The 229,331-nt window shown below is 69.5% G+C and overlaps 7 protein-coding genes across 15 annotated transcripts; 2 read left to right on the plus strand and 5 right to left on the minus strand.

Annotated features, from left to right (window-relative positions):
* Positions 1-4,799: 4,799 nt before the first annotated feature.
* LOC114512373 (troponin I, slow skeletal muscle-like) lies at positions 4,800-23,076 on the minus strand. 3 transcript variants are annotated; one of them, XM_036016018.1, is made up of 9 exons: positions 23,054-23,076; positions 20,395-20,424; positions 19,757-19,760; positions 19,035-19,076; positions 18,510-18,641; positions 17,738-17,827; positions 16,695-16,871; positions 16,296-16,405; positions 4,800-5,053 (listed from the first exon to the last, which is right to left on the minus strand). In XM_036016018.1, exons 2-8 carry the CDS (start codon positions 20,403-20,405, stop codon positions 16,298-16,300), a joined length of 564 nt encoding a protein of 187 aa, XP_035871911.1. In that variant the 5' UTR covers positions 20,406-20,424; positions 23,054-23,076; the 3' UTR covers positions 4,800-5,053; positions 16,296-16,297. The 3 variants fall into 3 exon arrangements, with proteins under 3 accessions (XP_035871911.1, XP_035871912.1, XP_035871910.1); XM_036016019.1 differs by lacking the exon at positions 4,800-5,053 and adding an exon at positions 10,987-11,000; XM_036016017.1 differs by lacking the exon at positions 4,800-5,053 and adding an exon at positions 15,423-15,682.
* On the minus strand, positions 4,800-27,435 carry LOC114512387 (troponin I, slow skeletal muscle). Of its 5 annotated transcripts, none has more exons than XM_036016020.1 (9): positions 11,209-11,298; positions 8,841-8,870; positions 8,203-8,206; positions 7,505-7,546; positions 7,018-7,149; positions 6,360-6,449; positions 5,911-6,087; positions 5,438-5,547; positions 4,800-5,053 (listed from the first exon to the last, which is right to left on the minus strand). In XM_036016020.1, the coding sequence occupies exons 2-8, from the start codon at positions 8,849-8,851 to the stop codon at positions 5,440-5,442; spliced, it is 564 nt and encodes a 187-aa protein (XP_035871913.1). In that variant the 5' UTR covers positions 8,852-8,870; positions 11,209-11,298; the 3' UTR covers positions 4,800-5,053; positions 5,438-5,439. The 5 variants fall into 5 exon arrangements, with proteins under 5 accessions (XP_035871913.1, XP_035871915.1, XP_035871914.1 ...); XM_036016022.1 differs by lacking the exons at positions 4,800-5,053; positions 11,209-11,298 and adding exons at positions 25,448-25,451; positions 27,430-27,435 and having other exon boundaries at positions 5,404-5,547; XM_036016021.1 differs by lacking the exons at positions 4,800-5,053; positions 11,209-11,298 and adding an exon at positions 23,054-23,080 and having other exon boundaries at positions 5,404-5,547.
* A 10,903-nt stretch (positions 27,436-38,338) lies between these two features.
* PHLDA3 (pleckstrin homology like domain family A member 3) lies at positions 38,339-40,829 on the minus strand. Its single transcript, XM_028531297.2, has 2 exons — positions 40,074-40,829; positions 38,339-38,928 (listed from the first exon to the last, which is right to left on the minus strand). Exon 1 carries the CDS (start codon positions 40,796-40,798, stop codon positions 40,139-40,141), a length of 660 nt encoding a protein of 219 aa, XP_028387098.2. The 5' UTR covers positions 40,799-40,829; the 3' UTR covers positions 38,339-38,928; positions 40,074-40,138.
* Positions 40,830-48,469: 7,640 nt separating this feature from the next.
* CSRP1 (cysteine and glycine rich protein 1) lies at positions 48,470-57,416 on the minus strand. The gene is given in 7 exon segments (XM_028531231.2): positions 48,470-49,585; positions 49,986-50,079; positions 51,824-51,876; positions 51,879-51,952; positions 52,737-52,905; positions 57,297-57,357; positions 57,359-57,416. Coding segments are annotated over 7 exon segments (579 nt in total). The 5' UTR covers positions 57,410-57,416; the 3' UTR covers positions 48,470-49,508.
* A 3,274-nt stretch (positions 57,417-60,690) lies between these two features.
* LOC118498282 (collagen alpha-1(I) chain-like) lies at positions 60,691-81,889 on the minus strand. Its single transcript, XM_036016078.1, has 17 exons — positions 81,620-81,889; positions 81,108-81,187; positions 80,793-80,960; positions 80,386-80,590; positions 78,175-78,220; positions 77,886-78,068; positions 76,418-76,651; positions 76,026-76,120; positions 73,447-73,532; positions 72,267-73,030; positions 71,163-71,262; positions 69,672-70,163; positions 67,026-67,163; positions 66,659-66,806; positions 62,445-62,570; positions 61,975-62,112; positions 60,691-60,936 (listed from the first exon to the last, which is right to left on the minus strand). The coding sequence occupies exons 1-17, from the start codon at positions 81,887-81,889 to the stop codon at positions 60,691-60,693; spliced, it is 3,519 nt and encodes a 1,172-aa protein (XP_035871971.1).
* Positions 72,805-202,934, plus strand: NAV1 (neuron navigator 1). Its single transcript, XM_028531110.2, is given in 35 exon segments — positions 72,805-72,917; positions 103,295-104,024; positions 107,986-108,095; positions 117,865-118,650; positions 147,118-147,220; positions 149,937-150,284; positions 179,761-179,899; positions 180,095-180,200; positions 180,203-180,391; positions 181,190-181,883; positions 182,283-182,449; positions 182,452-182,725; positions 183,296-183,337; positions 183,865-184,013; positions 185,624-185,794; positions 186,582-186,634; positions 187,251-187,274; positions 187,390-187,467; positions 190,000-190,083; positions 190,280-190,391; positions 191,875-191,996; positions 192,620-192,628; positions 194,577-194,776; positions 195,046-195,238; positions 195,340-195,508; positions 195,763-195,857; positions 195,954-196,049; positions 196,208-196,367; positions 197,072-197,307; positions 197,910-198,064; positions 198,168-198,239; positions 198,611-198,807; positions 199,266-199,384; positions 200,820-201,017; positions 202,044-202,934. Coding segments are annotated over 34 exon segments (6,444 nt in total). The 5' UTR covers positions 72,805-72,917; positions 103,295-103,326; the 3' UTR covers positions 202,140-202,934.
* Positions 202,935-209,535: 6,601 nt separating this feature from the next.
* On the plus strand, positions 209,536-227,432 carry IPO9 (importin 9). 3 transcript variants are annotated; one of them, XM_036016008.1, is made up of 24 exons: positions 209,536-209,724; positions 213,711-213,772; positions 213,985-214,071; positions 214,696-214,897; positions 216,274-216,362; positions 216,783-216,869; positions 217,213-217,332; positions 217,425-217,525; positions 217,661-217,719; positions 217,885-218,036; positions 218,536-218,634; positions 219,090-219,196; positions 219,455-219,594; positions 221,016-221,175; positions 222,401-222,627; positions 223,711-223,859; positions 224,115-224,243; positions 224,604-224,879; positions 225,032-225,180; positions 225,566-225,699; positions 226,017-226,139; positions 226,301-226,405; positions 226,575-226,651; positions 226,886-227,432. In XM_036016008.1, the coding sequence occupies exons 1-24, from the start codon at positions 209,562-209,564 to the stop codon at positions 226,994-226,996; spliced, it is 3,108 nt and encodes a 1,035-aa protein (XP_035871901.1). In that variant the 5' UTR covers positions 209,536-209,561; the 3' UTR covers positions 226,997-227,432. The 3 variants fall into 3 exon arrangements, with proteins under 3 accessions (XP_035871901.1, XP_035871902.1, XP_028386914.1); XM_036016009.1 differs by having other exon boundaries at positions 225,071-225,198; XM_028531113.2 differs by having other exon boundaries at positions 225,032-225,198; positions 226,886-227,431.
* The last annotated feature ends 1,899 nt before the right edge of the window (positions 227,433-229,331 follow it).

Here is a 229,331-nt window from a genome sequence, read left to right on the forward strand (position 1 = left end):
GAAGACGTGGACACGGGTAACTGCTTCTGGGGCAACTGGAGGCCACGTGGACACCACCAGCCCCGGCCCACCTGGGTGGGTGGGGGCAGGAGCGTCCCACGCAGGGCGAGCCTGGGGAGCGCATCTTCCCTGACCGGTCAGAGCTGCAAGGCAGCAGGAGCCTCGGCACCCTGGGCGCCCAAGTGCAGGGACCCAGACCTGGGGGCCTCTGCTGGGCCCCCCTCCAGCCTGGCCTGCCTGTGGCACTGACCCAGGGGGGACGGTCCCAGGTCTCCCAGTGAAGGTCAAACGACTACGGAGCAGAAGCCTAGAACACACACAGCACCCACCCGCGGTGGCATCTCCTTCCCCCAATGCCCCCTCCTCCAGGGAGCCCTCCCTCCTGGCACAGGAAGTGAGGACAGGGGTCCGGGGCTCAGTGCTGGCCTGGCCTTGAGCTCCGGTCTGACCATTCGTGCACCAGGCGGCATCCCCTGCTTCCTCACTGGGGTCATGGGGGTCAGACCTTGCCCTGCCTGCTTCCTGGCGGGGGTTGGGGGGCTCAAGTGAGTGACGGCTGAGCAATGGGTGTCACCGGGGGAGCAGCAGAACAGGGCCAAGGCCCCGGGGAGCCCTGTGCAGAGTCCGAGGCAGGGCCATGAGCCTGTTTCCAGGGGAGGGCAAGAGGGGGTGGCAGCAACCTGCGTGCCTGGGTCCTGGGCCCCGAAGGGAACCCCCGGGCCCCCGGGCCCCCGGGCCCCTGGGCAACAGGTGTCCCCTGGTGTGAGCGTTGGTGCCCACCCCCACTTGGGAAGGAAAACTCTCCAGGCACTTGGAGTGTGGCCCTTGCGAGGACACCTCCTGAGGCCAGGGGACCGTCACGGACCTCCAGGCCCGAGTCCGCCGTTCTCTCTGCAGACACAAAAGCCCACCCACAGGCGTGGGCAGTAGGCCTGCCGGCGACGAGCACCAGTCGTGGGCGTGTTCTCCAGCCACCCGTGCCCGGCGCTGGCCCTGCAGCAGGTCCTCGGCCGGCGGCCACCAAGGGCCCCTGGCTCGAGCTCCATTTGTAGCGGCAGACGTCCGGAAACCACCCCCCGTCTCTCGACGGGAAAGCGGGGATCAACGGTGGCAGTTCGGCCCTCTCGCCGCCGAGAACCTGAGCCACAGGAAAATGTGCCCGCAGGGAGGCTGCGGCCTCAGCCGCAGGGAACCCTCCCGGGGCAAAGAGGACAGCCAGCGAGTCCGTCGGGGGACGAGAGGACGGGGGCGGCCGCGTGGTGTGCGGGAGTTCACACGCACACGCCGACGTCACACAGGGGAGATGCCGAGGGGCACACACGTGTGTGGACCACGCTCTGCTTCCTGGGAGGGGAGGGTCATGAGGGCACTGTGCCCGGGGCTCCCAGGCAGGGGCCACAGCCTGTCCCCAGGCGCGAGAGGCTCCTTCTGTCCCGCCCTCCACTGTGCGTGCGTCCGTCACACGGTCGTCAGGGTGCGCTGCTCACTTCCTCCGGGGCGAGTCCCGGGGCAAGGCCGCTGCCCCCAGGACTCCCGGCCAGTGGGGGGAAGGGGCCCCATCTCTGCTGCCAGGACCGGCGTCAGGCTCTGGAATCCCCCACCCCCACCTTCAAAGGGCAGCTTCTCCTTCCCCAAAGAGGCCAGCGTGGGGATCCCCGGGAATCCCTGTTCCCCACCAGCGGGGTTGGAAGTCACACCTGAGAGCCCCCAGGCCTCACACGCGCGCGCACACACACACAACCCCACCCACCGGGGCTCTGCGGCCACGGCACCTGCCCTGGCACCCAGGTGCGGCCACACTCCCCCCGAGGGACGGGAGCCCAGGGCCAGGCCGCCAGCCCGAGCGAGAAGCGGGTGTTGGCACTGGAAGGGGCACGTGCCGGGAGGGCCACAGGTCGGCCGCCGGCCCAGGTGCTGGGCCTCCGCCTCCTCCGGCTGGGACTCCGAGCTCTGCCCACACGCGGCGTCCTCAGTGCACCGGGGGTCCGGGACCCGCGTCTCAGTCCCGGGTTAGGTCCGTGACCGCGGGTGAGACGCTGTCCCTCTCTGGGCCTCCAGGCCCGACTGCCCCTCTGCAGCCGGGGCTACAGAGCTCCTGCCGCTCGGCCTCGGGGCCCAGGGGCCAGCCCAGGAGGGTGTCGGGGGAGGCAGAGAGGGCCCTGAGCCCAGTGCAGGGCCCGCGGGCGGCAGGCTCCGGGGCCTTTTGAGGAGCATGCCCTGCTGTGCCGGGAGGGGGCTGCGGCCTGGGTTGGCCCCGGCAGCCTGGCCTGGGCACCCGCCCGGAACCAAACTGCCCTCCTGGCGGCCCCGCCCGGAGTCTGCGGGGAGTCTGGCTCACTTCGCAGGGGGCCGCTGGGGCTAATGTTTAACTGGCATCCTCCTCGGCCGGGCCCTTCAGCCCGGGCATCTCCGAGCGCCGTGCCTGCCGCTAGGCGGGCCGCAGACAGGCAGGGGGCTTGCCGGGCGGGGTCTGCCACTGGCCTCCCGAGGCTCAGACGGCCAGGGGTTGGCGGGGGGCAGGTGACACCCAGCCCTGGACACTCCCACCCAGGAGCCCCAGGCCCCTCTCGGGCTGCAGAGGGGCCCTCACCACTGTGGTGTGGGGGCTCGCCACGGGCACCCCCAAGGAGCTCCCACCCCTCCACCCTGCCTCACATCCGATGCCGTTCGCACACGTCCCCTTGGGCGGAGATACCGGGCCTCACCGGGGGCGGGTGGAGGGCCCTGACCCCCAGCCGAGTCCCCGTGGGGAAGGGCTGGCTAGGCTCTGAGGACGCAGACCTGCCCCCAGAACAGGGTGGTCGATCCCCACGGCCGGCTGACCTGCGCTCCAGCTCCCAGGCTGCGGCCACCAAACCCTGTCACTGAGGGTGGCCGATGAAAGCTCGCCACACCTGCACTCCCCCCCGTCAGTCTGAGACCGCCGCACCCCCCTCCGGTTTTGGGGGGCGCCCGAGACTCGGACAAAGCACGCAGCATCCCTCTATTGGATCGAAGCGGTGACTGAATGATGGACTCGGACACCCAGGTGCCCGGGTGAGTCCTGGCCCTCGGTTTACCGGCGGAGTGGCCGTGGGGGCCATGCACTGCTCTGTGCCTCGGGGACCCCGTCTGGGCACTGGGGGTCAGCCCGACTCCTTTTGCAGAGGGGGGCTGAGAGTGCCCAGTGAGTCCAGTGCCAGTGAGGCCAGCACCCAGGGAAACAGGCTGATGCCGCTCAGTGGGGACCCGGCTCTGCCCCCGCATCCGTCCCGGGGCTGCTGGCCCTTCCTGGGGGCTGCACTGGGTTTGGGGCCCCTGCACTCCCACGCTGGCCCCCTCCGTGGCTGCAGCTCAAGTCCCAGCCCCGCCCTGACTTGCTCCCTACCCAAGAGGCCTGTGGGCCTTCCCCAAGGAGCCCTCGCCTTGGGTGTGTGCAGCCGGCCCCGCCTCCTCCGCCCACGGGCTCTCTCTCCACAGCCAGGTGTTTGTTCTGAGTCAGGCCTGGGGCTGGTCTCGGGTCTGGGAGAGCAGGGTGGGGACCCCAAGCTGCCGGGCCCGGCTCACTGGTGAACGAGCAGAACCGAGATTTGGCCTCGGGACCTGGGCCGACTCCCCCGAGGGGCTGACCAGAGGCGAAGCAGGCAGCCTAGGCCCGGACCCCGGCCGGCTGCGAGGAGCCGTGGCAGGCAGGGAAGGGTGTTCCGTGGCTGCTTGGAACCCCTTCCTCTGAGGCAGGGCGGCCCCGAAGGCCCTCCAGCTGAGTGTGTGTGTGTGTGTGAGTATGTGTGAGTGTGTGTGCATGCCCCAGATCACGGTCACTGGGTGTGGTAGGAATGGCGTCTCTGCACACCTGTCTGCCTGTGTGCCACTCAGCTGTTCGCGGCGGGGACCGGGGCCCATCGCTGCCCCCTGACACGCCCCACTGCCGCTCCCTCGCTGGCTGGTGCTGAGCGGTCCTGGGTGCCAGAGCCTGCCCCGGCGAGTAGCTGGCACTGCACTTTGCACCCGGCGTTTATGGGAGACAATATGCTGGGGGCAGAGGGCACAGGGTAGAGGGCACAGGGCAGAGGGCAGGATGGGGGTGCACAGGTGGTGGCAGGGGCTCCTCCTGCCCTGGGGGCAGGAGGCCAAAGGGCCCAAGTCAGGGGCCAGATATCTGCTCTGAGGGCTGAGCTCAGCGTCTCCAGGACACTCACTGCGGGGGCGGGGGAGGGGGATGCCCCGGTGCCATATCCCCAACCCCCAGGCTGGTGCCCTCCCTGGGCTTTGGACCCAGATGTTCAGAAGATGGGGAAGGACCTGGCCCAGAGGGCAGCCTACCATGGCCCACCCCAGGGGCGGGCTGGGGGCCTGTCCAGGAGCCTGCAGGAAACAGCTGGGACCAGGGTGGGTGCAGGTGAGGAAGCCCCAGGATGGATGGGAAGGCGCCACCTGGCGGCCACCTGGGCCCCTGCTGTGCGCCTGCAGGACCAGGTGGGGGCTGAGAGCCCCGTGATGGCTCCGCCCAGGACAGCCTGGCATGTCCAGCAGCAGTGGGGACAGGGTCCTCGCTGCAGAGGAAGGGGCGGAGGACTCAGGCCCCATGGGCTCCGGGGGGCCCAGGCCCCACTGGGTGGCTGGAGTCAGAGGGTGGTGGACAGTGGGCCCGGGGCTGATTCCCAGGTCAGGGTGGGTGAGCTGTGTGAGGCCCCCAGGATGGGGCCGAGGGTCCCAGGCGACCTTGGCCACCCTGCTGACCCCTTAGCCTTCCTGCTGACCAGGCTGCTCGCTGGTGGGGGCAGGGCACCAAGCCCTCTCATCACAGACTCCCCCAGACACTGGTGACACTGGGCTTTAATGGAGAGGCCACCGAGCCTGTGGCCACTCTGCAGGTCAGAGCAGCAAGGACGGAGGGGCGCCCGGCTGGGGCGAGGTCTTCAGACACCGCGGTTCTCCCCTGTGTCCTCTGATCCAGCTCCAGGGACAGAAACCTCAGTCAGGCTGGCGGGGGAGGGGCGGTGGGGGCTGGTGCAGGTGGAGACACATGCAGAGGGAGGACCACCCAGGGCTCCGGAGCCAGTGCAGCCCAGGCCTGTGGGGGTGAGAGGCGGCCATCAGTCCCGGGGACCCTCGTGCATCTGCTGGGTCCCTGACACCCCCATGCCCGTGACCCCGGGGTTTCCCACTCCAGTGCACCCTGGGCTGACCCACCGCCCACAGCGGCTCCCCCCGAGCCTCCACTCACGGGCCCATCCCAGCCCCTGTCACTGCAGCTCCACTCGGGGTTCCCCACTCCCAGGCCCTGCCACCTCCCCTGCTGGGTGTTCCCACCCCTGCTGTCCTGAACCTTCACCTCTGACCCCGCCCACACTTCCCGCAGCCCCGCCCCTCCACCCAGCCTGGCTGCTGGAGGGTCTCCTGGGGCCTCAAGTGCTGCTGCTCTGGCTGCAAGAGGTAGGAACCTGTCCCCAGGCACCTCTAAGGTGAGATCGGAGTCTTAGCGGCGTCGAACATCTTCTTGCGGCCCTCCATCCCGGACATGGCCTCCACGTTCTTCCGCCAGTCTCCCACCTCCACGGGCCGCTCCTGCGGGCAGACCCCCGGCTCAGAGACCGCCACGCCCCCGCGCTGACCCTCCACAGCGGACCATGGTTTCTGGCCTGTGCCCGCCCTCCTGGGACCCACAGCCCAGCCTCACCTCCAGGCCCCGCCCACACCCCTCCAGGCCCCGCCCACACCCCCTCCTGCTCCCGCTCAGCAGCCCCAGGCCTCACCTCCAGGCCCCTCCCACACCCCCTCCCGCTCCCGCTCAGCAGCCCCAGGCCGCCTCCTCCAAGAAGCCTGGCCTGCTGGTTCAACTCCTTTTCCTGGACCAGCGCCCCGCCCCCCGGGGCCCTATGGGGGCGGGGGCAGGTGGAGCCCGGTGGGCCCAAGGCGCCGAGGCCTCACCTTCTCGGAGTCCTCCTTCTTCACGGACTTCAGGTTGGCCCGCAGGTCCATGGACACCTTGTGCTTGGAGCCCAGCAGCGCGCGCAGCATGGCGTCGGCGGAGACACGGACCCTGCGCAGGGGCGGGCGCTTGAACTTCCCACGGAGGTCCTGCACCGTCAGCTTCAGGTCCTTAATCTGCGGTGGAAGGGCCGGAGCTCACGGGAGAGTAAGAGGGGCCAGTCCGGTCAGACAGAGGAGTGCGTGCGTGGCCTCGGGAAGACCTCTGTGCCCTCCACCTGTGTTCAGCCCCTGCCTGCCAGCTCCAGCCCTGTGGGGCCCGTGTGAGGGGCTGGGGGGCCATCGAGTCCTGCCGAGTACCCACCCCAGACGCCCCAGAAGGAGCGGGACCGGCACACAGCTGCACCCCGAGTCCCCACTGAGTCCCCACCCAGTCCCCACCGGCTCACCTCCCTGGTGTTGTGCGCACACTTGGCCTCGATGTCGTATCTCTCCTCGTCCACCGTCTCCGACTTGGCGTGCAGCTCCCGGCACAGGTCCTGGGGCGAGTGGGGGCGTGGGAGCCTGAGGACCTCCTGTCCTGCCTCCCCCTCCACCCCGGTGCCCAGGGCACCCCAGCCCCTCTGCCAGGCCCGCAGTCCCGATAGGAGCCCCTTCCCTCTGAGGTTTGAGAGCTGTGCATGAAATGAAAGGGGCTAACGGTGCCACCACTGGGGGTGACGATGGGTCCCGTGCCCCTCCGTGTCCTTCTCTGCAGCTGCGGGTCTGTCAACAGTGGCCGCTGTGTGGCCACCACGAAGCCCCCTCCAGAAGGGAGGACAGTATCTCCTGGAGAAGTGGGGTGGCCAAGGTCCTGCCACCTCCCCCTGTGACATCACCCACCTCGTCCACCTCTGCCCGCCCCATCCGCACGGGGCACTGACCCCCCAGCTGGGCCGCCTCTGTCCCAGCACCTGAAGGTACAATGGGCTCCACCCCAGCGCCCTCAGGGAGTGTGAACAAGGAAAAGCTGCCCCCAGATTGCAGAGCTGGGAGCCCAGTGAGGTGCCAAGCCCGCCACCTGGTGCCAGGCAGCTACCCAGCTCCGCCCCCAGCTGCCAGGCTCACCTGCAGGGCGCTGAGGGACAGGCCACGGGTCTGCAGTGTAGGGACCCGCTCAGCCAGGTAGCGAGACTTCTCTGCCTCTCGCTCCTCCTGCTCCTGGTCCCAGCACTCCTTGGCCTTGGCCAGCATCAGGCTCTGGGCAGGACAGGGCTGGTCAGCCAGGCCTGAGGGGAAGGCGGGCCCCCAGCTGGGCCTGCTGGGGCCTCAGCAGGCTGTGCAGGCTCCCGGTTCCCACACCCTGGGAGCCTGGGACCAGGACTAGCGCTGATCGTGGCAGGATGTGAGAACAGACACCATGTGACCACACATGATCAGGGTCCCCAGAGGCCCTATTTTCCTCCCAGCCTGCTCCTACCCACTTCTGTCTGCCCACAAGTCTCCAAAGAGAGACCCTCGGCCCCTCCCTGGCCTCCCACCCTGCCGCTGCTCACTGCCACCTCCGAGGGCCCCCAGTCCCAGGGACCACCTCTGAGCCTGGCTGTAAGCTCACCTTCAGCTGGAGTTTGCGGGACGCAGAGATCTTGGATTTTCTCTGCAGGAGAGAAGGGGAGGACAGGTGAGGCAGGGGCTGCAGAACCAACACCCTGGCCAGGCCAGGGTGACTGTCTTCCCTTCAAAGCGCCCCAGGGTGACTGGGCCAGAGCTCCCACATTCAGAGAGGGTGGTGGCGGCAGGTGGCTCCCTGGACCCAGAGGTGAGCCCTCACTCTCACCTGGCTCTGCTGGGGCGGGACCCCTGCCAGACACTGGGGTCCTGTGGCCTCTGGGGTCCACCCTGCTAATCTGTGGATCAGGGTGCTGAGCGCCCCAACTAAGGCCCGATCATCACAGGCGAACAGCCACAGAGAGGCTCTCTGGATGCTCACGCCCAACACCTGGGCTGGACAGGCCCTCAGAGTGGGTCACCCAGGGCCCTGCTGGGCGAGGGTGCAGGGCAAGGACAGGGTGCTGAGTCACAGCCAGGGTCACCTTCCTGTGATCCCGAGCCCTGGGCACCCCTCCCTGGACCCTGAGGAGCCCGAGGTCCAGAAGTTTCACCTACAGCGTCTATTCTGGGAATCTGCTAAGCCCCTGGGCCCCGCCCCCTGCCGCAGGTTGGGATCCAATCTCTGGCTCCTGTGCCCCAGGGTCCGCCCCGCCTCCACTGTCCCTAGATTTAACCCGGACAGAGACACCCGCACTGGCTCACCTCGCTTCAGGCATCCATCGCGGGAGGACCAGGGAGAGAGCAGGAGGCAGACAGGGCACGTTACTCCCGCAGCCGCGTCCCACAGGTGGGCAGCTCGTGCGGGCAGGTGAGGTGACACCAGGGCCCAGGAAGACCCCGGCCTCAGGGAGGGGACCAGTTCAGGGTCCCCACAGAAGAGAATAAAACCCACGGTCCTCTGCCCTTGCTGGGCGGGGCTTCCCATGCCAGTGGGGGCGTGGGGTAGAAGGTCAGGGGAGCCTGGACTGGGGGCCTGGCAGCTAGAAGCTGCATCCTTGGGTGGCAGGTACGGCCCTAAGGGTCATCCATCTACTGGGCCGGTGACAGTCACGGCCTGGTGCATGTGACCCATTGACCGGAGCAGACAGACAGACAGACAGACAGACGCTGGAACAGGCCAGCAAGGTCCTCCCAGGCAGCCCGAGGGCTTGAGTTCTGCTCACAGGGCTTGGGGAGTTGGGGGACATGGGGAATCCCGGCACTGGGGATGGTTTCTGTTTTAAGATCCCGCCTTCTGGGGAGCAGATCCGGGGGTGAGCTGAGGGGGCCTGAGTCTGGGGCTGATTGCTGCTGGGAGGGGCGAGCCAGCAGAGCCCCGTGCGTGGGGTGGGCGTACTCACACTTCCGGCATGGTGGCGGCGGGGCAGCACCTGAGGGCATGGAGGACTCATTAGTGGGGGGCCGCACAGCCCAGCGCCCCAGCGCCTCAGGGAGACAGAGCCAGACCCCGGGAGGAAACGCCCAGGCAGAGTGGGTCCCACTGGGCGCTGTGGGGTGGGGCCTGTGCCTCTCTCCAGGTGCCGTTCCCGCTCCTCACCGCGTAATGGGCACCCGGGCACAGTGAGGCTGCCCCCGGGGAGGGGCCGAGGGAGGCCCTGGTGGGGGCTGAGCCGGTGGGAGGCAGGTAGACAGACCTGTGTCTACCCTGGTCCTCGTCCTGACCGCCCCCAGGAGGCCAGTGGGCCTCTCTGCAAAACCAGGGGCTGGGGAAGTCTATTTCCACTCCCCACTTAGCTCTTGAACCCTTGTTTGACCCAAATGTTCCTTGTAAACTAAGCAAAATGCATCCTTGAGAGTGGACGGCTCTGGTCACGGGGGTCACCATGGGAGCCCAGGGTCCTCCAGGGGAGCCCTGGGGGGGCCCACAGTTCCAAGCCCCTGACCAGGGGATCCTGGGTCCCCTTTAACCTGACGGGTGGGGGTCCGGGCCAAGTAGGGGCCCTTGAGGGTGCCGAGGGGCCTTCCAGTTCAGGCCTGACCCCTGGAGGGGTGAGGTTGTGCAAAAGGTCAGGGGGGAGAGAGGCCAGCTGGGGACAGTGGCGTGCAGGCAGGCCAGCAGCCCTGACTGGGGCAGGGAGGGAGGGGGGGACCAGCGTTTCCAGGGGAGGAGCTCAGGCCCAGGAGTATGGATTTGGTCCAAAGGGCTGGTTTGGAAGGGGGGTGGGGGTGTCAGCATCCAGAGGACACCTGGGGAGTGGCCCCTCTGCCTGGAGCCTCTCCTTCCCCTTGTGCCCATGAAGGGTCTCCCCACCCCGTGAGGGGGGCTGGACCACCACTCCTGAGTCCCCTCCAGCTGGCCCCAGCTCTGCCCCTGCTTAGCATGGGGGTGTGGGGGTGGGAGAGCACCCTGGGGGCCAGGGGTGACCCGGAGTCTCAGCTGTCACCCTGGGCACAGGGGGAGAGGTGGGCACCGCCCACCATGCATTCCCGAGATGTTTGGCTCAAGTTAGGTTTCACCACCAGCTGCTGGTCTGGGGCTCTATGGGGCTCCAGAGACGCTGAGAAAGCCCCACAGGAATCTTCAGCTGGGGCAGGGCCACCTGAGGCCCGCCTGCCCCTCTGGCCCGCCCCCCCAGAATGCTGGTCCCAGTGCCAGGCCTCAGCAGTGTGTCTCCTGTCTCCTTCCCGGATGCGCCTCCCCCCTCCGTGGGCACCTGGTGGGGCTCACGCCTGTGCAGAGGCCCCTGTCACCAGTGTGGAGCCCACCTGCCCAGCCCCTGCCAGGCCAGGGTCCCCAGCCTGGGCGGTGACACCCAGCAGACAGGACCCCCCGACAGGCCCCGGGGAAGACAGGCAGGGGCCCAATAAGGAGCCGGCATGCAGACGGCAGCCCATGGGGGCTGGGAGGCCACATTCCTGGTCCCCACAGTGGCCGGCAGGAGATAATCGGGGACACCCACAGGCAGGGGGTAGGGGACCCGGTGGGGGACTGGGAGCAGGGCACACGGCTCCCTGAGGCTCGGGGGCTGGGACCGAGACTGGGGGACTGAGTGTGTCAGTGTGAGTGTGCTGGCTGTGTGTGCCGGGGAAGGGCTGGTCTGCTTGCACAGCTGGAATCAGGGACTCAGGTTTCCAGTGAGTCTCCTGCTCTTCTTCTCCCTCCTGGTCCCCACCCCGTCCTTGGACCCGGTTCAAGGGCATCTTGTGCGTGGTGACTGGCCATGACCAGTGTGGCCCCTCAAGCCTGGCCCCAGGACTTCGAGGGGCTGTTTCCCCCACCCCCTGGGGCAGGCGCTGCTCTCAGCCCCCAGTGCAGGCAGGGGCCCTGCCCCTCCCCCCCACCAGCCGTGCAGTCCTCACAGAGGTGGTCAGTGTGCAGACCCTCAGGTGCTGCCCCGACCTGGAGCCGCCTGCCCCTCCTGCTCAGGGCTGGGCAGCCCGCCCTCACCTGCTCTCGTCCTGCCCTGAGGACAGACGGGCGGGGCAGCTCAGCCACCCCCCAGAGACAGAGACAAAGGGGTGAGGGTGTCCTTGGGCCCCCCAGCTCCAGTCTCCTGGGCCTCTGGGTCCCTCTCCCCGGCCCCCTTGTCTCTCTGCCTCGGGCACCACTCACTGTCAGTGCCCACCAGGTGCCCGCTGAATTTCTTCATGGAGCCTGTGCCCCCCACCCCATCTCCAGGGCTGTCCCTCCCCAAGGCACCCTCTCCCCAACTCTCCTGACGCCGGGCCCAGGTGTGGGGTCTGAGCTCCCCGGCTGCAGGCACTCACCTGGGGCGGCGTGAGTGTGGGAGCTGGACTGGCTCGTCCCCCAGTCGAAGTGGAACTGTGGGGCAGCTTGGAGGGGCGGCTTTGAGGGCTGCGACCCGCAGCCACTGGCTGGTAAAAATAGAACGGACCTGCTGGCCCTCCCGCCGCCCCCTCCCACCCTCACCTCCCAAGCCAACTCCACACAGGCTCCCACACAGCTGGCCCACGGGCCGCAGACATGGGGGGAGGGGCTCAGAGGACGCCCAGATCCTGTGTACACAGAGGTCACCTCTGAGTGACCCCCAGGGAGCCAGGAGCCAATGAGGGCAGAGAATGGCCAGGCTGACCCAAGGGGGCTGGAGCAGGGATGGGACCAGGCAGGGGCCACTATGAGTCCTGGGGCTGCAGGGCCGGGGACAGGGGCTGGGGGGACTGTCTCCATGGCCGGATGCCTGTGGCATGGAACAGGGAACACCAGGACCCGAGCCCACATGTTCTGGGGACTCCTGTGGTCTCCACTGGAGACTCCAGCAGGCGTCCAGGGCTGAGCTGGCCCGGCCACCGCCGCCCACGGAAGTCTGAGGGTCAACAGATGCCCTGCATCCTGGCCCCATGGGTCCTTAGGAATCCAGGTTTCCCGGGGACCAAGGGACAGCCCACACCCCAGGCCCAGACCTCAGTGAGACTGTGTCCCCTCTCCCACAGTCCTTGTCACCAGCCACTTGTCGACAGGTCTGCACCTGTTTGCGGGGTATTTTTAGGATGGTCGAAGAACACATAATACCCACCCAATAGTCAGAGAAAGACAATGCCCGCTATGTTAATCCTGTGGCTATTATTGTCGGGCATCTCCTGGTGCCGAACCCAGGCTGGGCCAGGACAAATGGAACACTGGACCCTATTGGACACCCAGGAGAGGCCTGGCCAGTAGCCGGATGTTAAAGAGCTTCACCAGGCCCTTCCTGGTGGGGGAGAACTGGTGGATGGTGTCTGAGGAGAGGTCCCCAGGGAGCCCATGGAGGGGTAAGGCCCTGCCCTCCTCTCCAGTGAGGACAGGAAGTGGTGAAGGCAGGTTGTGTTTTCCCTCCAGCATCCCCACCACGATCCTTCCAGCATCCCACCTACATCCCCTCCAGTACCCCTCCAGCTTCTCCTCCAGCATCCCCTCCAGCATCCTCCTAGCATCTCCCCAGCATCCCCTCCAGCATCCCCACCAGCATCCTCCAGCATCCCCTCCAGCATCCCCTCCAGCATCCCCCTCCAGCTTCCCCTCCAGCATCCCCCCAGCATCCCCTCCAGCATCCCTCCAGCATCCCCTCCAGCATCCCCTCCAGCATCCCTCCAGCATCCCCACCAGCATCTCCTCCAGCATCCCTCCAGGATACCCTCCAGCACCCCTCCAGCATCCCCACCACGCTCCATCTTCCTGCAGCCCCGGCTCTCACCACCAGGGGGTGCTGCTCTCGTGTGTCCACACCCACCTTCAAGTCATTAAGCTGCCCACCTCTCCTAACTCAGCCTCCTCTGCTTTGGCCCCCAGGGGACTCCAAAGCCCCCTCTGTCCAGACGGTGGTCCTGATGTCTGACCCAAGGCCCCTGTGCTGCGGCGGATGCTGTGTCCCTGGGCTGCCCTCCAGGGGACAGAGAGAGGGGCCTGGGCTCTCACCCGGAAGGAGATGGTCCTGGGGCTGGAGCGCTGCAGGGAGCTGCTGTAGGTGGCCGTGGGGGAGGGGGACGTGCCCTCCTCTTCCTCCTTCCTAGGAATTTTCTCTGGGCTGGGGCTGCTCCCTGGATTGGGGCTGTTCCTGAGGCTGGGGCTGCTCCCTGGGCTGGGGCTGCTCCTCAGGCTGAGGCTTCTCCCTGGGCTGGGGCTACTCCCTGGGCTGGGGCTGCTCCTGAGGCTGGGGCTGCTCCCTGGGCTGGGGCTGCTCCCTAGACTGGGGCTGCTCCCTGGGCTGGGGCTGCTCCATGGGCTGGGGCTGCTCCCTGGGCTGGGGCTGCTCCCTAGACTGGGGCTGCTCCCTGGGCTGGGGCTGCTCCATGGGCTGGGGCTGCTCCCTGGACCACAAGCTCGGGCTTCTTCCAGACCTTGCCCCTTGTCAGGACCAGCTTTGTCACTGAGACCGCTGGCTTCTCAAAGGATAACATTTTCTCAGACACCGTGTCCTTCCTGAACTTGACGTCTTCCCTGGGACCTGAGCCAGCCTGCTCCCGCAGCTCCTGTGAGCCCCGGAAGGCAGGTTCTGAGGGGGGCCTCCATGGTGCGTGGTCCGTCAGAGCCTGGCAGCCTCCGAGAGGACTCCCTCCCGACCACCCCCAGGCGGGCCCCAGCCCAGAGGGGTCTCCCAGATGTCCTAAGTGTCCCCAGCTTCGCCTCACCAAGACTCACAGCTCACCCAAGGGGACGTGGTCACCCCACAACCTCCTGCTCAGAAAGGCGACCAACCCCGCTGAGACACCTGACCGGCCCCTTCACGTGCACCCTGGGTGTCACAGTCCTCTGGCAAGGGGACACACAGGGAACTGGGGGCAAAGCAGGGACGGAGGTCAGTCTCCAGGAGGGACCTCAGTGGGTGCAGCTATGGAAACCCCCACAGTACAAAAAAAAACCCTCAGGACACAGAAAGGGGTTTATTTCACACTGAGGGGTACGTTGGTACCTGCAGGATGTGTGTGTGTGTGTGTGTGTGTGCTTGCACACCTGTGCAAGTCATGGGGGCTCTCAGGTGTGACTTCCAACCCCGCCAGTGGGGGGACAGGGATTCTTGGGGATCCCCACGCTGGCCTCTTTGGGGAAGGAGAAGCTGCCCTTTGAAGGTGGGGGTGGGGGATTCCAGAGCCTGACGCCGGTCCTGGCAGCAGAGATGGGCCCCTTCCCACCGCTGGCCGGAGTCCTGGGGGCAGCGGCCTTGCCCCGGGACTTGCCCCGGAGGAAGTGAGCAGCGCACCCTGACGACCGTGTGACGGACGCACGCACAGTGGGGGGCGGGACAGAAGGAGCCTCTCTCGCCTGGGGACAGGCTGTGGCCCCCTCATGACCCTCCCCTCCCAGGAAGCAGAGCGTGGTCCACACACGCGTGTGCCCCTCGGCATCTCCTCTGTGTGACGTCGGCGTGTGCGTGTGAACTCCCGCACACCACGTGGCCGCTCCCGTCTTCTTGTCACCTCGACCAACATGCTCACTTTCCGCTTTGCCCTGTGTGTGTGTGAATGTGTGTGTGTCCTGCAGATCACGGTCACTGGGTGTGGTAGGAATGGCGTCTCTGCACACCTGTCTGCCTGTGTGCCACTCAGCTGTTTGCGGCGGGGACCCGGGCCCATCGCTGCCCCCTGACGCGCCCCACTGCCGCTCCCTCGCTGGCTGGCGCTGAGCGGTCCTGGGTGCCAGAGCCTGCCCCGGCGAGTAGCTGGCACTGCACTTTGCACCCGGCGTTTATGGCGGACAATATGCTGGGGGCAGAGGGCACAGGGTAGAGGGCACAGGGCAGAGGGCAGGATGGGGGTGCACAGGTGGTGGCAGGGGCTCCTCCCGCCCTGGGGGCAGAAGGCCGAGGGGCCTGGGTCAGGGGCCAGACGCCTGCTCTGAGGGCTGAGCTCAGCGTCTCCAGGACACGCACTGTGGGGGCGGGGGAGGGGGCTGCCCCGGTGCCATATCCCCACCCCACAGGCTGGTGCCCTCACCGGGCTTTGGGCCCAGATGTTCAGAAGATGGGGAAGGACCTGGCCCAGAGGACAGCCTACCAGGGCCCACCCCAGGGGTGGTGTGGGGGCCTGTCCAGGAGCCTGCAGGAAACAGCTGGGACCAGGGTGGGTGCAGGTGAGGAAGCCCCAGGATGGATGGGAAGGCGCCACCTGGCGGCCACCTGGGCCCCTGTCCTGCACCTACAGGACCAGGTGGGGGCTGAGAGCCCCGTGATGGCTCCGCCCAGGACAGCCTGGCATGTCCAGCAGCAGTGGGGACAGGGTCCTCGCTGCAGAGGAAGGGGCAGAGGACTCAGGCCCCATGGGCTCCGGGGGCCCAGGCCCCACTGGGTGGCTGGAGTCAGAGGGTGGTGGACGGTGGGCCCGGGGCTGATTCCCAGGTCAGGGCGGGTGAGCTGTGTGAGGCCCCCAGGATGGGGCCGAGGGTCCCAGGCGACCTTGGCCACCCTGCTGACCCCTTAGCCCTCATTCTGACCAGGCGGCTCGCTGGTGGGGGTGGGGCACCAAGCCCTCTCATCACAGACTCCCCCAGACACTGGTGACACTGGGCTTTAATGGAGAGGCCACCGAGCCTGTGGCCACTCTGCAGGTCAGAGCAGCAAGGACAGAGGGGCGCCGGGCTGGGGCGAGGTCTTCAGACACCGCGGTTCTCCTCTGTGTCCTCTGGTCCAGCTCCAGGGACAGAAACCTCAGTCAGGCTGGTGGGGGAGGGGCGGGGGGGGGGCTGGTGCAGGTGGAGAGACACAGGCAGAGGGAGGACCACCCAGGGGTCCAGAGCCAGTGCAGCCTGGGCCTGTGGGGGCGAGAGGCGGCCATCAGTCCCGGGGACCCTCGTGCATCCGCTGGGTCCCTGACTCACCCCCATGCCCGTGACCCCGGGGTTTCCCACTCCAGTGCACCCTGGGCTGACCCACCGCCCACAGCGGCTCCCCCCGAGCCTCCACTCACGGGCCCATCCCAGCCCCTGTCACGGCAGCTCCACTCGGAGCTCCCCACTCCCAGGCCCTGCCACCTCCCCTGCTGGGTGTTCCCACCCCTGCTGTCCTGAACCTTCACCTCTGACCCCGCCCACACTTCCCGCAGCCCCGCCCCTCCACCCAGCCTGGCTCCCGGAGGGTCTGCTGGGGCCTCCTGTGCTGCTGTGCCGTTTCCCCAGAGGGCGGGCGTCTGTGCTCTCCGCACGGAGCCCCACCCCGTGTGGGCAGGGCCTGGGGGGCGGAAGCCCTTGCAGACTCCCCGGAGCCTGAGGGCCCTGGCTCAGACAGAACCCCTGGAGGGCCAGCGAGACCCCAGGTTCCCTTCAGTGGCTCCAGGTGGGTCCGGTCCTTATGCTCCTTGCCCTGGCCTGGGTCCCTGTCACCCTCTGACCCCGGTGGCCCCGACAGGGGGGAACGGTCCGCAGCCACCTCTACTGGGGGGCCGGAGCCTTGGCGGCGTCAAACATCTTCTTCCGGCCCTCCATCCCGGACATGGCCTCCACGTTCTTCCGCCAGTCTCCCACCTCCACGGGCCGCTCCTGCGGGCAGACCCCAGGCTCAGAGACACGCCACGCCCCCGCGCTGACCCTCCACAGGGGACCATGGTTTCTGGCCTGTGCCCGCCCTCCTGGGACCCACAGCCCAGCCTCCCCTCCAGGCCCCGCCCACACCCCCTCCCGCTCCCGCTCTGCAGCCCCAGGCCGCCTCCTCCAAGAAGCCTCCCCCTGCTGGTTCAGCTCCTTTTCCTGCACCAGCGCCCCGCGCTCCGGGGCCCTGTGGGGGCGGGGGCAGGTGGAGCGAGGTGGGTCCAAGGCCCTGAGGCCTCACCTTCTCCGAGTCCTCCTTCTTCACGGACTTCAGGTTGGCCCGCAGGTCCATGGACACGTTGTGCTTGGAGCCCAGCAGGGCGCGCAGCATGGCGTCGGCGGAGACGCGGACCCTGCGCAGGGCTGGGCGCTTGAACTTCCCGCATTGGTCCAGCACGGTCAGCTTCAGGTTCTTAATCTGCGGGGGGAGGGGCCGGAGCTCGCTGGAGCAGGGCACCACTGGGCCAGAGATGCGCCCCAGATATTCCAGACCCCCCGGACATGCCGACGCACCCCCTCCCTCTGCGAACAGCCGCGCGTGTGTGGCCTGATGGACGATGAGTAAGGGACAGACAGAGCCGCCCGCCTCTCCCCCTCGAGGGCCGAGAGCAGGGGGGTGTCCTGCTCCGAGTGTGCTGCAGCCTCCTCCAGCCCGTGCGCCTAACTGGTCCTCCCGGCCCGGCCTTGGTCCTGGGGGGCAGATACACCGCAGATCCTGACCCGGGGGTGGGGGGTTTCCAGGGCTTCACGGCTGGGGAGCTGGTGGACCCACAGAGGACACTGCCAGGAAGGGGCCGGTGGTGGCTCTGGGACCTCCCTCCCCTCTGCGTGGCCCGTGCACAGAGAAGCAGGGGCCGTGCCGTCCGTGCCCTGAGCATCTGGGGACAGTCAAGGGAACTGGAGCCGTGGAGTGTGTGACCGGGGCGCCTCTGGCCCTCGGTGCCCCCCTGGGGGTGCCCGGAACAGCACCAGACTGGCCCGCAGGTGTGAGGGAGGGGCAAAGGCACAGGAAGGCCGATCCCACAGGTAGGAGGTTATTCCCCGGAGCGTGCGTCTGCGAGGTGAGTGAGAGCGGCCGCCCCCGTTGCATGCAGGAGTGCGTGGGCTCGGGAGGACCTCTGTGCCCTCCCCCTCGGCCAGCTCCAGCCCTGTGGGGCCCGTGTGAGGGGCTGGGGGGCCCCCGCATCCTGCTGAGCAGCCACCCCAGACCCCGCAGAAGGAGCGGGACCGGCACACAGCTGCACGTCTGCACCCCGAGTCCCCACCGAGTCCCCACCGGCTCACCTCCCTGGTGTTGTGCGCGCACTTGGCCTCGATGTCGTATCTCTCCTCGTCCACCGTCTCCGCCTTGGCGTGCAGCTCCCGGCACAGGTCCTGGGGCGAGCAGGGTGAGTGGGGTGCAGAGAGTGGGGACCAGGAGTGTCCTGCCTCCGCCCTCCGGTGCCCAGGGCACCCCAGCCCCTCTGCCAGGCCCGCAGTCCAGACAGGAGCCCCTTCCCTCTGAGGTTTGCGATGCCCACAGCTCAGCGAGGAAGCCTGTGTCTCCTTTCTGAGAGCCTGTGTTTCCTCGGAAACATTTTCTTCTGGTGAAAATGACATAAGCTGACCGGGGAAGGTTTGAGAGCTGTGTATGAAATGAAAGGGGCTAACGGTGCCACCACTGGGGGTGACGATGGGTCCCGTGCCCCTCCATGCCCTTCTCTGCAGCTGCTGGTCTGTCAACAGTGGCCGCTGTGTGGCCACCACGAAAGCCCCCTCCAGAAGGGAGGACAGTATCTCCTGGAGAAGTGGGGTGGCCAAGGTCCTGCCACCTCCCCCTGCAGCACCACCCACCTCATCCACCTCTGCCCACCCCATCCACACGGGGCACTGACCCCCCAGCTGGGCCGCCTCTGTCCCAGCGCCTGTAGGTACAATGGGCTCCACCCCAGCACCCTCAGGGAGTGTGAGCGAGGAAAAGCTGCCCCAATTGCAGAGCTGGGAGCCCTGTGAGGTGCCAAGCCCGCCACCTGGTGCCAGGCAGCTACCCAGCTCCGCCCCCAGCTGCCAGGCTCACCTGCAGGGCGCTGAGGGACAGGCCCCTGGTCTCCAACTTGGGGACGCGCTCAGCCAGGTAGCGAGACTTCTCTGCCTCTCGCTCCTCCTGCTCCTGGTCCCAGCACTCCTTGGCCTTGGCCAGCATCAGGCTCTGGGCAGGACGGGGCTGGTCAGCCAGGCCTGGGCCCTGGCTCCACGCCAGTCCCATGCCTGAGGGGAAGGCGGGCCCCCAGGGGGCTGGCTGGGGCCTCAGCAGGCTGTGCAGACTCCCGGTTCCCACACCCTGGGACCCTGGGACCAGGACTGGTGCTGAGCGTGGCAGGGTGTGGGAACAGACACCATGTGACCACGCACGATCGGGATCCCGGGGGCCTGATTTTCCTCCCAGCCTGCTCCTACCCACTTCTGTCTGCCCACAATGCTCCAAAGAGAGCCCCTTGGCCCCTCCCTGGCCCCTCCCTGGCCTCCCACCCCTGACTGCTCACTGCCACCTCTGAGGGCCCCCAGTCCCAGGGACCACCTCTGAGCCTGGCTGCAAGCTCACCTTCAGCAGGAGTTTGCGGGATGCAGAGATCTTGGATTTTCTCTGCAGGTGAGAAGGGGAGGACAGGTGAGGCAGGGGCTGCAGAACCAACACCCTGGCCAGGCCAGGGTGACTGTCTTCCCCAGACGCCTGGCCTGAGGGTCCCTTCAAAGCGCCCCAGGGTGACTGGGCCAGAGCTCCCACATTCAGAGAGGGTGGTGGCGGCAGGTGGCTCTCTGGACCCAGAGGTGAGCCCCCACTCTCACCTGGCTCTGCTGGGGCAGGACCCCTGCCAGACACTGGGGTCCTGTGGCCTCTGGGGGACCACCCTGCTCATCTGTGGATCAGGGTGCTGAGCGCCCCAACTAAGGCCCAATCACCACAGGCGAACAGCCACAGAGAGGCGCTCTGGATGCTCACGCCCAACACCTGGGCTGGACAGGCCCTCAGAGTGGGTCACCCAGGGCCCTGCTGGGTGAGGGTGCAGGGCAAGGACAGGGTGCTGAGTCACAGCCAGGGTCACCTTCCTGTGATCCCGAGCCCTGGGCACCCCTCCCTGGACCCTGAGGAGCCCGAGGTCCAGAAGTTTCACCTACAGCGTCTATTCTGGGAATCTGCTAAGCCCCTGGGCCCCGCCCCCTGCCGCAGGTCGGGATCCAATCTCTGGCTCCTGTGCCCCAGGGTCCGCCCCGCCTCCACTGTCCCTAGATTTAACCCGGACAGAGACACCCGCACTGGCTCACCTCGCTTCAGGCATCCATCGCGGGAGGACCAGGGAGAGAGCAGGAGGCAGACAGGGCACGTTACTCCCGCAGCCGCGTCCCACAGGTGGGCAGCTCGTGCGGGCAGGTGAGGTGACGTCAGGGCCCAGGAAGACCCCGGCCTCAGGGAGGGGGCCAGGTCAGGGTCCCCACAGAAGAGAATAAAACCCACGGTCCTCTGCCCTTGCTGGGCGGGGCTTCCCATGCCAGTGGGGGCGTGGGGTAGAAGGTCAGGGGAGCCTGGACTGGGGGCCTGGCAGCTAGAAGCTGCATCCTTGGGTGGCAGGTACGGCCCTAAGGGTCATCCATCTACTGGGCCGGTGACAGTCACGGCCTGGTGCACGTGACCCATTGACCGGAGCAGACAGACAGACAGACAGACAGACGCTGGAACAGGCCAGCAAGGTCCTCCCAGGCAGCCCGAGGGCTTGAGTTCTGCTCACAGGGCTTGGGGAGTTGGGGGACATGGGGAATCCCGGCACTGGGGATGGTTTCTGTTTTAAGATCCCGCCTTCTGGGGAGCAGATCCGGGGGTGAGCTGAGGGGGCCTGAGTCTGGGGCTGATTGCTGCTGGGAGGGGCGAGCCAGCAGAGCCCCGTGCGTGGGGTGGGCGTACTCACACTTCCGGCATGGTGGCGGCGAGGCAGCACCTGAGGGCATGGAGGACTCATTAGTGGGGGGCCGCACAGCCCAGCGCCCCAGCGCCTCAGGGAGACAGAGCCAGACCCCGGGAGGAAACGCCCAGGCAGAGTGGGTCCCACTGGGCGCTGTGGGGTGGGGCCTGTGCCTCTCTCCAGGTGCCGTTCCCGCTCCTCACCGTGTAATGGGCACCCGGGCACAGTGAGGCTGCCCCCGGGGAGGGGCCGAGGGAGGCCCTGGTGGGGGCTGAGCCGGTGGGAGGCAGGTAGACAGACCTGTGTCTACCCTGGTCCTCGTCCTGACCGCCCCCAGGAGGCCAGTGGGCCTCTCTGCAAAACCAGGGGCTGGGGAAGTCCATTTCCACTCCCCACTTAGCTCTTGAACCCTTGTTTGACCCAAATGTTCCTTGTAAACTAAGCAAAATGCATCCTTGAGAGTGGACGGCTCTGGTCACGGGGGTCACCATGGGAGCCCAGGGTCCTCCAGGGGAGCCCTGGGGGGGCCCACAGTTCCAAGCCCCTGACCAGGGGATCCTGGGTCCCCTTTAACCTGACGGGTGGGGGTCCGGGCCAAGTAGGGGCCCTTGAGGGTGCCGAGGGGCCTTCCAGTTCAGGCCTGACCCCTGGAGGGGTGAGGTTGTGCAAAAGGTCAGGGGAGAGAGGCCAGCTGGGGACAGTGGCGTGCAGGCAGGCCAGCGGCCCTGACTGGGGCAGGGAGGGAGGGGGGGACCAGCATTTCCAGGGGAGGAGCTCAGGCCCAGGAGTTTGGATTTGGTCCAAAGGGCTGGTTTGGAAGGGGGGTGGGGGTGTCAGCATCCAGAGGACACCTGGGGAGTGGCCCCTCTGCCTGGAGCCTCTCCTTCCCCTTGTGCCCATGAAGGGTCTCCCCACCCCGTGAGGGGGGCTGGACCACCACTCCTGAGTCCCCTCCAGCTGGGACCCTCTGGCCTCAGGTCTGCCCATGCTTAGCATGGGGGTGTGGGGGTGGGAGAGCAGCCTGGGGGCCGGGGGTGACCCGGAGTCTCAGCTGTCACCCTGGGCACAGGGGGAGAGGTGGACACCGCCCACCATGCATTCCCGAGATGTTTGGCTCAAGTTAGATTTCACCACCAGCTGCTGGTCTGGGGCTCTGTGGCTCCAGAGACGCTGAGAAAGCCCCACAGGAACCTCCGGCTGGGGCAGAGCCACCCCAGGCCTGCCCCCCCTCCAGCCCGCCCCCCCAGAATGCGGGTCCCAGTGCCGGGCCTCAGCAGTGCATCTCCTGTCTCCTTCCCGGATGCGCCTCCCCCCTCCGTGGTGAGCACCTGGTGGGGCTCACGCCTGCACAGAGGCCCCTGTCACCAGATTAGGGCCCACCTGCCCAGCCCCCGCCAGTCCAGGCCTCCTGCCAGACTCCAGGGCCTGCCCCAGTGACAAGTGCCAGGCCAGGGTCCCCAGCCCAGGCGGTGACACCCAGCAGACAGGACCCCCTGACAGGTCCCGGGGAAGACAGGCAGGGGCCCGATAAGGAGCCGGCGTGCAGACAGCAGCCAATGGGAGGTCGGAGGCCACATTCCTGGTCCCCACAGTGGCCGGCAGGAGATAATCAGGGACACCCACAGGCAGGGGGTGGGGGACCCGGTGGGGGACTGGGACCAGGCACACGGCTCCCTGAGGCCCGGGGCTGGGACTGAGACTGGGGGACTGAGTGTGTCAGTGTGAGTGTGCTGGCTGTGTGTGCCGGGGAGGGGCTGGTCTGCTTGCACAGCTGGAATCAGGGACTCAGGTTTCCAGTGAGTCTCCTGCTCTTCTCCCTCCTGGCCCCCACCCCGTCCTTGGACCCGGTTCAAGGGCGTCTCGTGCGTGCGTGGTGACTGGCCATGACCAGTGTGGCCCCTCAGGCCTGGCCCCAGGACTTCGAGGGGCTGTTTCCCCCACCCCGTGGTGCAGGAGCTGCTCTCAGCCCCCAGTGCAGGCAGGGGGCCCTGCCCTCCCCCCCTAGCCCTGCCCTCCCCCCCCCCCCCCGCCGTGCAGTCCTCACAGAGGTGGTCAGTGTGCAGACCCTCAGGTGCTGCCTGACCTGGAGCCGCCTGCCCCTCCTGCTCAGGGCTGGGCAATCCGCCCTCACCTGCTCTCGTCCTGTCCTGAGGACAGACGGGCGGGGCAGCTCAGCCACCCCCCAGAGACAGAGACAAAGGGGTGAGGGTGTCCTCAGGCCCCCCCCCCCCCCCGGCTCCAGTCTCCCAGGCCTCTGGGCCCCTCTCCCCGGCCCCCTTGTCTCTCTGCCTCAGGCACCGCTCACTGTCACTGCCCACCAGGCGCCCCCTGGAGCCCGTGCCCCGGACCAGGCCCCACGGCCGCCCCTCCTGGGGGCTCCTTCTCCCTCCTGGGACCTGCGGGCTGGCCTCGGGTGAAGACCAGCCCGCTCAGCCGTGCCCTGGGCTCCTGGAGCTGCCGGTGGGAAGTTCTGCTCTGGCTTTGTCGGTCCTCCTGGCAGATGGGTCCCTCCTCTGGATGAGACACCGTGGGGGAGGGTTGGGGGGCTGCACCCTCCGAGAGCCCCCTGGGCCATCAAGCCGGTCCTTCTCCACCTCTAGCCCTCCGTTCTCCCGACGCCCCCCGAGTGCGGGGTCCGGCTCCGGGACTGCAGGCACTCACTCACCTGGGGCGGCGTGAGTGCAGGAGCTGGGCCGGCTCGTCCCCCAGTCGAAGTGGAACTGTGGGGCAGCTTGGAGGGGCGGCTTTGAGGGCTGCGGCCCGCAGCCACTGGCCGGTAAAAATAGAACGGACCTGCTGGCCCTCCCGCCGCCCCCTCCCCCGGCCCCCACACACACTCACACACTCACACACACGCAGCTGGCCCGGGGCTGCAGACTCTGTGGGGGTGAGAGTGGCCGGGCCAACCTGAGGGGCCGGAGCTGCGGTGGGCCCGGAAGGGGGGTGGGGGCAGGGCGCACACGGACCCTAGGCTGCCCTGCTGGGGGCGGGGGGGGGGGGGTGAGGGCCTGTTCCATGATCCCACGACCCCTCTGTCATGGACAAGGCAAAGGGCCTCGGTGGGGCGTGTCCCCTCTCCCGCTGCCCTCCGTCCAGCCACACGTGCACAGGTCCGCACCTGTTTGCAGGGTATTTTTAGGGTGGTTGATGACACACGACACCCCGTGGCCAGGAGAGACAATGCCCGATGCGCTGACCCTGTGGCTGTTATTGTCCGGCCTCTCCTGACCCGGCCCCACCTGGAGGCCCTGGAGCAGCCTGGCGGGCCGCCGGATGTTAGGGCGCTACCCAGGGGCCTCACGGGCTGGGGCGGGGGTGGGTAGCGCTGGTGGGTGGAGTCCGAGGAGAGGCACCCACCCTGCCCAGGGGGCGCTCAGGCCCTGCCTTTCGGACCGGTCGCTCTGAGACCCAGCCACGGCCACCTGAGGCCCTGCCAGGTCCGCCGGGGAGCCTCCGCTGGACGGCCGCCCGGGCGAGGGGACAGGGTCCAGCTGTCCCGGGGGCTGGGTCCCACCTGTCCTGGGGGTGGGGGCGGGGCAGCATGGGACTCCCAGGCCAGCACGAGCCAGAGGGCAGCCAGGGTCAGAGAAGGAATGGGGGGGGGGGGCTGGGGCCGAGACCACAGGCGTCCGTGCTGGCGTGGCTGACCATGTCTATGAGTTCGACAAGAACTTTCTTGTAACGCATCAGTACGCACACGAACAAGGAGTTCTCTGCGTGGGCCCGCCTGCTCTGGGGAAGGACAGAGAGCGCGGACTGACAGACACGTGAGCAACCGGTGGTCAGAACCGCCCGAAACCGGGATGAACAGAGCCCCTCCGCACGGGGAGTCGCGGGCTCTGAGGGTCTCGGTGCCGTTCCTGCCCAGGCGCTGCTGGGGCAGAGTGGGGGCAGGGTCCCTGTCCCCAGTCCAGAGCCCCCTCCCAGGACGCGCGAGGTCGTGGCCGGGGGAGGAACTGTCTGGCCAGGGGAGCTCAGCCTGGGGAGGGTGTGGAGTCGGGGCCCCATCCCCCTGCGGCCCGGCACTGGGCGGGAAGCGAGGAGCCCAAATTAGCCGGTGACCGGACGCGGCAACATCGGTCTCCCAGGCTCGGAGACAGCGGCCTCGGCCCCTCCGCCCCCTCCCCCGGCACCGCCAGCCGCAGCCCCTCCCCCACCGCTCCAGAGCCAGGCTTCCCGCGGCTGAGCTCCGAGTGGAGACCCAACACCCTCGCCCCTCCGTGCTCTGCCACAGAGGGGCTCACCACGCGGGCCTGTGGCGTGGGAGACACAGCCCAGGGCGACGCGTTCCCAGCTGAGCCCTCCGGAGCCTCCCCCTCCACCTGTGACCCGGGCAGCGGGCAGCTGGGCGCTGAGGCGAGGCCGCCTGGAGGGAGCCCCCGCCCCCCACCCGCGGGGTCTGCCTGCGGGGAACCGCGGACAAGTGTTGGCTCTCCGTGCCCCCCGGAGGCAGGCGCTGTTCTTCGCCGCATGCTGGGAAAGAGGAGACGGGGCTGAGCCCCCCCCGCGGGGCCCACAGGTGAGGGGGGGCCCAGACCCTGGCTCCGCCAGCCGCCAGCACGGTGTCGGCCCGCGCGGCGGCCTCCCCTGGGACCCCGGAACGGACGTCGAACCCGCGGGAACGTCAAAACTGTGCGTGATGCTCCGAGTGAGCGACTCTCCGAGAAGCTCACTGCGCGCGGCCCGGCTGTGCACGCGGATGGTTTCGGTGCGGCTGTCAGGCCGAGAACCCGCGAGCGGAGGCCTGGGCGGGGCCGGGGGGGGGGGCGCTGAGTGGCAGCTCACTGGGCCAGGGGGAGCCGGAGAAGAGGGCGGGCGGGCCTGGCCAAAGCCGCCTCCCCGGCCTCCCCCGCCGCGGCCTCCCACACCCACCGCCGCGGCCCGAACCCGTAGCCTCCCTTTTGCCGGGAGCCGCCTGCGCTCCAGCTCCGCCCCGCCCACCTTCTCCCCGCACGTCCAGCCCCTGGGCCGCCACCCCCACCCACGGCCCCCGCTGCGCCGCCCGCGGAGCCCTCACATCTGAGAGCCTGCGGCCAGGTCCCTGCAGGTCCCTGCACACCAGGCTGCCTCTCCAGAAATCCCGTAATAAGCAGGTGGGGTTCGGGGCTGATCCTGTGGAGCCGGGGTGGGGGTGGGGGGGGCACGGAGGGGGAGAAGGACCTAGGAAACCAGGGGGCACCCCACCCTGAGAACAAGCAGCACAGGAGCCGTCCGCGAGGCCCGGACGGGAGCCCAGCTCCCTGCCCCCCGCTGCCGCGGTCCCCTCCCCGGTCCTGCCCCAGGCCTCCCCTGCTAGCGCCCGGCCCCCCGAACCTCCACCCTGCACCGGCCCAGCGGCGCCTCCCAACGCAGACACTGGGGGGGCTCTGCCCTGCTCCTCGGAGCCCGCGGGTCCCCACCGCGGGAGCGGCCCCCTCCCTTCTGCCCGCCCCCCACGCTTCCTTCCAGGCGTGCTGGGAACCGCCCCTCCCCCGTCTCCACCCCAGACTCCACCCGTCGCTCCTGCCACCGGCCGCTCCTCCAGGGCCACTCTCGGGATCCAGGGACGTTGTCCCCTCTCTCGGGGGCGCATTTCCCCTTCCCCCCGAGAAGCTGTTCCGGGGAGGTGAGGGGCTCCTGCTGTTCGCCCCCCTACCCCACCCCGGGACTCCCCGTGGCTCCGGGCAGGGCAGGTCCCTGCAAGCCCTGCGGTTTTCAGCCTGCCGGGTGCCCAAGGGCTGAGTAACACAGACTCGGGGCCCACCCAGAGGACCTGGCTCCGCAGGTCTCGGGTGGGGCCCGGAAATTTGCATTTCCAACAAGTTCTCAGGTGATGCTGCTCTCCTGGGCGCCCCACTCTGAGAACCAGGGCAGGGAAACCAGTTAGGGAAAGACGCACCGTGGCCCGCGGGCGCACCCTTTGGGTGAACTCGACCTCACCCTGCACCGCCCCTCAGCAGGGCCCTGGAGCTGGGCACCAGCAACCCAGCCCTGCCCCCTCACTGCGCCCCCTCCGAGCTCCGGCCTCGGACAACCCCACAGCCATGCGTGCAGTTGCTCCAGCCAGCTCTGGCGGGCCCGCCCTCACCTCCACCTCCGCTGTGGCCTGGTCACGGGGCCCCTCGCTGTCCGGTCCCCTCGCCCCGCTGGTACACTGCTCCCCTTCCCACGCTGCCTGCCGACGGGGAGGGGCCGGCATTGTTTTCTTCGTCAGAGGGACAAACGTCAGTCACCCCGGCCCGAGCGCGGAGGGTGAGGCGGTGGGCCCAGGACCCCGGCCATCCAGGGGCCCCACGTGTGTATGGGACCCAGGCTGCCCCCCAGCATCCTCGTGAGCACAGCCACCCCTCCCATCAGGTGGCTCAGGTGCCTGTGGGCCCCACCCATGGGTCCCACCCTGGCCCCCGAGGCTGCTCCTCCTGCTGCTTGCACCCCCCAGAAGGCACGGCCCTGGCCTCAAGCCAACCCAGAGCTCTGAGCCCCCTCCCTCACTCCCACGACCCGCTCAGCGCCCAGTTTTGCCCTGCGGCCCACAGGGGGTCCCCGACATGCGCGTCTGCCATCTCTGCTCGGGGTGCTGCGTTCTTTGCGGGTCCCCCAGGACCCCACCGCTGCCTGGAATGAGGATGGGGTCTGGTCACTGTCCCATTCTCCCCGTGAGTGGCCATGGGACGGGATAGGGGTTGTTCTCCAGCCGCCACACTCGCCCTGGACGTCCTCCCGGCGCCCCTGAGTTTGGGGGGCACGGGAGGCTCCTCAGAGGGCCCTTCCATGCCCCCAGACGAGCTGCCCCCTACCCTCCCCCAGGTCTCCGTGGAGCACCGACTCCTCCAGGAAGCCTGCCCTGACTACCACTGCCTGCCCTCTGCGTCCCTTCCCTGCACTTAACCTCTGTGCTGACATCATCGATGTTCCTGTCAGAGGACTCTCGAGTGGTGACACCGTGTCTTTTTCGTGTTTCTGTCCTCGGCGCCCGCCAAGGTGCCTGACGCTTAGTAGGTGCTCTATGAGTGCTCGTTGCGTGAAGGAGTGCCCGAGAGACTGGGAGCACAGCCTGCTAACAGCGCTGTGGGGAGCTGCATCTCCGGGCTCAGGAGGGATCCTCGCTGTCCCCTGGGCCCCGAAACGAGGTTGGGGAGCGCGAGGCTAAGGGCACAGGGACAGGGCTGTGGGGGAGCCATCTTGCTCGGGTCCTGGGAGCCAAGAGCACCCAGGCAGCAGCCACCCCCAGGGAGAGCAGGCACAGCCAGGAGCTGACCTTCACGTTGGTCACGGGCCGCTGTCCCCTCCAACAATGTGCTCAGACGCACATGGAGACAACAGGTGGGCCGCTGGGCCATTGTCGGTGTTAAACTTAGCCCCTCGGGTCACCCTGAGCCGTGACCACCGCCTGTGCCCACGTCCAAGCTGAGCTGGGAACGCCAGGGCATGCGGGTGCCAACGCACATGGAGGGCCCTGCTGGGTGCCTGGTGATCACCCCCTCCCTGCGTGACCCCCCCCCCGAGTTCTCTGCAAACCCCAGCCCCCAGCGCACACCACACTGTCCTGCCCCCGCTCCCTGGCCGTCCGCGGGAGCCCTGGGGAGGAATGGGCCGGGGAGGGGCCTTCTCCGTCAGAGGTTCCAGTGAATTTCCGTCAAGACGGCTGCCGAGACGAGACGCCCCCCCCCCCCCCCAAACGCCGTTCCTCCTCCCAGAGCAGGGCTTCCGGGCAGGGGTCCCCACCCTCTCCACAAGGGGGGGGGCAGGGTGGAGGGGGCTGCCTCCGCCTCTCTGCGCAGGAGACGGGAACCATCTCCCTGTGTGTGACCCCTCCCCAGCACACACGGGTCAGAGCCCACACCCACCTCTCCTCGCCACCCCCCAGCCACACGAGCCTCCTGCGGGAGAAGAAGTCAGAACCCAGAGGCCTGCCCTCAGCCACCCACTGCCCTCCCTCCAGCGAGCGGGGACACAGGGCAGCACCCAGCCGGCACCGCCGGGCCAGAGGCGGGGCGCCAGAGGGGCCTCGGAGGGGTGGAGGTGGGGAGATCCGTCCTCCAGCCAGAGCGGGCCGCGGTGGCGTGGGGCGGTCAGCGGGCCATCCCACCACGCGTGCACACACACACGCACCCACGGGGGACAGCCGGCCATGCCGAAGGCACCCCGACCAAGCAGAAACAAGGCACCTGCCGTGTCGCAGTGGGTGCGGTCGGCGTGCCCTGAGCCGGTGAGGCCACACACGACGTGACGGAGCCCCGAGCTCCCGGCTGGGGAGTTCACCGCGTGTCGTTTTATGGGAAAGAGTGGCTGGAGAGCGACAGGCGGTGGACTGGACCGTCGGCAGATGTTCCCCAGACACGACCGAAGTGGGCCTCCGCTTCAGGGACAACTGCTGAGCACGGTTGTGGCCAGTCGTAAAATTCCCGCTTCGAAGGGAAAAGTGAGACCGTGGAAGATGCGTATCTGCCGCTGGGAGGGCGCCAGCTTCCCAAACGTGCAGCCTTTTCCGGTCAGAGGGGGGTTGGGGGTGAAAGGGCGTGGGGTCACAATGTGGCCTGGGGAACGTGGGAGCATCTAGAAGGCCCGTGTACCTGGGGACACGCCCCGTGTGGGGAAATCGTGTGGGATGGCAGTCCGGTCACAGTGCCAGGGGACCGCTGGGGTTTCACAGACAGACACGAACACCTCCTGTGCCCTGGCCGGGGGGCTCCGGGGGTTGGGCGTCATCCCACAAGGTGACAGGTCGCCAGTTCGATTTCGGGTCAGGGCCCACGCCTGGGCTGCGGGCCAGGTCCCCGTCTGAGGCGACCGATCCACATCTCTCTCCCACGTCAGTGTTTCTCTCCCTCCCTCCCCCGTCTCTAAACATAAATAAATGACATCTTTAATAAAAAAAAAGAAAAGAAAACTTTCTTGAGAGGGTTTCGGATTCCGTGCTGCAGCTAACCCTTTAAGAAACTCCCACGGATGAGTGTGGAAACAGTGACCCATGGAGAAGGCCCACGAGTCTCCTCACAGTCCACTGAACCGCCCCCTGGTTGCCAGCTGGCACGGGGGTGAGGCTGGGTGCTTTTAACCGGCTTCACTCACCCCCGCCTCTCAGAACAGACGACTCCAGAGGAGCCACGGGAAGCCCGCTGCCTTCTGGTAGGCCGGACGGGGGACAGATAAATAAAAATGTGAAACAGTGCCACTCTCTCCTTAGCATCTTTATTTTGTAATTGTATTGTTAAAATTTTTGTTGATAATAATTACTTCCTTTATATGTATTCATGTTTACAGTATTTATAATGTCACATTTATAAAAATAGTTTATTTATGTTCACATGTGAGATAGCCTTATGATTGTAATTATTAAAGGAGTTAATATTTTTTTAAAAATTAGGCTTACCACCCAATATGCTAACTATTGACAGCTATGACCAACAAAGGTCTCTTTTGAGTAGATTATTATTGTTGTTATCCTGACTGACTTAGTTTTATCTCTAGAAGGAAGTAGCAAACAAAAGTGGTCAAGCAAAAGGGAGTCCAATCTTTAATTCTGTCCCCGGCCACAGTGACGGGAATCAGTCGGGGATCCTCCGAGTTACTGAGTGCGGGCCTGGCCGCTGGAGTGAGCCCGAGGCACGGTGTGGTCCCCTGGCCTCATAAAACGTCCCTCCAACGGCAAGGTAGGGAGGTAGGGACGTTTTCCTAAGGAACCGCCCGGATCAGTCTGGGCCTTTCGGCCCCGCCCCGAATGTGTGTCTTCGAGCCAGAAACCCGGGGTCTGCGGGCCTGTTCCCGGAGCCGGAGGTGGAGTTCTGCTCCTCGCCACCAGAGGGAGCATGTGCGCGCGTGCGCTGTGTGCGTCACGGTGTGTGCTCTCACGTGTGACCCAGAGAGTGTGAACGTGACTTCCCTGGGCCCTATCCACGCTGGACCTGAGATCGGGCGTGTGCGAGCATCGGAAGTGGCTGCCGGTGAGAGGGTGTCCCTTCTCTCCACCGCACCCCTGCCCGCGTGCACCCAGGGGTTTCTGCCCCAGGCCCCGATCCGCCACTGGCTGAGCCTCCCCCGCTCGCCGCCCTGATCAACACCAGGCGACCTGAGCCAGTTCCAGAGCCCCAGCTTGGAGAGCAGCACACACAGCTTATCTGATGCAACTGTGTCGACATGCAGTTCCCGTAACCTCCCTGTAGCACCGTGGACGTGTTTATCTTTCTTAAAGCGCCGCTCCTCCTTCCCCTGCGCGCCCCAGTGGCTCCTCTGCGGGAGGCGGGCGTAGGACTTCCTGTGAAAACCTGGAAGACCCAGGGCGATCACACGCACTCGGGAAGTCATAAGCTTTCACGCGCGCCCGTTCCAGGGGCTCAGAGACGCTCGGAAGTGCATTCAGGGACACGCGGGGGAGGGGGGCCTGGACCAGCTGTGTGCACAGCCGGGACTCGCCGGTCCTTCCTGCAGGCAGGGGGCGCTGCAGCCCTGCCGCTCTGGGCCAGTGGGTGGCGCTGACGAGCAGGGCCCGCAGGGGAGGGCGGTGGGTGCTGGGAGTCAGTGGACCTTCTCTCCGCTCCCCAGAGACGAAAGGCGGAAGGTGTGAACTAACCAGGAGCGCTCCTGCTGTTTCCGCCAGGTAAGGACGCCGAGGTCCCCAGAGTGTCCGTGCAGACCGGCCACCAAGCCAGGTCGTGTCCCGGCCGGAGACAACACGATGCTCATTCTCAGCAACCCTCCACCCCGGTGTGCAGTCACACCCGGGGACTGAGGGGTCTCAGCCTGGGGGGACCGGTTCCTCCACTCTCCCCCACCGTGACACATGTGAATTCTTCACGATTCGGACCAAAGCCGACAGAAGGCAGCCTTCCTCTCCCGCTGGGCTGTCCGCGTGAGTGTGCCCCTCACACGCGTGTGACTCACACAGTAACATGTGCGTTCGGGTACCCAGGAGGTGCAATGAATTGGCCCAGAAGGGACTCGCGGTGGCTGTCATCGAAGGGGGTGAGCCCTGAGCTGGGTGTTTAGGAGGGATCCGAGTTTTCCAGGCACCCAGGGAGAAAGGGCATCGCAGGCCCAGAGGACGGGCTAAGCAGGGACACAGTGGCAGGGAGACGCGAGGGTGTGGGGGCCTCAGGCAGTTTGCTCTCCCTAGTGTGGGGGGCTATGCTGGGGACAGCGGCTTGTCACAGCACCGGATAGCAGACGAGAACTGCTGGCTTGGAAGGCAACTGATACAAGCAGGTTAAAAAGCAACCTGGGGCGCAAACAGTGCAAAGAAAGAACAGAACAAAACATTTTTTAAAAAAACTATGATTGCAGCCCTGGCTGGTGTAGTTCAGTGGATTGAGTGCGGGCCTTGAACCAAAGTGTCCCAGGTTCGATTCCCAGTCAGGGCACATGCCTGGGTTGCAGGCCATGGCCCCCAGCAACCGCACATTGATGTTTCTCTCTCTCTCCCTCTCTCTCTCTCTCTCTCTCTCCCTTCCCTCTCTAAAAATAAGTAAATAAATTAATTTTTAAAAACCTATGATTAATAAGGAGAGAGAGAAGTGATTTCGCCTGGGAAACAGGAAGAGAGAACTAACTGTGTAAAAAGGAAGAGGAACACTCAGGAAATAAAAGTAAGTCTTGGAAACTGGGACTGTGATAGCCACAGTGAATCGTTCAGTAAAAGGGCCGTGGGACAGAGCTGAAGGAATCTTCCAGAACGCCCCCGCCCCCTGCACAAATAAAAATAAAAATAAAACATTCAAACTAGATCAGGAAAGATAAGAGTCATTCAAGGATCTTCCCAGGGGGTGCAGTACTGTACTAGCTGGAGCTTCAGAGAGTTTAAGAAGTCATCAAATCGTCAATAAATAAACCCGCACCCGCCGAAACCAGGGGGACAGGGCTCAGCCAGCGCCGAGACCTGAGGCTCGGGGCGGACGGAGGAGGGCCACACCCCGGCCGCGCTGCACGGGCACCCAGGAAGTAGCAGACAGCAACGAGGTATCAACGCCCCCTCGTGCACCGCAACCGGCCGGCTACTCGCGTGCGTGATGATTTCGAGAACAAGAGACACTGTGGCGAGTGAGGACAGCATTCCGGAAAACGGCGCTTTCTGTGAAATCTTTCTGTAAGCCTAAGACCGCTGTAAAAAAGAATCTTTTAATGAAAAAAAAAAAGAAAAAACGCCTTCAAAACTCTAAGCGAGAATTATTTCCAGCCTGACCTGACCGCCTCCCAGGACCGCTCTCCCACCCCACCCGGGGGCCCTGGGACCAGGAGGGGGTCTGGGCGTCACGCTGGAAGAGAACGTTAGGGGGTGCTGGTCCCCCGCTCAGCTGGGCACCGCGGCGCGCGGTGCGGACCGGCCGCCAGGGGGCGCGCGCAGCCCCGCCGCGCACCGGGAGCCCCGCGGTCCAGGGAGAGGCGGGTGAACAATGGGGTGATTGATGCAAACGCACATGAAAGACAAATTGTTCGCAGGAAGCGCTCGGAGCTGCTGCCAAACGCCCAGGGTGTGTGGAATTTCAAGGAGAAGCCGAGGAGAGCCGGGCTGTGGGCCCCGACCCGCGCCTCCGCCCCTGGAGCGCTGCAGGCTTGGCCTGGGCCCCCAGAGGCCCGCCCCGGGGGGGTGTGGGTGGGGGCGTCGGTGGAAGTGGACGGAACACGCGGGCGATGGGCGGGGGCGGCTGTAGAACGGAGCGGACCCCGCTGCTCAGAGTGCGCTCGGCTCTGAATAAACTCCTCGCACCCCTGCCAACCCCATTCCCAGAGCGCCACGCACCCCGCTCCCTCCTCCTCCCTGGGTGGCCTCGGGTGAGGCGGCGCCTCTTTGAACCTCCGTTTTCCCATCTATAAAATGGAAGCGCCACCCTTCCGCGTCTGCCTCCCACGGGCGTGCGGGTCAAAGGGGAAGAGACCTGCGACCTCAGCACCTCTATCCCCTTCCGCTCCCATCGGACACCCCCCCCCCCGGCACCGCCCACCCTGCTCCTCGTCTCCCCCCCACCACCACCACCACGCTCCCTGAGACCTCCAGGCCCCATCCAGGGCCCCCTCCCGCCCCGGGGTCTGAACTTCCGACCACCCCCAGGCCAGGGAGGGTGGGGCAGGATCTGAGGCCGGGGCACAAGGGCGCCTTGTCCCGCCGGGCAGGCTGGCACCGCCCGTCCTGTCCCCAGGAGGCGTCTCTCGGGCACTATTGTCTTCTGCTGCAGCTTGGGGGAGGGGCCCCCAGGGTCTGCCAGGGCCGGGCCAGCGGGCGGTGGGGGGGGGCTCATGGAGTGGCGCCCCCTGAGGAGTCCTCATCTCCCTCCCGCTGCAGCCGCCGGACACCTGCCAGCACGATGCCCAGGCCCCGTCCCCTCTGAAAACCTCCGTTCCCACCCCACTCCCACCCTCACAACCTCCGTCCCATCCCGTGCCTCTGCCGTCTGTCCTTGGTGAGTGACGATCGACAGTGCATGCGGTGGCCCGAGCAGGAGCAGAGTGCCCGGCTGCCCCCTCAGTCACCCCGGGCAGGGGCGAAGGACCCTCCTGCCCGCCCCGCAGGGAGCCTGCTGTGGCTGATGGGCCCATGGCCGGCCTCCCCTCCCCCCAGCTCCTTCTCACGCCCCTCAGCCCGTCGCAACTTCCCCGAGTGCGTCCAGTGAGGACCGCGACGGGGGGAGAGAGGACCACTCTGGACAGCTGGCACGTCAGCGCCCCTCGGGTCACTTGTAGGGAGTTTACGATCCGCCGAAGGCAAGCAAACTCCCAGCCCCTCCACCCACGGAGTCCAGCGAGGAGGGCACCCAGCGCACCCGGCTCGTTTCGGCGGTCGGCCCCGGGTGGGGGTGGGTCCGAGGTGCACCCCAGAGCCTGGTGCAGTTCAGTTCGGACCAGAGACCCCGGGGACTCTGGGATGGTAGTGGGGACCGAAGAGGAGGCAGGCACATGCACCCCTGACGGTCTCCTTCCTGCCCCCGTCCTTGCCGGTCAGGGCAGGGGCTCACCCGGCCGGCCAGACCCGGCCCGGGTTCCCGCGGACCCTCCACACGCGGTCCTGGGGCCCCAGCCAGCAGCACGCTCGCGAGCTGGAGCTCAGGCCCAGGGAGCGGTCAGCAGGCCTGGAAAGGGTTAAGTCCACAGCACGTGTGCCTGGGACCCAGCTGTTCCCGTGGGCGTGTGGATTTACGGCCTCCGGGGCCGGGGGCTGCCAAGCCTGTGCTGGGGGCAGACTGAGCTCGGAGAGAACAGGCAGGGTCCTCGCCCTGCGGCCAGATGCCCCCGTCACGCAGCCAGGGCCTCCCACGCAGGCGCCGCCGGGGAGGGCCGGGCCGGAGGGGCCAGGGGGCCAGGAGCGGGCAGGGCTCCCCTGCAGACACCAGGATGGTCGGGGGCGGAGCCGCCCCGTCTGTCCTGGGCCCCTGCCCACTGGGGACAGCTAACACAGCAGGGAGGTTGGTCTGGGAGCTCGGACTTTAATTCCAGGTGAGGGTATGATGCTGGGCTGCTCTGTGCCTCGGTTTCTCCCCTTCTGGGTACACCCTGCAGGGAGGGTCGATCGTGGACCCCCACAGCGCCCCCATTCTGGTCCCTGGAGCCTGTGCCTGTTGTCATCCTCGGTGGCCAGGACTTGGCAGGTGTGGTTGTGTCCGGGATCTCGGGGCCGGAGACCCCCCTGGGGATTTCAGGAGGGTGGGCTGTCAGCGTGACCACAAGGGACTCAGAAGACGAGGCACATGGAGGTCACAGACCGAAGAGGAGGCGGCAGTGTGGCCACCGAGGCAGCGGCAGGGGCGATGTGGCCCCAGGCCCAGGGGCCCGTGAGGTCACCAGAAGCCGGAAGAGGCAGGGCCTGAGGGTGACCTGGAACCTGTAGAGGGACCTGCCCTGCCTGCACCGTGACCTCAGCCCGGCGTCAGCCCAATCAGCCCCGATTTGGGGTGTCTGGCTTCCACCACGGGGAGATAACACTCTTCTGTAGTTTTAAACCACCAACTTTGTGGCAATTTGCTACAGGGCCCCCAGGACACCGGGGGTCGCTCTCTCCCTGCTGCCCATGGGCTGCAGAGCGCGCAGCTGGGTCTGGTTCGGCCTCCAGTTCCCACCGGTAGCACTTGTGCGTGGCCCAGGACCGCCCCCGCCCGAGACGCCGCAGGCTGTGCTGAGGCAGGAGGCAGGGCGTCCCGGCTGCAGACGCCCAACTGCTCCTCCTGACTCGGTAGCGGGCACCCGTGACTCCGGGCCACCAAGGCCCTGGACGGAGCCCGGCGTGTGTCCTCTGTGTCCGCCCGCCCCAGGGGCTCCGTCTCCTGGGAGACCTAACCCCCTCCTCAAAGGGCACATTGCCAGAACTGGGGAGGGGAGGGGAGGGGACAGAGATCCCAGATCCTCCGTGGCTCAGCGAGCCCTGACTGGGGTCCCCCATGGGCCAGACCCCGGCCGGCCCTGGAGGTAACGGTGGAGAGAAGGGAAGAGGGTCCCTGCGGGGAGGGGAAGCGAGGAACCACAGTTCCCGGAGGGGGCAGGTGGGCTCCGCCCACCCTCCCGTCTCCGAGCACCGGGGATGGGGGTCTCCCCGGCCGCGGCCCCACACTGGGACACAGCCCTGGTGGGCCGCCCGTTCCAGCCGAACTGCAGGGGGCGTTCTGCACGGGGACGGGGCAGAGCCGGGTGGCCGGACTCGCACGCCGTCACAGGAGCCGACGGTTACGTCCGCCGTCCAGGCCCTCACCTCCTGCGCCGAGCACGCCACCTCTCGCAGCCACTCCTGGGAGCCGGCCGCCGCCGTCCCGCACACGTGGGGCGGCGGGTGCCTCGCGGGGCGCACAGCTCATCGGAGGCACAGCGGGGCTCCCCGCTCTGGCCTGCGACTGGAGCCCCACGTGCGACACACAGGCACGGCCCCCCTTTGCAGCCCCACCACGGTCAGGCCCTCGCTGCCCCCCACGGTTCCCCTGCCTCCAGGTCTCCTGACTCTGCAGCCAATGCCCACTGCCAAGGGGCCCCTCGGGGGCCCTCCCACTTTGAGAATTCCCTTAGGGAAGCAACCGGATCGCCCTGGCTGGCGTGGCCCAGTGGACTGAGCGCCCACCTGCAGATGGAAAGGTCACCGGTTCGATTCCCAGTCAGGGCATCTGCCTGGGTTCCCCAGTAGGGGGTGCTTGAGAGGCAACTACACATGGATGTTTCTCTCCCTCTCTTTCTCCTTCCCTTCTTCTCTCTCTAGAAGTAAAGAGATACAACCTAAAAAAAAAAAAAAGTAGCAACCAGAGACAGTAACGGAGATTTCAGGAGGCAAATGTATGTACAACAGCGAAAAATGGCGAGGACACTGCGCCCAGCCACACAGGCCGGCTGGTCAATACACAACAGTGACTGCAGCGGAAGAGCAGCTCACCTGGGGGCGTGGCTTCCTAACATGACGTGCTGACAGGTAAGGGGTTGGGGCGGAACGGAATACACGTGGACAACCCCATGCATGCACAGAAATTACACGTCACATCACACATGTGTGCATAGAGATCACGTGGAGGGTCCCCCCCTAACACGCCCCTGGCAGGACCACTGCCCTTGTTGCCTACGCACCCCCTCTTCGGGGGAAGGCCGGTTTCAGGGTTCCACACCCCCGCGCCCCGCAGGCCTGCCCTCCTCTCTCCTGCTGCTGTTGGAGCCACGGACTCCTGGGGAAGGCCCCGCTCCCCACCACACTCGCCCTGGCCAGCTGAGGTTGCCCCTCCACCCGCCGGCCTCCCCACCCCCAGCCCCCTCAGACTCCCCGGGGGGCCGGCTGGGACTCGCCCGGCTCTTTGTCCGCGGATGACTCAGGCAGCCCCCGCGGCGGGCAGGGGAGAGGCAGCAGGGCTGCCTGGGCCGGGGCAGAGACAGTGGCCACGGCCCCGCCCTGGCCACCCGGCGTCTGCAGGCCCGACTGAGCAAAGTTTTCCACCCCGCGCACGGCCGCCGGCACTGCCGGGCCTGTCTGCGCCCTTGCCGAGGCCTTGACCTCGCCCTGCGGGCCAGCCCAGCGTTCCCGAGGCCGGCGCTCCTCCTCCAGAGTTCGGAGTTGCCAGAACGGGGGCGGGGGGCACCCCGGAACCCAGGAAGCAGGCGGTGCCCGTCCCTGGCACAGCAGCACACGCTCCCCACAGGGAGCACACGCGTGGCCTGGGAGCCCTGTCTCCGTGCCCACAGTTCTCGGGGACCCGAGAGCAGCACACCTCCCCCTCTGCGCCCCCCCCCCCAGGGCTGGGACCCCCTGGGCACGGGGAGAGACTGAAGCTGGTTCAGAAGGAGCCCCTGCACGCTCGGGGCTGACAGGGCTGGGTGTCCTCTTCAGGAGGCAGAGAGCCCCAGAACCCCGGGCTGCCCCCACTCTGCTGAGCGTGCCCCTGACACCCGGGGGGCCGAACCCTCCGCCGCCCTGCACCGCCCTGCGCCGCCCAGCTTTCAGAAGGCTCCCTCAGAGAGCGGCTGAGGCCGGCACGGGCAGGACACTGGCTGGGCCCGGCGCTCCCTGGCTGCCCGTGGCTCTGTAGGGCAGGGCTCTGCCTGGGGCCTGCCCACGGGGCAGTGCGTGTGCTGGCCGAGCACCTGGACCCCACACCTGCCCACCGACCCTCCCCTCTTCCAGAGGGTCCGGGGTCTACTTGGGGCCGGAATCCCCAATGGGGGGTGTGTGTGGATGGAATGCAAGAGCAAAGACTCTCTTTGGGGGCCACCCAGAGGAGCAGCCGCCGTGTGAGGGTTTCAGGCCCGAGTCTGCACACCGGGGGGAGCGCTCTGCCCAGAGGCGGGGCCGCTGCCCGGGGCCGCAGGGGCGGCCACCCTGCTCCGGGAGAGGCAGCGGCGGAGCCGCCGGGCCGTGAAACATCCGCCGGTCCAGGCCCCGCGGTTGCCCCTCCCAGGACCCCCGAGGCCGTGTCTCCCGGGGTCACGCTGCCCGCCCCCACCCAGGCCGGCGGTGGTTTCAGGACGGGTTCGCATCCCGTCGGGACGGTCAGCGAGGCGGAAGAACTCCAGTCCGGGCAGCGAGCAGACGGTGCGGCCACCGCCCCCACGGGCGTCTTCATTTGGGGAGAGGCATGAAATGCTAGCGGCCAAGCCCCACCCCACCCGGCCACCTCCAGGCCTAGCACCCCAGTGGGGGCAGAAGGGTGGGGGGAGAAGTGTGCAAAGAGAGGGCCTGGAGGGGCGGGGGTCCCAGAGGGACCTAAGCAGCAGGAGACCCCCCAGGGCAGGCCTCAGGCCCGTCAGTGCCCCCCACCCCGGTCAGTCTGAGCGGCCCCCCTGTGTCCTGAGGCTCCGGCGACGCAGCGGGCGGGGGAGCAGCAGCAGTCTGCACAACGGGGAGCGGGGCCCCGGGGCGGGGGGCTTCCCCCCGGGTCTCCATGGGGTCCATCAGTCAGGCCTGTGGCTGGGAGGCCCTTAGCCGGGGACGTCTTCCGAGGCGGAGAGGGTCCAGGGGCCGAATCTTCATCCTCGGCCCCGAGGGGCCTGCTGCCCCGCTGCCCGGAGCGTCTGGGCCTTCGGCTCCGAAGCCTCCTGCGGGAGACGGTGACGCTGCCTCACCAGGTGGAGCCGGGCCGGAGCCTGGTCAGCCCCCGAGGACCGCGGCGGGCCAGGACGCTGCCGAGAAAGAGAGGGTGTCCGCTGTGGGCCGCTGTGCGCCAGCTGTCCGGCTCCCCCGCCCCCGACCCACACGGAATACAATGTTCGTCGACGCTCGGCGGTCGATGGGGAGGCCTGAGGGCTCAGCAGGGTCCAGTCTCGGCTGACCGCCACCCCCAGGGAGGGGACATCTACGGGCAGGTCAGGGGGGGCTCGGCCTACAGGGCCCCTGGTTCACCGGGCCCCGGCCCCTCCGGTTAAAGCGGCTGGCGAGGCTGCAGGGCAGGGAGGCAGGGACGGGGGGGTGAGAACCCAGGGGGACTCGGGTTCTCGGAGGGAAACTGAAGCCGGAGCGGCACACACAGTTCCCGCCCCCCCCCCGCCCCCCCCCACCCCCGTTCCGGTCCCCGGGGAGGAGCGGCATCTGGGGCAGAGGGCACGGGTCAGGAGCCAGGCCGGCCACGTTCTATTCCGGGCCCCTCCCCTGGGCCTTACTGACCGCAATCCGGCCCCCACCCCCTGCCTGACTGGGCAGCTCCCGAACCAGGACCCCCTTCCTGCCTCCATCCCTCCCCCCCCCCCCCCGCCCCCCCCAGGGCCCCGCCCCCTCCAGCTCAGCCCTAGAACCCAAAGCCCACTGTCAGCAAAGGGCGGTGGAGCCCCCGCCAGCAGCATGCCGCCGGCCCTGCTGCTGAGGGCCCCTCCTGGCCCGGAGGGGGGGGCTCCTCAGGTTTCCATGGCCCCCGAGGGCCCCGCCAGCAGAGGGAGGCCCCCTTCCTGCCGCAGCTCCATGCTCACACACTCCTGTGGGGAGCATCCGTGCCAGGGGCAAGCTCCAGTGCCCCCACCCTGGGCTCCCCAGCTCCGGGGGGAGGCACTGACCAGGCCCCAGGCCCCGGGCAGCGGCAGAGGCCCAGCATCTCGGGGGCGGGCGGACCAGCCCCCCTCCGCCCGAGTCAGAGCACGGCCCCCTCCCCCACCGGCCGGCCTTCCTCTCAGCGACTGCAGGGCCCTGCCTGGGGCCCACCAGGCCGGGCTCCTGCCGTCCGGGGGCCGCGGGACGGTCCGGCTTCGAAGCGTGCCGCCGGCAGGAGTCCCCTTCCCTCTGCCCGGGAAAGGGGAAGAGGGAGGCAAGGGTCCCAGGCCCAGAATAGAAGGCTTACCAGATGAGCCCCCGGTCGTTCGCCCGGGTGGGGAAGTAGGGAGGTGAGGTGATGCGCCTGGCCCTTCAGGACACCAGGGTGCCGGCCCCCAGGCTCTGCCGGGCCCGCACCGTCTGGATGGCTTGCTGGTTCTTGAACTTCACCAGGCCCAGGGTGATCTGGGCATTCCAGCCGGGGTCTTCGAGGGGGCAGCGGAAGTCGATCTCGCCGCCGCCCTCGGTCACCAGCGTGAAGTAGATGTGGCGCCCCGTGCTCTCCACGCACTCCACGGCCTTGATGCGCGCGAAGCTGAGCTCCTTGGGCCGGCCGCCCGTGCCCTTGGGCTCGAAGAGCTGCAGCCCGCTATCGGTGAGCACGCAGCGCTTCCGCTTCCACTGCTGCAGCAGACCGCCGCTGCGCTTCTCCAGCACGCCCTCCTTCAGCACCGCCGCCGCCGCCGTCATGGGGCCGGGGCCGGACCCGGGCCCGGGGACGCCGCTGCGGGCCGCGCGCGCACGGTGCGCCCTGCCTGCCCGCGCCCCGACCGCTGGTGCGCGCGCCCCGGCGTCCGCCTGGTCACCCCGCGCCCGCTTCGGCCGCAGCGGCCTGCCGCCTTTGCCCCGTGTGCCCAGTCTTGCTCGCGGCCCTGCCTGTTCGCTGGCTCGCCTGGGTTCCGTCTGCGCGCTGGGCGGCAGCTCGGAGGACTTGCCCTTACTTGTCCCGCCGCTGCCTCCTGCGCGGCGCATTCCTGCCTCGCTGGCCCCTCCCTCCGCACCGCGCGCCCGCCGGGCAGCGCCTCGGGGGCGGGGCCGGCCCCGTGCTCCGTCACGCCCCGAAGGCACTGGGGGCCGGTGGGAGGGCTGGTACGGGGAAGGGGCCGCTTACACAACCGCCCCAGCCTCTGGACCCCCGTCTGCCGTTTCTTGGCCCCACTGCTCCAGAGGCCCCAGCTGCAGGGGGAGACAGTGCGGGAGGAGGCGCAGGCCTGCCACCCACCCTCTGGCACCTGCATGGTGGGCGCCAGGCAGCCGCTGGTGCTTTTGGACCGCTGCCCCCCTTCCCAGCGTGGCCCGCCCCCCCTGCGCATTGCGCAGTCAGACACTTGAGGAAGATCCTGGGCTGGGGGTGGGTGGGGAAGGTCGGGGAATGCAGTCTACTGGATCCCTCCGCCCAGGGGCAGAGTTCTCTGTGAGGGGCCCTGGGGGCCCACAGCTGTCCCTGCTGGGAGGATCCACCCCTCCTCCCACCCTGTCCCCGAGAGGGGGAGCCCCACAGAGAGAAGCCAGGGTGAACCTGGGGAGGCCCCTCGAGGCGCTGAGCCTCTGCTTGGTGGAGGAGGGACCCCGGTGGCCTGCTTGCCTCCTGTCCTTCACACCTGCTGGGAGGGCCCCCCTCGGAAGAGAAAGGACACCCCCCACACACGCTGAGCACTAGGGGGCCTTGCTCCCGTCGCTGCTGCAGGGCAGTGTGTCAGGCGGGGCTGGGCAGAGCTGGGTACAGACCCCCGCTGGGCCTGCCCGCCTTGGGCAGCCTCGCTACCCACCAGTTTCCTCCTCTGCCACTGGGAGGGTGAATGTATTCTCATCTCCGGATGCGGAGGTGAGATCGATGTCGTGGAAGGCAGGGACGGACCCGGCCCGGCGACTCCCACAGTCTCAACACACGTGGGCCCCCCTCCCCCACGGTCCTGGCCGTACAGGGGGAGGGGGCTCCGGGTGAGGCCAGGCCCTGGAAGGCTCGGCTCTGCCCCATCTTGCCCCTCCCGTGTCTCAAGGGCCTAGTCACTGACGTGTTAATCACAGATGATTATGGAAACAATGATATTCAGTAATGACACTAATAAGATCTCTCTGTCCCACACCAGGGTTCCACCCCGCGAGGCAGAGCCTAACGGCCAGAGGAGGGTCCGTGTGCAAGGGGTGCCCTGCCCTGTGGCACCCACCCCAGGGGGTGGCGGGCGGGGGGCTGCCAGGGTCCCATCCACACAAGGGACTGTGAGTTCCCCACCCCCTCCGGGAGAGAGAGGGTCAGCACCGTGAGAAGGGAGGGAGCCGGAACGGCATCCCCTGAGGCCCAGGGGGGCAACGAAGGGGCCTCAGGGTGCCCCCCGCCCTGACATGGGGGCCTCCAAGGTCTCAGTCCTCCACCAGTGGTGCCCTCCTGTGGCTCCTGTCTCCAGCCGCCCCCTCCCGCCCCTCCGGGAGAGTCCCCCGCCCTCAGCAGACATGGTTTTGTCTTCTCTGCTCCTTGCTGCTGTCCCGACACCGGCCGGGGACGCCTGACACTGTCCAGCTGCAGGTTGGTTCGCAAACACCTCCCACAGGCGTTTCTCACGGCGGGGATGGTCTTACTGAGCAGAAAAACAAGGCTCAGAGAGGTCAGGCACCCTAGGTCGGGTCACACCCGCTCTGCCCAAGGCAAAGCTGGGACCCGGCTCTGTGGACGGACACCACACCACGTCCCAGTAGGTGTCCACAGCCCGTGCCCCCAGTGGCCTGCGAGGGTCCTTGGAGCCTGGGAGCCCTGTCCTCAGGTCCCACGACCCTCTGGGACGAGGGCATGTGGCCCACTCTGAATCTTGCCCCAGAACCGGTGTCTTGCCCGGCAGTCTCGTCTGGGGGAGGTGGATGGCTTGGGCCATCAGAAGGGTCGGAGGCCTTTGGCAGCCAGAGATGCAGGGTGCAGGGCTGCTGCTCCCTCCCTGAGGGGCGCCCCTCCCCCACCCCGGGAGGGGACCTCTAACTCAGCCTTTGGGGGGGGGCGGGCACTGGCTGGGGCAGTGCTGGGCCCCAGGGACACTCGGTTCTCACTGACTTGCTGCCTCCACACTGGATGTCCCCCAGCTGCCGCCCGGAGCCCACCCTCTGCCCGCCCTGCGGGAAAGCCGACCTGTACCCGTGGGTCTGTCCGTACCCAGCTGGACCGGGTGGGGCTGCACCGCGGGCCCGGGAACCTTGTGCTGATGCCGTCCCCACAGGTCCGGGCCGTCCCCAGTGTAGGGACTGAGTCCGAGTCCCTTGGGGCCTCCCAGGACAGGGCGGAAGAGCATCGCGAATGGGGGCACCCGAGGGGCACGGAACGTCACGCAGCTCCCTGGAAGGCCCGTCATAGGCTCCGATTAGCGGTCACCCGCCCTTCTTCCCCACCTCGGCCCTCTGCCCTCTGTCTGCAGCCCAGGCCGCCCGGCTCTGACCCCCGGCAGGGAGGGGCTCTCCGACTGAAAGTGCAGATTCTCCCTCAGTGGCTCTGCGATGGGGCCTCAGATTTCCGCACTTCCAGAAGCTTCCATGTGTCGCTAGAATGGGGCACACGCTCTGGGTGCCGAGGGTCTAACCCCGGGCTCCTCGGTCCAGCCTCACCCTTAGGCTGCCGGGGGCCTGTTAGAGCCGCATCGCCGGAGCTCCCCGGACCTGCAGAGCCCGGCAGAGCCTGACCTGGGGCGCAGACTCCCCGCTGAACACGGGTGTGGGGACCTGGTCTGGGGACCTGCTGTGGAGGAGGGGGCCCGAGCAGGACACGGCGGTGCCACCGCAGCTCTTGTGACTGCCCCCCTGACCTCAGTGCCCTCTCCTTCACACGGAGCTGTCTGGCCTGTGTGAGGTTTGTGAGAATGCCGGCAGGTTCAGGGGGAGGGACTGTCCACATCTGTGGCCCCCCCACTTCAGGTAAGGCCAGAAGGATGTTGCTCCTCCCTCCTCAGCCTGACGGTCCGATTCATCGGGCCAGGGGCTCCTGCTCACGCAGACTGAACAGAACCGGGGCTGCATCCCGCCCCACCTGACCCCTGGCTGACCTGCCCCGGGCTTCCCCTGAGCCACCCCGCCCCTTTGATGTGGGGCCTCCTGTCCCAGGGCTGCGGTGGGGGTCGGGGGGGGGGAGAAGAAGCAGAGACAGATCAAGGTTCCAGGTCTCCGAGGACCTGGCTTTATGGGCTCCCTTGCAACAGAGCTGGAGGGGGCAGCGCCCGGCCGACCCGCCCCGGCTTGCTCCTGGGCCGGGCGCACTCTCTCCCTCGCTCTCACTCTCCTCGGTGAGAAATCCCCGCCCACGCTCAGCCCTTTCATCGCCTTCCAGCCCAATTACGCTCCGGATTCCCAGGGACCCCTTTGGTCTGGAGGGAGCCCCCTGCCCCCCTTGATGAGCCCGGGCAGGATGGCATTTGATCCCAGCTCGGGTCTGGCAGAGACTGGACTTGTGGGCGCGGGGGTTCAGGTCGGGGCCTGCAGAATTCCCCTTTTCCCAGGGCGTGCTGGCATCTGGGCACCCGAGATGCAGGAGCCCAGGGGACCCGCCGGCATGACCCTTGTCCCCACACTGGGCTAAGGGGCAGGGATGCCAGAGGACTGGCTTATTGATGCCCAGGGACCTCAGGGCCTCAACCAACCTGCCAGTGCGGCCATGCAAACTGGACAGGGGTGTGAGGTGAGTGCGGTGGGCCCGGCCCCGGGCTCTGCACCGGGACACAGTTCTCTTTTCCGTGGGGACCAGCCAAGGGGGGTGGCATTCCCATCCTCGGGCAGCCCCGTTCAACCGAAGGGGATCCTAAGGTGGATCTTCACCAGCGGGACCTTGACTTTGCAGAAAACCCGCCCCCCGGGTACTGGACGCAGCTGCCTCAGGTGAAACCCCACGTCACCGCTGATGCCGGTGTGTGTGCTTGTCCGGACAGGCTGGGATGTGCCCCACTCACAAACTCCCCCAAACCCCACGGGCTGGACCCGGCACGGGCCACCCACTCAGCCACATGTCCGAGGTGGCGGACAGGGCCAGCTGCTGGCCAATCCAGGCGCGCAGACCCTTGAAAGTGGCGCAGGGTGGCGCCCAGCTCACAGGCCGACGCAGGGCCAGCGGGGTCCACGTCCTGACTCCTGCATCAGGGCATGACACATCGTCAGGCACGCGACGGGTGGGTGGCACTCTCCATGGCAGGTGAGGAGTTTCGCCCACAAGTGACATGTCTCGTCCAACTCAGAGGCCAGGGCAGCCTCTGGGCCACTTCTCGCTTCACGGGAGGGAGGGAAGTGCGCCCTTGCACGCACACAGGCAGGGCACACGTGTGATCAGCCCTGCAGGACTGGCAGTGTGGCCACCGCGGAGGTGCCCCCAGGAGGCAGGGATGAGCCACCCCCCACCCCGGGCCCAGGACCAAGCCATGACCCTCCGGAGTCCGGCCGAGGCCAACAGAGGGGAAATGCAGAAGGCGGCTCGGGGGCAGGAGCTCCGGAGACGGCGCCCAGGCCTGTCCAGGCACGAGGTCCCACAAAGGGCTTCATTCAGACAGCCTGCTTCCTGCATTTTCCTGGCCTTTGGGGTGCGTCACCCCAGGCCCAGACTCAGAAGCGGAGAGTCGGGCGGGTCCCGGAGTGCGGTCAGGGCCACGGCGGCAGCACCGCCCTCCCCTGGGAGCTGGGGGGCTCCAGGGCGGGCGCAGGCCCCACCCCGCCTCGCCTGAAAGTCATCTGCATTTTCACAAGGTGCGAGGTTCCTGGGAAGCCTCCTCCTGCGGAGTGAATTGAGGCCAGCGTCCCATTTCACACGGGGCAGGTGACACCCAGACACGGGAGGAGGCTGGCCTGAAGCCAGACAGCTGGCTCCAGTGTTGCTGCCACCGTGTGCCAGGGGCTTGGACTAAGTCGCCCCCAAATTCCCCAAACTGCAATTTCCCCTCCTGTGGTAGGAGTCCTGCAACCACCTCGCGCCGCTGCTGTAGGGGCCCAGTAAGACCTCATGGGAACCAGGGCCCGCCCCGTGCGGGGTCAAGGCATGCTGCTACTGCCCGGGCTCGCCCTAGCCGGGCTCTCCCACGGCCCCGCCCGCGGATTCTTCTAGAGAAGACGCCGGGCAGCGGTGCGGGAGTGGGGCCTGGGCCTTGCTGCCTGCGTCTCTATCCCGCCCCGCCATGGGGTCTCAGGCCAGTTCTGGACTTGTCCTTATTTTGATCATTGGTGGTGGGCGCGATGGCAGCGCCGACCCCCGGGGTTATTGTGAGGACAGTGACCTAACGCCCTGAAGGTCCCCCAGAGGCTGTGGCGCATAGTGAGCGCACAGGGCGGGTGGGGAGGACGCTTCCTAAACCTCCGGGGCAGAGGCTGGGGGCGGGGCCAGCCTGGGGGGCGGGCCCTTCCCAGAGGGCGCCGCTTCCCGCCCCGCCCCCTGACCTGTTTCCCCGCGCAGGCCCCCGGCTGTGCTGCGGCCCCCGCACAGCCCCGACCCCTCCTGCTGGGTGTTTCGCTCTCTGCTGACGCAAGGGCCTCGCCGAGCTCCCCGGGCCTCATTCGGGCACCGCTTGGGCGGCCTTTCTTTTTTGTCCCCGAGAGGGCAGCCCCGCGGGCGGGCAGCTGTCGCGCAGGAGGGGGATCAGCCCGCGGGACAGGAAACAGGAAGCTCCAGGGAGCCCTCGGTAACCAGCAGAGCCCGTCCGAGCCCAGCTGCGGGTCAGCCGGCCGAGCCTGGACGCTGCGCCGACGCCGCCCCAAGCCCCGCCCAGGCCTGCGTCAGAGCCCCCGGGGCGGGGCCGGGAGTCCGCTTTAAAAGCTCCACGGATTCTCGCGACCCGCCGACTGGAGGCGGGGCCGGGGGCGGCCGAGCCGGAACCCTGCCCGCAGGCTCTCCCCGAGGGGTCTCCCCTCCGCCGCTGTCTCCCCCCCTTCACCTGCCCCGGGGGGCGGCCCTTCCCATAGAATTTCCTGTCCTGCTCAGGGACTAATTGCCCCACACCTAAGAATAGCTCACCCCCCGCTCCCCTCCCGCGCCTCACCCTCCCCTCCCCCCCCCCCCCCCCCGTCCCGCTCCTCTGACCTCCGACCTCAGCCCGCAGGGGACCCACACACGTTGCTCTGGGAGGAGGGGCCTCTCTGCAATTGGCCTCCGGTCAGGAGGGCCTCTGTCCCATCGCTCCCTCAGCCGAAGAACAGCCACACTTGCCCCCGAGTACCCGGGTGCCCACTCAGGGACGGGAGAACCGAGGAAAAGGAGCCCGCATGAACGCGAAGACCTTAGCCCCCTTCCTCTGGGTCCGTTCCGCTGCGTGGCGCGCCGCAGGCCCGTCAGCGGAGGGTTCTCCCAGGAGGCAGCTATCACCTGGATTGCAGGTGCGAACCCCGACCCCCCCGCCCCAGGCAGGGCCCTGGAGGGAGGAGGTGGGAGACTGGGCGCCTGCCTCCTGCCCCGGCCCACAGCGCCACCTGCCGGCGGCCCGTCCCTGCAAGGGGGCCCACCCCAGGTGCCCGTCCCCGCTCTCCCAGCCCCTCCCCTCCCCCACTACCTGCCCTCGGGCTCGTCTTGGCCAGCGCCCTGGGTAGCCCGGCTTTGCTCCAAGGAGGTGCATCCAGTCCGCTCCCCACCGCGTTGGCGGGTGGCTTCCTGCAGAGACCTGCCCGAGCGGCCAGCAGAGGGCAGCCTGTCCCCAGCTCCGGCCCCGGACACCCATTCTGGCGTCTCCCAGGGCAGGGAGAGGATCCAGGTGTGGGGACCGCCCGGCATCCTCCTTCCCCGCTTCCCCACCCCTGCAGACCCCTCAGGACCCCGAGACCTTGCCTCGCTTCCAGTGCTGCCCTGACCTGCTGCCTGTCCCCAGGCACTCACCCTAACCCCAACCCACACCTGTGTGGGTCCCACTCCCAGGGCAAGGCCGCCTGGGGGGGGGGGGTCTGTCAGGCCACAGCTGGACCTGCTCCAGCCTCTGCTTATTGTATTCCAGACTCAGGGCCACGGTCAGGGAGGCCAGCCCCCAAACGCCAACAGGGCCCCGAAGATGAAGGCCGGCTGTGACCACACCCCTCCTGGGGGGCCGCTCACAAAGGGCCAGCCCTCCAGGGCTTGTCCGTGGGGGTGCCATAGACTACATGTCTGTGCCCCCGAATTCATGTGTTGAAACCCTAAGCCCCAGGTGACGGTGTGAGGAGGGGGGTCTTTGGGAGCTGACTGGGTCACGAGGGGTGCCTCCAGGAGGGGTTAGTGCCCTCTAAAAGGCCCAGAGAGCTCCCTGTCCCTTCCACTGTGACACCAGACCTGCCCATGCTTTCATCTGGGACTCACAGCCCCCCGGAACTGGGGTTTGTGGGCACCCCGTTTTGTTAGCAGAGCCCTAGCTGTGCTGGGGCTGAGTCAGCCCCCCGGCCCCCCAGCGGGGCAGAGCAGGGTTTCCGGATCCCACAGGGAGGTTCTCGGGGCCAAGCGTCCCCGGCATGCCGGGGCTTTCCAAGCCGGGAGAAGCTCTGAGCGCAGCTCTGGGGCCTCGGCAGCCCCTCAAATCCCATGGCGCACGCAGCTTCATGTCTCGGGGTGGGGGGCTCCAGCTGCCGAGCTAGCGAGAGCACAGGGGTTCAGGCCCACCTGAACGCCCCTGGCGGGCGTGCGGCCCAGGCGAGTGTCCCGTCAGGCGCCCCCCAGCCCGGGCCCAGACCCAGACCCAGAGCTCTGCTCTAACAGCGTTTATTGACCAGGTGAGGGGTCCGCTCGAACACAGGCAGCTCCAGCCCGCAGCCCTCCCAGGCCACAGTCCCATATAGTGTCCTTGTCTGTCCCTGGCAGCGCGGCCACTGCCCCCTGCTCCTGCTCCTGCTGCTGACCTGGGGTCCTGGGAGGGTGCGTGGCCCTGGGGAAGGGCAGGTGGGAGGGTCGAAGCCCCACGTGGGGTGGGAGGCCCCAGGTCTGGGTGCAGGGCAGGGGGTGTCCGGGAGACCGAGGCTGTGAGCCTCCGAGTTGGGCTCAAGCAGTGGTGGCGCGGCTCACTGGCCTGGGTGTGTGGGGACAGGAGCAGTGGTCGTGGCCGCCTCAGGACCCCGGGGAGGGGCAGACCCATCGAGCCCCCCATCTGGGCCTCTGAGAAACGGAAGCGTGTGTTGGGGTGCGTCACAGGGGCGCCCCTCCCGTGGGGAGCTGAGGCCACACGCTGACTGTGGTTCTCAGGGCCGGGCGTTCTCCGGCCCCAAGGGAAGGATGGCAGCTCCCACAGCCGGAAGGCCATGCCCTCAGCCCTCCGCCCTGTCTCATGCCTCTCTGTCCCCGCCCCTGCCCAGGCACCCCTGAGCTTGGGGGCTCCCCAGGCCTGTGCGGAGGGATGCCCAGAGGCCCAGCCCCTTCCCTGCAGGGCAGAGGCTCTGCAGTTGACAAACCGCAGCCTCCCGGCCGGCTGCAGTCACAGCCAGACAACGGTGGATGCTCAGACCAGGAGGCTAAGAATGGAGGTCTGGCAGGTGGGTGTGGGGTGGGGGTGGGTTCAGCTGTCCCCCCAAACTGAAACTGCTGGGGTGCCTGCTGGTGACAGTGGCAGACCCCAGGCAGGGGGGCCCCTGAAAGGAGGGAACCTAGGGCAGCCCCCAAGCCAGAGGGTCAGACATCGCGTTCTGTTCACTAGTGATGTGCAGCAGGGCTGGGAAGAGGGGACCAGGTGGCTGGGGCTGCAGGAAGGGGGCAGTGAAGACAGCTCATGGGTGGGCGGCGGGCAGGCTGGCCTCACTCAGAGTGGACCAGGGCCCCTGCTCCTTGCCCGAAGCCAAAGCCCTTGGGCCCGAAGTTTTTAGCGTAGCATCCTGCAGAGAGAAGAGACGGGTCAGGACCCTCTGCCCGGCCCCCTCCCCTTCCCCACAGCAGACACACCACCCCCAGGGCCCAGCCGGGCCTTTGTGGCAGTCCTGTCCCCAACCCCAGCAGTGAGGAGGCCCCTGGCCCCCCACCACACTGCAGAGATGACCAGCAGAGGTGACAGCAGCCCTGGCCGGGGCTCAGGAACTGGCTCTGAGCCCCCAGCCCCATTTGCCCTGGGACTCTGGCCAAGTCACGGTCTCCCCCTGGGTGTGTCTCCCGTGTGACAAGAAGGGTCTCCCAGATGCTCTGCAACTGCCCCCACGGCCCCTGATCGGCTCACTCCAGGCCACCACCACTCAGCCCCACCCCGGCCGCCTGGCCCCCCACCGGAAGCGACGCACCAACCTTTGCAGTAAATCTCGCCGTCCTTGTCGGCCAGGGTGGTGGACTCCAGGCCTTTGCCGCACTTGGCGCACCGGAAGCAGGACTTATGCCAGGACTGTGTGGAGAGGACAGTTAATGCCACCCCAGGGACGGTGGTGTCCCCGCCCCCGGCCCCCCGGCCTGTTCCCCTGACACCGTGATGGGAAGTCGCTGAGCGGGGGCCGCTTGGAGGACGTGACCCTGGCCGAGACAGTGGAGGGGGGGTGGGGACCTCACAAGGCCTCACACCCTTGCAAGCAGCTTGAATATCAGCGCAGCCAGCCGCACCCACCAGAGTGGGCAGGCCAGGGTGTGGGACCCCCACCGAGGTGCCTCCTCCTCCAGACCCTCGGGCCAGCAGCGTGGGCGGGCGCATGGGAGGTGCTGCCCCTTCCTAGCTGCATGGCCTCGGCCACGCCCTCCTCTTGAGAACCAGAGATTCCCACGGGCAGGGCAGGCTTTTGTCTCGGGGCTCCCCAGAGCCGGGCGGCCCCTGAGCTTCTTTCTAGAACAGGTGCCTCCTCTGCCCAAAGGCCTTCAGCCCTGGGAGAGGGGCCGGCAGTGGCTCCCTCCTCACCAGGCCCCTGAGAAGACCGCAGGGCCCTGGCGGGGCCCGGCAGGCACGGGCCTGGCCCGGAGGAGCCCCCAGCCGGTGCGCCTGGCGCTGCTCTGGAAGGAGCCCGGTCTGCGCAGCGCTGTGGCACAGCGGGGAGGTCCCGCCGGTGAAGCTCCTCCAGGGGACCCGGAGGCCCCAGTGGCTCTAAGGGGAGCCCGGAGGCTGCCTGGGGCTGGTCGCCTGGCGGGATCACAGGCCCGGTCTGGACTGGACCCGTGACGGAGCTGCCGGGGCAGGAAACTTCCCACAGGCCGGCAGCAGCCCGCAGGTCCTGGGGGGGGGATGGGGGGGCTGACGTGCAGACAGCTCTGCAGGGGGCCGGCCGGCCGGCGGCAGGCAGCACCCGGCCAGGCAGCACCAGGCCTTTTAAGGGCAAAAAGCCTCCCTCGGCCCAGTCCCTGCCTGAGGCTGGAGGGCGAGATAGGAAGCCGGACCTCCTGGGGTTCCCTGGCGGCCAGACTTCTGCAGCTGACCCCTCCTCCCAAACAGAGGCGGCCCCAAGACCTCGCCCCCCAGCGCCCTGCCCCTGCTCCCCAGGCTGGAGGGAGGCTCGCAGGCGGACCACCCACGGGCTGGGGCCTGGCCTCTCTCCCGCAGCTCCCCTCCCCCGAGTGCTCCCGCTCCTCCGTGTTTCTTTCTTGGCCGAGGTTGGGGTGGGGGGGGCGGCTCCCCCCAGCTCTGCTCGGACTCAGAACTCCCTCATCCTGACTCCTTAGCAGGCAGCCTGAACTCGACTGCGACCCACGTGGGCCACGGAAGGAGTGGGTCTTCGCTGCTTCTCAGCAACTTAGTATCGATATGAACATCTCCTGTTTCCACACCCCTTCACCCACGGCAAGGGCATCCCTCCGACCTCACGGCAACCCCCAGAGCAAACACCAGCCACGGCGACAGCAGCTGGCTCGGGGGCTGCGCTGGACGGTCCTCCCACGAGATCTCGTTTATAACGGGCGACTCTCTGTGCCGGGGTCCGTCAGGACAGACCGGAACTGGGGGTCGGAAGGGGGCGGGACCACCCGAGTCACAACGAAACAGAAGAGCTGCGGCCCCCTGGCGGGCCAAGCTCCAGAACCCACCTGTCCAGAAGCTGTGTCCCCGGCCGCCGCCCCCCGCCCCCCCCACCGGCCCTGCCCCTCTCCTGCCCCTATGGCCCCGGCCCAGCTCTGCCCCTCTCCCGCCCCTGCGGTCCTGGCCGCCGGCTCACCTTCCCAGCTCCGATCACCTTCTCGGCGGCGTAGACCGCCTGGCCACAGCGGGGCAGAGCTCGGAGCTGCCGATCTTCTGGGCGAACTTGGACGCGTTGGGGTTGGTGGTGGGCCTGTGGCCAGGGGCCCTGCGTGGGGAAGGACGCTGTGAGTCCCCGGAAACCGCTGGGGGCCGAGCTGTGTGGGTACGACCGCCTCCGTCACACTTGGGTGGGGCTGGGCCTCGGGGGGCTCTGGGGTGGCCTCCCACTTCACAGGAGGACAGACCCAGGCTGGGAACGCCCTCCCGCCTCTGTCGCCTACTCCAGCCGTTGGAGTCACGTCGCGCCTCCGCGCCGGGCCCCGGCCCCGCCGCCCCTCGGCCCCGCCGCCGCCCCCAGCCCTGCAGCCTGTCTGTCATCAGGTCCCTCTCCTGGACAAATGTGCTGAGAAACCACTTCCCCTGGGCCATGACCCTGGCTGGAACGTGGCCACGCATCCGTCGGTCAGTTCCGTCCACCCCCCGGGCCAAGGAGCCGGCCAGGGTGACCGCGGACAGCGGCCTGGAGAGCCGGCCAGAGGCCAGAGGGTGCCGGCGAGCTGGTGACAGCCCGGTAGCGTCTCCGAGGGAGGACAGACTCCGGCAGCAGGGGTGACAGGTGGTGGAGCCGGCCTGGCTCGGACGCGCACCAGCTGGGGCACCCCGGACGGGTCTCGGGCGCTGGGCTGGGTTTTCTCGTCCGTGGAAGGGGAGCTGGGACGCGGTCGCTCCTGGGGCCCCTCGGCCCCAGAGGGAGGCGCCCAGCCTGCTTTGCTCCCCTGGTGGGCCGGGCACGGACTGGGGCTCCGTGGCGACCGGGCAGTGGCCTCCTGAGCCGTGGCCACTTCACCAGTGGTGGCGAGAGGCCGGCGGGGTGGGGGGCCGGTACTCACTCCTCGTGCCGGATGCCCAGCGACTGCCCCTTGTCGGTGCTGAGCGTGCCGGCGCCCTGCCCGTAACCGTAGCCCTTGGGCCCGTACTTCTTGCCGTAGCAGGACTTGCAGTAGATCTCCTCGCCGTGCACGGCCACCGTCGTGCTGTCCAGGCTCTTCCGGCAGACCACTGCGGGGCGGGGCGGGGCGGGGCGGGGCGGGAGGGGCACGTGAGGGCACGCAGGCTCCCGGCCCCGTCCTGCCCGACCCCTGACCCTGGGGGAAGTGCAGTGGGCGGCCCAAGCTGGAGGGGACAGGGATGGGTCTGAGCCCCCTCCCCCGGGAGCCTGGGGGGCTTCCAGGGCCTGGCACCCACCCCTCCTCCTGCCAGGCCGCAGTGCACCGTGGGGTCCAGGAGGCGCGGCAGCCTAGGCTGACCCCCAGCCACAGGAAGCCCAGTGCCGCCTTGGCTCCCCCTCGAGAAAGAGACCGTGTCGGGCCAGGAGAGGAGAGAGAAGGAAGGAAGGAAGGGAAGGGCTTTCCTGCCCCCCACCGGGCCGGAGGGACAATGTGTGCCCGTCCGGGGGGAGGGGACGCAGTGGGTCTAGAGGCGAGTTCCGTGTTTCTCGGGTGGGCGCGCAGAGGGCCGCAGGCCAGGCTGCCGGCGCCTGAGCTGCCCCTCTCGGCAGTCCCCTGGGCCAGTGGGGTCGGGGGGCTGGCCCTGGAGAACGCCCCGACTGGGCTCTGTGGGCCTGGGGTCTCCCTGTGCACCCGGAGGGAGCTGGGTCCAGCCTCTCGGGGGAGACGGCTCTGAGCAGCCAGAGGCAAAGCCCAGCTCTCCTGCCGGCTCCCCCAGCGGTGGGACCTCTCTCTCCGGGGGTGGCGCGACCTCAGGCCCGCTGCAGTGACCTACAGGCACCAGCGACCCAGGGCCTGGACCCAGGGCTGGAGAGGGGGCGTCTCCCCCAGAGGGGGCTGTGCAAAGCCAGTGAGGCCTCACACGGGACTGCTTTAGCGCCACGCCCTGCACACCGTCGGCGCATAATGAATGCCGGCCCCTCTCAGTAGAATCTGAAGTGAGAGCCACAGGGACCCGGGGTGGGGGGGGTGGACAGGCCCAGGCTCCGGAGGCTCCACCTCATTCTGTCTCTTCGGCTCGTCCCAGGTCGTTAATTTGGTTCCACAATTTCCATAAATAAACATCAAGATTCAGCTGCCCCAAAGTCCGCATCCCGAGAGCCTGCCCCCTCCCTCCCGGGAGGCTGTCAGCTCAGCTCCTTGCAAGTGGCCGCTCTTGCCCTTAAAGGGCCAGTTCCTCTCCCTGGGAGCCCCAGGTTAGAGCCCTCAGACTAAATAAGGCCCCGCCCCCCTCTCCTGCCCGAGAGATCCCCACCTCATTCCAGCTCTCCAGGCAGCCCAAATACGAGCTCCCCGCCACCCTCCCCTCCCCCAGCCTGGCTCCGGGACGGAAGCGGGGGAGAAGGAGCCGCAGGCCAGGGCCCCACATTCCCTTGCAGGGTGGGACGCACGCAGGGTGCTGCCTCTGTAACACCCAGGCTGAGCCGGGGATTCCGCGGCCAGGGAAGGCAGAGAGCAGAGACGGGGGTCTCTCCCAGGGGTCTCCACCAGCAGCCCCAGACCTCGGCCAGAGGAGACCCCAGGGCCTCCCGGTGGGTCCCCGCCGTGCAGGCTGAGCCCCGACTTCCAGACCCACGGCAGGCCCCCCCCCCGCCCGGGCGGTCTCTGCTCTGCCCACTCTCCCGGAGCCTGCTCTGCCCCCCTGGGCTGCCCTCCACCCTTCCGCCCCTCTGCCCCCCTCCAGGCCCCAGGGTCCGCTGGCCTGTGGGCTCCGCCAGAGACTCAGTTCCGGGGTTCTGAGTGCAGGCCTCAGCTCTTTCCGCCGAACCACATTAAGCCAATAAAGAGAGGTTCGGGTCAGCTATTCAGGCTAGTTAGCTCTGTCCCCGGACGCCTGTGCTGAGTGAGGCCTGGGATGCCATGGACGTGCAGAGAAGAGGTAGTGCCAGGCTAGGGGTCGCCCCTCTGCACCCCGAGTCTGAGGGCGACTCTCTCGGCTCCCAGAAGGGAAACCAAGGCCCAAGAGAAGCTCACGCCCCCGGGATGGGCAGAAGCAGGGCCAGGCCAGGACGCAGCGGGGCCTGAGGGCTTCTGCAGCCCACCGGGAGCTGCGTCCCGACGGCACCCTGCCCTGCGGACGAGGACCGGAGCCGCCGGCCCGAGGGCGCGTGGCTTCTGGGAGCTTCCCTGGGCTCTAGGGTTCTGGGACTGGCTGCTGCCATCAGCCGCCACCATGGGGGGAGGCCAGACCACCCCCCGCCCCCCTACCCCAGCAGGGAGCGGTCACAGCTCAGAGGTGGGCACTCAACTCCGCCTGTGGCAGGGCCCCGGCCCCGACGGGGAACTAGCTGCCCCTGCCACAGCCCCCGGGGTGCCGGGCAGGGGTGCTGCTCTTGTCCCTGCTCTGGGGTCAAAGGCCAAGCCCAGGGCAGAGCCGGTCTCCCTGAGGCATCTGCCGCTCCACCTCTGTCTTCCCATCGGTCCCAGGCCGAGGAAGGGAGCGCCAAGGACTGGAAACAGCCGGAGGGGCTCTGGGGACGCACTCAGGCCCGGCCAGCAAGGGGCCGTGGCCCTGCACGCCGGCCGGGCCCAAACCCCGCATGCACGCGGCCACTCGCTTCCTTAGAAGGGAATGCTCTGACTCCGAGGTTGTTCTGAATTCCTGAACGCAAGCCGGACAGCTCTCACTGCACGAGAGGAGGGAGGCTCCTTCCGCCCCAAACAGGCTGCCGGCTACTCGCTGCCGCTCCGGCACCGGGGCACACACGACTGGGGGTGCCCCCGGCCGCGGGGACCCTGGAGCTCAGACGCCAGGGGAGCCCCGAGACCAGAGACTGTGCCTTACGGCTGTGGGTCCCGGACCCCCCTCCGCAGCCCGGCTCTGACAACAGTCTCTATCCTCCACACACCCCCTGGCACCCCAGCCCGCCGGCTGCCTCCTCTGCACCCCCAGAGTTCCCCACCCCCCTCAACCGCCTGACCCATAGCTGCCCCCACAGGCGGGACCGCAGGCGGCGGCCAGCTGGTCCCTTCTTGTTGCCGATGAAGCAACATCGGAGAGCAGAGGGGCCCCAAAGACCCCGGCGCCTGGACCCTCCTCCCGCCAAGCCAAGCCGTCCTGCTCCCTCTGAAAAAATAAACGTCCGGAACATTCCTCAGCCAGCGAAGTGCTGATAAACGATGCTGCTGTTTGCGGCTCTCCCCCGGGGCAGGAGGGGCGGCAGCTGACCTCACTCACTCCCCATCCATCAGACTCGCCTGGCCGGCGTGGGCAGGGTGGGGCCCCGAACCTGCCGGTGGGTGGCCTGTGCCGGTCCACCAGGAAGCAGGCGGCAGCAACCTGGCGAGCAGGTGGCCTTCAGCCCAGCTGCTTCCTACGCAGGATCACGAGGCACCTGGGACTGGGAGGCCACAGCTCTCCTGCCGCTGCTCCCGGGAGGCAGGAGGGCGGGACTGGCTCCCGGGTCTCGGCCTCGCCTGGGGTCTCCTTTGCAGCCCCTCTGGCTGTGTCAGCTGTGTGGGCCCGGGAGTGTCTGTCACTCGAGGAACACTCACACTTCCTTTAAACGTTTTATTTCCCAAGCTTCATGCTGATGTCACAACAACCCGGTATCGTTATCTCCCACGAAACAGCGAGAAAACCAGACCGAGATGGCTGATTTGCCCGCCGCCACACAGATGACGGAACTGGGTCTGGCGCAAACCTGACGACCGCCCGGGCTCTGAAACCGGGGCTTTACCGGCCCTTCCTGTGCCCCTTGCCCGCCCTCGAGGGTGACCCTAGGGGGCCCCCACGCCCTCACTTCCTGGGGGCTCTGGAAGCGCCCCTGGCCGGGCAGCAGCCAGCACAGAGGGGGAGTCGGGTGGTGGGCGGCTGAGGTCTCCGGGCCGCTAGGCACTGGTTGCCCGGCTCCCGCTCCCACGAGCTGCGGCCGGAGCAGGTCTTGCTCTTGGCCATGGGGAGAGGGTGTCAGAGCCCGGGCTCCTGCCGGCCTGTCCCAGCTGTGGGGGCAGGAAAGGGAAGTGACAGGGGGTGACAGGGCTAAGTGCGATGGGGGCGTGGGGCAGGGAGCGACAGCCCACTCTTAGCCCGGACTCAGCCTCCCCCACGGCTGCAGCTGGTGCTGAGTCTGAACAAGCCAGGACCCAGGCCCACAGCTGGAGAGCCCTCGGGCTGGACGGCCTCCCCCTCGCGGGTGGGATGCGGCAGCGGAGACAGCAGACGAGCCAAGTGGAAAAAGTTTTCCTAGCCGAGTCTTCTTGCAGCTTGGCTCCCGGCCCCCGAGTCCCCCCCCACCCCCTCGGGCCCGGGCCACGTCCCTTGGACTGAGCGCGGCTCCGGCCGGGACAAGCGGCCCTGAGCGCTTCCCGCCCCAGCTGCGGCCCAGCCAAATGTCAAGCTGTTTACATCCCACGGGGCCTGCGCCTGGGGGAGCCGACAGGCCCGGGCGGGCGCCCTCCCGCCCGTTCCCCATGGCGACCGCGGGGCCTGGCCGGACTTACTGCACAGGAAGCAGGACTTGTGGAAGCTGCTGCCCTCGCACTGCACCTCCTCCGCGAAGTAACACCGTCTTCTGGCAGACCCCGCACTTCTTGCCGCCTCCCCAGTTGGGCATCCTGGAACTGGGCAGAGACGGGAGTCAGCGCGAGGGGCGGTGGGGGCACGGTCGCCCAGGAGAGGGGACCACAGCCGCGCCTGGGAAGGGGGGAAAGCCGGGGCGGGGGGCGGGGGGCGCGGCCTCGAGGACACAGAACAAGGGGGTTGTGGGGACTCGAGAAAAACTCCCCAGTGTCCGAGAGGACCTCCTGGAGGCCGACCTGAGGCCAGGGGAGCACGGGTGGTGTCTCCGGGGGACGGGCGGGCCCGGGATGCAGCTGGCAGCAGGGGCCGCGGGGCTGAGGGACAAAGAGAACCCAGTGTGCGGGGACAGCTTCCAGCCGCTGCACTCGGCCAGACCCTCTGAGTCGTCCAGCGAAGGGGGCCGGCGCGGTCCCTGGGCGGTGTCAGCCACGCAGCGGCTGCACCCTGTCGGCGACGCCGGGGAGCTGCTCCGGAACCTCCGTCCCCCCCTTTGCCCGCACGGCCGCCAGGTCCCCTGCGCTGCAGCCATCGGTGACTCCCTCGTGTGCCCGAGAAAGTCAAGCCCCCCCACAAGCCCCCCACAGCACAGCCCCCACTCACTGTCCCCCTCTGTCACCTGTCACTGTGCCCGCACGCCATCGGGGCTGGTGATTTCGTGCCCTCGCCGCCCATGTGGTGCCCAGGGCGGGGCGGGGCTGTGGGAAGGGCTCAGCCAGGCCCGTGCGGAGCTGGGGGCTGCATGAGGTGGGGGGGCACTGGACCTGGGCCTGCCGTCCCTCCCCCTCGGCTGCTGCGGGCTGCTGACCGCTGCCCAGCCCGGGCCGGGCCGCCGCTCACGCACGTCCCAGACACACCCGCGGGTAGGGTTTCCACACCTGACCCCTCTGTGCCCTCCTCGCACACCCCACACCCCAAACAGGCCTGAGCTCCCGGGTCCCCGGGACAGTCCTGGTGCCCCGGGGCCCGCTGCCTGGAGGGGGCCAGCGCTCAGGGCTGCAGCCGGACACCCAGGACGGTTTATCCGGAGAATAGCGAGGGCCGCTGTCTGCTTTGCCCCCAAGCTTCTCCTCTTCCTCGTCCCAGGGCCCGGCTCCATCCAGACAGCCGCCTCTGCCCCGAGCGGCTCCGTGCGGTGTCCCCAGCCCTAGGCCCAGGGCACAGCCTGGTCACACAGCTGGGCGCGGTCACGGCCCCCGTTTGAGAAACAGTGTCAGAGGCGGGCGTCCCCACGTGCCCCGAGGAGACCGGCCAGTGATAAGCCACTCCGTGCCCGCAAGTCCAGTGGAAAAACCCCGTCCCTCCTGGCCCCCAGCTCACCTCCCTGGGGCCAAAGAGCGACTCTGGGCAGAGCGCGTGACCCCGCCCACGAGGCCTGGCCCGGACTTGCCAGGTGTGTGTTGGGCTGGAAACGTGCTCTCATGTTACCTGCGCCGGGCGGCATGCGGCCAGGTGCGCAGGAGAGCGCGCTCCTTCCCAGTGCCACGGCCCGGCCCCTGCCAGCACACGCCCCCCGACAGGTCAGGAGGGCAGCCAGGGAGAGGAGGGGCCCGCTGGTCAGGGGTCAGGGCTGTGTCTCGGAGGTGACACTGGTAAGGCCAAGGAGAAGACCTCTGCTGAAAGCCACGGTCCCTGGCAAGGGACAAACGGCCAACGTGGAGACGGAGGCCCCCTCACCCCCACACCTGGCCAGGGTGTCTCCGGAGCCCCGCACTCAGCTGGCCTCCCCACGCAACCTGACCGGTGCCCCCAGGCCCCGTGGCCCCCAGCTCGGCCCGCTCTCCCCGCCCTGGATTCTTGCTCCGGAGGCCCTGTCCCTGGCCCCTGCAGGCTGTGCATAGCTGGGGGGGGGCAGGGCTGTCTGTTGTCCCTTCCTCTCCTGTCGCTCCCCCCACCCCAACCCTGGCAGAGCACACAGCTCTTCCCCCTTGGAGCCAGAAATCTGAAGGTCGGCCGAGGTAGGCGCTGGGTGTACGGTTTCAGCGTCTCGAGACTCCTACAGGAAGTCCTACATTATAGCACGTTCCCCAGCGTCCCCGGCAGATCCGGCCCCGGTGAGGCACCGGGGCCGCTGCTGACAGCGGTGACCCCGGCGGGCAAGGCCCCAGCGACTCCTGTTTAGCTCACTTGAAAAACGAGTTAGCACTCTCTCCTTACACACACTGGGCTCAGGAGGGCCAGTCCCAGGCACCCAGGTGAAGAGCACAGGGCGCCCTCGGGTGGGGGGGATGGTGGGGGGCTGGGGGCAGGCTCTGGCCGAGCTCCTGCCCCGGGGACCTGCTCGGGGGCCGGAGGCTGCCGTGCCTCGAGGCGCGGGAGGCGCTGGAAAGGCCGGTTGGGAAGGCCGCCCCCGCCTGGGAATGCACACACTTTACCATACATGGGAATCCCTGGGCGCTGACGACAGACGGATTCCTGGGTGGCCGCGTTGACAGCCAGCCAGCCACCGCCACGGCCACCACCGGCAACGGGAGACCACGGGCCGGGGGCTGGCTGTCAGAGCCTGGGACCCCTCCCCCGCCCCGCCTCCCCACCCCCCCACGGCCCCTCTGTGTGTGGCCTGTGTGTGTGTGACTCCTCAAGCCCATGCTCCTCCAGGCTTTTCCCTTCCTGCAGACCCCACCCTCCGGCCCCTGTCCCCAGCCTGGCCACACGGTGGAGTGAAAGCCCAGAGGCGTGAGTTCTAACCCCGACTACCGTCCATGTTTGTGCTGACAAGCCACGCGGACAGCTCGTGTCCCAGCCGCCGTAAAGCCCTTTGCAAAGCTTTCGTGTTTTCCGTCTCACAGGGGCAGGGGTTTCTTTCCTGAGCGGCTCTTGAAAGAGGAAAGAGAGTCGCGACGAGAACGGTGACATGGGGACTGAGGCGGGTGTGGAGGCCGCCTGGGGCTGAGTGCGAGCCCGGACGCAGCACCTCCGAGCCTCAGTTTCTCCCTCTGTGAAACGGGCACAGCGGCACCTGCCGCACCGACGGTTCCAGGTAACACATGCGGGGCTGCAGCCGTGCCCATGCCCGCCGGCTATCATCTTAAGGAAAGACCTGCTCGGGCGCACTGTTCGTTTGCGGGTCTCTGTCCACGCCTGCCAGTTCGCCCGAGTTCTGGCCCATGGCTGACTTGGAGAAAACTTGGAGAAAAAGGCCCTTTCATGCTCCTTCGCACCTCGTGATCCCCCCAAGGAGCCAACTTTTCTCAATCAGCCGGGGAGCCCCAGAGTTTAACCGTTCAGCGGCCTGTCAAGGAGGCCTTCCCCGAGAGCCTTCCTACCCGGACACCCACAGGACACAGAAACGACGGCTTCCCCTCCCCGGGGGCTCGCTCACGGCCCCGCGCGAGACAAGCTGGCCGGTGGCCCTGGTGGCCCTGGTGGCCGAGCTCGGGGGTTCTGCATGTCTGCCCCGCGGGGCAGCTCAGTGGCGAGCCCAGAGCCACCACACCTGTCGCTCATGGCCAAACAGTTGCTGCTGGCCAGCCGCGTGTCTGTCAGCACGGAGCTCCCAGGCTGCGGCTCTGGCCGGACCTCGGGCTCCGGAGGCAGGCGCTTGTGATGAATGAAGGCAGAGAACTCGGGGCCAGGAAGGAAGGGGCTGGGGCAGACCGGAGGCCCGGGCTCCGGCCCTGCTGTCTGTCAGCGTTACGAGCTGGGGGGGTCCTCGCTTTCTCTCCTGCATCCTCCCCAAACCCTCCCACTGGGCAGGGCGCCCCCCGCCCCCGCTCTGGCCCCACCGCACCCTCTGCCTCATCAACTTCCTTCCCAGTCTGGACCGTCCCTTCCCAGAGGCAAAAGGTCATCGCCAGCCCCGGGGCACTGAGAGCGGAGGGCCCTCCCTGGCACGAGGCCAGGGCCCAGCGAGAGAATCAGGTGACCACAGGCCAGTGAGAGCAGAGCAGCTCAGAGCCCGCCACCCCCACAACCCCACCTGGGTCGCACCCCAAGATGACAGATGGGCGGGCCGGCACCCTAGCCTCCTTAGCTCCGGGAGGAGGGAGGGAGGGCGGGCAGGGAGAAGGCGGCGGGTGGCCCCAGGGTGCTCCCGGCCTGTGCACTCTGTCCCCAACAGGAACTGAGCAGTGAGACGTCACTCGTCCCCTGTCACCCACGTACGAAGAGGCAAATGCACCGTGAAGAAGCAGCCGGTCCAAACCATCTGTCCCCGCGACGGCGGGCTGCCTCTTCCTGGTACACTTCGTGCTACAGCCTGGGGACACCCCCAGGGGCTGGGAAGGCCTGTCCCCTTACCCCTCTGAGGAGCAGGGGCCGGTGGCTGGAGCCCAGGGCGCAGGGAAGGGCTGGACCTCCTCCCGCCCCAGGCCTGGACCCAGGTCCTGCGTGAGGTACAGCAGACGGGACCAGGAGTTTCAAAATGTTCTCCCCCCACCCCACCCACCCCCGCCTGTGAGCAGACGAAACACCTGCCCAGAGGGGCTGCCCGGGAACACACCCCAACCGCAACCGGCTCCGACTGCGCTCACCTCAGCCCCTCCCTGCACCCCGGCCTTCAAGGGCGGAGGCCACAGAGCACCCCCGTGGGTTGTCTCGGGCTTCAAAATGTCTCCATCTGGCACCAAGATGTGGGTGGCGGAGGTGAAAGGTTGCAGATACCCCAGGCGGGGCCCTGCGGCCAGATGTCCCCGCGCCGCCAGGGAGGGTGAGGGTGGGGGTGGTACGAATGCCCTCATCCCCTTGCCGTGCCATGAGCGTCAGGGGCGCGCGAAACGGCCCATTGTTCTGCTGTGGGACCTGCGGATGGCGGGGAACGGGAGGCCAGGGTCAGGGCATGTGGGAGCCCTGGCAGGGAGGGACCCAGCGCCTCCCGGAAACAGAAGCGCCACCGGGCTAACTGCGGCCACTTCTGCCCACTCGGCGCCCGCGCCTCAGCTGCGCCACTTCTGCTTCCAACTTTCCTGGCAGCGGGAAGGACCCGAAAGCGCTCAGGACGCACGGCGCTAGGGGCGCAGCGGCGGAGCCGGGGCGCATGGGGCGGGCTAGGCCGGGGGCGCGCGGCTGGGGGCGCACTCAGCCGGTGCGCTCCCCTGGCGCGCTCACCGGGCGCACTCACCTGGCGCACTCACCTGCAGTGGGCTCCGGTGGCTGGGCGGGAAGCGCTCGGGAACGGCTGCAAGATGCGCCCGCGCGCGCCGTTTTGTTGCGCTCGGGCTAGGCGTGTCCCGGCCCCGCCCACCTGTGGGCTCTGCACACTGCACCACAGCAGGATGACGTCAGGGCGCCCGCCAGCGGCGCGGCCCCCCAGACCTGGGGGGCTGGGGGACTGGGGGACTGGGGGCCCGGCTCTGGCCTGCCCTGTGGACCCACTGTGTGCTCAGAACCTCTCAGGGTTTTCCTATCAGCCAGATGGTAAGGTGGATGTGTGATCTGAGACCCCTGATAACCTTGTGCCCCAAGGGAATGGTGGGGGGGGGGGGCGTCTCACTGTTGTGGGCCCCGGTGGCGAGGTGCGAGGGACACAAGGGGGCGCCAGACTGCGACGGTCTGAGCTCTGATTCCGCCCCTTTGCCGAGCTCTCGTCCTGAACACAGCCCCCCTGGGCTTCAGCCTGCCTCTTTAAAAGTGGGGTCGTGACCCACAGGAGTGTTGTGGGCACAGCCAAGACCCTATGGGACACGGTGGCCCCGCCCTTTCATGGACGCCTAGTAAATCAGCCGGCCTCCTCCCCCTCAACAGCTCCGGCCCCCTCAGGGTCCCCAGCCACCCCTGCTGTCCAAGGGGGCCACACCCCCCCTCCGAGAGCAGCAGTTTGGAAAATCGGGGGCCTGCAGGCTTCAGCAGGGCAGACTCGAACCCCCCAGCCTGGGCCTCCTGGAAAACCCCTGAGTTTCTGAGCTAGCTCTCCCCGGGAGTAAAGTGAAGCATCTCACAAGGCAGAAAAGTAGGTGTTCACCGAGTGTTTCTCGCTTTCTGCCGTCAGAAGCAGGTTCCTCCGACAGCCCTTCCGGCGCGCAGGGCTCCCCGAGACGAGGGCGTCCACGGGGACACTCAGCCAGGGCTTCTCGGAAGGAGGAAAGCCGGGGGAGGTCCTGGCCGCGCCACCCTCAGTAAACAGTCGGTGGGCAGGTACAGAAACTAAGTGCCAGCGCGACAGGCAGGTCGGACACGGTGGGCTTGCTGCCCGCAGATCATGCCTGATGAGGTCGCCGCCCCCCACCCCCCTCCAGTTCTCGGGATCCTGGAGAGGTGAGCTTTGGAGTCCTGCCCAGCCCAGCCCCCTGCGCACCCCGCCGCCCAATTTCACAGCGGGGCAAAATGGCTGCATTTTCTCCCTGGGTCTCTGTCTGTCCCCTCCGAGTCCTGGGGCTGACTCAGTGACGTGGGAGGTGTGGGGAAGGAGCGGAGGCTTCCGCGCCCCCGGCATCTCCCCCCCACCCCCTGCAGGGGTTAAGGCCCCGGGTGCTGGGAGAGGCTGGGCGCCGTGTCAGCCAGACCGCTGTGCTGCGATGTGACCTCGGGGCTGTCACAGTTCCCTCGCAGACCGTGGCCGTAAAGCCGGGCACACGGATGTTTTGGGTTTCCCAGTGTGTACAAAAGTTGTGTTTACACTGTGCTGTCGCCTGTTCAGCGTGCAATGGCACTCTGTCTAGAAAACAGTATGTAGACCTTAGTGTAACAAACACTTTACCGCACCCTGGCCGGTGCGGCCCAGTCGGCTGGATTCCGGTGTCGATGAGTCCCGGTCAGAGCTCATGCAGGAGGCAGCCAACCCATGCTCCTCCCTCTCTCTCTCTCTCTCTCTCCCCCCGCCCCCGCTCCCCCTTCCTCTCTTTCTCTCTAAAGGCAATGGGAGAAAACATCTTTGGGTGAGGATAAAAAATGCTTTCTCTCTAAAAAGTGTTAACCATCATCTAAGCCTTTGGCGACTCATACCCTGTCTTCTGGGGGAGGGTCTTGCCTTCGGCCTGTGAAACGGGCAGCGTCTGCGAGTGCACCGTGGGAGGTGAGCCTGCCTCCGTGACCCGTGGAGGCGGCCGGGCCGCTCCGGGCAAACTGGAGCTGGCCACCCCGCGTGTCCACCCACAGACCGTGTCGGGGCACCGGTCCCGGGAGCTGTCCAGACAGAGCTGGAGATACAGGGAGCCCCGCAGGCCCAGCCTCGCCTGCTGTTTTTCCGGAAACTTCCAGCTTTTCGTCATACCACCCTTGGGCCTTGAACATCCCCTTCCCCCAGAAGGAGGACTCGGGGGTCAGGGAGGACCTTGGGGTCGAGGTGATCAGAGGTGTGCGGGAGTCGCCCACCAGGCACGCAGGCACGGGCCTGACGGTGAAACCACGGAAAGGCCACCGGTACTTGTGACATCGCACGTGCCGAGGGCTCCTCCGGCTGACCTCTGGCCCACAGTGCTGCCCAGACCGGCCCGCCGGCCCGCAGCCCTGCCGCTGCCCTGACGACACAGCTGGAGCTGCGGGGGCCCAGCCACCCCGGAGCAGCGAGGGGCATCTCTGAGGCTCCTTCCCCCCTGGATCTTCCTGCTGCGTCTTCTTGGGTTGGCGGTGACAAGGCAGGTCCAAGGGAGCTGGGGACCCTCAGTCTCTGCCTCCGTGTTCCCGAGGGCAGGGCCTGGGGCCTGGGGCCTGGGGCCTGGGAGGGGGCTGCAGGGGGCTCAGCGACGGCCTTGCAGAGGCAGGGAAGTGTGGGAGACCACGCAATGCTTGGAGGCAGGAAAAGGGGAATCCATCTGCAGAGGGACCGGATCCAGGCCCCCGGGAGGTCCGAGGGTGTCCAGGGCTGCTGACGAGCCAGCCTGGGACCTCCTCGGGGCAGGGCCAGGGGCCCCAGGAGTGTGAAACCAGGGGATTCGGTTTTTGGTGACCACTTCCCCTTTTCTGCCCTGGGCTGGAGCCAAGGGGCCACTTCTGCTCCCGCTCCACCTGCAGCCTCCGGCTACTCACTGCAGCTGAAAGGGGGCCTCCGGGGGGGGGGGGGAGGGCGGGTGGCACACCTCGCCCCTCCCTTGGGCGGGGACACTGAGGGGCAGCAGGGAAGGAAGGGCCCAGGAGCTCAGGAGCTACCACGGGCAGTCAGGTGGGCAGGCGGGCGGCTGAAGGCCGGGAGAGGTTCCCCTGGTGGACACAGTGCCAGGGCGCCCCCTGCCCTGGCTCCCGATCCCTGTCCCCTCCTGCTCCCTCCAGGACACGCCCCCTCCTCTGCGGTCATCCGCCAGACAGCAGCGGGTTAGGGCAGGAAGTCGACTGGAAAGGCCGCAGGGAGGCCTCCGGCCCGTCTGTCCCAGCAGGGCGGCCTGTGAGTCAGACTCCAAGGTCGAAGGAAGGATGGGGGCCTCGCGGAGCCCGCCGTCCAGAGGCAGGCTCCAGGCAGAGCCGACCCGCTGGGAAGGCCTCGGAGGGCAGGGGCCGCCGGCTGCTCTGCTCAGCAACCCACCGCCCTCCGCGCGGGCAGGTGCTTTATTGCTAACCTTCAGCAGTTCACAGGTAAAGTCATCCCCTAGTCGGCAAAGCGGGGGGCGGGAGCAGCGCTGCCACCTGCTGGGGACGTTGAGAATGACGCCTCCCCGCAGCCTCGGCCGCCGGCCCGAGGAAACCGGGGTTCCTCCGCCCTGTCTTTTCCCAGGACCACCGGGCCCTGACAGCTTGCAGAGACGCCCTAGGTCTCTAGGAGAGAAGCCCAAGTGTCCGGGACACCGGTGGGGGGCAAGGCCTCTGAGGGTCGTGGGGGCCCTGTTCTGTCCCGGCCCTGCTCCCCCCGCGGGCAAGCGCCCACTCCCCACGGTCGCTTCCCTGCCGTCCCTCGGGGGACACAGGAGCACCGCCCTCCCGTGCCCAGCAGAGGGCGCTCGGGAGGGCCCCCGCGGGAGGAATCGGGGTTGGGGGTGGGGGGGCTGGTGGCCGGGGCGAAGCGGCGGGTCACGAGGGCGCTCAGGCGCGCTGGCCGCAGGCAGCGATCCGGTTATCGCCCGCTGGACGCCGCCCCAAACCTAGTGGCCAGGGGCAACAACAGCCCTTTGTTCTTGCCGTGCGTGGTTTTGGGGTTCGCCTTGGGGCGGCTGCGCTCAGGGGGTGCTGGCTGGGGTCACCGCCCCGCCCCCCCCCCCTGCCACCCGTCCGGCCCCTGGTGCCAGCCGGGCCCCTCCTGGCCTCTCCCCTGGGCCCGCACTCGGCACTCGCACGGGGCAGCTGGGCTGCGGGGCCGGAACCCCCGAGGGAGCCTGTGGTGGTAGCGCAGCCTGGGAAGGCGGACTTCGCCTGGACCCTCCCGGCCAGGACCGGCATGGAACCCCGCCCCCCCAGCCTCAAGGGCGGGGCACAGAGCCCCCACCTTGGGGCCTGTGCCTCGCGGGTCCTGGAGGAGCTCGTGGCGTGGACCCCCCACTGCTGTCCTCGGAGAGTACAGCTGCCGGAGGCCGGGAGGTCGCTCCGGGGGGCTGCTGTCCCTGGTGGTAGCTCCGGAGACGGAGACGCCTCCTCTGGGACAGAGAGCAGCTTGGGCCCGTGAGCGCCGCTGGGAGAAAGCCTGAGGCCGGAGGCGGCCACGGGGCCATCGCACGAAGCCGGGTGAAGACAGCCCTCTGAGGGAGGGGCTTCTCCCGGAGAGCTGCAGGAGGCTGGAGGGGGGCCTCGTGGGCGTTGAGGGGCTGTCGTGTGAGGCTCAGCTGGGGCTGACTGTTAGAACGGGGGGGACTGACTTCGCGTCCCCACAGCCAGAGGCCAGGGAGCCCGTGGCGGAGCGCAGCCGTGGGCAGTGGCCGGGGAGTGAGCGGCCAGTGCCAGGCAGCTGCGGTGCGTCAGGAGCGAGGAGATGTGCCCGCGTGGCAGCTCTCGGTCTGGGGTGACACACAGACAGGGAGGCGTCCGCAGACCAGGACAGCGCCTGGTCGGAGAGGATATTGACCCCCGGGGCCGGAAGGCAGGGTGTGGCCGAGATGCTACAAACAAGATGTGCGTCTCGACAGAAAGCTCTGGAAGAAAAGACTCGGCGAGACTGCAGTCTGGTGGTTCGAGTGTGCGGTGCGCTGAGGGGCAGGTGACCACCACCCCCTTGTTCAGCGGGTGTTTCCTCGGTGGGGGGCGGGGAGGGGCTCCTGCTGCCTCTGAGCTGATTGATGTCCTGCACCGCCTGGTGCCCCTGGGGTGATGGTCACAGTTCACGTGTCGACCTGACGGGGCCATGGGGTGCCCAGATGTTTGGCCAAGTTGTTCTGGGTGTTTCTGGAGGAGATTAACATTTAAATCGGTGGACTAGGTGAAGCAGATTGCCCTCCCTAGTGTGGGTGGGCCTCGTCCAATCAGTTGAAGGCGTGGTGAGAAAGCCTGACCGTCTCCCAAATACCAGGGAAGTCCTCCTGTCCGCTGCCTTTGAACGGGGCGTCAGTGTCCTCCAGGGCCTCAGGGGCTGGCCTCCGGGCTGGCGTCAGGCCACCAGCTCAGTTCCCAGGCCTCAGACTCAACCAGAACAAACCCATCAGCTCCCTGGGGGTCCAGCCCGCCCCGCCCACCTGGGGCCTTGTGGGGCTCGGAACGGCCCCAGCCGGTTTGTCCTGACAAATATGTGAGTGTCTGTGGGTTCTGTGCCTCTGGGGAATCTCGGCCACTGGGCCTGTGCCCTGTGTCACTTCCCGTGCCGCCTGCGTCATTAAACCTCTCGTGATGTGGTATGAGAGAGGCGATAACAGAGGAGTGTCGGCCGCTGTGGAGGTCAGGTGCAGCGAGAGCCGGAGGAGCCGTCAGGGTTGGCCTGTGACAGGCCAAGGGCCACCTCTGCTGGAGCAGATGGGGGGGCTGGGGGCTGCGTGCAGAGCGGAGGCGGCCGGGCCCCGGGTGCGAGGACATCCCCAGCCGTGGGGGAGCGTGTCTGTACCGGGGAGGAGAGCCCGGGTCTGCGCCGCGTGGAGGAGGGGCTCGCACCTCGGTGGCTCCGCCTCCTGCCGTCTCCAGACTAACTCTGTGGGAGTGTCCGAGTCCCCACGTTCCTGGGCCCCTGCGGCGCTCCTGGTGAGGACTCCGGAAGCCTTGAATTTCAGGCCCCGGGTGTGCAGAACGGCTTTCCAAACACCCAGTCCCAGACGCAAGAACTCTAGGAGAGTTTCCGAAGAGCGCAGGGCCAGCCTCTGTCCCGGGGGGAAAGCTCTCCGAGCCTCGGCTGCCACATGGCGGCCCTGGGCCCCCTGTGAGCTGTGTGGGGCGGGTGGAATAATGGGGAGGAGACCTCTTCCTCCCCTCCAGCCATGTGGTCTTGCTCGCAGGTGAGCTAAGGGTTCCCGGCTGCAGGCCCAGGGCCAGGGGCAGCGGGGTGGTTCCAGGCCACGGCTGCTGGCCGGTCTCCCTCGGCCCCCAGATCCCGTCTGGGTTTCGTTCTCGTTTCCTCTTGTCCCACCAAAGGCGCTCCAGATGCCCGACCCACGGAGCAGGGGGATTCGAGCGGGTGTCTGGTCCCACCCCTCCCAACTTGGACGGGCCACAGCGCTGCCCCGCCCTCCCCGGGGCGGCAGGAAGCAAAGCGCCAGCAGGGGTCAGCAGCGCTCTGCGGGTGGGTGGGCCGGCCGGTGCTGCCTCCGGCTGGGGGTCTCCGTCCTGCCAGGGCCGAGAGCTGCACCCGCCCGGGCCTTGGCACTGCTCGCTCTCCGAGTGGAGGCTCGGGCCCTGAGCCGGGGGGCGGGGGGGGGGGGGGGACGGGGAGAGGCAGAGACGTGTGGGCGTGGGCGTGGGTGCGAGCCCAGACGGCCCCGCCGCCAAGGCCCCATCTGGCTCTCGCTCCGAGGGGAGGTTTTACGAGTGCTGGCCCACGCGACGCCTCCGGCAGCTCCGGTGGACGTCCTCGTGGACGTTTTCTCAGAGACCCGCGGTTTCTGGGCTTGCGCCGCGGCCAGGCGCTCGGGGCACGGCGCCTCCCAGCCAGCGGGCGCCGGTTCCCACGGCGCATGCCCGTGCGGGCCCCACGCAGGCTCGGCGGGGGCTGGCGAGGTCCCCTGGCAGCCGCACCGAGTGAGGGCGCCTGTCCTTTGCAGGCTCAGCCCCATGGGCCCACGTCAGCCCTCTCCCAGCCCCGGTGCTCCGGCAGCCCTGCTCCGCGGCCCTGCAGTGCCCCCCACCCCTGCCCGTCCCAGTCAGCTGGAGGGGCCCCCTTCCAGGCTTGCGCTGCTCTCCTGGCTTCTCTGCCCCCACCCCCACCCCCGTGGTGGCGGAGCGGCCTAAGGGGCACAGCTGGGGGAGGGGCCCTGTCTGCAGCCGGGACCCCTGCCCCAGCAGCCTCCAGGCGCTGCTGCGACCCACCTGCAGATGCCACACCTCCCCACCTGCCCTTGGGAAGGAGGGCTGGGGCCCAGCCCAGGCACCTGGCCTGCTTTCCCGGTGCAGGGGGTGGGGGCGACAGCAGCTGATGCAGACAACAGGTGCGGCCCGAGGCGCAGCTGCCGCTGGGCACACAGCGCCGCCGGGAGAAGCTGCCGCAGCGGCCGTCGGTCTCCACACGCGGGGCGGCGGGGCGGGCGCGTGGGAAGGCCAGGGGGCGACAGAGCCCTTCCCCGCGGCCCACGCGGCCACCGGAGCCCCTCTCCCTGCACCCCAGGTCGCCTGCGCCCCGCGTGGCGACTGAACGCCGGGACCGGGGTGCTGGCTGGGCGCCCCAGGCCCCTGACCCCGGTCCTTCGCCCATAAGCCGGAGGCTGAAGAGGCGCCCCCTCCCTGGGGCTGCCGTCGCGGGGGGGGGGCGTCGGTGGGGAAGGGCTGGGAGGGCCAGGAGCAGCGGTGGGCACGCAGCGCCGGGGCTCAGCACCTGCTCCAGCACGGCCACGCGGGGGGCCGGCGCCGTCCCTGCGGCCGCGCCCCTGCACGCCAGGAGCCTGGGAGAAACGCCTCTCCTCCAGAGCCATCTTTGGAGAAACACGGCCAGACTCCAGCAGATCTCCTTCCCGGTAGCGGAGGGGGGGGAGGAGCGAGGCTTCCCGATAAGGCAATGACTGGCTCACTCTGGGGGGGGGGAGCTCTCGTGACTCCGTGGGCCGGTCCCCACAGGCCGAGGCCCCCAGGCCCTGGCCAGCTCCGGCCGTGCACACGGAGCGCCCTCCTCACCAGGGCCCCGAGGCCGGTCCTGGGCCGGAGTGGCCGCCACAGGGACTGTGGGCTCTGCCCACCCCCCACTGATGCCAGGAAGCCCCCCACCCGCCCCCCAGTGATGAGTGGGGAGCGAGAGCTTGTCCCTGGCCGGTCAGAGCTCCGCCTCTCCATCCTGAGCTTCCCAGCTGGGGGCCCGTAGCCCCTTCGGGTGGGGACGAGGCGGGTGGGGACTCGGGCCCGGGGACCGGAGCTGGCACTTCTGCTCGGGCACCGTGCAGGCCCCCTCCCCCTCTGTGACCCCTGAACACCCCCAGCCCTGCTGGGGGGCCGCTGTCGTCCCCCGGGTGTCACCACCCCCTTGCCGATGAGCAGATGGAGGTGTCAGCAAGCGGCTGGCCCCCATGATTTCCCGCTGGGCCTGGGGGGCGCCCAGGGCCCCCGCAGACCGCACCTCAGAAGCTTGAATGCCACGTTCTAACGCTCGGGAAAACGCGGCCGGGGCGGCCCCCACCTCCCGCCAGGGGCCTCACCCACCACTCCGGGAGCCAGAGCCAGGGCAGGTGGTGGCCGGGCCCCGGCCGGGCCCCGGCCCCTCCCGGGCCACAGGCTCCGAGGCCCGCGGTCCAGCCAGCGCCTGGTGTGCTGAGCCAGGCCGGCACGGGCCCAGGGGCCCCGAGGGCCAGGGAGGTGGGCAGGGCCCCCGGGAAGGGAGGCTGGGCCTGGACACGCCCGTCACCCCCCACCCTCCTCCGCCGGCCCCCGAGGCTCACGCCGGCCCAGGCCGGGAGGCTGCCAGGCGACACCAGGCTGCCGGCGGCTGTTTCGAGACCCCTTTGCCACAGTGGCTTCGGTCCCGCCGTGAACCGTCTCCTGCCCCCGGGGGGGGGGGGGTCGGCTGGAGCTGCCCCTGGAGGAGGGGGCCGGGGAGCCCCTGCGTGCTGGTGGGGGGGCCTCAGGTGGGCAGAGGGCCCTTCTAGGTGGCTGGGCGGGGTGGGGACGTGGTGAGTGGCCGGGGCCCCTGCAGGGGGCCTGAAGCGCACCCCAGTCACCGGGCTCCCCGCCCCGCCCCCGCCCCACTCTCCTCTGATCGATTTCCACATTTCAGGGAAATCCATTCGCTTGATTCAGAGCAACTGAGTCATCGGGGCCGGGCTCGGAGGGAAGCCGCTCGAGGCGCTCGTGGGGGGGGCCTGCTGGGGCCTGGCAGCCCTCTGTCTGCGGCCGGCCCGGGCCACCCCAATTCAGGGGCCTGCCCTCGCCCCGCCTGTCGCCCCAGCCAGACTGGCCTTTGGGCCCTGCCCCCGCCCATCCCCATGCTACTGTGGTCTGTCCATGGGGCCCTGGGGGCAGGGGCAGCGGGGGCTTGCAGGACAGCCCTTCTCAACAGGGGTGGGGGAGACCACACCCCACAGAGCGGTGGCTGCGGCCCCTTCCTGTTCTGGGGAAAGGGCGTTGTCCCCAAACCAGCCGAGTGGGTGGGGGCCCTGTGTCCAGCCCCGGCCAGCGAGCCCAGTGTCTCCTGTCCTGGCGTCCACGGTCATGTCACTGTGACCCGACGGGATGGGGCTCAGGCAGGCCCAGTGGGGGCTTGCATCCCCCCACCCCGGGGGCTCCCTGCCGGCCAGCACCACAGGGTTGCTGCCTTCACCTCCTCTGGCCCCAGCGCCAACCCCTCCACCCCCGCCTGGACTCAGCCTCACGCTGGTCCCTGGAGCTGGGAGTCTGGGGCCCCGCTCTGCTGGGTCCCTTGCTCCCAGGTCGCCTTCTGCCCTCCTCCGCCGGCCGAGCCGCGCGCCCCCCACGGCCCTTTGAGGAGGAGGGAGGGGGCAGAGTCGGGAATCGGGAAGAAACCGAGCGTTTTACTGAGCACCTACTAGTGCCGGCCCTTCGGGGGTCCGCGCTCTGCTCCGGCCCAGGCGCGGGCCCAGAGTGGGACTCGGGGCGGGGGTGGGGGGAGGGGGCGGGGCCAGGCCCGCGGCCCGTCTGTCCCCGCGTCCCGGGAGCTGCCGTGGCGCGGCCGCAGCGCCGCGGGTCCGGGCGCAGGAAGGCTCCATTGTGCGCAGGCTTCCGCCCCGCGGGCCCGGGCCCCAGCCCGTCACCGAGCAGCCGCCTTTCCGAGGCCGGGAGGCGGGGCGGGAAGGCGCAAGCGGAAAGGGCCAGGGGATGGCTTCCCAGTGACCAAGTCTGGAGGGGCCCGGGCTTCCGCCCCTCGGCGGGTCCAGCTGGCACCGCGCGGGAGGCCGGCGGGGCGGTCCCGCGGCGGAGCGGCAGCGGCGCGCGCCGGGGGCAGCGGGTCACCAGGCTCCGCCCCGGCCCCGGCCCAGGGGACGCACTTTGTTCAGGACGCGCCTCCCTCCGCATTGTGGGCCGGGGCCGGCGGCCCGAGTGCGCGCGCGAGGAGCGCCTGCTCGGAGCGGCCAGGAACTTTCTCAGCGCGGCGAGGACCAGGGCCGGCGCTGCCCGGGATGCGCGACTGTGCGCGGCGGCGGCGGCGCAGACCCCGGGATCCGATTTCACAGGCGCCGGTGAGTGGCCCGCGCGGGGGTCGTCGAGGCCGGGGCCATCGGTCCCGGATCTGCCGGCAGGTCCTGAGGGGCCCGGGCCAGTCTTGGGGAGGTTCGCCCGGTGCCCGAGGAGGCTGCGGGCGGCCCGGGAGGGGCGCCAGAGTCACACGAGGGGGAGCGGCTGCCGGGGAAGCCGGGTCGCGACGTCCGAGCGGGGCTGCGCGTCTCATCCAGGAGCTGACTCACCACCGTCGCCAGCTCCAGCCCTTGGACCTCAGTTTCCCGTCCTGGGAAACTCGTGCCACTTAAAGTGCGCGGAGGCCCCGCAGTCGGAGACGCCCAGTGCTACGTGGGCTCACGCCCTGCCGCGTCGTCTCGCCTCCCGGCGGAGCGAGCGCAACCGCGGCCCAGAAGCTCCCTGGGCGCCAGGGTTCGCGGGGAAGGGGCCTCCGGCGTCTCCCCGAGCTGCGCTCCTGGGGGGCGTTCCCCGGGGGTGACCCGGGGGGAGGAGGAGGAGGAGGGAGAGGTTGGGTGACTGCGGGGGCCTCACCTGAGGGCGCTCCAGGCTCGCGCCCCGCGGTCCCTTCTGCCCTCAGAGCGGCAGAAACTGATCCCGGGATGGAGCACCGGCCAGGTCTGCAAAGCGCAGGCAGAGGGGGCAGGGTGCGAGTGGGGGTGCGGTGCGGGGGTGACGTCCACCCCCCCCCCCCCGTGAGGGTGTCCCCCCTCACCCCCCGCCCCCAGGCCGACACAGGAAGACCGGCTGCTGAGTCAATGGGGCTTCGTGAGCCCGGCCGGGGCGCAGCTGGCGCCGGCCTGGGGGAAGCTGGTCCCCGCCGCCTGCTGTTTATCTGGCTTCCTGTTTCAGCCGTTGGGAGGCCATTGGCTCCTTCAAACCCCGGGCTGAGGCGCTGCCGCCTGCCACGCTGCAGAGGCCGCCGTGCCTGCCTGCCCTCTCCCACGCTGCACCCCGGCCGCATGGGGTCCCCCGCAACTCGCTGCCGGGGCTGGGGGCAATGGGACTCACACAGAGCACCCCCCAAGGCGGGCAGGGGTGTCACTCAGAGGCCGAGGACGCAGGTGACCAGGGACGTCCCCCGGCCGTGTTCTGGTTGGGGTGTGTCCTGGGCAGGGATGGGGAAGAGCCTGTTTGTGGTTTGTCTCCACCCCTTTTCCTCCTAGAAACATGGTCCCCGGGGTGGGGGGGGGGTTGGTTTGCCTGTAGGTGAGCCGGTTGCCAGCCTGCGGCCTTTCCTGGGACCTCCTCGGGGAGGGGAGCCGGGAGAGACTGAAAACAGGAACTGTTTCTCCTCCCTCCCCGGCCCCTCCCCAGGGCACACAGGCCCCGCGGTCAGCCGGGAGGAAAGCAGGGCCTGGAGGGGACTCGTGTCCCTCCGTGAAGATCCTTCGTCTCTCCATTTGCCCTTTTATCGGACCAGGGCCCCTCCCCTCTTCCGTTCAAGCCCCTTTGAATCCTTCAAGGGTTCGGCCGGAAAAACTAGCGTGTCGAAGTCAGAAGGGTGTCTCCCCTCCCACGCCGCTCTGCCCCGGCCCCCTGGACAGAAGGGACAGGAGGGCTCAGAGCCGCACAGAGCTGGGCCCTGCTGGAGCCTGGCCCCGGGCTCAGGAGCCCCCCACGGGGCCCCTCCCAGCTCCCGGGATGCCGGGCCGCCTCGGGGGCCCCCCCCCAGGCCGAGGCCGCAGGCAGGAGAGGCGGGACGGGGCGGACGCTGCAGCTGGGCCTGGGAAGGAGCCTGCAGTGGCGATGTGGCAATGCCTGGCCAGCACCGCGCCCTCCCGGCCCCTGGTCACAGCACAGTCTCTGGGAATGCTCCTCGTTTCTCCTCCAACTTAAAACCCCTGCGACGTTTCTCGTTTCTCGTGCGAACCCCCCTCTTGGTCAGCAGCTCCCGGGTCTACTCCGTCCGCCCTGCCTCCTCGGGAAGCTGGCCGGCGCGGGCCAGCTCCTCCTGCGGCCTGGGGCTTGCTGCCCCCGCGTCCCATCCGTGGCTCTGGGGGCGGCCGGCACGGGAGGCGGCGTGGAGAGGCGGCCCTGCCTCTCACGCCCTCAGGCCCCTCCGCTCCACTTCACCTCGCTACGAGATGCGCTCAGACGCCCGAGGGACCTCGGGGACCGCGCGTGTGCCTGTGCGGGGACCGTGACTAACCCGATGTTTCCGCTTCGGGGCACCCAGACGGCCCTGCCGCCCGGTCCACAGGCGCTCCGGGGCCTCGTGGGCGGGGCTGTGGTCTCGCTGTCCCCCCGCCCCCCCCCCCCCCGCCTTCTCAGGGGCCGGCGGCGGGCATGGAGAAACACCCACGCCGCGCACGCGGGGTCGCCGTTGCCGGATGTGAGTTCCGTTTCTGGTCTTTGGGCCGCACGGACTCCTTGGGATTCTCCGTGCATGGGGTGGTGTCCACCGCCAGTAGGGACAGTTTTTATCTCTTTTCCAGTTCGGGTGCTTTTTACTTCTTCTTCTCCTCGTTTCTCGCCCTGGCCGGGCCGTGCAGGGCGGCGTTCGGCAGCCGTGGCCAGTGTTGGGGGGGCCTCCCCCCTGACGGGGCGGTCTCTCCCGCCACGGGATGGGTGTCCCGGGTCGGCCGAGGGTGTCCTGGGTGGCCGAGGAGCTGCCCTCCTCTCCCCAGTTTCCTGCGTGTTCCCGTCATCACCGCGAGGGGAGGAGGCCGGCGTGTGTGAGATGGCTCCGCTCCCTGAGTCAGGCAGGCAGTCATGGGTCTGGGCGTGTGCGCCGTCTTGCCCAGTTGCCCCAGCCTTGCCGTCCCGTGACGGGTCCCCTGTGCGAGCCCTTTGTTTCTTTAAATTTGCCAAGTGTCTGGAGACCGCGGGACAGAGCTGGCGCGCTGCCCTCGGGCGGGCGGGCGGGCGGAGGCTCTGCACACGTGTGTCGCGGTGACTGTGTTCACACGCCCGACAGCGTGTGCCGTGGTGACCCGCGGCGGCGCAGCGCCCCTGGGCCCCTGGACCCCCCCCTCCGCCCCCCGTGAGGGGGGCGCAGGTCAGCGTTGCGAGGGCGTCCACACTGTCTCCTGGACGCTTCCCAGACCCCGAGAGCCGGAGCCGCACGCCCCAAACCACAGCGTGGGACCCGCGACCCTTGACCTGCTAACCGCGCATCCCCCGTCCCCGTCCCCGGCCACCAGCACCACCCTGCTTGGCTCCGTGTGGATTTTGGGGGACTCAGTGGAGAAGTCAGGGCTCCCCGCTGGAGGGCACGCACCGGGGGTGTTCTGAGTGGGGGGGGGGGGCTTCTCAACAGCCGCCCACGTGCAGACCCCACGGCGTCTGGCCCAGACGCTGCGAGGAGCCCCCCTGCACCATGCCGCCGGCTCCCCCAGCCAGGGCGCCGCAGTCCCTGGGGAACTCCCCAGGGCGGGCGCTGGAAGCCCCTTAGTTTGTGGCTGGGCAGCGCCCTCTTGGAATCCCCCTGGTGTCCCCGTCTCGGGTGTGGCTTCCCCGTCGGCAGGCGCCACCTCGGGGAGCGGGCTTCCCCGGAATGCACCGGAACGCAGCGGGACGTTCAGGGTACACGGGGCACGGCAGGTGGAGCCGCCTTCCGCGGGGACCTCGGGCAGCTGGACGCGGCGCCCGGGCTCCGCCGGCCCCTCCTGCTCGGGTCCTTCCTCGGGGCTCAGACCACACGTGGGGAAGACGGCGGAGAAACAGGAAGAGTCGGGGCCGAAAGACGAGCCAGACCTGGGGTCCAGGTTCCGCCGCCGCCTTTGCTCACGGAGAGCTGAGCACCCGGGGGTGATGGGCCAGCGTCAGCGACGTGTTCCTCATCCTTGTGAGGGCCCCGCGGGCCCCTTGGGGGTCCCAGGCACGGTGGCACGGAATGGCTCACCCCTGCCGCCAGGTTCCCTCTCTGGTCTGGTCGATCTGACCCCCTTCTCCCTCACCACCGCGCCACCCCCCCCCCCCCCGCTGCAGCCCCCCCTGCCACGGGGCCAGTCTGGGAAGCACAGGTCCCCCTCACCCCCCTCCTCCTCGCACGACCCCCCACCCCCAGGCCCAGCTCTGCTCTGCCGGCAGGGCCCAGCGCAGCCCGGCAGGGGGCTCCTGGCCACATCGGCCACACCTGTCACCTGCTGCCAGTGGGGGCCGCTGGGCAGCTTGCTGTTCGGCCCCCGGGTGACCGGGGGACGGGGAGATGGTGGGAGACAGAGCCGGGCCGCCCCTCCCTGCCGTGTCCCCGTGTGTCCCCGTGTGTCCCCTGAGTCTCCGGGGCCCTCACCGGTGACGGTGGAAGCCGGCTCCCCGCGTGCAGGGGGCAGGGCTTAGCGGGCCCGGAGGAGCGCCAGCCGCCCGCCTTCTCCCCCCAAACAAAGGGGGGGCAGCTGCTGACGCCCCCACCCCGCCCCTGCCCGTGTGGCCCGTCGGCCCCACCCCTGCACGGTCCCCCTCGCCTCCCGGGCAGGCCGCCGGGCCGGGGGCTTCAGGAGGGAGTCGGCCCAGCAGGGGCGAGGCCACCGACCGCCGGGGCTCCCGGGCGGTAGAGCTCTCTCCCCCGGAAGGCTCTGCTCTGACCAACGTCCACTCGGTCGAGGGGGGAGGGGCTTCTGGGCTGGGGACTGTTCACGCCTTGCTACGGCGATTTGTCCGCTGGTCTGTCCGCCGGTCTGTCTGTCCGACCACACGCGTGGATGTGAGGACGCTGCCCTGCTCCCTCTGAGACCAACCCGCCGGCGTCCTGGCCCCTAACCCCCAACGGCTCCCTGACTGCGGTGGCAACAAGGACAGTGTGACCTCGGTGCCCCCGACCCCACACCGGCACCCCAGCTCCGGCAGCATGACCTCACGCCGGGCTCACGCAGATTTCGGGGTGCCCCAGGCCCCCTCAGGGAGCTCTGCACAGTCCCCGCCGCTGCAGCCGGGGCAGCTTTCTCCCCCAGAAAGAGGAGTTGGTCCGTGCCCTCCCCCTCCCCCGGCAGTGCTGCCCCGAGCGTGGAGCCCGTGGGTCCCTGTGGCACCCTCCCGCCGTGGCAGCCACGGCACCGGGAGACACTGCGGCTCGGACGGTTCTCTCTGCCGCGCCGGGAGCCCCCTCCCGGGCCGCGTGTCGGGGGCGAAGTGGGGCCACAAGACCTGAGCCTCCTGCCTGCCACCGGCGTCCTCAGGGTCTGCCCTGGTCTCCGAGGCCTCGGGACCTTGGACTGGACGGGGGGGGGGGGGGGGGAGCGTGGGGGCGGGGGAGGCGACGCTCCCTCCAGGCCGGGGCTCAGCGGTGCCCGCGGTCAGGACGGCATGAGTGACACTGACTGGTGACCGCCGTGCGGCCAGCCGTGGGCGGCGGGGCCTGTGCCCACTGCATGGAACGGGGGCAAAGTGCGTGGCCGGGGGGGGGGGGGAGGGGCCGGCATGCCCCTGTGTTCCGTGGGGGAGCTGGGCGTCTGGGGCAAGGCACCCAACTCAGGGCTGAGGGTGCAGGGTCACCAGCAGAAGGAGCTGAAGCCCGATGGTGGGAGGGGAGTGAGGGGTTCGCCCGGGACCTGCCCCCACACATCTCCAGCCGTGCGGTGGGGGGTTGGCAGGTACGGGGAGCCCCCTGGGGCGGCATGCTGGCCGGCGGCCCTCAGGGGGCGGGGAGGGGAGAGGGGCCGTGGCTGGTTCTCAGGAGGTCCCCTGTGCGGTTTGGGGGTGGCGGCCGTCTCAGGGGTGCAGAATGTGGGCTTCCCCGGCCGGTGTCCTGGCTGCTCAGTGTGGGGGGGGGCGGGGTGGGAGGGCAGCTTCTCTGAGCAGCTGAGCCCCAGCCGGGAGGCCGGCTGTCCTAGGACCTCGGTGCCCCCTGCCCTGCTCCTGGCATCCTTCCCTGGGGGAGCCCAGGACACGGCACCCCCGGATGAGACCCCTCACCCTTCACCTCTCCCCCCACAGGAGGTGGGAATGTTGTTGTCCTAACAATTTTTAAAGATTTTTATACTTTTGCCCTGGCTGGTGTGGCTCAGTGGATTGAGTACCAGCCTGTGAACCAAAGGGTCGCCGGTTTGATTCCCAGTCAGGGCACATGCCTGGGTGGTAGGCCAGGTCCCCAGTAGGGGGTGAGAGAGGTGACCACACACTGATGTTTCTCTCCCTCTCTTTCTCCCTCCCTTCCCCGCTCTCTAAACATAAATAATAGTCTTTAAAAAAAAAACAAAAGCTGCTTGAAAGCACACCCCCAGTGTGGTCACACAGAGCCCAGTGCAGAGGTCATCTTCGAGTCCTGTTTCTCGCTTCCTCTCCCAAGTGGACGATCCCGGCTGAGTGCCAGCCAGGACCTGGCTTCCTCCGGCTGCCTCTGCCACTGCTCGGGGCCCAGCGAGCTGCCCCTCCCTCCCCGCGGGACACGTCTCCTGAGACGCCCCCCCATCTCCCCCGGCCCTCCCTGCCCTGGTCCTCACCACACGTCACCACGAAGATCCAGTGGTTGGGGCCGCGTCCCACCTCTGAGTCATCCCCCCAATGCCCCGGCCAGGGAGAGAACGGAGGTTGTTACAGAGGCCTGGAAAGTGACCGCAGGGCCAGGGTGGCCGTGGGCAGCGTGGGCAGCGGGCGGGAAGGCCGCTGCTGAGCTGGCCGCGGAGACGGTGACATTCCTGCCGCCACATCCCTCTCAGACAAAAGGGCCGCTGTGTCGGGGAGGCGGCACGGCTGGGCAGATGCCAGCGGGGGTGGGGGTGCTGGTGGGCAGAGAGGGTCTGGGCCAGGCCCCCGGGGCAGAGACGGGCCCAAAGGCCGCACCCGGCTGGACGTGGCCCTGGAAGAGGCCCAGCTGGGGTCCTGCATGTGGTTGGGGTCTCAGATTCCGGGGCGGGGTGGTAAGGGAGGGGCTCGCCCTTGAGCTGAGAGACAGGCAGGAGTGAATGTGTGTCCCTCCCTCTCCCAGCCCCCCCGGCGTGCCTGCTGGCGCCCCAGTGCTCCCGGGCTGGTCTGGGGTCAGCCTGGCCCGGGGCCCCTGCAACGCCCCAGCTTCCGTCTCCTCGCCTGCAGGGTGGGGACAGTGGTGCCCACCCCGCAGAGGCGCGAGGGCGTCCTGGAGGGTGTCGCCGGCACGTGGCACAGAGCTGACGCCAGCTGCCCCCTCACCCTGCGCCGGGTGTCCTGTGGCTCCCTGCAGGCACGTGGTCCTTCCAGACCACGCGCAGGCTTGGCAGCGTGACCGGCAAGGCCGGGGGTGTCGCAGACACTCGGCCCCCAGCCCAGCCCTGCGGCCACACTTCTCCGTGGGTTCTCCCCGGATGGCTGTAGGAAGTGTGGCCCTGTCTGAGGGTCCCACGGGGGAGATGCACGCCCCTTGGGGGTGGGGGAGCCAGTGGCTGGCTTGTGTTGGGCGAAGCCGCTTGTTATCTGGCGCGTGAACCCCCCGCTTCGGGGGAGGGGCCCCAGGTGTGGCCCGGGCAGAGCGCAGGGGGAGGTGGGGGATCTGAAACGAGCTCAGCTGCGTGAGCCAGGACGCAGGCTGGGGCCGGCCCCGCGGCGGGAGGTCCCCACGGACAGCTCCGCCTGGGCACCCGGCTTCTCCACCAGGAGGGGCCGTGCCCAGCGGCCCGCGGCCCCAGCTGCTCCCTTTGCTGCCATCTGCCTCCGGGCAGGGGCCGGGCTGCTGCTGGACCCAGCCGGGGCCTGAGCGGAGCCGGAGCGAGACGCCGGGTCGAGAGGGAGGAGCAGAAGAAGGTCGAGCCCCTGGCCCGTGCATCTGCAAAGTGGGGGGGGGGGGCGTCTCTCTTTTGTTCTTCTGTGTTTGGGTTGCGGTGTCATGTGCAGACACCTCCGCAACCCGCACCCCAGTCCCCGTGGAGAACCCCCGCACCCCCGCCGTGTCTGCCCGTCTGTCCATCCGTCAGTCCCCTCCCCCGAGCGAGCGCCGTGTCCTGCCCTGGGGCGTCACGCACACCGACCCAGGCCGGGAGCCCCGCAGTGCGCCCGCCTCCTGCAGCTCGCCCGCTGTGGGCGGGGCTCCTCGTGCCGCGCGGCTGCCAGGTCCCTTTTGCTCTGGGTCCGCACCCGCCACAGTCTGCATGGCCCTTTGCTCTGGAGCCAAGTGCCCCCCGGTGTCCAGAGGGGGTCTGCGGGGTTGTGAGAGGCAAGAGCAGCCGGACGTCCACTGTCCACGGGGTCCCCTCCTTTGTCCCCAGACTGCTGCCCGTGTCCGGGGCGGCCTGTGAAAGGCCACACCACAGTTGCTCTTCTGTCCCTCGGGGATGGGGACCCACCTTTCCCCCGGGGGCTGCTCATCTGTCAGGACGGCGCAACCACCTGCAGTTTGCTGGGGCTGCCCCAACACGGCCGGGGGCTGAAACCACGGAGTGGATGGTCAGTCTGGGAGCTGGAGTCACAGGCCAAGGGGTGGGCAGGGCCGTGCCCCCCTGAGAGCTGCAGGGCGCACCCCGGTGTCTCCAGCCCCTGGCGTGGGTGTGGCCGGCGACCCTCATCTCCTCTCCCCTCTGTGCCCCCTGGGTCCTGAGCTCCGTCCTCCTGCAGGGACACTTGCTCCTGAGGCCACCGGACTCCTCCGTGACCACACCTTAACTGACTCCTGGTGGAGGGCCCTGTTTCCGATCAAGGTCACCTTCAGGAGGGTTAGGGCATCAGCTGCCCTTTTTGGTGACTCAGTGTGATCCGTGACATGCCATGCACCTCTCGGGCCGACCGACGACCCCCACGAAGCCCGTGACAGCTGGGTCGCGTGAGGTGGACGGGCTGTGGCTCGGGGAACTGCCCCGACCGTCCGTGTGTCCCCTGCAGACCCCTCCCCTTGGAGTCCCGGCTTCCGCATCCGATCTGGTGTCCGAGTCCTTCTCCCCATCTCGGTCCTGGGCGTCGGGCTCCGGGGTTTGGCGCCCGCGGACCCCGGAGCGCTGGGGCCCCCCCGGCAGATGACGGAGGTGGGGGGGGCGATGGGAGTGGTGTCCTTGCCCTCATCCACATGCCCGGCGGCCTCCCGCTGGCGGCTGGGACCCCCGCAGGCCCCGGGCGGCCTCTCCGGGCACCCCATCGCCCCGCCCGCAGGGGGCCCAGGAGGAGAAGTCCCTGGAAACAGCACCCGCGAGTCCCAGGCCCCCTTCCTGTCCAGGAAGCGCGGTGGCCGAACCGGCAGGAAAAAGGTGTTTCCGAGAGACAGAGGCCAAGAAAGGGAGAGGGCGCGTGGGGGCGGGGGGAGGACGACGGGGGAGGGGACGGCTGGGGGGAGGGGCAGCAGGCAGGGCTCCCGGTCGCCCCTTGCAGAGCCCGCGGGAACAGCCCGTGAGAAGGGACCTGGGGGGGTTCTGGGCGGGGAGACGGGACTTCGGGCCCCGAGAGGACTCCGGGGCGTGGGCGCCGGGACACGGGCGCTCCACGGTGGCTCCCCGCCAGCTGCAGCCTCAGCCCCTGGGCGGGCGGGGGGGGGGGGGGCGCTGGGGGCCGCAGACAAGCAGAGCGGGGAGCAGGGTCTTGAGGGGCTGGGTGAGCCGGGGCCCAGGTGAGGCCAGGGCTGGGTGCATGCGTGCGCGCGTGGAGAGGGAGCGGCGCCCGGCTGGGTCGGTCGGGCGCAGTCCCTGCACGGCTCTCAGGACGGGACCCGGGGCGGCCGGGGGCGCCGGATAAAGGCCCGAGGCGGGATTCTGGGAAAGGGAGCGGGGCCGGACCCCTTTGTCTGCGCGTCCTGCGCCTCCCGCTGCCGCCACCAGAGGGTGCACTTGCCCCGCGGAAGCCGGCGGTCCCCGCCCTCCCGGGCGCGGGCAGCCGGCGGGGGCAGCAGCGAGCGGGTTCGGCGGCGGGCGGCCCAGGGCAGAGCGGGATCCGAGGCCTCGCCCCGCGTCGTCTGCCTCCGGTTTGCGGCTGCCCGAAAACTCCCTCCTTCTCGCTCTCGGTCCATCTCCCACCAACCGCCGCCCTCCCGGCCCCAACTCAGCGTTCCCACCCTCCTCCCTCAGGCCTCCCCTTTGGGGCCGCGGAGCCCGCTTGGGGGCTTGGGTGACGGCGGGCTGGGGTGCTGTTGGCAACAGCAAAAGGTCGGAGGGTTTCCAGGCTGGCTGCTGCCTCTGGAATCTTCTCCCCTTTGGATGATGGGGCCCTGAGCCTGACCAGCCCCTCCTCCCCCATCAGGCAGGACAGCTTGCCCAGGGCAGACGGGCTGGGTGTCCCGAGGCCACAGCGGGGATGGCCCTGGCCTTCCTGGGCCGGCGGCCCTGCCCTGGGTGGTTGGGGTGCCGAGGGGCCGACACCCCAGGGTGAGGCCCGGGAGGGTTGGCTGGCGCTGTCCCGGTTCCTCGCCCCCCACACCCCCGAGGGCCCTGAGAGGCAGGGACTCGGGAAGTCTCGCCTGCGGCCCCCTCAGGGCCCAAGTCACTGTTTCCGTGGAAGGAGGCCGGGTTCTCGAGGATCTGGGAGGGTCTGGGAGGGTCTGGGACTCCTGCCGCGTGGCAGCTGCCCGCCCCCTCTCCACGGAGCGCTCCCTGGGGACAGAGGAGCCGCGAGAGCCTCGGGATGTGTCCCCTGCGCCCCAAGGCCCCTCGGGTTCCGGCGCAGTGACAGCGGGGCCAGGCTCCTGTCCAGGCCACTGGGGGGACGTCACAGAGTGGACGGTCAGCTGGGGGCCCATGCTCAGCATTTCTAGGGGGCTGCCCCTCCCCTCCGACTCCCCCCCCCCCCCGCAGGCTCTCCTGGGGTCCCCGGCCACTCCCCTTCCCACAGTCCGGGGCTTCGTGGGGCACTGGCTGGTGGCCAGCCTGGGCTGCGGCCTCGTCGCTCTGGGACGCACATGCCCTTCCGATCCCCCCCTCCTTCCTGCTGCCCGGCGGCTGTGGGCCTGCGCGCACCGAGGTATGCAGCGTTATCTCCGTGCTCCAGCGTCGCTGCTGTGGGAACCCGTGATCGGCCGTGCGGTCTGTGCCCCGCCATGCTTATCTTCCCTGGCCACAGGGCCACCACCTCCCTGGCCCCTGTGGGAGGGCCTGCCCTGGCCCCGGCCCCCGGAACCCGAGGGGTGACCGACCAGCCGCGCCTCACGGGGCCCGATTAGGATCTGCACCCGGGTGGTGGGTGGAAACTGACCCCTCGCCCCCCCCTCGCCCTGCCCTTCCTGCCTGTGTGGGAGCACCGGCCAGCACCCCGCCTGGCCCACTGGGACCCCGCTTCCTGGCATGGGGCCTCCGTGCTGTTTTCTCAGGCCAGCTGCCCGCCCCCGACTCCCGGGCAGGGGCGAGGTCAGACCCAGGGGGCTCACCGCCCGCAGGGGCTGGGGGTCTGCCACCTCTCGTTCGGTCTGTGGGCAGCAGCACTCAGAGAGGCGTCTCCGGGGTCACTGTGGCCTCTCGGAGCCACTGGTGTGGCCCTACTGTGTGCACGGTGACACTGATGAGCTTGAGGGGTCCAAACAGGCATGGAATTCACAACGGGCCTGGCTCGGCCACTGTCCACCCACGGGGCCGTGGCTTCCGCCCAGCTCGAGGGTTTCTGCCCACCCCCCCCCCCCACAGCTGTGCCAGGGCCCGAGGCTTCAACCGCGTCACGGCGGGAGCCCAGGCCGCGCGCCCGGCACGTCTGTTCTCCGCGAGGCGCAGAGCGAGGCTGCCGACTCGCTCACGTGAGCGCACGAACTGGGAGACGGAGCCGCACCCGGGGCTCTGGCCACAGCGTGGTCCAGCTGTGACCCCCCCCCGCCGCCGCCCCCCCCCCCCCGTCATCCGAGAGCGGCCGTGGCATCAGGCCTGTGCCGGTGGCTCCCTGGCCTCAGCCCCGCCCCTGCATGTGGCGAGGTTGGTCACACACACACACACGGTCTCCGTGAGGCTGCACTCACTCAGGTCCCACAGTGTGTCCGCACGGGGCCTGTCCCGCGTACGCCCCGGGGAGGGGCACCTCTGCTGGGCCCTCGGGCGCTCAGCTGCTCGGGGACCCTGCTCTCTCTCGGGGTGTCTGTCTGGCCTGAAAGTCCAGAGGGGCCTGCGTGCACACGGGCGTGTCTGGGGTCCCCTGGGGGACTCAGGCCCTGGCAGGAAGGTCAGACGCAGAGGCTGGGAGAGGCGGGCCAGGGCTGGGATGGTGGTGTGCAGGGGACCCTTCCTAGGCCCCCGGAGCTGCCTCCCAGCTGCTTCCGGTCAGCAGGGCCCCCGGGTGGGGCCGCGTGTCCCCTCCCTGCGCCGGGCACCCCAGGCCATGCCCTCGGCCCCGTCTGCAGCCCTGCGGACAGGACAGGCCTGGGTGGACGGCCAGACCTGGCTGGGGACGCTGAAATCCGCCTGGGTCTGTGGCAGGTCCCACTCGGTACCCAGGCCCCCCCCCCCCACCCGGGGCTTTGGTTCATGAAGGGGTTCCATAACCGACTCGGCCACGAGGCCCTGGAGCAAAGACCCCAGGGACCTCCCAGCACCCTGTGTGCAGAGACAGCCCCGCCCGCCCGCCCACAAGGGCGTCCTTCGTTTCAAGGTCACGGCAGGTGTCCGTCTGGGCACGGACGCCCTGCAGGCCCCCGCAGACTGCCAAGCGTGTGTCCACACTTAGACAGACAGACAACTGGATGATGCACTTTTTTTTAAAGATTTTATTTATTTTTAGAGAAGGAAGGGAAGGGAAGGAGAAAGAGAGACAGAGAGAAACATCCATGTGCGGTTGCTGGGGGTCCTGGCCTGCAACCCAGGCATGTGCCCTGACTGGGAATCCAACCTGCGATGCTTTGGTTCAGCAGCCGGAGCTCAATCCACTGAGCTATGCCAGCCAGGGCTTGCGATCCACTTTTTTAAAACTGGTTTTTTGGAGAAAGGGAGAGGGAGGGACGGAGGGAGAGAAACATCGATGTGTGGGAGTTACTGATGCATTCGCTGGTTGATTCTTGCATGTGCCCTGACTGGGGATTGAACCCACAACCTTGGTGTATTGGGACGATGCGTGAACCGCCAAGCCGCCCGGCCAGGGCTGCACTTTGAAATTCATGCGGGAAGAGTCAGGACAAGCCAGTGCGGCGTGCGGGCCGGAACTGGGTCTCTCTGTGCGGAAGGACACTCCTCCGGACAAGGGGCAGAGGCTGCAGAGGAGACAAGGACTCAGGGCAGCAGGTCCCCGGGTCATTTCGGCCGGCGCGGGTCCGGTGACTGGAGTGAGAGGCACTGTTCTGTGGCAAATGGAACGGGACCCGGGTCAGGGCGTGCCGGCAGCTGACCCCCAAACAGTCCAGGGGAGACGGTTCCTCGTCCTACGACTCGGGACTTGTCTCTGACTGTAAGACGATTTCCAAAAAGTTCACCGGGAATAAACCCGTAAAGGGAAAAGCTCCGTGGAGAACCAGCCGGCCTTCCGCGGGCCCTGCCGGAGCCCTTCCGCCCTATCTGGGGGGCCGCGGCTCTTGCGGGGGGAGGGTTTGCGCCGTCTTTTCTATTTCGGGCCCATCTGAGCTCACACAGTCTCGCGGCTGACACCAGGCATTGCCCGAGGGTATTTATATCCCGGGTCCCTCTGCTCCCAGGTCAGCCGGCTCCCCCCCCCCCCTCCGTCCTCAGAGCCCAGTCAGTCCTCGGAGAACTGGAGCAAGTGGCGGGGGGGGCTGCGGGGACAGGTCCCTCCGCCAGCTTGGGAAAGAGGTTTACAATGAGCAAGCGCAGCAGAGAAAACAAAACGAAGATGTGCCCCGGCTGGTGGGGCTCAGCGGACTGGGCACCGGCCTGCGAATCAAGGGGTGGCCGGTTCGATTCCCCGTCGGGACACATGGCTGGGCTGTGGGCCAGGTTCTCAGTAGAGGGGGCGGGCAGGAGGCAACCACACGCTGACGTTTCTCTCCCTCTGTTCCTCCCTCCCTTCTCCTCCCTCTGAAAATAAATAAATAAGATCTTGTCAAAACAAAACAGAAACATGTTTCCCGGGGAGGCACTGAGCGGCAGAGCTGCCTAGTCCCTGCTCCCCTTGGGGGCACCTGGGACCGGGGGCTGGGGGCGGGTGGTTCTCCCCAAGCTGACTGGCCATGACCTTGCTGAAGCCGCTGCCTGGACTCAGGAGGGGCCCCCGGCAGCCACCTCCCTGCCTGAGGGGCTGCGTGAGGCCTGCTCCCGGGGGCCCGGGTGCAAGGGAATGCCACCTCACGGGGTGGCCCCTGGCGGGTGGCCTGCTCTCCACCGTGAGCCCTGCGGCTGCCTCCGCTCTGCACTGACCATGTCGCCTGTCGCTAAGGCAGCAAAGCCCCCTCCAGTTTCCTGAGCGTCAGGGGGTCTCAGTGCCCACCCCCGCCCTGGCCATGGCCACTCCACCCCGCCCGGCAGGAGGTGCCCTGTGGCTGCCCTGTCCCGGTCCAGGGCCGTGTCCACCACTGTCCAAAACGGCTGTCACCCCTGGGGAAGCTCCACGGGCGAGTCCTCTCCTTCACAGTCCACAGTCAGACTTTGTGTAAAGCCCCTGATGCCGTGTTTACTCACGTCTGTCCAGCTCAGACTGCACAACATGGGCACAGGGCCCGTCCCCAAGGGACTGACCGTCTGGGACGGACACCCCGACTCGTTTGGGGGCCACACGACAGCTGGACGTCAGGCCAAGGCGGAGCCCAGGGCCCGGACCCTGGAGCGTGGGGTTCTGGGTGACACGGCTGCTAACCAAGGGGTTCTCCTCCTGCTGAGAGAGAGTGCACACGTGTGCATGCGCTGTGTACACACACGCGTGTGCACACACACAGGCACTTGCACTTCCTCAGGGGGAAGAAGGCAGGGCGGAGGGAGGGCGGAGGGAGGGGACCTAGAGCTGATCTGGCAGGAGGGGCCGCGTGACCCCAGTGACCCCGTGTCCCGTGCAGCCTGGCCCTGCCCTCCCCTGGCCAGCACTGCCCCCTCCACCGTCCCCGCCACACGCCCTGCGGCGCAGCCAGGACCCTCCGTAATGACAGAGGGAGGCACAGACTGTCCTCTGCCCTGGGCCGGCCGGCCCTGGCCCTGCGGCCAGGCCCAGATGTGGCCGCCCTGGGCTCGGCCACAAGAAAGGCCAGCCCTGCCCAGCCGCAGGCCTGGCAGCTGCAGTGGCCGCCACCGAAAACCCTCATTCCCCAGAGGGCAGCCCCACCCACCCTGCCGGGCGGGGGATGGGGGTCAAGGGGGCAGCTTGTCTGCTGACCTCCATCTGCCCTGACCCAGCCCCGGGCCCCCTGCCCCCGGTCCAGCCCAGCGCACCCCCGGCTCTGTCCTAGGGGGTCCGAGAGGGGGTGTGAGCGGTCGGACGTGTCGGAAGAGTCCTGCGAGGTTCCGTGCCAGAGCTCTCTCGTGTGGGGTGCCCCTCAGTCGGTCGGGCGAGCTGCTTGCCGTGGGTCACGACCAAGCACACACACGTGCACAGAGGACACACCACGTGACGTGTCACGAGGGAGCCCACACACGTGCACTGAGGACACGCCACGTGAAGTGCCACTCGGGAGCCCACACACGTGCACTGAGGACACACCACATGACGTGTCACGAGGGAGCCCACACACGTGCACTGAGGACACGCCACGTGACGCGCCACTCGGGAGCCCACGCACGTGCACCGAGGACACGCCACGTGACGTGTCACGAGGGAGCCCACACACGAGCACTGAGGACACGCCATGTGACGTGTCACGAGGGAGCCCACACACGTGCACTGAGGACACGCCACGTGACGCGCCACTCGGGAGCCCACGCACGTGCACCGAGGACACGCCACGTGACGCGCCACGCGGGCGCCCAGGCACGTGCACTGAGGACACGCCACGTGACGTGCCACGCGGGCGGTGGGCGACGAGCTCCGAACGCCGCCTGGAAACGACGAGCTCCAGTTCGGCTCTGTGAGTCGCTTCAACGCGCGGGCTCCACGTGAGTGGAGAGAGTCTTGACCGTGTTTCCCGCAGCGTTCTGTCTTTAAGACAAACCGCGGCCCGAGGCGAGAAGCGTGCACTCCGCGACATCGTGGGCCAGAAGGGCCGTGCAGAGACGCGCACTCCTGGGTGCACACGCCGGGAGAGGGCATCCCGGTCCGGGGCAGCAGGTGCAGAGGCTGAGGGGGCCTCGGAGAGCCCAGGGCAGGCTGCCAGCTGTGGGCCAGGCCTGGAGGGTGGGGGGGCAGGTGGCCCTGGGGAAGCTGGGGGAGGTAGGGAGGGGGGTGGCCGGATCCCCGAGGAAGCTGGGTGCAGCGGGACGGGACCTCGAGGGCGGCGGAGGCCGGCGAGCAGGTGTCCCTGTGGCTCAGGTGAGGCCAACCCCCGACCGCAGTGGCGGAGAGGGCCCGAGGGTCAGGCTGGAGGGTGAGAGTCGGAGACAGGACTCGCAGGAGGGAACGGGTGCGGGACCAAGGCGGGGTGTGGCCCCGTGGCCCCAGTGGAGAGCAGAAGGATGAGGTTTGGAGACGGGGAGGAAGAAGAGGTGCTCAGCTCCGGACAGTGGGCCAGGGTGTCCGGGCAGCCCTGGTGGGGGTGGACAGATGTCTCCGAGGACGCATAAAGCCAGAGACAGAGCTGGACGTCACCACATAGGGCTGGCTGTCAAAGCCTCGGAGAACTAAGAAGAGGACGGAGACGCCGAGGGAGCCAGGAGGGCGGGTGAAGCCGCCGTGAGCCCGCCTCGGTCCACTCGCCGCGCAGGCCCTCCTCCGTGTGTCCAAGAGGGGAGACTACGGGGGCCGTGCACACGACGGGGGAGCCGGGACCAGGGGAGAGCGGCCCCTGCCCCTCCGCGGGGGACAGAGGAACCTGCAGCCACAAGGGGCTGGTCCGCCGGGGCCTCCCGCTGGCGCTGTGTCAGCCAGAGCTCAGGCCCCCCCGGCAGGAGCTGTGATTGGGGGTGGGGGACAGGAGAGCCACCGGGCCGAGAGGCGGGACCCCCAGGAAGGGACAGTTCAGCAGCGTCTGGCGCCCCGGGGTGCCAGCTGAGCTTGGAGCGGGGCCCCTGCGTCCGGACAGTTGCAGAGCACCCGGGACTTGAGGAAAGAACTGAGGGCCAGTCGGGCCCTGGCCCCGGCCCCAGCCCCGGCTTCCCGACCAAAGAGCTGGTGACACAGGCCCAGGGCCGCGTCGCCTTCCGAAATCCGGACCGACACCCCCGAGATCTGAAGCTCTCGTCCCGCTGGCCCCCCTGGCCCCGCACGTCCCCGGACGCGTGCCCTGTCACACCTCTGAGACGGGGTCTGCGTCCGAGTCAGCCTGCGCCCCGACGGCCGGGGTCCGAGCTGGCCCAGCACGGTGGCTGTGTGCCCCTGGGGCGCAGCCTTTTGGGGGCTCCTGCCCCCTCCCCGTAAGGACTTATTCGAGTGCCACCCAGCTCGCTGCGCGGGAGCCGTGGCCCTTGTCCCTTGTTCCGGAGCCTGGGCGGAGGAGGCATGGGGGGGGGGGGGCCGCAGCCTGGTGCCAGCTGTGCCGATTGTCAGGCCCCCAACAAGCGACCCTGTCTCTCGTCTGCAATTAAGACAGAAGCTCGTTCTCCCCCCTCCGACGGCCTTCTCTGGAGACTGGCACCTGCAGGACCCGGCAGGGGCGGGTTAACCCCTTCCACTCTGGCCGGAGGGAGCCTCAGAGCCAGAGACGTGGCCGCGGAGGCAGCAGGGCCTGGGCGTGGCTCCGGGACTCGCTGGGCCGCCGCCCCCTGGGCCTTGGAAGCCTCTCGTCCCCCTTCTGCCCGGGAAGGTGGGCAGGAGAGCGAGATGCCGCCCACCTCGCTGGCCTTCCCGAGTGACCGAAAGAGCCCTGTCCCTGTTCAGGGCTGGTGATGCCTCCGGGGGTCACGGCCCTGCCCAGGAAGCCCGCACACCCCCGGACAGCCCGCACTGCCCTCCCGGAGGCTCAGGGACGTGGGGAGGGGCTGAGGCACGGGTCTGCAGCCCTGCCCGGCCTTGGCGGCGCGTCCTTGGGGGTCCTCGGTGTGCCCCTCTCTCCACCTCTGGAGAGTGAGCAGCCCGCCTGGGCGGTAGGCAAAGCCTTCCCAGCGAGAAGCGCGTTCATGCCCTGCGGGGGCTCAGGGGTGCACACTCGGGCGGACAAGGGAGGGAACTCGTTCGCTGAACTCTGCTCCCTCCCGGGTCGTCCGTGTCCGTCTCCTTCTCGTTCAGTGCGAGGTGTCCACGGCCGCAGGTCCCGCACGCGGGGGCCTCTGGGCTCCAGGCCATGTGGGTGAGGCCGCAAAGCCTCCTCTTCTCATGGCACCGTGTCCCCGGGCTGCCCACTGAGGTGGCTCCTTCCAGGACCACGGGGAGCTCGGAGCGGCAGAACCTCCCCTTGGAGTCGGGGTGCGGCTATGACCGGACGGGGCGGGGACGGCCCGGCGCTCGCTCCAGCCAGCCCACCTGCCGCCGGCGTTTCCGTCGCTCGGCTCTTCTCCGAAGACTGGGGTTCGAGAGACCCCTGGGGACAGGATGGGGGGGGGGCTGCCGGGACTCAGTGCCCCCACTCCTCTCTGGAGACAGAGCTCCCCAAGGCGCCCCCCATCCTCGTCTCACTCCCAGAACCACGGGGTCCAGGGGGAGAAGGGGCAGTGGCCGTCCCTCCGCAGTGAGGGGCAGTGAGGGGCAGTGAGGGGCAGCTCTGTCAGGGGAGGAGTTCGTGCCCGGGGTGGGGGGGCCTCTGTCCAGAGGTGAGGAGGGGGGGCCGAGTGCTCAGCGCCTCTGAGTCAGCCCAGCCCGGCCCCTCGCACTTGGCAGAAGGAGGGAGGGTGGACGGGGAGATGTGTGCATGCAAACGTATGCAGATGTATGCAAATGTATGCAGATCACTGCAGCTCTGCAGCCTGCTGCTGGCTCCGGGAGGGTGGGAGGGGGAGCCGGGCCCCACCCGGGTCTCCCACATCCCAGGTGGGGCCGCCTCCCAGCCTCTCCCTCCGGGAAAGCACTTCCCTCTCGGGGCCCCGCCCCCACAGGAAGTCGGGGAGGTGAGAGAGCTGAGTCACCAGGTGGAGAAGGGAAGAGCCAGGCCCCCCCCCTCCGCACTGCGGATGACAGCACCTGGAAGCCACAGGGCCGGGCCACCGTCCCCCAGGCTCCGGGCCGCAGGTCCTGCTCAGCCCCAGAGAGCAAAGTGCCATCCTCCCGTCAGGGCCGCCAGGCCCAGGGCCTTCCTGGAGGAGGGGGCGTTGGGGTTGTGCTCCTCGGGCCCGCTCCAGGAGGAGTGGCGGGGAGGGCGTCGCCAGTGGGAGCTGGTGGGGAACGTGAGGGGGGCTTAAACGCCGGCCCCGTGGACCAGGCGGCAGCATGGGGGCTCACGGCAGGAAGGGGCAGAGGGCCCCACGGCCGTCGGGATGGGGGCCAGCCGCACCTCGGAGCCCCCAGCTCTGCTCTCGGGCCAGGGTGCGTCCAGCGAGGACCTCGGCTGTCCCTCCCAGAGCGTGCCATCCAAGCCTGGAGCCAGGTCCCCTCCTGGTCACATCGTCCCCCGTCTTCCTGGCTGAGCCTCTGTGAACTCAGCTTCCGTACCCGGTCGGGGAAGGGGGCCGTGGGGAGGGACCCAGCCTCACCGGCAGGGCCTGGTGGGAAGGCAGCGCCAGCCTGGGGGCCCTGGCGCCTGGGAGCTGGGAGCTGTCCAGCACAGGAACCTGCTGAAACCAGCCGGGCCTGAGGAGGCCTCTGGGGACAGGGGCGGCGGCTGTCCCCAGGTGTGCCCCCTCTGCTCCCGCTCCCCCCCTGCTCCAGGCACGGGCAGACCAGCTTAGAGGGTCAGCCCCAAGATGGGGCGGGGTGGGGGCGCCAAGTCTGTCTCTGACTTCCACTCACTTGGCCCCGCCTCTCCGAGACCTTACGGGCCTCTGGCCACCTGAGGCAGCGACAGGATGGGGGCGGGGGCTGTGGGGGCTGCTGCACACGCGGTCATTGTGAGTGGGCAGGCCTGGGAGACCAGAGGACCTCTCACCTGGGGAGGGGTTCCAGCCCACGGCCCTGAGAAGCACCCCCGCGCCCCCTTGGTGGTCACTGTGTGCCTGCCACCGGCATGTCCCTCCTGCCGCCCGAGCCACATCCTGTCCAACCGGCATTCTCCCCCTCCAAGGCGCCAACTCACTGGTCCAGCTGCCTCCAGGCCCGTGCCCAGCAGCCCGGGTCTCCCTGGCGTCAGGGCACCCGGAGGACGGCTGAGCCACACCCACCCTGCTCCCCGGTGTGGGACTCAGGCAGGTGCCTGCCCACCCCGCCTCCCCGCCCTGGGCCGAGGCCGGGCTCCCCCCTCCCGCCCTGCGGAAGCTCTGCCCAGCTTTCCACCTGCTTCCTGTTTGGTGTGGACGCTTCCTGACCTGCTTCCTGGCCAGCTGTGGCTCATTTCCTCCTCCTCCTCGCCCCCTGGTGTGCCACCTCCTGCCTACCCACACCTCACCCCCACCCACCCCCACCCCCGCAGGGCGCCAGGGTGTGGGGTGGCCCAGCATCCCTGGAGCGTCAGGCACTGTAGCGGGTGCCGGGGGTCCAGGCTCGGGGAGACTGTGTTCTTCGGGAGGGCCGCCAGGCAGCAGGGCGGAGGAGACAGGGCTCTGGGAAGTCAGAGCGGCAGGTGCTTGGGGGCCCCTTGGCTCCCCACAGAAGATCAGGGAGGCCTTCCTGGAGGAGGTGATGTCTGAACGTCTGAGCTGAGCACCTAGGATGACTAGAGACGAACTGGAAAGAAAGGCTTGAAGCTGCCGGTGTGCAGACACCCGAGAAGCTGTTTGGTGACGCCCGAGGCCCCCGAGAAGCCTGACCTCATTACCCGGGGGAGTCACGGTCCAGACCTCAGTCTGGCCTCGGGGCAGAAGCGCTGTGTGGGGGCTGCCGGCCTGGGGCCTGGAGAGCAGCTGATGAGAAACAGCGAGGGGGGGACAGCCCTTGGCGCTCGGAGAAATGCTGGGACCACAGGTCTGCGCGGACACCGGGGCCGGAACTGGGGACCGGGCTTCTGGCCAGCCGGTGGCTTTGTGACCGGGACAGCCTCTCGCCCTCTCTGGACCTCGGGTCACCATGCATCAGCGCCGCCCCCTCAGGGCCCTCGGGGGCTGCAGCCATGCACCGGTTCTCCGGCCCGGGGACTCTCCGGCCCGGGGGACAGGGCCCTGGCGGGAGCCTCCGTCTGGTTCGTCCTGTGGCGGATCCCGGAGCGGCGGAGCCCAGCTGAGGACAGGGAACCTCAGCCCCTCCCCTGGGCAGGTGGGGCGTCCGAATCAGGAGGCACCCACCTTCCGGAAAATGATTCTGGGAGCCCTGGTGGGGCCGGGCCGGGGCGCGTCTGCCTGCCTCCCCACCTCCTTGCCTCCCCGCCTGGGCTCGGCCTGGCCAGGGTGGGCCCCACCGCAGCAGCAGGGCACCCCCCGAGGAGGGCCTCCCTGGCTCCCACGCTCCGGTCCTCGCCGGGTCCTTCCCTGCGTCTGCCCCGACCCTTCCGGCTGGAAGGGGGCCTCCCCCTCCAAGGCCCGTCTTCTGGGGGACAGAGGACAGGGGCTTCGCTCTTGACCTGCAGAGCCCTCGGGCCTGCCTCCCCTCGGCCTGTGCTGCCGGACAGGCCTGCGCTGCCAGACAGGCCCCCAGGTCACCGACCTCTCGCTGGCGGGTGTTCGCCCCGCCCCCACCCCTGGGTGGTGTTCCTTGTCCCCCTCAGAGGCCGCAGAACACGGAGCACGGTGACAGGGGGTGGGCCTCTGACAGCTCCACAGTTGTGGTGGCCAGTCCCGGGCCTGTGGCTCTGATGCCCACATCCCGGGGGCGCCTCTGCGTCCCTGGGAAACCAGCGCCGGTCCCAGGAGCCCCCCGACGAGGAGGGCCCCCCCCCGCCCCCCCGCCCCAGGCCGGGGCCGTCGCCTGCTCTGAGGCTCGTCAGCCCTGCTGCTCAGGTAACTGTCACAAAGCAGCACGGGGCGGGGAGGAGGGGAGGTGTCGGCCACAGACAAGGAGAGCGACTTGGCAGTTTTCGAGAGCCCCCTCGAGGGAGAGCTTGCGAGGGGGAAATAACATCCGGAGACGATTCTGCTGAGATGCGGCTCCCTCCCTCCGCTTTCCCTGCCGTCCGTGACGCCTGCTCTGTGCTGTGGCGTCACCGGCCCGCCCTGGGCCCCGGGCCTGAGCTGGGGGCCGCTGAGGCCGGGCGGTCTGTCCTTGGGGGAGGGCCCAGCACACAGGTGCAGGGCGCCTCATTCTTGGGGCCCCCGGGGACAGATGGCCCTCCGCCTTCCCAGTGCCGAGTGGGCTCCGTGGGGAGGGGCCTGGAGGCGGGAGCAGGGGCCTCCAGGTGCGTCTCTGTGGAGTCTGTCTCCCCCCCCCCCCCCCCCCCCCCGCCTCTGTTCCTGCCCGGGCTGTGCTGCTCTGGGGCCGCCCAGGCGCGCCGGGCGAGGTGGGGCGGGGACAGGCTGCCCTTTGCCAGAGGAGGTTGGAGTGAGACGGTGCTGGGCCCAGGTCAGACCCCCGACCGGAGCAGGGAGGTCCGTGGACCCTGGTGACGCCGACCCCTCTGGCTGCCGGTTCCGCCCAGTGATGGGCCGGGGCAAACAGAGGCGCTGACTGTGCGTGGGCGCTCCCTGAATTTGCAGTGTCGGGGTGGGGGGGGGGTGGCGGTGGGGGGCATATCAGGATGCGGTAGCTATCTTGCGACTTTGCTGTGCATCTAAAATAACTCGAAAATAGAAACTTCGTTTTTTTTTAAAGCTGGAGGGAGGAGCAAAAGCCGACAGAGAGGAGTCAGGACACGGAAGTGCAGCGAGGGGTACACACTGAGGGGCCTGGTCCCCGGTCCAGGGCAGGAGTGGGGAGCCCCCCCCACCCCCAGGGAGAGCCCGGGGGTCCTGCTGGTCCTGGGTCAGCTGCCCCAGCCCCTGACAGGCCCCCTCCTGCGACCGGCTCCGGGGCTTGGTCCCCTGCCTGCGGGGGGTGCCCTCCTCAGGCCTCCGCAGAAACCACTCGGGAACCCTGCTTCTCTCTGCTCCCCTTTCTGGACAGAGCAGAGCCCCCCTGGTCACCGTCCCTCACAGCTCCAGGACATGGCCCACGGGGAGGGGCTTTCAGAGTGTTTGTAGCGGGTGCACGTGGTTTAAATAACACCTGACACGGAAGCCCAGACTTAAAGCCGGTGAACTTGAACTCGTCCCCCCAGGGGAGCTGCCGCCCCAGCACCCCTTTCCACCAGTTGGCTCTTGGGGGCTCCCCAAGCCCTGCCCAGCTCCGGTTATCCCCCCCACCCCCTCCTCGAGATGAGCCCGTCTGTGGGTCCCCCCTGCGCCCCTCCCCTGACCCGCGGGAGGGAATGGTTTTCCCAAGTCCACCTCCAAGGACCACCAGCAGCCGCCAGGAGTGTGGGGGGCTGCTGCCTCACCCACTCGCTGTCGAGGCCGCCCCCACCCCGGTTGCTCGCTGTAGGGATGGGCATCGTGCTCCTTGCAGAGCCGGACGGGAAGAACGGGGCTCCCCTTGGACCGGACCTGACGGAGCCCCGAGTTCTCGGGGCTGCAGCTGGCTCTTCCCTGCCGCGCCCGTCACCCGGCACACTCGGCACCCTTCGGGTGGGGGCCCCCGAGGACCGGCCCCCAGGGAGGGGGCTCGAGGCCAGCGGGTGCCCGGGGGCGGCCGTCCCACTCCTGGTGGCTCTGCCCGCCCCACGGCCCCGCCCACGCCGCCCCCTCCTCAAGCCCGGCTCAGGCTCCCTGGACGTCTGCTCTCGGCGTTAGAAATGTCCGCCGTGAAACCGCCGCCGGTTGGGAGGGTGCAGGGCCAGCGCTGGGTGTTGCAGGACGACACGGTGTCTGCCTGAGCCCTGCCCCCCCCCCCCCGCCTCCCAGTCCCCGCGGGAACCCCAGCGGGGGGACCGTCCCAGCCGGTTACGTCCTTTGGAGACAGACCCAGAAGGACTGGACCGACACCTGCAGCCGGACAGGGGTGGGCTAGTTGGCAGGGACCGTCCCCGGGTCCCCGGGACTCTCCAGGCCCCGAAGGACTCAGGGTGTCTCTTCCCTGGGACACCCCCGGGAGTCTGTGGACGCTCCGCCTGCCCCGGTCACCTAGGTGGGTCCTGCCCCCGAGTCTCCGTCCTCTGTGGCTCCCACACGCCGCACTGTGCGGGGTGCAGAGACGGCCGTCGCGGGCTGCCCGTTCCTGCTGCCTTTGCTTCTCGTGACCAAGTCCTCGCTTTGGCGAAAGTATGTCTTCCCTGCACCTGTGTGTGTGTGTGTCTCTCTCTCAGTATCCCCTCCAGAGTCTCACGTGGGTGTGGGGAGGGCACCCAGGCCCTGCGGATGCACCCCTTCCTTGAAGGAAGGCCGGGAGGGGCCCGAGGTGCAGCACCCCCAGGCAGGGCGCTGGGAGTGGGGGTGCTTGCGTGCAGGAGGCCGCGAGGTGCGCAGGGTTTGGAGACTGGAACGGGGCCCTCCTGGCCAGCAGTGACACTCCGGGGAAGAGGTTGGGGTCCCCACGTTACAGGTGCGCCCCAAGACCTGGCAAGGCCGGGGCAGAGGGAACAGGGCTCCTCCCGAGTCCCCACAAGGTCTGTTGCCTCTGGGCGTCGTCACCGTGGTGATTGGGGCCACACCGAAGGCCGGTGGCCGTGACCACCTGCCCACCTCTCCCTGGGCTGCGCGCCCTGCTGGTCACCAAGGGACAGGCACGCTTGGTCCCCGCCTCACAGAGGGAAAACCGGAGCTCGAGGGGGTGTCGTCGGAGGGGGGGCAGGTGGGGTCCCTCGTCAGGTCAGGGGGTGGGCTCCGCCCCTCCGCACCATCTCCCTCAGAATCTTCCCCGTCTGTGGCCCTCGGCCTCCCGCCGTCCATCCACCCTGCCCCGCTCGGCCACTCTGCAAACACAGCTATGAAAACAGCCCGTGTGTGTGTGTTTGTTTTGCTCCATCATTTCCTCCGAGGGCGGCGCAGCAGGTACGCCGGCCCCGCCCTGTGCGTCCCCCCTCCGGTTGGTTCCAGTTTGTTTTCCTCGCCGGCTTGCCGCCGCTCCCCGGCCTGTCCCCCGGGGGGGTTCCGCCTTGCCTTCCTCATCCTTGCTGCTCCTGCAGCCCTCCCAGCCAATCCTGTGCCTCCGGCATCCCGTTGCCAGGCAACAGGCTTCCTACCTGCCCCATTGTGTTAGCGTCTCCATGACAACAGGTACTGCCAGAAGAGAGGGGGCAAGTTCGGTGGTGGCAGGAGGGGAGGCCCGGTGTATCTGAGGACATCCTGGCGTCTCCCCAGCAGCCGCTCGCGCGCTCTCCCGGTCCCCAGGGGTTCCCCAGGGGTTCCCTGGGGGTCCCGCAAACGGCCCACACCGAGCTCTGGAGACGGGGAGTCAGGGGGGTGGCGGTCTGCCCGTAGGGACAGAGGTTCTGGCTGGGGACCTTCCTGCCAGGACCACGGGTGAGGGCCATGGGCGTTTCTCTTCAGATACAGTGGGGCCGGGCCCCTCGTCGGTTTCCATGGGAAGGTTCTGGAAGGCAGCAGACCAGCGAGGATTTTTCCGTGGCGGCCCGAGCTTGGGAATGGAGAGCGTTTTCCAGTGGGGCACGGGCAGGGGCGTGTCCGAGCCAGGCTGGTCGGACCAGGCAGCATCAGGGAGGGGCGGGGCCATGGGGGGGGGTGGCGCCACGGGCAGGGGTGGGGGGGTGGGGACGTCCTGCACAGACGGAACTGTGGGCCAGGGCCCTCGGGGGCGAGTGAGCCCTGTGGCCGTCCCCCGGCCTGCTGGGTCCCTGGGCCCCTGCCCTGCACACTCTGGCCTTCTGGCCCCCCATCCTGCAGGGCCCCCCAGGATGAGAAAATTGGAGGAAGGTCTCAGAAAAAATGAAAGAGTGATAAAGGGAAGGAACCTTATGGATAAGCACCCGGGAGCCAGGTATCTGGACGTGTCGCCGGGGACCCACCGGGACCCTCGAAAGGCGAGGGCTGCGTGCTGGAAACCCCTCCCCTGGGGCACAGCAGGGCCTCGGGCTCTGTTTCTCGTTCAAGACCACCAACGCCGCCTCCTGCCTCCCGCCTCCTGGCCCCCCACTGCCCATGCATTCTGGGTCTTTGATGAAGGTCAAGGTCGTGGTCCGTGTAGCCAGCTTGCTGCTGCCCTGACCTGGCAGGTGGCAGGTCCGCACCTCACAGCCCAGCCTCATTGGCGGGCTTGCAGGCAGACCCCGAGGCCAGCTCTCGGGCCGTGAGCGCGGGGCCTTCCAGCCAGGGCCCCAGGCCGCACACTGCCCATGTGTGCAGCCCAGAGCCCCTGACCCTGCCCGCCCCAGCCCGGTAACCCTGGACTTGGGGGCTTGGAATGTGCTCGGGGGTCGTGGAGCGACCCCTCCTCCCTCCGCCTGGCTGGGAAAACCATCCAGGGAGAACAGGGGAGGACCCACGGTGGGGGAGAAAAGTAATAATAAAGTGTGAGCGAGATGCAGCTGACAGGGCAGCTGGGGGGCTGGTCCTCTGGCTGGCTGCCGGGGGTCTACGCAGGCTCCGGTTTCTCCATCTGCAATGAGCCCCCACCCCCAAGGCCCCTCTGACTCCCGCCCCGCCCCCACCTGCCAGCCCCGGGGCCCATCTGAAATCGGAGCTATTGCTGGGGAGGCCAGGCCTCTGGTGGTCCCGGCCAGGGGGAAGGAATGAGGGGGAGAGAGGGAGCGATGGGAAGGACGGGCTCCGGAGCACGTCCCCAGGGGCTGGGCCTTGTGCCCCGTGACTGATCTCCCGGGCTCCCACACATGGCAGGAGGGCCACCTGGAGCTGGGAGCACCCAGGGGGGTGGAGGTGCCGGGGGCCGTGGCTCGGAGGGGCCGTGCGAGGCCGCCCCGGCCCAACGCCCTGGGAGGTGTTTAAGCCATCAGCGAGGCTGGCAGCCCCCTGTGATGGGCGGGACGGCTTCAAACCATCGATTCTCATTAGCGCTGAATTGTCTCTCCCGGCTAACTGGCCAGGAGCCGTGGAGACGGGCAGCGAGCTGCTTCCCGGCACCAGACCGGGGGACAGGACGGGGCGTTGACAAAGCCCGGGTCTTCCTCGGCCGGCCCCTCCCTGAGCTCAGGAGGAAACAGCCCCTGCCCCTGCCCCCCGAGACGGAGAACCAGGGGCTCAACCTGACTCTTAGCAGGGAGACGGAGGCTGAAAGAACTTCCAGCCTCAAGCCGGGGGGGCGGGGCAGGTTCTGAGGGAAGAGCCGGAGGGTCCGCTCTTATGTAGGTTGTTGGGGATCACTGGCCGGCGTCCTGCCTGTCGGCCTGGACCCAGCCAGAGTGGACCAAGGCCCGGGCACGGTCCCCAGGACGCAGGGTGAGGGACGGGGCGGTGCAGCATTTGGGCCGGACAGGTGGCGCCTTGGCACTGGCCCGGCGGCGTCCTGTCCCTGCCAGGAAACTGACCTACTTGCCATCGCTGCCACGGCCACGGCCAGTCCCGGCCTTGCTGTGCAGCGCACACTGCCGTCTGGCCGGGGAGAGAGGCTGTGCCGTTTTGAGGCTGAAGGGGCCCCGGAGGGTGCTGGCAGGGCCCTGGCTTGGTGGGGGGAGTAGGGGGGACACAGACGGGCCCCACGGCTCCCTCGCAGACCGTCCGAATCCCCACTCGCAGCCAGGAGCCAGCCAGGCGGGCGAGGGAGGACGGGGCCCCCAGCTCACGCCCTCCCCAAGGGGCCTGCTGGCTGCCCCCCTGCCCTCCTCTGCCGGGGACCAGCGGCTGCCGGAGCCCAGAGCCAGGGCCACGGGCCAAGAGCCTGGGGCAGGGGCCAGCCTCCGGTCCCTTCCTCTCTGCCCCCCCATCCCCGCATCTCAGACCTGCCTTCGTCCGTCCTGGGGGATGGGCGGCGACGAGAGGCTGGACGCGAAAGAGAACACTCGTGAGTGGGCACTGCAGCCCTGACCTCAGCTCCGGGGTCTCCCCGTGTCGCCCGCACTGGGGTCTCGTCAGAGGCGGGGCAGCCGTGTGCACCGCACACCTGGGTGCGGTCACTTGCTCAGGATCTGGGCCGGGAGGCAGCCGGACTTGCACGGGGGCAGGGGTGAGTAGGCAGGGGCCGGCTCCGGGTCCTGGGCCCGTGTCCCCCACCCCACGCCCCCTGTGCTGGGGCCTGGACTCGCCCCTCCTCCACCACGCAGGACCACTCTCCCCCTCCCCCGTTCCTGAGCTGGCGAGTGAGGCACCAGGGAAGGGCCACGAGGCGCCCGATGTATTCAGCCCGCGACGGTCTCGGGGACCCTGCACCGAGTCCCACCTCCAGGCTTTGCTGTTTCGTTGTATTTGCTTTTCTTTCTTTCTTAGATTAAAAAAAAAGCATACCCACCCTCTTGGTGCTGTGGGTTCCTTGTGCTGATCTTTGGGGACGACCCCCAGTCCCAGGGCACAAGTGCCGGGGGCTCCTTTCCCGCCCAGGAGCCCCAGGGAGCTGTCCCATCAGCACCCCGGCACCCGCCTGCCCCGCCCCGCCCCGCCTCGGCCTGCCAAGCCCTCTAGACCCCAGGGGGACCTGGAATACAGTGCCCACCTCCCCTCCCTGAACTCCCGCCCAGCCCCAGCGCCGCCGAGGGAGCTGGTGCTGAAGCTCCTGCCGCCGCCTGAGCCGGAATGAAGTGTGTGTGTGGGCCAGAGAGACTTCCCGGCTCTGGGCGTGCAGAGCGCTGAGCCAGGAGCCTGCATTGGTGCCGACGACGGGGCTGGAGCCAGGACACTCCTGCTGAAAGGCTGGGGGCCTGGGGGCGGGGGAGGCCTGGGTCCGGGCTGCGGGGTGAGCCGCGGGGCAGAGCGGTCTCAGGCGCGGCCGGAGCCAGGCTGTCTGGGCCGGGTCTCGGCTCCGCTGTCCACGAGCTGGGCGGCTGGGACCCTGTGCCTCGGCCTGTCTGTGCTCGGAGCCCCTGCGGGGAAAACCGGGAATGACCGGAGTGGCACGCGCACACGGGCGGCCTCGGCAAGGAGAGGAGAAGCACTGAGTGTCCGCGCCCGCGGCCGGAACCGAAGCAGCCCCGGACAGGGCAGCGAGCAGACGGGTCCCGAGGGAGGGGACGTGCAGGGGGGGCCACCTGACCACGGCACCTGTGGGTCCCGGCCCCCACGGCGACCTCGGCCGCAGCTCGGTCAGCCCGTCCTCGCGCAGGCGTCCCACTGGCTTCTCACGGTGGGTCACAGAGCCACGGTCAGGGGCTGGTGGGCAGCCGCCGCGAGCCACCCTGCGCACTGCAGGCAGCTGTCCCCGTGGCCCGGAAGGAGGCCAGGCTGTGGCCGCCCTCCTGGGGCTGCGCGTCCACACTCGGCCCCCTCGCGTCCCCGGGGGGCACCCTCCCACTGGCGGGCCCTGTTCTCACCGTCGTCCCCGGGGGGCGGCCCGCCGCCCTGCGTCAGCCCCTTCTGCACATCCACCCTTTTCTGACAGTCGGGTGACACAGCGGGAATCCCTTTCGCTTTAATGAAGCCTTTATACGTGTCACGTTCTGACCGATCCTGTCCACCGCTCCGTGTGAGTGTCTCGGCCACGTCTCTGCCCTTCCTTCAGCGTGTGCTTTGACCTTGACCCGGTCTCGCCCCCCGTGTGTGAAGGTGCTCACTCCCCGCCGCTCGCAGAGGCCGTTCCGCGGTTTGCTAATCCATGGCTTGCACCCTTGCAAGGGCCTTTCGTCCGTCCGCACACAGAGGCCGATGTCCGTGCTCTCAGGTGCCCCAGGAAGCACGCAGCCTGTGGGAGGCGGGGCTCCCGAGGGCCTTTCCCGGGACGGAGCTGTGCACACGTTCACGCGTGTGTCCTGCAGGTTCTCTCCCCCGTGGCTGCACTTTCTGCACTTAACTCCCTCGTCCGTCCGTCCGTCCGGCATCGACTGCTGGTGTCGTCGTAAACGGCCTCAAATTCCCTTCGAAGTGAACGTGATTAACGTCTGTTCATCGCTAGTCAACGGGGCGGGGGGAGGGGGGAGCTGAGGAGACAGCACAGAGACGGGCAATGGCCGGGTCAGGGTCTGGAGGGGAAGGGCTGGGTGCGGGGAGAGGGGGGCAGGGGTGTGCGGGGGGGGGCGGCTCCACCTGGGTCTGAAGGTGGGACGGGGTCTCCTGGACCAGAGGGGCGGGGGGCAGGGGTCAGCTTGCCCGGTCAGGAGGTGCACTGGGAGGGCCGAGAGCCAGGTGGCTGAGGGGTGGGGATTGTGGGAGGAGCCGGGAGAGATGGCCCAGGAGGGGGACAAGGGACTGGTAGGAGCAAGGTGGCAGGGGGCACCGGGGGGGGGGGCCGGGGTGGAGGGGCAGGCAGGGAACTGTGATTGGCTGCCCCCCCTTTGGGCCCAGCTGGGTCCACGGGGGCAGGGAACAGTCAGGAGCCAGGCAACGTGGCAGGTGGAAAGGGCGTGCGGAGGAGAGGCTGGGGCACGGGAGCGGCTGACCGGGGACAGTGTAGACACAGGGGCCAGGGCAGGTCTGAGACTCGGGGGTGGGTGGGGGGGCCTCGGGAGCAGCAGGGTCCTCCGGCCAGTGGGCGGGAACGGAGTTGGGGGAGGGGACTGGCCACATCGGTCAGGTGGTCTGGAGGCCTCGGAACGCTCTCACCCACGACACCTGACGATCCTCTCTCTCCCCTCTCCCAGGACGCGAGCCCGCCCCGCCGGCCGAGCCGACCATGAACGGGACGGCCAACATGGGCCCCGCCGGCCGCCCGCACTACGGCTCCTCCATCCCCGTGCCCCGCGCCGCCTCCCAGACCCGCACCCACACCCCGGGCGCCTCGCCCCAGCTGCGCCCGCGCCAGGCCGGCCCAGCCCTGAGCCCACAGCGAGCGGCCTCCCCGAGGCTGGGCAAGGCCTCGGGGGCCCCCCGGGGCTCCTCCCCAAGGGCCTCCCGCGGCAGAGGCTCCCCGAAGCCTGCCGGGGTGGTGAGGGAGCCCGCCGAGGGCACCGACGGCCTCTGCAGCCCTCCGTGGGGCAGCCCCAGGGCCCCCCCCAGGGCAGCGCTGCCCGGCCGGGCAGGACCCCGAAGAGCCGGGGAGACCCAGGGCTCGAGGGGGCGGAAGAAGGCAGCCCGGGAGGGCATTCCCGTCCGCCAGACCCGGGGCAGGAGCCCGGCCCGGACGAGCTCCCGCGAAGACACCCCAGAGCCAGGGGCTCCGGAGGGGCCAGCGCCTCCTGGCTGCCCAGGAGAAGACCAACGAGAGGAAAACTACGCAAGTTCTGGGGTCCCCGGGTCTTCGGGGGCCCCCTCCCCGGCCTGCAGCCCTGAGCAGAGCCGACGGCCCGCGCTGGCCCCGGGGCCCATCAGCTTCTCCTCGGCCCACCCGCAGGGCCCGCCCGCCACGGCCACCGTGGCCCCCTTCCAGTACAGGTGAGTGGGCAGCCGGCCTGGGCCCGACCCTGCAGGGCCCTTGCTGGTGGGGGGTTGGGGGCCCCCGAGTGTGGGGGGATGTAGGCAGGGCGGCCTGCGGAGGGGGGCCTGGGAGCCGCCAGGGGCTGGAGACATAAAACAGGAACCGAGCCAAGCTCCTCAGCGCTGGGGCTCCGAGCAAACCGAGGTGCGGGAGGAGGGTGCCCCGAAATGCCCCTGTCTCCTCTCTGGGAAGGGATGAGACCTGTGGTAGGGTCTTTTTTTAAAGATCTTATTGATTTGTTTTTAAAGAGGGGAAGGGAGGGAGAGAGAGGGAGAGACACATCTGTGTGTGGTTGCCTCTCACACGCCCCCTACTGGGGGACCTGGCCTGCAACCCAGGCCTGTGCTCTGACTGGGACTCGAACTGGTGACCCTGTGGTCAGCAGGCCGGCGCTCAGTCCACTGAGCCACCCCAGCCAGGGCTGTGCTGGGGTCCTGTGGCGGCGTCAGCAGCTCCTTGGGTGGGTGGGTGGGTGGGTCCGCCTGGTCTTGCCCGGCTCACCTGGGGCCAGGTGCGTTAGCCTGCCTGCATGGTCGGGGGCCCTGTGACTCCTGGGCGCCAAGAGCCAGATCCTAACTGCCCTCCCCCGTGGGGGCCCGTCACTCGAGTGTCTGTCTGTCCGTCCGTCATGCCCACTCTCTCTCCTCACTCAGCATGTGGCCTTGCGCGTGCCTGTGTCTGCACCCGGCACGCCGGGGAGGGTGCGTAAGGCTCCGAGACGGTCCTGGGGGCCGCCAGCCCTGCGGGGGGCGGTGGCCAGGCCCCCGTCCCGAGGCCCACGGCCCGGCAGCTGGCCCGCCCGGCGTTCCGCAGACACGGCGCGGTGAGGGCGTCGAAACCAGCACTCGGCCTGCGGTGCTCTTCCCACAAAAACACGGCCCTGTGCTGGGAGGACCGCGTGAGGAAACGGGACGTTAATTACCGAGCAGCACACGCAGTCCAGGGACATTCTCGTGCACACGAGCCCCCCCCCGGGACTCGGCCCCCCCCCGGCTCCTCCCCTGCGGGGATGCCCTCACGCCCAGGTGCGCGGTGCGGCAGGGCTTTCCCATCAGGCCCTGGACCCGGGGCAGCGCCCTCGGGTGGGGGTGGGGTGGGGCCGCAGAGAAGCCAACAGCTTGCGGCCCCCGGAGAGTCTGGGTCCCTCACGGTGCCCGGGGTCGCCGGTGCCCGGGGTCCGGGGCGAGGACGCCCCCAGTCCCGTTGCGTCCCGCACGCGGTCAGGCCTCGTTAGAGAGTTCCGGTGCAGACGCCACGCTGCGCGGGGTTGCAGACGCACAAATCCACCCTCGGAGCGGGACGGGCGGGCGGGTGAGGGGCCGTGAGAGTGGCCATCATTGGGATGGCGGAAGGAGCCGGGCGGTGGCCTGGGCAGAGAGAGGCCCCTCGGGGGGGCTGCCAGCTGCTGGCGGCTCTGAGAGGTGGCCTTGGCGGGCTTGGCTGGATGGACACAGCGCCGAGGAGGGGCCGGCGGTTTAGGCTCACCTGGGAGCGGGGACGGACTGGACGCTCGTGGGGAGCCCTGTCCAACCGGACAAATGACCGGCTGGTGTCCTCGAGCCACGGGTGGTTCTAGGGGGGTCCCCGCCTCCCAAAGCCTCTCTCTCTCTGGCTGCACAGCCCCCACACGGGTCCCTTTTCCTGAGAAGCCCTCTGTCTCCCGTGACCCTCTCCACCGACACCGTGCCTCAAGGAAGGGGGCGTGCACCGTGGACCCTTCCCCCCCAGCCCCAGCCGGGCAGGATGACCCCATGTCCTTCTCCTACCTGATGTCCGGCATTTTGAGTCCTGTCTTCGGGAGAGAGAGCGCGTCTGGGCGTCAAACTGCTTCGGTTTTTACACCTTCCACACTGCAGGTCTGCTGCCGCAGGAGAATCTGACATTTCCAAAGGGCACGGAACTTTCTCCTCTGAGCATTTCAGCGCAACCTGGACAGAGTGGGCCCTGCGCACCTGCGCCTCGAGAGGAAGTGCGAGGGAGTGGGGTTTCTTTGCCATCCCCCCCCCCCGGCCCAGCCCCTCCCGGGCCCCTGGAGTCGGGCTGCAGGTCGGGCCCTGGTTCAGGCTACAGGAGACTGGGGCCAGGGACACCCCGAGGCACGGCAGGCAGGTGGGCAGGCGCCCAGCTCACCTGCGGGGCCTGGCGCCGGCGCCGGGGTGGCCCTGCCAAAGGCCAGTTCCACAGCCGGGGGCGCGCCGTCTGGGCCTGGAAGTCACAGCCGCGCCTCTTTCGTGGAAACCTGCTCCCCGCCCCCACCCCTCGGCCCCGGCCCAGTCGCCCTGGCCCGCGTGTCCCGACAGCGACCCCTGGAGCCTTGCCCCCCAGCCCAGGCCGCACAGCTGCCCCTCACAGCTGCCCCTCACAGCTGCCCCTCGTTGGGGGTCTGGGGCAGGACAGCTCTCCCCGGGGGAGGTTCTGCCCTGCCTCTCCTGTGACCCAGCCTCGGCCCCCTCTGGACACCCTGCTCCCGGGACCGCTGGGTCCCTGCGTGGGGTCCCATGGGGTCTTCAGCAGCGTCACCAGTGCTGGGTGCCGTTCCCACCTGCCGAGTGTCCCCCCCACGTCCACTGCGCCCGTCGGGGGGCTGCGCGGGCTCCGGGCTCCGTGCACAGCCAGGCCTGAGGGGCCGCTGGCTCCTGCCACGGGCTCCGCCTGGGCCCGTGCCCCCCACCCATGGCACCGTCCTTGCAGGAAGGGAGGGAGACACTGGGCCTGGCCGGGGATGGGGCGGCACAGGGCCCACGGAGGTGGAGAGGAGACAGCCAGCCTCCTCAGCGTCTGAGGGTCAGCGGCCCTGGCCCTGGGCTGGCCCTGGCGGGGTGACAATGACAGCAGTGACTGCGGCAGCAAAGGAGTCCTGTTTCTGACACTGGCCATCGCCCCTGCGGCGGGTCGGACGCGCCCACCCCGTGCACACGTGCGGTCATCCAGCGGGACGTGCAGGCCTCACGCCGCACCCTCGCTCCCTTCCCGAATGTCCGGCACCTGCTCGCCAGTGGGCCCTCCCCTGCTGCCAACGCCCAGGTCCCCTCCCGTGCCTCGCACTGGTCAGCCCCAGACCGGCAGACGGGCCTGGGCCTCAGGGCTTCAGCTCCCACCCGAGATGACCCCCAGAGGCGAAAGGGTTCGCTCTGGGTCACCCGGCCAGGCGAGGGCGGCGCGGCCACCCGGGTGTCGAATACGTAAAAATCACAGAGAGAGAGAGAGAGAGCCGTGCGGTAGGGGACCCCTGGCCAGGTCCCCCGCCACCCCAGCACCAGACCCGCCTCCCCTCCTGCCTGCACGGCCCTCCCTGCCCCCGCCCGCCCAGCTGCCAGAGGGCCCATTTGGCTGGAGCCAGCCCCAGCCCGCGGCTCCCGGAGCCCAGGGTAATTGCCTGTAATGAACGCCTGTGCAGCCTTTGTTCCCGGGAGCGGCCTGCGGACCCAGGGCGGACGGACCCAGGGCGCCCGTGCTCTTGGAGCCGGGGCCCGGAGACCCGCCCGCCTGCTGCCGCCACCGGCGGCTCGAGGCATGAGTGGCCCGAGCTGAGGCTGCCCCTCCCTCTTCCCGGCCTCTCCGCCTGGACGGGGGCGAGGCTGGGGGCCGGTGTCTCCCCACGCCCCGCTGCCGTGTGCAGCCAGTGACCTCAGCTCCGAGGGCGCGCTTCCCTGGGTGGAGTGTGTGTGGCTGTCACCCACACACAGCCCGAGGTCCCCGTGCCGGGGGGGCCGTGCACGTCTGGGGGGGGTCTGTGCCCTCGGGGGCCCCCCTGCCTCCGCCCCTCTCTGCCCGGAGACTCGCTGCCTCCCGGGTGCACACACGGCCCCGCGCCCATCAGGGAGGCCCAGGCGCAGGGGTGCACGTGCCAGCGGGGAGACCCAGGCTCCCCTGCAGAGGCGTCGAGGCCACCAGTGACCACGTCTCTCTGTCCCGCAGGTTGCAGACAGACCTCGACCCCGGGCCCCTGCCCGGGCCCCAGGGCAGCTGGGCCGTGGATGGCTACTCCACGCCCCCCGGCGGGACCGAGGACGGCTTCTCCTGCGTGGGTGAGTGGTCCGGGAGAGGGGCCCCTCCTGGGGCGGGGGCCCAGGGGCGCCCGGACGCACGGGGCCGGCACTCCGCTGCGGGGCGCCGGCCTCAGACACACTCTGAGCTCTGGCCGAGCTCGACCGGGCCCGGGGCTGGGCCTCCGATCCGGGAGCGCTCGAAGGTCAGAGCCAGGGGGTGCCCAGCGGCTGCCACGTTGACCCAAAGCTCAGGCTGTGGGAGCCGCCGGCGCGGTGGCAGGGACCCTGGCTGGGAGGGCAGAGCCGGCAGCCGGCAGCACCCAGGTCGTCGTGTGGGCGTGGGCACCAGGCCTGCAGCCGGGGGCCCTCCTGCCCCCTGCTGCCCGGGGCTTCCTGCCCCGGCCCGCCCTCAGCGGCCGTGCCCCCGGGGCGTCCTGAGCCGCTGCCGCCCGACCTCGGGTGCCTGTCCTGCTGGGGACTGGGCCCCAGGAACCGGGCGGTGAGACTCGCCGTCCCGGGAAGAGCCATGCTCTGACAGGGCAAGCGCCACGGGGTGCCGGCCTGCCTGCCACCCTGGAGAGACACCTGGGGGGCAGCCGGGGCAGCCCTGGGTGGCGGGAGACACCCCCTCAGGGAGCAGCTCTGTTCTGGTTCTGCAGAGAAGGGGGCGCTTGTCCCGGGGGGGCGTGGCCTTGCAGCGCGGGGCAGAGGACACAGATGTCCCTGGACCCGGGGGTGTGTCATTCTGGACGTCGCTGTCCCCTGCGGGGCAGGGCTCGGCTGTCCCGCCCGGCCTGGGGCCTGGGCCCCCTGAGCCGCCTGCCTCCCCCCCAGGGCAGCCCCTGCAGCCCCCAACACAGAGCGGCCCCTTGCTCTGCCCGGCAGGCCTGGGGGAGGAGGGGCAGGGGGCGGGCCGGGCCCTGAGACAGCAACCCCGTGGCCTCCCACCAGAAGGGGACCCTGGGGGGACCGGGGCACGGCCGGCCGGGGACAGGAGGCAGCCCGGCCTCGCTGGCGGTGGGGGGCCATCCGGGTCAGAATGTGGTAACTGGGAAACTATGTCTGTATTTTTACATCTGCCGCTTTGTTCGCGTCATGGCTTCCGTCTGCCAGCCACATGGCCGCGGCCTCGGTCGCCACCGAGCTGGCCGGGGACCGTGGTTAACCTCCCATGTGTGGGGCGACCCTGGGAGCACCCCCAAGGCTTGTCGGCGGGCAGACCCCTCCCCAGCTTGACCTGAAAGCGTGTGTGACCCCGAGGGCCAGTGTGCGGGGACCCTGGGGGTGGGCTTCCTCCAGGCTCCTGGGGGGTGGGGAGGGGGGGCCGCGCTCTCCACTGAGCTGCGGGAAAACAGCTGAGAGAAGAGAGGAGACCCGGATGTTCCCCGGACGCCCTGCGCCCCCACCCCCTGCGAACCCCAGGCAGGGCCCGGCTGACTTGTGCTCACTCATTCCCTCACTCGGCAAACCGTCGGGGGACGTGCGTCGACCCTCCTGGAGGTGCAGGTGGCCCACGGCAGCGCCCAGGCCGCCGTCCAACTTCCGTCTGAGCGCCCGGGGCGGCCCGGCCGGCCCATCTGTGCCCACACGTGTGAGGCTGCGTGCGGGGGCGCCTCGGAAAGGCCGCCCGGGACAGGCCCTTAATCGGTTCCATGCCGCCACACGCCTGCAGGAGCGCTGAGTGGACACAAATGAGGGGGCTTGCTTCATCGGAACTCGGGTCCCCGGGGACAGCAGAGCCCCATCAGAACGCGGGTCCCCGAGGGGGCTCCTCACGCTGTCCTCACGCTGGGTCCGCTCCCTGCTGCGTCCTTGCTGGCCCGGGTCAGGGCTCCGCCTCTGAGCCACAGTGAAGGGTTTCGGGTCTCGTGGCCATGGGAGGGGGGCAGAGCCTGGCTTCTAAGAAACCGTGTGACCTCCGGCGTGCCCTTGGCCGGGCGGGGCAGGGTCTGGCGGCTGTCCCGCTGCAAGGGGGGCTTCCGGTGGGCCCGGGGTGGTGCCCAGGCACAGCGCTCTTCTGGGGGCGTCAGGCCGAGGCTGAGGGTGCCGGGCTGCGGGTGACTCGGCGTCGAAGGACACAGAGGCCACAGCTGAGACGAGACCCGCACGTTGCCCCATACGGGCTGCTCTTCCAGGGGCAAGGCCTGGGGAGGGACAGCGACTCCCCTGAGGTGACGGCGGCACGGTCAGCAGCGGGTGACCGCTGCCTTACGACGCCCCGAGCACCACGAGACCCAGGGGTGACGACGACAGTCATTTATTGACCACCTACTGCGCGCGGGGCGTCGCGTCCTCCTCCTCAAGCACCCGGCACGGCCCTCTGCAGGTCGCCCTGTTGCCCGGGGACAGGCGAGGAGACGGCTCGGGGAGGTTCTGGGGACACCTGGCGGGGGGCCGTGCCGGGGTTTCAGTCCAGGCTGGTCAGAGAGCCCCCCTCATCCGGTGTCACCCCCCAACCCCCTCTGCTGCCGGCACTCACCACGTCACCCTGGTAACGGGCCCAGCCCAGCCTGGTCCCCCCTCACCCAACCTCTGCCCAGTGCCGGGGAAGGAGCCGGCTCAGCGAGCACAGCCCCCGTCCAGCAGGCCCAGGGCGTCACCGCCGCTCCGTCCTCCCAAACCCGTGTCATCTCACGCCGAGCGCACACCACCGTGTCCCCTGCCCCCTGGGGACTTCCGGGCAGAGCCGAGCCTCTGTCCCAGCCGTCCGTGCAGGAAGGGCGTGCAGACAGTTGACTGGAAAACAGGCCTCCCTCTGGGCCGACAGCATCAGCGGTGTTTCCCGGGGCACGCCCGGGGCAGTCCCTGCGGGGCAGGGCGGGCACCGGTGCCTGGGACCAAACAGGCTTCTGGGAGCTGGGTCAGAGGTCAGACGAGTCGGAAGACAGCAGCTGACGGCACCTTTGACCTTCCACGTTGCGGACATCGGGACCCCCGGTCCTACGGGCAGAAGGAATCAAAAACCTCCCGGGCTGGGGAGTCCGGCTTCAGGGGGAGCTGGAGGCAATGAGGGTCACGGGCAGGGCGGGAGAGGGCGGAGGGGTGCTGGGTCACCCCGCTCTGGGGTTCCTCCCGCCTGCACCCAGGGATCAGGTGGACAGAGGACCTCCAAGCCCCCCGCTGTGGGGCGGGGAGAGGAGGGGCAGCCCTTGTGCAGGCATGGACTGGCCCGTCTGGGGGTGGGCGAGGCCCCCGCGCTCCCTGCGTCCTTCCTGCCGAGCCCCTGGGTTCCGTGAGGGCGGGAGGCACGGGGAGGGGGTCAGCGCCTGGTGACGAAACCGGGCCGTGGGGGCGGGAGGTTCTCACACTGAGCGCCCACCCGCGCGCCCGCGAGTGTTCTCCACACTCGCACGGCGTTGTCACACGCCCAGTAACTGCCAGCGATTATCCGATTAGGATCCGCGGCGTTGCCGACGCACGGCACACCTCGGCACGGTTCAGCGGCCCCTCGGAAAGCCCCCGGAGCCTCGCGCAGCACACAGGTGCCGGGGGCGGGGGGGGGGGAGTGGGCACAGCCGCACGGGGTGTGAGTGGGGGGGGGCGTTGCTCCCGGCAGCCAGCGGGCAGGAGTCCGTCCCGCCGGCTCAGGGTCAGGTGCGCACAGGTCCTCCTCCTCGCTCCAGCAGGGGCCTCTCCACTTTTGGCACCAAGGAGCTGCCCTAGAGCCGGGGCGGCCGGGCCTCTCCCCGACACAAGCCCTGTGTTTGAGGGTCGGCCCCATGGACCCGCCGAGTCCGGCTGAAGGCTGCAGAGCCGCCGCCGCTAGCCGGCAAGGACACCTCGGGGCGGGGCCTTGGGGTTCTGTGCGCCGGCGTCCGGGTGTCCTTGGCCCGAGGGGAGGGACTGAGGCCTGTCACACCCAGGTCAGCGCTGTCCCATGGCAGAACGTGGCGTGAGGTTGTCTCTGAGGTTCCACCTGGCACTGGGATTTGGTGACCTTAAACTGACCGGCCCTGCAGGGATGCAACGGGTCAGGTGTGTGCCCACGTCAGAGTTCACTCTCCCGGGCCGAGCACACTCTCCCTACCTACCCAGAAGGCCCCTCGCAGGCCCACCGCTGCTGTGACACCCGCTCCGGGCGGCCCTAAGGAAGGTGTGCCTGGGAGGCACGGAGGGGACCAAGTCAGAGACCTGCTCCTCGTGGGAGGTCAGGGGTCCCGGCACCCCGTCCTGTGCCCCCTTGGAAGAGGAACAGGAAGGAGACACCCAGAACCCCCTGCTGGGGGAGGGGGACCCCCTATTCCAGCCAGGGGGTCAGGACCGGAGCCGCAGCCCAGCCCTCAGCCAGGCCTCCCAGCCGGGGACCCCCAGGTCGCTGCCAAGGGGCCGGCTGCCGAAGGAGGGTCCCTCCTCGGCTCCAGGGGAGGGGTCCCTCAGCCACGCACCCTCGCCCTTGGGAGCGCCGGCCCGGCGGGGAAGGCCTGCGTCCCTCCTGGTCTTGGAGAGCCTGGTCCTCCAGCGGCGCCGCCGTCCTCAGGCCCTGGGCCTGGTCTCCGCCCTCCCACCTCACACCCCTGGGTGGGGGGCTGCTGGGTGGAGGCTGGGGGTGGGGGCACGGGGGGGGGGGGCACGTCCAGCTCCCGGGAATGCGGGTTGTGGGCTGGCGCCTCTCAGCACGCCCACCCTCCGGAGGCCGTGCCCGGGACAGCGCGGGCAGAGGGCAGACTGCCGCCCACGGCTCCCGGCCCCACTTCCGCCTCAGGGTGCCGAGCCTCCTGCTCCCCCAGGCCGGCGGGCGGCGGGCCTCCTCCGAGCCCACACCCCTGGGCTCGAGGCCCAGAAGGGACGTCCCCAGCCCTGGGCTCGGGGGGCCTCCCGGACAGAGCCGGGCCCTGAGGAGTCAGTCCTCAGTGACCGGCGCCGCGCCAAGCAGAGGTGGCAGCAAGGCTGCGAGGAGGCCAGTGGATGCATCAGGGAGGGCTTCCTGGATGAGGCATGAGCGGCTGCTGCCTCCGTGGAGGAGGAGGAGCACCGTGTCCACTGGCCCCTATTCTTCCCCAGGTGGCAGGGATGGTGGGGCTCGAGCTCCAGCTGGGACGGCCACTGGTGCTGGGCACCCCAAGGACACCTGCCCACTCCTGCCCCTGCCTCCCAGAGGCGGGGCGGAACTCTGCCCCCACCCCGAGCAGAGCGCAGACAGGGGAGGAGGGGGGTCTCAGGTGCAATGGGCACCGGCGTCGTCTCCCTGAAGGCCTGCGGCACAGACGGGCAGGTGCTGGCCGCGCTGTGGCCCGGGGCCACGGGGAGGGAGGGACGCCGGCCCAGAGCCCGGCCCCCCCTCCGCTCACCGGCTGCCCCGTCTCTGGCCGCGGGTTTCCGAGAGGTCCCTGCTGTTTACACCCCGGACACGCGGGCTCTGGGGTGCACGCTCATTAACTTCACCACCGTCGCTCCTGAGAGCCCCACTGTGCGCAAGCAGCTGGGAGGGGGTGGAGAAACGGCCCGTCCCGGGTGGACCGGCCAGCGGCGGATCCACACGGGTGAACGAAGAGTGTTGGCCATGGGTGTTCGGCAGGTGTCCAAGGGGCCGCCGGCGGGGGGGTGTGTGGGGTCGGGGGCGGCGTCCCGAGGACGGGGTCACCACGGCCAGCTCCTCCCGAGTCGTCCCCTCTGGGAGGTGCGGGCTCCAGCCTCACTGGGCCGGGGCCGGACCTCTGGCACCGTCCCCCCCACTTGCTCCCACTCAGCCGTCACCGCGGCTCCGGCAGCGAATCCTGCCGGCACAGTCAGAGCTCTCCTGCAAACGCGGCCGGGGCCCGACCGTCCTCCCCGTTGCCAGCGTCCCCACCCGGCTCCACGTCACCCTCAGCCACCAGCCCACTGCCCACCCTCAGACCCCGCCCCCTCGCAAGTCACCTCTCAAGGTCAACCTCCCAAGGTCAACCGGGCAGGGCAGCCCCGCCCTGCCCTCCCACCTTCTCTCCCTCTCTCCCCACCCCAGCAGTCCCGACCCTAACCAGACCCCCCCCCCCCCCCGCAGCGGACACCGGGGTCTCCCCCAGCAGTCAGTCACAGGGTGAGGAAGTGCCGAGTCTCTCCTTGGCTCCGAGCCTGCGTCTTCATTCCTCCACCTGGGTCAGGCTGCCGCTCAGCACACGGGGCCTAGCCACTGAGCCCCCATCACAGGACGGGGGGCAGGGGGAGGGGCAGGGCCGGGGGACCGGGGTCTGGGGACTTGCATGATCCTGGAGCTGCCGCTCTCCCTGCCCCCCCCTCCTCGGGAAATCAGGCAAGCCCTGCCTGGTCCCCTCTGCAGGCCCCCCAGCATCCCCCCCCGCCCGCTGTCACCTCCCTCCTTGACCTGGCGGCCAGCCTCTCTCTGGGGGGGGGACCCTTCGCAGCCTGTCTGTCTGGCCAGTGGGAGGGGCTCAGAGCTGGGTGTGGGGATGGGGTGACAGGGGAGGCCCCCGTCTTCCTGGGACTCACTCCGGGAGACCCACCGTCCACAGGGGCTGTAGGGACCGGCACTGGGAGTGGCTGTTGCCAGGGCAGCAGAGCCTCCCTGTGCAGCAGGGCATGGTGGGAAACTCAGGGGGAGGGGAGGGAGTGGGAAAGAGGTCACGCTAGGGAGCGTCGGACGGTTCCAACATGTCGAGAGGGCAGTGGGAAGGGACCGGCCGCCACGTGGCCACAGTGAGACCCTCTGAGGGGTGACCGGGGCGGGTGGCCTGTGGACAGAGGGAGGACTGGCCCTCGAGGGGTCCCTGCCGAGTGGGCTCGTCCGATCAGCCTGCCGGGTGCTGCTGCGGAACAGGCTGAGGGGTGGCCACGAGTTCAGAAGCGTGTGCGGGGCGTGGAGGGCGTGGGGGGGGGGTACGGCCCGTCCTGAAGGGGCGGGTTTCCGGGGCTGCCTCCCGGAGGAAGGACAGGAAAGGACTCAGGGGTCCGGGTAACGCCCTGGAGCGGAGGCGTGCAGGAACCAGAGGAGGGATAAAGGGAGGGGTGAGGGGTCGGGTCACAGCGGTGGGGGGGGGGGGGGGGAGGAAGATTGGGACCCCAGGCGTCCAGTGGACAGAGTGACCAGTGGGGCCATGCTTCATGCAGGCCCAGGGCCGACTGCGACGGGGGCGGGCCTACAGCTGTGGGTACCGGAGACGGGGCGGGGTGCGTCCAGGTGACCCCGGGGAGAGAGGACCGACCAGGCTCTGCCTACAGCCGGACGCGTGGGTGGGCCGGGCCTTCCGGCCGGAGGGCACCCATCCCCGCCTCCGTGTCCGGGGGGGCAGGTGGGGTCACGTGCAGGAGAAGACCACGCAGACACACAGTGGACGGGAACCCCCGCGGCAGGCAGATCGGAGAGCGCGTGCCCCCAGCGGCTCTTTCCAGGAAGGGGGGGCTCCCTCGGGGTCGGGTCACGGCGTCTCGTGCGCCTCAGAGCGTGGCCCCGGGTGAGGGCGAGGACGAGGGTGAGGAGTTTGCTGGTGGCCGCGATCTCTCCCGTCGAAGGGGGAGGGCCCGGTGGCCCGGGGGTTGGGCGCTGCGGTCCTTCCTTGGCGGGGATCCTGGGTTCGGGCAGCGTCCGGAGTGGCTCGTGTGTCCAGAGAGGACATCCTGGGACTGGCCTCGTCCTCGGGACGTCCCCCCTGTGCCCAGGTCCGGCTCTGGCGTGGCACCAGCTCAGTCCCTTCAACCAGATCCTTGTGGTCGGCCTGTCATGTGCTGTCACAGGCCCTGGCTCTGCCGGGAGCTTTGGAAGGGCTGGACACGGGCCCCGGGGCCACGCTGCCCACGCCCTCGGGCACAGGGCCTCCTGGCGAGCTTCTGCTCACACCTTCCACGCCCCGGAGGTGCTGTCCGTGCGGGGCCGGCCCGCCTGCCGCCTGCCCTGCTCTCGGGCTGACCCTCGCTGTGACCACGCCGCAGCCCGGGGACCTGCCCCGCTTCCCCACCCTTCCCTGCTGTCAGCCAGGGGCCCGGTTGGTAGGCCCCAGGCTCGCTCAGGTTGTCCCTGCACCTAGCGCACACACACCTGCGTGCGTCTTACCTGTGATGGACGCGTGGGCCTGCGTGACGTGGCTTTTCCCCGGGGACAGGACTCTTCCTCATCTGCCCTTGTATTCCCTGCCACACACGGACCCCCGAGGGCAGGGTCTGGGTCCCCACGGCCCAGCCAGGGGGTCTGGGCTTCTTAGCAAAGCCCCCTCCACCGGAGAGCCCCTTGTGCCCGGCGCTGTGGGCAGGCCAGCTGCTCTGCTGGGGCCCCTGGGACTGGAGGGCTCGTGGCCTCTCCGCCCAGCCCGGGGGTCACTGAAGGCGGGGTCCTAAGACACACCAGGGGCAGGCAGGGGCCACATCCAGTGTCCAGCAGCCAGGCCTCCGGGTCCATTCAACACCCAGCTGCAGCTCGAACCCGTGCGAGGTGCGGAGACACTGTTCCACCTGTGGACAGCTCCGGGGCTGGGGTGGGGGAGACAGATGCACACGGGCCCTGGTGCAAGGGCCACGCGGCACCAGGAGAGGGCGTGGACTGTGACACGCAAGCACACAGCCTCCTCAGGTGCCGGGCGACGGGGCGAGGGAGCCCAGTTTGGGGGTGGGCGGGCAGATGGCCTGGGGACCGGTGCTGGCTGGCCTCTTTCTCGTCTAAGGACCCCGGCCCCGGCGTGAGAGACCACAGAGGGCGGGCAGTGTCCCCTTATGGAGGGACACCCCAGCCACCCTGCGGCCTCTGTCCCCCCGTCTCTCCCCTGAGGCCCGGGGGCTGCCTCCCTTCAGCCTTCAGGCAAGGAACCTGGGGTGGGCCCTGCACCTCATGCTTGGGGAGCCTTTCCACGGGTGGATGCGGTGGGGAGAGGAGGTGGGGGAGGGTTGGGGGGTGCAGTGACTTTGACAAGGTCACGCAGCCCATTAGAATGGGCGCCCAAAATCCCAACCCCAAGAATTAGCCTTTTCCTTCGATGCCCCACCCCCCTCCCCAGTCCTCCCGAGGCCCTGGCTCCAAGCACCCTCCGGAGCGCAGGCCGGTGCCTCAGGGGCTGAACCAGGTGGGACCCGGAGCCCCCTGGGCGGAACCAGAAGGCTCGGGGAACCGCCACCTGGATATTCCTTCCCCACCCCCCCCAGCAGGCGGCCCCAGGCCCCGGGAGAGCCCCCCCCCCCCCCGGCTTCCTGGGGAGCTGCTGTCTCAGTCCTTTCACCTGCGCCCCCAGGTCTGCTCCCCAGACCCTTCCCTCCCTCGCCAGGCTCCGTGGGAGCCACCCCCTTTGCGCCCAAAGCAGCAGAAAAGCCGATGCATCCGTTACCTCTGCCCACCCCCGCTGCGGGTACCCCAACTCCTCCGCCCCTGCATCTCCGCGGCAGATACCACCCCCTCTAAGCCAGAAATAGCACAGCCCGCGCCCCCACCCCTCCCTGCGCGCACTCCTCCCCCGCCTGGTTGCGCCGCCTCCCCTCCCTCCTCCCTCCCTCCCTCGGAGCCGCTGCCGCAGCCCCGGCTCCAGCGGGCGGGCGGGCGGGCGGGCGAGCGGGCGCTGCCCCGAACGCCCCAGGACCCCTGGGCGGGGGGCAGGCGGGCAGGCTCCGGGGCTTCCATTCTCCCTTTGACGGATTTTTACATTTTAATTTGTATTTCCCCGCCCGCCCCTTTTCTCCACCCCTCCCCTTCGCTCCCCGTTTCCTCTCCCTTTCCTCTCCCTGGCTTCCTTCCTCGCGCTTCTTCTGCGCCCCCCGGCTGGGCTTGGCTTGCCGCCCTCCCTCCGCCCTCCGCCCTCCCCCTTCCTCTCCCTTCTTCCCCGGTTTCTTCCGTCCTTTCTCTCCCCTCCCCTCCCCCGCCTCCTCCTCCCCGCGCTCCCCCGCCCGGTGCCTGCAGACGCGCGGATCGTCCATGCGCTCCTCGCAGGCAGAATGCTGGGCAGCAGCGTCAAGAGCGCGCAGCCCGAGGTGGAGCTGAGCGGCTGCGGCGACGAGGGCGCGGACGAGCCCCGGGGCGCGGGGAAGAAGGCGGCGGCGGACGGCAGAGGCATGCTACCCAAGCGCGCCAAGGCGCCCGGCGGCGGCGGCGGCGTGGCCAAGGCCAGCGCGGCGGAGCTGAAGGTCTTCAAGTCCGGCAGCGTGGACGGCCGAGTCCCCGGCGGGCCGCCCGCCTCCAACCTGCGCAAGCAGAAGTCGCTGACCAACCTGTCGTTCCTCACGGACTCGGAGAAGAAGCTGCAGCTCTATGAACCCGAGTGGAGCGACGACATGGCCAAGGCGCCCAAGGGCCTGGGCAAGGCGGGGTCCAAGGGCCGCGAGGGCCCGCTGATGTCCAAGACGCTGTCCAAGTCGGAGCACTCGCTCTTCCAGGCCAAGGGCAGCCCCGCCGGCGGTGCCAAGACCCCCCTGGCCCCGCTGGCGCCCAGCCTGGGGAAGCCCAGCCGGATCCCGCGCGGCCCCTACGCCGAGGTCAAGCCGCTCAGCAAGGCGCCGGAGGCGGCCGTGAGCGACGACGGCAAGTCGGACGACGAGCTGCTCTCCAGCAAGGCCAAGGCGCAGAAGGGCTCCGCGCCGGTGCCGCCCGCCAAGGGCCAGGAAGAGCGCGCCTTCCTCAAGGTGGACCCCGAGCTGGTCGTGACGGTGCTGGGGGACCTAGAGCAGCTCCTCTTCAGCCAGATGCTGGGTGAGTCCTGCCGCCGCGCCCCCCGCCCTTCTCCTTTCTCCCTTCTCCCAGCCAGCTGCACGGGAAGGTGTGGGGGAAGCGCCCCCCCGCCCCCCGCCGGGCTCTCCCGCCCTCGGGTCGGCCGTCAGAGGGCACCGCGCCCAGATGTGCAGGGCTGGCCACCCGCCAGACGCCCTGGCTAACGTGCGCCTCCTCTCCAGTGTCACCCGCAGGGAGCTCTGCCGTGGCCGGCCGGGGGCCGGGGCGGGGGGGGGAGGCTGGACAATGCGGTGCCGGGCGGGAGGTTCTCGGAAACAGAGCCTCTTCGCTTCTTCCCGGTGTCTGACACCCCTGAACCCTAACGCGGCAGAAGTGGGGCGGAGGGCGCCTCCGCGGTGCTGCGGCCGGCGCCGCATCCGCGCATCCGGCATCGCTGGGGCGGGGGAAGCGGGGCCCGGGGACACGTGTGCGGGGAGCAGATGTGCGGCCGCGGCCCCGAGCAGCGCTGAGGCCCCACTTCCTCGGTGGGTCCCCGGTGGGAACACGGGTCGGACATCCCGGGTGTGAGGCTCTGGCAGGGGACGCCTCTGGGGCGGCAGGGGCGGCGCGCAGGCAGCTGCGCGCATCTGGATGCGCGTCCCGTCCCTCCGCCGGCTCCGGCCCAAACCCCAACCCCCGGATGCTAGAGAGTGTGGAGAGGTCCGGCTTTCGCCCGCGCCGCCTGGTTGACCGGGAAGCCGGCGCCCTTGCGCCAAGGGAAGCGGGGCCGCGGAGAGGGAGGAGGAGCAAAGCTCGCTGCTCTGGCGGAGGCCGCCCGGAGAGCGGCTCCATTGTTCTCCGAGCCGGGCGCCTGTGCGGAAAACCCGAGCGGCCCCGGGACTGGGACCCGCGGCCGGGAGGGGATAGATGGGGCCGCGCAGGGTGCGAGGCCGCGGTGCCTCGGGAGCCCACACGGCCGCACTGGGGCCGCGGGAGGACGGCGCCGGCCGGGAGCCCGCGGGGCCACCTTGGCTCCGCCGACTTGTTGCGGTGGTTGGGATGGGGGCTGTGGGCGCCCGGGGACAGAGCTTCCCGGGTACCAGGCCGGTGCCCGCCCCGCGGGGGCTGGGAAGGGGCGTGTCCGCGCGCGTGTGCGGGGGCGGGGCTGCGTCCGAGGGACCGGCTGGCGGAGGCGGGGCGGGCGGGAATGGACGTGGACGGAGGGGTGGCGGCCTGGGGAGGCTGCGGTTGCGCCGGAGGCCGGTGGGCCCTGCCGCAGTCTCCCGGGAGCCCCGACTCCCGTTCGGGCCGGGGGCGAGGATCGGGGGCCTCGCGGGGGGCGGCGGCCTGTGGGTTTGGCAGGGACAAGCGGGGCTGGGGTTGCGGGCGCAGACGCGACCGGTGGCCTCCGCGGTGTGCCAGCCTGTGCCCGGGACTGCCGGGGGTGAGACAGACAATAAGAGCGAAGAGAACCCCCCGCCCGGAGCGCAGCGGGAGGGAGGAAAGGAGAGGGGTCGCGTGGTGGCACCGGACCGGCTGAGCGGCCTGCCCTGGGCCTCGGCAGGGGTGACCCCTGCACTGTGGCCAGGCCTGCGGAGGGGCACCAGGTGGACGGGGGTGGGGGCAGGCGGAGGAGAGGGAGGCGCGGGGCTGAAGGGGTGCAGGGCGTGTGAGGGACTCGGCAGCGCAGAGGGCACGCCTGTGGTTTCAAGGTCAAGGCTGTGCCTCTTCAGGACGAGGGAGCTGATCCCGCTCTCCCCAGGCTGGGGGGTCCCCGCTGCCGCAGCACCTGGCTGCCCGGCTGCCTTAGTGGCTTCTCCAGAGGCAGCGGCCGCAGACACCCCGACAATCGGCCCTCGGGCTGGCTGTGGTCCCCACTGCTGCTCAGCATCGTCCCCCCTCCATGCCCGCCTACGGGGGGGCCCCGCAGCAGCCTGGATGGTGAGCAGGGGGCGCGCCCTCCCGCTCCCCGGGCCAGAAGGCAGGGCGGCAGCTCCCAGGGCCGGAGACTCCTCTGCGCTCGGTCCCGGTGGAAGGCAGACTCCTCCACGCAGCTCTCCCAGGGCGGAGAGAGGGGCGGCCCCCAGACCACAGCCCTGCCCTGGGGGCCCCTCAGAGGGCGAGCTCTGGTGGGGCCAGAGGGCTGGGGAGTCTGACAAACTTGCTGTCCTGTCCTCAGCCCTGAGGACCCTGGGCGGGTGGCGTGGAGGGCAGGCCGGTGGGTGGTGGGTGGTGGAGCCCACAGAGGTGTCCAGGTTACTGGGACAAGCCCTCCGTGGGGAGCAGGGCAGCCTCCGGGGGCAGGGATGGCTGCTGCCGCGGCGTCTCCCAAGGGTGGCTGAAGACACGGGGTGCGTGCTCCCCGCTGTGAGGCCTGGAGTCCTGCGACAGCGCCCCCCGGTATCCTCCCAGCCCCGAGAAGCTGCCAAGACCCAGTGTCCGAAGGAGGGGGTGAGGCCGCTCCGAGTAAGAGCCTTTCTGGAATGAAAGGGAACAGCTGAAACCCGATCGCCCCTCCCTGAAATCAGCTGGGGCCCAGATGGCCCAGGCCTGCCGCCTGCCCCGCCCCCGCCTCGGAGCTGCCAGATCACCAAGGTCCCCGAGGGGCACCCCGGGAGGAACCCCAGGGACGCGGGGGCTGAGGGTGGCCGCCCGAGAGGGCATCGGGCAGCGTGGTCCCGGGCCCGGGGCGGCGTTCGAGCTGCAACGCCCGGCCCCCTGCCTGGGAGTCCTGAGCTTCGAGACCTTGTCGGGGACCCAGTGACCCCACTGTGAGTGGAAGAGACCCTGCCCGGCCCCCCCCACTGACGGGGCTTGGGGATCAGGGCAGAGCAGGGGCCGGACCTCGGGCCGCCCCAGGCCACCAGAGGAGAGCCCAGGCCACCGGCCCTGCCACCTCGGCCCCGGGTCAAGGATTCCGACCCCCATCCGTCAGCTCCCCAAACGTCTCCCCTCTAACCCCCCAGGAAAAGGGGTGAAGGGGGCGGTGAGGCAGCCCCAGGTCAGGGTGCAAAGGGACTCCAGACGGTGTTGGTACCACATTCTCCCCAAGGTGTCAGCGCCCAGGCCAGGGGTTGCTGTGGCGACAGCCAGGCCCTCGGGGGAGCCAGACAGGCCTGGTCTCTCAGCCCGCTGGTGGGCGTGGGTGTGGGGGACGTGCCTGAGGGCGGACGGGCACCATGGAGGGTGTCCTGGGACGTGTGCGGGGGTGGGGGGGAGCCACGGGTTCAAAAGCAGCTTTTTCTTCCCGCTCCCGGCCCTGGGGGGTGGCCGAGTGGTCTCGGGGTCGCTGGTGGGCAGCACAGACAGGTCAGGTGTGCAGGCTCCCCCAGCATGCACCCTTGGGTCAGACGCTCCCCACCTCGAACCACATGACGCCTCCCCTGGGGCCCCCAAGACCCGGCAGGAGAGTGGGCCCCCCCCCCACAGAAGCTGGGGGACCTTGCAGAAGCCAGGCTGGGGTGGGGGGGTGCGGGGTGTGCACAGGAACCCCCTCGGGCCTTGGAGCTCTGAGGTGTCCTCCCCCCCGAAGCTCGGCCTGGAGGGAAATGTGTGTTTTCTCCGGGTGTTCGGGAAGTCCCTTCCCAGGCTCGGCGTCCGGCAGTGGGCGGAGCCTCCTTCGGACCCGTGAGCCAAAGCCGCTCCCCTGTCCCGCACGGCAGCAGCAGGGACTCCGCGTCTCTGCGAACCAGCCCGGGGACAGCCGGGCGGGCACGGGCCGGGCAGCATGTCCCCTGAAGTCCCGGCTGCCTTCCGACACCTTCCTCCCGCACCACGAGCGTCACCCCACGTCCGCCCGAACCTGTGGCCGCGTCTGACCCGCCCCAGCCCTGGGCCGCCAGCACCCGGCGCGTCCTCCCCCCACCGGTCCCTCTGCACATGCGGCCTCTGACCCCAGGGGGGCGGGTGTGGGTGGGTCAGCGGAAGGGAGCCCCGAGGGTGCATTCCCGCAGCGCAGCACCCCGAGTCTCCCTGAGCCGCGTGTGGTGCTGTCTCCCTGCGCAGCCTGGCCGTGAGCCCGCCCCTCCTCCCCGCGGGTGCGCCGCCCCTCACCCGTCCCTGGCACCTCACGGAGCGCAGGACGGCTGAGCCGCCCACCTAGAGCTGAGACGAATCCCTCCATGGCACCGTAGGCAGGTGGGCGTTCTGTTTACTCGCTCCTAGTGACAGCACGCTCACTACCTCATTTTCCTGGGAAGCCGGGGAGCACAGATGCTGCCTCCTGGAAGTGTCCGCCTGGGGGCCAGACCTGCCGCCTCTCCCACACCCCCTCTCCTGTGCCTGAGGTCAGACCCCTGTCCGTCTCCTGCCCCACCTTTCCTTTCGAAACAAAACGACAGAAGGAGGAGCCAGACCTGTTCCCCTCACTCCTGGGTCTGGTGTTGTCCAGCCCCCGCCTGGACCCCCTCCCCTCCCGCTCACGTCTGCCCCCCGGCACCCGGCTGGGTTTCCTCCCAGCCCACCCGGGCCCCCCTCCCTCCACCTGGAAACCCGTGTCGGCCGCCGGCGGAGGGGAGGTGCACGCCATGTGTCCCGGGCCGGCGCGGGCTGGCGTGCTCCACAGCCCGTGGGGGCTGCCCAGATAGGTGTGTTTGACACCCTGCAGCCCACGGCCCCACGGCTCTGCCCGGAGCCCGGGGAGCCCCGGTCGGCGCTCAGAGCCAGCACCGCCCCCCACCTGCCCCGCACGGTTGCCTCTGCCACCGGGTCCTCGCTGCCTGTTCCAGGTGCCCCCCCCCCCACCAAGCCGGGTGCAGGCAGGGCGGGGTGAGACCCCGGGAGCCGCGTCTGTCCCCCAGCTGGAGGCCGAGGGAGGGTCAGACGGGCCAGGTTGCCGGCACAGCCGTTGCTGGGAGCCCAGTGAGGGCCCAGCGGGAACCTGCTGGCCGCGGCGGGGGGCTCGGGGCTCCTCGTCTTCTGCCAGCACCCCCGCTCCAGCTCGGCCAGGGGCAGGAGGGGGCGCCGGCCCTGGTGCCGCTGGGGGAGGGAGCGCAGAGCTCAGGCCGCCGGGGGCGCCAGGCTCAGCCAGGAGCTTCGGCTCCGGACGGCTCCCGGCTCTGGCTGCCCACACCACCGCCCGTGCCGCCCTGCGCGAGTGGCTCTCGGCCCCCCTCCGGCTCAGCTCCAGCCCCACCTCAGCCCAGCGGCCGGGACCCGCTCGGCCGGAGCCACCGTGGCTCTATTTTGGATGTCGCTGCCAGGCGCTCCGTGGCCACAGGGCGGGCGGCAGCTCCGGCCCCACGGGCCCTGCGGCTGCGCTTCTGTGATGAGGGGTGGGGGCCTCCGCGAAGGCAGGCGCGCGTGCTGGGGACACTCTCACATCGCTCCCGGGGTCCCGGGGGGCCTCGAAGGGTGTCCGCTGCGGCATCGCCCTCGGGTGTGGTCTGGTCTGGGAGGTGGGATGATGGCGTGAGCTCCGGTGTCCTGTGGAGGGGCGGGCGGCACCTGTGTCCGGGCTGGGCAGGAGGAGCCGAGAGACTCGGGCACGTGAGGGGGCGGCGGTGGGTCAGCAGGGCGCATGGCGCACAGACACGGACCCCAAGAGCTGAGCGAGGCTGGGAGCAGGGTGTGTGGTGGGGGGGTTGTGCCCGCGGAGCTGTGAGCACACACGTGGGCACACTGGTTGGTTCCCAGCAAATACACACATGTGGAAGGCGTGTGCACATGTGTGCGGACTGGGTATGACTGACGGTAGGCTCCAGACAGACACCCAGACAGAGGGGGGCAGTCGGGGTTCTCCCCCAGAGGACCCCCGAGAGGACCCTGTGCCTGCTGGTCCCCGCCGAGGTCGGCGAGGATGACACCAGCGAGCCGAGGGTGGTCAGGCTCGCGTGGGAGGGACCGGCGTCTCTGGAGGACGCCCCTGAGCCCGAGGCCGACCTGGTCAGCAGCGGCGCTGGGCCCTGCCCAGGCCAGCCCAGCATGAGAACCAGCGGCAGAAAACCTCGGTGGGGGAGGGTCCGGAGGTGGCGTGAGTGGTGCAGCCGCTCCTGGCTGACTTGTCCCCAAGGGAGGACAAGGCCTCCCAGCTGGGCCCCTTAGCCCAGCCCGAGCTTCGGGGCCCCTAGAGCCCCAAGTCAGGCCTTATCCTCGGTGGGCGGGTCGGAAACCTGGACCAGAGGACCCGGGCTCCACATGACCCTCACAGCCCCGGAGACCAGCAGCGATAACGACCCACAGTGTGTGTCCACCCTTCCCGGCCTCACGTGAGGTGTTTGTCACTCAGGGTGCGATGCACAGTGTCTCTCAACGGGCAGCCGCCGAGCTGGGGGCTGCAGGCCTGGCCCCGGGGCCCCTGCCCTGCTGGTGTTAACAACCCCGGGGCGGGGGGCTGGACAGGGGCCTCCCTGAGTCAGGGCCCGCGTGGCATGGCGGGGGGGCACTGCTTCAGCCAGCACGCCCCCACCCCGGGGGGCAGGGCAGGGCAGGACCAGCCGGGTTCCGGGGAGAGAAGAGGGAGCTTCCTCGAGCTTCTGTGTCCGCTCTGCGTTCCCCCCGAGTGCTCCTCCGTCTGGTCCGTCTCCTCTGCCCCGTGGACCGGCCCTCCTGCCCGGGCCGTGTGGCGAACCGGGGACGCCCCCCTACCCCCCCACAGTTCCGTGCCCCTCGCCCGCCCACGAGGCCAGCGGCCTCCCCCTGTGGGGTGAGGGCGGGGACGCTGACCTGGCCCCCGGAGACAGGACGAGCACTTTCTCCGGAAGGCGGCTGTGTCGGAGCGTTGGGGGGGGGCGTGTGGCGGGGCCGCAGGTCGTGTGGAGGTGCCGGGGGGCCAGGCTGAGGCCGGAGGGGGACCTGGAGTGGGCGTGCCGGCGTCGTCCCCGTGGCCCCCTCTGCTCCCGGTTCCGGGCCGTTCCCTCAGGGGCCCTGCTGCCTGGACCAGGGTGACGTGGTCAGTGTCCTCATGTCCAGGCGGGCCTGGGGACTCGGGCCCGGTCCAGAGCTTGGCCCTGGGCCCGTCTGTCCACTGTGCACCCCGGGCCCCTGCCCCAGGTCCTTCCGTTGGCTGAAAGCCTCCTGGCGTTTTGGAGAGGTCCTCCCAGGGCCGAGGCGTGAGATCCTTCCTGGCGGCCTCTCCTCGCACAGCTGGGACAACATCTGGGGAGGAGTGAGGCCAAGACAGCCCGGCTCCCCCCCTTATCCCGGGGGGAGGGGTGAGGGGACAGGTGCACGGGCAGGGGTGGGGGGGCAAACCCACTGGTTCCTACCAGCTGCGGCCAGGCAGGGGCCAGGGTGCGGGCCGGGGAGGGCTGCGCCTTAGGGGGTGGGATGTCCCCCTTAGGATGTCCGAGGGGGTGGGAAGGAACTCGCCCCAGAAGACCCGGCCCCTGTTCCCACACTCCGCCTGGAGGTCAGTTTCCTGCTGAGACGGCATCTCCGGCCCCGGTCTTCACGTCCCCGGCTCCTCCGCTCCAGCTGTCGGCAGCCGCTCGGGCTGTCCGGAGTCACCCCGCACTCTCTCGGGGCCCCCGGGGGGAAGGGCACAGACTCCTGGGGTCCAGCCCACAGGGGTAGGGGGCGGAGGGGCCCGAGGCCACGCGGCCTCTGTGCTCCCAGACCCGGCCCCTCCAGCGGCCGTGTCTCCCCCCGAGCACCCTCAGACGGCGGCCGCCCACCGGGTGCCGTGAGCCGCGTGCGATGCGTCTGAGCCCAGGTCGCAGGCACGCACGCCCGTCCACGCGGGTGCGGCGGGAAAGTCGAGAAAAAGCCCTCGCGTCGGCCCTGCCGTGAGAGCCTGGGACGGCGGTTCCAAGCTCAGGCTTCTGACCACTTCTGACCGAGGCCGGGTCCGTTTGGACGCCCGGAAGCCCTGCCAGGACGTGCAGGGGCCGTCCGAGGCTGCGCGGGCCGGGGACGCCGAGTCCCTCGGGTGGGGCCGGAGGCCGTGGGAACAGGCGGGGGAAGCGGGCTGGGGGCTTCGGACCCCACCGTCTTCCCTGCGGACCCTGCGTTCCCGGCCCTCGGCCCCCCCACCCCCCGTCTGCCCGCGGCGGAGGCCAGCTCCCCGCTTTCTCTCGCTGCCTGCGCGTCCGGGGACTGCAAACTGACACTCCCGTCCGCCGGAGCCAGGCAGAACTGGAAGGGAATCTGTCCCCACACCCACACCCACACCCACTGTCGCTCCTGCTCCTTCCAAAGAGAAGAACCGTCTCCAGCAGCTCCGCGTGTGGGGAGCGAGCCTGGGAGGGCGGACAGATGGGGTGGGGGATGGTGCGTGAGCGCCGGTCCCTGGTCCCCGCTGGCGAGGGGCCGGGAGCGAGTGAGCGGGAAGGGCCGGGGTCCGGCTGGGGCAGCTGGGTGGTGGCCAGCGAGACCTCACCACTGCTGCCCCACGGCGGCGGCTCCCAGGTCGCCGTGGCTGGAGGGAGTCCCCCGCCTCACTGGCTATAAAGAACTCGCCAGAAAACCTGGGCCCTGGGAACCCACAGCCGGAGCCGACTGCCCCGGGGGTGCCCGTGGACCGACAGGGGGGTCTTGGGCCCAAACGAGGACCTCTGCCCACTGGCCAGCGGGCAGCAGGACACCTCTGAGTGGAAGGAAAGGCCTGACTCCGGTCTTCAAGAAAACACAGTGCTGTTCGGTTTAAACTCCGCCAAACGCTTAGCCAGAGGGAGCGTGGCCACCGTCACTGCTTCCTCGCGAGCGTGCTGCTCTGGGCGCTGGAGGACGCAGCAGCAGTCTGGAGGGTTCATTTCAGCGCCCAGCCAGGACGTGCCCCTGAGCTCGGGGGGCTCCCTCGTAGATGCGAGCCCGAGGCCCGGTCTGCAGCGCGTGGGCCGGCCGGCCGCCGCAGATGGGGGAGCCGCAGATGGGGGAGCGACGGGGCTCCGTGGGAGGTGTGCGCACGCCCAGATTGCGTCTGTGCTGCCTGCTCCCGGCGGAGGAGCCGCCGGCGGGTGGGGGCGCGGGGCTGCGAGGCTGGGATGTGCACATCCACTACCCTCGGACTGGATCTCCAGCCCCCCCAAACCGGGAGGGATCCGCCCTCCCAGCCTGCCCCTCGTCCCAGCGGGGAGTGCAGAGCTGCGGGCCGGGGGCCACGCCCAGCTCTCTCGCCTTCCCTGAGCCCGAGGCAGAAATTCGACGCAGGCCCACAGGCTGTGCCCTCGGCCTGCGGCCTCCTGGGGGAGAAAGGACCCAGTGGACGAGTGGGGGTCCCCGGGGCCTCGGAATTGGGGCGCCCTCGGGCCCATCGCCAGGCAGCAGGTTGTGCCGGCCCTGCCGGGGCCTGGACGGCGCCACGGGCCAGGGGCTGCGTGAATGTGACAAAGGGGCTCCACCTGGGAGTGTGAGCACAGAGATCGCCCAGGGGGCGGGGGGCGGGGGGCTGGTGCCTGATGCAGGTGGAGCAGGGTCCCAGGAGAGGGCTGGGCGGGGGCAGCCGCTCAGAGACCAAAGTCAGGCCGCATGCACCTGGCCGGCTGGTCTGGGAGTGGGGACCGAGGAGGGGGGCGAGCCTGGGCCCACGGCCCCCAGCCCCCCGCCAGCCCCGCGCCCACCGCAGCCCGGGCCTCCGCCCTCCTGCGCCCAGTCTGGGGAGCCTCGCGTGATGGGTGAAGTCCAAGGACCCTCCTCGGTGGTGGACGCGGAGCCCAGTTCGGTCGCTATGGCAACTCTCTGCCTGATAGGGACTTCGGTTGCTATGGAAACCTGCCTAAACCCAAAAAGTATTTTGGGGGAGGGGTTTTGGCAGAGAAAGGGTGGTGGGGACCATCTGTGGCCAGCGCCGCGCTGCCCAGGATGCTGCGGTTCCTGCTCAGGTCCCCGGAGAGGAGGGGGTGCTCCTCCGGAACCCACCCCGGGCTCCCGGTGGCCTCGGGGCCTCAGGGCGGAGCACGTGCCCCTTCCCTCTGGGGACCGTCCGACAGCGCCTCCCAGAGTCCGCCGCGTGCTTCTCGACACAGCCGTGAACGCAGCCAGGCTGACCTCCCTGGGCCGCCTGTCCCCCGAGTCCCCGGACCGCCCACTCAGGCCGTCTCCCGGTGACAGAGCCCCTCCCGCCCCAGCCTGGGACCGGGGGTGGAGGGACGCCCATCCCCACTTCTCTGGGACCCCGGGAGGTGCCTGTGCCCTGTGACCTGGGCTCTTGGGGGCCTCCGGACAGGTCCCGCCTGGCGCATGCCCAGCTCTCTTTTCTCCGGGTGGGAGGGTGCCCATTAGGGACCCAGCCCTGGGCAAGGGCATTTCTCCTGTCACACGACCCTCCCCCACACACAGTCCGAGCCACCGGGGCTTGGGGTCCCCCTGGGGCTTCGACCCCCTGGAGCGGCCTCTGCAGCTGGAAGTCGGGAGAGGGGCCTCGAGGAGGGAGGGAGGGAGGGAGAGAGGCAGCATTTCACCGGCCTGGCGTCCTGGCCCCTGAGTTGCCGGCCACACTGAGAGGGTGTTCCCAGAGGGGTCCCCATGGGCCTCCCCCCTCCACCGCTTGGGCTCCTCTTCCCAGACCGGTCCCTGCCGGGGTCCTGGGGCCTCCAGCCAGCTCGCAGTGACAGGGAGCTGCGCAGGGCCCCCAGGGAGGTCGGAGGGGCCACACTCTGGAGACCTGGTTGTCCGGTGGCTGCCGCCTCCCCCTGCCACTTGAGGGGGAAGTTTGCCCCCCCCCCCCCACAAAGCCACTTCCGGAAGCCAGGCTGAGCTCGGTTGGCCAGGCCCCGGGCGCTCCGGGCTCCTTCTCCCACTTTGCTCCACCCAGGCCTGCTGCCGGCGTCTGGGGCACCGCACCAGCTCTGCCCTCGTCCTCGGGCGGGGTCGGGGGGGCCGGGCCCTCGAGGGGAGGGAGGAGTCCGGGAGCCTCAGGGGGGGCTGCGTCCTGGGAGCCGTGGGGACAGCAAGGGAAGGGTCTCCCCCGTGCATCCAGGCCAGGGTCCCGGGGCCTCCCTGGTTCTCGCGCCTCCCAGCGGCCCCACCGGAAGGCGAGCGCAGCCTCGGGGCCCGCAGCCCCAACCCTCTCGGGGTCTGCTGGGCCCTTCCTGGGCCTCGGCTGCCAAGCAGCTCTGCGCCAAAGTAACGGGGCGGCCGATATGGCAGACCCCACGGCAGACCCCGCGGCAGACCCCGAGCTCCCGGCTCTGCGCTCTGTGAGTCGGGGCCGTGTGTGGTGGACCGAGGTGAGCCTGCGGGCTGGGCCCCCGGGAGCTGCCCTGTTGCATCGTCTGTGCGTCCACGTGATTTTAATTCTGAGCCTCCCTCACTGGAGCGGAGGGACAGGTCCCGTCAGGGTGGTCTCGGTCCTCTCCCGACCCCCGGGCCTGGGGGCTTGGCCGGCCCTGCCCTGGTCTGGCAGGCTGCCTGGAGGCCGGCAGCTGGCCGATTCCGCCACAGTCGGGGGACCTCTCTGCGAAGCCTGGGGGCCCCGTGCCCCAGGTCCCCCCCTCTTCACACCACCCCGTCCTCCCCCGAGGTGTGGGGACACGCCGGGCTGCTTGCATGGGGCCCGAGGCCTCCTCACTCCTCGCTCCGGAGAGCCCGGCCCCTGCCCCGCTTCTTGAGGGCGGCCTCTCTTCCCCTCAGGTCACCTCCCCGACGGCCTGACGCCTTGGCCAAGGTGCTGGCCGGTTCTGCTTCCTCCGCTGAGCCACATTCGTGAGAGCAGAGGAGTTTCATGACCTGGGGACCTGCCCAGAGCGAGGCCCGGGGACCGTGGGAGTGCAGGGAGGGACCCAGCCGGTTCGGTTTCTCAGAGCCATGTCCCGCCGCACTCGCCGGGGGGGGGGGGGGGGGGGAGGGCACCGTGCGGGTGCGCAGCCGAGACCTGGCCACACCCGGCCCACGGTGCCGCCCTGCCACCCTGCCCCGCCCCCCACGGTGGCACTTCCCACCGCCCCGGCTTCCTCCTCCTCGTCTTGCCCACACCAGCTGCCAGCACCCCCCCGGGGGGTTCCTGCTAATTGACATTAACTTAAAGATAACAGGCCCAGAGGTCGGATAAATCTAGGGAGCCCGGGGCTGGGAGAGGGTGAGCAGGGCTCTGTGCTGGAGGCCTTCTCTGAGTTTCTACTTGCTGGGGGGCTTCGGGACCCCCCCCCCCCGAGTACGGTTTCCCCGCAGGGCGTGTCCGCGGCCCGTCGTCACAGAACGCCCCGAGGGGCCGGGCGCCTCAGAGCTGTGAGGACGAGCTGGGCTCCTCGCTCCTCCCAGAGCCCGCCCGGACCTTCTGGCCCCCGTGTCTCGGGTGAAGCCACGCCCTCGGCCTGCAAGCACCTGCTCCCTCCCTTGCCACCTGTAAAACCCGACCCGACCTGCAGGGGTGCTTCTGCGACGGTGCCCCCGACCCTGACCTCAGCCCCGGCCGCAGCCTCTCTCTGCGGGGTCTTCGGACCCTTCCCGCAGCACCTCTGGCGGCGGCTGAAACTCTGGTTCCGTGTTCTGCCTCGTCGGGCAGCGCCCCCCCCCCCGCCCTCCCCCCGTCGTGGGCTGAGTCCTTGGGGGCCGGGGCCGTTCCTCCTCACTTCGTTTTCTGCGGCACCTTGTACAGGACACGGGGGCACAGGCGTGCCTGCCTCGTGAGCGGGCAGGACAGCCCGTATTTTTCGCTGTGGTTCATCCGTTGTCGTCTTATTTTCCATACAAACAGCTGTAAGCCCACTTTGGCCTGCCCTGTCCGTCCCCCTGGCCATGCCCACCGTCACCCAGCCGGTTTTTCGACGAACAGCGAACGTTTAGCACAGTGTTAAGAACAGCTGTGATCTGCCGAGGAGTGGCAGGGACATTGCAGAGGCCCAGGCCCAGGCCCCGCTGTTGCCGACGCCTTGCGTTAGTTACTCTGATACGTTCACAACAACCTCGGCCGATGCCGACACAGTGTTGCCAACTGACGCTCAGGCTTTATTTGCGTCTTCTGAGTTTCCACCCGAGGCCCCTTTCTGCCCCTGGACCCCGTCCAGGAGGCCACTTCCTCCTTAGTCCTCAGACCTCAGGCTCCTGTCAGCTGGGACGATGGCCTCTCGGACTTCCCTGGTTGGAGGCGACCTGGGTGGCTACGCAGGTCTCCCTCGAAGGGGGTGGTGCTGGTCAGGGCCCCTCACCGGGGCTTTGTCCGGTGCTCTGCCCCTGGGGAGGCCGGGCCGGGACAGGCTCGGGGGGTGAAGAGCACGGAGGGGAAGTGTCACTCTCGTGACATCGCGGGGACGGTGTGCACACCACCAGCGGGGCTCGTCACTGTCGGAGCTGACCCAGGGCGTCTGGCTGCAGTCACACCCGTGAGGCTCCGCCTGCAGGCTCTCCCCTCCCCTCCCCCCCGGTGGCCCCCTTTACAGGGAAGGGTGCGGGCGCGGGTCCGGGCCGGGGGCATGGACCGTCCCTGTGGGAGGTTCGTGTGTTCCAGCCGTTGGTTTCCTCGCACGCCTGTGCACTCACGCTGCTCACTCACACTTCGAGCTGGGCTCCAGTGCCACGTTGTGTGGTGTGGTGTGGTGTTGCGTGGTGTGTGTAGTAACCCTGTGTTTCGGGCCCTACACGAGGCCCCGACTCACCCAGCCCCCGCCCAAGGACCGGCCGTTTCCCCGGAGCGCCTGTTGCTGCCGTTGGAGATGGTGTTAGAAACCCGGACCTGGGTGCTGGGTGCGCCCTGGGCTGGTGGGGGGGGTCCCTGGGGCCCGGCCTCTCGGCGGGCGGAGCGAGGAGACAGATCCCAGCATCCGTACGTGCGTGAGATCACACTCATTGTTGTCGGTGTCGTGAACGTTACTTAGTGCTCCCCTCCGACTCCAGTCTACGGCCACGGGCTTCCCTCTCGCCCGCCTGCCTTCCTCTGTGGAGCTTTCACGATCCCGTTTCCTCCCAGCCGGCCTCTCCCAGGCTGGGCCCGAGTCTGCTCCGGAGGCTGAGCGACACTGTAGCAACCTGCCGAGGTCTGTTCCACTTGCGTGGGGAGTGCCCCACCCCACCCCCGCCCCGGGGCTGTGCATACATCAGCTCGCTTCCCCCAGGGACGCTCTGCGGGGGGCCGGGGGGGCCGCCTCGCCTCGGCCCGGGCCCAGGTGTCTGGCCCGTGTCTGGGTGTTTCTCCGATTTCCTCCTGCGGCCGAGACTTCCTGGTGCGAGGCCAGCCTGTCTGGGGCCCGTGGCCGCCGCCGGCGGGACCTGCAGGGACAGCCCTGCCTGTGCCACTTGGCTCCCTCCCCGTGGTCCCGGGGAGGGCACACATGCACACACCTCTAGACGGTCCACGAAGACACGGGTCGTTTTGCAAACGGGGAGCAGGTCCGGGAAAGAGCCAGTCAGGGCAAGGAGCAGCGCCCAGGCCTCCTGTGCCCTCCAGGTCCACCCGTGTCCGCCCGTCCACCCTCCTGGGCGCCCTGGGCGGGCATCGCGGTGGTGCCGGACAGACAGGGAGGGGCCCTCGGGTGCGTGGGCCCGCGGCGAACTGTGTGAAGCGCCCCTGACCTCCCGGCCCGCCTGCTGACTTCAGAGACGGTCCCTGGGGAGGGCGAGGCCTGAGACGCCGCCACAGGGCGACAGTGCGAGGTGTTCCGGGCTCACGGCTGAGTGACACCCTGGCTTGTTCCTAGCCCCCGATCCCACCCCTGGAAGGGCTTGTCTCCTCAGCCCCCCCACGCACACTCCTCCCCGGTGGCCGCGCCTGCACCCCTGTCCAGCTCAGCCGTCCCCGAGGCCCCACCAGGGCCCTGGTTTCTCCGCCCCCGGCGTGGGCACGGCCGTCCCATTAGACTCTGGGGCTCACGCTGTCCAAGGCCAGAGCTCTGTGGGCCTGTTGACGTATCCGGGGGGCTTTGTGTTTGGGGGGGCTTTGTGTTTGGGGGGGCTTTGTGTTCGGGGGGGCCCTGGCGTCTGCTCACACGTCACTCCCCGCTGGACCGAACCTCTCGTGAGTTCACTGCGAGAGGCGTTTGTTGTCCTTGCATCTGCGCCCCTCCCCCCCACCCCGCCCCTGCACCCACTTGCTCCTTCCAGCCGCTCCTGGGGGCAGGCTCTTCCCCTACGGGGCCCTTCGGCGGCTTCCGGGCGGGCGGGCAGCGTCTCTCCTTTTCTCTCTGGAGAGTGGCCACCTCCGGCCCAGTGTCCAGCGCCGTGTCCCCCCTCCCCGCCCACCACCCTCCAGGAAGCTGGGGAGGCGGGAGGGGGCTGCCGGGCCGCCCACCTCCAAGGGTTCTTTCCGGTGTGAGAGGTGTCTTGCGATTAGGCTTAGTGACCCGTGAACAGAACTCTGTCTGCTCCTGGCAAGCGGGCTCCCCCCGCTCCCCCCTCCACACCGGGTGCCTCCCCTTCCCTGCCTTCGGAAATCTCCGGAAGCTCCCAGCCTCCGCCGGGGTCTCCCTGGGCCGCACGCACCGAACTGCATAGAGGACCCCACAGACGTGCCAGCCAGGGACCCCGGTGCGGGACGGGGAGGAGGTGGCGGCAGGTGGGGCATGGGTCCCGGGGACCCTCTCCTGCAGGAGGAGACATGGAGGCGCAGGGCTGGGGCCCCCCATCCTGCAGGGCCAGGAGGACTCCCTGGGGAGCGTGGGCTGGTTCGAAGACCCCCGAGCGAGGGTGCGGGGGAGGCTCCAGGAGGGGGTGACAGTCGGTGTTCGAAGTGGGTGCGTGGGCCGTGGCGATGCCTCTCTGAGTGGAGGGTCCCCGCGCGGACCCGTAGCCGATCAGAGCCGACACTTGGCCGCCGCGGCAGTCCCATCCTGCGCGCTGTCCGAGGCCCGAATGAATCCCTCCCCGGGGCTGCGCACGCCGGAGGGGAGGCTCCGATGATGGTGCCGCCCACCCCGACGGAAAATGATTATCCAGGGTGCTGAGAGCCCGCATAATTAGTCCAATTAGTCTCCAGCGGTGAATTATTCTGTCCGGTAATCGTCCTCGGAAGCGAAGGGTTTGTTAGCGTTCCGGGCTGACAGCGGGAGTCACACGTCCTCCTGTCCCTCCCCCCCACCGTCCCTGACTCGCTGGTCGGGACTGGCTCTCCCTTCCATACGCTCGGCCTCCATTAGCAAGGAGATGCCTGGGGGAGGAGCCCAGCCCCAGGGTGGGACTGCCGCCGGCGTGGCCAGCTCACCCCAGACCGGGCCTGAGGGGCCTCAGTGTACCCAGCGGAAACCCAGGGACAGGTGGGTGTGAGTTTGTGACCAGCCGGCAGAGAAACAGGGCGTCTCCGTGGCTGCCAAGCAGCAGTCCCAGCACCCATGGGGGCACTCGGCTCTCCCCGCCCCACCCGCTCCCACACGAAAGCCAGGGTCCCCCTCTGTCTGGGGCTCACCCGGTGGAGGTGCCGACAGCGAGGTCTAGCGTGGACCCAGACGGGGAGTCCTGCCCGCCCGCCCGCCTTTCTGATCAGAACCCCAACCCGGCCTCGGGCAAAGGGAGGAGGGAACCCTGGGGTGTCCGGGAGGCTCTGCTGGGGGGTCTCAGAGCAGCAGGGCGGGGCCCATGCCCCTCGACCTTTCTGGCCACAGACGCCCCTCCCCGGAGAAGTGAAGGTCACACGCAGGTGCAGGCCTCGCACAGCCTCCCGGGAGTGCCTGGACCCCCGGCCGCTTCCGTGGCCCCGCACGAGCAGCTCAGGGTGTCACAACGCGGGGGCCTCCGCCAGCCTTTGGGGCTGGAGGGGACCGCTGTGTGGTGGGCCGGCCCGCGAGTTCTGTCGGGTGTCAGGTGACCCGTCTGATGCCAGCGCCTCCTGTCCCGGGTTGGGGCTGTCACACGCCCCCCCCCGGCGTTCCCCGCGCCCCTGGTGGGCACGACCACCGCTGTCAGCGGTCGAGAAGTCCCCGAGGGGCGCCAGCGGCCTGCTCGGCCCTGCGGAAGCCGGCGCGTCTTGGGGCAGAGCGGCGGGCTCCCCGGACGAAGGGCGATGCTTCTCTTCCTGCCGTCGGCTCAGCTTGTCCTCCCTGGAGCCTTGCTCGGCTCTTGGCACAAAGAGGAAGCTCGGAGGCTGCTCGCTGGGCAGATACACGGGTGGAGGGGTGAGCGAGGACGGGTGGGCCCCGCGGAGCACGGGGGGTTCGCGGTGCCCGGGTGTCGGGACCAGCGCCAGCACCAGCGCCGCCGGGCCAGGAGGGCGGACGTCTCCAGGCGGCCTGCTCCGGGTTCGGGGGATGAGGGGTGGGGCGCAGGCTCCTCTGATGCCGGGGGGGTGGGGGGGGGTCTCATCAGTGGAGACCCTCGGGAAGAGGGGAGGGGGCGGGCCAGCCGTGAATACGGGTCTGCCTGCGGGAGAGGAGTGAACCTCTGCCGCCCCAGCACAGGCTGCTTCCTGGTGAACTTGGACTTGACCTTGGGAAATATCTGAATACACCCCCCCCCCCCGAAGTTACTGCCGCCACTCGGAGTCCCAGCAGCCTGTGCCACCTGTGTGTCCCCCCGCCCCGGGCACGGTCCTGAGGCCTGTTGGCGGAGGTGGGCGGGTGCTCTGCTGGGTTCCCTGAGGGCCCTCGCCAGGCGCTGGCCCTGAGGGTGGGTGGCATGTGGTTCTCCCCCCGCCCCCGCCCCCCCCCCCCCCCGGGAAGGCCCCGAGGTGACAGTGAGACCGAGGCCAAGTGCCCGACTGCCCCAGGCTCCCGCGGGGACTCCAAGCCTGGTGCTGTCCCCCGAGGGGCGGGGCCGCGCTCTCCTCCAGGGGGCAGCGTTGCTCACTCGCGGGCCACCCCTTGCCCAGTGCCTGCAGTGCGTCCATGACCGGTGTCGGGTGTAATGGGGGCGAGGAGACCAGCGGGGACCGGGGCCGTCACTGCACGGGGGTGCTAGCTCGGGCGTGGCCTGCCTGCAGCTTGCGGAAGTCTCCCCGGGGGAGGGGCGGCTTGGGCAGAAGCTGCCCCAGGGGAGCAGAGGTGGGAATGCAGGCGGCTGGGACCCAGCATGGGTGGAGGGACGATGGGGGGGAACCATGGGAGGGGAGGCCACACGTCCATTGGCAGGGCCTCGAACACCAGGCCCAGGGCAGGCGTGTCCTCTGGGATCTGGGAGACCCTGAAGTCTTGGGCCGCAGGGGCCCGCGGTGGGCGGGTGGCCCGTCCTCAGAGCCCCTGGGCTGAGGGACGGGGCAGGGCCTGTCGGAAGCGCCCCGAGCCGTGCTCCGGCCTCCAGCCGGGGCCTGGCGCTCCTGGGCACACTTCTGTCCCCGGGCATCCCTGTGGCCTCCCGGTGGGGGAGGAAGAGGCGCAAGCATCCGTTTGCTCAAACCCTCCGGTCCCCAGGAGCATCCTCCGCCACAGTTCCCATGGCAACCGGCTGCCAGTGCGGAGCCCGGGAGAGCTGCAGGCCTGAGTGTCGCTGAGGGCCCGGGGGGGTGGGGGGGGGGGGGCGCGGGGCGCAGGTCATGGTAACAGAGAGACGCCAGGACACCTGCGGCCAAGGACTCCCTCCGTCCACTGATCTAGGGAGACGCGGCGAGCTGGCTGGAGGGGCAGCTGGCCCCCTCCCCCCTTCATCTCATTAGAGACAATGACCCCAAAGGGCGAGGGGCCGGGGTCACCAGCTGCCAGGGCCTCTTGCTCAGGACGGGCTGAGGATCCCTTGCAGGGAGAGCGTGGCCACAGCAGCTGCCGGGAGGCCTGGGGGCGGCAGCCTCGGTGGGTCACCGTCAGCCCACCCCCAAGGGTGGGCCGCCCCCTTGGCCAGCACCGGAGGCCGATCTGCAGACCCAGCCACGGCTGGGAGTCCGTGTTCTGCGTCTGGCTTTGTCCCTGGAAACCAGGGACGCGCCCCGGGGGAGGAGTGCAGACCCCTGGCGAACTGTGGGCCGGGGTCCGCGGCTGCACCGGGAGCTGCCACAGCGCCCAGCGCGCCGCAGGGTCTGATGGGTGCCCATCCGCCTCCTCGCTCCCGGAGGCGGACGGACAGGAGAGACCCGTGCCGCCAACCCGGCTGCGTGTTTCCCCTCCCTGGCCGGCCAGTCCGGCCCAAGGCTCTCATTTCTCATCCCCCTCGTCCGAGAGCTCTCTCTCTCTCTCTCTCTCTCTCTCTCTCTCGGGGCCCGGCCCCCCACCCCACGCCTCCAGCCTGGAGGGCAGGCGGAGTGGCCCGGTCACGGGTCCCACATCACGTGTCACGTGCACCGCGCCTCACGCCCCCAGGGGCACCCTGGTGGCTGCACCCTCTCCTGGCCCTCTGCCCGGACCCTCGCAGCTGGTCCCCGTCCCCAGCTGCGGCCTCCACCCTGAGGTCCTCCGAGGAGCTGGCTCCGCCCAGTCACCTCTCCTGAGCACGTGGCCCCCGTCCAGCCCCCCGTCGGGCCCGGTCACCCCTCCTGAGCACGTGGCCCCCCGTCCAGCCCCCTGTCGGGCCCGTGGGGTTCTTCCGGGAACCCCACACTGGCCAGCGGGGACCTGGGGTGTGGGCGAGGGGCCGGTGTGCCGTCACCGAGCGTCTGTGGGGCCTTACAGCTCCGCAGACCTGAGCTCCCTCCCGGGAAGGCTTTTCCGTGGGAACCTGGCTGCGTCCACCCGGTGACTAATCCCGTGCTGCCTGGTGGCCGGGGCCCCGGGCCAGGGCCTCTGCGGGCTGTGCACAGGCCTGGCTGGCATGGCTGAGGGCTCCCCTCCTCCTCTCCCTGGCCCTCGGACCCTCCCGGGGCCTGTGACAGGGGTCCAAGGCTCCGCAGAGGGACCCCCCCCCCACCCCACCTGTGGCCCCTGGTGGGAGCGCAGGCTGCTCCTGGGGAAGAAACCCAGGATGCGGCTGCGGCTCACTCCCTGTCGCTCCTGGTGTCCCACCCCCACCGGTGGGGATGGGGCTAGTACTTGTCTCTCAGGAGGAGAAACTGAGGCTCAGAAAGGCTGGCCAGCTTGCTCCCGGGCACCAGAGGATGCTGGGACTGGGATGCAGGGGGGCGGAGGAGGGGGGCGGGGCCCGGGCCCTGCTTTGGCTGCAGCTGGTTCCCAGGCTCCTGCCTTGGCCGGGGCCTCGCGCTTGGACCGGACGAGGAGGGCCTGCGGGGCCTGATCAAGCAGCAGAGCGCAGCCCTCGGTCTCGGCAGGCGGGCCCACAACCTGCCCGCCAGACGCTCGAGGAAGGTTCTTCCGAGGCCAGCGACGCGCAGGCTCCAGGGAGAGGACAAAGCCGGGTGGGGGAGGGCCCCCGGGGCAGCCCGGGGCCGGAGCGGCGCTGGCCAGCAGGCCCGGACCGGCCAGAGGCCGCTGTCGCAGAGGGGGGAGCAGCGGGACCGGGCCTGGCCGGGGGCCCGCTTCTCATCCGCCTCCTCCGACCCCACGGCTCACTCACCCCACGGAGGGGGCGGGGCTCCTCCTGCGCCGGGCCTGGCCGCGGTGCACCCGGCGTGCCGGCCAGGAAGGGCCCGGTGTCCAGCCGCGTGGTCGTCGCTGTCACGTTCGGTTTATCTTGGGAAAAGCAAGGGCTGCGGAGGCAGGCTTGGGCCCGGGCCCCTGCGGCAGCATTCGCACAAGCTGTGTGACCTCGGGGCGTCCTCCCTGCCGGCCTCTCTGAGCCACACGCCCGAGGAGTGGGAGTGGGGGGCCACTCGGGGGTCGCTGCGGCAGAGGCCAGGCGGCAAGAGCCCAGGACACACTGAGCAAATGTTTCTTCCTCCCTCCCCTCCCCTCCCTGCCTCCGAGCACCCTGCCTGCGTGTCTGTTTGTCCATTGTGTCCTCGCCCGAGGATACGTTTTTACCGATTTGAGAGAGAGAGGAAGGGAGAGAGAGAGAGACATCCGTCGGTCCCCTCCTGTGCTCGCCTCCACCAGGGACCCAGTCGCAACCTGCAGATGCGCCCTGACCGGCATTTGAACCCGAAACCTTCTGGGGTTCGGGACGACGCCCCCGCCGACTGGGCCCCCCGGCCAGGGCTCGCCTGCCTCTGCCTCAGCCTGCAGCCGGCCCCGGCACCACGGGCTTCGCTGCCCTCCCGTCTGGAAGTCGTCCCTCAGGCCGACCCGGAGACTGCGCGCCTGGGTTTGTGCCCAAGCCGGTGGCCTCGGTCCTGGCCTGATACTCTTGCTGAGTGGTGGCGGGGCCGCCTCAGAGGTGGGGAACCATGTTGGTGGCAGATGGGCTGAGCCTGGGGGCCCCCAGTGTCGGCCGCAGAGGGTCAAGGGGACCGGTGACGCAGCCGTCTTTTCTGGAAACGGGGCCCCTCCCCGGGGAGACAGCCGTGGCTCCCACGCAGATGGTCTGCCGGGAGGAGGAGGTCCGAGGGCCTCTCCCCCCCGCCCCCGCCCCTCCGTCCCCAGCCCGGCTCCGAGGTCAGCGGGCTCTGTCGTCTCGACCACCACGCTGCCACTGGCCGGTCCTGGGGCAGGAAGTGCTGCTGGGGGCCAGGGGCAGGCCCGGGCTGGGGGCCTGGGCAGGGGGTCGGCGTGGGCAGAGCAGGGGCAGGGCCTGACAAAGGCTCCCGAGGCTGGAGCCCGGCCTCACCGTGGCAGTGGACGCTCCTCTGCCCGGAGTTGCAGCTCCGACCCGCTCCGGGCCCCGCGTCAGGGCCCCGGAACCTCCGGGTGGGCCCTGAAGTGCGTGAAAGGCGAACCCTTCCAGAAAGAGCGGGTGCTGTCGGGGCTCCCTCGGGGCTCCAGCAGGGCCGCCGCTGCCGGACGCCCCGAGGTGACGGGAGTGGTGGTCGCCGGCCAACCGGATGCCGTGGCTGCTGAGCCCCTGAAGTGTGGCTGCTGCCCCCGCGGAGCTGGGTTTTACATGTTACGGAGTTTTAATTGATTGAAGCATGAATGACGCAGCATCATTGGTCACGAGGGAGATGCAAATCAAACCCGCAGCGAGGTCCCCCGCGCACCCACGAGGACCGCGGCAGCCAACCCGGCCGCCGCCGCCGGCGCTGCCGAGGGTGCGGAGACGGCCTGGCACGGGCACGGGCGGGAACCCGGGGACCCGCCAGCCGGCCCCTCGGCGTGTTCCACACGGTCACGCGGGGGCCCCGGTGTGCCAGAGGACGAACACAGATGTGCGTGCAAGAACCCGTGTGTGGATTTCACGCTGGCGTCATTCGCACAACGGGCGCAAGGTGGACCCGCCCCCGCGTGCCCGCCGAAGGGCCAGCAGGGGCAGAAACTCGTCCCTCCTGTGGGCGCTTGTCAGCCGGGAAAGGGGGGCGATGTGGGGTGCGATGGGGAGGGGGCGGAGCACCCCGACGTAGGAGGTCACAGAGGCCACGCCTCAGGGATCCTTCCCTATGACACAAACGCCCAGAGCAGGCCGGTCTCTAGAGGCAGGAAGCAGGCGGGTGGACACCAGGGGCTGGCGGGGCTGGGCAGCGAGTGACCAGTAATGCGTGTGGCGTTTCCTTCTGGGGTCGGGGGGAATATTCTGGAAGAAGGTGGTGGTGGTGCAGCTTTGCACTAAATGCACTGAAAGCCGTGGGGCTGCACCCTTCCCGGGGTGAATGGGGTGGCACGTGGGTGGCACCACATCTCCGTTCGCGGCTGGTGGCAGCTGCGACACTGGACAACGCGTCTCCAGACTCAGACGACCTGGGTTCAAATCCCGGCTGTGCCGTGCGCTGTCACTGCTTTAGGAAGCTCACCTGCACCCTTCTGGGCCGGCGTCCTCAGCGGTGGAGTGGGGGTGGCCACCGGACCACCTCGCGGGGTTGGCGTGAAGAGTACTAAGTGGCCTCGTGGGCCGCAGCTCCTGGACTGGGGCCTCCGTGCAGGCCGTCCAAGAGTCAGCCGATACTGATGGATATCGATGAGCTGACCTTATCGGCTTCACAACCAGAAAGGCCCAACCCCCCACCCCCCACCCCTGGTCGCCCTCCCTGGGCCCCGCCCCTGCCCCACTCCCTCTGCCTGCAGGTTCTCTGCTGTGTCAGCTGTTGCCATGACAACCACCCCCAGCTCCCAGCAGCCCCTCTTGGTTGCAGCAGGTGCCACAGATGGAGCGAGGTCCACTGGGCAGGGCAGCCTGGGCGGGTCAGGGATGGGGGACCGCGGCTCGGGCAAAGGCAGGCGGCCACTTCCGCAGGGGCCCTGCCCTCTGGGCAGAGCCCGGGGCCGAGTCCGTCAGCGGGGGAGGACCACCCTCTGACCCTGCACGGCCGGGGCGGGGAGCGGAGGGCGTCAGCTGCCCAGCGCCCCTTCCAAACAGGAGGCAGGCACCCCCTCCGGGCCCCTGGCCCCGGGCCCCCGGCTGACCAGTGCTCGCTGGGCGGCAGGTGCCGGGTGTGGCATGTGCACTGTGGCCTCCCCTGGAGCCTCGTGCTCTCGCCGCTCCCAGAGGCCTCGTCTGCTGGCGGGCTGGGCACGGCCGAGCTCGGCTCCCCTTGTCCTGCCTCTGCCTCCGGAGCTTGCCCACAGGTCCCCCGGCCTCCCCCTGCTGCCCCCGGTCCCCGGGAGTGGGCAGGCCCCCCGGTGGGTGCTGCACACTCTCGGCCTTTCTCAGGGTGCAGCCCAAGGGGTGCAGGGCCCGCAGGAGAGGAGGTGAGCAGAGTGCAGAAGCGAAGACATGCTTCAGGCAGCTGCTCCCGAGCCCGGCAGCTGCCAGCCCCGGGCCCTGTGGCAGAGGACCAGCAGCACCCCCTGGTGGCCCTTCTCGGCAGCCTGCCCCGGAGACCCTGCGGGGGGCTGGACCGGGCTGCACCTCCTGAGAGCCTGACCGAGGGGCTCCTCTCCTCAGAAAGCGCAGAGGGGCCCGAGGGCTCTCCCAGGGAACAGACGTGGTTCTGTGCCCAGGAGTCAGCCCAGCCCCAGGCTTCAGGAAATCCAGCCCAGGTCAGTGAGGTGTCCTGGGGCCGTGCAGCGCCCCATCAGGGGATCTCAAAATGTGACCCTGCGTGTCATCCGCCCGCCAGCTGTGACCTCTGGCTGACACCTGGTGTCTGCAGTCTGGACGCGCCCTGGGAGGAAAACACGCTTCGGATGGGTTTCGGCCAGTGACAAAGCCGGAGAGCCTGGCTGTCAGAGTCGGCGAGGGGCTGTGGGGACCCCTCCTGTTGCAGATAGGGGAACCGAGGCCCAGAGAGGGGAAGTGGTGTGCACAGGGCCCCACAGCTAGTTCGTGGCCGTGGAAAAACCCAGTAGCACGCTCTGCCCCACCTGCCTTCCCTCCCCCCCTCCCTGGCTCACACTTCCTCTGAGCACAGTGCCTGCTGGAGACTCAGGACTGAGGCTCTTATGGGGAGGATCGTCTTGTGATGTGTACAAATGTCCAGGGGCACAGCGTTCACAGTGATGTAACGTACATGACATATACACAATGCATACAAATGTCCGTGTACACAACGTGTACAGTGACACAATGTGTACGATGTATACAATGTATACAAATGTCAATGTACACAACGTGTACAGTGATACGATGTGTACGATGTATACAATGTACACAGATGTCCGTGTACCCAATGATGCATCATGTGCACAGTGATACAATGTATGCAGTGCAAGGTATGCAGTGACACAATGTATACAGTATATACAAACGTCAAATCTTTATACACCCAAAAAAAGGAAAGAAAAGAAAAAAGCCGACACTGTAGGTGGTTGGGAAAGACCCTGCCGGGCAATTCCAGGCCAGGGTGAGCGTGCACGGCCCCCTTTCTGGCCCAGGTCCACTTTGGTCTCCGAGGTCCCCTGTCCTTGCCCAGCGCACCCACGTGGCCCTGCCTGCCTGCCTGCTTCCGTCCTGGTTCGGTCCAGGTGTTGCTGTCCCCGCCGCCGGGCTCTCGGCCCCGTCCACTTCACCAGCTGGGCAGGAGGGCGCAGGATTCTCAGACAAGGATCGGGGCTTCCGGGAGCTCGCCTGGGGAGCAGGGGATCTCAGCACCGAGAAGCGTGCGATTTGTCACGCTGCAGGGTTCGGTGACAACCGCCCCCACAATATTGTGACTTATGTGGGGGGTGAGTGAAACGATCGGATTAGTAGCAGAGCAAACGGTCCCCCGCCGGCGTGCTCCGTGGAGGTGGGGTGTCTCCGCGCGGGGCCCCAGCAGCCGCCTTTCAGGGCTTCTGGGGACATCAGACAGGGAGGAAAGGGGTGGGCGGTGGGGTGGGGTTGTCGTGGGAGAAGCCGCTGTGCTCTGCCGGAGGACAGAGAGATTTGTGTGTGGGGGGTCATCCAGCCGAGGCCAGGTGCTCCCGGGCCAAGAGCCTCGGCCAGGGGACACCTGCCCCCGTCACAGCCTGGGTGACGTCGGCGAGCCTGCCTGCTCTGGGCCCGCGTGGGTCCTGTTCCCCCCAGGTGCCCAGTGAGAAAGGTGACTCTTTGGAGCTCTGAAATGGCAGCCCTCGGAAGTGTCGTCCTCCCTCGACTCCCCTGTGGCCTCCTGCTGGCCCCCCAGCCTGGCCGTTCACAGCAAAGGCCAGTCAGGCTGTCGGTGCAAACCCCCCCCCTTCTCTGCGGCTCTGCCCTGGGTGAGCCTGCTAACGTGGGTTGGAAAACGTGGGTGGGAGTAGCCAAGGGTTCCACAGGCAGTTACTGCAGGTGACTGAACTGTCAGTGAGCAGTTAAAGTCGTGCAGGACGTGGGGAGATGTGCCTGCTGGGCGACCGGTCCGCTCGAGTCCCCCTCCATTCCGTGTGCCCCTGGTCTGCAGGGTCACCGCCCTCGGGGGGAGGCGGCCACACAGGGTTCAGGCTGCTGGCTGGAGAAGCCCCGGAGGCCCAGCGTGCCTGCAGCTGCGACTGGCTGCAGATGCGACGTCAGCACCATGGGGGTCAGGCCGGATGGCTCTGTGCGGGGCCTGTCCCTGGGTGAGCACCGCCCCCAGCCAGTGCGAGGCCCCAGAGGAGAGTGCAGGCTCCTCCTGAGCTGCGCCCGCGGGCACGGCTCCTGCAGGGTGTGCCCGCTGCTCCCGGCCCCCCTGAGCCCCTGACGGATGCTAGCGGGCCTTTGCAGGGCACCTGCTGTGTGCAGGCCCCAGACTAAGCCCTTCGTGTCCATCCCAGCAGCCCTTCCAGGTGGACGCCATCACTACCCCGAGTCACAGAGGGGAGACGCCTAGTTCAGGGTCAGACACGCTGGAAGGGCAGTCCTAGGATCAGAACTGGGGTCTCCCGACTCTGGGGGCTGCCACTGTCCCCTCTGCCTCTCAGAGCCCGGTCGGTGCGTCCGCAGCCTCGCCTGCCGGAGCGGCCTGCTGTCAGACGTCGGGGCGGAGAGAAGCACCCCGTTGCCACTCCCGTGCTCCCCTGCCCTGGCGGGTGCGGCCCAGTGGCTGGGTCCCTGCACCCTGGGCCGTCCTCCCCTGGATCAGTCACCCGCCACTCTGGGGTCCCCCCAGTCAGCCGTGTGGGTGGCGTGTCTGCACATGTCCCTCTGTGCCCGTCTGCAGGAGTGCTGGGCCACGCGTGTCTGGAGCCGGTGGGGGGGGGCTGTCACAGCCCCCGCTGGACCACTGCAGGGGGCGCCCTGTATGTTGAGATGCTGCTGCACCACGGTGGGGGAAGAGGGGCTTTGGGGTCGGACAGACAGGGACGGGTCCCGTGCGGCTGGGTCGCGGGGGGACGTTGGGTGCTGGGCGCGGCTGCTGGCCCGTGGCCCGGGCTCTCGTCAGACGGGCACGCTCCGTGGCCTCGGGTGAGTGGCAGCCCCGGTGTGTGCGGAGCAGCAGCAGCCCCGGCCCTGCCGATGCCCGGGGCACACCGCACCGCTGTCACCACGGCGACCTCATATCGCCACGGCGACGCCAGGGTGGAGCCAATGCTGCTCTCCTCTAGCTGAGGAGCGTGTGTGCACGTGTGTACACGTTGTACACACATACACGCGTGTGCGCGCACACACACACACACACACACACACACGAGCGTTCAGGCCGGGTGGGGGAGGGCGGATTCCTCTGTAGGTGCCGCCTGCCCCGGGGGCGGGCGGGTGTGACTGTCCGACTGTCCCCTGGCCCCGGCGAAGGGCCTGCAGCCGGCTCAGCTCCGAGGCCTCTCCTGCACGTCCCCATCAGCCCGTCGTCCTGGGGCGACGCCGTCACCCAGGGGTGTCGGGCGCAGCCGACCTCTCGGGCGCCCAGGCCCCAGGCCCGCCCTGGGAGGGGCCCTGGGGAAGCAGCGTGGCATGCCCACGGTGACCACCAGAGGGCACTGCTGGGCGCGGGACCCCACCCTGCCGCCCCCCCCCCCCCCCCCCCCCCCCCCCGGCGACCCCGGCTCCGTCCCCGGCCCACCCTCCGCTCGCTCAGAACCTGCCCCCGGGGGAGGCGCCCAAGAACGCGTCTCCGGCCTCCGGCCAGTAGCCCTTCCCTGGACCTTGGCCCGTGGCTCAGCGGCCGGGAGGGACGGAGCCCCTCCCCAGGACCCCAGGGCTCTGACCCTGGGCCTCCAGGCGGTCCGGCCGGCGGTGCCCGCAGGGAGACAAGGTGGGGCCGGGGGGTGGGGGGGCCGGGGGCCGGGCTCCTGGAAGGACGCGGACGGGGAAGAGGGCCCGGCCCGGTGCAGTGAGACGCAAGGAGTGTCTCTTCCTGTCAGGAGCCTCCGTGACCCAGGAGACCCGGGCGGCCCTCCCCAGGCCGGCCGCCGGGAGTTCACGTTTCCCCTTAGAAAGGACACCTTCCTGCGGGGCCTCCTCCCGCCCACTCGCTCTCTCCCGTGTGTGTGTGTGTGTGTGTGCTTGCGTGTGTGTGCGTGCGTGTGCGTTCCATGGCGGCAGCAGCGATGTGCACTGAGCACCTGCTGTGCGCGGAGGGCGGGCACGCTCGCGGTCTCGGGCGACTCCTGGCCACCTCCTCGCTGGGACTGCAGGCCCCTGGAGCCGTGTCCTCTGTCCAGGCTCCGTCCCCGTCCCCCCCCCCCGCCGCGTGGCCCTGGCCCGGGGCCCCATCTGGGCACCACACTCTCGGTCCCCGCGCCGGCGTTCGGGAACCAGAAACACACACGTGACCTTTCTGACGGTCGTGCTGCCTGCCAGCCCTCCCCCACGACGGCCAGGGGGCCGCTCAGGAGGTGACGCGTGCCAGGACAGACGGGCACGGCGGCCGCAGAAGTGACGTGGGGCGGGCGGCAGCCCCCTCCTCGGAGCGGCCGGTCGGGAGGCCTAGACACACGGTGCTGCGCACAGGAGACGCTCCCCTCCACCCCACCCCGCTCCCAGGGGCTCCCGGCAGGGGAAGGAGCGGGGCCGGGCCGGGCTGGGCCGGGCCGGCCGCGGGTTCCCAGCAAGGTGCCGCCTGGCCCCTGCCCGCCGGCCGCAGCGGCGTCGTGGGGGAGGGGCCTCTTGAAGGGACTCCGACGTGTTCCCTCCAGTGGCTCAGGAACCTCCTTCTCCTGCTGAGGGGGCGGGGGTGGGGCACTGAGGGGGCAGGGTGGGCTGCAGAGGGCCAGGGCCGGGAGCTGCAGTTCCCCCGGAGGCCCTGGGGGCTCCGTTCTGCTCAGTGGCCACAGGCCCCAGCGTCAAAATGAGCAAGGGAGGGACGGCTCGGGGCCCCACGGTGCGTGCCCTGGGGCCTGCTGTGCTCTCGGGCGCGCACGGCGTGTCTGACCTCGGCCCCCTGCGAGGGCGGGTGGGTGGGAGCAGAGTGGTCCAGGGCCTGGGTTTGGGCTGCACACGGCCTGAGAGGCAGGGGGCCGGCCCCAGGGAGATGGTCTGTCTCCATTTCCCGGACCCCCAGGGCCCCAGCAGGGAGCCCCGCACTCACCCCACGCTCCCCTCGCCCCCCAGACCCAGAGTCCCAGAGGAAGAGGACGGTGCAGAACGTGCTGGACCTTCGGCAGAACCTGGAGGAGACCATGTCCAGCCTGCGCGGGTCCCAGGTCACCCACAGGTACGCTGCGGGGGGGGGGGGTGGTCATGCCCTCCACTGCCCGCTCCTGTCCTCCGGGGCCCCAGGTCTCCCCCGATGCACTTTTGCTGCTCCGCCTCCCCTCCTGCGTCACACACGTGGTGTCACTGAGCGCGCTCCTGTCCGCGAGGCACCGAAGCCCACCTCACACTCAGGTGTCGGAGGCTGCCCTCCCTGCTCCCGGGGTCTCTGTGCTCCGCGGTCAGGGTCCCTCTTGGCGCAGTGGGGCACACACAGCGTTGCCCAGACTCCGTGCCGTGTGGGCAAGCGCCCCATCCACCGCCCGGGACCTGTGGCTGCCAGCTGCCTGGGCATCACCATCCCCCCCCCCCTGCAGGGCGGCCTGAGCACAGCCGTGACTCAGAGCCTCCCTCACTGCCGCAGCCGCCGCCGCCGCCTCGGGCCGCCCTGCTGAGCTCATGCGGCGGCTCTGAGGGAGGGGGGACCGAGGGCCTGGCTGCACTGAGTGGGGGTGGGGGTGGGGGTGGGGGGCAGCAGGCAGCAGCCAGGATTGGGAAATCGTGGGGCTGTGACACAGGGAGGCACAGAGAGGGCCTGGCCGCCTCTCCAGCTGGCCTGGAAATCGGTTCCTCCCCATCTCCCGGGGCTGCAGAACGAGAACAGAGTTGGGACACAGACAGGGACAGTGGGAAAAGGACTTTGTTAGACCGAGTGTGTGGCCCAGTGATACCCAGAGTAAATTTACATACCTCCAGGGACGGAGACCTCATTATCTCTCAACCCCCACCCTCCACCCCATGTGGGACGGGGGTCTGCCCCATTGCATTAGAGACCCCGTGGATGAGGTCTTGAACGTCCTCCTGCCCCATCCAGGGAAGCTGCTGGATCGGCACTCGGCGTTCATCCGCTGCTCCCGGCCCCTGAAAACACTTAGTTGCCAAGGGGGTCGGTCACACCCCGAGTGACTCACCGCCAGGAAAGGGCAGAGGCGGCGGCTGCAGCCTCCTGGGGCCACTGACTCTGAGCAGCCAGCCCCCCAGGTTCAGCAGAGCCTCGTGACCACAGAGGCAGGCACTGTGGGGGGCAGGGGTGCCAAAGGCCTTTTGCACACAGCTGACCAGTTTGGGGGCACCTCGGGCCTCTGGCTGCTGTCTCCCCGCAGGGGAGAGGGAACCGAGAGCCCCAGTCCCGGTTTTCTGTTCACACGGACCAAGGGCCACTTCTGCTGTGAGCCCGGGTTCCCGTTCCTCCGCTCCTCCGCTCCCACGCGGGGAGAGCGGACAGCGGCCCCCTGAGTCCTTACCCCCTTCGACTCTCCCTCCAGTGCTTCCCGTCCCCCAGCCCCTCCCCCAGCCCCGGGGCGGGCACGGTGCAGGCCCTCCGTCCCCAGGCAGAGAGGGGGCGTCCTGGGCAAGTCACCCGAGTCACAGGCTGGTCCGCGTCCTGCAGGCTCAGGACCCGTGCGGCCGGGGCCAGCCCTGCGTGGTGCCCGGACCTGCCCAGCACCTTTGGGCGCCATGCCCGAGGGGCCCACGGCCCAGGGAGGGCTTCTGGCAGGGCCGTCCTCGCCCGGGAGCTCACAGGCTGGTGCTGGATTCAGTTCCTTCCAGAAACTTCTGTTCCTGCCCTGCTTCCCCTACTCCCCCAGCAAGGGGAGCCTCGCTCGCATCAGGGGGCAGGACTGGGGAGGAAACGAAACTCCCTCCTCTGCCCCCCGGCCGGCTGCCCCTCCACAGAACGTGCCCCCCAGATGGAGGCCTGGGAACGGCCTGAAGCCGGAACAGAGCCCTCCCCCCCCAGCGACCCAGGCACGGAGGGACGGTCTGGGGTGGGCGGGGGGGGAGGGGGCGCTCCGGGCGAGAGCCGGACAGGCAGACAGGCATCGGCCCTCCAGCCGGACACTCAGCAGGGGCCCGGCCCTGCCCTGTTCCATCTCTGCGGTGTGAACCAGCTATGCCGCCCGTCCCCCAGCTGCCCTGGGCCTGGGCCTGGGACCCTGGACCTCTCCCTTTGCCCCCTCTGTTCCCTGCCCCCCCACTGACCATGCAGTTAAGGGGTTCTCTGGTGACGCCCCTCCCTGCTGCCCCGGGCCTGGGCCGAGGCCAGTCTCCCTGGGAATCGGCCACCCGCCCCAGATCCCCAGGGCTTTGCCTGCGCCCCCGTACCCCACTCCCGCCTCGCTGCTGCCTCGGTTTGGAATGAACCGGCCCTCCACTCATCCGTAGAGGGGAGGCGGACAGAGCGAGTGGCAGGCTCTGATGCTCGGGCGGCCGGAAACACCCCCCCAACCCCCACCCCCAGCTGCCCGCAGGTCTCCCTGGCCCCGCCCCGCTCACTGAGCGCGGCTGCGCACCAGGCGCTGCGTCAGGGCTTTGCCCTCAGGTGTGAGCCGGGAGCCCCCCGCCGAGGTAGCTGTCAGCTGGTGTGCCCGCTGCTGCCCAGCGGGGGAGAGCGCTGCCCTGGGCTGGCGTACGGGCAAGTGGCCGTCAGCCCCCACCACAGAGTCTGCGCTGTGAGGGGCACCTCCGGTGGCCTTCCCGGCTCCGAAATCATCTCCTCCGACAGCCTGAGATGACAAATGACAGGCGTAACTCCCACAGCGGAGGCCTCCTGGAGGGGGTGGCCTGGGCAGGCGGGGGCTCTGGGAGCAATCTGAGGGCCTCCTGGAGGAGGTGGCCCGGCAGGCAGCAGGGCCCAGACATTGGTGCCCAAAGTGACCCGGCCCCCCGCCCCCCAGCTCCCTGGAGATGACCTGCTACGACAGTGACGACGCCAACCCCCGCAGCGTGTCCAGTCTGTCCAACCGCTCGTCCCCTCTGTCCTGGCGCTACGGCCAGGCGAGCCCGCGGCTGCAGGCCGGCGACGCCCCCTCGGTGGGCGGGAGCTGCCGCTCGGAGGGGCCGCCCGCCTGGTACGCGCACGGGGAGCGCGCCCGCTACTCGCACACCATGCCCATGCGCAGCCCCAGCAAGCTCGGCCACGCCTCCCGCCTGGACGCCGACGACGCCGACCTCAAGTCCGGCTACATGAGCGACAGCGACCTCATGGGCAAGACCATGACGGAGGACGACGACATCACCACCGGGTGAGGGCGGGCCCTGCCCGCGGGGCGGGGTGGGGGGCCTCGGGCCGCTGCACTGGGACAGGCCCCGGGTCCTCGTGGTGGCCGCCCCGGGAGACGCGCGGTCCTTCTCGCCTTGGCGCGCGGGGCGCAGGGCTGAGGTCTGGGGTGGGCGGGGCTGGCGCCGGTCCTCATTGGCCCCTGGGGCTGTCACTCTGTGGGGTGTCTCGTCCCTGGTCCTCGACCCCACGAGGCCCGGAGGAGCGGCCCTGGAGAGGGTGCGTGGGCCTTGCCGACCTCACGCGCTTCCCCGTTTGTGCAGAAAGGGAGGGTGAGGAGACCCGTCTGCCCGTCTCCGGGGCGGCTGAGGGGGGGGTGGACGTGCGTGCGTGTCCGCTGCCTGAGGCGGGATGGCAGGCGCGGCGGCTGCACCGCCTTCCCTGGCCCCCCGGCCCCGCGCTCCGCGTGGCCCCGGTGTCTGCTCCTCGCCGCCCTCCTCCGCCCCCCCCCGCCCGCCGGTCCTGGGCCCTCCTGCCCCTGCCCTCGCCCCGTGGATCCCCGTGTCCTTATCTTTTCCTGCCCCAGGTCACAGGGTGGGGTTTGCAGACCCGCCTGGCGTGACAGCCGAGGAGGGAGGGGGAGGCTGGGAGGAGAGAGGGGCTGGCCAAGCCGCGTGGGTTCTGGAGAGTTCTGGAAGCTTCTCGGGCGTCTCAGCGGGCCGCGTTTCCACCCTCCGAGGGACCACACAGGTAGCGGCGGGGACCACCTCTCCCCAGGAAAGCCTCCAACTTGGAGAGAGGGAAGGGCCGGAGCGGGCTGAGGCCACCCACGGCTCCCGCCCGGGGTGAGCCGGGGGGACCTGGCAGGGCCTGTGCAGCAGAGGCGGCGGCTCGGCAGCCAGACAGCTGACGCCAAAGCAGGGTTGTTTACTGCCTGTAACCCCCAGGGCCCGGCCTTGGCCCGGCAGCCTGCAGCTGGGGTCAGGGTGCAGTCAGGCCCTGCCGGTGCTCCGCAGTCTGGCCGGCCGGCCGCTCTGCCCAGGAAGCCCCTCGCCCCGTGGGGCCTCCCGGCTGGGCGGGGCAGAGGGCAGCCCAGCCCTTGCTCCCAGAGCCCCCCAGGTGCCGGGAGGACCCAGGCCCTGGCCCTCAGGCAGCTCCCAGGCCCCAGCCCCTGCCCGCCCAGCAGCCAGGGCGGACCGCTCCCCAGAGGCTGGGGGACAGAGGACCCTGTCCGTCCGTGCCCTCAGCGGGACGTCAGTGCCTGCTGGGGAACCTTCTTTTCAGAAAGGCGGGTTCCGAGTCCCATCTCGGACCTTCGCCAGCAGATCCCGGGCCGCCCCAGAGAGCCCTGGTTTTCCAAAGCTCAGGGGCTGTGGCTGAGTCCCCCTTCCCACCAAGTGCAAGAACTTTCTCGGGCAGCCACGCCCTCAGCCTGCACCTGCACGGGCTCCGTGTCGGGGAGCTTACCCCATTTCAAATGGAGTAAAGTTGCAAGGAAGTTTCTAAATAGTCACGTAACAGCTGCTTCATTGCAACTTTTGCATACTGGCGATTCAAATTTTGTCATGCGGGGGGGCGGGGAATAGTCGGCGTAACTCTTCATTCAAATGTTGCAGCCTCTTCCTCATGCCGTCTTCTCGCCTCTGGACCGCTGCCCCCCACCCTCAGCCCTGGCCAGAGTCCCCAGTTTATTTTAGTATTTTCTGAAATGAGCCAGTTTTTCCCGCTTGTCCCAGTCACGCCCCGGAAGCTCTCGAGCTGTCCGTGACCCTCCTAGATTTTGTCGCCTCCACGGGTCCCCACTGGCACTGTCCAGCCGCAGCCACGCCCACATCTGACACAGCAGACAGCTCCCAGGTGGCTGCTCCCTGTCCCAGATGACAGCTCGGGGCACTTCTCCCTCTTGGAGAGAGAGGAGAGGAATTTGCTTCTCTAAAAATAGGGAGGCCTGGAATGTAATCTAATAAGAAGATAAGGTGCACGGCCATCTGTCCCCCGACCCCGGCACCCCGCTCACAGGGTTTAGGGCCACGTGGGCCCAGACGGGAAGGAGGTCAGCCTGGCCTCCCTGCGTCCCCTCCCCGTGCGTCCACTTTTGTCCTTGCCAGTGGCCGTCGGGCGGCTGTGCCCAGCTTTGCAGGGTCGGTGGCAGGGGTCTCGGCCGAGCCTGCCCCGGCGCTGGTAGGTCTCACGGCTCCAGGGCAGCCGCTCGCCTGGAACAGAGCTGTGTCCCTAGAGACCCCAGCAGGACTCTGGTCCAGGGCCCCAGCCCAGGGCCACGGGACCTCGGGCCGAGCCGCAGGCCCCGTCCGGAACCGCTCCGTGGGCGTGTGTCGGAACAGCGGGACCCGAGGGGGGCTGCGTGTTCCGGGGCTCTGCGCCCTCCGTGCCTCCCCCCCACCCTCCCCCGCCTGTCCTCTTGAACTGTGGCGGGGGGGGGGCAGGGGCCGGGGGGCTCGGGAGCAGATGGGATTTGTTTCCTGCTTGGCTCTGCAGTGCCCTGGCGCTGAAAAACGTCAAATAAAATAAGCGGGAGGCCCCTGCCTTCGCCGGGCTGGCTCTGTGCGCCCGGGGGCAGTGAGCCCGGGGCCTTAAGGAGACGCCGCCCGGCCTCCCGAGCCGGGCCGCTCGAGGTCGGTGGGGATGGCAGAGGTCCGACCTCGCACGCCCACCCACCTTCTGCCGTAGGAATTCCCTCGCACGCTCGGGCCCTGGCTTCGTAGCTCGTACAGGGAGGAGGAGGGGACCTGTCGGAGCTTGGAGGAGCCATCTTTTCCCTCTGCCTTTGTCTTCTGTTTCCTGGGGGCCCTTCAGCGGCCCACCCGGTGGAGCGCTGGACCGGGCCTGGCTTGGGCCCTTGGAACACGAGGCTTGGGGCAGAGGGAGGTGGGGGCCACCCTGGGGCGGGGGGGACCCGGCGTTCGAGTGCAGCGCCGAAACAGTTTCTGCCCTTGAGTCGCACAAGGAGGAGGAGGCCTCCTGGGCCAGGGCAGGGCAGGGCAGCCCCAGGCGGCCAGGCTGCCTGGGTTCGAATCCCGACTCCCCTCGCTGGTGGCGAGTTCGGGCGAGGTCCTGGTCTCCCGCCGCTGCAGCTGGCCCGGCGGGCAGCGAGGTCGGGAAGGTGTGAGGGTTCAGGCAGGTGACGTTGGGTGCGCACCAAGTGCCGCTCGCGGGCAGCGCCTCTAGCCAACGCCCAGTGACGACAGAGCCCGGGAGAGTGTGTGTGAGCCTTCCCTCCCCCTTGAACCTGATGTCCCCGGGGCTCCCCGGGAGGGGCCTCCTCAGTCGTCTGCCCAGCACGACGGCCACACTCGGACCCAGGGATGCCATCCTTGCATCCTTGCCGGGCGGCTGCGCCGGCGGCACACGGCACCCACGGGTGAGCGGCCTCTTCCCCACCCCGCCCTGGCTGGCGGGCCTGTTGCCCCTCCCTCGAGTGCGGCCGTCGTCACACCGGAAGAGTGTCCTGGGCTGGGGTCCCGCAGAAGTGACCGAGAGATGGAGGTCTGACACCGAGGTGTTTATTGGGGCGGCGGTGGCAGAGCCCTGGTCGGAGGAGGCAGGGAAGGGAGTCGAGGGGGAGGAAGGACCCCAGCGAGGGGTCAGCTCGGCTGCAGGGCTGCAGGGTGGTGGGGCGCAGGGGTTGCTGGGACTTTCTGCGGCATCCAGGGGACAGAGAAGGGTGGGTTTGTCTCCCAGGGGGTCCCGGCTGCTGCGCTGGGAGACAGGCCGCATGCCAGCCCCCAGGGCCCTCGGGGCACTCCGTCGGCACCCACGGGGGCCGTGGCCGCGGCAGAGGGGACCCAGGTGGGACACAAGTGGCATCCATCATAGAGGGCAGGCGGGAAGGAGGGGTGGCTCCAGAGAGCCCCCGGCCCCTGAAACGCCCTTGTCTTCTCCGAGCAGAAGGGCGGTGCCCCTCCGCAGTGCGCCCCGGCCCAGCGGGGCTGGCGGAAGGCGCGAGCAAGCCAGGTGTTCCAGAGCGGCGGCGGCTGGATGGATGCTAGTCGCCATGGCAACCGCGAGGGCTGAAGCTGCGAGGGGCCCCTCCCTCCGTGTGTCCTAGTAACCTACAATTGAGCTGCCGGGTTTTCGTGGAGTTTGATGACAGGCAATTTGGTTGACAATCAGGGTGGGGACGGGGGTTGAGGAGGCTGTGGGGGTGGGTTTGGCGTTTCCCGGCAGCCGCGCCCACCTGCCTGCCTGTGCCCTGGTCCTCCTCTCTTGCCGTCAGCCCCTGCATTTCCCCACAAGGCTTGTTTATGCTCTGCGATCAGCCAGCCGGGCCCGCTCGGTGCCTGGAAGTGCTGAGGCTGCAGGAGGAGCACAGGGTTGGAGGCGCGGCCAGCCGGGAGGGGCTCCGACCCCAGCTCCAGGGCTTCGGGAGGACTGTCCCCGTGGTGGTGGCAGTGGTGACACGAGATTAGGACTGTCGTTTGCATATTGCGCACCAGGATGCCCTGTTATATACGCGAGGGATGCAGGAGAGGCTCCGGAGGAAACCTTACCTCCCTCCCTCCTTCTGGCAAGAGGTGCCTGGGAAACCAAGCCCGTGACGGTCCTGAAGGCTTTAGGCCGGAGCTCGCCTGCCCGGGCGGCCGTGCCCACGCACCCACTTGTCTTCCCTAAATCCCCCTCCTCCAGGAAGCCTTCCGTCATGCACCCCATGGCAGGTGCTTGCGGTCCCATCCTGGAGCCCGTGTCTCATTTGTACGCGCAGTGGGGACGCGTGAGGATTTCACGATCCTCCAACGACAGCGTAGCACGTTCGGTTCCCAGAACACCCACTCGGCACCGTCTCACCAGGCTGAGCAACGCTGTGAATTGGATGAGGACTTGGAAGCCAGCTTCCCTGGCTTGCCAGGATCCCAGCACGTAAAAGTGGCATCTGTGGAGCAGAGCCCAGGCCTGCACCCCACGCGGCCCCGCAGCGCCCCCCCCCGCAGCCGCTCCCCTCTGTCTGCAGCCCACGGGTCCCCAAACCTGGAGCCTGGGAGCGTGTCCATAGCGGGGATCACACCCCTCCCTCCGGAGCCAGAGCTCCCTGGGACAGTGCCCCTCGCGTCTCCCGGCCTCCACCGGGTGTGGAGTCTGAGGCCGTGCTGGGGTCCACGCACCGAGCTGTGTCGGAGAGCACTCCTGGAGTGCCCCCAGGTGACCCCATCCTCCCGCACGGGGCCTGGCTCCAGAGGACCACAAGCAGCCACAGAGCCCCGGGCAGCAGGCGCCCCGCCCCCCAGCCTCTGTGAATGCCGGTCCTTGTGGGCCAGCTCAACGGCCCGCTGTCCCCGGACGAGCACCAGGGGCCAGCTCCCGGCCCCGGGCTGTCAGGCGTCTCTGTCCACTGAGGACAGGCCAGCAGGGCGGGCGGGGGCCTTGCCCACGGAGCTGTGCACGGGGCGCCCACGGCCACGGTGTCACGGCTACAATGTGGCACGCAGAGGCAGACGCCTCACAGCGGGCGTTTGACAACGGAAAGAGTCGGCCCCAGACCCAAAGCACGCAGCCGCCTGAGAGACGGACCACCAGGCACTGCGCGGGCAGCCGGGGCCTCAGAGAGACGGCGGGAGGGGCCGACACCGGGGCCAGCACATGCGTGGCGGGCGCTCCGGGGCGGGGGGGGCTGGTGAGAGGCGGGCAGACAATGCGAGACCTGTCCGAAGTCGGGGTGAGCGGCAGCTGGCGGGGGGCAGGGGACGCAGGGCGAGAGGGCAGGGGGTGCGCAGCCTCCACGCAGGCAGAGTGGGTGGTGGGGGACCCCTCCAGGCTGTGGCGAGCACCCCGGGGCAGGGCGGGGCGTCCTCAGCAGCCTGCCAGCTCGTCCTGGCGGGGGGTGCAGAGGGGATTCTCGTGTGTCTCCTCTCTTGTCCTTTTGTCCCCGTGGGGCATCTCCAGCCTGGGAGACGGGGACTGACTGCTGACCCCACCCCCACCCTCCTCATCTGACCTCCTGCCCTCTCCCGGCCTCTCTCCTCACCGTCACCCTCCTCGGTCCCTCCTGGCTTCTGTCTCTGCCCCCACGGGGTCGATGACAGGGCCAGTCCGGAGTGACGGGGCCCTGCGAGCAGAGCCGGGGGGCAGGATTCCCAGCACCACCGGCATTCTGCCGAGTGCCACTGCAGGGGGAGGGACAGAGCTCATCTGCCGGCCGTCACCGTCGCTCTCCGACCCCCACAGCCTCCGCAGAGGGGCCCATGCCCACGTGGAGCGGGCTTCCTCAGACGACCCCTGTTTCCGGGGTTTTTTCGGAGCCAGGAGCTGCGTGCTGGGGGCTCCAGCCGGGAGTCGGGGCCCCAGGGGGTGGAGGCCGCAGCTGCCCCGACTCTGGACGCCCCCGCCGGGCCCCGCAGTTAGTTTCCCGTCCTTGGGTGGCAGGGCGGCACCATCGGGGGGACGTTCCGGAGTCCACGTTACTGGGTCAGCTCTGGGCCTGCCCCTCGCTGCCTGCGCGGCCTCGAATGCGTCGCCCTGCCTCTGGGTGCTCCCAGTCGCCGTCCGGAGGGAACAGTGGTGATGATGTCCTCCTCGTGGTGCTGACCCGTAGAGCCCCTGAGGATTCGTAGAGCAGCCCCTGGACCCGGCATCTGGGGACGCAGCAGGAGAGAAAAGAATCTCTTTTAGACTCACACTCGGGAGAGAGGGGCGAACCAGCCGTGTATCGTGGCAGCGTGGGTGGCGCGGTGTGCTGCCGGGCGAGGGGGGGGCGGATCGGGTGGGACAGAGCCACGGACGCGGGCCCTGGGCGCGGGGCTGCAGGCAGGCGGCTCTGTGAGGGCAGCGCGTGCAAAGGCCCTGAGGCTGGGCAGCCCCACGGCCGACGCAGAGCAGCAAGGGGACAGCGGTCGGAAGTGGGTTCGGGGGTAGCTGGGGGTCTTGGACGCGGACTTGGGCTCCCGGCTGCGGGGGGAGAGGGGGGCTGGCTCCAACGTGTCTGCAGGGGGTCTGCCCAGCAGCTCCGGGGAGAACAGAGCCCCGGGGGCCGGAGAGGGCCCGGAGCTCGGGGAGAGAACGTGGTGCCTAACCGGAGCGGCGCCGGTGCAGCCACCGCGGTGAAGGGGCCCGAGGACTGAGCAGACGGGGGGTGCGCCGTCCTTCTCAGCCGGATCCAGGGGAGCTCCTTCTCTGCTTCTCCACGGAGGCCGGAGACGCGGCTCCGTGAGGGGGAGCTCAGGGGGCAGCGGCTGTTCTGAGGTCATGGCTCCGGCCTCCGGGACCTGAGCTGGGAGATCTCGGACACGTGTGCACATGCTCGTACAGCGTGCACACGTCTGCACACCGTCACGCACGGCCCAGGGAGGCCAGCTGAGGGTCCGTCCGACCTCACAGGACGGTCAGCCTCTTCCCCGTCCCATCGTCCCGGCTGCCCCGGGTCCTGAGGCTCACACAGGGGGCGGGGCTGTGGCCGTGGGAGGAGGGCCCCGAGCGAGGGCCGTGAGAACAGCAGCCCACTGTAAGGTCCCGCGGGGGAGGCCGTGTCCCCCTGCCGCCCGCCCGTCCCCCGGCTGCCTGTGGGGGTGGTGGGGACGGCAGGTCCCCTCCGAGGTTGTGTAAATGTTTGTGGAGCAGCAGCAGCTGGAGCATGACCCCTTCCTCCAGCTGGCCCGCCGGCTCCCCAGAGACGCCGCAGCTGGGCCGGGGCCGCGCCTTGGGACGCTGCACCGTGCACCACGGTGCCGCCACCCAGAGCGTGCCGCCGTGCCCCGAGCCCTCTGTCCGAGCCCCAGGCTGCGCTGGGGGGGCAGCGGCACCAACCCGCCCGGACAGCACTGCCCTGCACCAGCCCCTTGCCCCCTGGGAACCCTGACTGTCCCGCTGTGAAAACGGGGGGCTGAGCCACGTGGTCTCGGAAGTGTTTCCGGCTCTGACACCCGGGACCTCTGCCCACAGGAAGGGGTCTCTCGGGGATGCCTGGCCTGTCCTCGGGTCGGGGGCCTAGGGGTGGCGAGGTGAGGAGCAGCCTGGCCGGGTCCCGGGTCAGAGAAGCTCGCCGGGGTCACGCACAGAGAGCTCCTGACGACAACGCAGCATCCCTGAGAGGTCAGGAGCCCCCCGAGGGACTGGATCGCCGTGGCTCCCACGCCTGAGGCCGGACCCCCTAAAGCCGCCCTCCCAACCTCTCTGGGCCTCGCCGCTCAGGCGTGTCAGGACCCTGCCCCCCCCCCCGGCCCCCACGCTGCCGGGGAGCGAGGTCCCGGGTGTGAGCGTGCCAGGCCGGTGGTTCTGTGGATATTTCAGTCAAGGCCGCCCAGACGGCTCCCCAAGACTCGGGGGTCGTGGGGTCTGGGACCAGCCACCCGGTCGGGTCCCCCCACCGAGAGCAGTGTGACCGTGGGGCCACCTCGCCGAGGACCCAACCCAAGTCCTCTGTCCCTCCTTTCTGCCTGGACCCTCTCCTTCCCGTCACCCTGCCCCCCCCCCCCCACACACAGTAAAATGCTCTGGCTCTGCCTCTGCCTCTGCCCGCACCGCCAGCTCAGCCAGGCTGGGATGCATGGGGCCTCCGGCCCGGCTCTCCCCACCAGCCAAGACTTGGGGGGCAGGGGCACCCCGTCTGTGGGAGCTGATCGCTTCGTCACTGATGTGAAGGAGGGAGTGAGGGAGGGTCGGGGACAGCGGGGGCTGCCTCCCTGGGACCCTGTCTCCTCGGGGCTCTCACAGGAGACCAGGTGTGTGATCAGACCCAGGCAGGTGACCCTGGAAACCAGACCCAGTGCAGCTTCCGGACAAGTCCCTCTCTCCTCCCAGCCTCCCTCTGGCCGACCCGCCCACCCTTGAGGTGCTTGTCCGGAGACACCCGGAGACAGCGCCCCCAGTCCTGTGGGTGTCGCTGCTGGAGACGGAGCCTCGGTCCTGGGGACCCTGGGCCTCCGGGGCCTCGCGGGAACCACCCCTCGCAGGAACCTGGCTGGGAAGTCCCCATGCGTGTTAGTCGGGGCTCTGCCCCTGCTCCGGGCACTCCCTGGCCTTTCCGTGCCTCAGTTTCCCCCTTGCAAAGAGCCACTGTGACGTCCTGGCCTGGGCTCCCTGAGGAGCACCCAGGAGGCCTGTGCCCCCCGCTGTCAGCAGGGCGTCGCCCCTCCTCTGCGTGGGCCTGGGCTGTCCCCGCCCTCTGCCCCCGGCTACCACTACGCAGCCGGGACACAGGAAGGAGCCTCAGAAAGGGGGAGGAGAGCCCCCCCGCCATGTGTCCCCCACCCCCCACTGTATTCAAGTCAACCAGGCACCCCCCATGCTGTCACGCCCCCCCCCAAGGGGCAGGCCCGCCTCCCCGGGGTCACAAAAGCCCCACCGCACTCCCCACTGCCACTGTCCAGTCAGCGACCCAAAGGGCCTGGGGCGGCCGAAAGTGCAGGTGCTGACTTGCACGCTGTGTATTTAAGGGGCAACCCTCCCCCTGGGCCTGCTCCTTCCCCTGGAGCAGCCCCCCTAGTTTCTGCCAAGGGCACAGGGGTCAGAAGGCAGAGGAAGGCGGGGGCAGCCCACCTAGTCCTGGAGGAGGGCCGCGGGCCGCAGAGGGCCGGCCCCTGTGCTGCCGGGTTCCACCAGCTGGGCTCAGGACTCAGACCTGGGGGTGGGGGAGACAGGGTTGGAGACCCCCCCCAGCACACAACCCTCTTCGGGGTCTCAGAAAGCTGAGGATCCCGCCCGCCCCTGGGCTGAGCTGCCTGACACTTCTTCCTCTTTCTCTCTCTCTTTTTTTTTTAAGATTTTATGTATTTATTTTTAGAGAGGGAAGGGAGGGAGAAAGAGAGAGAGAGAGAGAAACATCAATGTGCAGTTGCTGGGGGCCATGGCCTGCAACCCAGGCATGTGCCCTGACTGGGAATCGAACCTGCGATGCTTCGGTTTGCAGCCCGCGCTCAATCCACTGAGCTACACCAGCCAGGGCTTCCCTCCTCTCTTTTTATAAAAATCGATGTATCCCCGTTGCCGAACAATGTTGTACTAGTTTCAGCTGCACCCCACAGGGATTCCACATCTGTGTACCTTGCGACGTGAGGCTTGTTCTCTCTGGGGCCGGCCCCCCAGCCCCGTGGGGGGTGAGAGGCCGGGCAGGGGCTGCCCAGGGCGAGGGGCTCTGCGGGACCGGAGCCGTGTCCAGGGACAGCGAAGTCCCCCAGACCTGACCCCTGTCGGCCCCTCTCCCGCCCCTCAGGCTCTGCCCACGTGGGAAACGTGCCCGGCCGTTTGTCCGGACACAAACACCCCCCCGCTGGGGACGTCCTCGGGCCTCGGAGAGGGGACAAAGTTTACTTGGGATTCCTCGCTGGCCGGCTGAAGAGAGCCCCCCGGGGTCCCGCCCTCTGAGCTGTCCCCCAGATGAGCCCGCTGGTCCAGCCCGGCTGCGCAGGCAGAGCCCCTCCCCCCACCGAGAGAGGGACGCTGGGAGGGTCCCAGGACACGCCCACACTGAGATGGGACACTGTGGGGGGGGGGGAGAACCACCTGCCGGGCTCCGCCCCCCTCACGGCTGGTCTTCCGGGGACCTGGTGGTCGGCCCTAGGTCCCCCCCCCCCCGGCCCACTCGGGGGGGACGTGGTAAACGTCCACCGGCCCCTTGGAACTAGGAGGAAGCACGTGGAGGAAGCTGGCCCTGAGAGACTGACCCCTCTGACTGGGTCTCACCCAGCGCTGCTGCGGCCACCTCAGGCTTTAGGGAGAAGGTCTCTCCTTAGCACTCGGCCCCACCCACACCCCGGGGCGCCCGAGCGCTGGGGGAGTGAAAACGGAGGCAGAAAGCCAGAGGGGATGACGGCACAGGTCTCCGGGAGCACAGGTGGCCCGGGGCTCTGGGCGGCTCAGTCGGAGCAAGGAGCAGCCGGAAGCCAGGCCAGGCCAGGCCGGCTCTGAGGTCGGAGGTCGTCTCCGTTCAGGCCTTGGGTGGGGCCGCTGTTTCAAGACAGTTAGTGGTGGTGTCGGTGTTGCGTAGAGAGGTCTCAGACGCTGCCCCGGCCGGTGTGGCTCAGTGGGTGGGGGCGTTGTCCTGTCCCTGAAAGGCTGCGGGTGGGTTCGATCCCCCGCGGGGGCAGCGCCCAGGCGGTGGGTGGGATCCCCAGTGGGAGCAGGCCCTTGCGGCCCCCCCGTCCCAGCCCGAATGGGAGGCAGTTGATGCTTCTCTCCCGACGGCGTTGCTCCCCCTTCCTCTCTCTGTAAGAGCAACGAAAACCCTGTGCTTGGGCGAGGACGAGAAACATGAGAGGAATCGCAGGTGCCATCTGCCTGTTTCCAAACCTCGGCGAGCCCGACTGCCGGACCCCCACGAGTCTCCCGCCCTAGACCGGCCTCACGGTGGGGCCCTTTGCCCTCACCAGGGGCCAGTGCCCCTGGGTGGGGGCAGAGATGCTCCTGGTGGGAACGGGGTGTCCCCCCCACAACACGGGGCGCCCGGCCCGGATGCTGGGGTGTGCAGGCCACTGCCTGAGGCAGTGCGGGGTGGGGGGGAGGGGGCGGGATCCCCCACCCCCTCCCCCATGTGGGTAGGACTGTTGGGGAGTCTGCCTCCGACCACCCTGGGCACCAGGGCCTCACTCGCCTCTGGCCCCTCGGCCCCTGTGCGGGTTGCCTGTGCTTACTCGAACCTTCCAAGCCTGGAGCGCCTGCGGGGGGGGGGGGGGGAGCTGGGAGGAAGCCCCCCTGGGGTTCAGGCGTGTGGGGGGGTCCGACCCCGTGCCCACCACCCAGGCACCTCGGGGACCTGGAGATGCCCTGCTCAGGCCCCTCCACCACCGCAGCCCAGGAAGGGCGCCCAAGGGGCCACAGTTGGCATCCCAGGGGTTAACTGTGGCGGCTAAGGTGGGGGTCGGCTCAGGTAGGGATGCAGGCGGTGGCCCGGCTGCATCTCGACCCCCTCCCGCTCTCCAGGGTGGGGGCGCCTGGCCGTGTGGAACCCCGGCTACGGAGGGTCAGGGCCCCCCAGCCCCGCTGCACCCCAGCCCCCCGGCCCGGCCCGCGGCCGCAGCCTCTCTTTGTCTACCTGCCCGGGCGTTAAAGGGCCCGCCGGCAGCGCGCGCCGCGGGGTGGGGGCGGAGTCGGCGCGCGGGAAACAGGGCTCTGCGGCTTTAAGGGCGGCCGGGCGGCGGGGCGGGGAGGAGGGGGCGGGGCTCGGCCGGGCTCCGCTCCGGCCTCCGCGTGGCCCCGCGCTCACCTCGGTCCCCGCGCGGGCCCCGCCGCCAAGGGCCTCGGCCGGGAAGATGCTCCACCTGCCCCCGCCCAGGGCGCGGAGGACCCTGCGCCTGCCCCGCAGGTGAGTCCCGGCGCTCGGGAGCGGGTCCTGGGGTTGGGTGTGCAGCCCTGGGCTGGGGTGGGGGGGGGTCCTCCCCGGCCAGGGGCCCAGACGTGTGGCCATGGACCCCCTCCGGGTGAGCAGCGGATGCAATGCGGAGCCCGGGAAGGGGGCGCGGAGGCCAGGTGCTGGGACTCCCCGGGGACTGGGACAATGGCCCAACTTAATGGAACTTGGACGGTGGCCACCAGTGGGGGGGCGGGGGCGGGGCCGTGAATGAACCGGGAGCTCAAGTTGGGCTGCAGCCCCCGTACCGCTGGTGGAGGGGCCCCCAGCCCAGGAAGAGGCTGTGCCCCCCCCGGAAGGAGGAGAGGGGTCGAAGGGGGAGCCCAGACGGGTGTGGGGTCGAACCGCTGTGGGGGGGGGGGAGTGAGGCCTGGGGCTGGCTCTGGGAGGGATGAGAGCCCGGCACTGGGGGGAGGGGGCAGGTCAGCGCTGAAAGGCCAGGGCTTTGCCATGAGGCTCCCCCCCAGGCAAGGGGAAGTGACCACAGCCAGCCCCCAGAGGGGATTAGGGGATCCCCCGCGGCCTGAGGAAACGGGCTTCCTGCTCTTTCCGGGAGCTTCCCGGGGACCCCCCTCACCCCACTCTCCCCTGGGTCTGGCCCGGCCTGCAGGGCGAGGCGGGCGAGGGACGGAGCAGGAGGTGGGTCTCCTAGAGCCCTGACCCTTCCGCCCCCAGGGCCCAGGCTGGAGCCCGCCGACCGGCTCCTGCGACCCCAGGCTTCCTGGGAGGGGCCCAAGGCCCTCCACGGTGGAGGCTCAGCCCAGGAGTGAGGGAACGGGGCAGGGCGGGGGGTGGGGGGGGCAGCCTCTGGGGAGCCAGGGTCCCGGTGGCTCCCGCTCGGTGGGGCAGGCGGCAGCCCCTCTGGGGTGTGACTCTCCGCACCTTGGAGTCGCTGTGCTAAGGCGCCCAGTGGGGGCGTCTTCCTGAGCAGCCAGTTCAGGACCAGAGAGCAGGTCTGTCTAGGGACTTCGGGGGGGGGGTGCTTCTGGTGAGACCCCGGGCCCAGTCCTGGGTCACCAGGCCCTGGAGACGGTGGAGAGAAGGGGCCACTGGCGACCCCCCACTTCCACCCCCGCTGCCGCTCAGAACTCACTGCAGACCCAGGTGGTGCGCCCCCAGAAAGTGCTGGTTGGCGCCACCCCCACTTCCCTCCCCGCCCCCCTCTGCGGGACACGAAAACCCCCTCGCTGACTCCAGCACCCTCCTGAGCCGGGCACACCTCCCCCCCCTCGCCTGGGCCAGGTGACTCCTTCTGCGTCGGTTTCCCTGCCGCTCCCCACCCCGCGCCCAGGCGCCCGGGGCTCTGGGCTGTGAGCATCCTGCCCTGCCCCGGGTGCTCCCTGGCTCCTTCCCAGAGGCCTCTCCCGGGCAGCTGTGCCCCGGCGAGGGCCTGCCCGCCGCCGCAGCCAGGGCGAGGAGCCGGCAGCCTGCCCCTGCCCCGGCCTGCAGCTGGGGTGGGGCTGGGAGGGCCCTGGGCTTCCTCTGAGCCGCGGTTCCCGGGCGAGGAGATGGGGGTGTCCTTAGAGGGCAGGGCGGGCCTCGGCTGCCAGGGCGCAGGCCTAACACTGGACTGCCCTGGCCCCTGGCCCCTGGCCACGGAGGGACGGCTCAGAGCTGTCCCTGTGAACGATGGCCGATAGCCCCCCGCCCCCCGCGGGGATCAAAGGGCCGCCGTCCCCGCGGCTCCAGTTCCCCTTCCGCCCAGAGGAGGCGCGAGGTGCAGGCCGGGCCCCCAGCTCCCCCCCACCGGCTGCCGTGAGCTGAGCTGGTGTCGCCTGGGTCCCCCCACTTCCCTGGAAGCAGGTGACTCCTCCCCCCGCCCCCACGCCTGGAGGCGGCCCTGGAGGTCTGTTCTTGCACATTTCTAGCTTCGGGGCCTGAGACCCTTCCCCCCACCCCCCCACCCCCCGCATTGTCCCACTTCCTCCCGCCTCCTCCAGGCAGGACACCTGGAGTCCCGGCGTCAGGCCCACCCACACGCCTGAGTGTCGTCCTGGAAGGGGCCCTTCGAGAGGCCCCGCCCCCGGGGCAGCAGCAGCCTGCGAGGGGACCGAAGGAACACGGGGCCCGCCGACCTGCTTTGGGGCTCGGCTCCAGTACCGGGCAGCTCTGCGGCCTTGCAGAGGTCGCTGTGCCTCCAGCCTCAGTTTCCTTCGCTGTGAAATGGGCCCGTCTCCCTCCCTGGGATGCAGCCACCACTGGGCTCGGGCTTCCCCCTTCCACCCCGCCAGGACCCCTCGAGACCCCGGTGGGCGGGACAGGGCGAACATCTTCCCGGCGGCGGCGGCGGCGGGGCCTGCGCTTAAACCCTCCTTCGCCCGCCTCCAGTTTCCCCAGCCCGAAGCCCGTGCGATGCGGGTGGCTTGTTTATGCATCTAGTTTCTGATGAGCGTTTATGCGAAAACAGATAACTTTTAATCGCTGTTTTTGAAAGCAAACCTCATGTGTTCGACCTTTCCTGCGTAGTAACTTGGTGCCGGGCACTGGCCTCCGGCCCCCGGGGAGCTGCTCCCCAGCCTCCCTGCTGACTTGTGGGTTCCCCGTGCTCTTCCGTCGCGTGGTGGAGGTGTGTCCCGCCCTGAGTTCCCGGGGGCGGGGGGCTCCTGCAGGAGGCGCCCTCTTGGAGTTTAATAATGGCCGGGGCGACAGAAAGTGGTGAGCGGGGCCCCTTCCGCATGCAGAGTTGCGGGCAGCTCGGGTCTGAGGGACCATGCATGTCCGGGGCCCCGTCCCTGAGGGCTCTGTGGGTGGGCCCGGGCGTGCCTCCCGGGACAGGGCAAGGACAGCGCCGGGGCAGACCCACCGGGGGCTCACCGGTGTTTCCGGAGCCCCGGCTTCGGGCCCCGAGCTGCGCTCATCCCCACGGCCACAGCGAGAGGCAGCCTCTGCCGGCCCAGGTCACGGCCTGGTCCGAGGGTCGTGGGCTGGGTGCTGGCCTCTGACCCCGGGGGCAGTGGCAGCGAGACGCACACCTGTTGTGTGGGCAGAGTCCCCTCGTGCAGCCCCTGCTCACGGTGGAGTGTGTGTCCATGTTCTGGAAACCTCCGCTCCCCCTTCCGACTTTCTGCGTTACGTATGTGCTAGGCCCCTGCCCTGAGCTGTTTCTGCCCGGGAGCTGCTCTGTCGTGGGTTCGAGGCAGACACCCGTCGTTCCCAGGCCCTGGGCCCCACACCTGCTGCCCCCAGGGGCTTGTCCCCGGAGCTGCCTGCCGGAGCCCAGAGCCCCCACAGCTACAGGCGGGTCCCTGCGAGCCACGGGGCACGGGCTTCGGCGCTGAGCTGGTCTTGGGGGACACCCGTGCATCGGTGCTCCCTGGAAACGGGACAGCCTGTGTGAGCCGAGCTCAGAAAGGTGCCTCCCAGAGCCGTGACCCGGGGTGGGCCGCGGGCCGGGCGTCAGGGCGCGGACTCTCCGCCACTGGCCCCCGCTGTCCCCGTCACGGGAGGAGGCAGGTGTGTGGTGCACGGTGCCCCCACGCGGGGACAGAGCGGCTCTCCCCTCTGCCGCTTTCTCCGCGGCTCCCTGCTCCGGAGTCCCCGTCTGGAAATCGGGGGGGGGGGGGGGGGGGGGGGCGGGGCTGCACTTCAGCCCCCTGGCGGTGGGCAGGGGGTCTCCCTGGCCTGGCCTCTGACCCCAGCCCGTCAAAGACCCGCGTGACCTCCCTCCGCCGGAGAAGCACCGCGGCCTAGTGCGCCTCTCGAGGGAGGAGGGGGCACGGCTCGCCTGCCCCCCACCCTCCGGAGCCCCGGGAGCCCGCCCCCAGCCCCGTTTGTGCCAGCGAACACCGTGTCAGTGAATTCTCACACGCACGCACGGACGAGAGTGCGAGGGTCGTTCCTCCAAGCGCCACGTCACCGATGGCTTTGGGACGCTGGAGAGGCAGTGGTCGGGAGCGCGTGCTGAGCCGCCGCGGCCCCGGCCGGGGGTCGTGAACTCCGGGGGACTTTGTGCTCCGACCGCCTTGCGCCACGGGGGTGGGCCCACCCCACGGAGCATCGTGGGTGCGGGCAGAGAGAGTGGGTTCGGAAAAGGGGAAAAGGGGCAGAGTGGCGGGAGGCCCTGCTGGGTCTGGCACTTTGTCGGCACAGGTGCCCTGAGCTCCCCCCCGGGTGACTGTCTGTGACGAGGACTCGGGGTGCTGTGATGAGTGGGCGCCCCAGGAAGGGGCGGGGCGGAGGGCTTGACCGAGGCGGACACCGTTGTGGGCCGATGGTTGGTGGTGGGAGAGGAAACAGCTGAGACCACACCGTTCGTGGTCTGGGGGGCCGGGGGCGGGACGTTGGACCCTGAGTGTCACCTCCCTTTCTGTGGGTTTTTTTTTAAGATTTTATTTTTTATTTATCTTTGGAGAGGGAAGGGTAGGAGAGAGAGAAATATCAATGTGCGGTTGCTGGGGGCCATGACCTGCAACCCAGGCATGTGCCCTGACTGGGAATCAAACCTGCGACACTCCTTTCTGTGTTTTTTTACCCGTTTCATACTTTGGGGGCTGGGGTGTAAATGTCATTAAAAACGGGTTCTCTTACAGAAGGCCTGGCAAGCCCCTAAGTCAGGCCCTTCCGCGTCACTCCCCAAACCTCTGATCAGCTGCACAGCACTGCCCCTGGGGGGACTGAGGCCATGGGCTCAGTGGCCAAGTCACACCTTCTGTGACTCATTCTCCCGTCCTTCTGAGTGATAATGGGTGGTTTCATCATGTTCCTCAAACCCAGCCCTTGGTTGGGGCTCAGGGGGCTGTGGGCCCCTCGAGGACAGAGGAGGACAGCGAGGGGCTTCCAGGAGCCCCCTCCAGAGCTGAGGGGTCCGGAGCCCCCCCCACCCCTGCTGCACCCCCGCAGGAGGGGAGACTGGCAGTGTCCGTCCTCTTGTTCCTGTCTGGTGCCTGAAGGCACCAGATCACTCCCTCACAGACAACACCAGTTTGATTTGGGTTAACTTTCTTTTCTTTCTTTCTTTTTTTTTTTTCACTTCAGTCTTCCTTTTTTCAGCTTCTTTAAGGATTATGCCAAAAGCCCCAGACTGAGTCGAAAGCCTCAGAACCCAGATTTCGACTCCGAGTTGCCCAAGAAAAACACGTTCGGACCAGAAGTGATTTCCTGGCCGGGCACTTCCCGAGTTCTCAGAACTGTTCGGTTTTCCCTAAGAGGCGTATCTTCAGATAAAAGAAAAAAACGGCTCTCCCTCTCCCCCTCCCCACCTCCCCCCCGGGAGGCGAGGTGGCCGGAGGCCCTTAGGGGCAGGGCCGCTGGTGGGTCCACGACAGGGGGCTCCCATCCAATCCGGGTGGGCACGCTTTTGACGCTGAAGCCAGGAGGCCCCCAGAAATCCACCACCGACTTTGCCGCTGACCTGTTCCAGGACCCAGGGCAAACCCCCCGCCTCCGTGTCCCCTTCCTGGGCCGAGAAGAAGGGTTGCGGGTCGCTGGGACGCGCCGGCCGCCTCCTGAGACAGCTGGGAGGGAAGGGGCTCTCGGCCGGGCGCCGGGTGTGTGGCGAGGGCTTGCCGCCGAGTCGCGGCGATCAGCCCCTCGGGGGCTTTGGAGCAGAATCTGCCGCAGGGAGGGCCGGGGGTTCCGGTCTGCGGAGCACCGCGGGTCCCTCTGTCCGCGCAGGCAGGACCCTGCCTTTCGGAAAGGCACGGTGCTACCTGGCCTGTGCAGGTGGGGGTCGGAGGAGTTTAAATCCTTTCGGTCCCCGTTGCTTCCCCTCCGTTCAGCCTCCACCCTGCTCGGGCCGGGACGCCGCGCCCGGGCTGGGACGGCTTTTCTCTCGGACACCGGCCCTCGGGGTCCTGTTCCCCGACAGGACCTTCCCGTCAGCCCCCCACGGGCTCAGACCTGAGGGTCCTTTCTGTTCTCGCGGTTTTCGTGCAAGGCTCCGTCGCAGGTGGGGGGAGGCGTGCTCGCCCTCGCATGCACGGGCGGCTCACCCGTAAAAACGAAAGGCCTTCCCCCCCGCTGAGCAGGGGTTTCTCTGTGGTGCTGACCTCTGACCCCTCGCACAATGCGGGGTCCGGCTGCCCAGGCCCCTGCAGCGAGAACCCGCAGGGCCCGCCCGGGGATGGCTCGGATGAGAAGGCAGTGAGCTCTGAGGGGGAGATGAAAACTCACTACGTGGTCTGCAAAACTCGCCAGGTCACGGGCCCCTCCTCCTGCACTGTCCTCCCCCCGCCGCCGCCCTGGGGGTGGGGGTGGCCCCTCCACCTTCCTGAAGACCCGGATGAGACAGATGAGAAAATTGCTGCAGGGGGCCCCCCCACTGGCCTTCCGCAGGGCCGACCTGCACGCTGTTCCCGGGTGGGCTGATGGACGCAGCGAGCCCCCCGCGCCCCCCACCACTGGGCATGCCTGCTCTAAGGGTGTGGGTCACGGACGCACGCTTCTGTGGGCTGGTCGGCAAGAGAGAACACTTTGCCATCCCCCGCCCCGCCCCCCCATGGACGGGTCCCAGCGCCGAGGAGGAGACGGAAACATGCCGTGCTGTGTCCCTGTCCTCGCCAATCTCTAGAAACCCAAGAGGAGAGCAGGCCAGGGAGCAGGCCTCGGGGGCTGATTGTCAGGCTGGCCGGGAGGGAGACAGGGCGGCGAGGGGGGGCCGGCGGGCAGGGCCCGGTTCACCCGGGACGACCCTTCCCGGGGCCCGCCGAGGCCGCGCGCCTGCCAGGCCGGCGAGGGCGTCCAGGCTTCCGTGGTGTGCGCGTGGCTCGCTCCCCGCGGCAGCTGGTGCCTCGCAGATTCTTCCCCCGTGAAGCCTTGTTTCTGGAGACCGCGGAAGCTGACGTGCTGGGACCTATTATTAACTGCCGGTTTTGTGCTGTTACTGGAAGTCTTTACATTAGGAAAGAATGTATGGGTTGCTTGGCGGGGGGAGGCGGTTCGCAGGGAAGGCTACCACGTCCCGGGTCTCAGATCTGTCTGGGGTCGGAGACTGGGCGAGAGGTCCACGTCCCGTCCCCCCGGGCGAAGAAGGGTCTCTCCATCACCCAGAACGGGCTTCCCAAAGGAGGAACACTCATTCGAGTATCCGGGACGTGGCTCTTGCAAAGGAGAAGGTGACGGCATAAATGCTGCTCACGGTGTCCGTGTGGGAGGCGGCAGCCGTGTGTAGGCACCGGGCCCACCCGAAGGACCCAGTGGGTGAGCCCTGTCGCACTGACGTGGCCTCGCCCGTCCACGGGAGAAGCCAGAGCACAGCGCCCTGAGGAGCCCCAGCCCAGCGCTGGGTAAACGGAGAAGCCCCCCAAGTCATTCACCCCCGACGGCAGGAGATCGGGCGCCGGCTGCTTGGCCCCCGCCCGGACCTGGAGAGGGTGCCCGTGTGAGTGGAAGTGCCCGGCAAAGGGCAAAGGGCAAAGGGCTCGGCCCGTGGACTCAGACCCTGGACTCACGACACGGCCGCTGGTGTCTCGAAGGCGCTCGGGGGACACGCACGGTCGGGGGGCAGGTTGGACTGGGCTTTCTCCCCGAATCAGCGTCTCCACCGGAAACCTCCAGGAAATGCGTGCCCGTCAGGCAAGAGCCGGTCCTCGGACGCACACAGAGGCAGCACGGCGAAGACGCCCGCTCCTGGGGAGCTCGCTGGGGCGCGGCAGCGGGGGGCCGGGGGGGCGGGAGTGAGAACACTCGAGGGCACCAGGCTCGAGTGCTGACCACCGACGGCCGGCAGGGACCGTCCCCCAGGCCTCAGCGGGTCCGACGCGGAGACCTGACTCGTTCCTTGTTCTCTCTGTTCGTCTTCTCGGGTCCCCCGGCCCCGAGGGTGTCTCCCGGAAGCCGTGGGGCCTCGGCACTGCTGCAGACGGTCCCGGGCTGGGTGTGGGCCGCCGCCGCCCGTCTGTCTGGCCCAGAGAGGCTGCTGGTCGCGTGTGGTTGGCGGGTGTGGGCGCCTGGCTGCTGACCCGGGGACCGGCAGCATTCCGGAAGGCAGTTTGCTGCAGCTCAACCATCGTCGGTTATATCGCAGGCCCCGATCCCCCCGCCTTGTCGCCCCTGTGTCCCCTGGAACGCTGGAGTCAGGCGAGCCCCGGGGACAGCTGGTGGGCCTCCCCGGGGACACTCTGCCCTCCTCTGTGGACAGGTCAGAGGTGGAAACCGCCACCACCCCCTGCCACCCGCCGGGGCCGGTAGTTTCACACCGAGGCTGGGCCGTCACGAGGACCGGCACCGGTCTGAGGAGTGGGGCAGCCTGGCCGGGCACGGGCTCAGGACTCCAAGCGGCCGGAGAAGGCCGTGTGCGAAGTGTCCTCCGCCTGGAGAACAGCTCCATCTTCCTTCTGTGACCCTCTGGCCGGCCCGGGTGTTTGTTTTCCTTCACACGTAGCGAAGGGACGAGGACTCGGGGGTGGCCCTGCGTTGGCCTCGCAGCAGAGCAGCCGTCATCCGAGGTCGCCCACGGAAGTTCTCCTGAGGGCTCCCCCGGGGGCGCGGCGGCCCAGGAGCGGTGGCCTCCTGCCGTGGATCGGGCTCTCGGGATTGGTGCGCAGAGGGAAGGGTGGCCGTGGGCGTCCGGGGATGCAGGCGGCGCTCCCTTTCGGGCCAGGCTGAGGGCCGCGTGGTCACAGGCGGCACCTCGCGCCCAGCCCCCGAGGGGCTCAGGCCCCTGGACCCACAGCAGCACTCGGCCTGTGGCTCCCGGGACGGTTGGCAGGCGGCAGGCAGGCGTGCGGGGGTGGGGAGAGGCCCGGACCTCTGGGGTCTCGGGACCTGGGTCTGTGGGGGTCCCTGTCCTCTGGGCGTCCCGCCCGGACGCCCCGGGCTCTGGATTTCTTCGGTGGTTCAGTGCGGGCGGCACTAAGGGGAAGGCGGGCAGGGAGCTCGGTGGCCAGTTCGCCTCCGTCCTGCGTCCGGATGGTGGACTGAGCAGGGGGGCTCGGGGGGTAGAAAACACGATGACCCCCCCCCCAGTTTGTGTGGGAACAGGAAAGAAGTTGGAAAGTGGGCTGTTCACTCAGAGGGGAGGGGGCAGAGCTGGGCACCGAGGGCCGGGGCTGCGACAGGGCAGAGCAGGGGGCCATGGTGGGGAGCTGCTCCGGCCCGGCCGCCCACTGGCTGGCGGCGTTTGCTGCCCGCTCAGCGTTTCACCCCGAGGTCGGGGCTGCCAGAGTCCTGCCCTGGGAGGGCGGGGCCAGGGCCCGGGGCTCCTGTCCCTCGTCACCTCCCGATGCGCACTCTGAGCTGCCAGGGTGACGGCCCGGAGATCCCAGGGGGACCGCAGCTTGTTGGTGTCGAGGACTCTCCTGCCCCCGTCCCGTAGCAGGGACACGCCCACAGCAGCACACGGGCCCTCTGCTCGACTCCTCCCACCTGCCCGCGACGCCCGGTCCGCCCTGCCTCGGCCCCCCGAAACGACGGACACGCCCGAGGCCTGTCCACCCCGAGGCCCCGCCGATCCCGGCAGGGGGCGTGGCAACACTGTGATTCTTTTCTTCCTCCCCCCCCCCCCCCCACCCCGCCCCCCTCTCCTCCTGAGTCGAATGGGGCAGTGGCCTTGCGGGGAGGAAAGTCCTGCTGTGACTGGTGAACCAAACAGGTCGGGTCACAAGGACTGACGGTGGGGTCCCTGTCGGGGGTCCCTGTCGGAGGTCCCCGTCGGCCCCCAGCGGCGTCTGGGTCCAGGGTTGCCCGCCGAGGGATCCTCCTTTCTCTCCCTTTTTGTTCTCAGTTTGGTCTCGGCAGGCAGTCGGCAAACTCCGGCGCCCGGGGCCAAGGCTGGTCCACCGCCTCTTCTCGTCTGGCCACAAAGCCGAGAGTGGTTTTCACATTTTTAAGTGATTGGGGGGAAAAATCAAAAGGAAAATAACACTTAGCGCCACGTGGAAATGCGGCCGTCTGGACAGGGCCACACCGGTTTGTCTGGGCTCCAGTCACACCGATTTCACGCCGCAGGGCGGGGGACAGGGGGCGGGCGCCACATCTGAGACCACAGGCCCCTCGGAGCCGGAGACGGCACCCTCGGGTGCTGTGCTGGGAGAGACATGCGGTCCCCAGCACAGATCCTGGACCTGCCCGGCTTTCTGTTGGGGGGGGGTCTTCCTCCCTTTGTGGGTTAAAGAGGGGCCGAGGGGAGAGCACGGGGTAGGTGGGGTGGGGGAGGTGGGCCGCCGCCACCCACGGTCCCCTCCTTGCGTGGCGTCTCGGTTCTCGTCCGAGTGAGGAACCCAGGACGCGCCCTGGTGGCCCGCTCGGGGACGTGTGGTCCCAGGTGCCGAGACTGAGCTGGGACGGGGCAGCTCCCTCAGCTGCGGAGGTGAGGGGCCCGTGGAGAGGGGCCCAGAGTCAGTGTTCCGGAACCTTCCCAGGGGAGGGGGCTGCCCTAACCCCTGGGGGGGGGCGTGCTGGCACCCCCATTTCTTGGGAGACGATCCCAGTTCCCCTCTCTGTGAAGGATCCACACGCCCTCCCGGGAAGCACCTGGAAAAGGGAGGGGGGCCCTGTGTCCCGTCGGTGCCCCTGTGAGAAGCGGGGGGGGGAGGGGGGGGGCAGGAAAGCCCCGGAACCCGAGAGAAGGCGAACTTCCGAGTTGGCACTCCTCGCCCGCAGCCGGCCCCCGTTACGGAGACTCTGGTCTCTGCCGCTCGGCCGGCTCCCTCCCCGCGGCAGCCGGGAGACCGCCTACCGCCTCTCGTCTCTCCGCCCGAGCCCTGCCCTGCAGCCGCCCTGGGTCCCCCACCCCACACGGAGACCCCAACGAAGCCCACCGGTGCGGGGGGCGCACAGCCTGGGTCCCTGGTGCAGAGCGGGGTCCTCCAGGCCACCCCCCACTCTGCTGGCCCCCCCCCCCCAGCCTCACGGGGTCGGTCGGGGGGCAGGCATTTCACCTCTGCCCCAGTGACCGAACACCATGGCGGTGAGCCTGCCCGCTGGGAACCAGCCTGGGGGGGGGGGGTCGGTGTCCCGTGCAGCGCAGTGGGGGCGTCCAGGAGTGGACACGAAGAAGCTTGTTTCCACCCCCCCCCCGTGGTCGTATTAGTGGTCAGCTCGGGCTGCTGTGGCCGATCTCGAGAGTGGGGCGGCTCCAGCCACAGACGGTGACCCTCCCGCGGCCCTAGAGGCCGGACGTCCAAGGTCAAGGCTGGTCTCCGGCGAAGCCTCTCTTCCCGGCTCGCAGACGGCCGCCCGCTCCTTGCATCCTCACGTGGCCTGTGCCCCGCGCACAAAGACCACCCTCGGGTGTCCCCCCTCTTACGGGGGCACCAGTCGTGTCAGCGTAGGGCCCCACCCTCAGCACCTCGTTCAGCCTCAACTACCCCCTGCGGGGCCTGGCTCCCAGTGCAGTCCCGGGGGCTGTGGGCTGACACAGGGACTGGGGGGTGGGGGGACACACCGTGCGGCTGACGCCGATGGCCCGAGTTCAAGAAACGCCCCCTCGGGGCGCAGACTCGATGCTCTGCGGAACCCGGGGCGGCGCGAGCGCCGTGCGAGGTGACAGTGGTGAGAATGTCCCCCCAGGGTGCAGGTACTCGGGGACCAGACTTGCTCGTCCACAGAGTTCTGTGTGACACCGCCAGGTCATCCCGCTCCCGACCCGCCGAGCCCCCCACGCTGGCCGGCTGGCCTCTGAGAACACCCGTCTGCCACGGGGAGGCAGCGGCATCTGGGCCGATGGGGCACGGGGGCTGGGGCAGGCAGGCAGCTCTCCCTGGACCGAGTGGGGCTCTGCCCGGGCCCGGCCCCCCCTCTGTGAAAGTGGGGGCCTCTCGGGAGAGGGGTGGTGGCTGGAACCTGAGCTGGGACGGGTCAAGGGCAGGGGGCGCAGCGGACGGACATTTTCCCACCGTCACAGATAGCAGTCCTCCGGGGGCCCACTAGGGCGGCGCTCTGAGGTCCTGGGGCAGAGCAGCCCTGCACTGCTCCACACCAACCCCCGTCTGCGGGCCACCGGGCTCTCCGCAGGGACTGAGGGCGGCGGGGGTGGCGGTCTGTGATGTCGGAAGGTCGCGGGAGGCCAGGTCAAGGGGCAGCAGGGCACTGGGGCCCACCATTCTCTCATGTTGTCGGCGGGGCTGGGTCTCTGAGCAAGAGCTTCAGGTTCCGCGGTGTCGCTGTTTCTGGTCCTCGCACGTGGGTCTGAGTGTGAATTCATCCGCTAGACTCGGCGGACGGTACAAACCACCGCCTGCTCCAGGCGGGTGGTGGCTGTGTTCTCGGACTTGGACGGGGCCGCGGGGCCAACCTGTGAGAATTAGGTCTGGAATCTGGGGTCCCTGGCCCGTGGCCGTTCACAGTGGAGCCTCACCCTTCGAGAGTTGAACCAAGTTAACCGGCTAGTTCCGTGGTTCCCGCGGGAGTTTGGGAAGCACGCGTCTGTGACTAGTTACGGAGACACTGGTCTTCTTACGGGCCGGCATCGGGGCGGGCGCACAGCCGGTATCCAGGGGCCGGATGCGTGCTCCTCGCCATGCACACCCTCCGATGGGGCGAGGCTCTGGCTGCGGAGTTCCTCCCTCCTGGTGGCCTGTGCCCCCTGATCAAGACTTGGCCGACCCTTCGCTCGAGAGCTCTGCGTGGGCTGCTGCCCGGCCGCACCCCCTTCCTCCACGCCTCCCACCGGGTGCAGTTCCCCCCCGCCCCCGCCCGGCCGTGTGGGCCGGATCCGGCCGGCTCGCTGAGGCCCGCCAAGCCACAGACGTGGAGTGGAGCCGACACTGTCCCCCCCCCACTCTCGGGTGCCCTGAGGCCGCGCGTGGAGGGAGCAGGGGAGGTGTGGGCTCTGAGGACACATTCTCCATGTGGCCCTGATGTGTGTTCAAAACCGAGCATCATGGAGTCGCCCGATTTCGCGCCGATTCTCCCACTGTCTTTAAAGTCTCGTGTCCCCTCGGACCTCCCGCGTGCCCTCTGAGGACTCGGGCTGACCACTCTGTGTGTGCCCCCACCAACGGGACTGGGCATGTCCGGGGCCGGGAGGCTGAGCCGGGGCCAGACCACTGCCCGCAGGACCTCGGCAGACGGGCGGCTCTTGGAAGCTGCTGCCTCGAGGACGTCCAGATGAGAGACCGCCCGCTCTGTTTTCCGCGCCGAGTCTTGGAGCTGCGTGGCAGAAACGTCGGGGTTGAGAGGGGTTTCCTCGAGCAGAGCCCGTGTCCAGCTGGTGGCAGAGAATCAGCTCAATCTGGCGGCCGAGTCACCCGGCGTCTGCGTCCCAGACGGGAGGAGTCGGGCCCAGAGGCCGGGTCGAGCCCCCGAGAAGCCCGCTGGGCCGGGGAAGCAGCGGGCTCTTCCCCGTGTGGCCGCAGTGGGTCCACCCTGCCCGCCGGCTCGCCCATACCCTCGGCCACTCCTGGTCGTGGGGCGGCTGGACCTGCCCCGGGGGAGGGGACCCGGTGAGAGAGGTCTGGGCAGGTGACCAGCCCGGGCCGAGAGTTGGGGCCCTTTCCGGCAGGGAGGGGGGCCCCCTGCCCGGTGCCTGGCCGAGTGTCTGCTCCGGCACAAACCGAGCGAAGGTCCAAGGGGCCGGACCCCCCCCCAGGGCCCTGTCTCCACCCGGCAGAGGGCCTGGGTGCCCCACGTGTCCCTGAGACAGTGGCGTCGGTGCTGGGGAGCGGGCGACGGAACAGGAGGAGGGGCCGTTGCCGTCCTCACAGCCCCGGCTGAGGCTCGAGGAACCGGCACTCCAGGCCAGCGTGCTGGTGGGAGCGGTCAGGGCCCAGCACGCAGTCACTCCCACCCTGCCAACGAGGAGAAGCCGGGCGGGCAACAACAGCCTGGAGGAGGGAACAGGTGGATGTCTGGCTGCCTCGGGGCAGTGGCACCTGGCAAATTCGTGGGGGCGTCCGGCGGGAGAGGACAGCACGGCCAAGTGTCACATGGGCTGCCGAGGGCCACGTGCAGGCTGCCCGCAGGGAGCCCCGGTGGCTGGGCAGAGACGCAGCCCCCGCCCCTGCTCTCCGGGAGGCCTCCCTGGGTGCGTGTGGCGGCAGCGAGCTGAGACTGCGGGCCGGGTGGACAGCGGGCTGGACGCCTGTCCCCTGCAGGGAGCACAGGACCGAGGCCTCTGGGGGCCGGCTGTCAGTGTGGGGGAAGACCCCTCCCACGGCAGGCCCTTCAGCAAGGGCCCCGTGGGCCCCCCAGGAGCCGGCGGCTGTGCGGTGAGGATCCCAACCCCCTGGGAAGGACCCGGTCCCGCCTTCAAAACGCCCGAGACCGGGGTGGTTGGACCCCAGCCGAAGCACCAACAAGCGCGGCGGCCGGACCGAGGAAGGGCCCGCCCTCTCCTGCACACCCCAAGGGCCAGTCTCGTTCATCCGGCAAATCGTGAGGGTGCGGGAAACTCAGAGAAAAAAAAACAGACCTGCAGGTGACTCGGGCGTCGGAACTGCTGGACCGGGATAGGAAAACGTTCTTTGTAAATAGTTTCCAGGACCCAGTAGAAACCGTGGGTTGCATTTTGGAGTCAGTGGGGAATTTCGGCAGAGCACCGGAATTTCTACAAAGAGATGGCAAACGTGCACCTCCGGGGGGGTGGGCGGGTGAGAAAGAGAGAAAGCGCTTGAGAGAGAGCGTGAGCGCGAGGGAATGTCTCCGAAGACGGCACGTCCGGCAGGAAGGAGCAGCAGCAGGAAGGAGCAGCGTGGGGTCGTCAGGGCACCCTCGGGAGTCAAAGGCGTGAGAGCAGAAGTGAGCGCCTTCATTACTGCAGGCGGCGGCGTGAGAAAGACGAGGAAGATGCGAGGCCCCCGTGCAAAATGCAGCTTTTAGTATGTAGATGGAAGATGACAAAGGAAATGAAGAAGAGTATCAGCCTAAAAACTTCTATGAAAAGCAGACCTTCTAGAAGAGAGAACCGGAAAATGGAGAGGAGAAAGTTATCAAAAAATAATTAGGGGACATTTCCCAAACTCCGAGATCTTCTAGATTAAAAGGGCCGGCAAGGCCCTGGCTCCGGGGGCAGAGACCGGCCCGCACTGAGTGACGTGGTGTGGGGCGGGGCGGGGGGGGGGGGGGGCTCGAGGCTTCCAGAGAGGGACCCGGCGGGTCACTGCTGGGGACAGGGACACAGAGGGCGGCCCCAGGGGCTGGACGGTGCCGGAGCGGCGCCTTCACGCTCCGAAAGGAGACCGTCGCCAGCCCCCCATACCGGCCCGGGGCTCCCCCATTCACACAACAGACACATGTTGTGCCCGGTCGGATCTGATAGTGGGGGCCTCTCGGGCCCCCTTTCCTGGAACCTGCCGGAAGGGGCACGTCCCTGACACACACGAGAGGGTAGACCCGCCAGCAGAGGAAGGCCAAGGCCCGGTGCCTCAAGAACAGCGAGGTGGGCCCCACACCATGGCCACCATGCACCCCCGAGCGTGGGCAGCACAGGATGGACGCACAGGGGGCAGAGGGGACATGGGGCTGGACGTGGGCAGGTGGGCGGTGAGGGGGCGTCCTTCCTCTGCCCTCGGCACGCTTGTGTGAGGCCTGCGTGTTAGTGGCGGCGTGTGCACGTCCTCCCGTGGGGCCTCTCAGGCCTCTGTGCCCTCTCTCCGGCCCTCCCGGCGGGACGGGCAGCCGCCCCAGGGCACCGGGGGGCAGGAGGGCCTGCTCGCTCTGGGAAGGTGGGGTGTCGGCTCCAGGTGTCCCATCCATATGGGCTTCTCTTGGGTCGGCAGGCAGCGGCCGACCTCTGTGCAGGGTGGCGGGAGCCTTCCAAGGCCCCGATTTCCAGTAATTGGTCGCAGATGGAGGGCTGGGGAGGGGGGGCCCCGGCTTCCTCTCTCCGTCCTGGGGGAACCCACTGGAAGACCCTGCAGGCCAGAGAGCTCGTCCAGACCCAGAGGAGCTGCTGGGGCCATGAATCCAGAGCTGACCCTTTCCCCTCGGGGTCCCGTCTGTGCCAACTCGGGTGTCCTATCTCCGCCCGGGACCTGTGGGAGTCCCCGTCACGAGCTGGGCGGGGGGGGGGGGGGGGGGTGGTGACTGTCATTTGATCCTGGCTGCACTTCCCAGTGGTAAAACTGAAACCGCCCTGCCGCATGTTCAAATCCCCGCGCCTCCTCTGCTCTCCTCGGTGGGCTTGGATTCGTCGTTGCAGAGCAGCCCAGCCCCATGGGTGCCCACGCCCCCCACCTCCCCGGTCCCCGCGCCTGTACGGGAGGGGGCGCGCCGACCTCTGGGCCAGGCACTTGGACGACTTGCTTGCTGATGTTTTGTTGCATGATGTGAAACTGAAATCAAAAAGAAAAACTTGTTCAGATACCGGCCGACTCACCAAACACGTCTTCAGCCTCTGGCCCCTGCGCACGTGCCAGGCTGACGGACAACCCTCCGGGAACATGGGGACGTGGACGGGACTTCCTGTGGCCCAACCCCGGTGGGCAGAGCGGTCTTCCCGGTGTTCCGTGCTCGGGGCTGGGGGGGGACTCAGAGTCCCGAGAACTGTAAGGGTCCGGCAGGAAGTAGTAGGGAGGGCGAAAGCCAGGGGAAGCGGGGCTTTCGGAGAAAGGCGGCGTAGGAGACAGAGTGTGAGCTCGGAAACCCGTGTGACCGAGGGGAGCCGTGCGTCGCCGACCGTTCTGGAAGGGGAGGAAGCAGATGCCAACGGTGGCGGCGGCGTGGGTCCGACGCCCCAGGAGACCTCCTGGCCAGACGCCTGTCACTCTCAGGAGTGACACCCAGGGAGCGTGGGGACCGGGCTCAGTGCGCGGACCTGGGTTCCCCCTGAAGACGGGGGACAAGGGCAACGGACCCTTCGGCGGGACAGACTCGGCCCCTCGGGGGGCCGCACCTGCGCTGAGCGGTCCGCGGCCCAGAGGGCGGTGTCCGTTTGGCCCGGGGGCGGGGGGGGGGGGCGGTCCCAGGGCGGAGCGAGCCATAGAAACTGGGGGGGGGGGGTGACGGGGAGTGACAGGTGGGGGCAACGCCGCAGGGAGCCTCTTCCTGGGCCCCGTGTGGCGAACGCAGGAATGCAGACAAGTGGGGGGGGGCACCCCGAGATCGCGTCTCAGAATGACCGGAGACGCCGTGGCCGCGGGAGCGGAGGGACCCTTGTGCACAACCCGGCACAAGCTGCGTCTTTTCCGTGCGTTTTCCTGTCCGGGAGGCAGCGCCTCCCCGTGCGCCGGAACACAAACCCCTCACCAACGTCGCCCAGGTGTACAGGGCGGCTCAGGTCACGCGTGGGGTGACCCGCACACCCGGCCCCGCCCCCCATCCTCTCCCTTGGCCGGCCTTCCTCCCCACGGAGGACGCTCCCGAGGCTAACCTCGCCCCCCCGCGCCCCCCGCAGCTGGGATGAGAGCAGCTCCATCAGCAGCGGCCTCAGCGACGCCTCGGACAACCTCAGCTCCGAGGAGTTCAACGCCAGCTCCTCTCTCAACTCCCTCCCGACGACGCCCACCGCCTCGCGCCGGAACTCCACCGTCGTGGTAGGCGGCTGCGCAGACCCCCCCCCCCCCCCCCCGGGCCAGCACCCCCCTGGGCGGGGTGGGGCGGGCCGGCGCCGGCGACCCCGTGGGGGGGGGGTGGAGAGGGGCAGGGCCGCCAGCGGCCGCGCGAGCGCCCCCCCCCCCCCCCCGTGAGCGCCCGGCCGCCCATCTCCGTGCCCCCCCCCCGCCCCGCAGCTGCGCACCGACTCGGAGAAGCGCTCCCTGGCGGAGAGCGGGCTGAGCTGGTTCAGCGAGTCGGAGGACAAGGCGCCGCGGCGGCTGGACTACGACAGCGGCAGCCTGAGATGGAGGCGGGCGGCTCCAAGTGGCGCCGGGAGCGGCCCGAGAGCTGCGACGACGCGGCCAAGGTCGCGGAACTGAAGAAGCCCCTCAGCCTGGGCCCCCCGGGGTCGCTGAAGAAGGGCAAGACCCCGCCCGTGGCTGTCACCTCCCCCATCACGCACACGGCCCAGAGCGCCCTCAAGGTCGCAGGTGAGCGGGGGGCGGGGCCTGGAGCGGGGGCGGGGCCCGGAGCGGGATCAGGGGGCGGAGCCCGGAGCGGGGGCGGGGCCTGGATCCGGATCAGGGGGCCGGGCCTGGAGCAGGGGCGGGGCCTGGATCCGGATCAGGGGGTGGGGGCGGCCGGACCCGCCTCTGGCTCTGCTGTCTGCGCGCTGCGCGCTGCCCGTGTGCAGAGAGCCGGTCCCAGAGGCTCCGAGGCTCGGGGACATGTCCAAGACCCGGGGGCCCGGGAGGCGAGGCTGCGACGCCCAGAGGCATCCAGAGGCCTGTCGGCCCAGCTCCCTCGGGACCGCCGGGCGGGACACCCCCCTTCCGAGGGGCTCGCTGCACGTCCCCGGAGCCGTCACCCAGACCCGCACTGCTCCCAGGGCGGCCCCTCGGCCCCTCGGGTCCCTGATGGCCGCAGGCGTTGGCCGCCTTCTAGCCCGGGTGCCGCCCCCCCGCCCGCCCATCCTCCCTCCACCAGTCGCCAGATTTTCCTCCTTGAAAACCCCTCGTGGGTGCTGCTGCCGCTTTACCCAAACTGGAAAGTGTTACTCTGGGAGCAGGAAACCGCCCAAAACCAAAACACGTCAGTGAAACCCCGGGCACTCTCTCCGGCTAGAAATGTCACCCGCTCCTGTGGTGGCCGCTCCCCTCCGTGGGCCTCCGGAGCCCCGCGATGTGGTGCCATGTCCCCTCCTCTCCTGGGGGCGGGTGGGGGGAGAGAGGGGGCGTCCGTGTTGCTGGCCGGCTCCCCCACTCTCACCCGGCCCCCGCCCCGCGCAGGCAAGCCCGAGGGCAAGGCCGCGGACAAGGGCGCGCTGGCGGTGAGGAGCTCGGGCCTGCAGCGCTCCTCCTCCGACGCCGGCCGGGACCGCCTGGGCGACGCCAAGAAGCCCCCCTCGGGCATCGCCCGCCCCTCCACGTCGGGGTCCTTCGGGTACAAGAAGCCCCCTCCCGCCACGGGCACGGCCACCGTCATGCAGACAGGGGGCTCCGCCACGCTCGGCAAGATCCAGAAGTCCTCAGGCATCCCCGTGAAGCCGGTGAGCGGCCGCAAGACCAGCCTGGACGTGTCCGGCGGCCCAGAGCCCGGGTTCCTGGCCCCCGGAGCCCGCTCCAACATCCAGTACCGCAGCCTGCCCCGGCCGGCCAAGGCCAGCTCCATGAGCGTGACGGGGGGCCGGGCCGGGCCACGCCCCGTGAGCAGCAGCATCGACCCCGGCCTGCTGGGCGCCAGGCAGGCCGGCCTCACGCCCTCCAGGCTGAAGGAGCCTTCCAAAGTGGCCGGCGGGCGGGCCGCGCCGGCCCCCGTCAATCAGACCGACCGGGAAAAGGAGAAGGCCAAGGCCAAGGCCGTCGCCATGGATGCAGACAACATCTCCCTGAAGAGCGTGGGCTCCCCGGAGAGCACGCCCAAGAACCAGGCGGGCCACCCACCGGCCACCAAGCTGGCAGAGCTGCCGCCAACGCCTGTCAGGTACCCACGCAGCGCGTCCCCCTCTCTGCCGCTCCGGCGTCCACCCACCAACCCCGCACCCTGATCTCGGGGGTGCCTGGTCTGGCTGGTCCGCCCTTCTCCGGCCTCCCCGGGTCTCCCCTGCCCCCCCTGCCCGCCCGGCCCCTTCTGCCCCTTCGTCAGCGTTGGCGTGGGGTTTTGCTGGTCTCACTCACAGCCGCACACACCACTGTGTGCAGACCTGCCTGGCCCTCCCGCCGTAGGGGTCCACAGGGTCCCGGGCCGGGCGGCAGGTTCCCTCCCGGCTGTGCGTCACCGCGTCCTTGGGGTCAGCCTCGGGGCGCAGCCACAGCCGCAGAGCGGGCCTCGTCCACCCGGCTTCTCTAACCGGTCGTCCCCGGGGCTCCGCTTCGTCCTCAGGGCCACGGCGAAGAGCTTCGTCAAGCCGCCCTCCCTGGCCAACCTGGACAAGGTCAACTCCAACAGCCTGGACCTGTCGTCCTCCGGGACGCCCCACGCCCCGAAGGGCGCCGACCTGCTGGCGGCTGGCTCCGCGGCCAGCGGCCCGCTCTCCTCCTGCTTCACCCCAGCCCGGCCCCCATCCTCAACATCAACTCCGCCAGCTTCTCGCAGGGCCTGGAGCTCATGAGCGCCTTCGCCATCCCCAAGGAGCCCCGCATGTACCCCAAACTCTCGGGCCTGCACCGGAGCATGGAGTCCCTCCAGGTGCCCATGAGCCTGCCCAGCACCTTCCCCGGCAGCGCCCCCAGGCCCGCCCCCCCGGGCCCCCCGGCCGCACCCCCAGAGGACGACTCAGAGGAGCTGGCCTGGAGCGGGAGCCCCCGAACCGGGCAGGTGGACAGGTGAGTGGGCAGAGACGGTGGACAGGTGAGTGGGCAGAGATGGCCAGAGCCCACATCCGACCCGCACCGGCTGCTGGGGGCACAGTCCCAGGCCCGGTCGCCGCCTGGCGACTTTCCCCTTCCCCAACCTGCGTGAAGCATCTCCACCTGCCCCACACTTCCGTGGAACAGGACAGTTCTGGTTTATTAAACTAGCATCTCTGGTGGGGAGACCAGGGCACAAGGACGTGATGTGACTTAACCGAGGTCGAGTGGCTGGGTCCACCCCCCTCGCCACCTGCCACCCCCCACAGCATCTGCCTCCCGGGAAATCACCTTCGTGACGTCACGTCCGGTTCATCGACCACCGCGCGGCCCTCTCAGCCGTTCCCACGCCCCGGTTTCTAGTCGGAGAGACCACCTCTCATGTTTCGGGCACACTTCTCGGGCCGGGGCCCAGGGGGAGGCCGCCGTCTGGCTCCTCTGGTGGAGATTCTGGCCGGCAGGGCAGGCCGCACGGCGATCACACCCGGGCTCCGGGCTCCAGTTCTCTCAGACGGGCCCACCGCCTCTCCTGTCCTTTCTCCACAGTGACCAGCGGGACCGGAACACGCTGCCCAAGAAGGGGCTCAGGTAACCCTGACCTCGTGCTCTCCTGCCCAGCCCCCGGCCCCCAGGCCCCCCACTCGCCCCGCACACACTGACCGTGGCGCCTGAGTCAGCCTCAGACCCGGCTCCCTGCCGGCGATGGGCAGGCACAAGTTCGCTTGTGGTGGCCGGAGCCCACCTGTGCCCCCAGCCCCAGCAGCACTCCCCCCGTGATTGCCCCGCCTCCACGTCGAAGGGAGGACAGGCCACCTCGGCCGTCCAGAGGGCTGACCGTCCATCGGACACGGCTGGGTGTCGGCAGTCACCACCACTCGGGGCCCCTCGGGCCCAGGGCCTCTGTTCCCAGCTCGGATGCCTCCTCCCTTCCTCAGCCCCCAACCCCCCCACCCCCGCCGGGCTCCCCCAGAGCGGCCTCTGCGTCCTGCAGCCCTCATGGGGGTCCGCGGCTCCCTCCCCGGGCATTCCTGCCTGCCCCCTCCCCGCTCCTCGCCCTGCTCAGGCCCTACACACCCGCCAGGCCCGGGCTGAGCTCAGTGTTGCCCCTCTGACAGGTACCAGCTTCCATCCCAGGAGGAGGCCAAGGACAGGCGACACTCCCACACGGTCGGCGGGCTGCCGGAGTCCAACGACCCGTCAGAGCTGCCGTCCCCCCCTGCGCTGCCCGTGTCCTTGAGCGCGAAGGGGCAGCTCACCAACATAGGTCAGTGGCCGGGGCTAATGCGGGGTCACGGGCCGGTCAGCACAGCTTTGGGTGGTCTCTGCTGTTTGCTGCCCGCGGCGCTGGGTGGCCCCTAGGGGCAGCAGCTCATTCACCCAAAGTAAGGCGACGGCAGAGCGCTCCCAGACCTTGGGGGGGCGCTGCCCGGGGGCACTTCCCCGGGGGACGAGTGGTAGGCGTCTGTGGCCGCCGCAGTCCTCGTGCGGCCTGGAGAAGCCCCAGACCCGGGCCACAGCTGTCACCCGCAGGGTGGAGCCCACGCCCCACGCCGCACCCCTGAGCTGCTGGAGGGGGAGGAGGAGCAGCGGGCTGACCGCAAAGGGTGGGACCTGCCTCCGAACCCGGAAAAGCCCGGTCCTCGCGGCTGGGCCGGGCCGGATGGTCCCAGCCCTGAAGACAGAGTGCCCGCCACACCCTGGCCACACCCTTCCCAGAGGCTCCGGAGGAGGGAGGGCCGGGCCCGAGTGAGAGTGAGCGTTCTGACTCAGAGACGGGGCGGGCAGACACCCAGGTCGGGGGGGGCGGGGTGCAGGGGGCGGGGGGCGGTGGGCCCCGCAGGAGCCCCTGGGGGACCACGGCCTGTGCCCGCCTGAGGTCCGCTCGCTGGGTCTGCAGCCACCCCTTCTCCCCACCGCGGGCGGGGAAGCCGGGAGTGTCCCGAGGGGCAACCGGGGGCACCTGAGGGGGAACGAGGAAGCGGGGTGTTCCCTGGAGAAGGGAGCGGTCCTTACGGAGAAGTCACCCGGTCGGTGAAGGGCCGTCACCTGGGGGGCGGGGCCAGCCCGTCCGCCGAGGGCCGAACCAGGGGACACGCGTTGGCAGTGCCCGCCGAGGGGCCGAGGGGCCGAGGGGCCGTGCCAGACGGGGGCTCTGTCTGTCTGCACTCGGCGGGGCTCCGCTCGGGTCTTCCTGGGGAGACCGCCAGCGTCCCCCGGCCTGCGTGGGGCAGACCCGGGGCGGGGGTGGTGCTCGTGGGGTGAGCCCCCAGGCGGTGAGCCCAGCAGGGTCAGCAGAGCAGGCTTTGCCTGGCCTGGCCTGACCCTCGCCCGCTCTGTCGGCCGGAAGACTCACCAGGGAGCGCCAGGCAGACAGGTCGGGCTTCTTGCTGCTGAGAGCGACAGTGACCTTAGACAGTGACCTAGCACTCGGGGGGTGGAGCCTCAGGCCACCCCCCCCCCCGCCCCTGCCCCCCCCCCCCCCCCCCCCCCCCCCCCCGAGCCGAGCCGCCTCCTAGCTGGCTCCTCGCACTGCCCAGCTCTGAGTCTCGGCCCTCCAGCTGCCTGCGTGTTCTTAGCAAAACAGCCCGTGTTCATGGGCACATCCCAGTGATGTGCAGGTTTCAGGAGAAGGGCCCGGCCTCCAGCCCCCGGCCCCTGGCCCCCAGCCTCGCCTGCCAGAGCCGCAGCCCCGGGGCAGGCGGGGCACAGCAGACACTGTCCGCCCTTGACCGCGGACAGCCGGCCCCCGCCCCCGCTCCGAGCCCGCACACCCACCTCCCGCCCTCTCCCCCCGGCACTCCGGCCCCGGGGCCCCGGGCCCTGCTGACCACCCTGCCTCTTCTCCTGCCCCCCGCCTCCCCTCTGTCCTTGCAGTGAGCCCCACCGCGGCGGCCGCGCCGAGGATCACCCGCTCCAACAGCATCCCCACCCACGAGGCGGCCTTCGAGCTGTACAGCGGCGCCCAGACGGGGAGCAGCCTGTCCCTGGCCGAGAGGCCCAAGGGCATGGTGCGGTCGGGGTCCTTCCGAGACCCCGCAGACGACGGTGAGGCCTCGCGCCGCGGCGCGGTTCACGCTCCTCCTGCCGCCGCCGCCCGCGCCGTCCCCGCACGCACATGACCCCCGCGACAGCGAGTGGGGCCATCTCAGCGCCCCCTTCCGATCCCCTCGCAGGGTCTGGGGCCCCGAAAGCTTGGGGCGGGGCGGGGGGGGGGAGTGAGCGGGGACCGAGCCCCGCCCTCACCCGGCCGTGGGCTGCCGCTGGAGCTCGGCTCCTCGGGGACACGCAGGGACCTGGTGTGGCTGTGAGGCCTTCCCAGGGAGCTAGGGGTTCGTTCCTCTCCCACGAAGGCGGCAGGCAGGCCCGTGGGGGTCGTGGTCAGCTTGGGGCCAGGCTCCTGGAGGGCACGGCCCTTCCTTGCTCGAGGGCGCGCCTGGGTTCCTCTGCTGGGCTCCACTGAGGGACCTTAAGGAGGACCTCACACCCCAGGGTCCGCCGTCCCCAGGGTTCCAGCCCGCGGTCCCCTGTGCTGAGGAGAGGTGGGGCCGGCTGGTGGCGGGGCTTCCCTGAGGGAAGACGGTCGTCACCGACCCCCGAACGTCCCCGTCCCTGCCCTGAGCCCCGCCGCTTGGGCCGGCGCAGGCTGGAGCAAGAGCCGCTGTGCGCGGCAGACCCGGCCTGCTCTGGGTCGTTGGCACCAGCCGGGTGCCTGTGCGGTTCTTCCTTCCTCTCGGCTCCATTGCCGGTGCCGGCTGCTGCCCTCAGGCTCCTCCCGGGGGCCGTGCCTCGCGCTCGGGGCCCAACGCTGACGCCCTGCTCTCCTCTCTTCCAGTGCACGGCTCGGTGCTGTCCTTGGCCTCCAGCGCGTCCTCCACCTACTCCTCAGTAAGCGTGCTCCCGTGCCCGTGGCCGGGCTGGGGGCTGGGTCTGTGGGCCCGGGGCGGGCGTGGGGGGGCCCTCGGCCGGGTGCGTCAGCTGCTCGGGCTCTGTCTGGCCTCACCACTACCTCCGGAGCTGCCGTGCGGCCCTGTGTGCACAGCCGGGGCGTGCCCCGGTCACGGAGCGGGCTCTGTGCCGTGGGGAGCGGGGGCCTCCATGGCGCGGCGCCGTGAGTGGGTTCCCAGGACCCCAGGACCGTGTGCTGTCCCCCACGCGCCCTTCCTGGGGTAGCAGGCGCCGCCCGGGGCTGTCACGCCCCCCCCCCCGTCTCCCTTGGACCCCTCCTGCCCCGTCTTGACTCCTTCCCGTCGACCAGCCTCGTTTCCCAGCCGCCTCGGCGGTCCCAGTGCTGGCGGGACTCGAGCTCCGGAGACGTCTCCGGTCGAAACCCTGGCGCAGGGTCTGGCCCAGTGCGGTGGGGGGCCGGGGCCGGGGACCTGCTTCAGCCTCTCTGTACCCCGGGGCCTCGCTTGTCCGAGCGCTCGGCCCACCGCGGCCCGGCGGCCTGGCCCCCACCGTGACCCCCCCCACTCTCTCTCCCCCGCTGCGCTGCCTTCTTCAGGCGGAGGAGAGGATGCAGTCCGAGGTAGGGCGCCCGGCCTCCGCCGCTGCCTGCTGACACCCTGCACGCCAGACCCCCCCACCCCCGTCCCCCACCGCGGCCGCCCTCAGCGGCCCCTCTCCTCCTCCTCCTCCCACAGCAAATCCGCAAGCTCCGCCGGGAGCTGGAGTCCTCGCAGGAGAAGGTGGCCACCCTCACGTCCCAGCTGTCTGCCAACGTGAGTGGGGCCCAGGCACCGAGTCCCGTGGCGGAAGTTAGGGGCATGCGGCCAGAGGGGGGGGGTTACGGCGTTCGCCGCCCCCCGGGCTCCCAGGCCAAGGGGGCAAGGGCTGGAGGGTCCTCCACCCCATCTTTGAGTGCTGATTTCTGTAGTGAACGGCTCTGCCCCAAGTGTAGCCAGGAAGTGGGGGTGATTCCACACGGATGGCCTTTGAACTCCCTAGAGGAAGGAGAGGGGGCCGCCAGCGGTTGGGCGGGGGACTGGCGAGGCCTAGCCGTCAGCCTGGACAGCAGTGGTTATTATGGGCTGGAATCCCCAAGGCCTTGGCAAGGGTCGCCCCTGCCCCGTCTTTGATCACCCCGGGTAACCGGGCAGGCCCAAAGCTGGCTTCCGGAACTCTCTCTGGCGACCGTGACACTCCTGCCTGGGGCCCACCCCACTCTGGCCCAGCCCCGCTCCCCCTGCCCCCCTCCCTGCCGCCTTTCCCAGGAGGCCCCAGGGCAGCTGGCAGAGGGGGCCCGAGCCCGGGTTGGGGGCCGGGGCTGTTGTGTGTGCCCTCCAGCTGCCCCCGGGGCGTCTGCCTCGAAGGGGCTTTTCCTCCAGACTTCGGACACCCCCCTGCGCCCCCCGCCCCAGCAGCACCGTGCGGTGGGGCAGGCACAGCCGCCGCTCCGCCGGGCCGCGGCCGGGGCGCACGCCTGGAACACAGAGCCCTTCTCCCGAGGCTGTAAACACCAGCTGAGCCGGATCCGCGGAGGGTTCCAAGTGCTTCACAAAGTGGCCGTGTCTGCAGCTTCCGCCGCGGGCCCTGGCCGCCCCTCTGCCTTCCTCTCCCGGGGACCCAGCTGTCCGGCCCGGGGTCCCCCGGGACCGGGAGGGAGGCTCTCCCAAGCTCTTGCCTGTTTCCGATCCACTGGCTGTTGCCTTGTGTCGCAAGCCCTGGATTCAGGCGCTGCCGCCTGTGGTTTGCTGGAAACTGATGTCAAGTGCTTTTCCCGCTCGTGGGACTCGCGGGGATCGTAACGTAAACAGGAGCCACCCCCTCCCTGCACCCCACCCGGCGAGGCGGCGGCCAGGGTCAGGCCCTGCACAGCCCGGAGAGTCGCGTCTGGGAGCTGCTGCGGGAACGGAGCCCAGAAGAGAGAGCGTGGGCCGGCTTCTCATCGTCCGTGCCGCCGCCCCCACCCGCCGTCACGCTGCTGCAGCCGCACCAGGGCCGGGGCCACGAGAAGGAGCTCGGGGACGGCTTTGCTCAGAACAGGAAGTTCCCTGGGCTTCGACACAGCACAACCCAGACTCCCAGCCGTGCGAGGTTCTCCACGGGCTGGCTGTGGCCGAGGTCGCGGCCCCGCCCTCAGGCTTGCCCTCCCGGATCCCGACACACGCGGAACCCAGCTCTGGTCACGCTCCGTGGGCCGAGGGCGCACCCAGATGCCAATGTGCCCCCTGCCACCCTCCCTCCAGCACCGCCACACACAGCCGAGGGTCCCGCAGGCACCCTCCCTCGGTCGGGCCTGGGGGGCTCAGAGGGGAGAGGAGAGGAAAACCTGCAGATTACGAAGGGAGCCCGCAGCAGGGCAGCCAGACATTGTGGGGGGCCTCCAGCGGTCTGTCAGACAGGGGCAGGGGCACGAGAATAAACAAGTGACCTGAAGCCATGGACACGGGCGCTCCCTGCACGGGAGGCGGAAGCAGAGTGCTTGGGGTCGTGACAGGCGCCGCGGGGCCCAGGCCCTGGCCGGGTTCGGTCCCCAAGGACCAGGCAGAGGCTGGAGCAGGACCAGAGGCACTGCCGGCAGCCATGGTCGAGTGGAGGGGCCCCCGGGGGCCTCCAGGCAGCGGGTGCTAACAGGCCGGCCTCCCGGGAGGAAGATCCCCGGCAGCAGGAAGCAGCGAGGGCGGTGCACGTGGCGTCCTGGGGCGGGCAGAACGCGCCTGTCACTTCCTGCCGGGTCTCCCCTCGCTCGCTCGCCGCCCTACACGGACGGCCACTCCTCTGTCCCCCTTCACAGCGCCGGCCTCGTTCCCTCACCTGTCCTCCCGTCCTCTGCGTCCGGCACCGGCTCAGGCTGTGCCTGGGTGGCCTCGGGCTGCCTCTCACCTGGAGGGTCCCGGGTACCCTCCCTCCTCACATCTGGTGGCCAGGTGTGCAGTGCCCCGGCTGCTTCCTGAGCCCCTCCCCCCGGCCCTGCAAAGAGGCTGGAGAAGCCAGGAGCAAGGAGAACCCCAGGAGCGCTGGAGGAAAACACGTGGTTTCACTGGCTGCACGGGGCAGCCGGCTGGACAGGGGTTCCGCAGGACAGCAGCACCGCCCCCGGGGGTTGCTGAGCCCTCTGGGGGGCAGGGGCAGTCCCACCCCTGGCAGATGACAGGGACAAGCCCCAGGGAATCCTCGAGTCGCACCCCCGGGGGTCGGTCGGGCCCATTGGCCCTGAGACAGAAGACCGGCTGCACTGCATCCCCCTCGGGCCCCCCTCGGGCCCCCCTCGAGCCTCAGGTGACTCCAGGGCCCCCGTGTGCTCCTTCCAGGCGAACCTGGTGGCCGCGTTCGAGCAAAGCCTGGTGAACATGACGTCCCGCCTGCGGCACCTGGCGGAGACCGCGGAGGAGAAGGTGAGCGGCCTGGGGCAGGGACTGGCCAGGCTCCCCCCCTGCCCCCCCTTGGGCCCTGGTGCCCGAGCTCCTGCCCCGTCTCCCGGAATGCCCGACCCCTGTGCCGCGTCCGGTGGGAAGCCGGCACCCAGCCGCTGCCCGGCGTGTAGTAGGTGCTCCAGCCCCGCCAGTGACGCCTCTCCCGTCTCTGACCCAGGACACGGAGCTGCTGGACCTGCGGGAGACCATAGACTTCCTGAAGAAGAAGAACTCCGAGGCCCAGGCCGTCATTCAGGGGGCGCTGAGCGCCTCGGAGTCCGCGCCCAGAGGTGGGGGCGCGGCTGCGGCCTGGGGGGCGGCGCTGTGCGTGGGGGGGGGCGGGGGGAGCGTATGGAGAGTCTCTGTACCTTTTTCTGTGACCCCACTGCTGCGCTGAAAACGTAACAGGTCCATGCTGTGCATTTTACCTATATGTGTCATGCCTGCACATGCACATACGTGACCTAGTTTGACCCTCACGCTAGTTCTCACGGGTGTGCCGTCCACTCCTCACATGGGGCCGTGGTCTCGTAGGCCAGGGCGTGGGGCTCAGTGACAGGTTCGCCTTGGCCTCTGACCGCCAAGCAGTCCGGCTTTGCTGAGCCCCCAGAGACTCCGGCCAGGCCTTGGGCAGCTGGGCAGGCCGCCTCGGTCACGGTCGGTGTGGGCCCCCAGGCCCCCTCCGCCCCGACTCTGAACGTCCACGTGCCCCCCCCACCCCCGCCCCGCGGAGAAAATAAGCTCTTCCGGGAGCCCCCTTCCGACTGTCCCGGCCGCGGCTCACGCTCCTCGGTCCTCGGTGGTTTCTCTCCCGTTGTCAGGAGGAGCGGTCCCCTCTCGCCAAGGGTGACCCCCTGTCTGGCTTCGGGGTGACCCCTCTGGCTATCACCCCACACACACACACACACACACTCATTCCCTTGTCTCTGGCCTCCTCCTGGTCCCTATCTTCCCCTCTGTTCACAGCGCTAACGGCTGTCTTATCTTCGAGGGAAAAGGCGTACCCCCCTCTGTCCTTTTGGTTGTAATCTTGTCTCTGTTCTTCCCCCCCCGTCACCTGGGACCCCCCTGTGATGTGGCTTCTGTCACAGCACCTCCCAAACCTGCTGTCCCTGCAGCCTGCAGCAGCCCCCGTCTCCCCCAAATCTAACCTCACCCGGGGACCCTTCCTTCCATCGCTTTGAGGGCGGAAGGGAAAGGGGGAGCATCGATAGACTGCCCTTGGCTGACGGGACCGCCCGCAGCCGGCCGAGCCACGCCGGCCGGGGCTGACCGACCTGCCGTGTTGAGTGCTTAGTTTGCAGCCTCCTCGACTTCTGTGAAATGGGGGTGACCCCTGAGTGTGTCGCGCTGGAAGCAGAGAATGCTCGTTAGCGTTCACCGCACGGCCCGTCGCGTCCTTGGTGCTCAGACACACCGCACTCTCACACACATGCGCACACGCGCCACCCCACCCCCACTCGGGGCAGGAGTGCGCCGCCGGGCGCCGTGGCCGCGGGAACCCCGCTTTCGGAGTCGGCCGAGCCCGCCCCGTCAGTCTGGGCGGACTCCTCCTCCTTGTGCACCGGGGTTTCCTGCTCACACTCTGCCTTCAGCGTGTGTCTTACACGGAGGCGTGATCGGCGTGCAAGGCACGCTTGTGGAAAGAGTGAATGAGCCGCACGCGAGTGATGGGACCCCGAGGCGGAGCCGGTCGGCCGCTTCCCCGCCCTCTGACCCGAGACCTGCCTCCGCCTCCCACCTCTGACCCGTCCCCTCCCCCCCGCCCCCCAGAGCTGCGGATCAAGCGGCAGAACTCCTCCGACAGCATCTCCAGCCTGAACAGCATCACCAGCCACTCCAGCGTGGGCAGCGGCAAGGACGCCGACGCCAAGAAGAAGAAGAAGAAGAGCTGGGTGGGTGAGGGGCCATGGGGCGGGGGGGGGTCCTGCACGTGGGGCCCGGCGACCACCCTGCCCCTGTCCCCCCCCCAGCGCAGGCAGCGGGCCCTTCGCGGGGACCGCGGCGCAGTCCCCTCGTCATCGTCATCACTGAGCCCCGAGTCCCTGTCGCTCAGCGCGGGGGCTGCCGGCGCGCCGCCCGTGGCCCTCCGTGCTGGTCCCTCGTCCCCGCCCCCAGCCGCCCCGCCTGCGCTCCCGGGGTCTCCGCACACAGGTCAGGTCACCGGCCTTCGTCAGCAGCAGGGGGGGTGCACCGGGGTCCCTGGCCCCGCCTCCCCGCGGCCCCCTCTACGCCGAGTCACGGACAAAGCCGCTCGCCCTGGTGCTCCGGGGGCCACCTCTTCCGCCTCTGGGCAGGCGTTCGGGCAGCTGGGCGTGACCGCACCCGCCGGGAGCCCTTTCCCTGGCTGAGCGGCCAGGCCTGCGCGGCGGGGGGAGGGGGGACGGGCCTGCAGACCCCGCGCAGCGCAGGCAGGCAGGCAGGCAGGTGCCCGCTGTGTGAGACGCCTGATTAAGTGTCGCTTCTTTTTTTTTTTTCCCCTTCAAAACGCTGACTTCAAACCCCCATTTTTTTCCAGGTCTATGAGGTAAGAGATGTGGTTCCCTCCCCCGTCTTCTCTTCCCCTCACCATGCCCCCCATTTCCACAGCGGCTCTCCCCCCAAAGGCAGATGGGCCGCTCACAACACTGCCCTGACCCCGAGCTCCTGGCTCACCCCACGGTGTGGCCCCCCCCGGCTGCCCCCACCCGTGCAGGAGCTAGTGGGGCCCACGCCTCCCTCCTGCCCCCGGTCAGACGACTCCTGTCCCGAGGGGGAGCTGCTGGCTTTCGCTCTGTTGCCCCCAGGAGCCCCACAACGGAGGAGAGGAGCCCTCTGTGCACCCCGCGTTCGGGGGCCGGTTGGGGTCTGGGTGCAGGTGAACCTGAGTTAGCTGAGGGCCGGGACCCTGCCCGGGGCCCCTCGCGTCTGCAGCCTCTCAGCACCCTTGGGGTCTCCAAGGAGAGTCCTGGGAGCAGGGCACGGCCCCTGACAGGCGGCCAGCAAAACCAGAATTTTTGTGACGAGACAGGCGTCTGGGGGCCACGCTCACTCCCGTCCCCAGCGTTGGGCTGCGTGTGGCAGGGGTGCGGAAGTGCACACCCTCTGGTCTCGGCCCTCAGGAGCCCGCAGACTTGCCGGGGAGGCACAGAAGAGACCAGGTCCTTGGTGGCAGCCCCTGTGGGCACGCTGACCTGGTCTGGGAGCGTGGAGGGACTGACCCCGGGAGGGAGGGACGCCCCCGGGGAGGGGCAGAAACCAGGCGGCCCGGGGGGTCATGCAGGAAGAGACGCCTTTGCGTGGGCGCTGCCGGGCATGGAGATCATCTAAGCTCGGTTCCCCCCGGGTCTGCGTCCCTCCGAGTGCCGCCCCCCCGCAGCCATCGGGACGCTCCTGGAACAGTGGCGCCATCTGCAGGCTGAGGCCGGGGTGCATGCACGAGCACACAGGACACGCATGTGGGCTCACACACGCACACGGCTGTCCACCAGGCAGCGTGCGGAGCGGAGGTCCTGGTGTCGGAGACTCGGGACCCCGAGTCCCAGCCCCGGGGCCCCTCGGCCATGCCGTGCCCAGCGAGCCCGAGCTCGGGCCTTCCCGCCTCAGGGGCACCCCGGCCGGGACCCCGGCTTTGCGGCACTTCTGGGCCAGGCGTGCTCTCGGTGGACGGGCCCCGCCCGCTTCCTGCCGCTGCCCACGCGCCTGCCCCTCCCTCGCCGCCCGCCATGGCCACGCGGGTGGTCACCCTCGTTGGACCTGCCAGGGCCCCCGATGCCAGCCCCCGCCGCCACCAGCAGCCCTCCGGACACCCTCAGACCGCCCCCCCCACCCGTGTCCCTCTGTGCTGTGTGGCATGCTGTGTGGTGCATGTGCCGGGCGTGGGGCGCGGCCCGTCTGCAGCTCCGGCTCCCACCGGCCCCCCAAGCTCAGCTCCACCCCCGAGGGACAGGCTGCAGTCATGTGACCGAGTCCCCAGGGCTGCAGGGGGATGCCCCTCGCTCTCGGCCTCTCCGGTGGGTGCGCCTGAGCCTGGGGGTGCGCCTGAGCCTGGGGCGCGGGGAGCCCGGAGACGTCACGGCAGGCCCGATGCCACGTGGCTCTGTGACCTCCGCCGAGCCACCACGGTGGCGGGCTCCGCTCGGCAGGCACGGAGACGCTGCTCCGATGTGCCTAGTCGGGGCTGCCCCCCAGGCCCCCTGGCTGAGCCACCCGTGGCCGGGGAGCGTGCCCCATGACCTCTGGGGCTTCTCTGTCCCTCTCAGCCTCCCGGGGGGAGAGAAGCCCCGGACGACCCCCAGCCTGCGGCGGCAGCAGCAGCCAGCTCCAGGCCGCTCTGCTGCTTCTCTTCCGTGAAGCCCTGGGGAGGGAGGCTGCGCCCCGGCAGGCAGAGGCCCCGCCCCTGCGCCGCGCTGCCCCGAGGCCCCGGACCCCCCCCCCCCCCCCGTCCGCACGGGGGTCCCTGACACCGCCGCCCTCCCGGGTTCCGCCCCCCCCAGCTCCGGAGCTCCTTCAACAAAGCCTTCAGCATCAAGAAGGCGCCCAAGTCAGCGTCCTCCTGCTCCGACATCGAGGAGATCGCCACGCCCGACTCCTCGGCGCCCTCGTCCCCCAAGCTGCAGCACGGGGGGTCCGCGGAGACCGCCCCGCCCGCCGCCAAGCCCCCCCAGCCGTCCCCCCTGGGCGTCGAGGCCCCGGAGTAAGTGCCCGCCCGGGCCGCCCCCAGCTTGGCGCCTGCGTGAACCCCCCCCCCACGGCGGGCACTCAGCCCCTCCCGGCTGGGCTCGCAGTGGCCTGTTACACGGGCCCGGCCACCCTGGGCCCCCGAGTCCAGCTGGGGGGCCGTCCCCTTCGCTGCTGCCGAGCACCCCGGGGGCAGGTCGGCCCCCAACACCCAGCTCTCGGCTCCCCGCCGGCCGCCGGCACCTCTGCGAGTGCCCAGCCGGCTCGACGCCCGCCTTCCCGCAGGGCCCCGGCCCACCCGGCCCCCCACACGCGGCTGTTCCCCACCAGCGAGGAGGAGGAGCCGGAGAAGAAGGAGGTGTCGGAGCTGCGCTCGGAGCTGTGGGAGAAGGAGATGAAGCTGACGGACATCCGCCTGGAGGCCCTGAGCTCCGCCCACCAGCTGGACCAGCTCCGGGAGACGATGCACAACATGCAGGTCGGTGGGGCCGCACCGCGGCGGGGGGCCCGGCTGTGCCACGTCCCCCGGCCCGCCCCCCGGCCCCACCCAGACCCCGACCCCGTCTCTTCTGGCCGCAGCTGGAGGTGGACCTGCTCAAGGCGGAGAACGACCGGCTGAAGGTCGCCCCCGGCCCCTCGGCGGGCTCCGCGCCGGGGCAGGTCCCCGGCTCGTCGGCGCTGTCCTCCCCGCGCCGCTCGCTGGGCCTGGCGCTCACCCACTCCTTCAGCCCGAGTCTCCCGGACACAGGTGCCTTGGGGAGGAGGGCCTGTCTGGGGCGGGGGCGGGGGCGGGGGCAGGGGCGGGGGCCCCCCCACCGTTGCACAAGCCGGAGGACACAGGGCTGCTCTGGCCCCTCGGCCGTCATCGCTGTCCGGTGTCGGGCCGCCGTCCCCTCGGGGAAGCTCTGAGAAGGAGGCGGAAGGGCCGGGACCGCAGGGGGTGGGGCGAAGGCTGGGGAATGGGGGGTGCCTGCACCAACAGTACCCCCCCCCCCCCCGCAGACCTGTCGCCCATGGACGGCATCAGCAGCGGCCCGAAGGAGGAGGCCACCCTCCGGGTGGTGGTGAGGATGCCGCCGCAGCACATCATCCGTGGGGTGAGCGCTGCTCCCCGGGGGGGCCGGGGCTTGGGGGGCCCCTCCCCTTGGCGCCCCCTTCCCGGGGGCTCACCTGCTTCTGGCCCGGCTCGGCAGGACTTGAAGCAGCAGGAATTCTTCCTGGGGTGCAGCAAGGTCAGCGGGAAGCTGGACTGGAAGGTGCTGGACGAAGCCGTTTTCCAGGTGTTCAAGGTAAAGGGGTGGGGCTCCCGCTCAGGGGCTCGTCCTCCCCCTGGGGCCCGGGGACCTGGGGTCTCGGGGGCAGGGACGCTGGGTGGGAGAGCCACATGCCCCCCGCCCCCCCGCCCACCTCTGCTCCCTCACCGCCCTCCCGGTGCCTCTTCCGTCAGGACTACATCTCCAAGATGGACCCGGCCTCCACCCTGGGGCTCAGCACCGAGTCCATCCACGGCTACAGCATCAGCCACGTGAAGCGGGTGCTGGACGCGGAGCCCCCGGAGATGCCCCCGTGCCGCCGCGGCGTCACCAACATCTCCGTGTCCCTCAAAGGTCAGCGCCGGCCCTGCGGCCAGGTGGGCGGGGGAGGGGTGGGGGGTCCCCGGGTGCCCATCAGCTCCAGTTCCTGTATGCACCTCCCTGCGCTGTAGCGCCGTCCGCCTTCCAGGTCCCGGTCCCGGTTCCGGTTCTGCCAGCACACCGGGGTGGAAAGCTGGCTTTGAACGTTACACTGTTGCTGACGTGTTCTTTGTAGTTAGGCCCGTGGTTGTAACAAACACTTTCCCCTCATTATTCCTCAAGCGGTACAGTGTAACGTTTACTCAGCGTTTACATTGTATCGGGTACTCCGAGCGTCCAGAGATGGTTGGAAGCGCACGGGAGGCTGTGCGTAGGTCACGCACAGATACGACACTGTTCATACCGGGACTTGAGCGTCCTGGGGATTTGGTGTCCATGGGGGCGTTGGGGTAGGAGGGTCTGGGATCCGATCGGCTGCGGGTACCAGGTATCGGGGGGCGACTCCGGCCAGGTGGAGGAAGATGGGGCCGAGCCCTGCTCTGGGACATTTTTGTTAGCAGGGAATTTCTGCCAAGTCGCCCGCACACCCGTAGCCGCTCCCTAAAACTACGACACACGTGGTCAGCCTTCTGGGTCGGGCTCCCCGCGGGGCCCGGGCTCTGAGCTCTCAGTGGGCCCCCACGCAGAGGGGCCCTCGGGCCGGGGCCGCCCTCACACCCCCTGGGGCCGGGTTCCAGGTCTGAAGGAGAAGTGTGTGGACAGCCTGGTGTTCGAGACGCTGATCCCCAAGCCCATGATGCAGCATTACATCAGCCTGCTGCTCAAGCACCGGCGCCTGGTCCTCTCCGGCCCCAGCGGCACGGGCAAGACTTACCTGACCAACCGGCTGGCCGAGTACCTGGTGGAGCGCTCCGGCCGCGAGGTCACCGAGGGCATCGTCAGCACCTTCAACATGCACCAGCAGTCCTGCAAGGTGGCCCGCCCGCCGCCCTTCGGGCCTCCGTTTCCCCCCCCCCCGCCCCCTCCCCCACTGCTGCACCCCCTTCTCTGCTCCTTTGTCCCCCTCTAGACCTCTGTCTCCTGCCTGTGACGCTCCTTCCATTGACCAAGGTCTGAGCCACAAGCCCCTCGTTTCACCCCATCCTGCCCTTCCTCCCCCCTCCCCTCTGCCTTCCTCCCCCATGGCACTTGCTGGCCGGGAGCTTTCTGGGAGGAAGCTGTCAAAGCTGAGTATTCCTGTTGCTCGGTCCTCTGCCGAGTCCCGACGTCTCCGAGCACACCCCGGCACTCGGGGGTCAGACCTCGGTTCTCCCGGGGGGGGGGGGGGGCGTCACGGCCCCCACCCCACCAGTGAAAACCCACTTTAGTGTGCGCCACGTCAGGGTGTGGGGCCACTGCTTTAGGGGGAGGGGGCTGCAGAGACCTGGGACCACTGCTCATCCGCGTGTGGCTCTGCCGCTGTGGTCCGGTGTCGGGTGCGCCGGGCGGGGGGCGGAGGACCCAGGGAGACTCAACGCAGGGCAGGCGGGGCCGCTGCCCCTGAAGGCTGACCCCCCCCCCTTTCCGCCGCGGCAGGACCTGCAGCTGTACCTCTCCAACCTGGCCAACCAGATCGACCGGGACACGGGGACCGGGGATGTGCCCCTGGTGATCCTGCTGGACGACCTGAGCGAGGCGGGCTCCATCAGCGAGCTGGTCAACGGGGCCCTCACCTGCAAGTACCACAAGTGGTGAGCTGAGGCGGGGCCGCCTCGGGGGGGGTCGGGGGGGACCCGGCGGGCAGCCCGCGTTCTCCTGAGCCTCAGCGAGCCCTCGGGCCCTGTGCTCCCACAGCCCCTACATCATAGGGACCACGAATCAGCCCGTGAAGATGACGCCCAACCACGGCTTGCACCTGAGCTTCAGGTGAGCCCTTCCGTCCCCGCCGCGGAGTCTGTGACGCGGCTGTGTCCCAGGGCCGGCCGAGAGCCGTGGGCAGCGGCAGGCCTGAGAACCAGAGAGAGCTGTGGGCTGGGAGGGGCGGGCCCGGGGCGAGGAGAGGAGAGGGCGGCAGCATGCGGAGGGGCAGCCAGGTCGGGCTCTCTGCCCGCACCCCCTCAGCCAGCCGGCTGCAGACGGTCCCCGGCCCGGGAGCCAGCCCTGCCTGCCCGGCGGGGGGGCTGCCCCAAGGTCAGCAGACCAAGACGGGGCTCGGGGAGGAACCGAGTGGGCGCTGGTGGGCGGGGGCACGGACCGGTCAGCAGGGGCTGACCCCGCCCGCCCCGACCCCGCCGCAGGATGCTGACCTTCTCCAACAACGTGGAGCCGGCCAATGGCTTCCTGGTCCGCTACCTGCGGCGGAAGCTGCTGGAGTCAGACAGCGACGCCAACGCCAACCGGGAGGAGCTGCTGCGGGTGCTGGACTGGGTGCCCAAGCTGTGGTACCACCTGCACACCTTCCTGGAGAAGCACAGCACCTCCGACTTCCTCATCGGTACGGCCGGCCGCCCCCTCCCCCCACCGCCCTGCGGGGCGCGCCCTGGTCCCCAGGCCGGCGGCATCCGGGAGGGACCGGCTGTGGCCTCGGACCCGGGACCCCCGAGTCACTCAGCGAGCTTCCCGGCACAGTGGGCGCCGAGGTTTGGGGGGGCCACTGGGCCTTCCGAACGCCGAGCCCCCTCCCGTGTGGTTTCCCCACAGTTAAGGGAAAACGGGAGTGGAGGTGCTTGGGGATTTCGAAGCTGCCCCTCACTACCGCCCCCCCCCCAGGAGGCGTAGCTCAGGAGGATGCCGGCCACACCATCTGTGCCTCGATGCCGCTCAGCATCGCCCCCCGCTGAGCCCCCTTCTTCCTCGGCGCGCCTGGGCCCTCTGCCCGGTGTCGGGGGGTGGAGGCGGGTCCCCGGGGCAGCCAGGCCCCCAGCCAGCTCACGGCCCCTCTCGTCCCCGCAGGCCCCTGCTTCTTCCTGTCCTGCCCCATCGGCATCGAGGACTTCCGCACCTGGTTCATTGACCTGTGGAACAACTCCATCATCCCCTACCTGCAGGAGGGCGCCAAGGACGGCGTCAAGGTGAGCCCTGCCCTCGGGCTCCGCTCCGCCCTCGCGGTCCTGCTGTCCTCCCCCAAAGCGGGGGGCAGGGGGGGTTTCCTCCACGTCGGACACAGGCCCCCGAGACCGGCTGGGTTCCCTTCCAGACAGGCAGGCGGGGGCACCCACAGACAAAGCCACCCTCGGCAGGTGGCTGCACGGGTGCTGCCGGGGCCTCCCGCCCACCCAACTCGGGCTGCCCCGGGGGTCCCCGCAAACCAAGAAGGAATTGCACCGAGTGTTAAATAAAGCCCCACGACCGCCTTTGCTCCTTACTAGTGAAAACCGTGGCTTTGTCTAAGTCCCTTGACCTCCTTAACCTCCTCACGCAAGAGGGATGGCCGGCTCGGGTCCGCCCCGTGGCCAGGCTGTTCGGGAGACGAGGAAGCCTGTGGAGAGGCTTTTAGTTGGGAGGCCGAACGAGCACTCGGTGTGGAAGAAAGATGCCTTTTTTAAAAAAAACCGTTGCGGCTGCTGTCGCCGGTGACTCGGCACATCAGGGCACAGCGGGCTCACGAGTCCCGACGCCGTGGCCGGCCCCCCGGGCACCTGTGGTCCACGGCAGCAATTTTTCGTGGGGACAAGTCTCCCCTGGCAACACGGTGAATCTCCAGGGACGTGGTCTGCCACATGATGCCAGAGCTCACTGTTCCGCTTAATTTTCCACCATTGCTGCAAGTTACTGTGAAAGCATCTTTTTTTTTAGATTTTATTTATTTTTAGAGAGGGAAGGGAGGGAGAGGGAGAGAGAGAGAAACGTTACAGGTCATGTTTCTCTCCCCACTTCTCTGGTTACTGTCAGTTAGTTGTCGATTTCAATGTCTCTGTTGCATTTTGCTTGCAGGTTGGTTTTGTTAGTTAGCTTCCACTTATAGGTGAGATGGCACATTATTTTTCCCTCACTGCCTGGCTTATTTTATTTTGCATAATGCTCTCCAGTCCCACCCATGCTGTCACAGAGGGTAGGAGCTCCTTTTTCTCTGCTATGTAGTATTGCACTGTGTAAACGTACCACAGTTTATCGATCCCCTCGTTTACCGACAGGCACCTGGGCTGCTTCCAGCACTTGGCTTTGTGAATTGTGCTCCTACATAAAAGTGTTTTTGCACAGATAGGCTCGGTTTCAGCACAGCCAACAAGTTCCGAAGGTGTTACTGCTAAAGCAGAAGCGTTTCCTCCTCGAGAGGTGGAACTGCGGGGCCTTGAGATCTGTGCGTGTTACCTTCTAACTCGGCCACAGTGTCCTCCCAAGTGCCTCTGCCAGTTCACATGTGCTCACCTGGGAGTGCCGGGAAAGCCTTGTGGGACCGGAGCATCGTCACGGGCCCCTGAGGCGTGCGGGCACCATTGGGCGACGGCGCGGCCGAGCCTCTGGTCTGTGGGACCCTCCCCTGACCCCATTGCTCCTCCCCCGCAGGTGCACGGGCAGAAAGCCGCTTGGGAGGACCCTGTGGAGTGGGTCCGGGACACCCTCCCCTGGCCGTCCGCCCAGCAGGACCAGTCGAAGCTGTACCACCTGCCCCCACCCACCGTGGGCCCCCACAGCATGGCCTCGCCGCCCGAGGACAGGACGGTCAAAGACTGCACCCCGAGTTCTCTGGAGTCGGACCCCCTGGTGAGTGGGCGAGCGCTGCAGACAACACCGGGGAGCCGGGGGAGCACCCAGGAGGCCAGGGCCCGGGGGAGCCCGCGGGAGCCCTGGCTGTCTGAGCCCCGGGGGGCCAAGGGGCTTGTACCGCCACCCGCCTGAGCAGATGGGCACGTGTGCCGGTGGGGGGTGTTCTCGCAAGGCCGGGTCCCAGGCGGGGGATGCCCACTGTGCAGCCTGGCCCCTGGCCGCCTGTCCTCTCTGCCGGCACCGGGGGCAGCGTCCATCCAGGCACCTCGTGGACCCTGCAGAGAGCGGGCCGGGGCGGGGGACAGAGTGGGGGGCGTGTCGGCAGCGCCGTGACGCCGGGGGCCTGAGCCGAGAGCAGAGGAAACGTCCCCGCACACTCCCGACAGAAAGGTGGACAGCGGCTCCCCACGGGCTCTGGGCCAGAGCGGGGCACGTGGCTGGTGAGCAGGGAGAGCGGCGCGCCCTCCAGCCACGGGGGACGCCCAGACGCAGGAGACGAGGAGACAGGGAGACGGCCCCGAGAGGTGGTGGGCGTGTCCCCGAGGACGCCCCGAGGGCCAGTCCCGTGACCCTCGAGCTGGACCTTGCGAGCAGGAAGTTCTCCCCCGTGGCCGTCACGCGTTTTTCTCTGCGTTTTCGCTTCACTGAAAGCGCGTGTGGGAACTCGGACACCGGAAGACTGCGTCAGCAGGGTGGGGGGCAGGCGGAGCGGAGGGCCGGCCGGGCTGCGCTGAGGGAGGGTCCTGGACTCGGAGCAGCAGCGGGACGCAGGGGACGGAGGGGAAGACCCTGCCGGGGCCGGACCTGACCCGAGCGCCGGGGCCTGGGAGCTGGGGGGGGGGGCATCCCCGTGGCGACCCCGAGTCCCGCTGTGGGGGGACCCTCGTCTGCAAGGGGGGCCCTGACTCACAGGCAGAGCAAGGCTCAGAGCCGCACCGGGATGGCTGGCAGCCCCCTCCTGCAGGCAGGCAGGCAGGCCCCAGGTCCGCACTCTCACGGACCCCTCTTCCCGCCCCCCTCTAGATGGCCATGCTGCTGAAGCTGCAGGAGGCTGCCAATTACATCGAGTCCCCGGACCGAGAGACCATCCTGGACCCCAACCTCCAGGCGACGCTCTGAGGGCCTGGTGGTCCCCGCTGCCGCCCCAGGACACGGGACGCTGCAGCAGCAGCACCATCCGCTCCCGCCCCCGCCCTCCCCGAGCCTGGCTCCCCAGCGAGGCCAGCATGGGTGGGGGAGGAGGGACGGGAAGCCGGCGGGTGCTCGGTGCTGCGCCTTTGAGAACTTCCCGGAGGGGCTGGCGGGGCAGCGTCCGGGAGCTCGTGCCCCGCACCATGAACCGGCCCCCTCTCCTGGCTGTGGGGAGAAGACGGCGCTGGGTCTTCTTCCTTGATTTCCTGTCTGGACGACAGACTCCTGGGCGTCCTGGGGAGGGCTCGGAAGACAGCAGATGAGCCCGCGGTGGGTCCTCGCCATCCTCAGGAGCAGCTCCGAGAGAGACCGGCCCTGCAGGCCCCCCCCAGAGAAGCGGGAGCACCCCGGACTTCTGCGGACCCCTCCCGGCCCGTCGCCACTGCCAACGACACCACCCCCGCCCCCCCCCCCCGGAGGTCTGGGTGGAGCCCGGGAGAAGCAGCATGTGGTTTCAAAGACGCTCCGATCCATCTGCAAAAGCTGTCGAAGCAAGAGGCGGATGCAGCTGGAGAGGGGAGCCAGGTGCCAGGGAGAGTGCATGCCGGCCGGCCTGGGTGGCGGCGGGCATGGGACCAGGACAGCGGACGGCCAGAGGACGGCCGGAGGACGGCTGGACCACGGGAACCGCGGGACACCCGCCCCGCCGGCAAGGACGGCCGCTGCCCCGCACACGCTCGCCCCACGGGCTGGGCGTCAATAAACTCTGCTTCTCTGGTTTTTGTTTTTGTTTTTGTTTTGTTTCTTTTTTCCTCCATTTTTGCCTATTTATTTTCCTTTTCTCTTTTGTGGGGTTGGTTTTTTCCCCCCATCTCACATGGCCAAGAGATGCTGGGGCTGCTTGCTCTCTCCGGGGCTGGTGTGGCTTCTCCGGGCGGGTTTTCTGTGGAGTCAGCGCCCTCTGGTGGGCGCCAGCGAGGTGCCTGCGGTGCCTCCGTCCTCAGCATCCTCCGGGCTGGCGAGAGACTCGCCGCGCTGGTGCAGCAGCAGCAGCAGCGGGAGAAGGGGACCTTCCTCTTCAGAGAAAGTGCCGCACGGCGCCCCACGGCCAGCCTCCAGCGCGAGGGCCGGACGCCCGTCTTGACAGGGGAGGCGCCTGAGCCTCGAGGCCTGTGGATTCGAGGGAAGCCAGAGCCCCGGTGCCCTGAGGGCAGCCACCTGGCCCCACGGAACCCCAAGCCCGGGCTGGCCTCTCCCATCTGTTTGTGGCTAGTGTGAGCGACTCCCAGTCTGAACGCCAGGCTCAGAGATCGGCCTCCTGCGGGGACCGCCTTTGCCCGAGCTGCCTGGAGGTGTGGCGGCTGCTGCCCGGCCGGCGCTGACGGAGCAGATGAAAGGAGAGCGGGACTCGGGCCCCGACGGCCCCCTCCCCTTGCCACCCAGACCTGTGGGGCCGCCTGAGCATCGCAGCCGGAGCCCAAGGGGGCGGCCGGAAAGGAGTCTCTCACAAGCCCCTCGGGGCACGGTGGGCAGAAGACCCCGGGGCCGTGGCTGTGGCCTGAAGGACGACAGAACCTTGCTTTGCTCCACTGGGACGCCGGCTTCCTGCCACCTCTGAAAGCCCCACGGGCCCCAACCCAGGCCGGGCTGCCTGGGGGGGCTGCAACTCCAGGGCTCTTCATGCTGCCGAGGAGCCCGAGGCCTTCTCGGAAGCCGCGGGCACCCACTCTGCCGGCCCGGGCCCTCGGTCCCACCGACGGTGCAGTGGGTGCGCCTGAACCTTCACGTCAGCATGTTCTCGTTCAGGCCTGAAAGGGGGCTCATACCGTCCCCCGAGAAAGCCTCGGCCGTCACCTGCCCGCCCCCGGGGTCCCCCGGGCTGGAGCCTGTCCCTGCTGTCGCTGCCGAGTCCGTGAGCTGTGAGGGCCCCGGCCGCCTCGGCTGTGCCCCCTGCAGCCCCGAGGTGGGCGGCGGCTGTTCGCCCCGTCTGGTGCTGACATCACTGCCTTACGGCCCCGGCTGTGCGGGCGAGGGGGCCCCGGCGCCGGAAGTCCTACCTGGGGAGGGAGCCCGGATGGGCCTCCTCTGACCACCACCCCAGCCCCCGGCCCGTGGCTCCGGCACTCGGCGTCCACCCACGGGTGGCTGAGTCCGTACCTCTGTCTTCTGGTGCTGCCCGGCCAGTGCCTTCTGCCGTGGACGTTGCTGGCTACTTGAGAAAAGGGAAGGGAGAACCCCTTCCTCCATTCCAACTGCCTCAGCTCCCCCGAGGGTGCTCGTCTCCCTGGAGCCCTGGGCACCACCGTGAGTCGTCTCCAGATCCTCAGCAGGTGGATGCTCGAGGCCTCCCACCTCCCGGGTTTGCTTCTCCGGTCCCGGGACCTGCCCCCTGCTGCGCTCGGCCAGAGGCTGCGTGTCACCCGGGTCTCCAGCCGCTCTCCTCCAGGGGGCACCTTCCTGTCTAACGAGGTCCCGCTGGAGCCTGGACGCCGCTGACGGCCGTGTGCCCAGACCACTCCCTGCAGGGCCTGTCATCTCGCCGAGGAGCCCCGTCCCGGGCAACGGCAGGGGGTGAGCCTCCTCGTGGTGCTATCCCGCCCATCCAGGCTTCTCCAAAGCAGAAGACCAGAGCTCCCCCTCCCTGCCCCGGGACTCGCAGCAAGAGCAGACCCACAGCGTTCTCCCACCTGCACACCGGCCTCTGGGCGGGGACCCCCGGGACCCCCCGAAACGCAAGAGCCGGGTCCCCAAAGCTCCATCCTCACCCCGCAGGCAACCTCCACAGTATCTCTGCCCGTTTAGCCGGGAGTTTGTGCTCGCTCCTTCCTCCCAGCACCCGGCTCCGTTCCCGACCAAAGCCGGGCTGCGGACGGCGGCCGCCCTCCGGGGAGGGAGGCGGGGCGCACCTCAGCAGAGCCCCCCCCTTCCCGGTGAAGGGGGGCACCCTGTTTCGTTCGGCGTGTCTGTTTCTCGAACCTGCCTAGGCACTAACAATAAAACACTAGGTGATCGGAGGCTGACCCGGGGCCTGAAGTCTGTGTGTGTGCATGTGTGTGCATGTGTGTGCGTGTGTCCAAGAGCAGGTGGCTGCGGCTGTGTCCGGTCTTCCCAGGCGCCCGGGGCCACTGTTCGTACCAGTCGGCTCCGCGGCTGCTCCGTGGTGCTCACCTGTCTCTGGGGGTCCGCCTGCCACCGTCTCTTCCGGGAGTCCCACCACTGGGGGGCTGGAGGCCGCCCGCGGCCCGCAGAGAGACCCTCCCACCAAGTCCTTGCCGTGGCCCACGTGGTCTGGAGCTACCTCCCCCCCGTCTCTCTGCACCCTCGGGTGCTCCACACACAGCCGTGGTTTGGGGGCTTCGTTTCTCGCATCCGGTTCCCCCCGTCGGCGAAACCGAGTCTCTTCCTTCCCAGCTCCCCGAGACCGGGGCCAGTGTCCCCAGGGGCGCCCCTTTCCGTGGTCTGAGGGAACCCGTCTCCTGCAGTTCTCCCAGGGGAGCTCGGGGAGCGTGGCAGCCGGGGCCCCGTCTTCCTCAGACCCCTTGGCGCCCGGGGCAGCACCGGGGACAGAAACCCTGCCAATAGGTGACGTGTGCCCGACCCCGGGAGGACGTGGTCCTGAGAGCCGGGAAGCAGGGGCCCCCGTGTCCGGCTGGAAGGGGGTCCCCGTCATCTGTAGGACAGGGTGGTGGTTCTGTGCTGGCCACACAGCTCCCCGGGGTCCGGGGGCTGCGTCACTCCAGCTCGCCGGCCTTGACCCGCCCCATCCCTTCCCTCCCTCCCTCCCTCCCTCCTGGGCCTCAGGCTGAGCTGACGCCACTGAGCAGACAGCAAGCCAACCCCACCGCTGCGGGGGGGGGGGGGCGCTTTTGCCGAGGGGTCAGTGAGGGAGACGGAAGTAGTGGTGGGAGGTGGTGGTGGGCTCGTAGGGAGACTGATCACTACTGACTGACGGGCTGGGGCTCACGGTCCCACTGTGGGTGCCGTCGCTCACACAGTGCTCCAAGGGGCGCTGTGTCCCCCCGGCGGCCAGAGCCTGAGCCTTCTGCCCTTGGTCCTGGAATCAACTTTATATACACATATTCACGAGTCCTCAGTCAACCTGATCGGGGACCTGGGGGCCAGCATGGGGCTCTGCCCTCAGCCAGGGTCCGTGCACACCTGTCGGCCCAGCCCGGTCCCGGGGAAGAGGAGGGCAAGCTGGAAGGCGGTTGCATCTCGAAGTGAGGACACCAATGAAAACACAGAGGCTTCAGGGAGACCCGCGTGGTTGACACTTAAACCTGTGTACCCCGGGGTGCTCCCGGGCGAGGGTTCGGCTGTTTTCCTTAACGAGCGTTCCCTGGGGGCGTCTCTCTGGCCCACGTGCTCGCGGGAGCAGGCGAGCCCCGGGTCCCTTGGCTGGACAGCTCTCGTGTGTGAGCGTTTTGGTTCTCAGTGTGTGTCTCCAACCGGCAGCATCTGGGGACCTGTTAGAAACGGGATTCACGGGCCCCACCCCGGACCTACTGAGTCCGAAACTCCGGGATAGCACCCGGAGACCCGCGTTGTCACAGGCCCTCAGGGCAGTTACGGCCGCACAGCGGTTTCAGATTTGCTGTTTTAAAGGAAAAGCCAAGTACCGGGGTCCCCACCCTGAGGGGCTTTGGGACCCCAAAGAAGGAGGTCCTTGACGAGAATTCAGACTTCAACGTTAGTTTCAAAGCCCCCTGGCTCGGGCTTCGTTACGTTTATTCTCCCCTTTATGCGACACCGGAAGGAAAGGCGAGTGTGCGCCTCCGCAGAGGGGAGCTGAGGGGGTGTCTGCGACCTTCAGAGAAAGACCGCACGGCTCTGCAGTCTGCGCCCCGCCGACGAAGGGGCTTCGACGGGAGAAGCAGCCGCAGGGCTCGCCCAGACAGCTGGGTGATTTGTCTGTTCCGAGCCCTCTGCGTATGAGGATCAGCCAGAGCACAGCGTGGGGGGCGGGGGCGGGGGCGGGGGGCGGGGCCTGAGCTTGTGGCTGACAGGTGTGGGGCTCCAGAGCCCCGGGAAGGCCCCTGCTCCAGCTCTGCTTGGTTCTCAGGACTCTGTCCGTCCATCACCATGACAGAGGGACGGTGCCCGAAACCGAGTCCCCGGGCTCATTCTGTCCTCTCCCCACACCGGGACTTGGATATGGGGCTGCTCAGCCCTGGAGGCAGAACAGGGTCCTTTAGAAAAGGAACCGCGTCTTTTCAAATGCACGACTGCAGCTGGTGGGGCCATGGCCGGGGGTTGGGGGGGCGGGATGGGGAGGCTGTTCACACCGGCTCGGCTTCTGAGTTGGTCAGTTTTCAGCGTGGCAGGGTCTGTGGGGGGAGGACAAAGAAGCAGGCTAGTCCTCAGCCTCCGGAGCCCCGCCTTCTGGCTGGAGCCCTGCCTTCTGGAGGAGGGACTACCGTTGAAGGAGACGGGGCAAGCCACTGCACTCACAGCACCCCTCTGTCCCCAGAAGGCCGGCCGACCGTGGGCCCTCTGGTCACCTCCTGTGGACCCTCGACCTGCCTGCCGTTCCTCTGAGCCGCAGGTGCCAGGGGTCAGGCAGGAGCCCCCACGCCCCCGCCAGTCCTGGCTGCTGCTGGGTGGGAGCCTCCGCTTCCTAACGGCTTTTTCTTTTTTTAAATAGAACAATATTTTAAAAAACGAACCCCACCCCCTGGCAGACCCCCTCCCGTCCTGGTTTAGGCAGCCCCGTTCACGTGACAGAGTCTGTCTCTGAGGTGCACGGTCACCCTCAGAGGACAGGGGGCGGAGATTCTTGCAACACTTTTTTTTTTAATTTATTGGGCAGAAACCTCCAAACCGAGCTGTGTGTGTGTCTGCGTGTGTATGGTTTTTTTTTCCCATTGGGGCCCCTCTTTCCCTCGACCCCTTTCCCCTCTCGAGTGGAGAAAGAAAACTGAGTCTGCAAGCAGAACGATGTGTCTAGTGCGGTAACAATCACGACGGGGCAGAGGGCGGGCTGCCCCCCCCCCCCAGGTCATCGGTTTCAAATAGCAAAGGGGTTGAAAATTACACGGGCGCCAGGGCCAGGGGAAGAGGCCTGAGCAGCTCTCGGTCCCTCGGGGCTTGTCTCCTCCCAGCAGGACTCCGTCTGTCTGATGCCCTTTGCGTTGCAATAAAGTTACCTCCTGGACTGTCCACCCCGCTCCAGCTCCCTGTCTGGTTTCTGTCGCCGGGTGTCTTGGAGCGCAGGCCTTGGTCTGGACCGTGACCCTGCTCGTGGCCATTTTTTAAAGGATTTTATTTATTTTTAGAGAGGGGGGAGGGTGGGAGCAAGAGAGGGAGAGAAACATCAGTTTGTGGTTGCCTCTCACATGCCCTCCCCCCCAGGACCTGGCCAGCAACCTGGGCATGTGCCCTAAGGAGGAATCAAACCGGCGACTCTTTGGTTTGCAGCCCACGCTCAGTCCACTGAGCTACCCCGGTCAGGGCTGCTTGTGGCCATTTGCTGAAGGTGGAGGTCAAAGCACTTGCTGGGGGTGTCTGCTGGTCCCTTGGATGGGGGGAGGGGCGGGGGCTCCCGCTGGCACACTGTGGACCTAGCGGCCTCCACCAGGACTCACAGGTCCAGCCCACGTGTCGGGGTCCACAAGCCCTCCAGCCACTGCCCCAGCGTGGAAGGCGGACCGCCCTCTGGATACTCGTGTTCTTGGGGTACCGGCGACCCTATGAGAACAGAAGCTGCCGGCCCCGGCGAAAGCCCCACAGCGCCCCGCCGTGGAGCTGCAGGGCGTCCTGGAAGCACTTCGCCCCAGGACCTTGCGCCGGGGACACGGTCCAGCTCTCCCTCCCACCGGGGAGGTGCCCCAGGTGTTTGGAGCTCTCCTCAAAACACATGGAGGGGTCATCCGATGGGAAGAGTCCCGAGCTGGGGTGACTGAAGCCCTGACCGTCGCCGGCCCAGCATCCGCAGTCGTAGGACTGCGCGAGGCAGGGCCAGCTGGCTTCCCTGGCCGCTCGCGGGGGAGAGCCGGGGTTCCTGGCAGCCTTGCTAAGAAATACCCGGGCCTCTCTCTCTGCAACCTCCCACCCCAACAGCACGCTCCGTCCACCCCGTCTGCCACAACGCGCCGCCCCGCCCTGTTCTCATCCCCTCCGGGCGACCCTCTGCACTCGCTCCGGTGTTCGGGGGCGTCTTCGTCCCCTGCGCTCCTGGTGAGACCGGACAGGGTACAGCCTCGGAAAGCGACCCCCTGCGTCCACCCCGCCCACGTCCCGCCTCCGGCGGAGAAAGGTGCAGTCCTCATCCCTGCCGCAGGAGGCGCTGCCTGCGGAGGCCGGCGCTCCCGCCGCCGCCGGTGCGCAAGCGCGGCTTCGCGGATTGGCCGCGCGCGGGCGCCGTCGCCGTCGCGGGCCGGGCCGCGGGGCTGGCGCGCCGAGCGGAGAAAGATGGCGGCGGCGGCGGCGGCAGGCGCGGCCACGGGGCTGCCGGGGCCGGTGGCCCAGGGCCTGAAGGAGGCGCTGGTGGACACGCTCACCGGGATCCTGTCGCCCGTGCAGGAGGTGCGCGCGGCCGCCGAGGAGCAGATCAAGGTGCTGGAGGTGACGGAGGGTGAGTGAGAGGCGGGGCCGCCCGGGCGGGGGGGACGCGCTGGGGGCCCGGGGCCGGGCCTGCGCCGCGGAGGCCGGGGGCGAGCTCAGGCCTTGCGCCCCGCTCGCGGCGCGGGCGCCGGGGCCGGTGCGGCGGGCGGGCGAGGGCGGCCCCGCGTTACGGCCGTCCGGGGCCCCGGAGTCCGGCGGGAAGGAAACACGTGCGCCGCCCCGGCGCCTCGGGCTCCGGTCTGCGCCCCCGGGGACGCGCCCTCGCGCCGCCAGGCAGGGGCCCACCGCCCTTTGTCCGGGCTCTGTCCCCGCGCCCCCGGGGCGCCTCGGCGACGGAGCGGAGGTGGTCTCCGCAGGCCCCGCGTCCCCGCCCCAAAACGGGAGGGGACGGTCCTCCCGCCCGTAAGTGGCCAGTGCGCCTGGTCCGCGCGAGTCTCCATCCTGCGTCCACACCCTCCAGCGCTCGTGCCCAGCGCCTGGGCGAAGCTCCGCGCCGGGCCTCCCTGGGAAAGGACGGAAGCCAGCCTTCCCTGGAGTTCATCGTGCATCGTCCCACGGCGCGGGGGAGCTGGGGGCGTGCGGAGAGATCCGGGGTCCGGGGGTCCAGGGCCACGTGGAAGGCCTGGTTGTCACTGCCAGTGCCCTGCGCACAAGGACCAGACTGGACAGCGGAGGGGGCCGCGCAGGTTGTGGGTTGACCAGAAGGAGCTGTTCGGCCTCGGTCAACTTACTGCGTTCCCGCCGGAGCCCCTGCTCCCCTGGGTGTGAAGGAGAGCGAGTGACCAGCTAGAGGAGCCTCATCGCGGTTGAGCTGCTGCAGGAACGACGTGGAGGGGCAGGGAGAGCCCCGAGGCTGCGCCCCAGGGGCCGGACAGTGACAGCTCCCAGCGCCCTGGCCCCCGCTGGGCCGAGTCAGTTACTCAGTAGCTCCGGCTGCTAGTTTTCCACAGACCTTGGGGTTCCGAGATAAAAAATTACTCAGAAGTGTGGTGTTCAGCATGTGATCTGGGGTGCTGCTAGGAATAGATTGAAACCCATGTGCAGGCCTCACGGCCCACTGCGGGCGCTGACCCCAGTGGTCTGCGGGGGACGGCGCCTGCGCCCAGCGTGGTGGGCAGGCTCGGGTCAGGTCCCTCGTTGAGTGCGCTGCCTGGGGCCCACGGGCTGCCTGTGCTTTCCTGTACTCTGCTTCCTCGCCTTTCTGCAGACACGGAGGATGTCCCCCTGCAGTGACCCATGACCCGTGTCTAGAGGGAGGGTGGCGGGCTCCTCCCACGTCTCCCTCTCCCCTGAGGCTCCAACAAGACAGTTTGCCGTCGCCTGTTCTGTCTTGAGTCCCAGGTGTTTCCTTAAAGGGGTCGGCCATTCCTTCTGTACCTTCCTTCACGTGAGGACTCGGCGCCTGCTCCCCGGGCAGCCTGGGTCTCAGCTCGCCCCGTGGGGCTCACGCCTGCGGAGGTGCCCGCATTCTTCAGAGAGAAGCGTCCTCAGCTCGGGAGGGGGATGAGGGAGCTGGGGGTCGGCGTTCACGGTCTGAGCCCTGGTTCTGGGGGCCCACAGTCAGGTGACAGCCAGGGGCGGTTGCTCCAGTCCCCCCATCCCTGCCGGTAACCACGCACCGGCCCACAGAGGGGCCGACGCCCCGGCAGACCGGGGTGCTGTCTCTGGCTGCCGGGCGGTGGGCCAGCCGAGAGGACCAGGCAGGGCCGCGGGCGGGCTTCTCCCTGGAGCCCGCCGGTCGGTGCTGGGCTGCGTCTGTTCCTTCACGTGACTCACAAGGTCCCGGCTTTCGGGAGGCCAGCTCCTTGTTTCTGGCGTGTTTGTGCTTTGCTGTTTCGTGTCTTACAGTTTTTCCTTTTCCTTGTCTTTGCTGCCTTCCCGCTAAGAGTGGCATCGCCCGCAAGGCGGAGGGAGGCGGCTCCTTCACGAGCCTCAGTGCCCTGGCCTCACGGCTCAGGCCCGCGGTGCAGCCGGCCTCTGTGTCACTGTCCTCCCACTTGTTTCTTTCTGTGGGGGGAGTGAGGGCGTTTTCTGGTCATTTGGCCTTGGCTCTGTCTCTCCGTCGCTCCCCGCAGATACGGAGGGCACATTTTCTCCCCTCCCACCACCGCCAGTTGTTCAGGGGGGGGGCGGCAGTGGCCTCTCCCCCGCTCTTCCGGGCATTCAGACGCTGCCCAGGATCCGTGGATCCGGCGGAGCCTGCCCCCCGGTGCTCACGGGCCCTTTCTCGCAGCAGAGCCCTCGCAGACCCAGACGTGCTCCTGGGAGGGAGCCGGGTGGAAGGCGGCCGTGCTTGGGGGAAAAGGGCCGTTGGGTTTGTTTCCTCCTTCCAGCCGTGGTTTCGTGGTGTCTCCCAGCCCCCGTGAGAACGGCGGGCTTCCCCGGGCTATGCTCCAGCCTCCCCGTCCCCAGTGAGCCTGCTCCCCACTCCCCACCTGGGCCAGCTCCCAGGTCTGCGGCGGCCCCACAGCCCCTCCCCTGCGACTTGTCCTCCGGCCGCTGGCTCTCCTCAGACCGTCCTTCGAAGCCAGTTGTGCTCGGATGATGCCGTGCCTGGTGGGGGGAAGGGGCGAACAGGTGGCCAGAGGCTGAGAGACAGAGAGTGGTGGGGGGCTCTCAGGAAGGGAGCAGGGTGCCCTTCCGGCCTGAGCAAAGGTGCAGTGGAGAGCCTGGGCTCAGGGTGGAGACCCAGGCGACCTGAGGGGTCTGCCCCGCCCGGGAGAGGGGGCTGGCGACGTCCAGCTGCTCCACGAAGATGCTTCAGAAAGACACCTGTGCCGCCCGCTGGGGAGGGCTCCCCGCTGGCTGGGGAGGGCTCCTCGCCAGCCGGTCGAGCGGGGCGTCCCCGAACACACGCTGCGTGACAGGAGAGCACTTTCCTCCAGAGACGCCATGCGCCCTCTGTCACGCGCCCCTCCGGGGACAGGGCCTTCGCCGCTCAGCGGCCTCTGGCGCCGACCGGGCGGCTGTGTCCGAGGGCAGGAGGCTCTTCTGGCTCTTCCTCCTGCGCGTGGGTGGCCTGGCGTCGGGCGTCACACCACGGCCCCGCCGCGCCCTGCGGGCAGCCCCTCCCGAGTGGCTTCCAGGTCAGCCGAGCTCCGGGCCTGGCGACGGACCCCCGTGGTTCCGGTGGTGTGGTCGGGTTAACTCGTGGCCGGCACTGTTCCTCGTCCACCCCCGAGACCTCGTGCGGGTGGAGCTCTGTCTTGGGGGGGGAGTCCGAGCCAGAGTTGATCGTGGGGTCACTGGTTTTCAAGCTGGGAACTGCGGACAAGAGCATCTGTTCTGCCCCCACAGTTGCGTCCGAAACGTGTCTCGAGTTGGAGGTGGTTCTTTGCAGGCTCCTGCCCCGTTGAGGCTTGGGAGCCGCGGCCGTTTTCCGTGAACTCTCCGGCTTTCCCGTGTGGCGGCGTGACCGAGCAGAGAACGCTGTCTGCCGGTGCCAGCTGTCCCGGCCCCTGGGGGTCGCAGTCTTCTGACGGCCTCTCGGCACGCGCACAGTCGCAGGGACCGGTGGCGCGGGGCGATCGGTGGGAGTGGGGTGCGCGCTCTGCAGCCCGAAGGGGCTCGCTCCGAGAGCCGGCGCCGCCTCTGGTGCCGGCGGGAAGGGCGCCCGCACTGTGCCGTTCCCCAGGAAGGCGGGCCTGAAGCTCTCGGACTGGGGCGGGGGGGGGGGGGGGGCCCTCACACTCTGATGGCTCTTCGATGTTGTCCCGCGTGGCCCCTGCGCCCTCCTGTGGCCCTCAGGGTGAAGCCCCCCCCAAAGACAGGCTCCGGTAAACGCAAAGACGTGCTGCCCGTGGGTGGGCCGCTGCGCCCCGAAGGTGGTCAGGCAGGCCGCAGCAGGCAGGGGCTCAGTCCGGGCGGCGCTGCCAGGGCCCGTGGAAGCCACGGGTCGGGCTCCTTGCTGATGTCGCCCCTCCGCGTCGGCCGGCCCGGCGCACTGCCCTGCTCTCACGCGCGCTCGCGGGCTCACGGCGAGGTCTGCTCTTTCAGAATTCGGCGTCCACCTGGCTGAGCTGACTGTGGATCCCCAGGGGGCCCTGGCCATCCGTCAGGTAAGCCCAGCCCGATGGGTCCAGTTTGTGCGTCCTTCATTCCCTGTGCGTGGCGGTGAGACGTCTCGGGGGAGAGCGGACCGGGGGCCAGTCTGTAAGTCGCCTGGGGCTGGGCGCCCGGCCGCGCTTGGAGGGCGTGGCCAGGCGTGGGCGTGGCTTCCCCGGGGAGGAAGCCCGATCGCGCGTGGACCCCGCGGCCCGCTCTCTCGCAGCTGGCGTCCGTCATCCTGAAGCAGTACGTGGAGACGCACTGGTGCGCCCACTCGGAGAAGTTCAGGCCCCCGGAGACGACGGAGAGGGTGAGCGGGGGTCCGGCCGGGCAGCCGGGGCGGCGTGGTGTCTTCGGGGCCCTGGGCGGGGGGGATGGGCAGCCGGCGGGCGTTGTGGGCAGGAGCCGTGGATAAAGGGGCACCAGGCGTGCTCGAGCGGCGGCCGGCCCGCGCGCAGGCCCCGTCTGCCGCGCTGGGGAAGCGCTGCCCTTCGCGGCGCCGATGTCCTGGAAGTCGGAGGTAGAGTCAGAATTCCAGCCTGCGGAGGGCGCTCCTGTTCGGGGCAGGGCTGTGCGGCCACTCTGGGCCCCGGGAGACGCGGCGGCGGTCGCAGAGGCCGGTGCTCGGAGCCCTGCCGCCACGGAGTGTCCGTGCTGCCGGACGGCGGCCGGCGGTCACTCGGGCCCCGGGCGCTCGCAGGACAGTGTGGCCGCGCAGCTGCGGGACCGGGGCCTTCGCTCTGCCTCATCGTGACTGACTGCACCCCGGTGCCACCGAGGGTTGGGGGCGGGGCTTGGAGTGGGCAGCGCGCCGGGTGTGTGCATCGGCGGAGTTCTGGATAGAGACGCGGCGTCTCGGGCACGCGCACGCCGGGCGGGCCCTGCCAACCCTCGCAGCCCGGTCCGACGGCGGGTGGGCCTCCCTCCCCCGCAGGCGAAGGCCGTCATCCGGGAGCTGCTGCCCGGCGGGCTGCGCGAGTCCATCAGCAAGGTGCGCTCCAGCGTGGCCTACGCCGTGTCGGCCATCGCGCACTGGGACTGGCCCGAGGCCTGGCCCCAGCTCTTCAGCCTGCTCATGGAGATGCTGGTGAGCGGGGACCTGAACGCTGTCCACGGAGCCATGCGCGTGCTGACAGGTACGGGCGCTGGGGGGCGGGGGCCCCTGCTCCCTCCGGCTCCTCGTGCGCGTGTGTCCGCCCCGCCCCATCCGCCCGTCATCTCAGGGAACCCGGTCGGGGTGCAGAGGGTCGCGTGTGCGTGGGGGCGGGGCGCCGAATGTGGTACGTGGTTTGGCCCCGCCCCAGCCTGAGTCTCCTCGCGTGGAGGTGACGTCAGCGTCCGCCTCTGAGGAGCCTCGGGCCGCTGCACCCAGCCGACCTCCCTCCGCAAAGTGCTCCTGCGGCGTGGGGGCGGGGCCGGGCCGGGGGCTGCTGGTGGGCCACAGCCGGCGTGGCCACCGTCCTTGCACAGGGCCGGGCACGGGTGCTCTGCCGCGCGGGTGGGGCTCGAGTTGGAGCTGGGCGGCGTCGCCCCCATGTCATTGGAGGCCCCTTGCCCTCCACGGCCCTGCGTGCGAGTCTTCTCTCCCGCTGGTCCCCCGAGACGGGGGACGGTCGGCGGGACAGGAGTACTTGAACTTCAGTCCAGGGGGATTGGCTGGCATCTCTTCAGAGCTCGGCTAATTCGCCGTCAGCCTGTCCCACAGCCTGTCCCCACGTGTCCCCAGTTGGACCGGCGTCCCTGTTCCTGCAGGCCCCGCCCTGAGCCCTGAGGCCCCGCCCTGAGCCCTGCCCTGCGGCGAGGGCGCCGCTCCAGCTCCCCGCACGGGAGCCGCCGGGTGCCGGTCCCGGGTCTCTGGCCGCAGATGCTGGGGCCCTCCTGAGTGGGCCCTGCCGACTCGCTCCCTCTCCGGGGGGTGACGTGGGAGAGCGGGAAGGTGGGGACTTGGGGCCCTGGGGCCCCCACACCGAGTCCCAGGCCCTTCGACCTGTCTCAGCCCCAGTGGGGGTTTGGGGGGCGGAGGGGGGTGTGGCCCATCGTCCCCTCGCCTTCCCCAGCTCTCCCCCGCCTGCAGGGTGCATCAGGGCGCACTTGGCTGGCAGTCCCCCCGCACCACCCCCATCATCGTGCCGGCTGGGGAGCAGCAGGTGTCCTGCCCGGGGGGGGGGGGGGGGGGGGAGGCTTGCAAACAGGCCAAAGGCACCTGATGGGGCGCTGGCCGCACCTGGGCCCGGGCTGCGTCTTCTTTGGGGGCCGCCCAGGGGTCCGGCTGCCCCTGAGCAGACTCGCGGTGCTCCGACGAGGGTCGAAGGTCGCTGCCCCAGCCGAGGGGCCTCCCCTCCCCTCCTCATCGCCCGCGCTCCTCTGCTGCCACAGAGCCGGGCGCTCCCACGGCTTCGCCCCCGGGCCAGGCCTCCGGCCGAGGACCGCCACCCAGGGGCAGCTTGACCTGGGCGCACGGGTGCCCTCCCAACGTGGCGTGTGGGTCACAGAGCCCCTGGTCCCTTGGCAGAGTTCACGAGGGAGGTCACGGACACGCAGATGCCGCTGGTGGCCCCCGTCATCCTCCCGGAGATGTACAAGATCTTCACCATGGCCGAGGTGCGTGCGGGCGCTGCCAGGCGGGCCGGGGACGTGGGTGCTGCTGCTCTGGCCCCCGCCACCAGCGCTGACCTGGACCGTTCCCTGGCTCCTGGGGTCAGCGGCCGGGAGAGCTGCTGTCCTTGGTCACGCATCCTCCCCCTGCTGCCTGGGGCCTGTCCCCACTGCCACCCCAGGGGAGGCCTGGACCCAGCACCGGCCCTTCCCACTGCCCTTCCCGCAGACATGCCGGGAGCTCGCGGGTGGGGCTCCCTCACCGCCAGGCCCGGACGCCGGGAGGGCTGTTCTCGGCGCCTTCCTCCCCTCGGCGCCCTCCTCCCCTCTGCGCCCTCCGTGGTCAGCGGGAAGACCGACACGCGCTGGCCGTGCTGGGTTCCGGGCAGCGAGGCCCCTGGTTCACGGCCGCGCCCCCGCTCCCAGGTGTACGGCATCCGCACCCGCGCCCGGGCCGTGGAGATCTTCACCACCTGCGCCCACATGATCTGCAACATGGAGGAGCTGGAGAAGGTAGCCTGGGGGGGGGGGGGGCTGGGGGAGAGGTGCTGGGGGCGGCTTCCCACCGGGTGTGACCCCGCCTCCTCCGTGGGAGCCCCGCCTCCTCCGAGGCCTGGTCCTGCCGCTCCTCACGGCGGGTCCCGGGAGCCGGGCAGCAGTGCGTGGCGCCCCTGTGAGACCAGCTGGCTGCGGTCCGGCCGGCTGGGAAAAGCTGGTCTCGTGCAACGGCTTTGGGAGGCCGCAGTGAGGGGCCGGCCCCCCAGGGACATGGGGGCCGGGCCTGACCGGGAGGGACCTCCCGACGCCTCAGCAGCCCGCGCTGGCCCGACCGTCCCTGTGTGTGTCCCCGCCCCAGGGTGCAGCCAAGGTGCTGGTCCTCCCGGTGGTGCAGCGGTTCACCGAGGCCTTCGTGCAGGCGCTGCAGGTGCCCGACGGGCCCGCCGCCGACAGCGGCTTCAAGATGGAGGTCCTCAAGGTGAGCGCCGGCGTCTGCCGTGCCCCTGGGGCTGGGGGGTGGTCCGCGACCCCGACGTCCCCCCCATGGGCCCGTTCTCTGTGACCCTGCAGGCCGTGACCGCCCTGGTGAAGAACTTCCCCAAGCACATGGTGGCCTCCATGCAGCAGATCCTGCCCATCGTCTGGAACACACTGACGGAGAGCGCGGCCTTATATCCTTCCCGGCCGGCGGGGGCCTGGCGGGGAGGGGGGCCGCGGGGGCTCCCAGGTCCGCCCTTAGTCTCTGCTGCCCCCGAGCAGCGGCTGCGGAGCAGACCCCGGTTCTGTGTCTTAACTCCTCGCCATACTTACGTGAGGACAGAGGTCAACTACACGGAGGAAGTGGAAGACCCCGTGGACTCGGACGGTGCGTGGCGTGTCCGGTGCTGGCGGAGCACCGGGAGCCTCCGGGAGACGCCCGCGTCCTCCCGGTGTCCCGGGCCCCAGACGGGCCCCCTGGGGAGCGCGTGGTTTCCGGGTCCTGAACGCCCGGAGCCTTCCGGGCGCCGACGTCCTCGTGGCCCCCCTGCAGGTGAGGTCCTGGGCTTTGAGAACCTGGTCTTCAGCATCTTCGAGTTTGTCCACGCGCTGCTGGAGAACAGCAAGTTCAAGAGCGCCGTCCGCAAGGCCCTGCCGGACCTGCTCTACTACGTCACCCTCTACATGCAGATCACGGAGGAGCAGGTGCGGGGCACGGGGGCAGGCCCGAGGCCGCGGGCTGAACCCGGCCCTCCCCGGGTTGTGTCCACCCCGGCACCGTGTTTCCGCCCGGCGGCAGTGCCGGGCTCCGCGCCCCCCGCTGAGGAGCAGTCACATCTGCCCAGTCCTCAGACCCCATCCGGCCCTCGGCAGGCAGCCACAGGGCTGCTGTGGCCCCGCTGGAACGCAAGGTCAGGGCCCCGCCCGCAGTAAACCACAGAACCGATGCCGCGTCCGCCTTCAAGGTCCCGTCCGGCCTAGTCCGTTCGGAGAGCTCGTCTCTCCAGCGGTGGCCGCCGGCTGCCAGCGGCGGAGAGCTGGCCGCGGCCGTGTTCCCCGGGGGTTGCAGGACCACAGTGACGACGCCACGTGCCCCGTGAGGGGCCTGCTCCTCCGCAGCCGGGGGGCCGGCTGGGGCCGGGGGCTGGCGTCCTCCGGGGAGTGTGGGCGGCCTCCCAGACGCCCGGCCCCCTGGTCCCTGCAGATCAAAGTGTGGACGGCCAACCCGCAGCAGTTCGTGGAGGACGAGGACGATGACACCTTCTCCTACACGGTCAGGATCGCAGCCCAGGACCTGCTGCTGGTGAGCGGCCGCAGCCCGCCCTACCGGGCGTCAGGGCAGCCCCCTCTTGGATCTTGAGGGGGTGGCAGGGAGTGTCCCCTGTGAGGTTTGCGGTGCAGGGACAGCAGTCGTCACTCCCGGCTCCGACCTGGCCGCAGACACCCGGCGAGCCGGCGGGCAGGCGGCAGAGTGGTGGCGGGGACGGGTGGGCAGGTTGGGGCCTTGCCGCTGCGTCCGAGGTCCAGCAGCCCCCGAGGGCGGCACGGCCGGCTCTCGGGGCGCGGCCTCCAGGCCCACGTCCCGTGAGGAAGCGGCCATGGGCCGCCTGCCGCTGGCACACGGGAGTCCGGGCCGTGCGGTCAACGCCTGGCCCGTGTGAGCCCGCGCCCGCCCCGCGTGCAGCTGCAGTTGGGGCTCCTGCCGGGGGCAGTGCACGGGGCACAGGCGCACGTCTCAGCCCCCCCTCCCCCCCCCAGGCCGTGGCCACGGAGTTCCAGAACGAGAGCGCGGCCGCCCTGGCGGCTGCGGCCACGCGGCACCTGCAGGAGGCCGAGCAGGCCCGGAGCGGCGGTGCGGAGCACTGGTGAGGGCCGCGGGGCTCCGGCTGCCCCCGGCCTCCCCCCATCCTCTCCCGCCAGCCCTGCGGGGCGGGCCTGGCTTTGGCTTTCCGTCAAGTCTGGGGCGCCCCGTCTGCCTCGGCTGCAGGTGTGGCCGGGAGTGGGGGGGCGGGTCAGACCGAGCGGGAGGGCCCACCCCCACGCCTCCTTCCCCCGGGATGCGTCTCTCCAGTGGGCGGGCCGGCCTCACGGGCCCCGGCGCCCCCCCCCCCCCGCCCCCGCAGGTGGAAGGTGCACGAGGCGTGCATGCTGGCGCTGGGCTCCGTGAAGGCCGTGCTGGCCGACGGCGTGAAGAGCGGCCGCGTGCAGTTCGACATGCACGGGTTCCTGACCGGCGTCGTCCTGGCGGACCTCAGCCTCTCGGGTACGCGCCGCCCCCCACCGCCTGCCCCTCCCGCCGTCTGCCCACCCTCAGGCAGCCCGAGCCGGCTCTTCCCGCCCTCTCCCGTCGTTCCCTCGCGCTGCCTCTCGGCTGGTGTCCAGGGAGCACAGTGCGCTGCTTTCTTCGAGGCGTGTGTGTCTGTGGCCGACACGTCACAGCCGTCCTCTGTGCGCCGTGTGCCCCCGCCGGCCCGCCCCCTCCCCGCCGCCCCGACCGGCCCTGCCCCCTCCCCTGCAGGGCAGCCCTCCTGCGGGCGTCCTCCGCCCAGAAGCGGTCTACCCTGGCTGTGGGGCGTGTGTCGTGGGCCGTCACAGCCACGCTCTGAGCCACGGGATGAGACGGCTGAGCATCCGGAGCTCGGCCAGGGGACCGTCCTCCTCCCCCGGCGTCTGCCGGGCACGGCACGGGGCCGAGGGGGCGCGCCACCCCCCCACCCCCCCCCCCGCGAGACGTGGGGCCTCGCCGAGGGGCCCTCCAGCCCCCGGGTGTCCCACGTTCTAGGCGTGGGAGCTCCGTGCTCAGTGGGGGTGCCTGGGCTTCCCGGGCCCATCCGCGCCGTCCTGTGGCGTGTGCCGTGGCAGACGCTCTCGGAGAGCCGCGCGGGTCCAGGGGCACCCGGTGTGACGGCCAGGAAAGGCCTCGCTGTGGAGCGTTGGGGACCCTGCCTGAAGCGAAGAGCTTTTCCACGCTGGCGCCCCTCAACAGCCCACCGCCCCCGGGGACTTTCTGTGGGCTTCGTCCAACCGGTCATCCCAGCAGCGGGAACCGAAGAACACCTGAGACGCGGGAGCGCGGGCTTCTCCCACGGTGTCGCTCGCCCGGGGCCTCCGGAAGAGCCGTGCGCTGGGGGGGCCTGGGGCTGAGAGGACCGGCCCGGGCCCTGGCCGCGGCTGCTGTCAGCGGGCTGGCCCGGCTCTGTCCTGGGGCTCGTGTGCCGAGTGTCCCGTGACGGCTCAGGGCCGGCAGCCCAGCCCGCCGGGCTCTGTCCTCAGCGCGGAGGGGCCGGAGTGCCACACAGCGCGTGACGAGGCTGAGGACGTGGGGGGGTGAGGTTTGAGGGGACCGCGAGTGCCCCGCTCCCGAGGTGGCCTCTGTTCGGCGGACTGCCACCTACGGGCGTGGTTGGCGTGAGGAGTGCCGGCTGCCACCCGAGGTGTTCCGACGGCGGCCTAGGTGTCGGGAGAACCTGGCGGGGGGGCGGGGGCCGACGGGCCATGCGGGCGGGGCCTCTAGCCTGAGAAGACCCCATCTGCTCTGCGGACAGTGAGAAGAGGGTGCTCGCTGTCCCCTGAGGTGTCCGGGCCGCGTGGCGTCCAGAGGCTGGGACAGGCTGAGGGGCGGGGCGGGGCGGGGCGAGCCGTTGGGAGGCCGGGGCCGGCCCTGACTGCTCTCTCTCCCCCCAGTGTCTCCCTTCCTCCTGGGCCGGGCCCTCTGGGCCGCCAGCCGGTTCACTGTCGCGATGTCCCCCGAACTGATCCAGCAGTTTCTGCAGGCCACCGTCAGCGGCCTCCACGAGACACAGCCCCCTTCGGTCCGGATTTCCGCCGTGAGAGCCATCTGGGGGTGAGTGTGCTGCCGCCTCAGGGCGAGAAAACTCGGGGTGGACGTCTCAGCGGCAGCTGCCGGGAGCGGGCCGCGTGGGGGGAGACGCCCTCAGCACCGGCTGGGGAGACAGGGCGGCGGCCAGACCGGGGGCACGGCCTCTGGGGACCCCGAGAGCCGCCCGCCCGGGCTGCCCCCCAGGGGCTGCAGGCGCAGGCTGCCCCCCTGGCCGCTGCGTCCGACTCGGGGTCGGGTGCCGGAAGGAAGGTTTCATCCAAACTGGAGCCCCCGTCGGCCCCAAGAGCTGCCTGACTTCCGGGAGACGGCCTGCCCCGCCCCGCCCCCGCCGTCTGACCGTGGACGCAGGGGCGGGCACCGCGCACGGGACACCCGTCGCCCGGGAGACCGCGGGCCTGGCGTCGGCGCGGTGGCGACGGTGACATCCCTCACTCGTGTCCCTCCGCCCGGACAGAAGGGCCCCGAGGGAGCCGTGGGCCAGGAGGACGTGGCCAGGCCCCCGGGCCAGGCGCCAGACCGGCCCCGAGGAGTGAGTGGGGCGAGCAGGCGGGCCCTGGCGCTGCGGCCACGAGGTGCCGGCCACGCCGGGGTCTGAGCGTCGGCGTCACCGGCCGCTGACTCGTCCCGTGGTTGTGAGGCCCCGTTTCTGGTCCAGGGGGGGTTTTTTGATGCAAAGAAGCCACGTTTCTGCTGACTTTCACGGCCGGCCCGAAGGTGCGCAGAGGAAGGCCGCGTTGGCCGCGTCCGGTCAGGCGTGCCCGGCAGCGCCCGGCGAGGGCCTGCTGGGACGTGCGCCCACTTCAGACCCGCGGGCGGCGCGCCCGTCTCACGAGTGTGCGTGGGACGTTCGTGAAAAGGCCTCAGTTCGAGCTGCAGAAAGTGCCCACCGAGTACAAGATCGTGGGACGCGGGAGCTCAGAGCAGCCCTGGCCGGAGGGCAGCTGCGCGGCCGGCACCGAGCGCCCGGAGAGGGACGAGTCGGCCGGGCCTCGGGCCACAAGCGGGGCAGGCGTCTTGGTGGGTGGGCCCAGGGGCACAAGGGGACGAGCGTTCGGAAGCAGAGGGCGAAGGGCGAGGGACACTTCAGAGGGAACAGCGAGGACCAGAGCAACCCGACCGGAGGAGGGACGGAGGGACGGAGGGCCGGCGCCCCGAAGCCGAGGGAGGGGGCGGAGCCCGCCCGAGCGGCCCCCTGGAGCTCCAGTGTGCAGCGCTCCTCTGCCCGCAGGTACTGCGACCAGCTGAAGGCCTCGGAGAGCACCCACGTGCTGCGGCCCTTCCTGCCCAGCGTCCTGGACGGCCTCATCCACCTGGCCGCGCAGTTCAGCTCCGAGGTGCTCAACCTGGTGATGGAGACGCTGTGCATCGTCTGCACGGTGGACGCGGAGTTCACCGCCAGCGTGGAGAGCAAGATCTGCCCCTTCACCATCGCCATCTTCCTCAAGTACAGCAACGGTAGGCCGCTGGCGGGGCGGGCGGCGGCGGCGCCACAGCCCCGAGTGTGGGCTCCTCCCCGGGTCAGTCTGACCGGGGGGCTGGGGGGTGGGGTGCCGGCCCTCTCGGAGCCCCCGCACTGCAGGTCAGCCGGGCGGCCCTGGAGGGAGCGGGTGCAGGGGTCCCGGGAGCCGGCTGTGGAAGCGAGGGGGAGCGGTGTGCCCCCCGACCTAGGTGCTGGGCGGCAGCGGGAGAGTGCTCGCGGGGTCGGCAGGGCCCGTCTTCTGGAGCACACAGGTGGGTGGGGCCCCGGCCTGGGGCTTGTCCTGGGAGAGGACAATGCACACGCAGAGAAGGCACCCGGAGGTCGGGGCGGGGCCTCTGGGTGGTGGAGCTGCGGCGTCTCCTCCACTCGCCCGCCCCCAGGCCTTTCGACGCTGCTCTTCCTCGGGGCGTCTCCTCGAGACCCCGCTCTTGGAAGGAACCCCGGGGGCCGTGTTTAGAGAGGGAGCCCAGCCTTGCGGCTCAGGGTGCGTGCTGGGGCCCGGGGGGGGGAGCTGCGGACGGTGTGGCTCCGTCCGGGACAGGCCCCTGCGCCCTGGAGTGGTCCACCACTGCCACCGTCACAGCCCCAAACACGCCCCTCGGGCCGGCCCTCCGTCGGCGGACGGCTGTGCGGCAGAGCCCTCGGCGCGCCTCTCGCGTGCACGGGGAGGCCGGCCACGCCGGCACAGCTCCAGTCGGGCTGTGTCTGCCGGGCGCGTGTCCCGGAGCCGTGGCCTCACGGCAGAGCGCTGGCTGCCTCCGCCCCACCCGGTGCCCACGGCGCTGCCTCCCTGTTGGGTGTCGGGCCTCACAGGTGAGGACGCGAGAGGCCACCCCGGAGAACGAGCCAGGTTCCACTGGTCGGAGCCCGTTCCCCCCGCCCCCCGGCGCCGGGGGCTGCCGTGCCCGTGGGCCCGGCGTCTGTCCTGCGAGCTCCGGCCACTCAAGGGCCCCGGGTCCCGGCAGAGGGTGCGTGCGTCGGGGCAGGCCGCACGCACCCTCAGGCCCCGGGCGTGTGCAGACCCGCGGGCAGGGGCCCATGTCGCCTTGTCCCCCCAGACCCCGTCGTCGCCTCGCTGGCGCAGGACGTCTTCAAGGAGCTGTCCCAGATCGAGGCCTGCCAGGGCCCCATGCAGATGCGGCTGATCCCCACCCTGGTCAGCATCATGCAGGCGCCGGCCGACAAGCTCCCCGCGGGGCTGTGCGCGGTGAGCGGGGCGGGCGTGAGCTGGGGGCGGGCGTGAGCTGGGGGACGGCAGCCGCCGCCGAGGTGCAGGGCGCCTCCACTGGCCGCTGCGCCCCGGGGCGCCATCGTCACTGAGCGTGGTGCCCGGCTCTGTACCAGTCAGGCCTGAGCCACACGAGGAGGCTGGGCCCCACCCCCTTCCCGCAGCCCTTTCTGCCGTCCCGGCTCTGCCTGCTGGGCTGTCGGCACGGCTGACCCCCGCCCCCGCCCCCTGCAGACGGCCATCGACATCCTGACCACGGTCGTGCGGAACACGAAGCCGCCGCTGCCCCAGCTGCTGGTCTGCCAGGCGTTCCCCGCGGTGGCCCAGTGCACGCTGCGCACGGACGACAACGCCACCATGCAGGTGCCGGCCCCCCGCCGGGCTGGCCGAGGGCCAGGCGGCTCGGGTGGTGGGCCTGGTCCGGGCCTCGGGGTGTGGCGGGCCCGGGAAGGGGTCGCCCTTGTGCCCGGGGCTCGGCTCTGTGGGAGAGGAGGCAGGCGTGCGCCCCGGGGCTCCGTGGACGAGGTGGGTGAAGGGCCAGGCTTCCGGAAACCTCTGGGCACCTGGGACTCCAGGGTCCCCCGGCATCGCTGCGCATCAGGCGTGCCGTTCCAGCACCAGAGGGGTCTCCCCGGGGACAGGCAGCGCGCCCCGCGGAGGAGGCCCAGAAGAGGGCCCCCGGCCGCTCCCCACTGCTGACCTCGCCGGCCGCTGTCCCCGCAGAACGGCGGAGAGTGCCTGCGGGCCTACGTGTCGGTGGCGCTGGAGCAGGTGGCCGGCTGGCACGACGAGCAGGGCCACAGCGGGCTGTGGTACGTGATGCAGGTGGTGAGCCAGCTGCTGGACCCCCGCACCTCGGAGTTCACCGCGGCCTTCGTGGGCCGCCTGGTCTCCACGCTCATCGCCAAGGCTGGGCGCGAGCTGGGCGAGAGCCTGGACCAGATCCTGCGCGCCGTGCTCAGCAAGATGCAGCAGGCAGAGACGCTGAGCGTCATGCAGGTGAGGGGCAGGTGAGGGGCGCCTGCGTGCGGGGCCGTCCGCTGGGGGCGTCAGGCGGCGGCGGCTCGAGGGTCGGGCGAGGCGGGTCGCGCGGGTGCGGGCCAGGGCCCCGCGGCCACCGCCCCTGACGCCCTCCCTGTCGCCGCGCCCAGTCCCTCATCATGGTGTTCGCCCACCTGGTGCACACCCAGCTGGAGCCCCTCCTGGAGTTCCTGTGCAGCCTGCCCGGGCCCACCGGCAAGCCCGCCCTGGAGTTCGTGATGGCCGAGTGGACCAGCCGGCAGCACCTGTTCTACGGCCAGTACGAGGGCAAAGTGAGGTGGGCCTGCCCTCACGCCCGCCGCCCTCCTCCCGAGCCCGCACCCCGGACTCCTGTCAGGGGGTCCCACTGCCCCTTGTGTCCCTGGGTCCCCGACCTCGGGCCGCAGCGGCCAGCCTCCGTCCACTGGGGGTCCTGCTCTGCCGAGGCTGCGCCCCACCTCTGACTGGGCTCCGGACCGCTCTGTCCCGGGGCCCCACCCCCAGCCCTCCCATGAGCCCTGAGTCCCGCGTCCAGCCGGACCCTCCCCTCCTCGGCCCGGCCCGGCTGTGAGCGGAGCCTGAGCACCCGAGAGTCTCGGACTACCCGCCCCTGCCTGGCCTGGCGCGGCGCCCGGGCCGGGGCTGACCCGCCGCTGTCCCCGCAGCTCGGTGGCGCTGTGCAAGCTGCTGCAGCACGGCATCAACGCGGACGACCGGCGGCTGCAGGACATCCGCGTGCAGGGCGAGGAGGCCCACAGCACCGATGAGGGCGTGCGCACCCGCTCCAAGGCCGCCAAGAGTGGGTGGCGGGCGGCCGGCGGGGCGGGGGGCGGGCAGTGGGCCAGCACGTCCTGGGGCTTCGGGCCTCAGCCCCACGAGTCTTGGTCGTCGGGCGTGTCAGGCCCATGACCCAGTGGCTGGGGGGGGCGGCGGGGCGGTACCCCCCCTGCAGGCTCATCGCCGGGGCTGCTGCCCGTACTTGGAGTCCCCTCGCTCTGCCGCCTGCGCTCCGGTGGCACCGGCCAGCCCAGTGCCAGGCCGCCTGCCCTCCTCGGCGGGTGTGGTTGGGGACGTCGCCAGGGGAGCTGGTGAGGGCAACCCTCTCCTTCCCCCCAGACCCTGAGCGCTGGACCAACATCCCTCTGCTGGTCAAGATCCTGAAGCTGGTCATCAACGAGCTGTCCAGCGTCATGGAGGCCAACGCCGCCCGCCAGGCCGCTCCCGCCGAGTGGGGACAAGGTGCTGGGCCCGGCTCCCCGCGTCCAGAGCGTCTGCCCGGCTTGCGGAGCCCCGTGTCCACCGCGTGCCTGGGCTGGCCGGCCTCGCTGGGCGCCCAGAGCTGCTGGGGGTCCGCCTGGGAGGTCACGGGGGCGGGGCTGCAGCTGCTCGTGTCTCCCCAGACGACTCCAACGACATGTGGGAGGACCAGGAGGAGGAGGACGAGGAGGAGGAGGACAGCGTCGGGGGCCAGCTCCTGTCCGACATCCTCTCCACCAGCAAATACGGTGAGTGGGCGGGGGACGGGGCGGGGGGACAGCTGGGCGGGCAGGCGCCTCTCCCGCGCCCCCCACGGCCGGATTGGCCCGGACGGAGGGGGGGGGACCTGTGGGGGCCCCGGGGCGGTCCCGGCTGACGGGGCTCCGCCCTGACCCTGCCCGCGGGCATGTCCGGCAGAGGAGGACTACTACGAGGACGAGGAGGACGACGACCCCGACGCTCTCAAGGACCCTCTCTACCAGATCGACCTGCAGGTGAGGGCGCGGCTCACCCCCGCCTGCCCCTCCGCCCCTCCCCCTCCGGCGTGGTGGGCCGTGGGCGGGGCCTCCCTGTGGGCGGGGCCTAAGGGCTTCCTGTGGCCGCGTGGAGGTCCTCGGGGTGGCTGGGCGGGGGGGCCCACCTCCAGGGGGACCCCGGCTCGGGAGCGTGCTAGGCCCTGGCGTTGGTGGGGGGCCTGCGGCCCCCCGTGACCCGCCCCTCGCCCGCAGGCGTACCTCACGGACTTCCTCTGCCAGTTCGCCCAGCAGCCCTGCTACGCCGCCTTCTCCAGCCACCTCAGCGACGGCGAGAGGCGGGTCCTGCAGGCCATCGGGATCTGACGGGCCGTGTCGCCGCGCCGTCCCCCATGTGGCCGGAGGGCGCGCGTGCTTCTCTGCCGGCGCGGCCTCCTGCCTGGGCCCCGCTCTGCCGCGGCCCCCGATGCCGATGCTGATGCCGGGACCAGGCCCGGGGGCGTGGCCACGGAGCGACACGGGGACGGGACGCTTCTCCGAGCCCCGCAGGCGGCCCGCCTCCAGAGCCCCTTCCTCCCCGCCTGCGCCCCGTGCCCCGCAGTCCTCGGCTGGCGGCCCGGACACGCGAGCCCACCGGGGTGCCGGGTCCGAGGGCAGCGGCCCCCTCGGGAGCAGGGGCCCGGCCTGCCCGCGCTCTGGAGCGGCCTGTTCGCCTCCGCCTCCGCGGGGCGTCTGGCAGGTTCGGACGGGGAGGCCTCTGCCCCTTCCGCACGGACGCGCCGGTCTCGGCGTGGCCTTCAGTGGGGCCCGGCAGCAGCCGCAGGCCCCGCCCCACCCACGCAGCACCGAGGGCCCCCACGTTTGCATGCCGGCCCCCACGCGGCTCCTGTGGGTGCGTGCGCACATGTGGCAGGAGCCCTGCCGGTGGCAGTCTGTTTCTCCTTTTTTAGGGGAAAAAAACAGGAAAAACTGGTTTTTTAAAGCCCACCCCCCACCCCCCGACTATATTTAATATGCCCGACACGCAGAGGCCGGCCGCTCCTCAGGACTCTGCTGCGCGGCGGGCCGCGGCCTCGGCCGCACAGCGTGTATTTTTCTAGGAGAGTAAAGTCCCCTTTACAGGACCGCGCCGCCGCCTCTTCCCTGGGGGGGGGGGGGATCCCGGGTCCCCTTATCTGCTGGGCCCCCCACGTTCACAGCTGCGGAGACTCACTCCTCCGGGCTGTGGCCGCGCAGGCGGGGACTGGAAAGTCGAGGGAGGCGAGTCTGGGTCTCCAGGAAGGGTCCTGGCGCGGGGCGTTCACGGGACAGTGTCGTGTCCCCGGTGTCCAGCTCCCCTGTCCAGTCAGGAAGGACATGTCTGCTGCCCGCCAGTTCAGTGCTGAGGCCGCCTCCGCCCTCACTGTGTCTCCCTTTGAAGTTGGGGGACGCGCCACCGGGGGAGAACGCAGCAGGTCTGCCCACTGTGGGGTCAGCTGAGGTCGCTCGAGTTCAAGCCAGCCCTCGGTGTGGGCACCCCGGACGGCCCTGGCAGCAGCACCAACTGCTGGGGCTGGGGGCCCCCCACAGGCTGCTCGCCTGCCTCCCAGGAGCTCCCGGGTCCCAGCCCCGTCCCGTCGGCCCCACCTCTTCCCCACCCTGGGCACTCTTCCCGCCACTGCGCCCAGGGCCGGGTCAGGGCAGGCGGGAGAAGGGGCCTGGGGCCAAGGTGCTGCCCCCAGGGGGGAGCCGGCTCCTGTCCCGAGTCCTTCAGGCTGAACAGACTCACGTCCCTCTGAGCGGGGCCGGCCGCTCAGGTCCTGAGCCCCCGGGGCCCTGGCGGGAGTTGAAGGAGGTGGCTGTCCCTGGGTTGCTGAGTGCAGTGGGCGGGGCTGAAGGGGGGAGACACCAGGGGGCGTGGAGGAGGAGCTAACAGGCCAGGAAAGGACCCTGATGGTCACAGGTCACTGCCTGCCGGGCGCAGAGGGTGGGCCCCTGGGTGAGAAGGATGCTCGGGACTGAATGTGTAGGCCAGTGGTCTCCTGAGCAGCTGGGGAGGGCCTGGACACGGGGCAGCGCAGGACTGGGCGGGCGGTGACCGGACACCGACCAGCAGACCACAGCCCCCCCGCCCCCATGATGGTCGCGGGAGTGGCTCAGGCAGGAGTGGTAGGTGGGGCCCTGGCTCCCTCACCCGTCCCAGAGAGGAGCTGCGGTCACTTACAGAAACCCCCGCAGTAAGGGGGAGGTGCTCCCCACACCTCTGCACTGCGGGACACCTTCGGGGGGCGACCGTTGAGGACCCAGACCCCTGGGTCTGCCGGCTGTGGAGCTGGGCGGGTTCGGGAAGGAGCCCTGGGTGAGGACTGGGTCCCTGGGCCCTGCTGACGGCAGCGTCTCCCCAGAGCTCCTGGCCGGGCCCCCAGCCGTGGGCGTGCCGGCTTGCCCCCGGGGCTCCGGCCTCTGCCCTCTGCTGCTTGGGTGAGGCCCCTGGCCACAGCTATCCTGGGGAAGCCCAGCAGCCCAGTGCCCTCCCCAGGGGGCAGGGGCCCACTCAGACCCAGATTTGCGCCATGGGAGCCTTATCCCGTCTGATGGGCCGGTCGGCGGGTGAGCACCGGCCCTGGCCCTGGCGGAGCCCTGGGAGATGAGATGGGGACGTCCCTGCCCCGGCCACACTGTGGCCTCCCGGCACCCATTTGTGATCCCGGAAAGGGGCAGC

Source organism: Phyllostomus discolor, chromosome 15, assembly GCF_004126475.2.
Source record: "Phyllostomus discolor isolate MPI-MPIP mPhyDis1 chromosome 15, mPhyDis1.pri.v3, whole genome shotgun sequence".
In the NCBI taxonomy this organism is placed as follows: domain Eukaryota; kingdom Metazoa; phylum Chordata; class Mammalia; order Chiroptera; family Phyllostomidae; genus Phyllostomus; species Phyllostomus discolor.

Bases quoted from the DNA above. Each gene is read 5' to 3' on its own strand.
- LOC118498282 (XM_036016078.1), bottom strand. From the start codon at position 81,889: ATGGGGTGCCCGGAGAGGCCGCCCGGGGCCTGCGGGGGTCCCAGCCGC. The intron at 81,188-81,619 runs GTCGGGGCAGTT...CCGTGGTTTCAG, and splicing joins CTGCAGGGGACACACGGACG to CCCCCGGCCGTGTTGGGGCA. The intron at 76,121-76,417 runs GTGCATTCCGGG...CGTGCCCTCCAG, and splicing joins GAACGTCCCGCTGCGTTCCG to CGGGGAGCCCTGACTTCTCC.
- IPO9 (XM_028531113.2), top strand. From the start codon at position 209,562: ATGGCGGCGGCGGCGGCGGCAGGCGCGGCCACGGGGCTGCCGGGGCCG. The intron at 213,773-213,984 runs GTAAGCCCAGCC...GCTCTCTCGCAG, and splicing joins GGGCCCTGGCCATCCGTCAG to CTGGCGTCCGTCATCCTGAA. The intron at 214,898-216,273 runs GTACGGGCGCTG...GTCCCTTGGCAG, and splicing joins AGCCATGCGCGTGCTGACAG to AGTTCACGAGGGAGGTCACG.
- PHLDA3 (XM_028531297.2), bottom strand. From the start codon at position 40,798: ATGCGCCGCGCAGGAGGCAGCGGCGGGACAAGTAAGGGCAAGTCCTCC.
- LOC114512387 (XM_036016020.1), bottom strand. The intron at 6,088-6,359 runs GTGAGCCGGTGG...CTTCCACCGCAG, and splicing joins GTGCGCACAACACCAGGGAG to ATTAAGGACCTGAAGCTGAC. The intron at 5,548-5,910 runs GTGAGGCCTCGG...GTCTGCCCGCAG, and splicing joins AGAAGGAGGACTCCGAGAAG to GAGCGGCCCGTGGAGGTGGG.
- LOC114512373 (XM_036016018.1), bottom strand. The intron at 18,642-19,034 runs GTGAGCTTGCAG...CGTCCTGCCCAG, and splicing joins CCCGCAAACTCCTGCTGAAG to AGCCTGATGCTGGCCAAGGC. The intron at 16,406-16,694 runs GTGAGGCCTCAG...GTCTGCCCGCAG, and splicing joins AGAAGGAGGACTCGGAGAAG to GAGCGGCCCGTGGAGGTGGG.